The sequence below is a fragment of the Cavia porcellus genome, unplaced genomic scaffold, assembly GCF_034190915.1.
Source record: "Cavia porcellus strain 051 isolate PalLab524CR breed Dunkin Hartley unplaced genomic scaffold, mCavPor4.1 scaffold_20, whole genome shotgun sequence".
NCBI lineage: Eukaryota > Metazoa > Chordata > Mammalia > Rodentia > Caviidae > Cavia > Cavia porcellus.
In genome coordinates, this window is record NW_026947503.1 from 3,804,526 (window position 1) to 4,048,318 (window position 243,793).

Genomic DNA, 243,793 nt, shown 5'->3' on the forward strand with positions numbered 1-243,793 from the left:
AGCTGGCAAGCAAAGGTGGATCTGAAAAAAAAAAAAATTAGTTTTTTACTGCCATAACTTGTAAGCTTGGTCTCATTACAAGCTTGATAATGGCCACTACCCTTCATGACAATTTTTGCTATTGAATCAGTAAATGGTCAGAGATTCCTTATCTGCAGGCCTTTGTGATCCTCAGGCACATCCCTTCTTCATTCAGGCATGTGGAGCAGCCCAAACATTCTGGCCTGCTGCACACTGCCAAGCCCCCTTTCACCACACCCACCAAGCTCTCCTGTTCTCCTCCACTGCTCTTTTCTCCTCCACCTTCCACCTCTCCTGCTATTCCTCCATTGCTGTTTTCTCCTTGTCTCACTACCTCCTCCCCATCCTGCTCCTTCTCTCTCCACTGTCACCATTTTCCCCCTCAACACAACACACCAAGCCCCATTCTTCCCACCAGCAGCCATCTTGCTCTGCTCCCACTCACCACAGTCTCACACCTACCCCCACCCCAGCCCTTGTCCTCATCGCCCTCACCACAACCTCCCCTCCCCCTTCGTGAGGTTAAAAACACTGATGTCCTGATTCGTGATCATGTGACTTTTACTCTCTCTCTGACATGTCCCAAATCTATCATAGACTAAACACTTTCTCAACAGACCCCACGACTACATAAGAGAGCTCTACTTTATAGTTTTTAATAACAAATTGCAAAGATCTTTATATCATCCTTATATCCACCATTTCCTCTCAACAAAAAATTCAACTATAAAAATCAACCCAAACCAAGATTGACTAAAGACACCAAACAAATCTGACCCTCAAACCCTCACCAATCTGGCCTTTTGTGTCTTCAATAATAGGGACAAACAATAAAAACCAAAATAATCTTCAAAAGACTAAAATTAAATGCCAGCTTTTGGTGGTGGCATTTGAGGCTTCTAGGAAACTTAAACCAAAACAAAACAATGCCACCTGAGCTTCCCCAGGATCATGTTTCAAGTACAACAGAAAACAAACAAACAAACAAAAAAACATGGTAATGAGCATGCCCTATCTCCATAATCTCCAGGAGCTAACTACAAAACAAATTGTATCTTTTCTAAGTTTAGCAAACACCTTTTGTCTCTGGATTCCTAAAGTTGCTACACTAGCCCAATCTCTTTATAAGTGTCTAAAGGTCTTTTAGAATCTCAACCCTGATACGCTTTACTTTCAAAACTAAAAAAGCACTTTTAGTGGCCCCAGCCCTCAGTCTCCCTAAATTAGTCCAATCTTTCATTCTATAAACTCTTCAAGATCATAATACTACACAGATCTTTTTTCCAAGCAATATTCTACCTATCAAAACAATTAAACAACACAATGTATGACTGGCCTCCTTGCCTTTGAACATTGTCTCAACAGCCAAACTAAGACATGAAGGCAAAGAGTTCTCTTTAAGACAGTTAATCACAGTCCACTCATTGTCTTAAAGACATTATTTCACACAGAACACTTCTTGCCTTAATGACTCCTTCTTACCTACAAGCTTACATAATACTCATGCAAAATCCTACAATCACCATCTCTACCAGAAGCTCCATCACCCCAGCCACCTTACTTCCCACCTCTGATGAGACTTCTGGATACAATTATATTGAGGTCCTAAGGATGACTCCCACACTCTTCCCTCACATTAACAATATTCACCTCCCTACAGCTTCTGATACATGGTTCAGAAATGACCACACAACCAACACAAACACTCAAAAGAGGGCAAGATAGGCCATAGTCAACAGCTCTAAGGTAATAAAGGCAAGCCCACTGCCACCCAATACATCTTCATGACTCAAAATATAATTTGGCAAAAAAAGAGATCTAATTAACACAAAAGGGACCCCCATCACTAATGCACCTCTCATTCTGAAACTGATAGAAGCAATACAATTTCCAAAACAGATAGTAGTCATTTACTATAAGGGGCACTTAACATCATCAGACTCTCTCAGGTTAATACCTTTGCAGATACAGAGACCAAACTAGCTACACAGTAGTCATATCTTACCTTCTCCTCCATCCTAAACATTTTGCCCTCACCTCAGTATTCACTTAAACAATTCAAATTAATTCACAAACTCATTTATATACAAAACGCTCAGTCAAATTTTCCAAAAGTCAAAGCTCCTTCTCCCAGATCAACAAGCCTTAGACATCATCACTAACATACAGAACTGCTTTCATGTAGGCATTCAAGCATTGTACAATCTTCTCACTCCAGTCCCTACTCTTCCCTCTCCAAAAAATACTACTCATCAAGGCACTCACAACTGTCTTGGAGCCAAAGTCTCTCCTCAAGGACACTTATCGGCTACTTTCCCAACCCACCAACTTCATGGACATACTCCAGGTAAAAACTTAGGTTTTACACATACACCTGTTATAAGACCTTTTCACCTCCACCTCCTCCATTCATAGGCCTAGTGTTCTATAAGCCCCTTTCTTTGCTGGTCATTTTTTACTGCTGCTTCTCATCTTCTCTCTCATACTTTGGACAATCTCTCCCTATAACACCAAGACTTTCCTGTTCCTCACTACAATTTTAGACTCAAACACCTTACAGGGCCTCAAATAAAGCTCTCAATGTTACTCCCTTTTTCACTGTTCCTACTCATCCTCCTTTACTGACAGCCTCCACCCCAATTTTCAACCTCACTATTCCTCTCTCCCTCATACATCCCATCCTAAAATCTCAATTCAAACCAAAACTCTCCAGTATTACAAAGCACAACAAATAGCTCCCACTCAAACCAAGCCTTCCCCTGCTCTTCATACAAGTTCCCACAGTGCCCTCACCTTCACCTCCTCATCTCCAAAACTGACAACAAAACTGTTATGACAGTTAGCTACAGGACCATCAATACACTTGTCGCTCTTTATTCCCAGACTGTCAGCTTTACCCCTCCACACCAACATGATACACAATTAACAACTGACCAAAAAATGACTTTAGACCTAATCATCAGAAACATCTCCTTTCACCAGTACTCTTTAGACCAAACATGGAGATATGCCTTTTATGATGGAGCAGGTCTCTCCTTATGAAAAAAAAGGCTTCCTCATATTTCGCTGGACTTCCATTAGGGCTCCACTCCTAATACTCTTGCTGGCATTGTTGCTCTTGCCTACATGCCTAGACTCACCACCTCACAGCTCTCCATTTCTTTTCTCCTTGATCAAACATGGAGACGTTCTCCGGCAACATTAATATCGCTGACATTTTTCCATCTGGTTTTCTCTGATGGATAGGACCTCTCATACTGTTTAGGCATCTGATAGATAGAAATATTATAGTCATCAGACAGGGTTAGGCCCTCAAAGGAGCTGGCACAGAGGACCAGATGTTTTGTGACCTTGGAGGAAACAGACACCTCCTGCTGTGGGCCAGATATCAAGACAAAAGACAAAATGAATGCAACTGCACCCCAAGCATTGATATTCTGAATAAGTACCGGCTGCCAAGGAAGCCAGGAGCACATCCCAACCCCCTACAGAAAGTCATTCCTCTATAAAAATGCCCACTTGCTACATGACATGTTTCCCCCGCTTGTCCCTGATTTGGTCAATTTTACATGAGTAATTAATCTTATTGACTATAATGCTGTCCCACCTTATGCCTATTTGTCTTGCAAATCCCCATGTTTTCCCCATTTTTGACACATCTCACCTTGTACTTTACCCTATAAAAGTTTCCAGAAAAGAAAGAGTCTTCAGCAACCCACTCAGGACCCCTTTTGTCTCAGATAGAAGCTTTCTTTCTCTCAATAAATATATTCTGTTCTTAATCTCCATTGTTCGTAAAATTCATTCTTTGATTTTGAGGAACAAAAACTCATACTGGACATCTAGTAATCTGAGAGTTTCATTCCCCTAAATCAGTACTACTAGTCATATTTTTAGTTATAGCTCCCCGTGTTTTTAAACTTTTTTCAAAATTTCTTTAATCTAAGATATTGGCCTTCACTATCAGAGAGCTCCTTTTCCTGGTTAACCCATCTCAGTACCACTACAACATCCCCCACCATGATACCTCTCATGAGCAGGAAGCAATCTTATACAGCCACCTCCCCTGTTCGCCCATAGATTAAAAAGATAGGAATGACAGATTCTGCCAGCCTGCAGCTTAACTATCTTTTATAATGTTCTTCTAGTTCCAGAAAAAAAATCTCCACTCTGTTTTTGCATGTGCCCCAAGTCCTTTCCAATCCCAAGTCTCCGCAGTCACCCAAGCACCCACCCCAGTTCAACTCCATAAGAACTGATCCCTAGCTCCCCTTTTTTTGAAGGATCTTGCACTTTTCTGCAGCCCTTTCCTGTGCTGAAACAAGCCAAACACTGGGAAGTGGAGGTGAGAGGATCAAAAGTTAGAGCCCAGCCTGGGAAACTTAGAGACCTTAGTAAGGCCCTGTCTCATAATAAGCATGAAAGGGTTGGGAATGCAGCTCAGGGGGAAAGCCCTGGATTCAGTCCTCAGCACTGAAAACAGAAAAAACAAAATAGAGAAGTTCAAAAAGTGTGAAACTTTGCTGAATCATCTGTAGAGGGCTGTGGACACTGATGTACTAGCTAGGCGGTATTACATTAAGTTGGACCAAAGTGACTTGTCCATGTGGGCCAAGATGAAATCTGTCCATGAAAGATGTGGTGACATTCAGTTATCCCAGGTAAGATGCTAAAATTAGACATATAATCTAAATACATTTGAAATAAAAAAATAAAGCCATTTCACACCCTTCTATTTGTTTAAAATTAATTTAATTTCTTGCATGACTGCTAAGGTATTTCATTGTCTACTTAGAGCTAAACACACCAAAATGAAAATGCTTACAGGTGACAATCTTATGAAATTCCTGGGTTTTGAATTTTTACAGACATTAGGATTGAGCAATCACCACATACTTTGAGACTTCTGAGCTCTGCACGTGACATTCAGGCTTCCATTACAATAACACTGTCATCTATAAAACAAAATGTGCACAAAAAATAGTGCCTTGATTGCCCCAGGAATTTAAATGCTCTTTAACTGCATCCATGGGCACTACTTTACCATATATGAAATGCTAACAAATTTTCAAGAGAATTTTTTCCTATGAGAAATAGGAAATGGGAGCATTCTACATAATGCTTCATTCTGTAGCCTGCTGTTTATGTGTGATGTGCACTAGCATGAAGGCATGACTCCTGATACTGAACTGTCAGTGCAGTCACAACAGGAAGAAGAGCCACCCTTCGGGTGATGTGACGTAGACCCATGGATTTCTAATTGGCCTATCAGAAGTAGTATGAAGAAATGCAGTGGCAGAAATAAATTAAGGGATGAACTTGTGTCTTTCCTATAGGTACAGATATTCTTTAATGGCTGAGTTCCATTCCTGAGACTAGATTGTCAAATGAGGAGTTGTATATAGCATGTACATTATAATGTGTTATTCACAACAAAGAAATGGTCAGCGATAACTCCAACTTGATGACTGATTTTATTTTCATACTTATGTAAGGTACTATAATGTATAATAGAACAGAAAACTATAGTTCTGTGCAACACAGTACAATCAGCAAAAATCACAGTTCAGTACTGTAGAAGAGGCCACCAAAAATCATACCACTGCTCACGTTCCCACGTCCATAGGCCTGAATGTGGTTAGTAAGTCCAAGTATCAGGTCACAAATCACAGTGCACTTCAGTAGTTAATCCAAACAGTTGCTAAACAAGCAGTACATTAAATGGGAAATATCCATAATGATATTTATAATGATATTTATATTATAGAGAATAATACATATGTACCTATAAAAGACCAAAAGTTGATCACTCTTTGTCTTGACACATCTCACCTTGTACTTTACCCTATAAAAGTTTCCAGAAAAGAAAGAGTCTTCAGCAACCCACTCAGGACCCCTTTTGTTTTCCAGTTACTTTCAGAGAAAGTAACTGGAAAATATTTCAAGGTGTGGGCTAGAAATAAATTATCTCTAGTGGCGTAAAACCAGATGCAATGATAAAAGATGGCAAAGCCAACCTGCTGGGTGTCATACAAAAAGTCTCTCCTTACAGCAATCACCTCAGCTCCTCGATAATGAAAGAGATACATCAAAATAATGCATGTGCATAAATTTCATCTCAGCTTGACTGTCATAGCTTCTCTTACAGTTTTTTACAAAGCATGTGTCTTCATGTGCTGTTACACTTGACATGAGACTAAATCATTTTCAATTGATTGAGGCATTTATAGGCAAACTCACTGTGCAGTCACGATCTAACCTCCCTAGCTATTATACGCAACTGAGGTAGAAATGTTATAGGCAATCAGACAGGGATAGAGTCTTATAGGAGCTAGTACAGAAGACCAGATACTTTGTAACTGTGGGGAAGACACACGTCCTGCTGCAGGCCAGACTCAAGACGAAAGATAAAATAAATACAGCCACACACTAACGATAAACATCAGAAACTGATATTTTACATCACTATTGGATCACTGTGAAGAAGCCAGGAAGGAATCACTAACCCAACCCCCTACAGGAAAAGCACTATTCTGTGTTCATGCCCACTTGCTGTGTAACTCATTTCCCCACTGGATTCCAATTCAATCAATTTTACCGGAGCAATTACATTCATGATCTTACTGGCTGACCATAGTTCTGTCCCACCTCATATCCACCTACTTTGAGAGGTCCCATTTTCCCCACCATGGATCCATATCACCTCATGATTTGCTCTATAAAAATCCCTAGAGAAGGCAGAGCCTTTGGCAAACCAGTCGGATACCTTTCTGTCTCTCTCTGAGGCAGAAGCTTTCTTTTACTCAATAAATATATTCTGCTCTTAATCTCTATTGTTTCTAAACTTCATTCTTTATTTTTAGAGAACACAAACTCATACTGGACACCTAGTTGGGAGTTTCTTTCCCCTATAGCACAGCAACAAACAAAACCTTGAGGTGAATGAGGACCTGAGAATTATTAAATATGGAATAGATGGAATGGTTAGCTCTTGAAAATGGCAATATAATGATACAAATAAAATACTAGCAATGTTCATTTTTAAACATTAATCATTACTGTTATTTTAAAAACTGTCATAGGTTACTCCGTCACCTGATGTTAAAATCCAACTCTGTTAGTGTATGAGTGAGCCAATATTCCATCAGAGTTAATATTCTACTGTCTTAGTGACAATCAGGATTTGTGAACCAAACCAAGATGAACATTAGCTGTTTCCTATTTCTTGCTTCTCCTCTTCAATTATTTGCATCATAAATACTCTCTTTTGCTGAGAACTGCTAGGTTTTCCAGCACAATAAAGAGGCAAAAAGAATAAAAAGAGGTCTTTATTAAGGATGTGGAGAAGAGTACACAGCTGGTGGGGCTGGGTTCATCCTCAAGCTGGATAGAAAGGGACTGAAGATTATGTGACCTCTGACCAGAGGCATAGGTTGGGGCAGGTATTGATGACATGTAAGGAACTGATTGGACTTTCCTTTGTGTATGGAACGGAAAGAGGAAGTTGTAATTGAGGCTGAGGGGATAAGCAAGAAGTGGTCATCAGGAAAATAACCTGTCATTTTGTTTTGGCCATCCACCATGTTAGACCACTACCATAATATTCAGCAATTTATACCAGAGTAGAAACCTTTCAAGAACTAGTTAAAAGCTTTCACCCAAGCCTAGCTATGCATTTCACTCGGTGAGGAAGGTGGCCCTTGTGTTCCCGCCTGGGCAGCTGCGTGGGGGCAGGCACCTCATTTGTCTCTGTTGCAGCCAAAGAAAGGAAAATATTTTTATCCTTTAAGTAAATAGGGAAATCTGAGCTTCATGAGGTCAGGGGAAGGTACCATATCTTCACAGTAATCTTCTTTCCACTATTTTGACTTTCTGTAGGTGCTTTCTATAGGGGAAAAAAATTCCCTACCTGCCAGATGTCCAAAATGCTGAGTTAAAATTCTCCAAAAGTAAGAAACGAATTCTAGGAACAATGGAGCTTAAGAGTAGGAAGAATTTTTTTTATTTAAAGAAAGGAAGAAAGAAAACAAAATGGAAAAGAAAGGTAGAATAATACAGAATTCAACAAAAACAATAAACAGTAAGCAATTGCTAGTCGATATATTACATATTGTAATCCTAGAAATAGTTGTTCAAATTATAAAATTGAAGCATAAAAAGTGAATAGACACTCAAACATTGACAGTACAAACCATTATGTTCAATGATCCTATAAAAATAAATAATATGGTCATCTATCTTACATACATATATACAATTATTTCTTTTAGAGCACTCTGCTTCCCTTTCATTTTTACAATATCTATTATACATTTTGGGTCTTATTACTTTTTCATTTTTATTCTTTTTTACACTAGAGAGACAATGTGATACTAATGTGAGTCTTGTTTATTTCACTTATGAGGATAGTCTCAAGTTACCTCCATTTACATATAAAGGCCTCAAAACCATCCTTTTCTATAGCTGAGAAATATTCCATTGTATAAAAGTAACACTTCTTTTTCATCCACTTTGAGGTTGATGGACATTTTGGTTGTTTCCAGGATTTAGCTATTACAAATTGCAAAGTTAACTTTTCAAATTTTCTGGGAAAATACCAAGGAGGGGAAGAGCTGGATTGAATGGAACTTCCAATCCTAGTCTTCTGAGAAATCTCCAATAGGATTTCCATAGTGGCTGCACCAGCCTACACTCCCACCAACAGTGGAGCAGTGTTCCTCTTTCCCCGCAGTCTCAACATTTGTTATAAATTGATTTCTTGATGTCAGCCATTCATTCCAGGGTGAGGTTGTATCTCAGTGTTGTTTTAATTTGCATTTCTCGAATGACCAGTGATGGTGAGCATTTCTTCATGTGTTTATTTGCCATTTGCATATCTTACTCTGAGAACCGTGTGTTCTCCAGTGCCCATTTTGGAGAGGCTCTTTGAATTTCGAGGGCTTGATATTTTTCAATTCTTTATATGTTTTGAATATAAGTCCTTTGTCTCAGGGATTGCTGGTTAAAATTCTTGCCCATTCTGTGGGTTTTTTCTTCACTCTGTTGGTGATTTCTTTCGATGTACAAAAACTTTTCAATAATATGAGATCCCAGTTGTTGATTCGTTGAAGTGTTTCCTGTGCAGTCTGTGTTTTGTTCATGAATTCTCTGCCTACCCCTGTGTCTCCAAGATTTCTACCTTCCTTGTCTTCCAGGAGGTTCACTGTTTCTGTTTTAATATTTTGATTTTTGATTTACTTTGACTTTAGTTTTGAGCATGGTGATAGGCATGGGTCTTCTTTCAGTCTTCAGCATGTGGAAAGCCAATTTTTCCAGCACAGTTTAATGAAGAGGATATCTGTTTCCTGGTGAACATGTTTAGCCTCTCTGTCAAATATAAGGTTGCTGACTGTCTTGTAGTTGCGTTTGCATCTTCTAACCTGTTGCATTGATCCTTAGGTCTATTTATTTGCAGTGCCATGCTGATTTTATCACTGTGGCTTTGTAGTATAGTTTCAAGTCAGGAATTGAGATGCCTCTTGTGTTGCTTTTGTTGCCTAAAGTCATGTTTGCTATTCTAGGTTTCTTCTGTTTCCAAATTAATTTTAGGAATATTTTTTCTAGATCTGTAAGGTGTTTTAATGATATTTTGATTGGGATTGAATTAAACCTGTCTAACAGTTTTGGGAGTATAGTCATTTTCACAATGTTGGTTCTACAAAACCAAGATCAAGGAATATCCTTCCATTTTCCAAAATTTTGCTGCTATATACATGGATGCAACATATCATTGTGACATGACCTTTTTTCAGTCTCCTTTTTTAGAGTATTATAATTTTCAACATATATGTCTTTTACATTCTTGGTTAGGCTGATTCCTAGGTTATTCATTTTTCTAGATGCTATTGTAAAAGATGATATATGCATTATTTCTCTCTCAGGGAGTTTTTTGTTCATCTACAGGAATGCTTTTGATTTTTGAGCATTGACTTTGTATCCAGCTATACTACTGAGTTTATTACCTCTAGTAGTCTTTTAATGGAGTTTTTGTGTCTTCTGTGAAAAGTATAATTTAACTTCTTTTCCTATCTTTATTCCATTTATTTCTTTCTCTTATCTGATTTCTCTGGCTAATATTTCAAGCACTATATTGAATAAGAGTGATGATAGTGGACATCCTTGTCTTTTTGCTGATTTTGGAGTGAAAGCTTTCAGTTTTTGTCCATTTAGTATAATGTTGGCTGTTGTTTTGTCATAAATGGCCTTTATGAGATTGAGCTACATACCATCTATTCTGAGTTTCTCTAGATTTTTATCAGGAATAGCTGTTAGACTTCATAGAAAGCTTTTTCTGCATCAATTGAGATGATCACATGATTTTTATTTTTGGCTCAGTTGATGTGATATATTACATTTATTGATTTACATATGTTAAACCATCCCTGCATTCCTAAAATAAATCTCACTTGGTTGTGATGTATAATCTTCTTGATGATTTACTGCATTCTATTTGCCAATATTTTATTGAGAATCTTTGCATCAATGCTCATTAGTGAGATTGGCCTATAGTTCTCCCTTTTGGTTGGGTCTTTCTCTGGTTTTGGTATTAGCATGATACTTGCTTCCATGAAAGAGTTAGGGAGGATTGCTTCTCTTTCAGTTTCATTGAAGAGTTTAAGGACTATTGGCATCACATCTTCTCTAAATTTCCTATAGAATTTAGCTGTAAATCCATCAGGGCCTGGGCTTTTCTTTTTTGGTAAGTTTTTAATCACATTTTCAATTTTGGTAGCTGATATTGGGTATTCAAAATTGTTATATCTTCTTTATTAAGTTTTGCTAATTCATATGTTTCTAGTAATCTATCCATTTCCTGTGTTTTCCACCCTATGTGAATAGAGATTTTCAAAGTAGGGGTTCATGATCATTTGAATTTCCATGGGATCTGTAGTAATTTCCCTCTTTTCAGTGCTTATTGCATGAATTTGAGTTCCTTCTTTCTTTTTGTTGACAAGATTGGCTACAGGTTTATCAATTTTGTTTATTCTCTCAAAAAAGCCAGCTCTTTGATTCATTTTTTGTATTATATTTTTAGTCTCAATTGCACTAATTTCTGCTCTGATCTTTACAATTTCCTCCAATCTATGAGCTTTGGGTTTGATTTGCTCTTCCTTTTCTAGAAGTTTGAGATGTAGCATTATGTTGTTTGTCTGTGCTCATTATGTTTTCTTGATGTGACAATTTATTGCTATATATTTTCCTGTTAGGACTGTTTTCATTGCATAAGTTATGGTATGTTGTTCTGCATTTTCATTGAATTGTAAGTATTGTTTTATTTCTTCTTTAATTTCACCTGTAATCCACTGGTTGTTCAAGAGGTTATTATTTACTTTTCATGTATTAGTGCAGATTTTGCAATTTTTTACCATTAATTTCCAGTTTCAGTGTGCTATGGTCAGACATTCTACATGGGATAATTTCAATCCCTCTGAATTTGCTTAAGAATGTTTTATGGATTAATATATGGTCTGTGTTGGAGAACGTCTCATGTGCAGCTGAGAAAAATGTATATTCTTTGGAACTCTCTGTAAATATCCACTAAGTCCAATTGCTCACAGGTATGATTCAGTTCTGTTATTTCTTTGCTGACTTTCTGTCTAGTTGTTGTTATCTCTGTGTGACAGAGGGGTATTAAGGGTCCCTATCACAATCATGTTCTTGTGTATTTGGTTTTTCATGACCATTGGTATTTGTCTTATATAGTTCGATGCCCCTGTATTTGATGCATATATACTTATAATTGTTATTTCTTCATCTTGAAGTTTTCCACTAAAAAGTATGTAATGGCCTTCTTTATCTCTTTTAATCATTTTAGGTTTGAAGTTCATTTTGTCAGCAAACAGAATAGCTACCCATGCTTTTTTCTGGGTTTCTGTTGCATAGAATACTGTTCCATCCTTTGACATTTAATCTATGAGTTTCCTCTTATGTCAGATGTGTTTCATGTATACAGAATATTGTGGGATCATATTGTGGGATCCTGTTTCTTGATCCATTCATTCAACCTGTTTCTTTTGATAGGTGAATTGAGACCATTTATATTTATCAGAATAATTGATATATACTGACTCAACTTTGCCATGTTATATTCCTGTTGTTTGTTTTCTGCTTTCCCCCCTTGTTTAATTTCTTACCCTGCCTGGTGTTTGTTTCTGTTGTTGTTCTGGAGATTGTGGATGTCTTTACCTCTAAATAGTATGTCTTTCAGTACTCTTTCTGGGGTTTGTATTGTGGACATGAATATCTTCAGTTGTTCTTTGTCATGGAAGTATCTTGTTTCTCCATTAAATTTGAAAAACAGTTTTTCTGAGTACATCAGCCTGGGATGAAAGTTGTTTTCTTTCAGGGCTTGAAAAACTTCACTCCAAGCTTGTCTTAACTTGAAGGTTTGCGCTGAGAAGTCTGCCATGATTCTAATGGGTTTTCCTTTATAGGTGAGTTCTGTCTTTTCTCTAACATCTTTTAGTATTCTGTTTTTATGCTGTAGGTCTGGGATCTTAATTATTATATGTATGAATGTGGATTTGTGTTGATTGATGCTGTTTAGCATTCTATATGCCTCACTTATCTGCATATCGGATTTTTTCCCACGTTCGGGAAATTTTCTGCTATTACTTCTGCAAATAGTTCACCACATCATTCATGTTGACTCCTGCATTTTCATTGATGCCTATTAGTCTTACATAGCATCTTGAAGCTGCTGGATTGTCATTTCATGCTGCTTTGTTGTTTTTAAAAGTTCTACCCTTTTATGATCACTAACTGCAATCCTGTCCTCAAGGTCTGAAATTCTATCCTCAGCTTCATTTAAACAGTTTTGCCAGGTTTCTGTAGAATTTTTTATTTCTTGGATATCTCTTTGAATTTGTTTCATGAATTCTGATGGTTTTCTTTATTGTTCATTCAAGATTTCAATCAGTTTCCCATGTTCCTGTATTTTTTTATCTATTTCTTCTCTGACTATGCTGAGCAACTGATTTACTAAACTTGTTGTCATTATGTGAAAAATTACTTCTAATTTGATTTCTTCAATAGCATCATGGATTCATTTCTTTATTTAATTTGCTATCTTTTCAGAGATTTCTGGTGTATGGCTGTTAAAGTCCTCTATTTTACTGTACCATTTTCTTGCTCCTGATGGACTAGATGTTTGAGATTGCAGTTTGCTTTTTCATTTTTTCATTTTCACCTTTTTGGCTAATATTTAGTTTTTCAATTCCAGTAGTCGTAACTGTCAGTAGTGTGTATCTTAGGGTTCTACTGTGTGGTTGATGTTTGTCTGTTATTGAGTACCAGAATGTAGAGGAGGGCCAGTCACCTGAATTTCTTCTGTTGGTCCCATTGGGGAAGTCCTATATCCTTCCTGGGCTGACCCTGCCTAGAAGTACTGATGTCAGTCAACCCTTAGTTCTTGCTGTTGCTATGTCTTCAGGTTATTACAGGTCACAGGATTTCCCTATCCATAGTGTTTGTCTCTGCTGAGACCCTACTGTGTTACTGGGTGTCTCATAAGCCCTTTTAGTTTCCTCCAAGCTTGGGGAGCCTTTATTGGCACACTCCTCAACCTGCCTGATGTTCTCTGAGTGGAGGAAGGAGTCTCCTACACTCTTGCCAAGCTCTCCAGTGTCTGACAGTGGAGGGAGCTTCAGTACTGCTCCTGTTTATCCTCTGAAGACCTCTGTTTCAGGGTCAAATTCACCATACTGACTGGAGCCTGCTGTGGTCTTCTGTTTGGATAAGGGGTTACTGAGTCTTCTATCAACCCAGCACAGTTAATCCACTGCAGCCCAAGATTCTTGGAAGAGTGGGAGCCAAACATCCACAGCTGTACTTCCTGCAGGAGATGGGGAGGGTCACTGAGGTCAGTGGGACAGTCATATAGGGTGGTCTGGTCTGGCACAGAGTGCACAGAAAAAGTAGAACTGAAGCAAGGAAGGTCCAAGGGCAGTGCATGGCCTACAGTAGGAAGAATTTATTGGGAAAAGGAAAGCTTCTGTCTGAGAGGGACAGAAGAGCGCACAGAAGGTGAGCTGCTCACCAACCCCTCTTCTCAAGGCTGTTTATTGAGCAAAGACACAAAGTGAGGCAGGTTTAACATGGGACAGCATTATAATCAATCAATAAGATTACAAGTGTAGTTGTTAGGTGACATTCCAATGGCAAATCATAGAATCAGTGAGAGATGGGACACAACTGTGGTCAACCAATAAGTATACAAGTATAATTTCTTGGGTAATGTTGATTAAATGGGGGGACCAAATGGGAAAACAAGTCACATAGCAAGTTCACATAGGAAAACAAGGACTTTCCTGGAAGAGGTGTTTGGTCTTCTACCCTAAGGTAACTGATACCTTTTTAGAATATCAATCAATGCTGTTTATTCCAAGGGATTGTATATGAGTGAGTAGTTCTTTTTCTTGAAGACTGGCCTTCAATGAACACACTTCCAGGCACAGTTGTCTCCAGCATTGCTCTCTAGAGGGCTCACCCCTGTCAGGCTGTTTACAATGGTTCTACTTAACTATCTATACTACTTCCTGTGAAATGTATTTACATTGGTGGTAGAGGGAGTAGGAATTTCTCAGTGATAAAGACTATTTTGTAAAGACAACTTTGTATAAATTTTTAAAAAGCTGTCATGCATTAGGTCACAGAGGATATTTTTGATTCATATAAATTCTTTGAGGAAAGTGCACAGCGTGCATTATTACACTCATATGTATCATGATATCCTTCTGCACTCAGCAGAATTCTCATGGTCTTGAACAAGGCATACAGCTTCTCTATAACTCAATTTCTTCTTAAAGGAGGGAGAGACCAAATCAGCATTCATGCAAGCTCCTGACACCTTAACTGACAGGTAGTAGTGTTCTAGCTGCTACTCACTGGTGGCATCAGTAAAGGTGACTTCTAGGCAGGGAGAAGATAGGCTTTGTTACAATTATTGGGGAGTCCAGAAAGCAGCTTCTGCCTCTACAGGTAGAGCAATTGGAAAGACAAAGGAGAAAGAGACTAGACCCAAGATGTGCTAGGTAACACAATCACCATAAGAATACATACAAAGAGTTAACAAGGCAAGGAGGAAGCCAGAAACTTATAAAAGACAAGGGAAACAAGCTCCCTCACCCACCTCTGATGTAATGTAAAGGAGACAAGAGGCAACCACCTGAGGACTCTTATTCAATACATAAATGTACACACACACACACACACACACACACACACACACACACACATACATATATCCTTACATGTATATTCTCGGTTTAGTATCACTTTATACTGCACCAGATACACACTTACCTTTTGCTTCTGTCTAACTCTAAGCTGCCCTTCTGTGAAGCTCCCCTGCACCAATCAAAGGGGCAGGAATGAATAAAGGGCCAGAAAGAATGTAGACAGAGGTACTCAGGTTAGTGTCAAGCACAACAGAGAGCCAATCAGATGGTGACAACTTCCAGGTGTCCACATGGAAGATGGAAGTGTGATAGCTCAGACCCTGGAATAAAAGCCAAGGAAGCAAGAAATTAAAATTTAGGGAGCAAAGGCTTTATTTTAGGCCAGGCCTAGGGATGCAGCCTCCAGGAGCCAATATGGAGACTGCACATCTTACAGCTAAAAGGGTTGGGTTTTAAAGCCGAAAACCACAGGAATGTTGTGAACTTTGACCCAGTTTGATAGTATCTGGGCTTCTTGGTATCTCCTGTAACTTCCTTGTAGTTAAACATTTCTTAAGGACAGCACATTGTATTTACAGATAGGCTGAAGGGGGTGAGGGGGATTACAAGGAGCTGAAACTTAAGTCTTTACTGGAAATGGAATTTTAATCTCCATTGAAACGGTGCATACAGAACAGAAAGGAGGCACATTGGTTAGAACTAGGTTACAACATTCCCCTCTGATGTTGTGACTGAGGCCAAACCCTTGTCCAGTTAGTTGGGAGGAAAGTATAGGCCATATTTCCTCCACAAATAAATACTTGTCCTTCAGTGGGACAAAGGGAGGTAGTCTGGTTAACTATGAAACTACAATTAGTAAATGCAACAAACCCCTCATCAATGTCAGAGTTATCATTATGAAAACCTCCTTGGAGACAGAGAGAGTCCTTGAAGCCTGCTGGTTGTACTCTAAAGAGGGGACCAGCACTACAATTTAAGTAATCTTGTTCCTCCAGAGTGGTCAGAGAAACATTGGTGGGGATTGCAAGGGGCATAGGGGAGCCCTGTGCCATGCGTAACCAGCAATCTTCAGCCAAAATTGGGTTGGAAGCATTTAAGGCTTTATGAGTGGCTTTTAGAATATCAGAAGTTTGAGCATCCAGATCAGCTCCCTGCGATTTAGGCAGCATCAAGGAGTGATGGTGTATCTGGGGAAACATTATTTTTTCAATAAGAACAATCCTGAGGGCATGGCCCTCAGCTGGCTGCCTTTGTTTTGTATCATGCAGGGCTTTAACTTACACATCCACATTTGAGTCAAAACCCTTGTAACTGAGGGTATAGCAACAAGGAATGCTAACTTGTTCCCACAATCTGTCCGAAGACTATATTATATAATTTATCATTTATGTGGGAAGGACCATGATCCTTTTTTCCTATTGTATGTATAATTCCCCCCAGCCGGTGTCTTTACCTTTAGTATAGCCTCTTCTGCAATCACAGGAGCTCCCATACAAAGATCTCAACAATTGTTCTTTGCTTACAGGGGGACCAAAGCCGCCGTGCAAGTTTGGCATCAATGGTATTAAAATCCCCAGCAGTGGGACAGAAGGAGTAAAAGCAAGCAAGCTAAAGCAGTTCATGACTGGTATAATCTAACTATGTTTAGTCAATTTTAACTTCAAGGAGTTAACAGTCTGTTGTATATCCACTGAGTATGTCCCTCGTTGTCCACTGTTTCCAGTGGCTTTACGTGAGTATGGTGAATCCACACAGTTTTTCCTGCTACCTTGACGGCAGTGGGGGTACTGAGCACCACGGTGAAGGGTCCTTCCCAACAGGGTTCGAGGGAGTCTTGATGGTGACATCAAACCAGGACAGGCTCGATCAGTGGTGTCTCTGAAGGCGGGTCTGGGTGTTTTTGTCTAAACAGCTGGTGGATCGAGGCCAACACAGGCTGGAGTGTGTATAGGGACTTAATGAGATCTTGGTTAGTTATTTCAACTAATTTGTCCTCTGACAGTCTCGGAACCAGTGGAGGGGGCCTTCCAAACATAGCTTCAAAGGGGAAAATTCCAGAAACATATGGGGTACATCTAGCTCACAGCAGAGCAAAGGGAAGAAGGCTCACCCAATTATTGCCAGTTTCTAAAGACAGCTTAGCTAAAGTGTCCTTGAGAGTTCAATTCAAATGTTCTGCTTGCCCTGAGCTTTGTGGCCAATAGGTGCAGTGGAGTTTCTAATTAATCTTTAATGCCTGGGCTAAATTTTGGGTTACTTGGGCTATGAAAGCTGGACCATTATCGGACTCCATTGATAGTGGGAGGCCAAATCAAGGTATGATCTCATGCAATAGCTTTTTAACTTCTACTAAGGCTGACTCAGACTTAGTAGGGAAAGCCTCTACCCAGCCAGTGAAGGTGTCTACTAATACCAAGAGATACAGGTGCCCCAGGCTTTACCATGTCCATGAAGTCTACTTCCTAGTGTTCTCCTGGAACAATTTCTTTTTTTTTTTTTTTTTATTTAAGAGGAAAAAGAGAAAAACACAAAACAAACCAAAGCGGCGTAAGGGTACACGCAATACAGAACTACAAAACAAAACAAAACAAAAAACCATAACAGTAAGAAATTACCTGCTAGTAGATTACACACTATTTTCTTGAAAATAGTTCCTCAAATCACAGTATCAAAGAACACAAGGTGGACATTCAAACAGGGAGACTGCAAACAGCTGTGTTCAATGTCTGGAACAATTTCTTGATGTCCGGTGGTCTCCAGTGTAGAGCTTTTGGCTGAGTTGACTAACAAGCACTGTGGGCATCTGGAGCTCAAAGAGGCAGTCAGTTTGGAGAGTTTTGGAATAAAAAACTGAGTTCTGAACAATTCAGCAAGTTTAGTTCCCCCTAAATGGGTAGTTTGGTGAGCCTTGTGTAACAGCTCCTGCCCTAGTGCCTCTGGTAACAGTACCTGTTTATCAGGTAACTGCTACCAGCCCCCTGGGGTGGGGGACCTAGCTCCAAGTTGAGATGCTAACTGCAGGTCCTTCTCTACATAGACCAGTTCTGATAAAGTAGGAGGAGCCAACATCAGAGCAGTTACCTCCTCAGTTGACCCCTCTAATGTAGTGGCTATTTTTTGAGCAGCCTGATCTGCCAAATTGTTTCTGAGGGTGAATAACAGCAACCTGCTGAGGCAGCCAGACTGCTGCCAGCAAGTCTAGGATCTGTGGAGCATTTCTTTATCTTAGTCCTGGCCGAGGTTAAGAGACCTCGCTCCTGATAGATGGCTCCATGTACATGCAAAAGCATATCTACTGTCAGTATAGATGTTTACCCTCTTTCCTGTGGCTAGTTTTAGCATCTCAGTCAAAGCAATGAGCTCTGCCTTTTGGGCAGAGGTGCCAGGCTCTCACCACTTAACCCAGAGTACCTCCTTTTCAATGGTCACTGCTGCCACAGCCACTCATTTGCCATTCTGAATAAAGCTGCTTCCATCAGTGAAATAGTTGCTGGCATTTCCCAAAGGCTGGTCAGTAAGATCAGCCTGTAGGTTCTGCTGCAGTTCAAGGATGTCAGCACACTCATGGAGAGGTGTCCTTTGTTCCTCTGGGTCCTTGTCAGGCATAAGGGTGGCTGGGTTTAAAGCTGAAGAGGTTTTGAAAACTACCAACTCTGGGTCTAGGAGCAGGGCCTGATAATGTAAAATTCTAGCATTCAAGAGCCATTTTTTGGGAGGGGTTTTGATAAGAGTCTCTAAACTGTGGGAGATCACCACAGAAATCTGCCCATAAGTAAGTTTTTTTAGCCTCTTTAAGTAACATTGCCACAGCAGCTAGCATTCTCAGGCAGGGGGGCCATCCTCCTGTCACTGGATCAAGTCTTTTGGAGAGGTAGGATATAGGCCTCTTCCAAGGATCAATGTCCTGGGTTAGGTCTCCTTTGGCAATGCCCTTGAGTTTATCTATGAACAAGGTGAATGGCTTGGTAACGCCAGGGAGTCCCAGGGCCAGGGCCTCTGTCAAGGCCCACTTAAGCTGCTGGAAGGCCCATTCACATTTATCAGTCCAGTTCAGTGAATTTTGAGTTTCTCCCTTAAGGGAGTCATATAGGGGGTGAGCTTTTCAGTAAAATTTAGAATACATAGTCTACAGTATCCAATCACCTCCAGAAACTCTCATACTTGTTTTTCTTTAATTCTCTCTCATAGAACAATTCTAACACCTTGGTTATCTTCTTGTTGGAAGCTTCTTGTAAATTCTCTCAGTTCTCAAAGACTTTTTGTGCTATCTCTATTAACTGCCTGAGGGGCATTTTCTCAAATCTCTCAAACCTTTGCAATTTTTGTCTAACATGTGGGGCCAACTGAGTTGCAAAGAGAACAACTGGGACACTTGGGAAACCTCCTTACTTCTGGTTGTCCAATCAGGGTGGGACAAAAGGAAAACATGTTTTTGGCCTTCCGGATCAGAGAGCAGGCTTCATCTGGATGGCACACTGCTTTTTGTCCCAGAGTGCCACATCGCAGGCCATCGTTTTACTGAAATTATATACTTAACAAAAAGGACTTTTTCATGGGTAACAAAATTAATTGTGCCATATCATCTCATAGATGTCTACAGCACATGCAAGAACTTATATTTTATTTCTATAATCACCAATCACATTAGCACAGTAGTTATTTCTTTTAAATTTAGATCGGCCTTTTTTTTCAGTACAAGATGAATTGTTTTTTACAGTCAAAATCCCAACTCTGTTTTTACAATCTATAACATTTTTGGAAATTCCTCTCCCCCAAACTCACAGTATTGTAAATTATCCTGTTGGGCTCTTTGCTCTTGATTTGCAACACAAAGCTGCTTAAGAGCCCCCCAACAATAGCCATGTCACAGAAAGCATTTTTTTTATATTTTTACTTTAAGACAAAACTACCCTTTTTTTACTTGTTATTAGTCAATTAACTTTTTCTCTTGCTTTTTAGACATAAAACCTTTAACAAAATCCTTGAAGTGACCTTTTAGTAGTCTAAAACATATTTAATCATTTTATGTCTTTTTACCATATTAAAATGCTATATTTTTAAAAACTGTAACCTTTTAACTGGCTCAATTACAGTATAACCTGGTTTTTACTCTGTAAAGTTGTTATGATTCTTAAAAAACATAAATATACATATGTATGTGCACATGTTTACATTTTAACCAGAAAGAAAAATACTCTTTTTTAAAAGGCATGCTGAGGTTGCAAGTAATCAATTGAGGACTAAAACATTAAACAAGGCACCACAACATTAAAGACACAAACAAAGGTAGTTTCATGGACAGTTTGGTGAGCTAAAGGAAATAATTTTTTATTATGAACCTTGAGTATAATAAACCATATGGATCCTGCAACAGAAATGGGTAACAAGCCCCTAAGATAGTAACAAATTCAAATAGGCAGACAATTCTAAAGTACAAAAACACTGAACATAAATATCTAAATCCCTTTGTCCATTTTGGGCTCATAGAAGGGGTTCCTAGGAGAGAATGTTCTGTTAGATTTGGGTAACCAAAAGGAGAACAATTAGAACAAGTGGACACACAGACATGCAAGACAAGATAAGCTGCAGCAAAAATGCCCTTTGCTCAAAAATTGGCCAAATTTTGGAACTGGTCAAATTTTGGGATCTGGAGGAATTAACAAATTAACCAATGGAGCAGATCCCCTCATGGGGCAGAGTCACAAATGGATGAGATTCATCCCAAAAAACCCAAATGACTCTGTCCTCAGGAGGTCCTCACTCCCCAGATTGAGGGTATCCCCTCCCAATGGAGTGATTCCCCACTCCCCAAATTGAGGGTGTCCCCTCCCAATGGAGCGGTTCCCCACCCAGGGCAGAGTCACAAATGGACAAAAGTGGTCCAAAAAAACCAATTGACTCTTTCCTCAGAAGGTTCCCACTCCCCAAATTGAGGGCATCTCCTCCCAAAGTGCGAACTGACTGTGGTCTAATTAATCCCTCCAGAGTACTTACTTTTAGGTGTTCAGCATTGAGTCAGGGATCTTGCTTCCACCCCAGAGAGCCCCCAAATGTGATAGCTTGGACCCTGGAACAAAACCCAAGGAAGCAAGAAATTAAAATTTAGGGAGCAAAGGCTTTATTTTAGGCCAGGCCTGGGGATGCAGCCTCCAGGAGCCAATATGGAGACTGTGCACCTTATAGCTAAAAGGGTTGGGTTTTGAAGCCGAAAAACAACAGGAATGTTGCAAACTTTGACCCAGTTTGATAGCATCTGGGCTTCTTGGTATCTCCTGTAACTTCCTTGTAGTTAAACGTTTCTTAAGGACAGCACATTGTATTACAGATAGGCTGAAGAGGGTGGGGGGGATTTACAAGGAGCTGAAACTTAAGTCTTTACTGGAAATGGAATTTTAATCTCCATTGAAATGGCACATACAGAACGGGAAGGAGGCACATTGGTTAGAACTAGGTTACAAGAGAAAAAATCACTAGTCCCAAATAAAAAGCAGCTGAGGACAAAAATCCATGGGTACTCATTTCTAATGTTCTCTATTCTTCCAGAGATGCTGTCTATCTTCTCTTTTTCCATGTTTTTCAAATAAACCATATTCCTTCATTTAAAACTCTTTAATTCATTACTGAAGCTCAGAGTTTATTATCTAGGTAATTGCATGTTCCAGATGATGAGTGGTGTGTACATCCCACTCCACCACAACAGCGGGTCATCTGATTAATCAAGTTCAAAGAAAATATTTGATAAGTATGCCAGTTAGTGACATCAGTGCTTTTTTTATTCTTTAACATTTCTCTTTGTAGCAAAAATATAATTTCTCTTTTAAATTATACTTTTGTGCCTGGCTTCTTCTCCCATAAAAAATTTATACTATTTTTCAAGTACTTTAAAGCTATACTAATTTTCAGATATTTCTGGAAAAGTGCAAATTCTCTATAGACACTTGTTATGGCTTATATCTAGATATGTCCCTAAAGCTTCATGTGCACACAGGAGAGGCTTTTTGGAGGTGGCTGAATCTTGGGTGTGGGGCACTGGAATTAAGTGTGTGTCAATTAGTCCACTGATTGATTCAGAATAGTTTGGGTATGGATAATGGGAAAGCCTATCGTGGTGTGAGTGGTACCAATCAGGTATATAGCCTGGATGGAATATAAAAGGGAGAGAAAGAAGGCTTTCTGTTTTCTGCATGCCTTGCTTTGGACTGTTTCTCCATTGCTATGTTCCTGTGCCATGCTACCCTACCCTGGAGCCAGCTGATTATGGATTGAAACTGCTACAAACTGTGAGCTGATATAAAGCTTTCCTCCTTTAACCTGTAGATATCATGTATTTTGTCCCAGTGATATAGGGGAATGAAACTCTCAATCTACTAGGTAGCCAGTATGAGTTCACGTTCTCTAAAATCAAAGAATGAGTTTTAGAAACAATGGAGATTAAGAGAAAAATATATTTATTGAGGGAAAGAAAGCTTCTGTCCAAGACAGAAACAGGAGTCCCAAGTAGGTTACCAAAGACTGTCTTTTCTAGGGACTTTTATACATTAAAACCACAAAGTGAAGCAGATCTAAAGTGGAACATACTTGGGGACTCACAAGGTCAGCATGAGGTGGAACAAAATTATGGTCAACCAATAAGATTAATTGCTCAAGTAAAACTGATTAAACTGGGGACTAATGGGGAAGTGAGTCATGTAACAAGTAGGCATGAATACAGAACAGTGACTCTTCCTGTAGAGGTTGGGATGGTGACTCCTGACTTCCTCAGGGTTGTAGAGACCTATTTAGAATATCAATTTCTTAGGATGTGGATGTATTCATTTGATCTTTTGTCTTGAGGTCTGGCCTCAATGCGGAGGGGGGTGTATATGTTTCCTCCTCGGTTGCAAGATATCTGAACTTCTGCACTGGCTCCTTTGAGGACCTAGCCTTGTCTGACTGCCTATATATTTCTATCTAACTCAGTTACTTGTAACAAGAGCCACAAGAAAAATAACTAAGATAGAATTAATCCATCACCCAATTACAACTCAGTAGAATACAGTGGTTGTATCACAGGTAATGAACGTCTACCTCTGTGTATGACCTGCTGGTGATGCTACTCCGGACTCTGCTTAGTCTGCCTACTTTTAATATGGATGCATCTACTTCAAACCATGATGTCTGACAATCTTTAAAGTCAATACACAAGAGATTACAAAGTAATATTCAATGGAATATAATTATTTTAAACATCACCATAACACACAACCCAATATGTAAATATATTCAATGGGATGTTAGTATTTAGTAGTACATATAGCACAAAGGTATACACTGAATTATTTCAGATACTAAATTTAAGAGGAGGTTTTGCTGTGTTGAAAATCTGGTAGAATGAAAATCTGGATCATTGGTAAATAGGCATCTAAATATACAAGTGTGATCTGGGGAGGTGTTGATTGAAATTCCTGCATGAAAAATACAAACCTGTTGCTTGTGCTTTCATCATAAGAAAATTCTTTTGGGGGATACTACTAGAGTTTTCAATAAAACCCAAATTCCCTGCTAAGACAGCATATCTTTCATATCTATTAATCAGTTCTGGAACTGGTTTTGAAGTTAGTTGATGACTAGGAGCAAGACTCTGAGAATGGCAATTTTATCACCACAATCTCACCTTCACTGAGGCCCCTGAGCACGTCAAGATGGCACAATGCACAAAGGGAATCTTGAGTAGATGGCAAAAGTGGCCTGTGAGAATGTCATACAGATTTGGGTTCTGTTGTACAGTTTGAATGGGAATTCAGTCACAGAATTCAGTAGAACTACACTGAGTGGATTGACAGGAAAATGGCATTAACAAATAAAGAGTGTCCTAGCATTGGCAGAGAACTCCTCAGGGATTGATCATATTATTTGATATTATTTCAGATTAGTATGTCTCCAAGGACTTGGAAGTTTCTGGTGGTATCTCTGCTTCAAGCCAACTCTGGACATCTGTGAACAAATGAATCAAAAGGTAGAAATAACTTAGGTTCCCATACCTGCAATTCAATCTGAACTTGGTGGGGTTTTTTTCCATTGTTAAAGAGAGGAAATGAAGTACCTGGACTGAGCCTCTTCCTCATCTCAGTGGTGGGTGCATCATGACTTCAAGCGCAGGAATGTGTATGTGAAACTCCAATAACCAGGACTCTGTCCTCCTGAGGCATATAAGGGGCACAGTGCAGTGTCTCCATAGCTCAGAGATTCATGTGTCAACCTATCTAATTTCTGAAAATTTTGCAATCAAAATGATTGTGCCCCTACTTAGTCCTCTAAGAACCCATAACAATGGTGTGGCTGACTGAGCCTACCAGACACAACAAGAAGGGGAACTTGATGAGAGCACTTTCAAAGAAAACCCCTCCAGAATCTAAGCAATTAAATGACCAAAACCCTTTCAATTTCTGTACACTGCCCAGCTCTGAATCCACCCAAAATTACAGATATTTCAACTCCTGTTTTTACTGGAAGGGTGGTCATAATAATTACATGCAGTAAAATTTGCAACTTAGATATACACAGTGCCTTAGACTATCCAGTATCAATATCAGTCATAAATGTAAATAGTTATTCAAGATACTAAAGTGAAGAATACAAAGTGGGGATTCAAGCAGTGAGATTGCAACAAGTTCTGTTCAACTATCCAACAAAAACTTAGAAATATGGTTATCAATCCTATAAACATGGTTATCAATCCTTAAACATATATGCTGTTATCCATATCTTCAATTATGTTGAGATTGAATAAATCCAAGCAGGCTAATATCACTCTGAACAAAGAATAACACTATTGCTGGGTTTCACATTATGTCACTCCAGGATCAGCACTGGGTATTTTAGTGTCTCTTTTTCTTCAAAATATCTGTTCATTTCATCATGTGTCATAAGATCAGTTCTCATAAACTATTTATAGATTCTACACATGTATGAGTCTTAACATGTATTTCCAATCTTCCTATATTAGAGGGAGAAACAAAACAAGGCAAGGCAAAACAAAACATATTCCTATAAACGCATGAAATGAAATAAACATATAAGACTGTTGTATGAATGGTTCTACCATAGTTTCTGTGTTGTCTCTTGTTATCTCCAATAGAATTGGCTATATCATCAGACATAGTACAATTGAATATATCAGTACATAACAGTATTAATAAAAATACAACTTTGTATATAATATATAACGTCAAAAACCAGCAGTTATCAAACCAGAATGTGTATGGTAGAGTCTTATCATCTTCGGTGTAGTTGCCTATACTCTCAGACTTTATACTATCAATCATATCAATTTTGAATACAATATTCTCTACCTCATTTCTTTTTCTTTTCTTTCTTTTTTTTTTTTTTTGTCTTTTTCATTTTTATTGGTACCAGGGATTAAACTCATGACCACACATTTGCAAGGCAGGCACTTATGCTGCTCAGCTAAATCCCCAGCCCCTCTACTTCATTTTTGTTATGCTATTTTTTTTTGCCATCAGTTGTCTGCTTGTCTTCTTCATTCTGTTTTCTGCTCTACTCATTGAGGCCTCTCTACCAAAGTTCCTGGAATCCTACTACTTTTCTCTCTCTTTAGAATGTCCTGCAGTATTTTCTGTAAACTTGGATTGGTAGTTGTAAATTTCCCAAATTCCTCTTTGTCTTGAAAGCATCTTGTTTCTCCACTAGTTTCTAGAGACAGTTTAGCAGGGTATATCAATCTGGGTTGGAGGTTATTTTTTCAGGGCTTGGAATATTTCACTCCAGGCTTTTCTTGAATTGATGAATTGTGTCGAGAAGTCTGCCATTATTCTGATGGGTGTTCCTCTATAGGTTATCTGTTTCTTGTCTCTAACAGCTTTTAATATTTTGCTCTTATATTGAATTTCTGGGATCTTGATTATTATATGCCTGGATGTAACTCTGTTTTGGTTGTAGGTGGATGGAGTTCTGCATGCCTCATATATCAGAATATCATTTCCTTTTCCTATGTTTGGGAAGTTTTCCTTAATTATTTCTGTGAATAACCTTTGTAATTCCTTTGTTTGTACCTCAGCTTTTTCATTCAATTCTTTACTCTCAAGTTATAGGTCCTTTTGTCATCTTCTAGCCTTTGTATTGTTACTGCTTGTTTCCTTGTTGTTTTTAAAAAGTTTTCCCTTTCATACTCCCACATTGCAAAATTGTCCTCCAGTTTGGATAACCTACCCTTAGTTTCTTTCAAGCTGATGTACCATCTTTCCATAGAGTTTTTAATTTCCTGGTGATCTCTTTGAATCTGCTTAATGTATTCCCTATTTTTTTTATATTCTTCATCAAATGGTTCTCTCCTTTGTTTGAGTTTCTCCCTTCTTCCATCTGTGGCTGCTTGAGGGGTGCTTAGTATCTCTAATTAATTTTCTTATTTGTTGCTTTATTTGGCTAAATATTTCACTTTTGAACTCATCTATGAGGTCCCAAATATATCTCTTTATGTCCACTGGTACCGTGTCTGATATTGCATGTTTGCTGTTCTCATTCTTCTTTGTATTTACCTGTCCTGGGTCAGTGTTCTCAGAGTTGGGACTTGGGGACTTTTTGTTGTTGCTTCCTCTTCCCATCTTTTCTGCTTCTTCCAGGAGGTCCTGGTTTCTTTCTTTGTTGGTTACAGTTCTTCTGAAACATGCTGGCTAGATGACCCTTCCCACTGCAGTGTGCTAGTGAGTTGCAGACAGCAAAAGTGTATGCTGGCCCCTCCCCTCTGGATCAGTCGAGGGCTGTGGCCTGCACTGTATTACTTTGCATCACCTCCCCTCTGGATGACGGCAGCTGGAGTACAGCAGCAGCAGTGGCAGTGGTGGTGGCAGCAACAGTGGCAGCGTACTTTGTGCTGCCTTCCCTCTGGGTTGGCAACCACGGTGGGGTAAGGGGTGGGGGCAGCCAGTGGGCACACAGTCATTCTCAAGCCCATGGTGACAGGTTTTGCTGGCAGCTCAGAGATGCCACAGGTGGCTGCTGGAGTGGGGCAGTTCAGGGATCAGTCAAGTTGCCGTTATGTGCACTGCATTCCTTTGCACCACTTCCTCTCTTGGTCAGTCAATCTGCTGTGGCCTGCACTGTCAGTCAAACTTCTGAGATTTCAATGGGTTAGTATGATTTTTGTATGCCACCACTGTAGGGGCTTGATTTCAGATAACCTATTGGGTCTCAGCCAAGTCATGTGACCCAGGCCTACCTCACTCCACCAATCCCGTTACAGAAGGGAACAATTGACTGAAGTCGCTGCTCCCCCTGGTACTTCCCAGTCCTGTCCGGTCCCAGAATGTCATCTGCCAGAGCCCCCCTATTTATGGAATGGCTCCACTCCCATTACTCACCACAGGTTGATGTAGGCACCCTGCCAACTCAGCTCTTCCTTTGTCTTTGGCCCCCAAATTCAATGTCGAAGCATCAAGACCTCGGACAGCTCAGCAAGCCATGGCAGGACCTTGTCAAGCCACGGCAGGACCTCGGCAAGCCACAGCAGGACTGCATCGGGACCTCGGATGGTCGGCAAGTTGCCTTAATTTCTTCTTGGGGTGAGAGAATTCATCTCCCTCTGTTTGGGGCTCCCCATTCTGTATTATGTTGAATTCTAACTTGACTATCTCAGAGAGCTTTCTGTAGCCAGTTGTTATCTATCTGCCATCTTGCTGTTTACGTTTATGTTTTTGAAATTCTGTATTACTTGTACCCTTTTTCTGTTTTTTTTTCTTTTTCTCTTTAATTAAAATTTTTAAAAGATAAAGTAGAAAAGAGACTTTTGGAATTGGGAGGAGTGTCAAAAAGAAGAGGAAAGGGTAGTGTGAAGGGGACAGATGAGGTTGGATGTGATCTCAGCTCCACATGGGCACATATGGAAATGCCTCTGTGAAACATGTTAATAGTTATAGCTAGTATGAGTAAATTACTATAATAAAAATATAAAAGGTGATAGAGAAATATGTTGAATACTGCCAGATGATTCTTGCATTTAGTGTCAAGTTTCAGTAAGACTTTGACATATTTATGTTTATTGTTTATTGTCATTTATGAATATTGAAGACATAGTAATCTGAGTTTGAGCCACTTGAAATGCCAGTCTCTGTGAGAGTTCACAGAGTGAATCCCTAGCTAATGCTGAGCCTTGCCAATCACTTGGCATTTGCATCTCAGGGCATATCGGCTCATTTGGAAAAGCTATTCATATTTATGAATTGGATAATTCAAGAGTCATGAAGAGTATCCTATAAGACTAGAAGCCAAGAGTCTAATGTAGATATTTCTTAGAATGAGTTTGAGGGTTTTTAGTTTTATCATTTAATGCATTAAATTCAGTTGTCCTAAAATTTCTGATTTTTGTCCACATTACATCTGCAATCAAAGATTATGTGGTAATGTTATCTCAACATTTTCATTAATTTGCAGGCTCCCTAATGCAGTGATCTATTTCCTATCCTGATGAGAAATTACTCTATTAATTGAGCTGCTTTATGCTGGGAAGGAACAGGATTATGATTTAGCAACATTTTTATTCTAAGTACTTGCAACTTCAGTCTTAATTATGGAAATGACTTTCCTCTTCCTCCTGATGCTGTCTGACCAGAGCCTCTGTGACTCCCATGGGAAACAGAACCTGAGCTCAACATCAGGTTTCTGTCTCCTGACCTGGAAAGAGCAGGACTTGTTCTCAGCATTCTGTGCTGCCCAGGCTCTGGTACCCACCCAAGTCTACCCTAAAGAGAGACTTGCATGGTGCAGCTCCATTCCAAGAGAGTATGAGACAGACACTGCCATATCCTTCAATCTTAGTTTTAGTAGTTTCTATAAGTTATTTGCTTAAAGAACATGCTCCAGTAATTACTAGTGTCATCCACTGAACTTGAGTTCTTTAGAATAATAGTCTGCAGTTACATCAAAATTGAGAAAAACTTTTTGCAGACTCCTTCATCCACATCACAACTGAACCTCAAGTTATGGTCTGTAGAACATGTAGGTATAATGCTTGGGAACACAGGCATATGTACAGACACACAGTGTCATGTCACAGGCATGTGCATACACCTCAAGTACCCTTGAACATACACAAGGCAAAACATACACAAGGCATCCCTTTTTGTTACAAGATCATATTAATCATACATTTCAACAGTTTAAATCACAGAAGGATATTTTATGAAAATCTCTAGAAAATATGATGCAGATGTGATTCTCTTCATTTGCATTTCATGGTTTTTCCTAGAGCTGTGTATCCCCCATACCCAATGCATTTCTAACTGATTTCTAGCTTCTTCAATGTAAACAGTATATCAATACAGCAAACATTTGTCATTCTTAGTGATGTAAGATCACCAGAGTAGGATTTTATTTTGAAAACTTTCCATGTTTTTAATTAAACACCGGTTTCCACATTGTTTTTGAAATGAGCGACAGAACTCCACATTTCCTTTAAAATTTATGAGAATAACCTTTCCCAAAATAAGGGTTTCCTGGGGTCAGAACCCTTGCATCAGCTCCCCTCTTTCTGGCCATGGCTAAACTGTGTTTGCTTGCTGCATGAATGAATTCTCGTGACTCTCTGGACAAGGGATGCTACCACACAAAATTCTTTCTGGTGGGAACAAAAGCATGTTTATTCCATCTAGTTCTTGTTGGATCTTTTCAGTCCTCTTTCCTGTGAGCACAGACTTGCCTGCTGTGGTTGCTTACCTGCTTGGCTCCATCCTGGTAAATTTACCATTCTTAATCCCAAAGCACTGAATTCAACACTTTCCCCCAAGTTTAATATTTGTTTTTAATGCTACTCTATATTTTTAGGTTTTAGAAATGAGAAATAGTTTGTGGCTCTTGCCTCTACCACTTGCTACCATCTTGGGTTAAAGCTCTTATGATTAAATTATCTTTTCCAAATTAACACTCACATTTTATTTTTTTTAAATTTTATTTAAGGAGAAAAAGAAAAAAACAGACAAAGGGTACAAGATATACAGAATTTCAGAAAGAATAAACAGTAGGAAATCACTAGTTAATAGATTACATATTGTTATCTTAGAAATAGTTGTTCAAGTTACAAAATTAAAGCGTATAAAGTGGACTTTTAAACAGTGAAACTGCAAAGTTTTGTCCAGTGATCCAACAAAACTCAGTAATATGGTTGTCTATCTTATACACTTAAATATATATGCAGTTATATCCTTTAGAACACTTTCTTTTCCTGTCTTTTGTATAATGATAATTACACATTTCGGGTTTTATTACTCTCACAGTTCTTATTACTTTTTTTTGAAGAGAGTAAAACCACACGTGATATAACAGAACAGAGTCAGTCAAATCAACAGGATGAACATAATAGATAATGTCAAAACAAAATACAAAGTGATCAACAATGGTTACCATACTGCCTCTTGCTATCTTGAAAAGAATTGCCTATATCATCAGTTATAATAAAATTGAGCAAAACAGTAAAGAATAAAACCAAAACATTGGCGACATTACAGGACTTTAAAAGAAGATAATAGTCAACCACAATGGGTGTCGTAATGAATCTTATTGTCTTCACAGTTGTTGCCTATACTTTCAAAGTTGGTACTATCAAGCAAAGCAGAATAGGGGAAAGTCAGTCAAAAAGAAGATGGTGAGGGCAATACAGGATTTCAAATCAAGTTAATAGGAAATCAAAGTAGGTTACTATAATGTATCCTGCTATTTTTTATTTATTTTTCCCTTAATTAAAAAGATAAAAATAAAAAAGTAAATAATTTAAAAAAGGAGATTGAGATAAAAGAGGGCATAACAACAAAACAGCGCAGGTTGAAGCATAACCATTTAAGCAAAATAGTATTTCACCACAAGATATCCTGACATAAAAGTAGTTACCATAGTGTCTCTTTCCTTGAAATCTTTGAGTATGACTTTGTATACTGTAGCACCAAACATATCAAGACAATATAAAACCATTCAAGATGACAGTATTACAGGGTATTTAGAATCAACTATCAGAAAATGAACAATGGTTTCTTTATAATCTCCTTGTCTATAAAAGTTTTTGCTCATATTATCACATATAATAAAATTCAATAAGATACAACATGTTAAGACCTATGCAGAGAGAAGAATAAAAGTTTGATGGGACTTCCAAACAAGTGCTGATACTAAATCAGCACTAGCTATTATAATGTCTTGTTTTCTCCAAAATAGCTGTTCCTACCATCCAATTTTCTCTGCCTCATTTATCTTGAGATCTTTTTCTGTCATTTGTTGTAAGTTTGTCTTGTTCATTTTGCTTTCTGCTCCATTCATTGTGGCCTCTCTGCCACTGTTTCTGGAATCTTGGTATTTTCCTTTTTTAGAATATCCTGCAGTATTCTCTGTAGAGTTGAATTGGTGGTTGCAAATTCTCCTAGTTCCTCTTTATCCTGGAAGCACCTTGTTTTCCCATCAATTTCTAGGGACAGTTGTGCAGGATATATCAATCTTGGCTGGAGGTTATTATCTTTCAAAGCTTGAGTTATTTCCCTCCACGCTCTTTGTGATTTGATGGTTTGTGCTAAGAAGTCTGTTGTAAATCTGATGGATGTTCCCTTGTAAGTGATCTGTTTCTTGTCTCTGATGGCTTTTAATATTCTGTTCTTATACTGGATTTCTGGAATTTTGATTATTATATGCCTGGGTGTAGCTCTGTTTGGGTTGTAGGTGGCTGGGGTCCTGTATGCCTCATACATCTGAGTATCTTTACCTTTTGCTAAATTAGGGAAATTCTCTTGGATTATTTCTGTGAATAGCTTTTGTAGTCCATTTGTTTGTGTCCCTACTTCTTCTTTTATGTTCTTAATTCTTAAGTTATAGATCCTCTTATCACCTTCAAGCCTTTGTATTATTACTGTTTGTTTTCTTTTTATTTTTAAGAAGTTTTTCGTTTCATGCTCCCACATTACAAATCTGCCCTCCAGTTCAGATAACCTACCTTTAGTTTCTTTCAAGCTGTTATGCCAACTTTTGATAGAGTTTTTAGTTTCCTGGTAATCTCTTTGAACCTGCTTTACGTATTCTATGTTTTCTCTATTTTCTCCATCAAACAATTCTCCCCTGTTTTTCTGATCTTCCATTCCACCGTCTGTTTTCTCTTGGGAAGTGCTTAGCATTTCTCTAACTATTCTACTTATATCTTGCTTCTTTTGAACTCATCTATGAGGCTCTGTAGATATCGCTTTATGTCTATTGGTGTCGTGTCTGATATGGCATGCTTTCTTTCCTCATTCTCCTTTGCATTCACCTTTCCTGGATCAGTGTTCTCAGGATTGGGGACTGAGGACCCTTTCTTGTTGCTTCCTCTTCCCATACTTTTTATTCCTTCCATACAAGCAAATATAGGAGGCCTAGGTTTTTTTCTCTTTGTCTGCTACAGTTTGTTTGAATTGCACCAGCTAGGTGTTCCCACCCACTGCAGTGTACTAGGGAGACACAGACGTGGGCAGCCTCTGCTGGGCCTGCCCCTCCAGGTCAACCTACCGAAGGCTTCACTCCTAGGGTGCACTTCCAGGTGCTGGGACCTGGTTTGTGCTAGCCTACTTGGTCTTAGTCAGTGGCATCACCCAGACCAGGCACTCCCCACCAATCGAGGGGAATATGTGACTAAAGTTACTGCAGCGTCCTGTTCTGGCAAGTCTGCCTGGTCCCAGTATGTCCTTTGCTGAAGCCTCCTACTCTATGAAAGGGTCCCTGTTCCATTCACTCACCACAGGTTGATGCAGGGCTCCCTGCCAGTCCCATTCTCAATTCCATTCGCCGACTCCCACTCTCAGAGTTTTCGTGTATTTCTCTCCCTGCTGTGTGATTTGGACACAGCAGTGGTAGCAGGAAGTTCAAATCGCAGCTTCCAATGGCGCAGGATCCAGCTTCCATGCTGAGATTTTATATGTTCCTGTGATAGCACTGCAATTGCGTTTCCAGTTGGTTTCTTTTAGCTTAGTTCGTTTCTGGGTCAGCAGGGTATATCTCCCCTTGCTTAGGACTCCTCGCACTGCCCCATTCCTGGATTCTAAGCGGGGTATCTCAGAAAGCCTCCGTAGCCACTGCTATCTATCTGCCATGTCCCGGAAGTCCCAACACTCACATTTTAAAAGTATGTCAAGAGAAAAAAGAAAAATCTACTTGAGTTTTGTACTTAGATGGTCTGATATTAGGAAGAACAGATTTAGCATTGTCTGGTTAGTGCTAAATCTCTCTGAAGTAACAGAAGCCTGTAATATGTGAGATGACTAGCATTGCTTAATTTATTTGTGTGGAGATAATAAAGCCTAATATTAAAGACCAAAAAAATGCTTCAAAGAACAAGAGTTGTAAAGGACTGAGCCAACAAATGAAAATATCTTTCAGCTATCTTTCAGTCCTAGAAGGATGAGAATGGTTCATGCACACAAATAACAGCTGTTTACAGTTAAGCCAGGAAAAAGGTGTGGTCATCCCTGGAGTACAGTCTCAGGCAGGAACATTCCAGACAGAAAGCAGGTTCTCCAGAGGCTCACCAAAAAGAGGAGTGTCGAGGGTCATGGCCCCTCTGGGAGTGTGGTAAGAAGGGAAGCTATGATTGGCCAAGAGAAAAAACAAAAACAAACAGCAGCACATTCACTCAAACACTCATTCCTTAATCACTCAGCACACATCTACTTCTGTCCTACTCTATACAAAGTTCTGCAAAGCACTGGGAATATAACAGCAGGGGCAGGAGTGTGTGTCAGTGGAGGACAGCAAAATAAAAGTCACTAAGGTAATTTTTATGATTTGCAGGGTATCCAGTTGCCAGCCTTATTTCTTCATTAATTCTGTCCTTATCCTTTCAACTCTACTAGGAAGACCATTTCCTGAGGTTTGTTTTTTATTATTACATGTTTAAATTTTGTAATTTTATTTGCTGTTCCTTCATTTCTTTCTTGAAATTTCTATTTTAAAAATGCAAAGAAAATAAAAACAATGTAAAAAATTTCAAAACAAAATAACAGGAGATTAACACTGGTTAATATACTGCATATTACCCCATCCAAGAGATCTCTATAGCAGTGGGATCATCAGTTGCCACTCTTCCTCCACCCCAGAAACCCAGGGGGCCAGTGAGATCATTGGCAGTGCCACCTCCTCCCCAGAGACCTCTGCAGCTAGTGGAATTGTCCATCACCACTCCTCCTCCAGTCTGGAGACCTCTGGAATACTCGGTTGTGATTCCCCTTTAACCCAGAGACCCAAGAAGCCCACAAACCATCAATGATCCTTTCCACAGCCTTCAGAAACTAAGTGGGATGGTGGAAGCTTCAGCAACCTCAACCCGCACAGAGTACCTAGCAGGCATGCAACAGTGTGGAGAGTTTCTCCCTCAAATAGAGGACTTCCTTGGGTAAACAGGAGCATCAGAAAACCCTCTCCCCACTTGAAGGACCTTTGCAAGCCCAGAAAGAGTGTGAATGGGTCCTTCTTCCATACAGAGAACACTGGGTGTGTTGAGAATAACAACAAAGCCTCTCCCAACCCAGAGGAACTCAAAAGGGTCAACAAGACACCTAGTCACAGTAGAGTCTCAGCTGAGGTATACACTATAGCCAGGTAGATCTGACATCCTGGAAACAGCCTGAAGCCACAGTGACAATAGGAGCTAAGGGTTGGCTTACATCAATACTCCTGGGCTAATCACCTAGGAAGAATATAGTACTCATTCAATAGGTTCTGCAGGAGGAATTCAGATCCCTTCATTGTGGGACTCAGCAATTGGGCAAAGGTCAGCCACACAGTAGGACCCTATGACACACATGACAGACAGGTCAGACTAGCAGGATTCAAGAGACTAAAATATTAACCCAAGAGGTGAAAATGACAAAACAAAAAAAGCAAAATGCAATATCAAATGTCCAGTCCACCAAGAGCAAGTACAGGAGACCTCAAAATAGAGTACATTAAAATTTATACACCTGAAATTTCTGAAAAGATAGCAAGTGAAATAAAGAAGCAAATCCATGAGGCCACAGAGGAAACCAGATTAGAAATAATCTCTTGGGTAAAGAAAGAAATGACAACCTTTATAAAGGAGTTGCACAGCATAGCCAGGGAAGACATGGATAAAAAAAAAAGTAGAGGAGCATGTAAAAATGATGGAAACCTTGAACAAACAATACAGGAAAAAGTAGAATGCATCAAAAAATTCAAAGAAATATCCAGGCAATAAAATATTCCATAGAAATCTGGTGAAACCATTTGAAGGAAGCTGAGGAAGGTTTATCAACCTTCAGATTTCAAAGACAAGATCACAGCTATGGATCATGAAAGGAAAGAAGTCTTAAAACTAATAAGAGAACATGAAATAACAACTCAACAGCTTTGAGAAGATCATGAATACCTACTTTGAAAATCTTTACTCACTGATAGTGGAAAACATGGAGTAAATGGACAAACTCTTAGAAATATATGAATTACCAAAGCTGAATCCAGAGGATATAATTTTGAATAACACAATATCAGCTACTGAAATTGCAAATGTGATTAAAACTTACCACCAAAGAAAACCCCAGGTCTTGATAGATGCACATCTGAATTTTCCAAGAAATTTAGAGAAGACTGAATGCCAATACTCCTTAAGCTCTTCAATGAAATTGAAAGGGAATCAATTCTCCCTAACTCATTCCTGGAGTCAACTACTCTGATACTAAAACCAGAGAAAGACCCAACTGAAAAGAACCATAGGCCAATCTCCCTAAGGGACATTGATGAAAGATTTTCAACAAAGTACTGGCAATGTAAAATGCAGCAAATCACCAAGAAGATTATACATCATGACCAAGTGGAATTTATTCTAGTAGTGCAGGAATGGTTTAACATACACAAATCAAATATTGTAATACACCACATCAACAGAGCCAAAGACAAAAATCACATGATCATCTCAGTGGACACAGAGAAAGCTTTTGATAAAGTTCAACACTTGTTCATAATAAAAGCCCTACAGAGACTCAGAGTAGACTCGATCTGATAAAAGCCATCTATGACAAATTAACAGCCAAAATCACACTAAATGAATAAAAACTGAAAGCTTTCACTCTAAAATCAGGAACAAGACAACAATGTCCATTATGACCACTCTTATTCAATACAGTTCAGGAAACATTAGCCGGAGCAATGTGACAAAAGACAGAAACAAAAAGACTAAGGATAGGAAAGGGAGAAGTTAAATTATCACTATTTGAAGATGACATGATAGTCTGCATACAAGACCCTGAAAACTCCATCAAGACCACTAGAGTTAATAAGCAAAGTTGGCAGTGTAGTTGGATACAAAGAAAGCACTCAAAAATCAATAGCATTCCTGTACACAAAAACAAACTCACTGAAATTATGGAAACAACTTTCACAATAGCACCCCAAAAAATGAAATACTTAGGAAGGAACTTAACAAAGAATGCAAAAGACCTATACATTGAAAATTATAAAACTCTAAAAAAGTTTTATGGTTTACGTCTAGGTGGTGCCCTAAGCCTCATTTAATCATGAAGCTGTCATACAGTGTAAGGCCAGAAAGAAACATGTTTTCCCTCCCTTGCCTGGTTCCTGCTAGCTGTTTGTGGTGGCCATGAATGGCTTCTCCACCACACCACTCTGCCTTGGAGCCAGTTGGGCATGGACTGAAACCCCCAAACTATAAGAAATGCATCTTTGCTTCCTTTTGGGCATCAGGTATTTTGTCTCAGCAATGTGAGAGAAGTAACCAAGACAGAATTTGGTACCAGAGGAGTAGACACATTGCTGCGAGTTTACCTGACCATGTGGCTCAAGAGCCTTTGGGAATGGCTTGTAGGAAGAGTTTGGAAAGGTTTAGAGATGTCACCTGAAAGAGTGGCACTGAAACAGCTCAGGCTGTTCTGTAGAGGAGATTCTGATCAGAGCTCAGGAGACCAGAAGTCTAATAGAAAGCCTGCCAGCAAAGACCAGGCTCAGGAGGTTCCTGCTGAGAAGAAGGGCTGTATTGGTTGTTGGACTCCATCTGCTCTGTGTTATGGCTTGGCAGAAAGTTTGTCTGCATTTTACTCATGTTCAGAGGCTCTGCCTGAGACTGAAATTAAGGGCAATGGACTGAGTAATCTGGCAAAAGAAATTTCAAGGCAGTCTAATGTTGAGGCAGTGGCATTGCTACTGTTAGGGCTTTTAGTCAGACTTACAGTTGTGAATCAAGAACAAAGAGCCCAATAGGGTGATTTAAAATGTGAGCTTGGCCAAAAGAAAAGCTCCAATGAAACTGTGGACTGTAAATGTGGAGCTGAGACCTTGATTGCTGAGAAGGAAGAGAAAAATATAAAAGATGGCCTTTGGGTATCCTAAGAAGCAGAGGGTCTCTACCCTTTGCAGCCTCAAAACTGCAAAAGGGAAAGAATCTGCTCAGAGGAGAAAGCCACAGAGCATGGTGTTCCAGAGTGGTGGAAGAGGTCACAGAAGGTTCCAAAATGGCAGCAATCGTACCAGATTCTAGAATGGTGACAACATAAAGAAGCTGTTCCTCACAATGACGGTGGGAATGCTCAGTGATCCAGGCACTCAACCCCTACAGCCAGGAGAGAGGAAAGCCTGGCTACTGTTCCACCTAGCAACAGATCTTGGTGCTAGCAACAGCATTCCTGTGGTGCTGGTTTTAGGTGCATACAAAATGCACAAGTCTGAGGTTAAGGCAGCTTCTGATCTGATTTCAGAAGGCCTGAGAGGCCAAGAAGTGTGCTCTGAGAGGGCAATGTGTAAAGCTGTGATTATGCAGACAAAGGTGCAGTAGAGACCCCAAAAGTTTGGAAAAGCCAGGAATATGGATCATCTCAGGAAACCTACAATGACCAAGCAGAGTGGCCTTAAGAGAGAAGCTGTGGGAACTGAGACCTCTGGAAGCACCTTGAGGGTGGGATCACCCAACCTTTTGAAGCTCACAACCAGATTGTTTCACATGCTGAGCATGGAATTCCAGGACTTAATATTTGCTCTGCTGGATTTTGGACTTGCTTTCATTCCAATGCTGTTCGTAAGTTTGGAATGGTAATGTTTCTCTTGTGCCATTGTATGTCAGAAGTGTATAATTTTGTTTTCATTTATATAATTCTGTATAATTTTGTTTTCATTCATTTGTAACTAAGAGTTTGCCTTAAATCTCAGAGGAGACTTGGGACTCAGACTTTTCAGCAATGCTGAAACTTTTAGATCTTTGGCAGCTCTTGGAGATGGACCAAATATCTTTTGCATAGAGGATGTACGTAAGTCATTGTGGCTCCAGGGGTGGAATGCTAATGGTTGGTATCTAGGTGGTCTCTCAACCCTCATGTTATCATGGATGCAGCTAAATCTAGCATTTGTCACTGGTTCATTGTCTAGCACTAGAATTGGTGGTATGAGTGCTTCACTCCCCCCTCCCCAGGAGTAGAGCAGGCATACAGTGTAAGGGATGGCAGACAGTGTGTTTTCTCTTTTGCCTGGTTCATGCTTCCTGTCATGGTGGTCATGAATGACTGCCCTGTCATGCTACTCTGCCTTGGAGCCAGCTGAGTATGGACTGAAACCCCCAAAATGAATGAAATCTTCCTTTATTTCACTTTGGGCATCAAGTGTTTTGTCTCAGCAATGAGAGAAAGGTAACCAAGACAAAGGAGATTGAAGAGGATGTCAGAAAATGGAAAGATATCCTCTGCTCTTGGTTAAGAACCAACATTTTGAAAATGGCCATACTCCCAAAAATGTAACACAGATTAATGCAATTCCAATCAAAACATTTCTAAAATTCATTTGGAAACAGAAGAGACCTAGAATAGCAAAAGCAATCCTGGGCAACAAAGACAAGGCAGGAGGCATCACAATCCTTAACTTGAAATTATAACACAAAAGTACAATGATAAAATCAGCATGGTACTGGCAAAAAGCAGACCTCAGTATCAGTGGAACAGATTAGGAGATGCAAACACAACCTCAAAGACACTCAGCCACCTTATATTTGACAAAGATGCTAAACATGTTCACTGGAAGAAAGATATCTTCTTTAATAAGTAGTGCTGGAAAAACTGGCTTTCCACATGATGAAGACTAAAACTAAACTCATGCCTATCCATGCACTAAAGTCAAAATGAATCATAGATATCAATAATCATAGATCTAAAAATTAAAATAGAAACACTAAATCTACTGAAAGACAAGGTAGCTAGAAATCTTGAAGATACAGGGTTAGGCAAAGAGTTCATGAACACAGTGAATACTGCATGGGGAGCACTTCAAAGAGTCAACAACTGGGATCTCATCTTATTAAAATTTTTTGCACTTCAAAACAAGTCACCAATAGAGTGAAAATAAAACCTACAGAATGAGAATGAGGTTTAAGCAGCTGTCCCTCAGACAAAGAACTTATATCCAAAACATATAAGGAACTGAAAACATCTGTTCCCCCAAATTCAAAGACCCAATTCAGAAATGGGCATCTGAGATAAACATGCACTTCTCAGATGGAGAAATACAAATGGCAAATAAATACATGAAGACATGCTCACCATCACAAGTCATTCAAGAAATGCAAACTGAAACAACATTAAGATTCCTTCCTATTTCAGAAAGAATGGCTGCCATCAAGAAATCAACCAATATGGGACTGGGGATTTAGCTCAGCGGCATAAGCGCCTGCCTTGCAAGCAGGCAGTCGTGAGTTCAATCCCTGGTACCGATAAAAAGGAAAAAGACCAAAAAAAAAAAAAAAAAGGAATCAGTCAATAGCAGATGTTGACTGGGCTGTGGGTGAAAAGGAACACTTGTCCACTGTTGGTGGGAGTGCAAACTGGTGTGGCCCCTGTGGACTCAGTATGGAGACTCCTCAAAAAACAAGGATTGGAAGTTCCATTCAATCCAGCTAGTTCTCTCCTGGGTACTTTCCTACAAAAAGTGACGATGTCATGCCACAGTGATATATGTGTACCCATGTTTGTAGCAGCACAATTTGTAATAGCTAAACCTTGGACATAAACCAAATGCCGATCAACCACAGAATGAATAAAAAGATGTATTTTTATACAATGGAATATTACCATAAAATGGATGATCTTGAGGCTTATATAGGTAAATGGAGGCAACTTGAGACTGTACTCACAAGTGAAATAAATTAGACTTGTATTTGCAAATATTGCACTGTCTCCCTAGTTTAAAAAATAAATAAATAATAATAATAATAATAATAGTAATTTGAAAGAGTAGTAAGGTCCAAAATGTACAATAGATATCACAATAATGAAAGGGGAAGTTAGAGCTCAAAAGGAAATAACTAGGATAGAGGAAAGGAGAAATGGAAGAAAGGAAAGCATTATATGTATGCAGATGTACACATACAGCTGTATGCATGTATATGTGTGCCAGGCAGACAACTAAGCCACTATTGTCTGTTAGTTCATCAAGAACAGTGTGTGCTGTCAGTGTTTGATCATTTTTTATGTCTAGACCTTATAACCTGAACTATTTTAAAAATAATAACATGCAGTATACTAACTAGTGTTGATTTCTTATTGATTTTTGTTTGAAATTCTGTATTAATTTGTATCCTTTTCCTGTTTTGTTTTTTAAAATAAAAAATATATTGCATATTGTCATCTTCAAAGTAGTTGTTCAGATTACAAGATATAGGCATGAAAAAATGGTCAATCAAATAAAGCACAAATTGCTCTTTTTCATAAAGTAACAGAAATTAGTATATAGTTATCTAAAATATAAATACAAATATAAATATACACACACATCTTTTCCCTTCTTTCTTTTCCTCTTTCTCTATCCCGGTTGTTCTTTCCTTTTCAGCAGTTTCATTCCCTTTCACAATATCTGTTTATACAATGCAGTATTATTCAGCTATAAAGAAGGATGAAGTTGAGGCTTTTATAGTAAATGAATGCAACTAGAGACCATACTCATAAGTGAAATAAATCAGACCACAGGTCTAAGTATCGTTATTGTGTAAAAACTGAAAAACTGTGTAAAAAACTGAAAGTGTAAAAAACTGAAAGTGTAAGTAAGATCGGAAATTTTCTAATTTTTTTGTCCCATGCGAATTCGCAATTACTTACAAAAACATCCTTAATGACAGTTATGTTTAAATCCTAAGGTAATTCCAATCTTTGATTCATCTCTTCATTGCTATCTGATAGATTTTTCTCATTTAAATCGTAATAATCCTAGTTAGCATGAGTGGATTCAAACAGCCTGAACATTTTAGGTTTTGTATTAAGGAGACTCTGAGTCCTTCTTCTCTTGCTTGAGTGTGTGTGTGTGTGTGTGTGTGTGTGTGTGTGCACATGTGCACGTGTGTGCGTCCTGCTGGGTCTGCTCATGCCATCAGCTGTAGAGGAACACTGACCACACTGCTGACTGGTTGCAAACACGTGGGCAGACCCTTCTGTTCCTCTTGGCCCTTCAGAACCTTCCAGGTAAAGGGGAAGCTTTGACCGTACTCAGCCCCCTGCCTAGGCCCTGCTGACCCCAGAGGAAGAAGAGGGAAGTTGGGTGCGCACTAGTCCAGCCTCCTTCCACCTGTGTCAGCCTCCTTGGTGCCACCCAAGGCGGCAGCTCCCTCCTGAGCCCTGTTGATATATGTGGGGGGTAAACAGATGGGAACCAGTTCCTGCCCTTCATCCTCTCTCTTGTTTCAGGGGAGGGATACGGGCAGGAGGCAGCCCCACCTCATCCTGCTGTGCTCACAGTGCTTGCTGTTGGGTTAGGAGGAGGCTCAGGCCCACACTGGACCTGTGGGCAGCGCCCTAGTGAAGGATCATGTACCACTTGCTTGTGCAGGGATGGGACAGTGCTGGTGCTCATCCCAGCCCTCGGCTTTGGCAGAGCTCTGGGGACAGAAGGTCTGCCTCTGCCTATTCACCCTGAGTGTGTGGGGCTGGACTTATGCATTCAGTGAGCTTCTTACAGAGGAGATTTTCTTGTTGGAGCCATGCTCTCTCCACCCCTGAGGAGAGAACAGGGTGTTCATGCTGCTTTTCTTGGATCCATTTAGTCATGTCTGTTAGTGGCCCCACACTGGAGGCTTCCGCAGCCCTGTGTGGGATCCATGAGAGCCTGGATTCACCTTCACATGCTTCCCCTGCCCCAGCTCCTGGCATGCTATCTTTCATACATCTTTCAGATGTTCATACCTCAACTGCTTGTTACGTGTCCAGGGGTTTTGTTGGAAGGACAGACAGAAGATTGGAAGGAACCTGGCTGCTCCCTATGTTAGGTCTGTCCTTAATTTAGATCTCCATTCACAGTATCTCCCAGGGGAGTGGGGAGAGAGAAAGCGCTCGCTGTCTGCTCTCATCTCATATCTTGCACCACTGGGGAGCCGTCTCTCCATTTCCAAGCCCCCAGTCCTTGGGGTCTTGCTCTATCCTACTTAATGTTAGCACAAAAGAGCATACGACTGCAGACTGTGCCTAGGGTTTTCCTTTCTGGGACATAACAACAAGTAAGGTCTCAAGGGATTGTGCTGTGTAGGGTGGAGCTGTGTACATATAATAGTCATATTTCTGATTCATTTATTTTCACTCAACACACAAATATAAATGTGGGTAATTTTGAACACTGCACTATGTTTTCTTATTTGCACCTCATATCACAAGGTAATAAGTAGAAAATGGCAAAAACAAAATTAAACAGAACATTAACCCATGAGACCAAGGACACCTCCTGGAAGGAAGGCCCTGCAGTCTTCAGGTTAGCCATGAATCACTCCTTACTCAGTCACAGCTGAAACCTCTGAGTTCTGGGCTTTCCTGGAGCCTCTGTATAAAACAAGGTTCAGCTCGGTGGTAACTCACATTAGGAATCCCAGCATTCTGGAGGCTGAGGCAGGAGGATCACAATGAGGTCAAGGCCAACCTGGGGCTACCTAGTGAGCTTAAGGTCACCCAAGACCTTATGTTAAAAAAAAAAAAAACCTGAGGTACAGAGGTAAATGTCCTGTGCCTCATTCCAAAGGGAAGAATCAGAGGAGAAGAGAAAAGTTAAAAACTTCTAATGGAAAGTTGCTTTGAAATTGATGACCCCAGAACTACTTACCATCAAGCCAGGAAAAAAGTGGGTATTACAGATGAATTTTGCAAATGACATTTGAAAGATAATCTTTTTAACCTAATTTGAGCACATTCCATTGTGATTCACTACAAACTGCTTGTGAATAAAAATCTAATTACTGCAACTAGACAAATTAAAATGCTTCTGAATATAACAATCTTTCCTTCCTTCCTTCCTGGGAATTCCAAAGAAGGTTGTCTGATCTTACAGAAAACAAATGCTGACATGCACAACTATGTTGGAGGCTTGAAAAGTTTTCCTGGTCTTGTGAATTTCTGTTGAACTCTTATGTCAAGTCATTGAGTCCGTGCCTCTGTAAATGGCTATGGACATGTTCTAATATTGTGAGCCCAAATGTTTTCTTACAATAACTACACCTGTATTTTAACTATGTTGCCATCAAGCAATGATAAAGTATATATTTAATAGATCTGGACTGCTTACAGAATGATTCTAGAAATCATTATATGGCTCCAAGTCTTTTTTTAAAGAAATTTATGTTTATTTTAAGAGTAAAACTGTGGCTGTATATGTTATACCTTTCATGTATCAAAAGTCAAGTAAGTCTTATAATTTAAGTCTTTAAAGCCTGTACAAAAACCTAGCAGAACCCTCTTGGCTCTCCTCAACGTTCCACCCTACTTTCTTGGAGTGAGCTTCCCTCCCACAGGGACTGTATTTTTTTTCACTCCTTGCCATTTGGCTGCCTGCTCATCAATTCTTTGCTCAAGTATGTATTTTTTTCAAGGTCCCTGGTATTTGCTTTATTTAAGTTACTGGCACTTTCTTGGGGAACAACCATGAGGAAACTCCAAAAGCCTGTTTGATTTAGTACGAAGACACAGAGTTTGCTATTCTGCCCACTTTCGTACAGGCTCACTCAGTCTCATGTCTTCCCAAGACTCAGTCATCCATCTTAGTTTTTTGCAAGTTTATCCTTCAGACAAATTAGATTAGCACTATCAAGATGATATAAATCAGATGAAATTTTAAAATGCCTAAAAAAGAAATGAGAAAAAGTCTAGGAATTTAAAAACTGACCATGGCATATTTCCTCCTTGATGAAGCTTAACTTGCTGTGGGTATCACTTCTCTGGATGGTCCCCGTCTATGATTTCACATTTTTATAGACATCCCCCCATGCCCAGATACTCAACATAATCATTTATTTTTCCTTAAACCAAAGGATCATCTTTATATGACTTTTCCTGCAAGTTGGTTTCTTACGTATTTTTAAAAAAAAATACACATTGTTATAAATCTGCTTCATTCTGCTCCAATTAAACTGTTTAATCAAAATGAATATGTGCACCATAACAAACCAAATAGTATGAGTTTCAGACATAAAACCACAATTACACCAGGCTTATCTTCCCTAGTCTTCTGTCATCCAGAGGCATTTGTGTCACATTTTCATACTATATTTTTCTGGCCAAAATTCACATTACTATACATTTTAAAATGGTGAATTGCTCACAGGACCCAGGAACTCCAGCCAGCTGAGTGCACAGGGCAGGGCTAGACCCAGCCCCCTCCTGTGACTCCTGCCTTCTACACGGATGACTTCATGGGACCTGAGAACTCTAGCCAGCAGCACACATGGGCCATGCTAACCTGGGCTCTGCGATTCCTGCTGTCCCTATTAAGACCACTTTCATTGCATCCCACAGATGGCAGTATGTTGTTTCTGCATTTTCATTGAATTGTAGGTATTGCTTTATTTCTTCTTTAATTTCATCTGTAGCCCACTGGTTGTTCAGAAGGTTGTTATTTAAGTTCCATGTATTTATGCAGGTTTGCAATTTCTTTTGCCATTAATTTCCAGTTTCAGTGTGCAATGGCAGATATTCTGCATGGGATAATTTCAGTACCTTTGCATTTACTTAATGTCTTAGTTACTTTATGCTCGTCGCTGAGACAAAATACCTGATGCCCAAGTTGGAAAAGGAAAGGTTTATTTCTTACAGCTTTTGGAGGTTTTAGTCCACACTCGGCTCCCAGGCAGGCGGGCATGGCTGGACCGCCTTTCATGGCGGCTGCAAACAGCAAGCTCGAACCAGCAAACAGCAAGACACACCTTCTTCCTGCCATTACATCACATCCTGGCTCCACCCCTATGTGGGTGGAGCACTGACACCATCAATCCAAGCACTAGACAATGAACTAATCACAAATACACAATGCAAACTCATGAGGCCTGGGGGACATAGACATAAACCATGACACTTAAGAATGATTTTTTTGTTGTGTTTTTTTTTCATTTGTTTTTCTTTTTTATCAGTACCGGGGATCAAACTCAGGAACGCCTGCTTGCCAGGCAGGTGCATATGCCACTGAGCTAAATCCCCAGCCCCCTAAGAATGTTTTATAGGATAACATATGGTCTATTTTGGAGAATGTCCCATATGCAGCTGAGAAGAATGTGTATGCTGATGTGGCTGGGTGGAACACCCTGTAAACATCTACTAATTCCATTTGTTCACAGGTTTGATTCAATTCTATTATTTCTTTGCTGACTTTTTGTCTAGTTGATCTATGTCTTTGTGACAGTGCGGTATTAAGGCCCCCTATTACAACTGTGTTCTTGTGTATTTGATTTTTCAAGTCCATTAGTATTTGTCTTATATAATTGGATACTCCTGTATTTGGTGCATATATATTTATAATTGTTAGTTCTTCCTCTTTAATTTTTCCACTAACATGTAGTGATCTTCTTTATCTCTTTTGCTCATTTTTGGTTTGAAGATCACATTGTCTGCAAGCAGAATATCTACCCTGGCTTTTTCTGGGTTCCTATCAGCTAGAACCTTTCCATCCTTTGACTTTTATTCTATGAGTTTCCTTTTGAGTCAGATGTATTTCTAGTATACAGCATATTGTGGGATCCTGTTTCTTGATACATTCTGTCAATCTATTTCTTTCAATAGGTGAATTGAAGCCATTTACATTGATCGATATAACTGATATGTACTGTTATTTTCCTGTTGTTGGTTTTCTGATTTTCCCCCTTGTTTAATTTCTTGCCCTATCTGGTGGTTCCTTTCTGTTCTCGTTCTGGAAATTGTGGTCATTTTTATCTCTATCTAGTATGTCTTTCAGTAGTCTTTCTAAGGTTGGTTTGGTGGGCATGAATTTCTTCATTTGTTCTTTGTCATGGAAGTATCTTGTTTCTCCATTAAATCTGAAAGAAAGTTTTGCTGGATATATCAATCTGGGTTGAAAGTTGTTTTCTTTTAGGACTTGAAATACTTTACTCCAAGCTCATGTTAACTTGAGGGTTTGAGCTGAAAAGTCTGCTGTGACTCTAACAGGCTTTCCTTGGTAGGTGAGTTGTGTCTTTTCTCTAATAGCTTTTAGTATTCTGTTTTTATGCTGCATGTCTGGGATCTTAATTATTATATATCTGGATGTAGATTTATGTTGGTTGTGATTATTTGGCATTCTATATGCCTCTCTTGTCTGTATATCAGATTTTCCCCATGTTTGGGAAATTTTCTGTTATTACTTCTGTAAATAGCTTACCAGTATTCACATTGACTCCTGCATCTTCATTGATCCCTATTAGTTTTATATTGTTTCTCTTTGCATCATCTTGAAGCCGCTGAATTTTCATTACATGCTGCTTAGTTATTTTTAGAAGTTCTATCCTTTCATGATCGCCAGCTGTGATCCTGTCCTCAAGGTCCAAAATTCTATCCTCATTTAAACAGTTTCACTAGCTTTCAATAGAACTTTTTATTTCTTGGATATCTTTTTGAATTTGTTTTGGAAGGATCAGTTTTCCATGCTCCTGTACTTGAGAATGCTTTTTCATTTCATCATTTTCAGCTTTTGGGCTAATATTTGGTCTTTCAATCCCACTAGTCTCAACTTTTGGTAGTGTGTACCTTAGAGTCCTACTGTGTAGTCGATGTTTGTCCAATTACCAGGTACCACAATGAAGAAAGGACAAATCATCTGAATTCCTCCTGCAGGGCCTGTTGGATGAGTCCTATATTCTTCCTAGGCCTAGGAGTATTGATATAAATCATTCCTTAGTTCCTGCTGTTACTATGTCTTCAGGTTGTTCCAGGTCAATGAATCTCCATCTATAGTGTTTGTCCTAGCTGGGACCCTATTATGTACTGGGTGCCCCATAAGCCCTTTTAATTTTCTCCAAGTTAGGGGAGGCCTTATTGGCACACTCCTCAACCCCTCTGATGTTCTCTGTATGGAGGAAGGACTCACCCACACTCTTGCCAAGCACCCCAAGGTCATACAGCTGGAGGGAGCTTTCCTACTGCTCCTGTTTATCCCTGAAGTCCTCTATCTTAGGGACAAACTTGCCACACTGACAGAAGGCTGCTGAGGTCCTCTGTTTGTATGCAGGTGTTACTGAGTTTCCCATCAACCCAGCCAAGTTAATCCACTGAAGCCCAAGGTTCTGGGAGGAGAAGGGACAGCCAAAGAGCAACGGCAATATAGATTCAGGAGATGGGGTATCCCCAAGGGTGGTAGGAGGGCTGGTGCAGAAGCAGCCTGCCTTCTGATGTGGAGGTCCAAGGTCTGACTGTGGTGGGAGGGCAAGCACAGAAGTCACATGGAATTTCTAATTTTAGTTCTTGCATAATGGCTGTACTAGTTCAATTTTCACCAATAGTGGAGTTTTCCTTTTTCACAGCAGCAGGTTTTTTTAAATTTCTTGATAATTGCCATTCTCTCTGGAATAAAATGAAATCTTAGCATTGTTTTAATTTGCAGTCTTCTAATGGCCAGGAGTGTTAAACACTTTTTCTTATATTTGCTGGCCATTTGCATTTCTTCCTCTGGGAAGTATCTGTTCATTTCATTTGCCCATTTGTTGATTATGTCTTTTCTTTTAGGTGGTATGATTTCTAAACATTCTTTTTATATTCTCTATATATTCTTGCCTTAGTACTTTTGTCTTGTTGCTGACACAAAACAGACAACATCTGAAGTCAGAGGAGGAAAGATTTATTGCGAACAGTTTGTAGAGGTTTCAGTTCCTACTCAGTAAAGTCTCAGGCAGGGTGGGATGACAGAGGGTCATCACAGAGGAGAAACAATTCATGGAGGAAAGAAGACAGCAAAACAGAGACGTAGTAAAGAAACAGGAGCATCAAGAGATGGCATCAGCCCTCTTTCTGTCTGTTATGGTTTGAGAACTGATGGTCAACTTAACGCCAGCTGGATTACATCAGCATGTATTGAGAGAAGATGATCCACCTGATGATTGCCAGGTTGCCAGGATAAATAGGTGGAGGAGAAGGGAGGTGTTGAGAGGGTTGAGGCATTAAAGAGGCATTGTGGGTTCTCCTACGAGTTGCTGTCTGAGCTGTTGGTTCTCCTAGAGAAGCTTTGGTCTTCACATCGAGCATTGCCTCCTGGCTCCGGAAGGCAAGACATGTGTTGCTTGGTCTCTAGGATGAACTCGTCACGCTGCTTCCTGGCATGTACCCGACTATGCTTGTTGTCAGAGGAGCTTGGAGCCTCTGTGTTGCTGAGGACAGCTGTGGTGCCTTTCAGGATAGCCCTGGTCTTTGTTGTGAGTGTGACTTCTCGGTTCCAGTGTAGAACCCTCATCCCACTAGCACAGCTCCTTCATCCTGCTGGCATGGACTTTCTGGCTTCCACCACTAACCCCTGGGTCTTCCCGGCATGGATCCGTAAAACAGACTGGCATGAGTCTTTCTTGTGGGCTCTGGACCTCCAATTGGACTCATGGAGGCATTGTCCTGAGCTCAGGGTTTTTATCTGGACTCTTGTGAGACATTGCTGTGGGGTTTAGGCTCTTGACTAAATAATCTATGTCTTTGGTGTTGCGGATAGATTTCCTGCATTTTCCTGTGTTAACTTCCCGTGACCATTATAAAAATATTATAAACTCCATGTCCTGATCTGAATTGTTCTCTGTGTACAACCCCTGACTACAACACTGTCCCTTGTGTTCTACCCAGGTTAAATACCCTTAGAGTGGGTATCATTCACATCCAGGGTGGGGCTTCCCATTATCCATACCCAGAACTATACCAAATCAATTAGTGGAATAATTTAATAACCACATTCTCTTGATTGCAGCATCACACACTTAATTCCAGCATTACACACTTTAGATTACCTCTGAAAAACCCCACCTATGACTGCATGAGGCTTTGAGGGGACATCTAGGCACAAGCCATAACAATTCTAGATAATAGAATAATAACTGGCAAAATGAGTAATAAGTGGAAAAAATTCCATTCTGTATGTTGTCTCTTCACTCTAATTGGTTCCTTTGCTTTGAAGAAAATTTTTAATTTGATGTAATCCTATTTTTTGATTCTTACTGTTATTTCTCTTGCAATCATGATTTTATTTAGGAAATTTTTCCCTATGCTTACATCTTCAAGTGTTTCAACCTATTTTGTATGAAGAGATTGAATGTTTTTGTTTTAATGTTTAGATATTTAATCCATTTTCATTTTAGTTTAGTATATGTTAATAGATATAGGTCCAATTAAATCTTCTATAAACAGTTATTCAGTTTTACCAGCATAACTTGTTCAATAGGCTATCTTTCCTTTAAAGTATGCTTTTAAATACTTTGACAAAGATCAAATAGCTGCATATGTCTAGAGGTGTTTCTGTATCCACTATTCTGTTCCATTGATCCACATGTCTGTTCTTTAGTGAGTACTATGCTGGGTTTTTTGTTGCTCTTTTGTAGCATAAGCTTGAAATGAAGCGCTGTGATGCGTCATGTTTTGTTCTTACTGTCCAAAATTGCTATTCTGGCTCTCTTCAGGTTCCATATGAATGTTAGGATTGTTTTCTCTTTGTCTGTGGAGTATGCTTTGGTATTTTGGTTGGGACTGTATTGAATCTGTATGACAGTTCTGGGAGTATGGCCATTTTGATAACACTGATGCTGCCTCTCTAGGATCAGGAGACATCTTTGCATTTTCTCATGTCCTGTTCAATCTCTCTTTTCAGAGTACTGTAGTTTCCTTGTAGCAATTCATTACTTCTTTGGTTAGGTTAACACCTAGATACTTCATTTTTCTTGATTCTACCAAGAATGTGTTGTTTTCATAATTTTCTTCTTATTTAGTTCATTGTGTACACAACTGTTACTGAAATTTGTTTGTTGATTATGTATCTTGCTACAGTGCTGAAATTTGTTATTAACTCTAATAGGTTTTTTTGGTGAAATTCTTTAGGTCTTTTATGAAGAGTATTTGTAAATAATGATAACTTGAGTTCTTCCTTTTCTATATGTATGCCATTTATTTGTTTCTCTGTCCTGACTGTGTTGGATAATGGTTTGAGTACTTTGTTGGATAGAAAGAGGCTACAGTGGGCACCCTTGTCTTGTTTCTGATGTTAGAGAAAATGCCTTCAGGTTTGCTCAATTTAATGTGGTGTGAATTGTTAGTATGACATTAATACCCTTTATCAAGTTAAGGTATGGTACTTCTATAACTTTTTTTTTAAAGATTCTTATTATAAAGTGGTGATAAATTTTGTCAATAGCCTTTTCAGCACCTATTGATATGACCATGTATTTTGGACCTGTGATCTTTGACATGACCATGATCATGTGATTTTGGACCTTGCTTTTGATTATGTAATGTATTACATATATTGATTGCATAATTTGAATCACTCTTGAATCTCTAGGATAAAACTTATCTGGTCATGGTGCATGATTTTTTTATTAAGTTTATAGATACAATTTAAATGTACACAATGATTATACTCATCATAGGGAATTTGTAGCTGTATATGATATATTGTGAGTCCTCTTTCTTCCCCAACCTCTTCTCCTCCATTCAACTCCTCTTCCTCTCCTAATTTAGAAAGTTTCCATTTTTATCCTTCTTGTATCTTTTTCTAGTCCCTTCTTTTCTTTTCCCCTGTCCCCTTCCCAGTTCCCTTTTCTTTTGAACAGTTTCTTCCTATTTCACAATACCTAGTATACACATTGGCCTTATTTACACTTTCAGTTTCTCACACCAGAGAAAAGATATTTTAGCCAACTATCCCTCAGGCAAAGGACTTATATATAGAATGTGTACAGAACTGGAAAAAATCAGATTCCCCAAATTCAAAGACTCGATCCAAAAATGGGCAGCTGTGTTGAATACATACTTCTTAGATGAAGAAATATGAATAGTAAATTAGTACACAAAAAAATGTTCAACATTACTGGTCATTCAAGAGATGCAAATTAAAACAGCACAGATTCTATCTCATTCCAGAAAGAATGGCTATTATCAAGAAGTCAAACAATAACAAATGCTAGACAGGATGTGGGGGTAAAAGACCCATTCTTCACTGTTGGTGGGAGTGTAGGCTGGTGTGACCACTAGGCCTAGGTGGGAGGTCTTTTCATTTTCTTTTTTCTTCTTCAATCATTTCCTTTACTGACCTGAAATTTTCATTGTTGAGGTATGTTACCTTCTTGTTAGACAGAATGACCCATTTTTTGAAACTATTATGAATAGAAATGTTTTGTTGATTTTTTTCAGTTAGCCCATTATTGTATAGTAAATATTTGTTCTAAAGATTCGTTTTATATGTGTTCCAGGAATGGTGGTGTATACCTGTAATCCTAGCACTGAGGAGGCTCAGTCATAAGAATCACCAGTTTGGCTTACATAGTAAGTTCAAGACAGCCTGAACTACATAGTGAGACATTGTCTCAAAACATCAAAAAAAGATTTGAGCAAAGATGATGGATAGATAACAATTGGCTACAGAGGCTCCCTGAGATAGTCAACTTAGAATTCAACATAACACAGCTTGGGGAGCCCCAAACAGAGGGAGATGAATTCTCTCATCCCAAGAAGAAACTAAGGTGAGAAGAACCAGTCCAACATACAGTCCCAGTGCTATTATTAGAACAGCTAAAGGTTCAGTGCTCCTGCCACAGCAGGTGACTTGCTGAGCCATCTGAGGCCCTGCAACTTTAACTCATTGGAGGTGCAGTCACACTGAGATCGGGGGTGGGCCAGACAAACAGAGAGCTGAGCTGGCAAGGGGCCTGCATCAACCTGTGGTGAGTGATGGGAGTGGAGCCATTCCACAGAAAGGGGGGTTCTGGAAGATGACATTCTGGGACCGGGCAAGACTGGCAAGTACAAGGGGCAGCAGTGACTTCAGTCAGTTGTTCCCTTCCCGAATGGGATTGGTGGAGTGAGTTAAGCCTGGGTCACATGACCTGGCTGAGATCCAATAGGTCAGCCAAAATCAATTCCCTTTGGTGGCAGCCCACACTAATGCAGTGAAGGCCTCAGAAGTTTGAGCCCGAGGGGAGGCAGTGCACAGTAATAAAGTGCTGGCCTCAGCAGCTTGACAGATCCAAAGGGGAGGGGCCAGCATACACTGACCTTGTTTGCAACTTACTAGCACACTGCAGTAAGGAAGGGTCACCTAGCCAGCATGCTTCAGAAGAATTGTAACTAACAAAGAAAGAAACTGGGCATCCTAGAAGAAACAAAAAAGATGGGAAGAAGAAGCAACAAGAAAATTTCCCCAGCCCCCAACCCTGAGAATATTGATCCAGGACAGGTAATTACAAAAGAGAATGAGAACAGCAAACATGCAATATCAGACACGGCACCAGTGGACATAAAGGGATATATTCAGGACCTCATAGACGAGTTCAAAAGGGAAATATTTAGGCAAGTAAAGCAAGATAAAAGATTAATAAAAGAGATGCTAACCACCCCTCAAGCAGACACAGATGGAAGAAGGGAGGAACTCAAACAAAGGAGAGAATCATTTGATGCAGAATATAAAAAACCATAAAATACATGAAGCAGATTCAAAGAGATTAACAGGAAATTAAAAACTCTATGGAAAGATAACAAATCTACTTGAAAGAAACTAAGGATAGATTATTCAAACTGGAGGGCAGTTTTGCAACATGGGATTATAAAAGGAAAACTTTTTTAAAATAATAAGGAAATAAGCAGTAACAATACAAAGGCTAGATGATGACAAGAAGATCTATAACTTGAGAATAAAGAATGTGAATGAAGAAGCTGGGGTACAAACAAAGGAACTACAAAGGCTATTCACAGAAATAATTAAGGAAAACTTCCCAAACATAGGTAAAGGAAATGATATTCAGATATATGAGGCATAGAGAACTACACCCACCGACAACCAAAACAGGGCCATACTTAGGCATATAATAATCAGGATCCTAGAAAGTTAATATAAGAACAGAATATTAAAAGCTGTTAGAGACAAAAAACAGATAACCTATAAAGGAAGGCCCATCAGAATAACGGCAGACTTCTCAACACAAACCATCAAGTCAAGAAGAGCCTGGAGCAAAATATTCCAAGCCCTGAAAGAAAATAAGCTCTGGCCCAGATTGATAAACCCTGAAAAACTGTCTCTAAAAATTAATGGAGAAACAAGATGCTTCCAAGACAAAGAGGAACTTGGGAAATTCATGGCCACCAATCCAACTCTACATAGAGTACTGCAGGGCATTCTAGAGAGAGAGAAAAGTACTAGGATTCTAGGAACAGTGGCAGAGAAGCCTCAATGAATGGAGCAGAAAACAGAATGAAGAAGACAAGCAGACAACTGATGGCAAAAAAAGAGCATAACAGAAATGAGGCAGAGAAGGTTGGTTATAATCTCTAATACAGATGGCCTTGATACACTAAATTTTTTTTAAAAAGAACTACACGTAGAGTAGATCAGGAGGCAGGGTCCACCAAGATGCTATTTATAGGAAATATAATTAACATGAAAAAGAGTACATGGACTGAAAATCAAATATGAGAAAACAATGCTCTATGTGACAGAGAACCAGAGAGTAATAGGGCAACTAGACCAGTATTTGTGGATAGGTTGAAAAGACAGACTTTAATAGGTAAAGGAATACAATTAGAGATCAAGTTCAGGAGAGAGAAGGTTCAGAACCACTTAGGTAAATAGTAGGTTGCCCCCCTCTAATTTAAAACCAAGGGTCTTGGTCAGACCCAAAAATGCACAGTGTACTCTGGGGAAGTTAAAGGAGAGGGAGAGTCTTAAAAAAGATGGCAGAAGATACTATTAATTATGTATCAGGATTTAAATCCCATATTACTCGCACCACTCAGCTTATTAGATTTTATTCTGTCCCAGTTTGTCTACTTGCATTAGATTTGAGGGCACAGACAGCTATCCCAAAAACATCAGGATATGGCACAGTAATAATTTTTAATTTACTATTATCTTAATTTGGAGCCCTGTATTATTTATACTGTTTTATCATGACTTAGTTAAATCTGGTTTGTTGGATCTTAGTCAAATCTTATTTGTGTTGGATTGCTGTTTGGTATCAACAGATTTTACTCAAAACTGATATGATTGATAGTATCAAGTCTGAGAGTACAGGCAACTGCACTGAAGATGACAAGACTATATGATACACATTCTGGTTTGATAACTTTGTTTTTGAAGTTTTATACTATATACAAAGTTGTGTTTTTATTAATCTGTTATGTACTGATATATTCAATTATACTATGTCTGATGATATAGCCAGTTCTATTGAAGATAACAAGAGACAGCACAGGAACTATGGTAGAACTCCTTGTACAATGGTCTTATATGTCTCTTTTATTTCATGTGTTTAGAGGAATATGTTTTGTTTTGTTTTGTTTTGTTTTGTCTTGCTTTGTTTTGTTTCTCTAATATAGAAAAGATAGAAATATATGTTAAGACTCATGCATGTGTGGAATCTATAAACAGTTTATGACAACTGATCTTATGACACATGATGAAATGAACAGATACTTTGAAGAAAAAGAGACCCTAAAGTACCCAGTGCTGATCCTGGAGTGTCATAATGTGAAACCCAGCAATAGTATTATTCTTTGTTCAGAGTGATATTAGACTGCTTGAGTTTGTTCAATCTCAACATAATTGAGGATATGGATAACTGCATGTATGTTTAAGTGTATAGGATTGATAACCACATTTCTAAGATTTTGTTGGATAGTTGAACAGAACTGGTTGCAGTCTCACTGTTTGAATCCCCACTTTATATGCTCCACTTTAGTATCTTGAATAACTGTAAGAGAACAGTGTGTAATGATCAACTAGTGATTTCTTACTGTTTATTTTTTTTCTTTGAAATTATGTATTATTTCTACCCACTTTCTGTTTTGTTTAGTTTTTCTTTAAATAAAATTTTTTTAAAAATACACTCCAGTACCCAGTGCTGATCCCAGAGTGTCATGTTGTGAAATCCTGCAATACTGTTATTCTTTTCAGAATGATTTTAACCTGCTTTAGTTTGTTTAATCTCAACATAAATGAAGATATGGTTAACTGCATGTGTGTTTAATTGTATAGGATTGACAACCATATTTCTAAGTTTTTGTTGGATAGTTGAACAGAACTGTTTGTAGTCTCAACTGTTTGAATTCCCACTTTATATGTTCCACTTTTGTATCTTGAACAACTATTTATAAAAGGACAGTATGTAAACATCAACTAGTGATTTCTTACTGCTTACTTTTTCTCTTAATGTATGTATTATTTCTACCCATTTTCTGTTTGGTTTAGTCTTTCTTTAAATAAAATTGTTTTTAAAAAGGCTTCCCATGTTTGTATTGGAAAAAATAATACTGGGTATTATTAAGATGGGTATATTACCTTTAGAAAGAATCTACAGATTTAATGCAATTTCCATCATACTTATGACATCTTCACAAAATTAGAAGAAAAAAACTATCCTAACATCCATATGGAAACACAAAAGATCCTGACTAACCAAAGCAATTGTAAGCAAAATGAGCAAGGCTAGAGGCATCACAACACCTGACTTCAAATTATGCTACAAAGCCATAAAAACAAAAGCAACATGATAGTGGCACAAAATAGGCATATAGACGAGAGGAACAGAATAGAAGGTGCAGAAACAAGCCTGCACAATTACATCCATCTGATTCTGGACAAACAAGCCAAAAATATATATTGGCAAAAAGACAGCCTCTTTAACAAATGTTTCTGGGAAAACTCAACATTTGCCTGTAGAAGACTAAGATTAGATCCCTTTCACTATGACCACAAACCAATTTGAAATGGATCAGTGACCTGACCTGAAACTTTGAAAGTGCTAAAAGGAAACATCAGAAACACTTGAAGCCTAAGGCACAGGCAAAATCTTTCTGATTGGACTTCAAGTAGGAAATAGCAGAAGTCAAAAATGGGACCACAGGAAAATTTTTGCCAGCTACTCTTTCAAAGAGGATTAATATCTTGAATATATAAAGAACTCAAAAGACGACACCAAATCCAAAATACTTTGAGATTCCCTCTATCTCATTTGGAATGTCTGCCATCATGGATACAGAAAACAATAAATTCTGACAAGGAGGCAAGATAAAAGGAAACCTCCTGTAGTACTGGTGGGAATGTAACTTAGTACTGCCACTGTGAAAATCAGCATGGAATTTCCTCACAAAACTAAAAATAGAGCTACCAATTTTGTCTAACTATACTGCTTCTCAGCATATACTCAAAACATTCAAAGTCAGCATACCATAGGGATATTGCATACCCAAGTTTATTCCAAATAGCCAAGATATGGAACCAGCGTATGTCCCTGTCAACAGAAGAGTTAATACAGAAAACGTGGCATAAATGTACACAATGGAATATAGTGATGCTCAGTTCATGAAAGCTTCTGTAAACAAAAGTATTCTGTAAAATTTGCTACAATTTGTGAACTCCACATAGGATAGTAAACATAACCACAGCCATCTTTCCCATGGAAACACAAAGGCAGACATCTTTCCCAAAATTGTAAAACTAAGTTTTGTTTACTCAGCTACACAAAAGAACAAAATTACATAATTTTTCAGAAAAATGAGTGGATCTAGAGACCATAATGTTAAATGAAATAAGCCTTGAGCCCAAACTCAGAAGATGTTGAAGTGTAGAGGTAATTTAAGAAAATATTGGACTGCCTGAATTTGGGTTTCCCTATAATAAACAGACTTACAGACCTATTATCATATGCTTGTCTAATATCACTACTGATACTATTGTTATTAATATATAGTATCAATTATTTCAATTGTTGAAGCTACATAATAAATTTGATAAAATTTACAGTAAAATTAATACATATGAGACCTTATTGATTCATTATCTCATTCAGTCACTTATCACCTATCACTCAAATACTATTATGTCTAGTTTATAGGACAAAAGAGATCAAGAGGCTCATTTTTTATTTACTTAGAATAAATTTGCCACTGAAATCAAGTACATTGACTCTAAAATTTAATAGTTAACTCTACAGAGATGTTCTATTTCAATAAGATTTTCTCTTAAAACAGCTACCTGCCTTGGTCCAGTTGAATGCTCAGCATGCAGCTTTCCCTTCTGATGTGAACCAGTCTTCCCCTGAGGGCAGTTGGCCAACTGGCCAGAATGCTGATTACTGAGTCACATGACTGGACCTTCTGTCCAAGCCACCCTGGGTGGAATCACCATGGCAACAAATAGCATGCTTGGAAGACCCTGCTCTGAGACATTTGATCTTAATCTCACAGATGGCAGCTATATACCCTTTGGCTACTGGGCCAGACATTCAGGGAAGCAATTAATTGAGTTACTTGATAAGAGACCAAGCCTTTATGAGCTGTAACTCATCCACAAGGACCTGGCCATCCCTTTGTCAGTCTAGAAAATTCCCCTTCATATCTACAAGGATAATGGCAAATCCCTGTATTCTGCAGGGAGCAGTGATGCAGTCTGCCTGCATATTCAGCACTGTGCACACAGCCAGAGTTCACGTTGTGCCCCATGGAACACAGTGCAAAGTCCAGAGACCTTGTGGCTGCCATAATTGGTATAAGCAACTGACATCTAGTGAGGGAGGCCAGGAACAGTGCCAATGTTCTACAACATTCAAGACAGTCTCCTCCCTAGAGAATGATCTATCTTGAAAGCCAGCAGGCCTCCCATTTCAGGATTACCCCTCTGGCAGTGGTACAGAAACAAACAGATCAATAGAACATAATAGAGGATTCAGAAACAATCCCAGGCACATTCAGTCATGGGATCTCCGACAAAACACAAGCTGGAGAAAAGACAATCTCATTAACAAATAGTGCTGGGAAAACTGGTTATACAGATCCAGAAGACTGAATCCAGACCCACATCTCTAACATGTACTAAACTAAAATGAAATACCTGGATATTAAAACAAAAACACTTAACCCACTGGAAGGAAAAACAGGTAAAATTCTTGAAGATAGAAGCATAGATAAGGACTTAGAAATATAGCTCCAGCTGTATAAGAAATAACATTAAGAATCAACAAATGAAATTATATCAAATTTAAAAGCTGCAATACAAGCTAGTAAAGGCAGCACAAAACTGCAGTCCCAGCTCTCAGGATGCTGAAACAGGAGGATCACTGATAGTTCAAGGCCAGCCTAAACTAGATAGTGAGACATTTTCACATACACACACACACAAAGGCAAAAGCACAGTAGAAGCACAGTAAAGGAAACGAGAAATCTACAGCAGAAGGAGAAGACTGTGCCAGCTACTTCTCCAACAAACAACTAACATCTAGAATATATAAACAACTCAAAAGAATTAGACCCCCCAAAATAAGATTCAGTCAAAAATAAACAACTGAGAATAGGCACGTCTCAAAAGAAGTACAAATGACTAATAAATACATGAAAAAGTGTTCAATATCATTGGTCAGAGGAGATATGCAAATTAAAAATGCCTATTATTGGGGCTCTGAATTTAGCTCAGCGGCATTAGTGCCTGCTTTGTAAGCGTGTGATCGTGAGTTCGATCCCTGGTACTGATTTTTTTAAAATGGCTATTATTACAAAAATCAAATAATAATAAATGATAGCTAAGCTTCAGGAAAAAACAGGAACACTTTACATTGTTAGTGGGAATGCAAACTAGTATAAATACTATGGAATAGAAGTCATACATACTAGTATAACTGGTATAGACATTCTCCAAAAATCTAAAAGTAGGAATTCCATTTTTATCCAGCTATCCCTCTTTCCAGGTATCTTTCCAAAAAAGTTAAAAACCTCATATTACAGTGATACATGCATAACCATATTTTTAGCTGCACAACTCATAATAACCAAATTTTAGAAGCAACCATCTATAGATGAATGGATTAAGAAAACATGCTATATATACACAGCAGAGTACTACTTAGTCATAAAGAATGATCCACTTGACTGACTCATAGGAAGATAACTTGAGAAGGTAATGTGAAAAATGAAGTAAATCAGATATATCAGTATAAATACCACATGGTTTCTCTTATATGAGAAACCCAAAGTATAAATAATTTAATGAGCAAAATATAAGATAGATGTTGCAAAAGAGGTGAATAAGCTTTTTGCAAATTTGAAAGAGAATTAGAGGAGAGGCAAAAAGGGAGGGCAATGGAAGCAGAAATAATTGAGATGCATTATGTATATGTGTCAAATCTCCACAATATAACAATTTCCTACAGCAAACAGTTGCTAATGCAAGTAAGTAAATTTTAGGAAAAAGAATTATGCTTCTCTCCATAGATAGTTTCTCTTTAATCCCTATTCCGGGTATCAGCTCACTGGGTCCTGGAAGATGTTTTGGGGTGTGCATGTTTTCAGAACCAAATAGAACTGCTAGTCTATGCTAATCCAAGCCATAGCACAGTACCTTTTCTGGAAGAGACATTTGATAAATACAAATAATATCTTAATAAAGAGTGTCACATCATATATACTTCTAATACCAATAATTAACATGCGAACACAGGTCCAGTGATAAAGTGGTATTTGACTCCAAGTAAAAATGAGACATCATGCTAGGATAGAAATGCAACTATTCCCAACCAAAAGATAGGAGTTTGTAAGGCAAATTTTTTAATTAAAAACCTCAAAGGAATTTTTGGTTAAAAATGACTAAAATGATGAAGCCATAGAAGCACTGCCAAGAACCTTGTCAACTGAATAGAAAGAGAACATGTAGCCCCCTTTTTAGTCTATGTAGTTTCTGCCCCTCGCTAACTCACTGTGTATCTCACAATGACCATTTCCCGTGAATCCACTCACACAACTGCAGAGAAGCTCTGATATGCACTAGAAACTGGGATAGAAACATAAATGACACCATCCCTACCTTCTAGGAGCCATAATCAGGCTGGGAAATACAAGGCAGTCATTAGCCTGTGAATAAATAACATATAAGAAGCAGGTAAAACATACTATGGAAGCCAAAAAAACATGTCTCATCAGATCTCAGAGGAGGCAAGGCAGAGTGGATGCAGTTGAAATCAAGAGGCAAACAATACCATCTGGATCGGCAGAGGAGATAAGAATCTGGGTCTGTTTTGGAGTTATAGCTATCATGCATTTAGCTAATCTGAGCTCAAAACTCTTGGTGTATGTGTTGGGAGTGGAGGACCCACATATACTGAAACTAGAATCTCTCCACAATCTGAGGTCCAATCCTAGACTTGGACAAGTTCCCCAGGACCATGACTGCCCTCACCTCACTGAAGAGTTGTCTGGCTGTCTCTCCTGACCTTCAGCTGACCAATGAATCATGCTTAAGTAACATCTTCCCATGCACTATTGAAATGGCTATGATAGTCACCAGCCTCCATAACAGCCAAGTTGGGGTCCAGAGTCACAATCATGAGCCTGAGCCATACAGCCAAGCTTCAAATCCAAGTTACCTGTCCTTAACATGGGAATCTAGCTCACATACATGGCAGCCCCATGCATATGAACAAGCAAGCCCAGGCCAGGTGCACGACAGTCCTTCAATGCAAGGATGTGATCATGCACCAAAAACTAAGCTGACTATATACTTTGCTTTCCTTTAGTCAACAAGTAGGGATTAATCAATTGATCAGATCCTGAATGATGCCAATGCCCAGGAAGAGAGGGTAAGCCCAGGAAATCAGCAGACCCAAAGAAAGTATAGACCTGGCCAGGAGCTTCCGGAACTCCAGTGTTACTCTCCTAAAGTTACTAGGTGACAGGCAGTACTCACATGGACAAGAAAGTTGAGAGGAAGTAAGCTAGACATACATCCCTCTCCTAAAGAAATTTAAGCTCAGCATGGGAAGGATATAGGTCCTGCCCCACAAGTGTTGACATTAAGTACAACAGTCCATTTGAACCCTCTCCCTGAAGCCTACATCCAGCAGAGACTAGAAGGATGATAGTATTTCCCATCTACCAACTGGAGCAAGAACATGACTTGCTTTGAATGGTAACTAGTCTGGGATAAATAGGCAGAGGGACCCTTAATGGAGTGATTCAAAAGCCCCAGCCTCTAAAGCTAGGTGGAAACAATCATGAGTGCTGGATCCTAAGACATCAGATACTAGGGAGAAACCACTCAGAAAGAAAGAAAGAAAGAAAGAAAGAAAGAAAGAAAGAAAGAAAGAAAGAAAGAAAGAAAGAAAGAAAGAGAGAGAGAAAGAGAGAGAGAGAGAGAAAGAAAGAATTTTGACTCAATTTTTATTTAATTTTCCTATTTTTTTCTATCCTTTATTAACTTCTTTAGATGCTTCCTCTCTTTTTTGACTTTCTTTTCTTTCTCTTTTAGTTTATTTTCTCTTTTTCTCTTCTCCTCTTTCAACTTTTTTCTTTCCTTTATTTTTCTATTTCCTATGTTCTAATCCATTTTTCTTTTTTCTTTTTTTGCTCCTTCTTTCCTGTGACTGATCTCTACCATTATCAGTTTCCTTTTACTCGTCTCACTTTTCTCTCCTTCTCATAATCCACTGATTAAGTTTTCAAATTTTGCTTTTTTGCATTCTCCACTTCCCCAGCTCCTTTACTTTTACTAGTATGACTACCAAGCTTTATGACTTTCTAGATAGTAGTTGCATGATTATTGTTAAATAATGTTCTGTTGTTAGTAGAGTTAAAGTTGTTCTATTTACTAGATTGGCAGTAGGTCAATATTTGGTTTCAGTGTCCATACTATAATTATGTATCTCTTTTCTATGGTTAAGGATGGTACAATATTGATCCTTGTGTTTTATCAATACTCAAATTCTCCTTGATGCTAATAATTGATGCTGATCTTATTGCTACAGCCAGGTGACATAGATATTGCTACTACTAACTGGTTTTCTTGGGATGCTGAAATATGGATTGACTTGGAGTTATTCCTAACACTGTAACCCTTTCCTGGAGAACTAGGTACCGGGTCAAGTACACTGAAGCCTCCCATCTCAAGAAAATGGAAGTAGGTAGATCCCAGTACAGAGACAAAAGCCAATAGCCATGCCCAGAGGACACTGCCAAAAAGTAGACACTCACTAAAGAGGTCTCCTACTAGAAACAAAACTTTCCATTACACTCAACTTATAAGCCTCAACACACATACAACAACCAAACAAACAAAAATAAAAACATTAGAAGACAAGCCAATAAAATGTCTCCACAATACTCCAAAAAGCCAACTTAAGGACATCAAAAAGAAGGAAAAAAGACATAGCCAAATGATTTGAAAATAGTATCAGAGAAGATAACAAAACAGATCAACAAGGCATTCTGCAACACTAAAGAAAATATGAGTAAACAGATAATGAACCAAATATGTAAATGATGAGCAAGTCTACAAAAGATACTAATAAAAATACAGTAGAGTTAAACAAAATGCTACAAAGCATGAATGACTCACATGTAAAAGAATTAGAGTTCATTAAAAGTCTCCAAACAGAAATTCAGGAGAATTAAAATTCTGTCAAATATAAAGACAGTGGAAGTGAGTGATATAAGGATGGAATGTCAGAACTAAGAGTTCTTGTTGATGATTAAATAATGCGAGTTACCTTAAAAACAACAAAAAAACAAGACAAATGAATCCATTCCTAGATAAGGCAAATAAAACTAATCTAAGATTAATTTGATTTAGTAAAAAGATCAAAAGACAGCACAAATGACATTTTAAAACCTGTTTATTGAAATAATGGCAGAAAACATTTCACATAAGGGAAAAGAATTCAGCATTCAGATAAATGAAGCATATTGAACCACAAACAGCCACAATCAGAAAAAATAAAACCTCTACATGGCATGTCATGGTCAACATCCCATTCTGCTCCCATTCTGGAGCAGAATTTTAAAAGCTATTAGAGAAATACAACAAATCATTGAAGAGATAAATCCATTAGAATTACAGAGACTTTTCAACACAAACTTTAAAAGCCAGAGAGCTTGGAGTGAAGTAATTCATGCTCTAAAAGAAAATAATTTCCAACTCAGGCTTACATTTCCTACAAAACTATCTTTCAAATTTGATGGTGAAAGAAAATATTTTCATGATAAAGATCACCTAAAAAATTCATAAGAACCAAGTCAGCACTCCAAAATTTCTGAAAGACATAATAGAAAGAAACAATGAAGCTAACAGTGACAAAGGTACTAACGGGCTGAATATACCAGAAAGGGTGAGCAGCTGAGTAAAAGAGAAAGACAGGGAATCAGTAATAGGAAAATAAGGCAATGAAAGGAATAAGTCAATACCTATTAGTGAGAACTCTCAATATGAATGGTTGCAAGAACACAATCAAAAGAAACATATTGGCAGGCTAGAGCAAGAAACAAAATCTAAAAATATACTGTATGCAAGAAACATACTTGAAAGTCCAGGATGATGGTGCCTGTGGAAGAGTGTGAGTCCATGCTCTGCACTATCTCCACTGTCCCAAGACAGCAGTGTTCGCAAGAGGAGTGTAAGGACAGATGCCTTTGGGGGTGGACTGACCTAGCCAACAAGAAATCCAAGACCCAGGACAACAAATCAACCAGGTGCAGAGGCACACATATGCCTGTGGTGGGTGGAGCAATCAGCGAGACCAGAAACGTGAAAGCATCTGAAGCAGCAGCGAGGAGCCAGCAGTTAGATTCTGGAGAACTCTACCAACAGAAGGTCAGTCCCAGACCCCACATCCAGAGGCCAAGACCAGAGCCATGCCCAGCACATTTCAGGAAGCTAACATGGACACTATCATAGAACTGTAACCACCAGAAGTATTTTAATACTTTTATTATATTTTGTTTGTCTTATTGGCTATCCCCTTCTTGTCTTCTTGGATGTCATCTTGTTTTGTTTTGTACTCTGTGTTATTTTTTAATTTCTGTGGTTTCATTTTCTCTCTCCTCTCTAGTATCCTTTTACTTTCATTCTTCTCTTTCTTTCTTTTTCATTCTTTCTTTTACTCACTGTTTACATTTCTTACCTTTCTTTTTCACTTGTTTCTATTGATCGTTTTTCTGTCTTTCCTCAACTATTTCTTGAATTAACTTTCAAGTGAGTAATCACTGTTTCTGCCTTTTCTTTTTTTGAAATGTTATTTTAAAGAAAATAAATCCAAACAAAACAAAACTGAATAAAACTAATCAGAATAGAACAATGAAAGTGATACAGGACTCCAAGTTAATAGGAAAACAACAGTGGCTACCACGATGTCTCTGGTTTTCTTCAAAATAGCTGTCCATACCATCAGACATAATAAGATAAAACAAAACAGAATAAAAACCAATCAAAACAAAAGAATGAAAGTATATTTTAAGAAAAATAAGACCAAAACAAAAATAAAACAATAAAACCAACCAAAACAAAACAGTAAAAGTGATATAGAATTTCAAAACAGGATAATGGGTACCATAGTGCCTCTTGTTATCTTCAAGATTTCTGCCCATACCATCAGATATAAAATCAAACAAAACAGAATAGAATAAAAACAATCAAAACAGAAAATTGAATAAAACAAAACAATCAAATGGAACAAAACAGTGAAAACAATACTGAATTTCAAAAACAACACAGAAGGAAATCACCCATATTTGCTGTATTGCTATTATTATCCTCTTAATAGATGCTCAGACTATTGGCCTTAGGCCTTCGAAGTCAATCAAACAATATAAGTGTTATATAAGTGACACCTCAGTTGCTATCAACTCAGCTTGTCCTCCAAAGCACATGGTTGCTCTGGGGAGGGGTTTTGTCTCCCAGCCTGTATGTCAGTTGTCGCATGAGAAGGGCAAATTGACTTCTTGTTACTACTCCCAGGCCCAGCATGGTTTCTGCCAATTCACAGGAAGGGTGAATTGGCTCTGTCTCTGCCCTTTCAGATCACTGCTTCACAGTCTATTTCATTCATTCCCTCCTGTGTCCTTCAGTTTTCCAAAGTTGAGGTGATCATCCTTTGACCCTCACTCTTGGCTCTGTTATATCTGATCTCATTGATTGCTTTAACCTTTCCCCTACTCATTTTACCTCTTCACTAAGGGTGAAATCACTTCGTACAAGCACCTGGTATACGTTTGAGTTTGTTACATAATCTTAGCATTTGCTCCCATGGATGGAGGTAGCAAGTTAATAGTTGCCATAGTTTTTCAGAAGTTATACTTGAAATGATTGTTATTACTAACTATACAATTTTAGCTACAATGTCATACATCTTATTAAAAAAATTCTCCCTTATATAATAACACAGTGATTATAAGGAGTCATAATCTTCACCACAGCCAATACCAAAAGATGGGAGCTGAACCAAATAGTAATGTTGCATCCTTTACAAACTGCAAAGGTAGTTTCTTGGGATAGCTATAAAGAATCACCTACATGCAGATGACATCTCTAAAGAACAGATATCTCCTAAGGAAGACTCGATACTGGTGATAAAGCTAAATATCATAAGAAACTGGCAAGTGTCAACATAGAATACAAAACAAATTTTAAAAGAAAAAATAGAAAATTACAAGATGAAGAAGCAAAATTCCATCCCAGACCCCCAGCCCACCAAGCACCAGCCTGAAAGTGAGTGAGATAGATGAAATTAGAAGTCAAATACTGGAACTTTCTTCCTGTATTTTTGAGACAGAATCTCACTATGCAGTTCAGGCTGGATTTGAACTCACTTTGTAGCCCAGGTTGGCCTTGAACTTGAAGTGATCCACTTGCCTCAGCCTCCCAGTTGCTGGGATTACAAGTATACACCACCTCACCTGGCTTGAACTTTTTGAAGTGATAGCAAAAAGTGGAAAATGTAATACAGAAAATTATCTCTTGGGTACAAAATGATGCTTAAATATAAAAAATATTATAGAAGACAGATAAAAGGATAGATGGACTTATAAAAATGATAGGAACAAAAAATGTCCAACATAGGAAAAAATGGAATTCATGAAACAGCCAGTTCCAAGCAGAAATCCAAGAGATTAAAATTTCCATTGAAAGTACATGCAACAGATTGAATGAAGGAGAGAATAAAATTTCATACCTTGAAGACAAAATTGCAGCTGGTGATCATAAAAAGAAAGATTATCTTAAAACCAGCACAAGACTATGAAAAGTCAATCCAACAGCTATGAGATGAAGCAAGAAGAATAACATGGATTGATTGAGGTCAATGAGAAAGCTGGAAGCAGTGCAAATGCAACAAAAAATTCACAGAAATAATGGCAGAAAACTTCCCAAGCACAGATAAAGTATTTGACATTCAAATAAATGAAGCACATAGAACTCCAAATAGCCATGACCAAAATAAAAGTACATCAAGACATATAATAATCAAGATTCCAGAAATGAAGTACACAAAAAAGAATATTAAGGAGTCACAAGCATTCATGGACTGTGGAGGGAGAGAACAAGGACCAACAAGGAAGAAAGCCCCACCTGGAAACCAGAGCCATGGCCCTTCCCTGTGAGTCAGCACCATCTGAGGACTATGGGGAGGGTGGGAGACAAGGCCACACTAGGAAGCAATACCACCTGGGAACCAGCACCATGTGTGGGCCAACACTGGAGTGGGGACAGCCAGACTCAAGCCCCTTCTGGCCCACAGGCTGGCAAACAAGAAGTGCCAATTCTCCTCCATCCCCACAGTAAGCAACCATCTGATCTAGAGAAAAATAGGCTGTGGTGATAGCTATTAAGGTAAAATGCAATGTGGTGCTTTTGTGATTCTCTGATCTTGTGGGTCTAGGATCAGTAGTCTGACCATAGGTTCAGAAGATAATGATACACAGTGTGGCATCTAGGGTGGATCTCCTTCTGAAGGTTGTGGCCATTGTTGATCCCCTATTGTCTTGTTTTGGAAGTCCTATATTGTTTCCATTGTTTTGTTGAGTTGGATTTTATTCTCTTTTATTTTTTTGTTTGTTTGTTTGTTTATGTTAAATCCAATGGCATGAGCAGTTATTTCAAAGATAGCAAAAATATATTATGGTAGCCATTCTGAATTTACTATTGCTTTGTTTTGAAGTACTTTATTGCATTCATTGTTTTGTTTTTACTGTTTCGTTTCTGTTCTGTTCTGTTGATTTTTATTATGTCCAAAGATATCTGCAGCTATTTTGAAGACAAAAGACAAAATAGTAACTATTATTGATTTCATAATGTTTTAAAGTCCTGTATCACTTACAATGGTTGGTTTGATTGATTTCAATCTGTTTTATTTTCCTTGATTTTATCCTCTTGAAAATAAAAAAAATTAAAGAATAGAATATTAAAAGTTGTACAAGAAAAGAAACAGATCACTATAAAGGAAGCCCATCAGGAAAGCACTATCATAATACAGTTTTGCAGGCTCTGCATAACTGTATTTCTCAATACAAACCTTAAGTCAAGAAGTACATGAAGTGAAGCATTTCAAGTCTTGAAAGAAAGCAGCTTCCAACCCAGATTGATGTACCCTGCAAAACTGTCTTTCAAACTTAATGGAGAAATAAGATACTTCTATGACAAAGAACAACTGAAGAAACTTATGACCACCAAACCAACCCTAACAAGGAATATTAAAATGTATGCTAGGAAGAGATAAAAATGAAATTCCAGAAACAACATCAGAAAGAAATCACTAGACAGAGCATAAATAGAGAAGAAAATCAGGAAATTAACAGCAGGAAAATACCACAACAAAGATAAGCCAATACTTTTCAGTTGTAACCATCAATGTAAAAGGCTGAAGCAATCAAAAAAAAAAAAACAGATTGGAAGACTAGATCAAGAAATAAGTTACAACAATATGCTATATACAAGAAACATATTTGACTGAGAAATTCATAGACTAAAAATCAAAGAATGGAAAATAATACTCTGAACGAATTAAATTGACTTAGTACAAGTTTTCAAAGTATCCTACTCAAGATCATCAGAATACACATTCTTCTCAGCTTCACATGGGACATTCTCTAAGACAGATTGGATACTAGCCTACAGAAGATGTGTAAGTAAATACAAAGGAATTGAAAATTTCTCATGCATATTATTGACCATAGTGGAGTGGAAATGGAAAGTAATCACAAGAGAAATTGCAAAAATGCCATAAACACTTGGAATAAAATAACACTACCCTAAACAACCAATAGGTTGCAAATGAAATAAATGAAGAAATAGAACAATAGCCACAAGTAAACAACAATGCAGATACAACATACTAGAACTTATGAGATGCAATGTAACCAGTCCTAAGAGGAAAATTTATAGTGGTGAATTATCACATCAGTGTCCCAACCTGCAGGTGAGTCAACATAGATGCTAGAGGGGGAGTGGGGATGACAAGGGACAAGAGACACAAAGAATGGAGACAAGACAATGCTCTGATCAAGTCTTGTTTATTCAAAGAAAGAGTAACAAGTATATAGGGTATTGGGGGAGGAGGGAGCTGGGTTCTGAGACATCAGCAGGTAACTTAGCAACAGTGGCAAGACCAAGGGTTATAGGTTAATTCAAATCTCCTGCACACAGGCTCATTAGGCAGGCTGATTAACATAATCCCTGAATAGACCAAACAGGCTAGGCAAGGAGCTGCTTAACTACCAATCTTAACTCCTAGAGGGGGTTAATGTGGCTGCTGCCTGCAGATATAAGGTGGCAGCCAATTAAAGGGCTTCCCACAAGTCCCCCTTTACTTTAAAATATAAGAGGCTGCTTTCTTGAGGAGACTGTGCCTGTCTTGGGTCAGGGCGCTTCCACAGGGGGCCAACCTAGCCTCACCCATCATTGGAAGGCACGGCAGGGAGAGACCCAGTTCCTGTCTTAGGTGGAGGTTGGCATCCTGTGTGAGGCCCAGTTGCCCATCTCTGGCTACCCAGTCTACCACACCAAGGTAAGAGAAATGGGGCAGGCAGCATGTTTTCACAAAGCATTATCATAATACAGTTTTGCAGGCTCTGCATAATTTTCTCTATCAGCCATTCTAAGCCTGTGGTGATGGATCTGTACAGGTTGCATTTTTATGGCATCCACCTGTTGTTTGACAAAAGCCATCAACTTATTAAAAAGAAAGGGGCTAATGAGAGTAAAAGCAACAGTCCAAGCAATGGTCCAAATAATTATAGAACTGCAGTTAGTGAGAGTGACAAACCCAACATCGATGTCAGAGGTATCATTATGAGAACTTCCCTGGAGGTAGGGGGAATCTCTGAAACCTATAGCTGTACTCTAAAGGGGAGGCTGGCACTACACTTTAAGTCAGTACATGGGTCTAATTGATCCTTATTTTTGAGGGGTAATAGAAGGCTTGGGGAGACATACCCATTTTTGTGTACAGCCTCCTCCCACTTGGGAGCTATATCAAAGGTATACCATCTTATCATTGTAATCTGTCATTCTAGTGTAAGAGGTGGGCTTAGTTTTAACTATACCTCCCTTTCAATCATGGGGAACTGAACACAGTGGCACTCAGAGCTCTTGCACTGCAAGGGGGTCCAAAGCCTCCCTTTTCTGGCAGCAGTAGAATCATCATAATCCCAAGGGACAGGATCTAGGCTATCAGTTCCATCATCTGAAAAACAAGAGCTGGGAAAAACCTCTCAGGGGTCATTTTTGTCCCTGGAGTCATCTGTAACATTATCCTCTATTTGTTGCATTTGATCTATTTGTTTTACCAATCATTCTGGTAGACATCTCACAGATTTCATCTCTTTAGAGTATATGCATACTGATCCTCATCCCCAGATAAAGACTGGGTCTGGACCATGCCTTGATTTAGTCAGGGGATCCCTCCATAGTACAGAAGCAAATTGCTTCTGTGTTTTGGTATACCAAAAACAGGTGGCTGCTGAGTGTCCAGCAGCATCCAAATTTTAAAAATTAAGGATGAATAAAGCTTGAGATAGCATATTTTAGATGTCCCCTTTGTGGGGTACCATTCCCCCTTTTTTATTTTATCAACAGTGAGTTTTAGGGAAATATGTGCCCTTTCAACTATGCCTTGAACTTGAGGGTTATAAGGTATGCCTTTAATATGATTAATATTAAGATGTTGACAGAAATTGGCGAAGGCAGAACTAGCATAGCCTGGACTATTATCAGTCTAATTGATGGGGGCATCCCAAAACTGATAAGGTAGTTAACATATGGCTAATAACATGTTTGGTAGCTTTGCCAGTCTGGGGAGAGGCATAAATGAAATCACTAAAGATATCTATTGTTGCATGAACATATTTAAGATTGTCAAACTCAGGAATGTGGGTGACATCCATTTGCCATAATGCATTGTGGATAAGTCTTCTAGGATTAACCCCAAAGTGTAGAACTGGGAGGTGCGTGGCACAAGAGGGGCAATTTTTTACTATCTGTCTGGCTTGTTCTCTAGTGATCTTGTGCGTAAGATGGAGGGTTTGGACATTGAGATGGTGTAATTGATGACTCTTTTGTGCTGAAGTAACACTGTCATCGTGATCACTGGAGATAACATTAGCTAAAATATAAAGGAGAGCTTGTGATCGAGTGGCCATGTTTGCAGCATGATTACCATTGGCCAGAGGTCAATTGACCCAGAGTGAGTACATAGATGTCTGATAAAAAAGGGACAAGTTCTTTTTATAATAAGCACCTGTATTTGCCTAAACAGCTCTCCAGCGTTGGAGGCAATTTTGATATGGCCAGCTGTTTCTAGCAGGGGCACAGAATGTACAATATAAGCAATGTCAGTATATAAACTTACGGGCTGATTGGGAAATGCAGAAAGGGCTGCAGTGACAGCATGCAACTCTGTGATCTGGGCTGATGTACTGTTTGTTTGGAAGGATACGGTTTGGTTTTGAAAAACACAGGATGCTAAGCCAGCTGAGGAGCCATCAGTAAATACCAACAAAGCATTTTTTAATGGTTTAAATGATGTGACCATAGGGAAGATAAATGAATGCCGATTGACAAATTCAGTAAGCTTGCCTGGAGGTTGTCTATAAGCCCTGTGTAGGAGGCAAGGGCAATGCGCCAAAATTCAGTTGTTTGCATGAACCAATCAATCTGTTTTTTGGTATAAGGCAGTATGATAATTTCTGGCTCCTTACCAAAATAACATTTTCCTTGTTCTCTGCCCAAGAGAATGAGGTAGATATAGCCTGATAACAGGGTTCAATGACTTTTTTAGGTGTTGCTGGCAAGTGAATCCACATTAATGGTGCTGTCTTCCAGAAGACAGTGATTGGAGAGAGAGTGGTCCTGCATATGATAAATTTCAAGGGTTTGCCATAATCTATAAAGGTAATGGTCTGGGATTGAATGGCCTGCTCAACAGCATGTATTGCCTGATTTCCTTCTGGAGAGAGTTTGAAAGGGGATGTAGGGTCAGGATTACCATGTAAGATATCATATAAGGGTTTTAATTCACTCTTACTAATTTTTAAGTAGGGTATGACCCAGTTAATATCCCCAAGAAGTTTTTGAAAATCATTTAAAGTCTGAAGTTTATCTAGCCTCAACTGTATGTTTTGAGAAGAAATCTGAGGTCCCCTCGTTTGAAAACCCAAATATGTATATGGGTCAGTGAGTTGAACTTTGTCAGGGGCTACCTCAAGTCCTTTATCCTGTAGGGCAGCCTATAATGCATCATAGCATCTTAAAACTCTTTCCCCATTATTTCCAGATATCAAGATGTCATTCATATAGTGAATGAGATATATTTCTGGCCAGTGGTTTTTTATAGACTGTATTGCTGAAGCAACAAAAGACTGGCATAGGGCAGGACTATTTGCCATGCCTTGTGGGAGGACCCACCATTGGAATCTTTGCATGAGTGCTCTAAAATTAATAACTGGTAAACTAAAAGCAAAGCATGTTTGATCATCTGGATGTAGGGGGATAGTTAAAAAAAAAAGCAATCCTTGAGATCTATGACAATTTTAAAATAGCCCAAAGGTATAGCAGCAGGCAAAGGGAGGCCTGGCTGCAAGGCTCCCATCAAGATCATAGTCTTGTTTACCACTCTAAGGTCTTGAAGTAATTGCCATTCCCTGATTTTTTTTCAAAGATGGGAGTGTTCCATGGGGAATTACAAGGTACTGTATGGCCTGCTTTAAGCTGTTCCTGCACCAGCTGTTCTGCAGCCACTAACTTTTCAGAGGTGAGAGGCCATTGATCAAATCATACAGGCTCCTCTGACAGCCACATAATTTTCTCTGCATGGATTGCAGGAGTATCAATGGCCCCTATGGAAAATTGCCCAATCCGGCTGCTTTTGGTACAGTCTCTATGGGCTCTGTCATTCGTGTATTATTTTTTCCAAGGCCCATACCAGGTGAATATCCACTATTTAACATTTGAGCAGTGACAATGGTATTTAGGATACCCATAATTAACCCCATTTGTGCCAGTAGATTTCTACCCCAAAGATTTATTGGTAATCCAGCTATGACATATGGTTGTATTGTGCCTTGATCGCCCTCTCTGTCCTTTCAGGTCAGAAGTTTTGAACTTCTTTCTGGGTTTTGGCTTTGACCTATGCCTTTTAAATGAGTCAAAGTAATATCTAAGGGCCAGGCCGGAGGCCAGTCTTCCTTTCTTATAATAATGACATCTGTGCCTGTATCTATAAGGCCAGAGAATTTTTTACCATCCAGTCATAATGACATAAGGAGTTTCTGAGTAGAAATTGCTTCTTTCCAATAGACATCTGAAGATCCAGATCCTTTATCACCTTGTTGTTGGGAGATTATTTTATTAGGGGTTTGAATTAGAGGCAAGAGTAGTAACTGAGTGAACCTTTGTCCATAAGTGATAGTAGTAATGTATTTAGGTGAAGATGCCATGATCTTTATTTCTCCAGAATAATCATTATCAACTATGCCTGGAAAAACCTGTAGTCCATTAAGAGTTGTGCTGCTGTGTCCTATTATAAGGCCAAATGTATTCTTTGGTAGGGGCCCAAAAACTCCTGTAGGGAGAGCCTGAATTCCCATTTCAGGGGTTAATACTGTGTGAGTGGTGGAACTGAGGTCCAGTACTGCACTCCCTGTTGTAGCGCTAAAGAGGTCTGAAATGGATTGTTGTTTGTTTGAACAAAGCTTACTGCCCCAAAGATTTGTTTGGGTTCACATGCCTGGGCCTGGCCCTGATTCCCGTTTCCCTGCAGTGGAAGCAATTCTTTTCCATTAACATCCCTTTCAGATTTGCATTCATTAGCCCAATGGTATCCCCTTTTACATCTAGGGCATAATCCTGGTGCTTTGGCTTTTGCATTGACATTGGAATCTCTATCTTTGGAGTCTTTTTTGCAGTTCTTTGCAAAATGACCAATCTCTCCACAGGTAAAACATTTTTGTTTATGCTTTTGAGATAAGAACTGTTTAACTGTAAACCCTTGCAAGGCAGCAGCCATAAAAGGCCTTGCTGATAAGCAGTTCTAATGTCACAGCAAAGGCGTATATATCCTGTTAGGTCTGTTTTGGTTTTATAAGGTCTGATAGCAGCCTGACAGGCAGCATTAGCATTCTCAAAAGCTAACTGCTTAACAAAATCTGTGCCTGTGTTAACATGGCCAAAGATTCTGCCATCAGCAGTAAACAACGATCAACAAATTCTGAGAAAGGTTCATCTGGCCCTTGCTTAATGCTCATGAGAGAGGAACTCATATCCCCCTTTTAGGCAGTATTCTCCATGCTCCAGTAGCTGCTGCTTGAATTTGAGCAAAAAGCACTGGATTACATTGCTTTTGGGCCTCTCTGTCTGCATAAACACCTTCCCCTATTAACACATCAAGGTCCCACCCATTGCTGGCTTGTGCATTGCGCCTGGTGGTCTCTTTGCAATACTCTAGATATTCTGATTTCCACAAAAGATAATACCCACCCAATAAAGTTGCTCAGGCTAATCCTTGCCAATCTGTAGGTGTGAGCCAGCCATCAGCCAAAGAATCCAAGACAACAAGAGTATGTGGGTAGTGGCACTGTATTGTGCCACTACCATTTTTAATTCTTTTAGCTGAAGTTAAAGGCGGTGTAGTAGCAGATAACCTGGTCTTCTACACCTGTTGTCTCAGTTACAGGGAAAGCATTTAAGTCTGATATGGGGTCAAGCCAAGAGGTACATTTTGAAATCATGTCCCTCAGGGGGGTTGCTGAATGGGAGAGGTTCTAGACAGAATTTCAGGGTTAGTTTCACTTTTCATTTTAAATTTTGCTATTTTCATTTTGCCTTTCTAATTGAGCTATCAAATCCTGATATTCTTTTTCCAGTTCAATCTGTTGTTTTAAAAGTTCAATTTTTTCCCTTAGTTCTTTACTAGGATCGAAAGCTGAAGCAGGGGTAATACAGGAATGGGGAGGGAGCACAGTAGAGACTGCACTGAGGGCTTTGTTTGCACTGGCCACCTGGTGCAGGGCAGAGCTGCAGTGTGCTAAGCCTGGAGGGGGTTGGGTGTTAGTGATTACCGGGTCACTTTGCTCCCGACATACAAGTTCGTCTATTAAATCCCAGTAAGTAAAAGCCATTACCGGGATCTTTTCCGGTCCAAAGAGTTCACAGTAATCTTTTACCACTGTGCCAACCCATTTCCACTGTTTGGGATCAATAGTGCCTTGAGTAGGAAACCAAGGGCAAACCTCTTTTATAAAATCGAAGTATTGGCATAATTCCTCAATATTCAACTTTACCCCTCATGCCTTTAAAACTTTTACTAAATTTTCAACAAAAATCTCATGCTGGCTAATTTCTTGTCCCATAATCACTGTTCACTTACCAAGGTTCAGCGCAGCGTGGCAGGCTCCCACTTCACTAGGTCCTCTATTTTCTTTTCCTCTTTCTACTTTGAGCCCATGAACAGTGTCCCTCATGAAATTCCTCATTCTCATGTCCAACGTGGGCACCACTTGTCCTGGCCCATGGGTGAGTCAATGTAGACACTAGAGGGGGAGTTGGGATGAGAAGGGACAAGACACTTGAAGAATGGAGATAAGACAGTGCTCTGATCAAGTCTCATTTATTCAAAGAAAGAATAACAAATATATAGGGTATTGGGGGAGGAGGGAGCTGGGTTCTGAGACATCAGCAGGTAACTTAGCAACAGTGGCAAGACCAAGGGTTATAGGGTAATTCAAATCTCCTGCACTTGGGCTCATTAGGTGGGTTGATTAACATAATCCCTGAATGGGCCAAACAGACTAGGCAAGGAGCTGCTTAACTACCAAACTTAACTCCTAGAGGGGGTTAAGGTGGCTGCTGCCTGCAGATAGAAGGTGGCAGCCAATTACAGGGCTTCCCACACATCAGGAAAAGAGATCAAGCACAAATCAACAACCTAATGTTACACTTCAAGTTTCTAGAAAAAGAAGCTCAAGACAAACTTAAAGCCCACACAATTCAGGAAATCATAAAGATCAGAGCAGAAATTAATGCAATGAAAACCAACAAAACAATAAATATAATAAATGAATCAAAGAGTTGCTTCTTTGAAAGAATAAATAAAATTGATAAGCCCTTAGCCAATCTTATCAAAAAAGGGAAAAGAGACTCAAATTCATCAATTGAAAAATGAAAAGAGTGAAATCACTACAGATCCTGTGAAACTTCAGAATGCCATCAATATCTGCTGCAAAAATCTTTAATATAACAGAAAACACAGAAAAAATGGACACATTCCTAGAAATGTATGAATTCCCAAACTGAATCAATAACACATAAAAATTCTGACTGAGCCAATAACAGTTAGTGAGATTGAAAATGTAATTAAAAACTTACCAACAAAGAAAAGCCCAGGTCCTGATGGGTTCATGGCTGAATTCTAAGAAACAGAGAAGACTGGATGCCAATATTCCTCAAATACTTTATTGAGATTGAAAGAAAAGAAATTTTCCCTCACACATTCTTAGAGGCAAATATTACCTTGATATAAAAACCACAGAAAGACTCAAACAAAAAAGAGAACTGTAGGCCAATCTCCCTAATGAATATAGATACAGAAATCCTCAATAAGATACTAGCAAATAGGATGCAGTAAATCAAGAAAGTGATATACTACAATAAGTGAGATTCATCCCAGGAATGCAGGGATGAATCAGTATACACAAATCAATAAATGCAATAGGTCATATCAAAAGAGCCAAAGACAAAAATCATATGATCGTTACAATAGATGCAGAAAAAGTTTTTGATAAAGTTCAACACTTGTTTAAGATAGAAACCTTGACTTCCAGGAGAACATGGCGGACAGAAAACATACTATGGAGGCTCTCTGAAAGGCTTGGTTCAGAAGTCAGGAAGGGTGCGGAGTAAGGAGACATAAGCAGGTGGAGATATGTTCTGCTGACTCAGGAACAAACTGGGCTGAGAGAAACCAACTTGGAATGCAGTCCTGGTGCTAAAGCAGGAACAGAAAAGCCTCCGTGTGGAGGCTGGACCCCGCGCCATTGGAAGCCGCAATTTGGGTTTCCCGCCACGCGGTGGCTGGCTGCCTCTACAGCAGCTCGGCAAGGAGAGAGACGCTTGGAAGCTTTGAGAACGGGAAGCTGTGAATGGAGTCGAAAACAGGACAGGCAGGGAGGCGTGCACTGGCTTGTGGTGAGGTGAGTGAGAGAAACTGACACTCTACCACAGTTTGACTCCAGCGGAGGACTTTCTGGGCCCGAGCAGTCCTGCGGGAGCAGGGCGCGGTGGTGACTCCAGCCACACATCCTCCTCTCGGGCGGGATTGGTGAAAAGTGCCTGGCCTGCGTGACGCTGCTGGTGGATTCGGTAGGCTGGCCCAACCCAGATCCCAGAGCCTGACGGTGGCCGGGAGGGGCGGGCCCCGAGTAAGCTGCCTGGTCCGTAACTCCCTGGTGTGCTGCGGTGGGCGGGAACACCTAGCCGGTGCAATTTGATCAGGCTGTGGCTGACAGGGAGAGAAGCTGGGCCTCCTGTATAAGCTTGCATATATAAGGAACAGAGAATATGGGAAAAGGCAGCAACAAGAAAGGCTCCTCGGCCCCCAATTCTGAGAAACAGGCAATAGCGGACACCGCACCAATAGACATAAAGCGCCATATAGAGAGCCTCATAGATCAATTCAGGAATGAAGTTATTAATGACCTGAAACTAGAAGTATGCAGAATAGTTAGAGAAATGCTAAGTACCACCCAGGAAAAAACAGATGGTGGAATGGAAGAACAGAAAAAGAGGGGAGAATTGTTTGATAGAGAAAACAGAGAAAGCATAGAATATGTGAAGCAGGTTCAAGGGGACTGCCAAGATACTAAGAAGTCTATCGAAGACTGGCATTACAGCTTGAAAGAAACTAAGGACAGACTATCTGAACTGGAGGGCAGACTTGTAATATGGGAGAATGAAATGAAAAACTTCTTAAAAATAACAAAGAAACAAACAGCAATAATACAAAGACAAGAAGATGATAAGAGGATCCATAACTTAAGGATTAAGAACATAAAAGAAGAAGTAGGGACACAAATAAGTGAACTACAAAAGCTACTCACAGAAATAATCCAGGAGAATTTTCCTAATTTAGCAAAAGGTAAATATACTCAGATGTATGAGGCATACAGGACCCCAGCTACCTACAACCCAAACAGGGCAACACCCAGGCATATAATAATAAAAATTCCAGAAATTCAATACAAGAAAAGAATATTAAAAGCTGTCAGAGACAAGAAACAGACCACTTACAAGGGAACACCCATCAGAATTACAGCAGATTTCTCCGCACAAACCATCAAATCACGAAGAGCGTGGGGGGAAATAATTCAAGCTTTGAAAGATAATAATCTCCAGCCAAGATTGAGTAATCCTGCACAACTGTCCCTGGAAATTGATGGAAAAACAAGGTGCTTCCAGGATAAAGAGGAACTGGGGGAATTTGCAACCACCAATTCAACTCTGCAGAGAGTATTGCAGGATATTCTAAAAAAAGAAAAATACAAAGAATCCAGAAATAGTGGCGGGGAGGCCACAACGAATGGAGCAGAGAACAAAATGAAGAAGACAAACTGACAGCTACTGACAGAAAAAGAGCTCAACAGAAAGGAGGCAGAGAAGATTGGATGATAGGAACAGCTACTTTGGAGAAAATGACATCTTAATAGGTAATACTGATTTAGTATCATCTTGTTTTGAAATCTCATCTAGCTTTTGTTCTTCTGTCTCCAATGGTCTAAATAGGTTGTATCTTATTGGATTTTATTATGTACGATAGTATAAGCTAAAACCTTTTAAAGACAAGGAGATTATACAGAAACCATTGTTCATTTTCTGTTAGTCGATTCTAAATACTCTGTAATGCTGTCATTCTCTTAAATGGTTTTACATTGTTTTGATATACTTAATGCTACAGCATACGAAGTTGTACTCAAGGATTTCAAGGAAAGAGACAATATGGTAACTACTTTTAGGTCAGGATTATCTGGTGGTGAAACACTATTCTGCTTAAATGGTTATGTTTTGATCTGCACTGTTTTGCTGTTATGCCCTTTTATCTCAATCTCCACTCCATTATTTACTTTTTTATTTTTATCCTTTTAATTAAAGGAAAAAAATAGCAGGATATATTATAGTAACCCACTTTGACTTTCCATTATCTCTATTTAAAGCCCTGTATTACTCTCACCATCTTGTTTTTGACTGATGTTCCCCTATTCTGTTTTGCTAGATAGTATCAGGTTTGAAAGTTTAGGCATCAGCTGTGAAGATAATGAGATTCATTATAACGCCCATTCTCGTTGACTTTTATCTACTTTTGAAAACCTACAAAGTCTCCAATGTTTTGGTTTTGTCGGTTTTATTCTTTACTGTTTTGTTCAATCGTATTATAACTAATGATATAGGCAATTCTATTAGAGATAGAGGGAGGCATTATGGTAACCATTGTTGATCACCTTGTATTATGTTTTTACATTATCTATTATGTCCACCCTTTTGACTTGACCGATTCTGTTCTGTTGTGTCACATTTGGTTTTACTCTCTTCCAAAAAAGTAATAAGAACAGTGGGAGCAATGAAACCCAAAATGTGTAATAGTCATTGTACAAAAGAGAGGAAAGGAAAGTACTCTAAACTATATAACTGCATGTATATTTAAGTGTATAAGATAGAATATGATATCACAGAGTTTTATTGGATCATTGAACAGAACTGTTTGCAGTATCATTGTTGGAATGTCCACTTTACAAGCTTTAATTTTGTGACTTGAACAATTATTTCTAAGATGACAATATGTAATCCATTAACTAGTGATTTCCTACTGTTTATTTTTTTCTGTAAATCTGTATAACTTGTACCCTTTCTCTGCTTTTATTCTTTTCTCCTTAAATAAAATTTTTTAAAAAAGATAGAAACCTTACAGAAACTCAGAATAGATGGTAACTACCTCAATCTCATAAAGGCCATCTTATGACAAACCAACAGCCCACACTATACCAAATGAACAAAAAATGAAAGCTTTCAGGAACAAGACAAAGATGCCCATTATCACCACTCCTATTCAATATAGTTCTGTAAACATTAGCCAGAGCAATCAGATAAGACAGAGAAATAAAATGAATAAGGATAGTAAAGGAAGAAGTTTTTTAAACTATCTTTATTCATAGATAACATGATACTCTACATTGAAGACTCCAAAAACTCCACCAAAAGACTCCTAGAGTTAATAACCAAAGGCAGGAGTGTAGATGTATACAAAGTCAATACTAAAAAATCAACAGCATTCCTGAACACAAACAAAAAACTCAGTGAACGAATAAATGGGGAAACCACACCCTTCACAATAGCATTAAAAAATGGAATATTTAGGAATCAGTCTAACAAAGGAAGTAAAGAATCTACATATTGAAAGTTATGGTACTCTGAAAAAGTAGGTCAATGAGGATATCAGAAGATGGAAAGATGTACCTTGCTCATTGATAGGAAGAATCAACATTGTGAAAATGGCCATACTTCCAAAAGTGTCATACAGATTGAATGCAATCCTGATCAAAATACCATTAACATTCCTCAGAGAACTAGAGAAAATATTCCTAAAATTCATCTGGAACCAAAAGAGACCTAGAATAGCAAAAGCAATCCCAGACAAGATTGGACAGAAGACTTCATAATCTCTGACCTGAAATTATACCACAAAGCTACTGTGATCAAATCAGCACAGTACTAGCAAGAAAATAGATCTGAGTACCAGTAAAACACAGTAGAGATGCAGATGCAACTGTAAAGACACTCAGCCACCTTATCTTTGACAAAGGAGACAAACACGTTCACTGGAAGAAAGATAGCCTCTTTAATGAATGGTGCTGGAAAAACTGGCTCTCTTCAGGCTGAAGACTAAAACTAGCCAATATTCATCATCAAGCACTAAACTAAAGTCAAAATGCATCAAAGATCTAAACATAAAACAGAAACACTAAATCTACTGTAAAAGAAAGTAGGTACAAATCCTGAAGACATAGGGGTAAGCAGAGTCTTAATGGACAAAACCCAAACACTTCAAAGAATCAACAACTGAGATCTCATCAAAAAGCTTCTGAATCAAAAGATGTCACCAACATAGTGAAAAGACAACCCACAGAGTGAGGAAAAGTTTTTGACCAACTGTCCTTCAAGGACATATATCAAAGTATGTCATAAATTCAAAGACTCGATACAAAAATGGGCAGCTGTGATGAATACACACTTCTGATGAAGAAATATGAATAGTAAATAAATGCATGAAGAAATGTTCAACATCACTGATTATCTGAGAGATGCAAATTAAAACACTGAAATTCCATCTCACCCCAGTCAGAATGGCTGTCATCAAGAAACCAACCAGTTACAAATGCTGGAGGGATGGAAGGGAAAACAGACCGATTATCCACTGTTGGCAAGAATGTAAATCTAAGCAACCATCATGAAAATCAGTGTGAAGAATCCTCAAGAAACTAGGATGAGAGGACCATTTGACCCCTTGTGGATATTTTCCAACAAGAATCAAAAAACATCATACTACAATGATATGTGTGCATCCATGATTATAGCATCACAATTTGTAATAGCTAAACCTTGGCAACAATCCAAATGCCCATCATCCTGGTAATGGATAAAAAGGATGTGGCACTTTTATATAATGAAGCAGTACTTAGCTATAAAGAAGGACATTTGTAGGGAAATGGATGCAACTTGAGACCATACTTATAAGAAATAAATCACTTGTGTAAACATTGTATTGTCTCCCTAGTGTAAGGAGCTAAAAGAGTAAATAAGACCCAAAATGTGCAACAGATATTGTGAAATGGGAAGAAAGTGTTCAAAAGGAAAGAGTAACTGTGAAATGGGAAAGGAAAAAAGAAAGAAGGGAAAAGAAAAAAGAAATATATATATATATATACACACACACAATATAGTTGCATATTTGCAAGATAATTAAGATAGTATAAAACTAATTATTAGTTCTTTGAAAAGACACCTATATTGTTTGATTAATTTTTCATGCTCATATCTTGCAACATGAGAAACCACTTGAAGATAACAATATGTAATGTGCCGTACTCTCCTACAATCTTGATTTGAAATTTCATACCATTTTTTACTTTAAAATGAAAACAGAAACATACTTGTATAACATATATTTTGATTCCTTTATTCACAAACTCTTATTCATCTTATTCACAAAGCTTTGTTTCCATTGTATCTTTTTTATCAGTTTTTCCTTTTCCCTTGCTTTTCTCCCCCTTCCCCCACCATACTTCCTCTTTCCTTTTGAACAATTTCTTTCCATTTCACAACATCTGTTGTACATCTTGTTCCTTATTTACTTTCAGTTTCTCACACCAGGGGAATAATGTGATGCTTACACATTTGTATCATATTTACTTCACTTAAGAGCATGGTCTCAAGTTGCTGCATCCAGTTACCTAGAAATCTCAAGTTTACCTTTCTTTATGGCTGAGTAGTATTCCATTGTATTGTCATGGACTGATCAGGTCTGAAACGTCCCCAAATGAGTGGACTTTGAAGGTTTAAATAAGAGAGGCAAGTGGTACGATTTTAGGGCTCCAGGAACAGCCTCTAACAAAACTTGAAATTCTCTTGGGGCTGAGACCAAGAACTTCTCTGGGTACTCCATATTTATTTAGTTTTCAAGAAAGAGAATGACTTAGAGTAGAAAATCCAGAAACTGAGTAGAAACTTGAGAGTCCAAGAACTTCTGCAAGTAATAAATTATGTTAATTCAGAACAGCTGTCTTGTCTCCAGATTGACCTTCACAGCAGGAGTGAGATGGCTGTGATTAGTCTTCATCTAGATAATTGGAGTTGGAGTCAGGCATCCTCAACTGTGGCCGTGTCTTGTCTTTGAGGTATCACGGCTTTTACAGTCCTGTACAGGCCTCAGCTGAGACTAGTGATACACAGAGGTTCACTTACTATGGCTGCACTGCCATCTCCAGATGAGGGGCTTGGGCCTGGGACAGACTCACCTGTACACACGGAGACCAAGCTCAGAACTGCTGTGTAGCTGTCTCCATCAGTCCATTCCTTGGTTGATGGGCACTTGAGTTGTTTCCAAGATTTATCTATTACAAATTGTGCTGCTATAAACATGGGTATGCATATATCACTCTGGTTGAAGTTTTTAATTCTCTCAGGAAGACACACTGAAGAGGATTAGCGGTGCCAAATGGCACCTCTAATCCTAGTGGTTTGTTTTTTTTTTTTTTTTTGAAAAATACCAAAAAAATTGAAAGATGGGGCTCCTGAACAATTTCATGTTTCTGAATGAAAGTTTTCAATTTTATAAAGGGTTTGCTTTCCCAAAATAATGCTAAAATGAATAAACCCCAACTCCAAGTCCTAAAGGATTACCATGAGATTTTCTCTTTTTTAATTTTAATAAGCAAAACAGAAAAAAGGGTAGAAATGATACAGAATTTCAAAAAAGACAGCAGGAAATTAACACTAATTTGTATATTACATATCATTTTTTTTTGTCTTTTTCCTTTTTATCGGTACCAGGGATCGAACTCATGACTGCCTGCTTTCAAGGCAGGCGCTAAAAATAGTTCAGATTACAAGATCTAGACATAAAAATGATCAAACAATGACAGCACACAGGTTCTTGTTGATGAAATAACAGATTGGTGTAGCTGTCTATCTTGCACACATATACGTATATACAGCTATATGTATATACCTACATACATATAATCTTTTCCTTTCTTCCATTTCTCTTTTCCCCTATCACAGTTATTCTTTCCTTTTGAGCACTTACTTTCCCTTTCATTATAATATCTATTTTTGCATGTTATTACTCTTTCCATTTTTTATTATTATTTATTTTTACACAGGGATGACAATACAATATTTGCAAATGTGAGTCTGATTTATTTCCCTTATGAGCATAGTCTCAAGTTGCCTCCATTTACCTATAAAAGCCTCAAGATCATCCATTTTAGGGTGAGTAATATTCCACTGTGTAAAAATACAACATCTTTTTTAACCATTCTGTGGTTGATGGGCATTTGAGTTATGTCCAAGATTTGGCTATCGCAAATTGTACTGCTTTAAACATGAATGTACATATTTCACTGTGGCATGACATTGTCAGTTTTTCTGGGAAATTACCCAAGAGCGGACTAGCTGGATTGAATGGGACTTCCAATCCTAGTTTTTTTGAGGAATCTCCATACTGATTTCCACAGTGGCCGCATCAGTCTGCCCTCTCACCAACAGGGGACAAATGTTCCTTTTTCCCCACAGCCCAGCCAACATCTGCTATTGGCTGATTTCTTGATGGCAGCCATTCTTTCTGGAATGAGATGGAATTTCAATGTTGCTTTAATTTGCATTTCTTGAATGACTATTATGATGTTGAATATTTCTTCATGTATTTATTTTGCCATTTGTTTTTCTTCATCTAAGAAGTGCACGTTCATCTCAGATGTCCATTTTTGGATTGGGTCTTTGAATTTGAGGGCCTGATGTTTTTCAATTCTTTACATGTTCTAGATATAATTCCTTTGTCTGAGGGACAGCTGGTTAAAATTCTTTCCCATTTTGTGGGTGTTCTTTTCACTTCATTGATGATTTGTTTTAAAGTGCAAAAAATTTTAATGATAAGATCGCAGTTGTTGACTCTTTGAAGTACTTCCTATGCAGTTTGCATTTTGTTTTTTGTTCGTGATCTTTTTACCTAACCCTGTCTTCAAGATTTCTACCTACCTTGTCTTCCAGTAGATTTAGTGTTTCTGTTTTAATATTTAGATATTTGATCCATTTTTACTTTAGTGCATGGTGATAGACATGGGTCTTTCAGTCTTCAGTATGTGGAAAACCAATTTTTCCAGCACCATTTTTTTAAATTTTTTTTTATTTAACGAAAAGGAAACAAAAAAATACATGGAGACTTTAAAAAGGTAGAAATAATACAAAATTACAGAAAAATAAATGGTAAGAAATCGCTGGTTGATAAGTTACATATTGTCATCTTAGAAATAGCTGTTCAGGTTACATTTTTTAAAAGACGCTCTCTTTCTTCCAGTGAACATGTTTGGCTCCTGTGTCAAATGTAAGGTGGCTGCTGACTCTGTAATTGTGCTTGCATCTTCAAATCTGACCATTGATCCTCAGGTCTGCTTTTTTCCCAGTACCATGCTGATTTTATCACAGTAGCTTTATGGTATAATTTAAAGTCAGGGATTGTGGTGCCTCCTGCCTTGCTTTTGTTGCCCAGGATTGCTTTTGCTGTTTAGGGTCTCTTCTGTTTTGAAAAGAATTTTAGGAATATTTTCTCTAGATCTGTACATTATGTTAATGATATTTTGATTGAGATTGCATTAAATCTGTGTAACAGTTTGGGGAATATGGTCATTTTCACAATATTGGTCCCTCTTAACCAAGAGCAAGGGATATCTTTCCATTTTCTGACATCCTCTTCAATCTCCTTTGTCTTAGTTACTTTTCTCTCATTGCTAAGACAAAATACTGATGCCCAAAGTGAAGCAAGGGAAGGTTCATTTCTTAATGTTTGGAGGTTTCAGTCCATACTCAACTGATTCCAAGGCAAAGTTGTGTGATGGGGAAGCCATTCATGGCCACCACCAACAGCAAGTGCAAACCAGACAAAGAAAGGAAAACATGCCTGCTTCCATCCCTTACACTGTATGCCAGTTCCATGATTAAAGAGGCTTGGGGCACCACCTAGACACAAATCAGAACACCTTTTCTAGAGTACCATAATTTTCAATGTATATAGGTCTTCTATGTCCTTTATTAGATTGATTCTAAGTATTTCATTTTTTAAAATCCTATTATGAAAGGAGGTATTTCCATAATTTCTCTCTCAGTGTATTTTTTGTGTTCAGGAATGCTATTGTTTTTTCAGTGTTGACTTTATATCCAGCTACACTACTGAGTTTATTTATTAACTCTAGTATGTTTTGATGGAATTTTCAGGGTCCTCTTTGTATAGTGTCATTTGTAAACAGTGATAATTTTCTTTCTTTCCTATCCTTAGTCTTTTTATTTTTTTTCTCTTGTTTAATTGCTCTGGCTAATTTTTCAGAGTTGTATTTAATAAGAGTAATGATAATGGTCATCCTTGTCTTGTTCCTGATTTTAGACTTAAAGCTTTCAGTTTTGTCCATTTAGTATGATGTTGGCTGTTGGTTTGTCATAGATGGCTTTTATCAGACTGAGGTAGATGCCATCTACTGCAAGTTTCTATAAGGTGTTTATCTTGTACAGGTGTTGGACTTTATCAAAAGTTTTGTCTGCATCTATTGAAATGATCATATGATTTTTGTCTTTGGCTGTGTTGATGTGTATTACATTTATTGATTTACATATGTTAAATAATGACTGAATTCCTGGGATAAATCCCTCTTGGTCCTGATGTATAGTTTTCTTGATGATTTGCTGCATTCTATTCGCCAACATTCATTTTTCTCAAAATTTCTTGTACAATCCAGGCTTGAATCCAACAGGACCTAAGCTTTTCATTGTTGGTAAGTTTTAAATCACCATTTCAATTTCAGTAGCTGATATTGTATTCTTGAAAAGTGTTATATGTTCTTGATTCAACTTTGGTGATTCATATGTTTCTAGGAATTTGTCCATTTCTACTTTGTTTTCCACCCTATGTGAGTAAAGACTTTCATAGCAGGTATTCCTAATCTTCTGACTTTCCATTAGATCTGTAGTAATTTCATCCTCTTTCATTCCCTATTGTACTAATTTGAGTTTTTTCTTTCATTTTCTTGAGAAGATCAGCTAGAGGTTTATCAATTTTATTTATTCTTTTGAAGCACCAACTCTTTGATTTATTATTTGTATTGTTTTCTTGGTTTCAATTGCATGAATTTCTCCTTTGATCTTTATAATTTCCTCTCTTCCATGAGCTTTGAGCTTGAAATTCTTTTCCTAGGACCTTGAGGTATAGCATTAGGTTGTTTATTTGTGCTTGTTCTGTCTTTCTGATGTGGCAATTTATTGCTATATATTTTCCTCTTAGCCCTGCTTTCATTGTGTCCCACGAATTTTGATGTGTCCTATCTGCATTTTCTTTGAATTGTAGGCATTGTTTAGTTTCTTCTTTCATTTCATCTTCAGCCCGTAAGTTGTTCAAGAGGTTGTTATTGAATTTCCATGTGTTTATGTAGGTTTTGTAGTTTCTTTTGCCATTAATTTCCAAATTCAGTGCACTATAGTCAGATAATATGCATGGAATAATTTTAATCCCATTGCATTTACTTGAGCATGTTCTACGGGCTAATATATGGTCTATTTACAAGAATGTCCCATTCCCAGCTGAAAACAATGTGTATTCTAATGTTATTGGGTGGAACACTGTAAACAGTTAAGTCCTTTTGCTCACAGGTATAATTCAGTTCTGTTATTTCTTTGCTGACTTTTGTCTAGTTGATCTATCTCTTTGTGACAATTAAGTTTCCCTATTACTATTGTGTTATTGCATATTTGGCTTCTCATGTCTATTAGTATTTGTATTATATAGTTAGGTGCTCCTGTGTTTGGCGCATATGTATTTATAATTGTTCGTTCTTCCTCTTGAATTTTTCCCCTAACAAGCATGTAGTGACCTTCTTTATCTCTTTTGATCAGTATTGGTTTGAATTTCACATTGTCTGCAAACAAAATAGCTACTTCTGCTTTTTTCTGGGTTCCTATCCAATGGAATATTATTTTCCATCCTTTGACTTTTAGTCTATGAGTTTCCTTTTGAGTCAGGTGTGTTTCTTGTATACAGCATATTTCTGGATCCGGCTTTCTGATCCCTTCTGTGAACCTATTTCTTTTAATTGGTAAACAGAGGTGTTTATATTGACAGATATGATTGATATGTATTGGCGTGTTATTTTTGTCATGTCATTTGGTTATCTGCTTTTCCCCCTTGTTTAACTGCTTGTCCTGCCTAATGGTTTGTTTCTATTGTTGTTCTGGGAATTATAGTGATTTTTGTCTCTGTCTAGAATGTCTTTAGTATTCTTTCTAGGGTTGGCTTGGTAGACATGAATTTCTTCAATTATTCTTTGTCATGGAAGTATCTTATTTCTCCATCAATTTTGAAAGATATTTTTGCAGGGCACCTCAGCCTAGGATGAAAGTTATTTTCCTTCAGGGCTTGAAATATTTTGCTCCAAGCTCATCTTGACTTGTGAAGTTTGTGCTAAGATGTCTGCTATGATTCTAATGAGCTTTCCTTGATAGATGAGTTGTCTCTTTTCTCTAACATTTTTTAGTATTCTGTTTTAATGCTGAATTTCTGGGGTCTTAATTATTATATGTCTGAGTATAAAATCATTTTGGTTATAACTGTTTGTTGTTTTATACACCTCACTTATCTGTATACCTGATTCTTTTCCCATGTTTGAAAAATTTTCTGCTATTACTTCTGCAAATAGTTTTTAAATGTCATTTGCATTGGCTCCTGCATTTTCATTGACACCTATCAATCTTATATGATTTCTCATTTCACTGTCTTGAAGCTGTTGTTATTTAATGCTCCCTTATTTTTAAAAGTTCTTTCCTTTCATGATCCTTAGCTGCGATCTGGTCTTTGAAGTCTGAAAGTCTGTCATAAGCTTCAGTCAAATAGTTTTGCTAGTTTTCTATGGAATTTTTTATTTCATGGATATCTCTTTGAATTTGTTTCATGAATTCAATTTTTTCCTGTATTGTATATACAAGGTTTCCATCATTTTTTATCTGTGTCTTCTCTGGCTATTCTGTGCAACTCCTTTATTAAGGTTATCATTTCTTTCTTTACCCAAGAGATTGTTTCTAGTCTGGTTTCCTCTATAGCCTCTTGGACTTGTTTCTTTATTTCACTTGCTATCTTTTCAGAAATTTCAGATGTATGACTTCTAGCATCCTCTATTTTGATGTCTCCTGTACTTGTTCTTGATGGACTGGACATTTGATATTGCATTTTGCTTTTTATTTTGTCATTTCACCTCTTGGATTAATATTTTGGTCTCTTGAATCCCACTAGTCTCACCTGTCTGTCATGTATGTCTCAGGTTTCTTCCATATGGCTGATGTTTGCCCAATTGCTGAGTCCCACAATGAAGGGGAAGGGTCATTCACCTGAATATACTGAATCCTATATTCTTCCTAGGCTGACTACCCTAGGAGTACTGATGTAAGCCAACCCTTAGCTCCTATTGTTACTGTGGCTTAGGCTGTTCCGGGATGCCAGATCTACCTGGCTGTAGTGTATACCTCACCTGGGACCCTACTGTGTCACTGGCATTCTTGTAGGCCCTTTCAAGTTTCTCCAGGTTGGGGAGGCCTTGTCATTACTCTCCTTAACCCTCCAAGTGTTCTCTGTATGGAAGAAGGACTCACCCACACACTTGCCAGGCTTGCAGAGCTACTACAGCTGTGGGGAGGGTTTTCTGATGCTTCTACTTACCCACTGGGGTCCTCTATTTGAGGAGGAAACTCACTACACTGTTGCAGTCCTGCTGGTCTTCTCTGTGGGTGAAGGGTTGCTGAGGATCCCAGGAGCCCATCAAGGTTCTGCAGGTGGTGTAAGGGATTGCTGATGGCCCATGGGCTACTAGGTCTTTTGGGTAAGGTGGGAGGGGGACCAGCAATCCTGCCAGCTTCCTGAGGTGTGGGGAAGGGAGGTTGATGATAGCACCATCTGCCGAGGCTCTCAGGTGAGGAGAAAGGGCACAATTCTACTTTTATGAGAAATCTCCATACCAATTTCTACCATGATTTCACCAGTATACCCACTCCCCCCAATAGTGTAAAAGGGTTCCTTTTTCCCCATAGCCCCTCCATCATTTGTTATTGGTTGATTTCTTGATGACAGCTATTCTTTCTGGAGTGAAATGGGATCTCAGCATTGTCTTAATTTACATCTCTCTAATAATCAGTGATGCTGAATACTTTTATATAGTTGCCATTTTTTCCTCTGAAAAGTGTGTGTTCATCTCAGATGCCCATTGTTTGTCGGGTCTTTAAATTTGGGGGATCTGATATTTTCAATTCTTTATATATGTAAATTATTTTTCTGAGGGACCACTTGATAAAATTTTTTCCCTCTCTGTGGATTGACTTTTCACTATGTTGATGATTTCTATTGCTGTGCAAAAGATTTTTTTTTTTAATTTTAAAGAAGAGGGAAAACATAGACAAGAAAAACAAAAAACAAAAGAGACAAACAATAACACAAACCTCAAAACAATAACAATATAGGCTTTTAAAACAAGGTAACAGGATTTTTTTTTTTTTTGGTACCATGACCTTGTGCTTGCAAGTTACTCTCTTAGCCACTCAGCTGTATCCCTGGCTAGATGATAGGAATTTAACAATGGTTGTTATATTACCTATTGTTATCTTCAAAAGAGTTGCTTAGGTTACCAGATATAGATATGCAAAAGTTATCTATCTAATCTTATAAGTATTAACTGTTTTATAAGAACTAATAGATCCTAGCAGGATGAGATTCCAGTCATTGTTCCTTTGTGATAGTTCTTATGAGATTGGGGTTTTATTCATGAAATCTTTCCCTACACCTATGTCTTCAAGAGTTCTGTCTATAATCTCTTCCAGAACAATCTGTGTTTCTGTTTTAATATTTAGATCTCTAACTCATTTCAATTTTAGTTTAGTACATGGTGATAGACATGAGTCTAATTTTGGTCTTCAGCATGTAGAAAGCCAGGTTTTCCAGCACCATTTATTAAACAGGCTCTTTCTTCCAGTGAATGTACTTGGATCCTTTGTTAAAGACAAAGTGACTGAGCATGTTTTGAGTTGTTTATACAAGAAATATACTTAACACAAAAAGAAAATCATAGACTAAACATCAAAGGATGGAAAACAATATTCCATGCAGTGGAATCATGAAAACAAGCAGAAGTAGCTATCTTATTTTCAAAGTGGATTTTAAGCCAAAATTGATTGAAAGAAACAATGTCACTACATATTGGTTAAAGGAACAATCCAATAGGAACAGACAATAATTATTAGCATATATGCACCAAGAAACAGTGTGCCCAACTTATAAAACAAGTACTACTGATATGAAAGACCAGATAAACATAAACGCAATTACAATGAAGGACCTCAAAGCCCACTGTCATAAATAGATAATCAACTAGACAAAAACTCATTGAAGAAACACTGGAGCTGAAGAAAATCTTCAAACAAATAGACTTAATACGTATTTCCAGAGTATTCAACAGTGACAACAGAATACACATTTTTCTCCACAGTACATGTAACTTAAACAACATACAGGAAAATGGATACATCTTGAAATCTAAATTATAAATAAAGAGCAAAATAAAACAATAGCAAATAGAGTGATGGATCTTTCCCAAGTGGGAAGGTTATCAAGAGATAGAAGGAGATGGGCAGACAGTAGAGTGAAAGGGAATTTTAAAAACGGAATCAAAATGTGTTGTGTATGTGTGCCAACCCCACACAAATAATGTAAACACATATTTAAAAAATAAAATAACTCACAGAGGCTCCAAAAAAAAAAAAATCAAACATGGGAGTATGGCCAGCTCTCTCTGCCTCTGTTTCCTTGTCTGTAAAATGAAGGTCAGAATATTTATACTGCAGGGCTCCTGTGACAAATAAGCAACATACCTCACCACTGGTACAGGCTCAACATGGTAGCTTATGTCTGTGACCTTCCTTAACACAAGCACAGGCTGCTGCCAGCACCGGCAGTGTTTGGTATGCTGCCGCCTACCGGCCACTTACCCACGGGCACTCCCGTGGACAGGAACACACCGTGAAAACCAAACGCAGCAGGAGCACAGCCCAGCCACCCAATGAGGATCCAGAGTGGTGGCTGTTAATTTCTAAGGGCAGGAGGTGTCTGCCAGCGTCTAGTAGGTCGGGGTGGGGATGGTGCGGTGGATTAATGAAAGGAGCACCCGGAAATCAAGCAGGTTCTGGAATTACTGCTCACTTGATCTGTGGCCTTTGGCAAATTGTCTGGCCTCACTGATTTGACAGAACTGAAACCATAATTATAAATCACTGAGTACACTGGCTGGTGTCCAGTGAGAATCCCAGAAGGATTAACTGGCACTGCTGTGTTCTCACAGTGAGTACCACTGCTGCTGTAATCATTCCTAGAGAACGAAGTTATTGAATAGATTTCTTTAATTTACAACTATAAAACTATAGTTAATTTACTATGAACTCTTATAGTTGTAAATTAAAGAAACGAATTTCCCCAACAGATTATGCCAACAGGAGAATTTTCTGGAGACGCTATGACTGATGCAGCAGAGCCCCACTACTGGCAACCACACGGAATCAACAGGATCTTAGCAGAGGAGCAATTTCTTACAAATGGGGTCAGTGGAGAATGACAGTCAGAAAAACAGCCCCTCACAGCCCAGAGCACAAATAGGCATGAAAAGATAAAACTGAACAGCTACAGGAAAACAGTTACAGAAGAGACACAGAATCTCTGAGGGTCTTTGGGAAGATCGGAAGACAGTTCAGCCAACTTACCATCTTCAGGACAGTACAGTTAAATCTGAGGGTGGCTCAAGCTCCAGCACATTGCTAATCTTATTCCCAAGAGTCAGAAAGCTGTGATTCATTTCCTAGAAGACATTTCATATATCCTTAGCCAAATAAAGTTAATTCGATTCTTAATGTATAAACTAAAGAAGTTTAAAAAAAATACTTAGTGGTGTGTGAGTCTATGAGTTGTCCTTTATTTCAGCAAGGGTTTCCAGCTGTGGATTGATCTGATTCAACAATTTAAAAGACACTCGAAGTTTTGCATGGTGATGCATACCTGGAATCCCTTCACTCTAGAATGCTGGTGCAGGAGGACTGAAATTTTAAACCTAGCCGTAGCACTTAGCAAGACTTTATACCAAAATAAAAAGGTTTATTCTGGAGGTATAACTGAGTGCAAAGACCCAGGGTTCAATCGCAGTACAGAAAAACAGAACAAAAGCAAAAACTACCCAGCACTTTGAGGTTTAACTATAGGGTAGGTAAGCAGGAAAAATAACGAAAATCCATTTTTATGAATTTCCATGTCTTTTTTATTCCCTTCTTAAAATGAATTTTCCTAGACCGAATGAACCCTGCTAGTCCTGTGATATCCCTGAATATTCTTGGGGAGCAGGCAGCGGTTGCCACCCTCCAAATATCTGCTCTCCACTGACTGCTCTGTGTCTTGACTCCAGCTCTGTGCAGGGCAGACAGATGATGGCCAGACCCCTCCCGCCTCTCAGGTCGCAGCACAGCTTCTTAACCAGCTCTTCCCCTTCTTGAACTCTGCAACAGCGGCTTGACCCTTTACCCTCTCTTCTGTGACATGAACCAGCTCTGCAGTCACCATGGCTTCATCTTGTGGTCATTTACATTAGAAATGCATGCTCTGAATCCTTGGAGTTCTCAGCTCTTTGTGACTCTGAAAAACATTCAGCTTCGTCACAAAAGGCACATCAAAAGCTCCACAGTGCTCAGGACTATTATATGGACAATCGATTTCAAGAGTCTATTTTTGAACTCAAATCCAAATTTGACCCCTAGTTCTAAGCTGCCTCTACCTCTTCAGGGGGGACCAGTGCAAAAAGTGGCCACCACTGCCTGACTGGCAAGCCAAGCACTGATGAGGTAGCAGCCCCTGCCCCTTCCAGAAAACCCACAACACACAGGGAGGAGGGCAATGGCTGGCCTGAGCCCACCCTGCCTAGCATGACCATTAAATACGTGGCTTGGGGCAGAGAATCATGCACTGGGGCATAAGTCTCAAAATGCAGGCCCTCTTTAAGAAAAAGAATATAACATGAATACAAAGTTAGGAACAGGACTTAAGTATGGATTTCTACATCAAGGAAACCAGAAAATGAAAGATTCAATCACTTTTTGGTAAATGTATTTCTGCATGTGATATTGGGCACTCCCTTATAAGAGCCTCAGGGATGACAGGAGGTTCCTCCCAGGACTGCTGTATGTATAATGTGAGAATGACCAGTATTTGACATTCATACAATGCTCGAAAGGTGGAAAGCACCATTACTAACATTAATGAAGGGTAAGTTATCCTGGCACCTTGCACACTTCTGTGGAAGGAAAGCATGAAGCAGAAGGTGCGGAAATGAGAAGGAAGAAAACAAAACAACAAAGGTGGTTACTCAGCACCGAATAGAATGCCCAAGAACTGAGGCATATAATCGCTCAAAATTTCCTATAGTCAGAAAATAGATGAGTAAAATATGATTCATAACTCAGCAAAGAAAATCACAATGTTACTTGTTCTATCACCATACTTTAAGTTTCTAAGCATTCGCCAGTGTCCAGAGTTGCTGAGCAAATGGTTATGGGAGCAGCCACACCGAAACGGTATTGCTGAAATCTGCTAGTGAAATGTGGGTTAGAAGCACTTCTGTGCACAGGAAAATAAACACCAAAGAGTAGGTGGCCTGATGCACAAGGGTAGAAAACGGCCTAAGAAGGGGAACTTGAAGACAGAATGTGCTCTCCGTCCAGTGGAGACATGGGCAGGCATTTGGTGATGGGAATGGACTAACGGTCACAACGCCACCCCTGTTATGGCACAGGCTTCATGAACCCAGGTAAGGAACATCTGCGTTCCTCACATAGCACCAGAAAGCATGCCCTTGAACGACAGGACACCCGAGGAAGGCTAAAGGGGAAACTGGCTCTTTGCTGGTGTTGGCAAGACACCGAGCATCGAGCAGAAATTGGGCAGGAGAGGTTCGACAAAAATCATACACAGTGTGGCTATTTCAGGGACTTATGAGAAGGAAGTAAACCTTAGGAAAGGATAATTTCCTACTAAAATGGAAGATTCAGACTCAGTAATCATTACATTTAAAAACAGCAAGCTTTGGCATTGTTCCCTTAGCATATAACAAGTTTACACTTTTCCTATCTTTCTACAAATTCTTTTTTTAAAATAACTATTCATAGTCACATCCATGAAAACTGTTATTGGTTGAAAGGGGGACAGGATTTTATTTTACTTATTTTTCTGAGTTTTTTTTTTTTTTTTTTTTTTGAGACAGTTGAAGTTCAACTTGGTCTTGAACTCGTGGAGATCCTCCTGCCTCAGGGATTACAAGTATGTGCCACCATGTCCGGCTGCGGATAGAATTTTAAACATCATAGTCAGTGTACACTCTCAATCAAAATGTTTTAGAGACTACATTTTGGGGGAGTGTTTGTGTGAGTTTCTTTTTATGAGTGAAAATAGACACTATTTTGTTACTTGGCCACAACTAAGCCAAAGTACTATAATTACCTATACCTAAAATTTTTCATTTCATAAGTGTATTGCTTGATTTTGGTCCAAGATAACTGAGCGCAGCCTGGATTACAATGCCTGGAAGAGAAACTATTGTGAGAGTGTGTCAGACACTTCTTGGTGACTTCCTCCTCTCTACAGACAACACTGAAAACAGCACAAGCACAATTAAATTAGTGTATCTTAAAGGCGTGTCTCCTAAATATTTATAAGAAACATCTACACTATCTCTTCAAAAAATGCAGATCTAGCAAGTAGGTAGAAAATGATGCTCTTAGAAAACCATCAAGTAGTGTGTTTGCTTTAGAAATCCCAATTTTTATTACAAATATCAAAATGTAAGAACCGGCGTCGCAGGGAAGAAGACCCCAAGGACTCAGCTCGTAGTGAGGAGTAAAAAGTTTATTTCCATGCGCATGGGGTCCCCCAGGCAAACAAGTGCGGAGGGCCCCGAGGGGGAATTGTGTAGGGTTTTTAAGGGTGCAAGCGGGAGGCAAGCGAATTTACAGAAGCAGATTGTATTGGTTAATTTTGAGCAGGATAGGACTTGGCAGAAGTTGGGGTTGAGTAACCATGGAGACTGGGGGTCCTAGCCCAGTCACTATGTGCCCAGAACAGAACAGTTACTTGTCTTACTTATCTCGTTGAGACAGAACGACCTTGCAGGTGCATTCTTTCTTTTTTTTTCTCTGCTCTGATAGCTCTGGGGAGTTAGGCATTTCTTTCTGCTCTGCTCTGATAGCTCTGGGGAGTTAGGGAGTTAACCCTTTCATTCCCCGCTCTGGGGAGTTAGGGAGTTAACCCTTTCATTCCCCACTCTGGGGAGTTAGGGAGTTAACCCTTTCATTCCCCGCTCTGGGGAGTTAGGGAGTTAACCCTTTCATTCCCCGCTCTGGGGAGTTAGGGAGTTAACCCTTTCAAAAACACCTAAAGTTTTAATGTTCCTCTATGGGCACAAAACATCTTTGAAGCCAAATATATGTCCATCATCCAGGTCAGAGCACAGCAATGGCATACTGCATTTTTTAAAACATTTAAAACTTACTTACCCAGATTTCCTCTGTCAAGAAAAAAAGTTATACTGAGATGATCACAATTAAACAAACATAAAAATATAGCAAACAAAGGTAAAATGGATAATCTACTTCTCCCCTATGCTGTAACTCTGCTGTTAATGCTCTGAAACTGTAGATAACATTTTAAAAAACAAAGCTTTAAAAGGATTCTTAAGTTAGGTCAAGCAGTGAAATCTATCTTTCCTGAGAAGGCAATAAGTTATTTTGAGGTGCAGGTATTTTAATAAACAAACATAATTCATTAATAAACTAAAAGAATACACGCTAAATAAATCAAATGCCCATCAACTGACAAATGTACAAATGAAAGGTGCTTCATTTTTTTCAAGTGAATACTATCTGACAAAAAAACAATAAAATACTGACACAAGCTGTAACATGAAGGAATTTAAACACATTATGCAAGTGAAAAAAGGTGGTCACCAAGCCATGGCCTCCATCCCATGAGGAGAGGAGAGGAGAGAGAGACATCAGTGCATGTGTGCTCTGTCTTAGTCATTTTCCTGTCTCTGCAACAGAATGCCCAACACCACAGTTTAAAGAGGAGAGGTTTGTCTTGCGGTTTGAGTTTGTCTTGTGGTCAGTGACATCAAGGCAAAACAGCATGTCAGAGGAAAGCTGCCCATACCATGGGAGGAGCTGCCAGGAAGAATGTATTCTTCCAGGTCCCATTTCCAGGGGCCCACTGCCAACCGACCCTACCTCTTCACAGCAAGTCAGCTATAGCACTCCCGTAATCCAGCTACCTTCCAAAATCCATAATGGTTTGACTGAAACATTTATATCTAAACTATAACATCCTCCTTCTCAAGGTGAGGAAAATATCCCAAAATTGCAGTACAGTGATGGTTAGTACACTGACCTGTACATTACAAGAGGTAGAATTGTATGATATATAAATTATATCTTAAGAAATAAGATATAATAACTGTTTAAAAAATTGTTATGTTGTCATATCACGTCGCGCTTCATTCTGAACAAGCATTTGTTGAGCCCCCACAGTGTGCCCTGGTAGAATACACAGTGCCGCCTCTGTCTGGAATGGCTGTCACACCAAACGCCACCCAGAAACAGGGGAAACCAGTAGCAATGCCATGCAGCATCTACTTCTGGGCAACAACAAGAATAATCTCCAGATAAGTGAAGATGGAAGACCCCTTATGAAATTATGGTAACGCGACACACCCTTCAACTGTAATGTCTTGAAGACCTGCCCGGCACCACCCCCCCCACTGGATGTGCACTTCCTGCTTCCTGGAGACACACCCCATTCTAGCCGATGGTTCCCTTGGGACAGCTGCCCCTCTCCCTGACTTGGTTCCTGGAATTGGTTAGGACCTGACTCACATCAAGCAATTGCTCAGCCTCGATGACAACTCCAGGCTCTGTTCTCTGAAATGCTGAGACCTGCCAGTGAGAGGTAGGAAGGGTCCACTCCCTCTGCTGACCACAGGTATACAATAAACCCCAGTCTTGGCTGTGTTACCACTGTTTCCAACAGCGCCCTCTTTAAAAGAAGAGACCCTTGTTAGATCTGGGAAAATAACCAGGTTGCCCAGAAAATGAGTTTTGGGATTCCAGAAACATCAGACAGGGAATATAAGATATTGTTTGTCAGTCCACCAAATTGTTTTGGACTATACAAGACTTAGAAGACAGAGGACTTTCTTGTATATCTGGAAACCAAAGCTTTCCAACATAAACAGTATTGCAAGCAAAGTTTACAACCATGTCTCATCAGTTATCTAGACCCACAGTTCTTGTTTCTCTCCACCTCATTAACCCACCTGCTTCTCACTAGAGTTTGGGATACCAATTTGTACCACTGGCAGAGTCTCCACATTGTTAAAATTAGGCCATCTAAGCACATATCCAGATGTGCCTGGAAGCTTTGACACAATTCTCTGTGGAGAAGACAAAACCACCCAGCTTGTCTATTTCCATAGCTTTCAGGGAAGCTTCAGAATTATCCCCATTTTCAAAGAAGAGTGAATATTAAACATGATCCATAAAAGTGTGTAAAAAAGAATACTCTAGACATAGCAAATCGTAATCCTGACACACAGCACCATGAATGCATTGGATACACGGTGTGCAGACTAAGACTGTATCGAGGCTCTCAAGTAAAGGTTCTCTGAGCGAGCAGGCTTCAAGCCTGAGTGTGAACCACTAGCAAACAACGCTAGTCCCCTGTGAAGCCACAGGCCTCAAGACCACCAGGTTCAAAACCGAAAAACAGTGGCCAAACCTTGTAGCTCTTCAAGAGTATCAATATTTGATGATTAAATAGTGAATAATTAGGTCCGATAGCCCTAACTTTATCAGGCAAAAAAATAACTCTTGTGATTTTTAAATCTCAAAAAAACATTTGTAGTTTGCAAAAGTTGTTTAAAATTTGAAGGCCAGGGATCTAGCTCAGCAATACAAGCTCCTGCCTGGCAAGTGCAAGGTCCTGAGCTCAACTCCCGGTACCAAAAAAATTTGAGAACAATAAAATATAAAAAGTCATTAGGTCATTGAAATATTTGATAAATGTGGGATTGGGGTTTACTAGATTTATCTATTTGACCAAAGTAACAATAAAGGCTTTTGAAAAAACCATAGGAGATAATATGACTTAAAGAGACTTCACATTTTTGTAAGTAAGAAATCTGAGTTTTCCTAAATACTCAAGGACATAGCAGAGTTAACAGAAGTGGCAGGAGACTGCTCTGGTAAGCATAAGACTTTGTGGCATAGGCAGATTCTGTAGAATGTAAATAATAACTTCCACAAGCTCTTGTAAGGAGCAAACCAGCAATTCAAGGAAATATTATCATTACACCAGAGAGAAAAATTGTAGTTTTACATCAGTATAGTTTGTACTAAAGCTCTTTTGATTATTTATTTGCTATAAAACATATTATAAGTAAATTTATCAAACCTTAGACAGCTCTGAGAATAAGAAATAAAATGCCTTGCCTGCAATATTCCATGTTGTAACATTTCTCAAAGAAACAAAATACATAGTCCACACAGTCTCAAACATATATATCCTCTACATAGAGTATGATAATTAAACAAGAGTATATAAATTTAAATTAGGGGTAGCAACATTTTAGTATTCTGTTTTACTTATAAGCAGCTTATATACCTAAAGAATATCTATTAATTCCGTTTGGTATCAAGCCAAAGATATTACTTAAAAATTATCCAGGAAAATATCTTCAAGGTGACATAAGCCTGTTGAAGTAAGATTTGTCAGGATAATAATTCAGTTTTGCTTAAGTGCAATTAAACTTCATAATCATAAACATTTAGAAGTAATGCAGCTTATTCAGTGACTTAATCTGTAAATTTAGGAAGAACACACCCAGGTAGAATCAAAATGGACATTTGTATTTTACTTAGTTCCAGGGACAGAGAAGACAGAATATATTTTTATTTACTATTAAACTAATCTTGTTTGCTGCAGACTGATTTAAATCACATGAATTTGATTCCTAAAACAATTTAAATTGTAACTTTTTTTCAAATTGAAACATTCTAAAATCATAAGGCATGCTAAAATCATAACTTTTTTTTTTTTGTCTTTTTTCGTTTTTTTTATCGGTACCAGGGATCGAACTCACGACTTCCTGCTTGCAAGGCAGGCACTTATGCCGCTGAGCTAAATCCCCAGCCCCAATCATAACTTTTTTCCAGTTGAAATTATGAAAGATTCCATTTCTCTAATTTGTAAGAATTTTACAAATGTTGAATTATGTTTCTACCTGTAGACCCATCGGAACAGGGTTTCATTAATAGACTGTAATCTAATTTGGTGATCCTATCAGAGGTAGGAAAATACTAACGTGCATTAAGAAATGAGTTTCTGAGTTACAGGAATAAGGCCCTACAGATACTGAATGAAAGTTTGCAGTTAAACTCTAAAACTTAACTAATTTAGATAAAATTCAATCATAAACAAAAGCACAAAACTCATCATTTCCTAATGGTCATGAATTGACTAACTGATTTGCATACAAAATAAACTAAGTGAAAACAATGTGAAGCAACTCAAATTTTCCTTATCGGTCTCAGTAAAATGTCAGTCCAGTCACAGGATCACCAGCAGGTCAGATCGCAAAAGCATAAAGATGCAGCATCAATCCAGCTCACAAAGACTCACTGAATCGCATGTACCCATGGTTACAGCAGATCAAACAGAAAACTATGGTATGAGCCAAAATGCCCCCCAACAGGCAATAGATAAAGAAAACATGGTATATATTCATGCAATAAGAAATGAAAAAGGAGAAGTCACTACAGACCCAATAGAAATACAGAAGATCATCAACACCTATTTTGAAAACCTCTACTCTCAAAAGTTTGATAACACAGAAGAAATAGACAGTTTCTTAGAAGCATATGAAGTGCCAAAGCTAGATCAAGAGGATGTAAAACTGTTGAATAACCCAATCTCGGTTACTGAAATTGAAAATGTAATTAAGTCCTTACCCACCAAGAAGAGCCCAGGCCCAGATGGATTCACTGCAGAATTCTACAAGAAATACAAAGAAGACCTAATGCCGACACTCCTCAAACTATTCAATGAAATTGAAAGGGAAGCAATCCTGCCTAAGTCATTCCTGGAAGCAAATATCACTCTAGTACCAAAACCTGAGAAAGACCCAACTAAAAAAGAGAACTATAGACCGATCTCCCTAATGAACACAGATGCAAAAATCCTCAATAAAATATTGGCAAATAGGATCCAGCAAATCATCAAGAAGATTATACACCATGACCAAGTGGGATTCATCCCAGGAATGCAAGGATGGTTCAACATACGCAAATCAATAAATGTAATTCACCATATCAATAAAGCCAAAAATAAGAATCACATGATCATTTCTATAGATGCAGAAAAAGCCTTCAATAAGGTCCAACATTTATTCATGATAAAAACTCTACAGAAAATTGGAATAGATGGTCTTTACCTCAATATAATAAAGGCCATTTATGACAAACCAACAGCCAGCATCATACTAAATGGCCAAAAATTGAAAGCCTTTACTTTAAAATCAGGCACAAGACAAGGATGTCCTTTATCACCACTCCTATTTAATATAGTACTGGAAGTACTAGCCAGAGCAATTAGGCAAGAAAGAGAAATAAAAGGGGTAAAGATAGGAAAAGAAGAAGTTAAGTTGTCATTGTTTGCAGATGACATGATACTCTACATAGAAGACCCCCTAAGCTCCATTGAAAGACTCTTAGATACAATAAATAAATTCAGTAATGTGGCTGGATACAAAATCAATACTCAGAAATCAATAGCATTCCTATACACAAACAACAAAACCACAGAGAGGGAAATAAGGGAAACTGGTCTATTCACATTAGCAAGCAAAAAAATGAAATATTTAGGAATTACTCTTACAAAAGAAGTGAAAGACTTATACAGTGAAAACTATATTACACTGAAAAAGGAAATTGAAGATGATCTCAGAAAATGGAAAGACATCCCTTGCTCATGGATAGGAAGAACAAACATTGTGAAGATGGCCATTCTCCCAAAACTCTTATACAGATTCAATGCAATCCCAATAGAAATACCATCAACATACCTTATAGATCTAGAGAAATCACTCCTAAATTTCATCTGGAACCAGAAGAGACCTAGAATCGCAAAAGCAATTCTAAGCAGCAAAGACAAAGCAGGAGGCATCACAATCCCTGACTTGAAATTATACTACAAAGCAACAGTAGTAAAATCAACATGGTATTGGAATCAAAACAGAGCTGAAGATCAATGGAATAGATTAGAAGATACAACCACAACTACAAACACACTCAACCACCTTATCTTCGATAAAGGAGCCAAGCAGGTTCACTGGAAGAACGACAGTCTCTTTAATAAATGGTGCTGGAAAAACTGGCTCTCCATTTGCCAAAAACTAAAGCTAGACCCATGTCTATCACCATGTACTAAATTAAAATCTAAATGGGTCAAAGATCTGAATATTAAAACAGAAACGCTAAATCTATTGGAAGACAAATTGGGTAGAAACCTTGGAGGCATAGGAGTAGGTAGAGAATTCATGAATAGGACTCAAACTGCACGGGAAATACTTCCCAGAATCAATAACTGGGACCTCTTCTTATTAAAAAGTTTTTGCATGTCAAAAGAAATCTCCAGCATAGTGAAAAGAAAACCCACAAACTGGGAAAAGATTTTAGTGAACTCTCTCTCAGACAAGGGCCTCTTGTCTAAAACATATAAAGAATTAAAAAAACTCAGACCTTCAAAATTCAAAGATCCAATCCAAAAATGGGCATCTGAGATGAATACGCAATTCTCAGATGAAGAAATGCAAATGGCAAATAAATACATGAAAAAATGCTCATCATCATTGGCCATTAGAGAAATGCAAATTAAAACCACACTGAGATACCATCTCACTCCTGAAAGAATGGCCAGGATCAAGAAAACCAACAACAACAAATGCTGGAGAGGCTGTGGGGAAAAAGGAACTCTCCTGCACTGTTGGTGGGAGTGTAGACTGGTACAGCCTTTGTGGAGATCTGTCTGGAGGTTTCTCAAAAAGTTGGGATTGGAAATCCCATTTATTCCAGCTATTCCACTTCTAGGCATATTCCCAGAAGAACTGAAAGCATCATACCACAGGGATATATGTGCACCTATGTTTATAGCAGCACAATTTGTAATCGCCAGATCTTGGAAACAACCCAAGTGTCCATCAACTGAGGAATGGATAAAAAAGTTGTGGTATTTCTATACAATGGAGTATTATTCAGCTATAAAGAAGGATTGCATTGAGATATTTATCAATAAATGGGCGCAGCTTGAGACCATACTCATAAGTGAAATAAATCAATCTCGCATGTATGAATACCGAATAGTTTCCCTAATGTAAGTAATGATTCAAATATATAAAAATATGTGATAATCATGATTCCCCATTATGTGGCCTTGAAGCCTTATAAAATTTTCACTTATTAATTAGAAAGGCTTTACTCTGGGCTTTTTGATATGGAAATATTTGAAGCTATAGTATATGAAGTTTTATCCAAATATTTTAAGGAAAAAGACAGACACTATGGTAACTACTATTCTTTAAAAAAAATTATTTAGCTATTTCTTATGTTTATTTTAATTAAGGGAAAAACTTAAAAAATTAGGATATATAGTAGTAACTCTTTTTGATCTCCTATTAACTTGTTTTGAAGTCCTGTAATACTCCCAAGATCTTGTTTTGACTGATTAGACTCTGTTCCATTCTGTGCGACAGTAGCAAGTTTGAAGGTATAGGCAACTAATTTGAAGGCAATAAGATTCACAAAGATGCCCATTCTGGTTTGACTATTGTCTCCTTTGGAAGTCCTGCAATGTTCACAATGCCTAAGTTTTATTGGTCTTGTTCTCCACTGTTTTGTCCAACTTTATAATATCTAATGAGATAGACAATTCCTTTTAAGGAAACAAGAGACAATGTTGATAACCATTGTTGATGACCTTGTACTCTGTTCTACATCATGTGCTATGTCTATCCTTGGTTTGGACTTACAGCTTTGTTTTGCCATATTTGACTTTATTATCTCCCCCCCAAGAGAGTAATGAGAACTGAGGAGTAATAAAATCCAAAATGTGTAAATTTTGTTATAAAAAAGAGAGGGAGGGAAAAAAAAAAAAGAGCTCTAACGGATATAACAACAAGTGTGTTTAGGGATGTTAAATAGCTGACTATATTAATGTTTTTGGATCATTGAACACAGCTGTTTGCAGTCTCTCCGTTTGAATGTCTACTTTGTATTCTTTGATACTGTGATTTGAGCAACTATTTCCAAGATGATATTATGTAATCTATTAACAGGTGATTTCTTACTGTTATGTTTATTTTTTTTTTGTAGTTCTGTATTATGTGTAACCTTACACTGCTTTGTCTTGTTTTGTGTTTTTCTCTTTTTCCTCTTAAATAAAAAAAAAAAAAAAAAAAAAGAAAACATGGTATATATACTGTGCTATACTGGAGTATTATGCAGCCATGTAAACAGTCATTTGTAGAAAAAGGGTGAATCCGGAGATCAGAATGTCCAGTTAATTAGACCTAGAATGTTAACTACCACATGGCTTTGTGTTACAAGTAAATTGAAGAATAAAATACAAGAGAGATGGCTGGAATTAGGAAGACCGCCTTTTTGGAGTGAGAAAGGAAACAAGACAAGGAGTTGGAAGGAAAAGAGAAGGGAGGGGGTGCGGTTGATCAAGACACATGTGGTGTGTGTTTGGTGGATGCCAATCCCCCAACATGAATGCAATTATTATGCGTCATGGATATATGACATATACCAGTAAGTTACTTCATAGAGTTATCTCCTCTCCCTACCCGGCTGCCCATGGAACCCCAGGTCAGTGCTCAGGAAGAGGAGTCAGATTCATCCTGAGCCCCAGCCTGAGGCTGAGGCAACAGTGAGCCCAGAGGACTCGGCGCTTATTCCCCAGGCTGAGGAAACGAGGCCCCCAAGCAAGTGCTGTCCTATTAAGTCCCTGCACTGAGCAGGAAAGGCAAAACTCCCTGGGTAAGCACAGAGTCAGCAAGGTGATCTTATTCAGGCTGTAACAGCAGAGACGAGAATACCATGCCACACAAGAAGAAGCTAGAGGATTCTGAGACAAGAAAGTGCTGGGGAAGACTCACCCCACAGAGGCCCCACCCCAGCAAATGCTACTGGGGGTTCCTTAGCCATCACTGTTAACTGAGAGGACAGGGCTCAGTGACAGCCCGACACGGCCAAGGTGAAGACTGTACCACAATCCCTTAGGGTACAGCGTCTGCGCTTGTCACCTGCTAAGATGAAAACCAAGCTCTGAACGTCCGACACATAACCCTCAGTGTTTTCCCTGAGCTCCACAAGACTGGCTTTGATACCCGGGTGGGAATTAAATTGTCCCTGGCATCACCTGTGCATGATTACTGATATCAGACTTTCCATCATGCTTTTAAAGCCACACGTTTGGGGTACAGCGCCATCTTTACAGATTGTCAATGTCTATAAGGTAAAGGTAATTAGCACATTTTAACCAATGCTGAAAACTCATAAACAAAATGTTTTTGTCTCATTGCATGTAAATGAAAAATGGGGTTATGTCACAAGTTTCACAATTTTTCAATCTTAAATGCCTCAGTTTTAAATCATTGTTTCTGATGAAAATGCTGGGAAACCAACCAATAATGCATACAATACGTTATCTAAATGCACTGTTTTCTTCTCTACTTCAATGAGACTTCCTATTATTCTCCTTTTATTCCTAAGTAAAGAATACACTAAGATAAAAAACCCCCAAAATCCATACATGATTCCTAGTTCTCTGGACTTCTTGCTTTATAAGGAGTCACAGATTACAGGAAAACATTGATGCAACATTTAAAAATTGCAGTTTAAAGGGAACTGCATTTTCCTCCCAGAAACATCACACAAAACAGAAAGAGTGGTGAGCTTGTGCCTGGCTGCTACACACAGTCTTCTTCAGAGTCCTGTGCAGGCGTGCAGAGTCACAGGGACCCTGTATGTAGAGAGACAAGCCTGTCCTTTAAAATAAGGGGAGGCAAAGGCACACAAAACTCACGAGGGTGAGGCAGGAAGGTCATTTGAACTCAGGGGTTAGACACTAGCTTGGGCAACAGACAGAAACTCCACCTCAAACAAAGTGACTTTGACAGATGGACTTTACCCAGTGAAAGCAGAAAATTCCTAAGATAAAAGACCCTTCATAAGCCCTTATATCGGGATGAAAGGAATCAGAAACAGCCAAATACAGAGTAAAAACCCCAAAGAATAAAAGGGATGTGCACAGACGTATCTACAACCAGCTCAAATACCTCATTGTTATTACTATCTTTTGGCAATACTAGGGATTGGACCCATGGCCTCAGGAAAGCCTCTGCCATGGAAATACATCCTGAGCCCCACTGTCAATGTTTTAAATTGAAAAACAAATTATCAGCTACCATCAGCAAAGAAAAGAGTGGACCTGGGGTTCACTGACCTAACTAACAGCGTCTGTGACAGCTGCTGAGTGGCTGAGCTAGAACGGTTTGCATGTAGCAGCTAAATCCCACTCAGCTCAGGTCAGCAGCTGTGAGGCTGGCACATCCCTAGTGCTCTGGATGGAGGACAAGATGAGGTGGGGAAGCAAACAGAGCACGTGAGTCAGCAAATGGGGCTGCTGCAAGCCCAAGGTATCCAGAAGATTATTCCAAAAACTGCTTTTGCTGTAGTAGTTTCACAGGTAAATTTTAAATGTATGGCTTATGTCCTTGAAAATACAAGCTAATACTTCTGCACTTACAGCTTGTGAATGGCTAGCTTCTACCTTCCGTGTAGACCTCTTGTAGAGTCGTAGAGCCTGGCGCTCTCCCTGTCCTTACCATTCTGCCTCAGTCCATGGTGCCCCCACACCATGCTCTTTCTCACTTCCTGGTCTTGGTGCACCCTGACAATATGCTTGCAATAACCAACACTTAAAGTCACGTTAGTGATACTAAATTCTCTTTCTGTTTTTATATTTTGAAAAGCCTTGGCAGGCAGGTCCATGCCATTTACCGATGAGAGGTAAGAAAGAAGAAGGTATGCAGGGCACAGTTTCCAGGTGGAGCCTGTGTTCACACAGCATCCAACAAGGACTTGTCCGCTTGCACTCTTTTCTTTTCTTCTTCTTCTCCTTCTTCTTGTCCCTCCTCTTCCTCTTCTTCCTCCTCCTCCTCTTCCTTCTTCTTCTTTTGTCGGATTGAGTACTGAACCCAAGGTCTCCATACTGAGCTGCACTTCCCCTAACCCTTTTTATTTTGATACAGGGTCTCACTATTTTGCTAATTGCCCAGGTTAGGAACAAATTTGTGATCTTTGTGCCTCAGCCTCTAAGAATGTTGGCATTACAGACGTGAACCACCATGCCTGTCTTTCACTTACATCTTTCCTCCTACTGAAAGAGCACCAAGGATTTGTCCATCCAAAATAAAAAGTTGATCGTTTTCATTTCATTTACCTCTTCCAGTAGCATTTGCATATTATCATGAATTAAAACTTTAAAGTGATAATGTTGTAATGTTAGAATTTCCATCTTTAGTTGATAGAAAAATTGATATTATTGGGACTGAATGGGAGGGTTTTTCAAACACCTCCAAGTTCCTCTAAGGCTGCTTCTTGTCTGCCCCCTGTCATCATCCTGAAAGTTTCTACTGCAGAGATGACCAAAGCGGTTGTGACTGCATCTGCCAAGGCAGCATTGCAGAGCCATACATCAACACAAGGTCTCATTTGAGTTCTCACAACAGGCCAGATATGATTAAATAATTTTTGTAGAACAGCATTTGAAATTTTGCTTTTGTTCATATTTTTCATAAGAGCTAGCAGAAAACTGATTGCATCCTTTCAAGAAATGAACAATTTGGCATTTTAAAGAGGTCCAGAGGCACACATTAGCACAAAAAGCCCATTAGGGAGCAAGGATGTCAGGCAGATGAGGCTCAGAGGTCTCCACAAGTACTTCATCTTTCAGCTCTAACAAATGTGATTTTTTTGAAAAGCATCCAGATTTCTATCCTAAGGGCAATTATTTCTTTAAAGTTCATAAGTGTGGAATACCAATGAAAATGCATGTTAACATTTACACATATGTCCCCCAGCAGTAGCAACTAAACATTAAGTTGCACCAGAACTCTAAAAACTGCAAAGAAAACAGCATGATGTATGGTTTTAGTCATTTATATTGGAATATCCACGTTAGTCAAGGATGTCTGCATGGATTAGCAAAATGTTCTCAGGAAATATTGCCACCACTTTGTGCAGTGGAAACATTCTTGTGTGCCAATTTATCAAGGCTGCCTGTCCAGTGAGTACATCAAATGCTAATCTAAGATGGTTTATAAGTGTGACTGACACCAGCAATCAGATGGCTGCAAGTAAAGGAGATGAATCAGGACAATGTTAGGTAGGCCTCATCCAATCTGCTGAATCCTTAAGAGCAAAAATTAAGGTTCCTGGAAAAGGAATTCTACTCAAGACCAGGGACTCTGTGTTTCCAGCCTGCATATTCTATGTGTTCCACAACAGCCAGGCCTCTCAATCAGATGAGCACTTCCTTGAAATAAATCTCAAGATGGATAGATATATGCACAGGTATAAAAATAATCTCTTCTTGGTTCCATTTCTTTGAGCACTGGTCCCCAAAAAAACCTTTTGGCACCAAGGACCAATTTTTTAAGACATTTTTCTCTGGGCTAATGAAGATGGAGGGATTTGAGATGATTCAAGTGCATTACTCTATTCTGTACTTTAATTATATTATTACATTTTAATATAAAATAAAATAATTATACAACTCACCACAATGCAGAATCTCTTGTCACACTCTGCTAGGGTTTCGGTCTGACTCTGCAGTCAAACCTCTGTGCCTATGTTCATCTGTATGTGCTGCTGCTCCCCCAGTCTAGCAGCACCACCTCAGCTCCACCTCGCATCATAAGGGCTTTGATTCCCATGAGGAGCAGACAGTCTAGATCCCCGACATGCCCAGTCTGCAGAAAGGTCTGTGTGCCTATGAGAATCCAATGCTCCACTTCTGTGCAGGAGGCAGAGCTCAGGCAGTGATGCAAGTGATTGAGAGTGGCTATAAACGCAGGTGAAGGTTTGTCACTCTTGCACAGCTCATCTCCTGCTGTCCATGTGTCTGTGACCGGGAGTTGGGGACCTCTTGTCTATTTCACTTGACTGGTACATCTTCCCACTGTATTAGTGACAGATTTATACATCACCCATGGAAGCTTTGCAAGGATGGGAGTCCTGGAAATAAATAAGGAGACATAGGCCTAGTAATATGTTGACTTAGTAAATGGATTCTCTGTGGAAATCAACTTCCTTAAACCATAATCCTAGTTCCTCAAGCTAGTTGCCTGAGTTACTGCAGTGGCCAGAAGAACGCACGCAGCTCCCAAATCATGCCTCATGGTTTCCAGGAAGTGACGTCACCGTGCTGGCTAGTTGTTGTCATGGTGGTTTTTCTCACCAAAGCAGTGGAAGTCTGCAGAAGAATTTACGCACTGTAAATGCCAACCAGAAGTAGAAGGCCAAGGCTGGATGCCATCTGGGATGTTTCCAAGGAACGATGGGAGATGGCACCCAGTTCCCAGCCATCTTGCGGATTACACAGGTACCTCATGTTCCAGTTTAGAGCACCAAAGCTGGAGTCAGACACACCAGAAGATAGTCATTTACTTTTCAAAAGAGTACTCTGTTTGAAACCCCCAGCAGTTTCTCTATAGATAAAGCTAGTAAACATTCAAAATGAAAAGTGGAAACTGTATTTTTCCTTCTATTACCTACAAGACAGAGGCACAAGACATTCTGATAAAGGTAGACTGGGACCTGTGACAGGTGGCTTCTCCTGTCCCTGCTGCTCACAGAATTCCCAGCTTCTTCACTCCGCACAGGTATGTGACAAGCGATGACTCTCCAAACTCATGTGGCACATGTGATTTGATAAAGGCAGATGAGATTTACAAGTGAAATTATAAACATTCATTAAAATGAACAAGATGACCTTGATTTTCAAAGGGATATTCTTTTTTCTTTTTTTTAATTATATTGATACACTTTATATATAAATAACAACAGGGAATTTGTGCCTATACAAAGTCACCATAGGGAATTTATATCTGCACATAGACTGATTCCTCTTTTTGCCCCAATCCTCTCTCCTCCCTTCAATCACGCTCCCCCTTATGTACAAAGAAGCTTTGTTTCCCTTTTTTCCCTTCTATCTTCATGTTTATTCTTGCCCTTTTCTTCCTTTCTGCTCCCCATCCCTTGTTCCCCTCCCCATTTGAACATCTGCTTGCTATTTCACAATATTTATTATACATTTTTGTCTGTATTTACCCTTGTAGTTTCTTACCCCAGAAAATATTTAAGTATGTGGGTTTGAGTTTTTTCACTTGAAAGCATGATCTGCAGGTGCACTTATGTACCGAGAACTGTCTCGTTTATCCTCCTCGATGGCACAGAATACTCCAGTGCGTGCTGCCAGAAGCCCACATCATCTTTATTCATTCATCTGTTGATTCAAGATTTAGCGCTTACACACTGTGCTGCTATGAACATTGCTGTGCATATATAAAGCTGTGGTCTGATGATTTTAATTTTGAGGGAAAATACCCAGAAGGGGGATATAGCTGGGTCAAATGGAACCTCTGTCTTAGTTTATTGAGGAATCTCCACACACACTGATTTCCATAGTGGTTACATTCCCACCAACAGTGAAGAAGGATTAAAGGAACCTTTTTATTGTTGTTGTTGTTGTTGTTCTCTTTGTAAGTATGGAATTTCATATGTTGGCTTTGCTCAAAGCAGGAAACATTGCTATGCTGATAGAATGTGGACATACACCCGCCAAAATAAAAGACCAATCAAAAGTGGGCAAATGAAATGAATGGACACATCACAGAAGAAGCATAAATAGATGCAGAATGCTCAACATTATTGATCATTAAAGAACTGAAAATTAAAAGAAATGCAAAATAACACGGAGATTCCGTATTTCCCCAGAAGGAATTGCCATCATCAAAAAATCAAATAATAAATGCGGGGGAGACTGTGGAGGAAATTAAATCCTTTTCTACTATTGGTAGAAGTATAAACTACACAACTCCTTTGGAAATCAGTACAGAAATTCTTCAAAAAACTAAAACTAGACAATCCATTTGATCCAGATATTCCCTTTTTAGGTATCTTCCCAAAGGACTTAAAGACCTCATGTTATAATGACACACACATACCCATGTTTATAACAGCATATTCATAATAGCCAAATCTTGGAAGCAACCTGTATGTCCATCAACAGATGAGTGAATAAATAATGTGTTATTTACACACAATTAAGTACTACACTGCCATAAAGAAGGATACATTTGAGTTATTTGTCGGAAAATGGATGTACCTTGAGAACATAATGTTACGTGAAGTAACACAAACTTAATGATCACATGGTTTCTCATATATGAGAAAACTAAACTATAATAAAGAATAAAATAAACATAAACAATAAGTAGGTAGGTAGGTATGTCTTTCTCAAGCGGGAAGGAGACCAAGAGACAAAGGGAGGGAAGGATAGAGCATAAAGAAAGGCATTAAGATGTGTTATGTAAATGTACCAACTCCATACAAGGAGTGCAAACGTTGTATACTGCAAACGTATACAAAAAAAGAAGGAAGGGATCAAGAGATGAATGGAGGGTGTGAGAAAGGGGATGTAAACATTATGTACTATAAACATGTACTATAAATAATTTTGCTAAAAGAGCATGAACATTTTTGAGAAAGTTACCAGATGGCAGCTTCAAAACAGGGTGTTAGGACAGGCTCCTAATCAAGGAGGGGGATTGTTTTATTGTATACACACTTTTGAAAAATAAGTTCATAATTTGGGGAGGTGTTGGGGTTGGCCCAGGCCCCTCACACTGAGCTACATCCTCAGTCCTTGTTTTATTTTAAGACAAGGTCTTCCTGGGTCAGTATTTGCCAAGCCCAGACTCAATCTTGTACTCCTCCTGCTTCAGCTTCTCAGAGAGCTACAATTACAGGCATCAACCACCACACCCAGCTTTGTTTTGTTTTAACTGTAGACAAATGCATATAATGCACATTTGCCATACTAACCATATTAGGAGTACAATCCAAAAGCATTAGGTACATTCAGCACAATCCATCTGTGGAAGTCTCATCTTACAAAACTGAAATCTGCGGCTGTTTGTCATAGAGAGGATCGCCATGGAGACCTAAATGACTAGGAAAATGAGCATTAATGGAAAGGAGCCTTGGCAGTGAGAACTGCTACCAGACCTGAGTGTTAATGAAAGACGGGGAATTTGAGGCACTGCAAGTGGAGGACGCTCTGAGGTGGGACCAGAGTTTTATTCTAGAATTTATGGGAGGCACTGTAGGAGCTATATGGAGGAGGTGGCATGCGCAGTTTGGGGCTGCAAAGCTCGTCTGTGAGGTGGGTTAAACAGCTAGAGCAGCTGCCCAGAAAGCTTCACAGGAGCTTGGGTGAGAGTGGACAGGAGGATGCACAGTCACCGAGTCTGAGGATAGTAACAAGATGGTGGGCAATCAGATGTGGGGGAATGCAAGGCATCCACAACAGTCCTTGGCACGGAGTGGCCAGGTCTGTGAGCTACAGCTCAGACAAGGCTGACGGGCAAGACAGGAGAGCTACATCTCCACTCTGCCTGTTTACACGTTGTTCCAAGCTAGGAACGATCTCAGACCTGCAGATAGAGTCCTTGGGAAACTGAACATTGTTTTAAACGTGGAGAAGTGAAGACTGCTCTTTTCAATGTGAATCTGGTTATGTATTATACTGTCACAGAAATGCGCCCAAGGCATTCCTGTATTAGTAAATTTATTTTAATAATCTGAGGAACACATTCTTCCGCAAATAGAGAAGCAAATTCTATGTTCCTAACCAAAGTGAATCTTTGAAATTTTTGTTTCTGGTTGCCATAATAACAGTAATATGTAAATGTTCACTCCCAGCAACACAAATAAGAATGTGCAGATTAAGTGAACCACAACCTGGTCCCTTTTCTTTTTGGCAGATTCTTTAAGAGGTAACAGAGTTAAAAGCCAAAAAGTACTATCACTGCAGCTATAAAACAAAAAAAACACCACTAGGTTCCATTTCACTTATACAGTCTAGTCATTATCTTATAATTGGAGATGATGAGTATTTTATAAGAAACACTTGAAAATGTACCCTGAAGGTTAATGGTGTTTGTTAAACATCAAGTATTACTTAATCCCATTTCACCTGAACTGTGGAGAAATGAGATTGCAGAAACATTATGTTTTATCCGAGAAGAGATTTATAAATATATGGCCAGGAAGGAGCCAACTGGAAGAGTTGGGTTTCCTAATTGTTTAATTAGTACTTCATTTCCACGTGCCAAGACCATAAAGCAGACACAGGCAGGCTTTGGGGAGGCAATGAAGATGAGCACCAAAGTCCTGCTCGGTGTTAGCTAATTATGATTTTCCTCTGAGCGTCATCTCAGCTCGAACCTGGTCCCGTTAACTCACGGACCCTAGAGCCCCAGGTGATGCTTCTAAATCACTTGTTCAGGACCCTGTCTAGACTCAAGACAACCTTTGCTGTGCTACCACCAAACATGAGTTCTAAACCACTCAGAGATTAGAAGTCTTCTGGAGCCCGCCGATGACCACCACCACTGTCCATCCCCGCCACGGGAATGTCTAAAAGAGAAGGGGGCTGTACCAGCTTCTAAGATGTTACCAGTCAACTGGGGATTTTTGCTCAATTCATGAAGTCACTAGTTAGCCAAGCATAGGTCTCAGTGTTGACAGCCCTGGCTTCAAAAGCCAGCAGCTATTAGCTCTTTATGTGTAAATAGTCCTCATGCCCACTCAGAGTGGCAGCCACTGGAAGGTCTCAAAAGCTCTCCTGGCCATGAGACTGTCTGCTGCGAGCTGGTTTTCATTGCTTTTTGTTTTTACCAGCCCTGGCTGTTGACAGCTTTGGGCACCAGTGCCTTTTGTGTAACCAGTTCAGCACGATCCACTTGAGATAGAAATCAGGAATGGGCAAGAATATGTCATCTGGAAGAGGCTTTGTTAGGATTACGGCGTAGCATAAAAGGGGAGAGTTTGTAGGCTGAATCCACAAGGGTTTGGGGCAATCGTGGATAAAGGAAAACAGGGAGGCTCATGCAGGCGCTGTGTACAGACTTTCTGTTTGGTCATGGGCGGTAGAGAAGCCATTGCAGACCAAACTGAGAAGCTGCAGAAGGGCAACAGGAAGGAGTCATCAGCAACAGGTCCATGAATGAACCCTGGCACAGCCAAAGCAAGCATCTTCCTGAGCCCTGGGCGCCTTGATCCTGACAAGCCACATCAGCTGCAAGGCATTTGGGGCAGCCATAGAGTCCAGGTATCATCTGGGAAGTATTTGTCTTAGCTCTGAAAGGCCTGCCTAAGCCAACACCTCCAGTTTGCCCTCCATAAATATCAGCGGAAACCTCTGCTGCATGGATGTCCCACTGCTCACACGGTTCCCCTCTCCCCAACCCTACGCAGACACTCCAGAGTCGTCTTGGCCCCTCACTGGTGCCCTCTGGGGTTCCCAGTCTACTCCCCAAAGCCTCTAGTGCTAGAGTCATGGCTGTCAGAGAAGTGCTGAGGTCTCTGCCTGAGGCCAGTGCCTGACACACACGATGCAGTGTGCAGCTCACACTTGAGAGACAGTGGATGCAGAAGTGGGCTGGGACATCCAGGAACAAAGTAGCTCAGAGGATATCGGGACTCTGTGGTGAGAAGAGAACTGGGCACACACAGTGGGGCCTGAGCCTGTCCACTGAGTGGGGGAGACCCAGGCTGGGTGCTTTGTGGGTCTGTCACAGGCTCAGCTTTCTGTATACCTAGGAGCTGCCAACGTGGTTTGGGCCACAGGTGTAAAACATCTGAGAGTCCGACCTCTGCCTGGCCTGGCTGTCTCCATCGGGACCAACATCCTTCCTCCTCTGCCCTTTAATCCCATGGCTGTGTGTCTTCTGCTGATGAGTAAGCTGATGTTCACCTCCGCCTACAGTTCACATGTCCTTCCAATATTCTCTCTGTAAGAGACTGTGTTCATTTCCTGGAGCTGCTGTAGCTAGTACCAAGATCTATGCAGGTGGCCTAAACAGCAATTTAATTTATTCCTTCATGGTGTACAGGCCAGAACTAAGAAATCAAAGTATGGAAAGCCATCCTCTCCCCAAAGGCTCTCAAGAGGGATTCTCCTGCCTCTCCCTGCTGCTGGTGACCCCACATGTCCTGGGCTTGTGGCCACATGGCTCTGTCTCTGTTTCTCATCACACTGGCCCCAGATTCCTCTGTCCCCTTTCCCTATGGGGCTCTAGCTGTCATGTCAGGGACCACACTAATGATCTCATCTTAACTACAAGGTCACATGCACAGATCTTGGCTGCTGTGGACTTGCACATCTTTTGGGGAGACACAGTTCAACACATAAGAGTGAATGTCCTCAGGAAAAGCAGCTTTTCAAGTGTGGGGATAGCTCAGTGTTGGTGGAGATGACTATAGGACTGGGCACCCATGGGCAGTACTGGAAGCTTGTGCAGGGAAATGGCACAGTGTAAATAGGCAGGCCTCGCATACATCCTGGGTCACACCGGGGCTGCTCCCCTGGTTTCCTACAGTCCTTTTCTGGCCAGGAGCTCCTCCCAGAGGTCCACAGTAGCCCTGGGGATGACCTGTGTTTGTTACCCTGATGTCACATCCGCCTCTTTGTTCTGCTCATCTTCCCTTTACACTGTGGCTGTTTCAGCTTCCCGGCAGTGCCAGGGTGGCTTCTGGGCTGGTGGTTAACATGTTACATTTATTCATTTTGTTACAGAAACACCATAGCTCACAAGTCTTGGGCACACAACCCTCAGGGCCTGATCTGGGCAGGCATCTCCAAACCCCACGGACAAGGCCATGTTGGTGGAGTCATACTGTGAGCAGGACAGTTGAAAGTTTGCTACTACTGTGTTCTCCTGTGTGCTCATCAAACTCTCTGGCACAGAAAGAATGTCTGTGTTCCCCAAAATTCATCTGTCAAAGCTCTAAAGCCCCAGGGGGATAAATTTTGGATATGAAGACTTTAGAAAATAATTAAACTTTGGTGAGATGTAAAGAAGCCTGAGCAACTGCATCTCCCCCTCCTACGCACGCACCCATATGCACGTGTGTACAGACACCTAGAACATGTTCTGAAGGAGCCCTCTGTGCACCAGGAAGCCACTCCCAGCAGACATGCTAGCAGCCTGTGTCTTTGTCTTGAACTTTTATCCTGCAGAATATTGAGAGGATGGAGACTGAGGTTCAAATCCTCATCTCTGGTGCTCTGGTATAACCCAAACTGATAAGCAAGGGCTCTGGAGATGTGCAAGCCACACTGGTTGGCAGTCAAGAATCTGTAACAAAGTCGACATAGGCAACATTTTCACAACTGGCCCCAAATTCCTCTGGAAACTGAATGGAAACGATGTAGATCGTCCACTGAAAAGAGAGCAAGCTGGTTACGATGGAAGAGTCAGCAGATGCCCAGGCTGCAGACAGCATTCAGCCAGGACGTGAAGACTACTATTATTTCCACACTACAGATGAAAGAACTGGAGGTTTACCACTTGATCTCAGCTATCCCCTCAGAGGCAGAGAGGCGAGGGGAGGGAGAAGCCCATGCTGCGGGCTTATGGCTGTGAGTCCCACAGTGCCTGCTCCAATGGACCAAGCTGGCTTTAGGTTTACTTAACGCTGGGTTTGCTGAGTGGTGTCTGAGAAGCTCTTTCCCCAGCTTCCTCCAAAGGGCAGCAGGAGTCCCACTCAGAGTCCCAGGTGCTGTGCTGGTTTGCCACGCCATTGTGATCTTCCATATCCTTCCTGCTGAAATGGGAACAGAGGATTGCATGCACCCTGTGCTAACTGGTCTAAGGTCTGGGGTTAGTTCATGAACAAAGGGCTCACAAGTAGGGACCACGAAGAGAGAGAACTCCTGATGAGCCATGGGTTTCCCCACCCAGAAGCAGCTCATACCTGAGAGGTACCTAGACAAAACAGATGGTGAATCAACTGGCTTCAATTGTGATTTTTTCCTATCACCTGTGGGGCTGGGTGGCGGACTCTGTTCCGCCTTTCCCCTCCTCAGGAGCATCTCTTGTGCACACATCCCCTTGCCAGCTCTTCCTGCCTTGTCCCCTTCGTCCAGCCAACTCTTAGACTTCCTTCACATCTCCCAGCTTCCTAACTTCCCTCGGCCTTTGTCCCTTGCCCTCTGTGGTTAGCTGTTCTGCCTCTGCGCTCAGCCACACTCCTACCTCCCTTGTTGGTCCACATCAAGAAGACTTCCAAGTCCTCGACTGATGCCCCTTATATAAGTGCTCAGGAATCAGTCCTGCCTAAATAAACAAATGAGTGGATGAAAAAATGCTTGATGATAAGATCATCAGTTAAAGCACTTTCTTTTTTAGACATGGAATCTGTGGTTATTACAAGCAGCAATATAATTAGGGACAGGAAGGGGCATCCACATTGTCAGGCTTCCTGTGACCCTCGTCCTTTTATTCATCATTCTAACCAACTCTTCTGGCAGCCTTTATACTTATAAAGCACTACTCCAAGCTCAGCAGAGTAAAGCAATGACCACTGTATCATGCTCACAGCCTGAGTGGGTCGGGCATTTGGAAAGAATCCAGAGAGACCAGCCTGTTTTCTGCTCCATGGTACCCAGGAGCTCAGCAGGGGAGATGCAGGCTGAGAGGGACCTAGAGGCAGGCTCCATCTGAAAGCTTCTTCATCTGCACAACTGGTGATCCTCAATGCTAGTGATCCATGAGCATCTCATCAGGGCTGTCAGTTACAGCACTCGAGTACTTGGCTACTCCAACTGGCCACCTGGGCCTGCTCTAGGTATGGTGGCTGGGCTCCATATAAGCAGCTCATGAGAGAAAGGGAAATGCCTCAGAAGTCCAGAGCCTTGAGGGTTTAGAAATGGTGTTGGGCCACTTGTGGAAAATCCAGGTAACTTAAAGTTCTACTTGTAAGTATAGGAGTTTCTAAGAATTTAGGCGCTTACTGCTAGCAAGTCCCATTAGAAAAGACAGGAATTTTAAAAGCAATCAGAATGGTATATACCACAGTAAATGTGTCAATGTCTATGATATATGTCACATTTGCTTTCAGAATTCTTACACTTGTGTATGTAGTTCTGTAATTCCTTAAGAGTGATACTGATATCTGTGGATAGCTGGGTGCTTTTATTTTAATTAATAAAATGATAGCGCTAATATCTCAAATGTACTAATAAACTATAAAATGATAACACTAGAGTTTAATACAGACATTTTTTAGACTTAGTAGGTTTACAAAAATATCAACAAATCAATACTGGAGAAATGTGGGAAAGAATTTTTGTTTTCTCCCACATAACCAGAGTCCAAAACTCTCCTTTTCCCCCTCTTTTTTCTTTTTATTAGAAGTGTAGTGACAAGTGACTTTGAGTGTGAGTGAATCTGTGTATAGCTGTGGTCTGCAGCCCATGATGTTGGTCTTGTTCACACAGGCTTCATGGCACTTTCTGAAGTTCACCCACCTAATGTCCATGTGTCCAGTGTGAACAGAGCAGAACCTGCCCAGTTATTAACTGAAACATACGCTAAGACAGTCAGCCCTGTCATTGGAGGATTATCTGCTTCGTGGTTACCACTACCAAATTGTTAACTACAGATCAGGGATAAACATGAATTTCAGGCTTTGTATAAACTAAATATAATTGCAAAGATAAATCTGCTGATGAGAAAAATAAAATTCAAAACACACAGTCTTAAATCCATAGGAAATTATACAGGTTAATTTACTTCCATTAGCGTGGACAACTTGGAGTTTAACTCAACAAACATTTACTGAGTATCTGACCTACACAAAATTCCTTGCTCTTTTTTGCAAGTGTGAGAGGCTAAAAGACCAAGATCCCTGCCCTCTGGTTGACTGGTATCCACTGAGAAAAGGAGGTAAGTGCTTCGTGATGTTCTTAGGAATGCCAGAGATGTTGAGACTTTGTCACTGCCAAATGATGCCTTTACATTGTGTTCAGTGAAATGGGTCTCTTTGCTTTGCTGAGGGCTGCATGACCATCCTTTTAGAGTTTGCCCCAGAGTGATGTGCCAGCCTTCCCTTCCTCCATTGACTCTCTTTGATCTTGAACCCTTTCCCTAACTTGGAGAGAGGGAAAGCCTGAAGGCTGAGACTTTTAAAACACCAAATTGCCTTATTCAGTAGTAGTGTTCATTCCTATGTGTTTCCATGCAGGATCCATAAATTTTAAAAACTACTTATCTACATGAGCATTTTATCCCAACAAAATATACATGGTGTTATCTCATGAATACTGTAAAAAGAAGCTTAACTGGAGCTTACTGTGCTTATACCTGCCAAGATGACTGTTGGCTGGTGATGTTCCCTCAAGCCACCAAGAGACCAGCAAAAGCTGCAGGACGTCTATTCCTATTCCCAGTGTGGCCAGAGTGCTGCCCTGAAGCTCCACCTACAGACACCTGCAGTGTATCTCCCCTTTCAACCACTTGGGAGACATCAAAGAGACATGGAGGGGCAGAAGCTCATCCCAGAGTTCTAGCACTGCCTGGTCTGAGCTCTACAGGTAACTTGAGTCAGGAGACCAGACTAGGTTGCTATCGCTGCCCTGGTGACCCTCAGGATTTGCCTTATTGCTCTCATTGCCACCCCTGCTAAGTACCAGCACGTGAACATGATTGCTGATCATTGAGCCTTTGAAGAGATGACAGCCCGGCAGTCAGCTGTTCTGCCCCCTCACAGTTGGCCCAAGGGACAGAAAGGGACCATGGTCTTCTTATTGTTTGATTCTTGTGGTCCCTTATACTTTCCTTACCTGGCTCCTTGAAGATGTGTGACTTCTACACTCCACCCAAGCACCTGGGTAACACAGCTCCTGCTGCAGGTCCAGGACAAGTGGAAGCCTCTGCAAGGACCCACCACACCCCTTCCAGTCTCCCTCCCCCATCTCTGATGTCAGTGCGGCTTGGTCCCAGGAGTTCCCTGGAGCAGACATAGGAGCCTCCACTCACTCCACTCACATAGTAAACTCCAGGTTTACTGACTTCCATCACAGAAAAAGAACTGTCAGCGAGAAGCACAGAGGTTTATTTAAGCAGAATTGTATTTTTTGTTAGGACAAGTTTGCAGTACATGATGTTTACATTCCTTGTGAGGAGTTGATACATGTACATAACATCTCATATGAGAGAAACCAGATGATATTTAAGCTACATTTCTGATGTATTTCACTTAACAGTGTGGTTTCAAGGTCCATCCATTTTCCTACAAATCACTCAAATTTTTCTTTATGGCAGAGTAGCCTCCATTGTGTAAAAATACCACATTTTCTTTATCCAATCATCTGCTGATGGACATACTGACTGCTTCCAAGATTTAGCTATTATGCATGTGCTGCTGTAAACATGGGTGTGCATGTATCACTGTAACACGATGTCTTTAAGTCTTTTGGTAAGATACCTAGGAGGGGAATAGATGGGTCAATGGAAGTTCTAGTTTTACTCTTTTGAGGAATCTCCATGCTGATTTCCATAGCGGCGGTCCTAGTTACACTCCCACCAACCATGCAGAAGGGCTGCTTTTCCCCACAGCCCCTCCAGCATTTGTTATTGTTGGATTCACCACAACAGCCATTCTTTCTGGGGTAAGGTGGAAAAGAGAGCCTGCCCCGCTCAGTTGAGTTGATGGGTGCTGCTGATTTTTGTGGGGTTTACCCACGAGGGTGGGGGGGACATGTGGGAAGGCCAAACGTTGACAGGTGTTTGAGACTGAGATAGGCTATGTGGCAAAGCAGAGCACTTCCTGAAGGCAGGTAGGAGGAGGGGACACAATCTACAGTCGAAAGGCACCGGCCCAGAGTTCAGTTAACAGGCTTCTTGTCTTTTATGACTCTTTAAAAACTTGTTTTGAGAGTTTCCCGGAAGGAGAAAAAAAAAAAAAAAAGCCTGAGTAACGTCTGTGTCCTCAATGCGACACTTTTTAAAAACACGATGTTAGAATCCATTTTTCTTGTCCCCACCTCACCTTCTCCAGGGGCCCCTCCAGGTGCGTGAGGCTGCCGGGTCTGTCCGCTGGCGCCCAGGCGGCCTGGGGCGTGCAGATGCCCTCGAGGCTCCGCGGCGCGACCCGGGTGGGACGGCACCGCAGGGCAGAAGGTCTAGGGAGCCAGGCTCGGCTCCTCCGCCGCCCGCGCCTGGGCCCGCGTCCCGCTGGGGGCGGGCGGAGCCGGCCGGGGCGGCGGGCTCGGGCGGGCTGCGGGCGGGCGCTCGGCGCGCTCACCTGGCTCCAGGAAGCGGGCGCGCGGGGCGGGGAGCGCGGGGCGGGGAGCGCGGGGCGGGGAGCGCGCCCGTCCCCTCCGCCGCCGTCAGCCCGCCGCGCGCCGCGAGGACGAGCTCGGCCGGAGCCCGCGCGGAGACCCCGGAAGGCGGCGCTCGGCGCGCACCTGCGCCTGGCGAGTTCGCGGCCGGCCGGCTGCTGCAGGCCCAGGCGGGTCCTTCGGCCGGGCAGGCGGCGGCGCAGCGCGGTGAGCGAGCCCGCGGGACGGCGGGGACGGCGGGCAGGGACGGCGGGGCCTTTGTCTGGCGCCTCGGAAGCGGGGCCGAGTCCCGCGGGACCCACCCGGGCTGTCCTCCCGCGGCTGGCTCCGGGCGCCTGGGCGGGCGGCGCTGCGCACCGGGGCAGCGGCAGGTGGCAGGCAGGTGACACGCGGCGGCCCGGCCGCACCGCGTCCCACTCCGCCTGGCGAGGGCGCCGGAGGGCGGCAGACAGACGGGGTCCCGGGGGCGGGCTTCAGCCGGGCCTGGGGTCCCTCCACCCCTGGAAATATGCGCGGCGAGGAGGGGGGAGTTTAGGGGGCGAGTGACAGCGGTCTGGAGAGGTCGCCCTCGGCCTTGGGGAGACCGGGTGCTGGCGGCTGGCGGGGACCCCAACCCGGCCCAGAGCGCTTGTTGACCGCACACCTGCCTGCTGCACGACCCCGGGCCCTTTCCTCTTGCCTTGGCGACGCTCAGATTCCCTTTGAGAGAAGGCGGCTACGGCAACGGAAGTCCTGCTTCCACCTTGCAGGGCCTGGCTCCTGCCCCAGATCCACGCGGGCCCACCTGTAGCCTCCTGTGGCCACTGCTCACGTTGCCAGCTGTGCTGTGCTGGGTCTTCCTGGCATGAGTGCCTTGTTGTCAAGGTTTGACGCCCCAGGTCGACTTGCTTAGGGTCTCACTTGCTGTCACTGTGGGTCCTACGGTATGCTGTGTGGGTCTCCTGTCTCCAGGTTTGGAAGATGGAGTGGGCTTTGGACAGTGGTTTAAGTTCCTTGAAGACCCAGTAAGCCCTACATAGGGAGTCCCGATTCTTTGCTCTGTTTTTCAGCAAGGCAATTTGCTAGCCCCCAGTGTGTGTGGTTTATCTTTGCGTTGATGAAAGAAAGGCCTTGGCTAGGGCATGAGTTAGGGTGGTGGGAGTTAGACGTGGGGTGGGGAGTTCCTCCTGTTCTGACCATCAGGCACCAAGGGAAGGTTTTCATGGAAAAAACTTTGGGGAACATTCTACTTAAGACTTGAGTTTTATGGAGATTTTATCAGGCCACGCTCAGGGAGGCATTTTCCAGATGGTCATCCACAGGTCAGGGAGCCATCCTGAACCTACTCATTCTTCCAGGCCACTTCCTGGCATGTACCCCCCAGTGATATGGGTCCTGGAGGGATGTCCTACTAGAAGCTGGGTCAGAGCCACTCCATATTAAGGGTCATCCAGAGCCCTGTCAGTGTGGGCACCTCCTAACCATGCAGGATCCCACCAGCCTCCAGTATTTGTTTGTTTGTTAAAGTTAGACCCGCAGAAACAATCTAGTTAAAAATGATTGTGAATGTTGGACAAGAACTCCCGAGAATTTAGGTGTTCTAAGATGATCACTTCTTTTAAGTGGGAATTAAACAGAAGCAATTTGGTTCAAAACCATTCAGAAATCTTCCTAAAGTCCCACATCTGTGCCCAAAGATGAGAAAGTATAAGCTGAGTAACCTGTTTTACTTTTCTTTCCTTGTGTTTTGTTTTGTTTTGTTTATTTTTTGGTACAGAAATCAAGTCAGAGTCTCATGCTTGCCAGGCAGGTGCTGTGCCCCTGAACTATATCCCCAGCCCTAAATTGCCTAGTCTGGATTTTAGTGGCTCTGTCATAGTTTTAAACGTCAGTTCTTACAGTGTCGTCCATGGTGTGAGTGACTGTGTGCTGAAAAAGAACAGAGGTTGTTTTCTATTTCTGTGTACGTTTTTTATTGCTCATTGGGAATTATTTTGTTTGACTTGTTTCTGTCTAGGTTCTTTAAAACAATCACATAATTGAGATTAGCTACTGCCTCTCTGTAGTTTTGAATACCTGGCAGCATTTACTGACCACTACACATTGCCAGACTCTCTTCTGTGAGATTTACTACTTCATTTACAAATCATAATGCCCGTAGGCACCCCTCGGTTGACCTTCCGTTACCGGCCAGTAGGCTAAGGCACAGAAAAGTTAAGTAAATAAATCAAGGGCATAGTTAAGAAGAAGCAGCGTTTACTTGAGGGAGAATTCTACCAGCTTGCGCTGGTTCCCTTGCATGTCTTTGGTAAGTAAGTCACCTTGAAGTTGCCCTTGATTTCTGACTTTTATAAATTCCACCGTGAAGCAGTAAACACGTTCAATGAAATATGCTTCCTTCTCAAAGTGACTGTCACCTGTCTTTGTTATCGTCCCCTCCTCGGCTGCCTTTGTTGTTAATAAAGGAGAAAAAGTTTCAATGATTCAGTATAATTTTAAATAGCCACTAAGCAGTGAGACACTTCAGTTGGACCATGATAGCCCACTTTTGGAAGCCCGGGAGCTGTGTAGAATGGAGTTGACATTAGGGAGCCCTAATGTCTCATGAACAGAAATGCCAGTTGAGCAGCTGGAACGTTGTCCTGGATAGGTTTTTAACTCTCTATCAAAATCAGTTTCTTGCAGTGAGAAAGCTTATGCAAGAATGGGGGCTAGCCAGGCAGGTTTGTGATCTGTAGGGAGCCTGATACACAGTGTGCCCAAGACTGTATGTACAAGCAGAACGGCCCTCCCGTCCCCCCAGGAAAACTGCAGGTACATCGTCTGAAGCTACCAGAAAGTCTTGGAAAATACAGAATTATGGTTCTGTATGTTTCATTCTAAGCATTGGGAACAGTACTGACTAGGTCTGAGCCAACATTATAAAAAAATTAGGTGACAAAAGATTGAGAATAAACAGTCTAGTATGAGATTAGTCTCTGGAATATATAAAATGTTCTGAAATTCTATAGTAGTATAAAATTAGACTCTCGAGAGTAAAACATGTGACCAAATAGGCTCTATAAATCTAAGAGAAAAACCTAAATGGATTAATAAAATACGTAAAGAACTTTAACCTACTGGTAACCAGGGAAATGAAAACCGGAACAGTGCTAAGGTACTTTTCCACATTGATCATACTGATAAAATGTTATATTGTGACTGTGCCAAGCACTGGGTACGTTGCAGAGAACTGAAAGCTCACATTAGCAAGTAGAGTTATAAACGGGAACAAATGTTTTACAGAATGATCTAGAAAAGCTGCAGATACTGATCTGTCCTGGAGCCTCAAAACTTCCTTTCCATGTACACATATGGAGGGCTTGGTCATAGTATGGATGGTCACTGAGGCAACTTGCTGAGTATATTTGTTTCCAAATACTTATTCAATGCAATTGTAAGCACTAATACAGAGACCTCACATAGCCTTACCTAGTTTCCACCAGGGTAACATCTTACAAAACTGCAGAGAAACATCACAACCAGGAAATAAACATTGATGCAACGTAGGTACCTCATTTGGAATTCAGACTTCACCAGTTTCTACATGCCCCGGTGACTATGTGCGTGCATGAGTGCGTGTATGTATGCATTTAGTTCCTATGGAACTTTATCATCCTGTGCACAGTCACACCTGTGATGACCACCACAGTCAGGGAACAGAAGCATTTCATTGCAGGATGATGCCTCATGATACTGTGAAGTCACAGCCAACTTCCCCCTTTCCACTCCCTAACGTCTAGCAACAGCCAAGCTGTTCCTCATTTTTTGTAACCTTGTCATTTTAAGAATGCCATGTGTGTAGATTCATTCCTTGGGGAACCTCTTGCAGTTGGCACAGTGCCCTTGCAGTCTGTCCGTGTTGCCCAGCGAATCCGAAGTGCATTCTTTCCTGCTGCTGTGAACTGTCTTGTGGTGTGGGTGGACAAGTGTTTAACCATTCGCCATTTCACAACCAGAGTTATTTCCCATTTTGGGTTATTTGGCTTAAAACTGCTATGAACATTCAGGTACAGATTTTTGTGAGAATACTTTTCATTTCTCTGGGATAAATGCTCATGAACACAATTACTGAGTCCTGTAGTAAAACCAATGTTCAATTTTATAAGAAATTGCTGACTCTATAGAATGGATGTACAACTTTGCATTCCTAGGTCTAAGTGACCCTTGACCTCTACAGCCTGGACTACATTTGAGATTATCACTTTTTGAAAAGAATTTTACATGTGGGTTTAGCTTAGTAGCATAAGCGCCTACCTGGTAAGCATACGGTCTGAGTTTGAACCCCGGTACCAAAAAAAAAAAAAAAAAAAAGAATTTTACCTAGAATTTCTCCTAAAGAATTTACAATAATTGATTGTTTTATGTGTAACGATATGAACAGCTACTTTGAAGAAAAAGAGACATTATGGTAGACATTGCTGATTTCCTGTTAAGTCTGGTAATGCTCCTACTCTTTGTTTAGATTGGTTTTAGTCTGTTTGTATTATTTAATTTCAGTATATATGAAGGTATGGACAGCTGTTTTTAAGAGAGCAAGAAACATTATGGTAGCCAGTGTTGATTGTCCTATAGTCTGGTTTTAAAGGCATGTAACGCTTTGATTCTTTTGTTTTGATTTGTTTTATACTATTTTGTTTTGCTTGAATTCACTGTGTGTGAAGATATGAACAACTATTTCAAAGAAAACAAGAGACATTTCAGTGACCACTGTTGATCTCGTGTAGTCTTGCTTTGATATCTTGTGTCACTTGCGTTGCTATGTTCTGATCTGCTTTGTTCTGTTTTATGCTCTTTAAAATAAAAAAAAAAAGAATTTTAGCTGTTCTAATAAATGTGTAGTGATAGTTCATTGAGATTTTAATTTGCATTGCCCTAGTGAGTAGTGATATCAAAGGCCTTTCTGTATGCTTGTTTGCGTCTGTGAATTCTCTTTGGTGAAAGCCCATTCATCTGCTCATTTTCTAATTGTGTTGTTTGGCTTTAACTATTTAGTTTGCTTAGTCCTTCATATTTTCTAGATAACAGTCCTACTAGTTTGCAGATTTTTTAAAAATCTTTTTACTTTTGTCTTTTTACTTTCCCCAGAGGGTTTTTGTTAGAGAGAGTTTTTCATTTTGACGCATTTCAGTGTATTACTTTTTCCTTTCTTGGTGTGAAGTCCACAAAGCTGTGTTGAAGACGTCTTATGTGGTATTTTTTTCTGACAAGTTTTATAGTTGTCCGTTTTACATCTAAGCCAGTGATCCATAATGTGTGAGGTTGAGGTTTTTGGTTGTGCTTTCTTCTTGATTATGTCAGTGAATGTCCAGTGATTCTGGGACATAGGTTGGAGAGCTGATCTTTCTTCCATCAAGTTGCTGTGCCCCTGTGTTGTAACCATTTCCAAATATTTTTGGGGGTCTCCTCTGGGTTCTCTGTTCTGTTCCACTGAGCTGTGCCTGCCCCTCTGACAGCGTCACTCTATTTCAATTGCTGGAATGATATCACAAGCTTAATCAGAATCTCATTAATGATTCTAGGTTTTGTGCCTTTCCATATAAATTTTAGAAGTCTATATATCTGTCTATATATGTCTGAGGTTTTGACAGGGAGTGTACCAAAGATCAATTTGGAGTAAATTAAAAGATTTCACCACATTGAATCTTCCAGTTCACCATCACAGGTTATCTTTCATTATGTAGATCTTTTATTGCTTTCTGACTTTTAGCATACAAATTCTGAATCTGTAAATTATTTTTACAGATTTTAGTGTTCTTAAGTACTCATTTGGGAGGATACTTCTAAATGGCCTTGTGTTTTTAATTTCAGTTTCTCTATGTTTGTTTCTTAGTATATAAAACCGCAAGTAATTTTTATATTGATCTCATATCCTGTGAACTTGCTGAATGCATTTATAAATGCTGGGACTTTTTGGTAGATTTCTTAGGATATTCTAACTAAATCATTGTGTCATCTGTAAATAGGATAATTTTATTCTTTAAAATCTATATACTTTCGATCCCCAGCACCAATAAATAAATACATAAAATCTATATACTTTTTTTTCTTGTCTTACAGCACTGGCTTGAACTTTCAGTGTTGTGTTAAATAAGACTTGAAAAAACTTGCATTATTCTTATCTGAGAGTGAAGCATGCCATATTTTACCATTAAGAATGGCATAGCTACTGAATTTTTATAGATGTTCCGTATCAAGTTAAACCCTTTCCCCTCTGCTCATCACTTGCTGAAAGATCTTATCAAATGAGTGTTGTGCTTTATCAGGTGTCTTTGTATGACAGTTGATGTCTCAAGATTTTCCTATTTTTTTAATTATCCTTTTTTAACTTGTCAGTGTGATGGATTGATGGATTTTCTAATGCTAGCCACCTTGGCATATCTGAAATAAATTCCATTTGATCATATGAATCATTTGTATGCTGCTGAATTCACCTTGCTACTGTTTTGTTGAGGCCTTTTGCCTCCAAGTTCATGAAAGATGTTGGTGTGTAGTTCTTATTCTTTGTAAAGTCTTTGCAGTTTTTGTGTCTGGAAAATATGAGCCTCATAAGATGAGTTGGAAAGTATCCCTCCTAGTCTAACTTTTGGAAAAGTTTTTGTAAAATCAGCAATAATTTTTCCTTAAATATTTGGTAGAACTTTGCAGTGAAATCATGCAAGTAAGTCTTGGGGTTTCTTTTAGGAAGAATTTTAAAATTACAAATTCAGTCTCCTTCATAGTTTCAAGATTAATTTCATCACGCTTGAATTTTGGTAATTTATTTCAATGAATTATTTCTTTTTAAGTTGTAAAATGTGAGTATAAAGCTGTTTTAGTCATCCTTTATCATGCTTTTAATAGCTACAGGATTTGCAATCATACTTACTATGTTTTTTTCGATTTTGACCATTTTCCTGATTAAATTTCATTGATTTCTGCCCTTCTCTGTATTATTTCTTTCCTTCTAATTTGTTTGGAAATAATTTGCACTTTTACAGTTTCTTCGATGAGGACTTAGATTATGATTATTGATGGTCTATGACTACATATACAGCACTGGCTGCTACAGTGATGTGCCTCGATGTAATTTAGTTTCCTAATATTTCTAAACCTCTGGTTTGCACTTGTGTTTCCTTGTTTCACGGAAGACAAGAAATGCGGGAAAGATGTGTGCTAGGTCGTGATTTTTATCAGAGAAGACAGGGTGCCTGAAAATGAATTAAGTCTGTGCTGGAGACAGAAGTAGTGCAGGGCTTCCAGAGGGTCTTCTTCAAGGCTGCACACACTGGAGGTGTCTGGCTTCACCTTTTGGGGTTTCAAGAGGCCTGGGGGTCCACTCAGTGCTAGAAAAGGATGGAACTCAAGACAGCTCCTCCAACAACCATGCTTGTGTGCTCGCCACTTCCAGGCAACTGCCAGCCTGGAACAGAAAGCTCCCTCTCACATCTATTTTCTATCTAATGTCTGATCATGAAACCTGAAGCTTAAGAGATCAACACGTACAGAGAACCTAACTGGATCAGTTTAGATCCAGGCAGGAAACAGAAGTGGTTTGGTGACTGGATACTGAGGCCACAAACAGAGCATCTGCCCTGATTACCCAACACTGAATGCCGAACGTCTGCCCAGAGGAGAGATCTGCAACCACCCGCCCATATCTCACCAAGAACTCTTATTACATGCAGAGTCCTCAGCCCAGTCTCTGGCATTTTGCACCACAGTCCTGAGAATTGGGCCCAGGAATATGCTCCCCAGTGAGCACCTTGGTAAACTTAGGACCTGTGCTCTAAATTAAAGCAGGAAATGGGGAGCAGGACCCATATGTGTCTAGCTCCACACAACGCGTTCAAACAGCATGCAGAAGTTCACAATCACATGCTTTATGAGATGAATCTTTTTCATTTTACTGATAATTTACATAGAGAAAAGACTCCTTGATAGCTTTAGGTTGACAATATATTTTTATTTGTATCACTTGTTTTTAATACTTAGTTTATTTCCTACCTGTGCATGCTGCTCTATCTGATGAGACAGGTGTATGGACAGTCAATCTTCATCTGATTTTGGGCATGGTTGAAACAGCATGTTTGCTAAACTTGCTTTTGGAGGCAGAAATTATAGAGCTAAGCTATAGGTTTCCCATGGACAGCAAGTGCACAATCCCCTTAAGAAACTTCACTGTCTATCTTCTGTGTACCCAGTACTCTGCTGTGCATTTCAGAATGCGTAAGAGGAAGTAGATGTAGTTCTTTCTTTTAAGGTGCTCATGATTATATGAGCGAACTTAGAAGTCCACTAAGTTTCTCTGACTGAATATTTGCGACATGCCCTGCAATGTGTACAGACTTACTGTGTGTACAGACAAGAAACCGCAGCACATCTGAAGAAGAGGAGTGTCCCTACTAAAGGAAGAGAGACTTCCCAGCTAGTTTTAATCAGTAGTGGAGTAGAGTTTCATTCTTCTCTGTACTTTTAAGCTCTGTTAACGTGCTCTCCTGATAGCTCTCTGGGCTTCTTGAAGATTGCCCCTCTGGACGTCCTTACAAAGGTTTCTGGGACACTGCATTCATCCCTAGTGAAGACCACATTCCTACACAGGAAGCTGCCTCCTTCCCTGCCAGCACTGAGAAGTGGTGACTTTCTTCTCCGAGGTTCTCTCTTCACCTATTTTGTTATAAGGGGTTCCGTTGTGTACTTGTATTCTGGGGAGCTATTAAAATAGGTGTTCACTTAAATATCTGCCATACTATGTAGTTCCTAATATTGGTTGCATAAACACATGGATGGATTTTGCTAATTCTAATCATCATCCAGAGCAAGAGCCTGAATCCTATAGAAGCCATGTGTCTAAATCTGTTCTCTAAATACTAGAAGCCAGCTAAAGAATTGGAGCATCATCTATTCAGCTTAAATTGTTGCTTTAAAAGACTGGATATATTAAATCAGGGACCTGATTAAATAAACAAAGAAGTGCTTTAGGAGCTAGGCTTCTAGTGTGCACATGTGCATGTGTGTGTAGTGTTTTATTCTGTTTTCTTTGGATGACTGAAAATGTAATAAACATGAAATATTTTGAGACCAATATTGATGAAGCATAAACATCAGCTGTAGGTGTCTTCCTAGAAATGAAAGGAAGCTACATCATAGTTTGAAAGCAAGCATAACTCACTGAATTTGTAGTACCTCACTACAGATTGACCTATGAAAGGTAATATGGTTCTAAGACTCTCATTCCATCACTGTTTTTGTGTGTTGAGATTTACTTGTACAAAGCGAAAGATTTAAAGCAGATTTTGAAAGCTACCTGTATTAATTACCAGACTAGTGTTTGGAAATCATGTGAAAGGCAGGTAGAATGTAGAAATTCATGGATCTAAGCAAAGAATGCTTCTAAAAATGCATGTTTAAGTGCATGTGAAATTCCTGGTTAAAGCCTCATTAAGTAATGGTCATGACACTAGATAGATAGATAGATAGATAACACCAAAATAAAGTGTACTATGGGAATTTAAAGTATATTTTAATTCAAAGATATATTGAAACCTGGAAAAATTCACAGTATTTCAAACACAAAAAGGACAGCAGCTACATTTGTTCATGAAGATAGATGAAATCCCAGCTGGTGTGTTTGTATTGTTTTATGTGCTACAGTTATTTCACTGAGCTCTATGTCTCTAAGACTTAAGTTTATTTGTTTTCACTGTACACGTAGAAAAATTTAAAAAACTTACCCTGGATTCTACGTACAGAGGTTTGTGCCTGGCCTCCTTCAGTTGAGCTACCATGTCTATAATTGGATGTTGGCTCTGGACAGTAATAATTATACCCTTCCACATCCCAGTATTTTCACGTCCTTCTCTTAGAATAATCTTCCTAGTCACTTTTTGTGGACTTTCTATACATTGCTGAGGTGGTGATCTTCCTGAAAAATTATACATATTCAACCTAGATTGGAGTTATGTCCTGATAAAGCTGTTGTAAATCAAAAATACCATGAGACTAAAATGCATTTAATATACCTGCCTTACAAGACATCAAAGGTTTGCCTACCTGAAATGTGTTCAGGATGCATCCAGTAGCCTCTCACTAGCAAGGCTATAATAAAGTGGAAAGTATCTCAGGTGACTTATTGAGTACTATGCTGGGGATGAAAAGCAGGACAGTCCTCTGGGCGTGCTTTCACACCATCATAAAGTCAAAATTGGTACATCCAAGCCTTGTCAGCTATCAGGGACCATCTGCATAGCATGGATGCCAAAAGAACCCAAGTATGGGCAACGAAGAATAGGGGCCAAAAATCATCCGTTTGCTCCTCAAAGCATTCCAAATTCAGACCTAACTCGGCCAGTGGGGCTTCATGAAAGGCAGAAAAACAACCCTCAGCTAAGATCTTCATGCTGCACCAGTTGGCATCCACCCCACCTTGCAGCCCGCCAAGCGCATTGTAGTCTGCAGGTCCCCCGCCCAGTGTTAATAACCACAGCGGCATCAAATTTTGTGTGGACTGACCTGGTTTTAGATGTGTCTATTTTCATAACTTTGGGAAGAGGCTTTTGAGAGAGGGTGTGCCCTGCATTAGGACTTTGATAAAAGTAACCTATTCATAGAAGAACCTTCTCCTTAAAGATATTAGTAGATTGTTTCAGGGTATTTGAACTATACCACATTGTAATTAGTGATTAGTGACTAATCTGTGTCCTTGAAACACATGTTCAAGAGCTGTTGATGGTGGGGATTGCTGGGATGAGGAGATTGGCATGTGCATCTTTTGTGCCTGTTGTTCCTCTGGGGGCTAAAGATGCCTCAGTAGAGAAAACAAAGAGCTCACCTTATGCTTTTGTTGCAGTGAGGGAAAAGATAAGAACTAGTGATACGGTGTGAGTGGGGACCTCTCACCGAGGCCAGTGGCAGATCCTGGTCCAGAAGAACACCCTGTCTTTGAGGAGCCCCCAGGGTTGAGAGAGCAGGAGACAGCAAGTACATGGCTGCTCTGCAGTTCCCTGGTGTCCAGATCCTCTCTCTGGGACTGACTGTTGATGTGCAGAGCCTGGGGCAGCCCCCAAAGGTCACACATTGAATCAGTACATTATGTGAGATTCACCTGAGGCCAGACCTGGGGCAGGCATTTGGTTTCTTGTTTATATCCTGCCTCTCTCTAAAATTGATTGGGAAGTGTGACAAGAAGCTAGTCAGGCTTAACTAGCAGGAGTCCATTTGTTTTCTTCCTAACATTGCAGAAAGGGATAGTATGTTGCGGAGGTCTGCAGACTGGGTATGTGTATGTGTATGTGTGTGATGTGTGCTTGTGAGTGTGCTTGCCTGGTATGTGTGTACTTGGTATATGTGAAAAGTATGCAGCACATGTGTGCACTTTGTGCATGTATGTGTGGAATGTGTATGGTGGAATGCGGTTGCTTTTCCTGTGGGATTGACTGTCCTCTGGCACTAAGTGCCTGGTAGGTGCTGTAACATGGAGTGCTGATAGCTCTCATCTTGTACTTGGCCTTAGCTTCAACAATCAGGCTGTCAGCAGTTAACACCATACGGCTTTGCTGGAAGCTTGTCAGGAAACGCTCTGTGAAGCTATGCCATGTTCGTGAGCATACACAAGTCCACTCATATCCTTGCAGAAATTGCAGTGCACTGGTGCACACACTGCAAGCTGACCCACCTGAACCCAGCCCACATTCCTGCTTTCTTGGGAAGGAGAGCAGAGTAGGTGGCTGGAGAAAGAAGCCTGCGCCAGGTCACCCAGCTGCCAGCCTCAGAGACAGGCACAATTCAGGCAGCCTGCTCTAGCGCTTTTCTTCTTTCTACAGCACTCTGTTACTCCTTTAATTCAGTTCTTCGCTGCCTTTGGATGTCACCACCTCCACTTGTAGGTGTTGCAATTCTGAAGTACATATGATAGGGGTACTTTATAGCTTCATTGTAATCAAAATTTATCAGGCAAGTCACAAAATTGTGAATATACTCTGCCAAGATATTTGCATTTTTCAAAGTATATTTTTAAATTTTGATAGATCAGTGAAATTGTATAACCTCCATCTAGTGGTAGGAAATCATGGATGTTGAAATGATATTGATCTTTTTAATTCTAAAGACATCATTTAGACATAAAGTGACATACAGGAACACTTCAAAAGTTCAATAAAATGCAGGCTTCCTGGCAGCCTTCTGTTCCAGTGTATGCTGTGCAATCTAGGTTTTCATTATGCATTCATTTGAATGCCATTGTTTCAATAGCAAAGAATTTTACAACATACTTAATGACTTACCTCTAGAGTCCTTCATTATTCATTGTTAACGTATGATAATTTTCTCATGCAGGAAATGGAGTATAAAGGTTTTGCCAAGCTTCTTGCTTTTTACAATTATTGGAACACACAATAAAAGGCGTAAAATGAAGGAGAAAGTGCCTCTCCTGTCCTTTTAATGGCTCTTTTCCTTACTGAATCCAAGACTTAAAGCATTCGGAGTCTCATTTTGGTAACACCTGGTCTTCTGACCAGTTTGTGTGTGTGTGACCTAAAACTCCAGAAATCCCCTATTGCATAAGAGCCAGAAGGTGATCATGATGTTCCTGCCCAGCCCTGCACAGGCCCGTGCCACCCAGCCCCAGTAAGCCACATGTGTTGAGTGTCTGCACAATGGACAGCATAAGAATCCTTCTGAGAACTCAACCAGCACTAGTGCATAGTGAGCACCTTGCCTCTGCTGGCTGCTCTCAGTTTCTTCAGTCTGAATCTAGTTTTCATTACATGTCTCTTTAAATATTATCATCACTTGCTATATTCTCTTTCTATTAGGAAGTTAAAACTAGCCAAGAAAAATGTTTGTTCCCATATGAAGACACAGGACCTCTTATGAAATGGGCTTAGAGCCATGTCTTCCGCAAGACTATGTAGAGTTGATGACCACTTACAGCATTCTGTGCCCTGATTAGAATCTGGAGGGGTTTGGAAAGTTAAGCTCTGGAAAGGTCTAGAATGTTCTAAAGGAAGTCATTGGGTAACAAACTACATGCCAGTGTGAAGATATGGAATCAGAAGCTTGAGCTAGGTCTTGGACAGGACTGTGATGAGGTCACAGCGTGGCCTTTTGTCCTATTGTCACTGACCCTACTGTGAACCAAACCCAAGATGGGTATGTCTGTTCTGGTTACCAGTGCTCATGGCCTTGGATTGTGCTGGGCACATGACCTGTAGTCATAGCAAGTTCTTATGCCTCCTGTACATGAAGACAGGCCCATAGGCTGGACCTGGAAGGACAAGCCCATGCTAGGTGGTTTGTGTCCTCGGTACCTGTAAGATACTAACTAGTGATCTCAACAGCACCACCTGGAAGCAGGTTGCCATTGGGGTTTATAGATAAAGAACAACAGCCAAATTCCCACAGCAGGATGGGAGGGGAGGACCAGAAGGCACTGGCCAGGGCATTTCTGTTCCTCAAGTCATAGGAGCCTGTTCCCTGAGCCCTGAGCCTCAGCCTTGGGCAGGCCATACCCGTGACAGAGCACCCCCAGGGCTTTGCTGAAACACACTATGAACATTCTGTCTGAGTAACAGCAGGATGGGATGTTCATTCCTATTGAGGAAGTCAGAAGTCAGACGCACATGAGTGCATTGTCACCAGAACCAGGACATGCCTGGGTGTGCCGGAGTGAGTCACACAGGCTATTCTGAGGTGACATGCTGCTATGGTTTGTCAGATCTCACACACTAAGGACTGCTTCCTTGGGACCCTGCTGTATTTACACTAAGAACTTTTATCTTTCATAATAGCTGCAAAAGCTGAGCACTATACCTAATCATAGTCCTGTGGGTATATCTTTCTTTATGCATCCATATACCCTGTCAATACATAAAGAGATTGGAAGTTAATTGCCCCTGAGCAACATGAATTGCTGTTTGATTGGTTCATCCTTTAAGAAAATCATTGCTGAGTCCAGCGGGTGATGTTAGAGCAAGCTGGAAACTCCAGAAGTAGAAATTTGCTGCTTTATTCTGATAATGGTTTATCTACAAGATCAGCCAATGCTCTCAGTGAAAATTCAAGAGAACAAAGTCAGATTTCCAATAAACTCTACTTTTCTGCAATTCTGTAATTTTCTTTTTAAATGATTTCTGATAACCTCAGGGCAATGCTGTGTGGTATAAATCTACTTAAGCCTGAAGAAAAAATAGGAAGACACCACGCAGTTTAAGGATGATGGTATCTGGGGCTGTGGAGCAGAAACACCGTCACAGAACATCTGGAAGCCGGTGCTTGCATACACTGGTCCAGAGTGACTCTGTGGAGGTTTTCTGTCCCAAGTCCCATGGGTGAGAAGGCAGGGTCCCTCCGCATTGCTCAGCAGTGAGCAGCAGCCTGGGCTATCTTGTGAGAGAGATGGGGTCAGAAGGAAGAGAGAGAGAAGCGCCATCAGTGAGATGGGAAGAGGGCATGGGGAAGCATGAGGATCCTAGGGCAGCCGCCTTTCTATGCTGAGACTAAGTGTGGCTTCCAGAGTTCCTGCTCCTGCTCCTGCTCTTGTGTGTGAAATCACCCTTTTGCCTTGCAAGAGGGTATTTTTCTGTTTGTTTCTACTTTGGTGGTGTTAGCAGCTGTTGGCCAAGTTCTGAACCTGTGATGTTACAAGAACATTTCTGACCTAAGCAGTAGTAATTGTCTGCAGAAAGCAGACTTAGGCGTGTGGGTATGGCTGGGAGATTAAGCGGAAGAGGACTAGAGAAAGGGAGGGGAAGCGAAAGACAGAAGGATGCTAAAGGAATTGAAGAACCTCTGGTTGGTTCTTGTTTTTCCCTTTCAGATCTTCTACTTTACGTGAGTTTGTGGTTCTGCTGTTTGTTCTTTGGTTCTCTGTTAAAAGTCAGAGGAGCAGAGTATGTATTGCCTGCCTTCAAGGTCCATGTCGTGGGTGGGGTTTTATCTTCAGGAGGACAGGCACTAACATTCTTGCTGAAACACATCCACCCATCCAGCGCAGGTGTCACCTCTGATCTCAGAAGCTATCTGCCAGGCCAGAGTGTCAAGTTGCAGGACTGGGGATCTGCCCTGGCCTCTGGAGGGGAGGCAGAGGCCCAGAAAAAGGAAGTCAACCTCCCCGATGCTAGACCAGGGGACTCTGTCCTGGGGATCTTGCTGTAGCTTCCAGTTTTCTGTGAGGCTCATCCTGGCTTATTCTGTCTTATACTCAGTGCCCTACAAAAGGATACAGTAGCCTTCTGAAACTTTCTTCCTTCCCTACCACTCTAGACAGGTTTTCACATAACACAGGTCTCTGCAACCTAAATTCCATGCAGTGATCTCCCACATCCAGTTCAGGGCTCAAAAAAAAGAAGCCTTTCTGACATGTGCAAGTCCATGATGATTTGCCCATAATAACGTTCTATAATGTATCTTCTGTCACCTCTCAAATACAGAAGCATTCTCCTAAGCACTCAGTGGTTCCTTAGTCAATGCTGAGTGATTAATCCAAAGACACATCTGTCCATCCAGGGTGCGTGTGTATATTGAGCATTTCCTCCATCCCAGACCACACCAGGCTCCAACAGCAAGTGCCCAGAGCCACTGTGGTCCAGGAAAGCAGTCTAGGAACAGAAACAGTGGCCACAAGGGCAGGCCAGTCAGCTTGCTGCTAAAGTCTAGGAGAGAATGGTAATAATCACTAATGGTTAATAGTGAAGCACATGGAATATTGAAAATACTGCTTTAAAAATTTTAAAAAGTAGAGAAAGCAGATAAAGGTTCTATTCAGGTGAAACATTTAAATTCTGTTAGTGTATGTTCACATTAATATTCCTGCTTCTTGGGAGTCACTGTAATTAGAGTGTCCTGGATAGATTTTAAAAGTCAATCATAATATGTTTTATAATGGATCATACTGTATCTGATTAGGTGTACATGTTATTATTTCCAAACCCATAAATCATATCTTTAATTTATTTTGTGCCTGGCGCATTGGCTGTAGAACAAATATTTCCTAAACCCTTAATGAATAGCTAGTTGCTAGTACATATTCACATGCAGCTGCAAGGAATGCTAGGAAATGTCACCACTTTGACAGTTTTAAAAGTTTGTTATTATCTCTGTCAGAGATGAGGATCCTTTTTCTGTAAAGAACTAAGTTGTAAGTATTTTAGGCCACAAAATACAGCAACTATCCAGCCTTATCTTGGCTGTACAAAATAAGCTGTAGAAAACAAAGAGAATATTGCAGTCTTGTTCCAAAGAAATTGTAGGAAAATTTGTGAATATTTGGTGCATGGATCAATTTGTTGACCCCTTGATCTAGATAAAGAAAATATGTTGGTATTTTGGCTCAAATAAAAATAAAGTGGCATGACAGAGGAGGCCTAGTGAAATGTTAGCAAAAATTTTGAGCCAGTGCACGATTCCAGACTCCAGTTTGGTTCACTTTTTGGTTAGATATTTTCCTGACACACAATGGCAGTAACACAAAACCTCTCTTAAGTAATTTCTATAGTTTGAGCCTAATTCAATTTTACAAAGATTATACAAAGCTTATGAATTAAACTATAATCTCATTATCAGCTTGGGTGGCTTATTGTTTATTTGTTTGTTTGTTTTGTAGTACTGAAGATTAAAGCCAGGGCCTTGTGCATGCCAGGCAAGAGCTCTACCACTGAACCAGGTCCCCAACCCTCAGCTCATTAAATATGTACTGTACATGGGACATCTGGTGAGGAGGAGTTTCCATGGTAATCAAGTCCTCAAAACTGAGGTACCATAGTACTCTTGTGTGAACATACAGCCCATATAAATATACTGATCATGCTTTCAGAAACTGATGACTGTCATTGCCCATATTATTTCTGAGACTCAGTTGCAAAGTTTTTAGGAATGCTGGTGCTGTCCTGCTTAGACATGTGAAAACATGATTCTGGTGTTCTTTGGTTGGTTGGTTGGTTGGTTGGTTCATCCTGTGGGCCCAGGAACCACAGGGCATACGTATGGCCTTGTCGCACGCCCTCATGAAGCTGGCAGTCCCCTGGAGATGCCCACTTCAACAGTTGCACACATGTTGCAGGATGACAAATACATTAACGGCAGGAGTGGATGCCAGCAGAGTATTTAACTGAAGGCTCTCATCAAGATTAAGTTGTTAGAAAAGGTTGCCATGGAAAAGGAAGTTCTAATTTGAAGCAACACATCTTAAAAAATGTATAGCCTTAGGAACAGATACAGATGTATGTTTTCTTTTTTTACTAACCCATAAAAGGAGAACAAACAGAGCAAAAATCACAAGTGGAGTACTCATTCATTTCGCAGAGAAAGGGTATAAAATTTACCCTCATGTCTGACCAAACTAATTCTGAATCCTGTTTGCTTGGCATTATCTTCACACCCCGTTTTTAGCAGACATTTCGGTGAGAAAGTTCCTTCTTCTTCCTATTTCTCACCACTTCCTTCCTGCAAGTCCAAAAACACTAACAAATGTTATCATGGCCCCCAAGGTCTTCAGACTTTTCAGACCTTGTGCACAGAGCCAGGCCCTGGAATGAGTGTTTCTGGAAGCTCCCCAGCAAGTACTGCTTATCTGGGGATCTGCCTCTAGCCCTCACGCCCTCTATCCATGAGCCAGCCTTCATCTTGCTGTGCCACAGGACATGGTGGTTCTGTTTCTGTGGTTTATTGCTTGAGTCACTTCTCTGGTTCTCTGTCCTTTTCAACCCATCTCCTCCCATACTTGTACTGTTACCATTCACTTCTACAAATGCATATAAATGCTGGTGAACTACAGGACAGAAAAATAATTACCCTGAAGTACTATACCATAAATAATTGCACGAGAGGCTAATGAAAAAGATAAACTATTCTCTGGCTTCCTATTGATTATAGAGCAGTGCATTTGCTAAAGATTCGTTATTACTACAAGAGAACTTGTGCAATCCAAATATATATGAAAGATTGGCCCCTTAGACTCTGCAAAGTCTCTTGTCTCCTCCATTTATGAAACTTGTCATTCTTTAAAGACAGAAAGAGATGATATCAGGGGCCTGCTGTAATCATCCCTATTTCCTTATTTAATCCTCTCTACAATACCACAGATATTCTATTTTTACAGGCAAAAAATCAGGAGCTGACAGAAATAATTACTGACAAGCATTGAATTAAAAGCAGTAGCTAGCTGGGCTTGGTGGTAAACTCCAGTGATCGCAATACTCCATATAGCTGCAGCAGAAGCATCACAAATTCAAGCCCAGCCTGGGCAACTTAGTGACTTAGCGAGACCCTGTCTTAAAATAAAAAATGATGTGTTCAATCCCCTGTTAAAAAAATAATAAACTGCTGTTATTTCACAATATTGGGCAACAGATGAAGAAAGCCCTGTAATTGTCATTATAAAACTTGTGTGTCTATGTATCTATGTGCATGTTTATAAAGAACAGGCTCTTGCTACTCATATTTTCTCAAGGCTACTTGTTTATTGGAATTAGTAATTTAATTATTAATAAGTTAGGAATTCATGCTGTGTTAAACCTTCCAGGGTACTTGTTTTCCACATGGGGTCCATTCATAATGAAATTACCATTAAGCTAACCGTATTTTACTGGCGTATATTTCTAAAGGCACATTCACAGCTACAGCCTCATACTCCTCTTTCTCAACTATAAGCTATAAACTAGAGCTGCCTGGAATATTCTTACACTTGCATAACTAAAGATTTATAGAAATGTTAGAGATAAATCATTACAAAAATAATCCTGTTATCTCCATAGATACATTTATTTTAAGATTTTTGTTTTTTGAGCCTGGACTCAAAAAAAATGGTGTAATCAGCATTAGAATATGCAAACAAATCCAAAAGAACTCAAAGTCTGTAAAAATAATACAACTGGCATGGGTGTCCAGAAACACGTACAATACTACATCTGTATTCAACAGCTTATGTGGCATAGATATACTGTACAGACTTTTATGAATAAGCCCAAACATGCAATGCAGTGTGGACAGCACATGATTAATTTTGTGCCAACATAAATGTGATCTTACAATAATGTTGCTGATGTTCACTGTTTACATTTTGGCAGCTTTTCAGAGGGGAGTTAGATGGTGTGGGGGACCTCATCTGCATCCAGCTGTCCAGGGCTCCAGGTAGAGTAGGTCTTCTCTCTCATTTGTTTCAACAAGGGGTCTCATAATAATCCCTTCTAACTCAGTTATTTTACAACTAGCCACTTCAGGGGCCCCTGCAACTTAGGGATTAGCTTCTCTTACATCACCTGTGGGCTTTCTCCCCCTGCTCCTCTGCCCACCATGGTACTGAGTGTGGTCTGGAACTCGCACATGTTCACCGACTTCCTGTGCTTCTGTTATCTGTGGTGAGTAGGGCCTTTTGTTCTGGGCTCACAGCTTCTCACAGCAGCTTCCCTGCCTGTGACCTCCTTTGCACAGAAGCACACGCACTGAGAAGCCATGTTATGTCTCAGAAAGGAATTGGTGCTAGAGAGCTGGCTGGTGTCTCTGCAGCCACTGCTACCTCCGCAATAATGCTAGGCAAAAAAGAGGATAAAGCAGGGTACAACCAATAGCTCGGGACACCCCAGCCCTCACCACTACTGCAGCAGCACCTTCAGCTCACCCTGGCCTTGACCCGCAACGCTGACTCTAGCCCTGGCCCCAGGAATCCCGGGGCAAGAAAGGAGCTTTTGCTGCTTCCCTGTCATGAAAAACAAAGGCTCAACAGAGTGTAATCTTTCCAAAGTCACCCAGGTGGAAACCAGAGTGAGACCCACGTCCCATCCAGTCTGCTTGCACTTTGGAAAGTCTACACTTTGTATAAAATGCAACCCATTAAAATACTCAGGAGCCAGGTCTCTCCTCCTATTCCTCCCTGTAGTTTAGATTCGCCATTTGCCTGGAAGATAGGCTAATGAATTTTATCTATGCTGATTCCTGTAAAGCTGCACCAGGGTAACATTTAGGAGACTAGCTTCTGTGGGAGCATGTTATTAATAACGGAAGCCAAACAGCTAAGATTGGATTGTTTCCCAGTCAATCAAGGTTATGAACTTCTTCCTGTGATTAATTTCACCCCCCTAGCTGACAAAAATTGTTGGTAATCATGTAGACATTGCCAAAACCTCCAACATTCCCATTGGCTATAATCCAGTCAGCTTAGAAGCCTCAATTCCAGTCTAGAAGTCTGTAGCAGTCCCTATGTAATCCAGATGTCCATCCCTTCTGCTCTTACTCTTTTCTGTTTTTTTGAAAAAACTTTGTTATTCAAGAGAGGCTGGACAGCCTGTCTTCCCTACAGCACTCTGCATGTGTGTCATATTTTGCTCTTACTCTCAATTTGATTAATTATAAAAGTAAAATAAAATAAGGATGACCTCAGTCGTGTAGCTCCTCTGGCCTGTGGACAGCTCTTCTGCGCAGCCTGTGGAAGCCAGCTGCAAGGGCCATCTGTCTTGAGCCTTCTCTCATTTGACCATCTCTAAATGGCAGGGGTGAGTGAGAATGGTTAACACAGTGGACAGCCCATCATTCTTGACTACAGCCAGGAAAATATGTGGCTCTTAAATGTCGTTGTCCTGGCCATGGTCTCTGCCAGTGCTGAAACATTGTCCATGATGAGGACCTTAAGTTCGGGACACCATGATGCATCAGGTGGCCATGTATGTTCCTAGTCTTCTTTTTCCTGACACTGTTTATGTTTGCATTTCAGGCCAGTCAAATCTAAGTAGGTTTGCCAGAGTACTCCATCAAATATAAGTAGGTTGATGTAAATATTTGACCTGAACTTTTGTATTTTAATTCTGTATCCAGTAGCCTAGAGTTTTGAAATATGAAAATCAGTCATCTCAGCCAGACATGGTGGTGCATGCCTGCTGACACGGCATTCAGGAGGCTAAGACAGGAGGATCATGAGTTCAAGGCCAACCTGGGTTTCCTGGTGAGTTCAAAGCAAACCTGGACCGCACCAGTGAGACCCTGTCTCAAAAAACAGAAAGCAAAAACAAAGAAAGGAAGTAAATTATCTCAGGTGTAAGGTAATAAAGTTTTGATTGAAACTCAACAAAGATCTGGAGAGAACATGTGGCAAGCAGGAATAGGACCTGGATCTAAGGACCTGGATCAGCACCTTGCCTTACATATCAGTTGTACTTCAAGAGCTCTTCATCCAAAACAGCTCTCCTTTGTGACCACTTTCAGATTATTTACATGTCACATGTTGTTCCGGTCTGACAAACCCTTGGCGATTTGGTTTCTGAAGAAGGGAATGTCACATTTGGATCTGACGGATACCAGCATGGGGAGATGGCTTGAGCAGGACAGTAGAAGGCAGGACACAGGCAGAGAGATGGGCTGGTGTCAGAGGCTGGGAAGGTGCCTGGGAGTGGTACACACCTGGAGAGAGGTCCAGCAGCATGCCTGAGACGCACCAGCATCCCCAACACCCAAGCTGCCAACTGTAATTAAGGGGAGTCACTCCTTTTACCTGTGATTGTTTTGAATAGCCAGTTCTCACCTCCTAAACAGAATGCTGGACCCTCACACATCCGCTGTGGTGTTATTCTATATATTAATACATAGTACAAGTTCTCAATATTTGGTTAAAACTGCCCTGCCTAGAATTAAAAAGAAGTCAAACAGAACATACCTCTTTGTGTTTAGACCACTAGAGGCCCAGAACTATTTTCTCTGTTTCTCTTTCTCTCTCTTTCTCATTCTTGGCATGTAAGGTACCACATGTGCCCCAAACCTCCATTTCCCAGTGAAAAGTATAGAGACTTTTGTTTGTGTATCTGTTTTGTTTTGATTTCTGGATGATCCAATTTAAGTAAATCAAGAAGGGAGATGGTAGAATTCAGTAGATACTCATTATTTGCAAATGTTTGGCTTCACATTTTAAAAATCACGCATGCACTTTTTGTTTCAATGCTGTGTACTGTGGTTTGTATATAGATGTCCCACCCAAAGCCTCAGCAGTGCTGAAACTTGGCAATCCTAGAAATACACTAAATGCCTTTTGCATAAAAGAATGTAGATGAATCTTTGGGGGACAGGGAGAAATGTTACGTTGTGTAGATGTCCCCCCAAACCTCATGCAGTCATCAGTGGGGCTTTTTCAGAGGTAGCTGGCCCTAGAGTGTGTGACTTGGAATTAATTCATGGGGCAGTGGATCGGGGATACTAGGCTTACGGGTGTAAGTGCTGCCACCTTGGATAGGCTGGATGAGGTATAAGGATAAAAAGAGCTGTGGCCATCCCTGGTTGCTTTGCTGCTTTCTCCCAGCGGTGCACCTTTGCTTCTCTGTGATGCCACCCTGCCCTGGAATCGGCTGATTATAGACTGAAACCTCTACAGAGTGAGAGCTGAATAAACCTTTCTTCAAGCTTTGAGCGTCACGTCTTTTGTCTCAGCAATGAGAAAAGTAACTAAGACCTATGAAACATGACCTTATTTCCCAGGTCCTTTAAAGTTGGCTTTGTCCTTATCATCGCCACAACTCGTAGCTTTCGTTTGCCGGAGCACTGCGGGCACCCTCTGCTGCCGTGACTGAAGTTGCTTGAAGAAGATCACGATAATATCTTGTGGCTTGGGGTTGTCCTCAGAGGTGTTGCTGTCACATGGCCCTTGCCATGCACAGCGCTTCTTCCAGGTCCTCCCTCCTGCAGCTGCCTGGGGGTGGTGTCCCCTCCTGCACACCACCATGGTCCCTGCCCCCAGGCCTGACTCCCGCCCTGCAGCTGTGGACAAAGGGCAAAAGTACAATTTAAAGATCTGACTTGGCTTTATTTTGCATAAAGTAGAGTAAGTGTGTGGTGAGCTAAGGAGAAGTTGGTTTGGTAGAGAGAAAAGGGCTGAAAAGAACAGAAACAAAAAGCAAGCAGACTAGTCCTCTGAAAGTCACTTGCCTTAGAGAGAGTGGGATTATGAGATAAACAGAAAAACACTGATGGGGAATATCGGGTTGCTCTGTGATAGTCTTTTGTAAGGAAAAGGCCGAGTGAGCTTCTCTGTCAGGCCAGGTGAAACTGAGCTGTGTGGGAATCAGGGCTGTCACCTCGTCCTGGTCTGTCTGGGGCTTCAGATGTGCTCCACTGGGGTGCTTAGCTCGCTCAGACTGCGCCCCACAGTGGCTTGCTCTGCATCGGACTCCACCCTTCCTCCCGACCCTCCCTTCACCCCTGGGGAACAGCTGGCTCATTATGGAGAAGAGAGTCCTAAAGCTGTCTTTCATGGGTCACCAAACGGTTCATAGGACAGGGAACATGGAAAAGTCAGGACTTGGGCAGTTATCTTGTCTGAAGAGTAACTTGTGGTGATTAAAACATGTCATATTCAGACTACTTAATATTCTGGAAATTCCCTCTTCCCTGTTTTAGAAGAAGACTTACTTTGGTACCTTTCTTGGGCTCAGTGTTGTTTTTAAAAAGATACATTGGCATTATTCTCTAAGATTTAGGTTACCTGACACAGGCTGAGGCACCAGGGGCCCTCTGTTGAGGAATTCCCTGTCCTTGGCACAGGTCCACAGAGGATAGATACACGATTTGTTTGGAATGAGTACGTTAAATTCTCTAGTTCTCTGTTTTGTGGAAAAAAACAAGGGTGCTTTTGTTGCAGAGATTTGAATTATAAAAATGAGCATATGTTTTTTATCCTACTTTATCTTCCCAGCAAATTCTGTAGATTCTTTGGGTATTTGTCTGATATGCGGTTGAGGTCTGATTGTTTTTGCTGTCCTCTGATCACGCAGATTCTTTCACACAGTCAGTGTGAACGTCTCCTCGTAACCTTTTATGTTTAGAAAAGCGTCTAGTACTGTTCTGTGTCTTCTTGAGTTACTGAGGCGAGGCGAGAAGTGGCTCTCTGAATGTTTATGCTCTTGTGCAAAGGACCTGCTGGAGTTGTTGAATGGCTCGACATTTTTATAGATGAAGATGTGCTGAATATGTTCCTTTCTGTACAGAATTTGAGCATCAGTGCTACATCATTTTGAGGCTCTTTAAATGGGGCTGACAGTGGTGTCTGTTCTCTTCAGGGTTTAGGGCTTTGGTTTTACCTTCTCACAAAATGGCAGTATCAGTTTCACAGATGGTCTATTTAAGAGCAGTGTGGGACACTGAGAGTCCTGGTTCTCAGGCTGACACCTTGCCTTTTCCTTCCAGCTGCTGAGGAGCCCGTCGGTCCAGGATGGGAAACCACGTGGGAAAGCGAGAGCTCAGTGCCCAGAAGGGCAGTAAGGTAAGGCCTGAGCTACGCTGCTGGTCTGAGCTGCGCCTGTGCTCTTGGTTATTAAACACAAGGCCCCTTGATCTGACGTAAGGAAAGGGACGCTTAGCTAACTCAGCTCCTCAGTGATGTTGGGAGGAGGCCGTGTCTTTGTTCTTATTCTTATTAGTTTGTCCAGGACAGTTGTGTGAGTAGACAGATCCTGACCTCAAAAGGAAAAACAAGGATGGAAGGAAGGAGAGAAATAAGGGAGAGAAAAGAAAAAAATGGAAAAGAGAGTCAAGGACACCCAGTCCCTGTCCACGTGACATGTGATTTGTCAGGGAAGTTCTCACATAGAAGAGAGATTATAATATTTCTTTGCTGTCCAGCAAAAAGACTTCTTCTTTTTAACTTTTCCTATTTCTAGTTGTACCATATTTCCAGGTTTCACCTTAGCAGCCATGAATAACAATGTAGACCAATTCATGAGCAGTGGGCCTGACCACGTTTCCTCTTAACAACCTGATTGCTCACATTAACTTCCAGGCCTTGCCCTCCTTCCCTCCACCCCGAAGCCAAGATCTGGCTTTCTTGCGGTGTGCAGACCAAAGTCCTAAAACATGGGCCGCAGAGTGCATCCTGTGTCCCCGTGTGACCCGTATGTGCGAGACAACTGAGCTGATTGCTCACCTCTGCACTGAATGATCCGAGTTCAGACCCCTGGTGCTCAGGCCCTCCTTGTCCATCAAACCTTGCAGCTGCTCTCCAGTCCCTTGCTTCCGGGGCCCTGCTCAGCCTGACCTCCTGTCTCAGTCTCCCAGAGCGCCGTCCAGCCTGGGAGACTCATGCAGGTGCCAACCCAGGCTTCTCCGTCTGCTCTGCGTTCTGTGCTTATATGGCCTGGGCTCTGCTCCAGAACTACTGGACCATGCCTTTATACCTTAGGACTTTGGGGTAACCTTAGCATAGAGACTGACACCAGCCCCACCACAGGCTAATGGTGGCGAGCCTTTCCAGTGCTATCTGTTCCCCGTGTCCCTCCCTGCCACCTGATAGACCATTTGGAAAGTACAGACAAACAAGCAGGAATAATGCAACTCATCTGGATCCTTCCAGCTTAGTCAGAGTCAACCTGATACTTGTCTTGTACGCGATCTGCATTTCCCACATGATGCTCTCGGCAGCTTCCTCCCTCTCAGTTTCCTCCTGAGTCACTTAGGCACACAGTGCTCACATGTACCTTACTTAGAAGGTCCCCAGTGCCTCACGCTGTCTGTTACGCTGTCCGCCACTCGATACGGTGCAGGTTATTAGGAAACAGACCTGGAAGAGCATACAAACCTCTGAATCCACCTTAACTGGTAGGGACAAGAGGAACTTCAGTTCTTGGGCCCTGCCCTTGAATTTAACATAAAACCACACAAGCTGCAGCTCAAAACAAAAGGCAGTGCGTTGCGATATTAAGGATGGACCCACACCCCTCACCGACCTCTGCAGAAGTGTTTCTGAAATATCTGCTGAATTCGAAATGAGCTGAACTGTAATCTCCACACCCCGTCACCATGGGCTACAGTACTGTTGTGCTTAGTGATCTCTTTTTATTATGTTATGTTATTGTTAATGAATTTATTTGATGAACTTTATATCAGTGAGTCCTTCTATAATCTGTATTTGGACTCAATTTCTGTTAACAGTCAAATGAGTTTCCATAATTTGCTATCAGATCGTCCATGTAAAATCAGTGAGTCATTGCATCATATAATTCCGTTAAAGTGGTGAACAGTATTAACTAGTTCCTTACCTAATGGTTTAAAATATGTAAATGAAAAGTAAAAGCTGAATGGGGGTGTGTAGTTATTTTAATGCACGCTTAATTGTTTTACTGATCATTTCCTCGTAATTAACAATGACACTCAGCCCTGTGTGTTTGTGGTCAGTGAGGAACGTGGCTTGGACACAGTCTTGGGATGGGAGGATCTGGTTCCACCAAAAGTGAAAGTGGGAGGACAGCTCGGGTCTGGCACCAGGCTGTTCACAGCTCGTGGTGTTTTAGGGCTGGGAGTGCCTGATTTGCAGCTCCTTTTCTGAAATCTCCTCTGTGGCTAACAGTCTCCTTCCTGCTGTTCAACACAGTAAACCAGAATATTCTTTGAGTTTGTTTAATTCTACCAAAGTAAGATTGTTGAGCAATTTATTCTTGTGTTTTTGTTTTGTGGACCTTAAATTTTAAAGTTCTGATGACTTAAAGGCAAATTGAAAAAACTGGGAACTTAAAAACCGTGGTTCTTATAGGTAGTGTTTACATGTAAGAGCTCTTTTTTTTTTTTTTTTTAATTTATGGAGAGCATTTGGCACCTTTCAAAGTGTGCAGTCTGTGATGTGGCTTGCCACACAATAGAAAAAAACAGCATGAGCTCCCACCCTGCTGTTTATCACTTGGTACATTTCTGTTTGTGACACAAGAAGGCTTTTTTGGCCACCTATGAGAAGGAGAGCGAGGAGACCTAGCTAGCATCAGAGTGCTGATCATCCATCTGAAAACAAGGAAGCCCTGCAGGGAGTGCTGGCCCCAGCTGGTCCACCCAGGGGGCCGCCTGGCCCGGGGGGCTCCTTCCTCCTCCCACCAGCACCCCTCTCCACTGCCTTCACAGACCTTCAGCCCTGTGGCCTGCTGTAAATTGCCCCATCTGCTGATCCACTGACTGGGCCCACTGGGCCGTAAAGGAAAGGTTCTCCTTTTTGGGTGTGTGTGACACTAGGGATTGAATATGTCTGAGTTACATCCCCCACTCTTTTTTTGTTTGTTGGTTTGTTTCTTTGATAGGGTCTTGCTAAGTTGCTAAATTTTCCAGGCTGACCTGAAACTTGTAATACTACCTCTGCCTTCCAGAGTGCTGGGATCACAGGCCACCACAGCCAGTTAGGATCTCTTCTCTTACTGCTGTGCCTCCAGTAACATCCTCAGTACATATTGGTTTACAAAGTATTTTAAAGAGTAAATAAATCAGACCCTGTTTACCAACTTCGTGGTTATAGGGGAACCTCGTGTTGTGGCTAGGCTTTGACTCTGTTGCTGGTGCAGAAGGAGATGAGGGATCCTGGTCTCTTCCTTCAGGAACTTGCAGTTTGCTTTGCAGGCTTTTTATTCAGCACCTTACCCATTTGAATGAAACCTTGTCACTGGCTTGTCTGATGCCGAGGGAGTCTTGTGAGGAAGGAAGAGGAAGGCCACCGGCTGAAAGAGTAACTTCGAGATGTGGCACTGTTGGCCACATCCTGTGGGTGGGGCCCCTGGCGCAGTGCTCAGAGGGCCGTGTTCCTGTGGTCCAGCTAAAAGGGGAGTCTCAACATTGCTCAGGGAGACAGGCTCCATCATCTGCAGAATGAAACTGCTCTAGAGCATGACTCATCCTGAAGACAGTGTGTTCTCAGGATCGTCCTCATCTCAGAAACAAAGAAATCAGTGTTTCACCTTTAGGTGTCTTTTCAGTCACAGTGGGATTTAGTTTCCAGACTGTCCTATTACACCAATTCGCTAGCTTTTTAGAGGCCTGTTTGTTTCTTACTTGGTTACCATTTTTACGATAGTAACTTGGCAGAACTGGGCAGACCTGTTTTCAGCTGCCCTGGAGAGTCCAGGGAACACACTCCCAAAGCTGCCTCAGTGGGGGCACCCCCATCCACAGAGGCTGCTAGACAACATGCAGTCCCATGAGCTAAAACTAGCCTCCCACCTGGGATAGTCTTGCACCTGCCTGAGAGTCCTAGACACTTAGGCAGAGTTTCCGGGCTGGTGAGATGTGTGGCCCACCTGCCAGCTTCTTGAGGAACACGTGGTCTTTGTCAGCAACAAAAACATTGCTCCTAGGGGAGCCTACATGCTCAAAGCAGGGTCTGTGAAATTAAGCAGCTCGTAGTTTCCCCTGTGCCTTTGCTCTTTGGAGTGTTCTGGGAACAGGTGGGCCACTGCAGATAAATGGCAAGGGCTGAAGGCCCGCGTGATACGGAGCTTGCCCTGGTGTTAATTTTGGTGCGTACCATAAGTCAGGCACTGTGTAAAAACGATCTAAGAGCTTGCAACAGTTAAATTCATGTTAGAATTTGCAGTGAGGAAATAACTTAGTCTGTTTGGTTTGTTTCCATTTAAACTGTTTTGGGGTTTGTTGGTTTTTTAATTTATGTTCTGCACCAAAGCCAAGGGCATGGCAGCTGGGAAGAGGAGGCAGGTGCTGTATACCTCTCCAGGGTAATCCAGCCCCTGGCTAATCCATTAAACTATTTAATTGTCATTAAAACTCAGCTGTCTTGATGAGACTCCAGATACTAAAATGACATTCTCAGAAATGAGACATTTAGTTTGCAAATATACACAGAGGCGTTGAAGCAACTCAGCTCTTCCCATCAACATGAAAATAGAATTTTTCACTTTGACAGAGAAAATATGTTCCTAGGAAACCACAACATCCCAGCTGGGAGATGGGGCTGGCTCTTCTTCAAGTCCATTCCTTCCGGTGCCGTAAAGCCTGGAGCATTTCACCACCACAGTGGAAGGTTGTCAGGCTGTTTAACAGTGTCCTAATCTCTGCTCCTTCCTCACTCTGCTCAGGAATGAGAAGCAAGTAGATTCTAGCCCACCTTACTCCACTGCTTCTCACCTCAGGGAAACTGAGTCCAGAGAAGATGGAATCCTGTTGAGTTTCTGACGGATGTATCTGCAGCCGCAAGGTGTGCTAGTGCTCAGGGAAAGTTTATTGGACAGCTGAGTCCTGACTGGCCAGGTCATCTGCGGAGGGTCGCAGCACGTGCCCTGCCCAACTATGGGAACGTAACAGGCTTATGACTCCTGAACCAGCTCTGAGGAGGAAAGGAATTTCTCCATCCCCATTGCCCCAGAGGACAGCGGAAATGGAGTCTGGCCCCTCAGCACTCCAGGCCCTGCGCTTGGCTTCTCCACCTAGCACTTACCCATCTGGTGGCAAAAGCTATATGGAAACACCTAGTAGAAGTTCAGAAAATTCCCAGATGGAGGCTGTAAATAGACTTTATTACACAGCGTTGGACTATCTTAGCACAGCCTCAAGCGCTCCAGGGCTGCGTCTGCAGTGGGTATCTCTGAACCTTTCCTAGCTCTTCTCCCTCCCACAAGCCAGCTCCAAAGGTTGCTGACCCACATGGCCAGGTACCATCATAGCAACAACCCCACTTCTCTGGTACCAGATTCTATCTTGGTTACTTTTCTCATTGCTCAAACACAATACCCAACACCCAAAGTTAAAAGGAGGAAAGGTTTATTTAACTTAACAGTTTGTAAAGGTTTCAGTCTAGAATCAGCTGGATCCCAGGCAGGGTGACATGGCAGAGGGCCATCACAGAAGGTAACTGGGACAAGCAGAGGTATCCAAACAGCAAGTAATAAGTGATGGTCCTCTTTCTGTCCTTACAGTCCATCAATCTACTCACCCTTAAAGAGGGTAGCTCTCACCCCCTTAACCCTCGCGTCACATCCTTGATCCCAGCATCGCACACCCCAGATCCATCGCCTCAGAAAAGCCCCACCTAGGACTGCATGAGGCTTTGGAGGACGTCTAGACATACGCCATAGTGTGTACATGCATCTCAATTCTTTTTCATCAGTTCTTTTTTCACCCTCTCCTGCTCCTCCTCTCTTCATCTCTTGATCCCCTTACCGTTTGAAAAAAAGATTTATCTTCCTACTTCCTGTTAACCTGTCTTTTATTTTGTTCTTGATTTATAATTTGGGTTTTTCATGTAAAAGAAAAACCATGCGTTATTTAAGCTCCATATCTAATTTATTTCACTTAACATGATCTCAAGATACATCCATTTTTACACACATGACTCAAGTTTATCCTTTTTTTTTTGGTACTGAGGATTGAACTCACAACTATGTGCTTGTGAGGCAGGCGCTTATGCTGCTCAGCTAAATCCCCAGCCCAACTTTATCCTTTTTTATGGTAGGGTAGTTTAAATAATTTAGAATAGTTTAAATAATAAACAGTCTTGTGTTGAGAATGGCAGACCTTTTAGGCGGCCAGGATTGGCTGGATACTGACCATAGTTGCTCTCTTCTCTCATAAACCTTCAATGAAATTTGGTATTAGCTCCATTTATTCAATTAAGAAAATGACATCTTTTCCAAAGTCATATAATTTAGTGCTAAAGTGGCATTGTGTTCAGAAAGTAAAATCCTACAATCACACATGAATGCCAGTGACTTGAAAGGGCCAGTTCTTGTGCGCTGTAAACTTCACAGCAAACTGGCACATGCGCTCCTGCACCACCTGGGTGCGTGTCACTTTGTTTCATATTCCTGCTAAGGAACGCCTGCCCTGGACTTCAGAAACACCCATTCAAAGCAGCATCGTTCCTCCCTAGGAATTGTGTGTGGGCCTCATGCATTCCCACAAGCCTGCCTTTGCCGGTTTGCTTAGTGTTTTATTCCTACAAAGAGGAATAAAGTAAACAGAAAATGGATCCTGCAGGAGGCCTTCCAAGAAGCTGTGACTTCTTGGGCCAGGATTTAGGTCAGCAGCATAAGCACCTGCCTGGCAAGCAGGAGGCCATGAGTTCAATCCCTGGTACTTTAAAAAAAAAAAAAAAAAAACTGGACTCTTTGCTATTGTTGTTTATGTCTTTTTCGTTTCATGTTTTTCTACGAATTTTTGTTTTGTCTTGTTTTGTTTTTCCTTCTAATTCAGAAAGAATATGTATACATGTAGAGACCCATACATGCATAGAACTTCTAAAAAGTTTATGAGAGTCGATAATACAATGCATGATGAAATAAACAGCTACTTGGAAGAAAAAGAGACACTAAGGTACCCCATTGCTGTTCCATAGCATCATGATGTGAAATCCATCAATACTATTATTTGTTCAGAATGATTTTAGTCTGTTTTGTTTTGTTTAATTTCAGCATACATGAAGGTATGCACAGCTATTTTGAAGAGAATGAGAGACATTATGGCAGCCATTGTTGACTTCCTTATTGTTTGGTCTTGAGGACCTAAAGGGCCTTCATCATTCTGTTCTGATCAGTTTTATACTATTTTGTTTTATATGAATTCATTGTATGTGAAGATACGGACAACTATTTAGAAGAAAACGAGACAATATGATAGTGAAGATCTCTGGTTGTCTTGCTTTGAAATCTGTGTCTCATACATTGTTATCTTATAATCTGTATTGTTATGTTTAATTTTACCCTCTTTAAAAATAAAATTATAAGAAGCTGTGACTAATCAGGAACCTGATTATAGTTTTGGAGAATTCAGAATGATCTTCACCTGACTTGAGACGGTGAAGGAAGAGGGGACTCTCACGGGACCAAGGCAAGTGTGTAGCGTGCAGCCTCCCCACTAGACTCATTTAAAAACTCCTGATTGCAGTGAGAGCATGCAGAGACCTGGGGTGCATCTCTGCACCTTGGAACAGATGTGGTTTCTGAGGACCTTTGTGTGCAAGGTGCAGAATTTCTTGCTGATGTCGGGGAGAAGTCTTCCAAAGGCTATGCTCCCTTTGCTCTAACTCCAGGCTGTGGAGTTAGAAATGCTCTTGCTTTTTGAGTGGGCTCAGAAGAATGTCTCTTGTGACAGCTTCACCCAGAAAGAATAGCCACAAAGTTGACTCTGGGTTTTAAGGCGGTGAGCACATGTTCTGTTTTACCTTTTAATCTGGGAACAGATACCGATATGAATTGAGGGTGGCGGCAGGTCTCATGGAGGAGAAAGTAATTATTAAATGCATCAGGGGTAATTACCAAGCAAGGCCAAGCCCTCAGCAGCCCTTCCTAAAAACAGTGCCAGGCAGGTTATAAAGCGGTGCCTCAGGCAGCAAAACCAGCAGTAGAGTTGGCACATCCCCCATACTTAGCTTATAAACAGGCCTGGGGACTGGCTCCTCAGCTCACTCCAGGGAGAACCTAGCTTCCCACGGTCTCTAGCTGGCCCCTCCACACTGTCAACTGGCTGTGCAGGAAAGCCCACCCCAGGCCCAGGGTCTCAGGGTCAGGCTGAGGTCCAGAGCCTCTGAGGGCAGGCCCAGCCCGGGTCCCAGAGGGGTGAGGCTCAAGGCTGACAGCATCCCAGGGGCACTCACATCCTTGAGACTGCCCCTGTTCTGTAAGCCCTGTTATATATGTTGATGTTCTTTTTTCCCCTTAGTTTGGGGGTTAGTTTACAAATTTAGTTTTTGTCAGAAACCGAGACCTAATTTGCAAGCAGCTGACTTCCGGCAGACATTCAGGACACAGAAGTTGTTAAATATAAGTGATATATTTAACTGTGGTTGTTAAACCTAAATGACATAAAAATAAAACAATTTTTAGTGTAACATTGTAGAAACAGCAAAGCCAGGCATGGTGGTACATGCATCTAATCCCAGCACTGGGAGGGTGAGGCCGAAGGATCTAAAGTTGGGCCATTTAGCAACTTAGTGAGACCATATCTCAGAATGAAAAACAAGGAACTGGGGACTGGCTCACTCTATCCGGCGTCCGCACAGTCCCCGGAGCTCTGGTTCCAGGGGAGAAGGGAGGTCAGAGATGGCTGCAGCTGAGTTGAATTTGCTTTTGAGTGATAACAGGCTATCAGCTGGGGACTAGCAGGAAATTTTTCATGAGTCATTGCTAACACAATGAAAGTGTGTGAGGCCAGTTACCCCTTTCCTGGAATAGAGAGAACACAGACCTTGTGGGAGTGGAAAGCAGGTTCCCTGCCCTTCAGGTGCTCCATGGGACAGGGCAGGCTGTCAGCTGTTTCCTGTGACGGGCAGGTCTCCACACTCACCGGGTTCACGCACTTGTGTAAGGCTTGTTCACTACCGCTTCGCACCCATGGCTTCCCACTCCCTTCCTAAGGGAGACACGTTTGCTGCAGATGCTGAACGTGGAGAACATATGACTTCGTAGGATGGTTTGAAAATTTTAAACTTGGGAGTTTCCATATTGGAATATACATGTGAAATGTTATCTCTTAAATGTAAATGTGTGTAATGTGTGCAAGGGTGGGAGGTGGTGTGTGTACTGTGTGTGCCTGTGGGTTGTATGTCTGTATTCGTGCATGTGTACAAGTGTGCACATGGAGCTCATGTATGTGTATTGTAAATGTCTGCACATACGTGTGTGGTATGATCACATGTATATACACACACATGCGGGTGGTGCACATATTGTGTGGGTGGTTACTGTATGTGCATATATATGTATGAGTGTGTCTGGATGTGCACCTGGGGAGGTGGAGCTCTAGTCCCCCAAACTCAAACTCAGCCTGACTCATCACTTGAGCATTTCTAACACAGCTCCTAGTTGCAATTTATTATATTTTTAAAATATAATTAGCAAATAGTTATAGAGAAAGTTTATTACGTTTCTACAGCCTTTGATACTTGCAAGAATCTTGCTGTGTAATGTTACCTAAATTAGGATCAAGCATAAGTCCTGTGTAACTCAATACATGTTAGTAAATAAGGCAGATTGATAACTGTATGGCTTGTAGTAATGATTTAGGAGTACCACATAGCTCATTCACAGATAGGTGTATTCAAATCATGCTATATCATAATTATCCTGAAGCACCTAACACAATACCAGATGTCTAGAAATTAAAATATAAAACACAATTTGAAATGCTGTTTCTGAATGTATTGGGAGGCGTTTACTTCTGGAAAACTTTTTTTTTTTCCCCCTTGAACTTGGGATCAGACCCAGGATCATACCTACCAAGCTAAGTTTCAGCTTTTTAAACATTTTTGTTTTGAGACCAAGTCCCATTAAGCTGCCCAGGCAAGATTCTAACTTGCAATCTCCCTGCCTCGGAGTAGAAGGGATTCCAGGCGTGTGCCACCACACTGCTGGAAATCCTTTTGAGGCCTGTCTTGTTGCCAGAGCCCTGAGCCTGCTCTTTGCCCTCTAGTCCACAGGGGCTCGATGCCAACCACACTGGCCTCAGCCTTTGTCCTGCTGTCCCAGACCTTCCCTGGCAGCACAGTGCGGTTGCCCTACCTGGCACTAGGGAATGAGGACACCTTCCGCCAGGCTCATCCCAGGGCAGGAAACACTAGGGAAAAATGAGAGAAATGAGTGCGAACAGGTCAGATAAGGCCTCCATCAGGATCTACCCATTTTCAGTCAGTGAGACCACCAGCCACAGGAGGAGCAGCGTGGCCCTGCCCACTGTCCTGTGGTTACTGTGGGTCAGTGTTGTTAGGGGAGCTTCCCAGACGATAAGCGACTTGCTCCCACTGTTTGTTTCCGGTGGCCACAGTTCTGGGTGTGCTTCGCATCCCCATTCAGGTTTCTTTGAATTTTTTTCTGTTGAATTAAAAAAGATTGTAGTGCTTGAGGATACCTTCGGGTTTATACTTTTCAAATCAAGTAAATCAAAAGAATTTGGAAGGTCAATTATTCTTCTCTGGGACACTTCTAGTGTGTTTTTAAATGACCTGTTGCAGAGTATTTCAGGATAAAATAAGACGTGATGTTTGGAAATTACTGCAGAAGTATATTCCTTTCGGTGAACTACTCTTAAAACATGTTTTCTTTTTAGATCACTGTTGGAATGTAAATAATCACTTTGTTCATGAATAGTACAGCTCATGTCTTATCTTGCCAAGCCCTTAATATTTAAAATAAAACTAATATTTTATGCTTTGTTGATGAGCGTGGAATAATGTTAAACTACAGACTGGAAGATGGCATGTGGTTTTCTTAATGCTTAAAATAAAAGTATTATTTAACTAATAACTTAGGGAAAGCCATTCGATACGAATTTTTTCTGCATAGTTCAGTTGCCACCTGATTTTTTAGAACCAGTTGTATATAAAGAAATTTTTCAAACTATTTCTACCATCTGTGTCCTACTGCTACATTCTGACTAGATTTTTGTTACCAGATACGAAAGGAGAAGTTGTGTGGCCTGAACAAAATTTGCCCTAAGTGTGGTTTTGCAGAGAATAACACGCTCAGACTGTCAGTGGAGAGGAATTGGCCTTCCTGGAGTTTGAGGCCTGGCATCTCTCCATGCCGTGTGTGTGAAACTCTCGATATGCACGCACTGCGTGATACAGCTGAATGACTCACTTCTGTACTGAATGCATACTGACAAGTGCCAGCCTGATGCCTTTCTCCCGTCAGAGAAGGAGAGCAAGTTGGTTCGATGCTCTGTTTCATCTGTGTGGTCACAGGAAGAGTAGATCTGGCTTTGGAGAAAGCTCTGCAGACATAAATTTTGCAGTCCGAGTTTGGGTCTTCAGGGCGAGGAGCCACAGTATGCAGTCGCAATTAGAGCCTGTACTTATTTCTCCCTCTTTTTCCAGTTGTTAGTCTTGTTACATTATTGTCCATGTCAAAGCCTGTTTCTGGTTTAAGAATTTATTTCTACCTTTCCAAAGACCTGGCTGAGGAAAATGGGCAGATTAGTAACAGGAAATAATCAATGATAATGTCCAAATTGACCTTGCTAGCTGGTGGCCAGCTGCCTTGACAGCTTTGCCCGTATGAACACGTGCAGTTTGTATTCCTAGGGTCCTGAGGTAGCAGCTCCACCGTGCAGCCTTACCGTGGGAGAGGACGCGGAGGAGGTTAAGGCCAGGACAGAGAAATACATGTGTGTGTCTGATACATTAATGTTCCTCTTTCAAGCAAAGATAAGCCTTTCATCACATGCTTTCCCTGTTGCCTTCGGTGTCTACACTATAGGAAGCAATTAAATAATCACATGGACACACTGATTAATATTTTAGAGAAACTAAGTAGGACAGTTTTGCATTCCATAGAGGAAATATATCCACCTTCAAAATGAGATTCAAGGTTTCTTTTGCTTTATTCTGTTTCCATAATGCAGAATATTTTTTGAATTGCATGAAAGCTCTTCCATGGATTAGCCTTAAGTGCATTTTAATCAGACTTGAAATTCACTCAACTATTCAACCCTTAAAGGCACAGAGCTGTGCTGAGCAGAATCAGCCCCTGGCTCCTCGAGTGACTGCTTCTCATCCACGTGGCTAGTTGCATAACAGATCTTGACAAGCACTTGGAGATACCTGCAAACATTTATTTTGGCGTGATTCTGAAAGTCACTGTTTAAACAAATCCTGAGCACATTTCTTTGCATTCATTATTTAAAGAACGACACAATCTGAACAGCACTACAAAGCGATCTCCCCAAGCCTCTACTTTAGATCTAAGGAGTTAGAAGGGCCACTTGCTAATCTGAGGAAAAAGGCTTTAGGAACTGTGGCCAAACTCCTCCCAATCCCACAACTTTGTGCTAGGCAAGTGCTCTATCATTGAACTAGACACCTAGCTGTTTTTTTTTTTTTTTTTTAAGCAGCTTTACTGAGATATGATTCAGGTGCCATTTAAAATGTGCAAATGCAGGCATAATACCACATGTCTGTATTCCCAGAACCATGGAAGACTGAGTCAGGATGGCTGCAATTTCAAGGCAGCCCAGACAATTTAACAAGACCCTTTCCAAAATAAATAGATAAATAAATAAAATAAGGGCTGGGGATTTAGCTCAGTGGCACAGCACCAGCCCTGCAAGCACGAGGTCCTGAATTCGATTTCCAGTACCAAAAGAAAAACAGACTTACGCAAAAACAGTGGGTCAAAATATGAAATAAAGTAAAATAGGACTGGTGACATAGTTCAGTGCAAAGGTCACAGTCCCCAATACCACAAAAATATAAAGTGTATTATGCAGTGTGTTTAATGTATTGATAGATACACGCCGCCATCACCAGTCCCATTCAGCTGTCCTGCCGAGGACACCTGCACCCTGCAGCTATCCCCTTCCCCACCTTGGCCTCAGCGCCACAGTTTCTTTCTGCTCTAAGTGTCACCGTTGGCAGCGTTTCATAAGAATAGTGTCCTCTGTGCTGCCTTTATGTTGAGCTTCTTTCATGGAGCAGAATATTTTCAAGATCCATCCAAAGTCTGTACCTTAATTCTTTGGATTGATGAATAATATGCTATTGTAGAAATATCCTGTATTTTAGTTAACTACTAGCTGGTGGTCATTTGAATTATTTTCACCTTTTGGTTATAATGAATAATGCTACCATATACAGATATTCGTGTGAACATGTTTTCCTTTCTCCTGGATATAGACCTAGGAATAGAATTATTGCAGGAGTAGAATTTGGTGGCTCCATGTTTAAATTTGGAGGGACTGCCAGACTTGTATCCACAGCTACTCCACAGTTCTCCTTTCCTGCAGCGCCTCAAGGTTCAGGGTTCACCCCATTCCCTCTAGCAGCTGCTGCTCTCTGTCCATCTTTTTGGTTGTAGCCATCCTAATGTGTGTGTAGACTGTGGCACTGTAGTTTTTATTTATATTTGCTTAATAAATAATGATGCTAAACATCTTTTCCTGTGCTTGTCAGCCATTTGTATCTCTTTTTGAGAAAATGTCTTTTTAAATCCTTGATCCATCTTTTAAAATCGGATTTCTGTCTCTTGTTGTAGTTCTTTATATGATCTCTCTCTCTCTCTCTCTCTCTCTCTCTCTCTCTCTCTCTCTCTCTCTCCTCTTTGTGGACCAGCAGATCTTAGCCTGTGCGACTGTTCCACTAAGAGACACTTGCCAATATTGGGGGGCATTTCTGGTTGTCATAGCCATAAGGGCCACTAGCATTTGGTAGTTGGAAGCTAAGGGGGCTGATGATCCTCTCCCTACCCCCAGGAAAGGCTCTGGTCCACAACAGCATCACCCTACCGAGAATATCAGCAGTGCCAAAGTTGAGCAGCCTCTTCTAGACAGTCTGTGGCCTGTGCTGCTGCATTCTAGCTCATTCCACTCTGCCCCTGCACGGAAGAGGCAGTGCCCGTGAACCGAGTCAAGCCCTGTGGTTTTGGTGATTATTGTCCTCGTAGCCTTGGCGTTGGCCCTGTAACCTGTCGGTGTTTTGATAGTGTTTTATATGCCGAGCTGCCTGAGGAGCACAGGCTCAGAATTAGACTGGATATGTGCATGATGACCATCACTTGGCCTGAATGTATTCTGAGTGTGAAAGGAATGCTTTGCTCCTTTAAAGAAAGCAAAAGAGGAAGAGGGACAGAGAGAGACGGGGAGAGTTTGTCTTGAGAGTCCTCAGCTCCCCTCGTGCATGGTGTGTGCTTGGCACGAGGAACTGGCTCATTCAGCTTCCTGATTACCCATCCGCATATTGCACCCTAAACCATTCCGCACGAACGTGAACCAGGACCACACTGCCCCACCTCTGCCCCCCAATCAGCTGCCTTCCCAGTGCTGCCACTGGCCTGGTGCTGCAGCAGCTTAGAGACCCTTTGAGCTTAGGACCCTAGAGATAGCTGCATTTGGTTAAATCTCTTCACAGTTAAGTAGTCTCAGGCCTTGAACTCTCTCACTTGTGAAACTTGGGGTTGGGAAGGACAGAATGTGCCTCCTCTGGGACCTCTTTTCCAAGTCACCATCCTGGTGGCTTCATCCATGGCCTTGAGCCACTGACTTACTCTGGGCCCCGGAGCCACCTTCCTTGGAGGGGCTGGTCGGGGAGTCCTAGAAGTACCACCTCTGAAGCCCCATGGCTGAGTGTACTTCAGATCCCCAGCTCTCAACGTCAAAGGAGGCCCAGGAGCAGGGAATGAGATCAGGGTGAGCCAGATGACTGAAGCCACCTCATCCCAGAGCTGCTCACCAGCCAAGGCCATGTCACCATTTAGCAGAGGGCAGATTCCTAGTGCTGGGTCAGGGGCTGCCTATCAGATCCTCCCAGACAAAGAACAAGAGCGAGCCGATGCAGTAATCCTTCTACATAGCTGAGAGAGAAGCTCCCTGCTTCATCGTGGATCTGCAGAGGAAGGAGGAAAATCTGCGAATTTCTATTGCATAGCCTTTACTTCCTTCTTCACATGCTGCTTAAACATCCACAATTGTTTATGCAAAGCGATACTTCCTAATACCAGTGATACTGAATCTTTAGAGAACAAACACCCAGACTACCCCTGAAACCTATGTATTATCACCAAAGGCTGACACTGCAGTCAGACTTGAGTGATGTTTGGCTGCCGAGACAGCTTGGTTCGTGTGCGGACAGCGAGGATCTGCATGCTGCTGCAGCACAAATGCCCCAGGTTAGCCACACCAGGCCTAGGCCACGGGGACAGTCTAAACTTGGTCTAGTAATCTGGTTACAGGTAAATTAAAGCTTTCATCTGTAATTCTCTCTAGTTTTCAGGATCTTTAAGTTAATGTTTTTGACTTAATGCTTGTAAGGCAACCTGCTCATGATAGCAGCCACTCGAAGAGCCTCATACACAACCAGCTTTGCAGGTGCATTGACTCTTTGCAATACATTTCAACATCTTTCCTCTCCTGATAAGCATTTTCTAGTATGATTCAGAACTTTGGTGATTAGCTTTGTAACATTTTTCACAATTGACTGCAAAGTGATTTCCTCTCCCAGAGACTTTTGTTAACTTTCAGAATTTTTTTTGTTAACTTGCAGAATTCTTTATAAAAACTCATCCCCATCGGCCATTCCTCCAAAATTGCCACCTCCAGACCATCGGTCATCTAAAAATGCAAGAGTAATGATAAGCAAATTTTCTCCTACACTTTGTGTGTGACTGTGCTTTGGCACATTTGTGTGTGAGTGTGGCATTGTACCAGTGTGTGTTTGTGTAAAAAGCATAGTAAGCAGAAGGTCCCTTCAAATGACAGGCGTGGTGGGTGGGTCTGTCTCTAGGGGATGCTTAGGCACTCAGCACAAAGGTGTAGACGCTGAGCAGGCTGTCCTCAAAAGCAGACCAGGGCCCCTTCTCCACGGTGTGCTCGCTTGTCCTCAGCCCCTGTAGTTTTGGCTGAATTATTCCCTGTGCTCCTCTTCTGGCTTCTATTGAAGATATAAGTGTGTTGCACCTTTGAAAGGCTGCCAAAGGGCTCAGGGCTCTTAGCTTCCCCACACTACCCAGGCCTGGTGTGGGACCCATGTTTACCCACAGGAAGCTGCTATTTGATGTTTAGAGGTAAGAGCCTGGGGAAGTTTCTTTTTTATGTTTTACTCCCACAGTAAATGATACTGATTGCTGCTTTATTATAGACTAAAAGACTAGAAATTCCCTAGTACCAAATATAACCGTTTTTCCTCCGTAATTTTTCACGGTACTCAGTAATGTTCACAGCTGTCTGAGCTGCTGTCTAGGGGAAGGGGAAGTTTCCAGAGGCTTCTGCAGTGAATCACCAAACACCAGTGACTTGAAGAACAGTAGTACGTCCTCTCAAAGGGCTGGCTCCCTCTGCAGGGCCGGAGGGAGACTGTACCTGGCCTCTCCAGCTTCTGGTGGCTCCAGCAATCCTGTGTGTCCTGGCTTGCAGCTACATCATTCCCATTTCTCTGCATATCATGGTACACTTGTGTGTATCCCTGTCCAAAGTTCCTCTTTGCCTAAGGGCATCAGTCACAGCCTACTCTAATCTAGTACGACCCCCTGTTAACTGGGTTCCATCTGCAAAGTCTCTGCTTCCAAATTAGGTCATATTCCCAGATAGCAGAGAGGTTAGAATGCAGACATGTCTCTTAAGGACACAATTCAACGCATACAGGAATGAAGCTTGTTATGGATAACTGCAAAATTTTAAGGAATTTAGGAAGCATAGTCTTGATGCACAGTCTGCTCAAGCTAGAGGCAGGGAGAATATTGGAAAAGTTGCCTAGTGTCTTAATTACTTTTTATTTGTCAATGAGACAAAATACCTGATGCCCAGAGTTGGGAAAGCAAAGGTTTATTTTGTATGGTTTTTGGAGGTTTTAGTTTATATTTAGTTGGCTCCAAGGCAGGGTGGCATGGCAGGGCCGCAGTTCATGGGAGCTGCAAACAGCAAGGTGGAAAGCAGCAAAGAGCGAGACATGCCTTTTTTTGCCATTACATTGTGTACTGGCTCCACCTTTAGGTGGGTATAGCACTGACACCATCAATCTAAGCACTAGACAATGAACCAGTCACAGATGTACAACGCAAATGCATGAGGCTTGGGGCCACCAACATAAACCATGACATAAACCACCCCTGACCCCCAGGACTCATGTACATCCTTTATATAAAAAACGTTTAGTCCCTCTCCAAGAGTTGCCAAAGTCTTAACAGTTTTAGCATTGTTGAGAAGTCTTAAGTCTCAATTCTCCTCTAAGATCTATGACAAACTCTTAACTGTAACCCCCTGTACAAATAAAACAAGGTTAAACATTTCTGAAATGCAAAGGCACAAGATAAACGTTACCATTCCAAAAGTTACAAACAGGGGAATATTAAGCATTGGAAACAAAGCAAGTCGATATCCAGCAGGGTGAACATTAAGTCTTAGAATTTTATGCTCAGCATTTGAAGTAATCTGGTTGCAAGCCCTAAAAGGCTTGGGTGATTCATCTCTATGGCACTTTTAGGGATTTTAGCTCCTGCAGCTTTTTTTATAAACCCTCTCTGCTCACTTTTTGCAGCTTTTCTTAGATGACCTTCATTTTTGGCTTTTTTAAATTTTGGGGGTCTCCACTGCACCTTTGGCTTTACCCTTACATCTTTATAAATTGCCCTCTTAGGAGCATACTGCTTGGCCTCCCAGGCCCTTTGCAATCAAGGTGGAAGCCATCTTACCCTCAGAATTTGTGCATTTCGGGGTACCTAAAATCAGCACCATGTGGATGCCACCAAGCTTTGCTATCAGCTGGAGCAGTAGCCAGGGTTTTTTTTGTTTTTGTTTTTTTTGTTTTTTTTTTTTTTTTGGCTGTAGGGGTCTAGTGCCTGGATCACTGGGCTCTGCTTACCTGATTGTGAGGAAAAGCTTCTCTACGTTGCCACCATTTTGGAACTTTATGTGGCTGCTGCCATTCTAGAACCTCGTGTGGCCTCTGTCACCGTTCTGGAGCATGGTGCCCTGCAACTTTTTCCTCTGAGCAAATTTTTTTGCTTTTGTAGTTTTGAGGCTACAAAGGGTGGTGACCCACTGCTTCCTGGGATGCCACGTGGCCATCTTTTTTTATCTCTCTATTTCTTCTGAGCAATCAAAGTCTCAGTTCTATCTTTATAATCCACAGCTTTACTGGAGCTTTCCTTCTGGCCAAACTCACAGCGCTGTAAATTATCCTCCTGGGTTCTTTGCTCTTAATTTGGCTAAAAGCCCCCAACAATAGCATGCCACAGCCTCAACATTTGACTGGCTTGAAATTTCCTTTGCCAGATTAATCAGTCCATTGCCTTTAGTCTCAATCTAAGGCAAAGTCTCTGGACATGAGCAAAATGCAGACAAACTTTCTGCCAAGCCATAACACACATCATGGGGATTCCAACAACCAATGCAATCCCTTTTCCCATTAGAAACCTCCCAAGCCTGGTCTTTACTATTAGGCTTTTTATCAGCCTTCTGGTCTTCTGAGCTCTGAACAGAATCTCCTCTACAGAACAGCCCAAGCTGCTCCAGTTCTGTGCATCCAGGCGACATGTCTGAACCTTTCCAAACTCTGCCCACAAGCCATTTCTAAAGCCTCTCAAAAAACATGGTCAGATACAGTCACAGCAACGACCCTACTTTTGGTACCAAATTCTGTCTTACTTACTTTTTACTCATCGCTGAGACAAAATACCTGATGCCCAAAATTGGGAAAGGAAAGGTTTATTTCTTACAGTTTTGGGAGGTTTCAGTCCACACTCAGTTGGCTCCAAGGCTGGGTGGCATGGTGGGGCCGTAGTCCACCAGCAAGAGTGCAAGACATGCCTTCTTCCTGCCATTACATTGTATGCTGGCTCCACCTGTAGGTAGATGTAGCACTGACACCATCAACCTAAGCGCTAGACAGCAAACCAATCACAAATGCACAATACAAATGCATGAGCCTGGGGGCCACTGACATAAACCATGAAAACTAGCTAGATACCAGTGGCTGTGGAAATAAGTGAATTGGGTCTAATAAGAGAAAGATTCCTTGTTCAATACAGTAGACAACATGATACATATCTATGATTCTGTGCCTGATTTGTATTCCTCAGCACCTAAACAAGCAATAGTATGCTAACATTATCTGCCTTGAGGTAGAACTGTGGGTTACACAAACACATAGAAAGTTAGCTTTTATGAGACTGTTGATGCGGGATGGTTCACACATATTGTACCTCTGAAACTATCGAGTGCATTGTCACATTGCTCACAGTGCTGGAGAGCCACAGAACCCTTGACTGAGAGGTCTCATCCACCTCCCTAGTAGCTGTCACAGGCCCAAGGCCTGCCCCTGCATGAAGGAACTGCCCTGTGGCATGGGATGGCACATCCCAAGTGCTGTGTCTGTGTTTTCCTCTCCTGGTACACACAGCACTGGGGTACACTCACCGAGTGCTACAGGTCTGAATCATACTTTTGCTTCCTGAATTAGTCAAGGCAGTTTGCACTGAAGTGTCACACGTGACTTAAACTATAGAAAGCCCTGGATGTGGGATGGGATGGGGTGGGGGAGTCCCAGAGACAGGAAGTGTACTGGCGTCTTGTGATTTACTGCCACTCTCAACAGACAGTCCAACCCAGCCCCAGAATACCAACCCAAGCCTCTGCTTTTGCTTCCCTGGCAACAGCTTGTCCTCTCTGGGACAGAGAGCGCAGCCTCGACAGGGGGCCCACAAGGTGACACCATGACAGCTACTCCCCAGAGCCTTGGTGACTGTTCTTGGATTTAAAGGCCTTGTGCTCTGCTCCACCTCCACAGACAGCAGCTCACCAAGATGGGCTGGAGTCCAGGAAGAGGGCCCTGGAGGCGGGGGAGCCTCTCTGACAGAACACATCTTCCAGGGGAGAACCTCAGAGCACAGATATGAGGAGCACCCAGCTAGCAGGACCCAGCTGTCCTTTCAGACTTCCCATCAGAATTTCTTCTGCGTGATATTTTCTAAATGCCTTGAAAATATTAGCTATTTATCTTTACTACAACCATGCCAAGCAATGTTAGCATGTCCTTCATTCTGTAAACAGGTAGAGAGAGGCCAAATGACATGCCCAAAGTCCACAGCCACTGAAGCCCAGAGCGAAGTGTGCACTTTGGGCTGACTGCAGAGGTTAATGTCTCAGTGCCTTTGACTGCTCCTTCTCTGAAAGAAAGGGTGTAGGGGCTGGGGATTTAGCTCAGCGGCATAAGCGCCTGCCTTGCAAGCAGGCAGTCGTGAGTTCGATCCCTGGTACCGATAAAAAAGAAAAAGACAAAAAAAAAAAAAGCGTGTAATAAAGCTGAGGACATTTTGTAGTCCTGGGCTAGAGATGTTTAAGAAATGAGACATTGGGAAATAGTGGAATAAAATAATTGCAGAGTCCAGCTGAAGAAGCTGAGGAAACCATGCTATAGAGAAATGGCCCCTCTGCAGCTAGAGATGGCCACACAGCACCCTGCAGGTGCTCAGCTGCATCTGGAAAAGGTGCCACCTTGACTTCCTCAGCTGCAGGAGGTTGCCTATCCCTGGGCATTGTGAGGAGTTAAGAGGAATCAATGCAGCACCGGTTATCATTGAAAAACTGTATGCAGACAAGCTGAATAGTCATCAGGGGAGCCTGGCCGGGTTGGCTCGGTGACCAGAACATTGGAACCCAGGCAGAGGAGGGCCAAGGAGACGGCTGTGACTGCTGTGAAGCCACCCTCAGGATTGCTTCTTCCGTGGCAAAGGCAGGAAGCAGAGCCACATCCACAGCATGAGGCTGTTTGTGGAAAGAAACAGAAAGGAGAGCAAAGGTGCCATTTCTGGAGGTGCATAAACTAGGTGCAAGGAACCCAGAAGGAGCTGGAAAGGCTGATGTTCCAGAAGGGCAAGTGTTCAGCCTGGAAGCTCAAGGGGAGACAGGGCGTGGTTGCTGCACCCCTGCCAGGCCGTTCTGAATTTAGTGTCGTGTGCAAGTATGGCATGATACAATAATCAAGTAAAATCAATTCCACAAATGTAAGGAAATGGAACTATTTCTACACTGTATACTCCTGAGTAAACTATGTATTAGAAATTTTAAACCCAAAAATAAAACTCAGACTCATGTGCCATCTGGGTTCCAGGTATCAGCAGATGGAAGCCCCCAAGGAGAGGCAAAAAAAAAAAAAAAAAAAACAGCTGCCCTGAGGGGACAGATTCCCAGAGGCACACAGGGCTCACAGCTATGGCACAGCCCGGACAGCAGGCTGTTCCCCCAATCATGGGGACTGGAGCACCCCTGTTGAGCAATGTCTTCTGTCCTGACTGGCTTCCATTTTGCCAAAGTTGTAATTCAACAACGCTGTCTGGTGTCACTTCTGCCCAAGATGCTACCTGTAATCCAGAACAGTGACCATGTGGGCATGGTGCACACTGACCTGTTGATGCTCAGCTAATCTATTTTATCCAAGCTCATTCTCAGTTTCCACGTGTGAAAATGTTCAGCCAGACTGTGAGAAGGTTTAAGGGCTGTAGCAGAGCCGGAATTCAGAGTCCCTTGCATACAATGTATTTGAACTGAACTTCCATTTCCTACTTGAAGACAGATGTGAGAATATGATCATCTAATTTTTTAAAATGTGTAAGAGGAAAAAGTGCATAACAATATGTATTGCTAGAGCTCTATCTGAACAGGGGATTTTGCTCCATTTTTTCCTAGAACGGTGAAGCTAGCAGAAGAGAATCTGAAGCAAAGCGCAACCTTGGTGAACTTGCAGAAGACAATGATGTGTTCGGTATGTAACATGGAGCTAAAACATGGTTTCACACAGCAGTTGTGTGCACACACATCCTTATGGGAAGCCTTTAGTCCTTGGGTTAAGTGGGTGATCCTTGGCTCTGTTCTCCTTTGTGAGAACCTGCAGGAGCGAGTTCCTCCTCTGCAGGCCCCTTCGCCCGCCCCACAGCCCTGTTTTGTTTCTCTTTTTGTTGTTCTGCTTGCCCTCTTGTAATGAAAATCCCCAAAGCTTCCCAGGTGCTCCTTCCTGCTGGGCTTTCTTTCATCCTCTGTTTTTCCATTTGTGAGCAGGCACCAGAAAACCCAGCAGCTCCATTGGAATAATTGATGTGGATGCAAACTTGCCAAAGCCTGGGTGTGATGGTGCTGGCCTGGACTGCAGAGGGTGGCTTGGGGCGTGGGGAAGTCACTGTGGTCCATACTGTGGACGTTTCCCTGTTCCTCCAGGGGGCATATTACTGGTCATGTCTATGTCCTCTTTGTCCTACTTACACCACGAATGAGTGTGTTCTTATCTGACTTTTATGTAAAAGCAGTTAAATCCACTTTTCCATCGTGGCATTGGACGCAATCGCAGGACAGAGAGGACCAGCAGCACATCTGTTCTGTGTGTGTCACTTCTTTTCCCCTGTTACTCCTAAAGTGAAGGGAACCCAAGGTTGGTATCAAATGCCCTCAGATCCTGAGGCCACTGTCTGCCCAAGGAAAAGGGAAGAGTTCCTGCCACTAAATGGAGTATCCTGGGCCACCTAGCTTGGAGGGTTCAAACTCTCCAGGCCCACACTTTCTTGGTCATATTTCCCAGCCTGACCTATACTTATTTATGCATAGGTCTTTCCTTATACCTCTGTCATTAGACAAGGCAGCCTACTCCAAGATTGTTTGTTTGTTTGTTTATGTTGTCTAGATTAACTTGCTCTTCTGTTAAGTCCCTTTGCATAAGGACAGAAGTACACATAATGACAAATATATTGCTGTTCACTTTTCAGTATCTTCAACTGTGAAAAGAGGATAACATAAAAGCCCGGAGATTGAAAACAATGAGGGTTCATTTAATGGATGCGACCCAGGCGAGTGTAAACAGGACAGTGCTCTGATTTCTAGTTTTTTTTTTTTTTTTTTTTTTTCCGATTTCTAGTTTTTTTGTAGGAATTTTCTTAGCACTTTCCTGAGCATAGTCCACTGGCTTCAAGGCAGGGGTTTTCACTCCTAGTGATGATGGAAATAAGCCCCAAGGTCCATTTGTCAGTGCAGATAATAAAGCACTCAGTCACCCAGAAATCTCAGCAAGGCTTTTTTTCTCGTCTGCAGAAGGGCACAAGCATTAGGCAGCAGGCGCATAACCCCTCTTATCCCTAAAACAGGAGAAGCATCTGTGCTTTAAATTCATTGGCTGAATTCAAAGTCTTACAGTCTATCACGGCTGACTTTCTCAATGGCATGGGAATGATGGTGATGCTGGTATGTTAGAGAAGTCTTTGGAGGGCTGGATAAGTAGCTCAGGAGTATAGTGCCTGCTGAGCAAGCATGAGGTCTTGAGTTGAATTCCTGGTACAAAAAAAAAAAAAAAAAAAAAAAAAAATGCCATTGGCTTCCTCTGGAGAAGTCTTTGGCTCTTATCCTGGAGCCCGGCTGTGTTTTGGGAAGAAGTACGTAGTCACCATTTCTCCAACCTCAGGGTATTAAGAGAGGGCGTGAGTAATGAGTACATGGCCAGATCATTTGAATCCAAGACGGAGTTGCTTGGCCTTGTGTTCATTTCTCACAGTGGCAGAGGAAGGGCTACAAGGCAGTGGTACGGTGCCCAGGAGCCACAAAGGTGGCTTAGGATCCATGGAGGGGCCTAGTCCGTGTATTAAAACAGAACTCTCTACAGTGTTAAGAGGTAACCCACAGGCAAACCTGTAGAATAATAGTTTTCTTCATGGTCTCTTTATTCAGATATTCCAACTACTATACACAATTAGACTAACATAGAGGGAGACTTACAGAAAGACAGAGTGGCCAGCTTTAGGTTTTATGTTTTAAGCAGACATCATCTTTATTAGTTTCCTTTAGGATTACTTGTAATAATGATGACCAGTTTGTTATCATCCTGAATACAACATGGACACAACATGGACACATATATAATGCATGCACCATACACTGAGAGCATACAGGTTCTCTGGAATGTCTTCTTTCATCCTGGAGATGTTAAGATTCCTGAAGCTCTTTCTCAGGTGGTCCTCCTTAACCTTTCCAAGTCAGAATCCAGCTTAGAGGGTTGCCGTCCAGGGTTACCGTCCATCTCTGTACAAGCTTGGATGTGTGTGTTCACTGCTGTTACTTACTGCGTGCAGTTAGGGCCTGGAGAGTGGAGAGATGCATTCATCTGCGGAATGAGCAATGCGCTGCAGCTCTTGTGTGGTCTGAGTCATGACGTGCACAGCTGCCATGTGCTGCCAGGTGAGACCAAGTGCAAAGTGTGCAAAGTGTGCAAGTCATGCACATCCTGCCCTTGTCCTGAGCTCCCTGACTCAGACTCCAGGAGGCCTTAGAGGCTGCAATCCCAAGTATTGGGACCTGGGAGGCTGGTGGGCTGCTGGTCTTCTGCCCTTGAACCTGATACTCTCCTCCTCCTACTCCCTTGCCTGTAATCATCAGAAACTCCAGTCTAAGGGTACAGGGATGGCAAGGAAAACAAAGCTCAGTGGAGCTTGGCAATTAATCTTGACAGCATAAGCTTAGAGGATGCAGGTGAGAATTCTTTCTAAACCATAATGGTCAGCACATGGTGGCTCCAGATGAGAACGGCTGTCCCCTCCCACTTCACAGACAGTCCTTCCTTATCTGGACAGTAAGTTCCTAGTCAGAGCGTGCCTTCCTGACATTCTGTGACTGCGTGAACCAGTAGCAGCTGTGTCCTGGCAGTCTTTAAGATCATGGTTATCATTTCATCCCAGCATCAAAAGAATGGGGCAGGGGCTGGGGATTTAGCCCAGCAGCATAAGCACCTGCCTTGCAAGTGTGTGGTTGTGAGTTCAGTCCCCGGTACTGACAAAAAAGAAAAAGACAAAAAAAATTTAAAAAAAGAATGGACAAACGTGTAGAAAGTGTGGAGAAAGGCATCGTCCCCTTAACTAACAAATTACTGTACAAGACACACACCCAAAATCTCTTTGAATGTAAAACTCCAGTGTTTCAACTGGTAAAAGAGTTCCTGGTTGAGGGCGGAATTAGAAAATCCAAGAGAAGTCTGCCAGCAGGGCAGACAGTGGCACTAAGCTCTGGTTCACACCTGCATGCTCAGAGCTACAAAGGGACCACCAAAATCCAGCAGATTCCTCCAGGCCCTTGGGAACCAGGGCCCATCTCTTATTTGGAGAGGACCAGACAAGTCTTACAGAATTTATATTTGCATTAGCTCTAAGCAAATAACTTTGTGGAGCACAGTGTAAAATCTGTACTTTTTCCCTAGCAGTGTTGTGGTCACACTTATGAACTGTTTGCCTGGTCACAAGAGAGAGAGGAAAAGTATCAAGGCCCAGCCACCTGAAGAACCACATGTTGTCCAAGCCTTGGGGAACTGGGTCATTTGCGGCAGGTCACATACGCACTGCATTACACATGTCATCCTTGTCATCTGAAGACCTTCGGGAAGTTAGGGAGCAGTGTCCTCCCAGCTCCTCCAGAGGTTTCTAATCATGGGGCTATGGCAAGGGCAGTTAACCCACGGAAGTGTGAGGCAGCTCATTTCTTCCTAATGTACACTCAGTGCAGAGGAGCCACCGACAGAGGGCACCACTGCTCTGTGGGAATGCCTCGTTCCTTGCAGATGGGTCCCATGTTACAAAAGCTAGAGCTAAAAGGCTGGGGGCTCTTCAGTTGTGGAAAAGTACTTCAGCTGGACAGATGTCATCAGCAAAGATGGCTTAATCAGGAAGTGTTGCCTTTTCTAGTACTTCACATAGGCTACAGCGTTTGCTGCAAAGGACACAATCCCTGTCCTTTGGAGTCACTGGAGGATACTCACTGCATTTTCTCAGACAGAGATTAGAGATAGAACTAGGTAGGCATGCTAACTGGGGAGCAAAGATGGTGTTTTTCCTAGAAACGATTCAGGACACGTGTGTGTCTCTCCACATGTCACAGTTCAAGTGAGCTTCAGTATAAAGACACACTGCAAACACCAAGACCTAAGTGGGATTGTGAAGCCTAGATGAGGTACAGAAAGTCCAGGAGAGGCTCAACTGCTCTAGAGAAACTTCACCTGATCCATGAGCTGCTGGCTGCCTGTGTGAGAAGGAAGGAGTCTCGTTTTATTCGGCATGTGGTACAGCTCCACCCTCTACTGCTGTGTGATGGCTGGCCATTCTCTCAGCTCTCTGTGTCTTGGCTTCATGTAAGTAGGGGTCACCGCCTGGGTATAGAGAGAACCCCTCTGCCCCCCTCATGCAGTATTCTGTTGGCATCAGCTATGATTTAAGTTTGCAGATGTTGCAAAGGATGTAAAGTTTCACTTCACAAATTCTAAGATTTAGTTCCTGTTTAGATTTTTACCAGAGATGAGTCACGCAACAGTCAGTGACCTCAAGGTACTTTGCAGCAAGTGCAGTGATTCATTTCCTATAGCTATTTATTGCAAGAAACAGCAGAATCTCCAGCAGCAAAACTTGAGATAATATGACCACAGACAGAAGTGGAAGTAGCTAAGGTCCTTTCCTGAGGCAGGACTTGGAGAGGTTTCTGGTGGCACTGAGACCCAGCCCTCACTGTGGAAAGGGCCGAGGAGGCCAGTATTTGTATTCCTGGCTGTTGTAGCCCATCTTATCCCACTGAGGTGAGCAGCTGGTAGCAGAAAAAGCATGAGAGACAGAAAGGTTTGAGTGTTGGCTCAGCTCTCAGCTCACCTGTACCTGGGTGTATGACTTCGTCTCTCTGCGCCTCTGTTTTTCCCTCCACTGAGCAAGGTGTCTGCCTGTATCCTAGTACGGTTGCCGAGGCTCAGGGAAGGAACAGACCTGCTGCATGACCTGCTCCCGGGCACCTTGCCCTTCCGCTGCCCTCAGCTGTATTCATACAACCCAGGGATAAGTGTTCCCATTTACTTGCCAGCTGTGAACTGAGTAGCATGTGGCGCTAACATCGCATTCATCTCAGCACACAGAATGTCGTGAGTCAGCGGCAGGATTCATTATGATGCTGTGACTGTGCTTACTATAGCACAGGCATGTTTCCATTTGTTGTTAGTACAAATTCATTAAATGTTCACCATTCACTCATTTAATCGTTTTGCTCACATTAAATGAGTCATGCAGTGTTTTAGGGGTGAGACCAGAAGGGATAAGAGGGTAGAGAAAACAAAATAGGGAAATGGAGGGGATCCACCTGGGGAGTTTTGCACTGTGCGATAACATGAAGGACGCAGAATTAATTTTTTCCTTCATTTTTTTCCAAGTGCCAGTTGGTATTCTGAAGCTATAACGTGGACAGTTGTATAGCAAGGTGTGTCTTAAGTGAGTGACAAAGCCATTACAGGAAGATATAGAAAAGCTCAGGGGAAGCCACAGTGGAGAGAAATCAGAGTCTTCTCCAAGACAGGACAAAGCTGAGTCAGGCTGCCTGCGGTGGGGGCTCATGAGGTGGGGCTGCAGGAGAGTTTGTCTGTCCAGTGAAAAAAGCTGCCCTGAGAGAGCAGGCCTGAGAGATAACAGACAAGGCCCGAGAAAAGCACTCTCTGCAAAGTCAGTCAGGTGCAGCCGGCATCCTTCCTGCGAGGCCATTGCTGTGGGTCCCCCAAAGTTGCACCCCACCCCCACACCGCACACCATTCCATCTGTCCTGGTGCCTGCTCTTGTTTCCCTAACAAGAACCATTTCAATTGCGTTTGTATTCGTGATGTCTTTTTCCTTTCACGAATGCCAGTTGCTTGAAGGTGGCACCCTGGGCCCTGTTCCACATTGGGCTCTAGTGTGCTCCGTGCACCAGCGCCTGTAATTTCTGAGTGGCTGCTCCACAGAGGACTCAGCACCCATGTGGGCATGTCCAGCAACACACATGCCTCATCTTGGGATTGTTTACTCCTGATTTTTTCCTCCCAGATTTTTACAATAAAAATATTGTTACATTTATTTATCGTCTTATGCATACTTTAAATGGAATTATTTAAAATTAATTAAATAATGAAATTCATATTAATTGATAGATTAAAGGTTAGTTCCACTACGTAATATAATTTTGTCCCTTTTTCAATTTCATATTCTGACCTTTTCAACCACTAACTTTTTCCTAGGCTGTGAGCAGCTTTTCTTTTTAATGGTTACTCATTAATTCTATGTGATCAATAAACCATCAAGGACATCACCATTTTTTCATTTAGGTTTTCACTATGGCTTTTCACTTAGGTTGTCTAGTTTTGCTAGTGCAAACCATGCTACAGTTAGTACTGCTTGAATGTTTTCTCTCTCCCTCTGAATTATTTTCACAAGACTGTTAGTCACAGTGAGAGCAATGGCTGAAACATTTCACCCAGTTTGTACAGAGCACCATGCCCTTCCTCAAGAACGTTATGATTCATATTTGAAGTATCCCCAAAAATGCATGTTCTAAAGGCTTGATTGCCAGTTGGTGGGCTTTTTGAAAGTGATTGGGTCATGAAGACTAATTTTACTGAGTAAATTACCCTCATGAGGAGATGACAACTTGACAGGGAGGTGTTGGAAACAGAAAGTGAGTGTCTAGTTGCAGGAAATAGGTCCTGGGATGTGATCTCGGGAAATAATCTGCTTTCTGGTCTCATTTTCCCTTGTTCTTTCCTTTTCTGCTTCCTGGCTGCTGTGAGGTCAGCAACTTTCCTCTTCCACACCATTCCGCCATGATGGAAGCTGCCTCATGGAAGCTAGGAAAACCCCTTTCCACCTTTAAGTTATTTTTCTTGGGTGTTGTGTCACAGTGCTGGGATGTTGGCTGACAGGATGAGCACCTACCTCTGTTCCACACGTTTCCACTGGGTCTGCAAGCTTGGTGACCACAGCAGTGGTTGACCTTCAGACAAGTTTTGCTATGTCCATGTAGGGAATGGTTTCTTCTTTGATTTTGGCGACATTTAAGTGGATACTTGTAAGTTTAGAATCACAGCTTCTCTGGATATGTGAACGACCTAGCAGTGGCTGACTCCCAATAGGGCTACACTTGGCTGGTGCAGGAGCCTTGAGGTGCTTCCCTGCATCTTGGGGCTCAGTCCCTACGTGAGTGACAGAGTGAGACAGGAGGAGCCACCACCTGTTCTGCCCCACCAGGAGCTCAGCACATCACTTCTGTACCCCAACGTTCACCCCAGGGCTGCCTTTCCCCAGGAAAAGTCCCTGCTAGGCCCCAGACAACCAGGAATAAATGGCTGTGTTTGCAAAAGGCTGTCTGCCTCTGTCAGATATTTTTTCTAAGGATTTTCATAAGCATTTTTAAAAACTATTGCACTTGTCTAAACTTCCCAAGAAATCTCCATGGGAAGACAATTTTTCTGAGGTGCAGTTTTCAAGTGATACATGTATTTAATGCATCCTGGTTACTGAACTAAGCTATAAGTCTGGTGGTTGCTGCCATTACTGATGTGAAATTTTGTTCACCTCAGAAGAAATTTTATTTCACGTCAGAAGTAGGGGAAGCTGGGGCACTATCTTTACTATGCTTTTTCCTTTGTCCTTCCCTAGGCACAGCCAGTGCCCTGGAAATCATTGCTACCCAGCGTTTTCCTGGGAATACTTGATACTGGCCTTAATTTATCACTAATTACAATTCTGATGCTGCTGCAGGCCTTTTATTCCTTCTTAGCTGAACCACAAAATGGATTTCTTCAGAGTGCTTCTTTGGAATGAGGGGTTGCATTATAGAGACTAACTCAGAGCCAGGCATGGTGCTACACACCAGCAGTCCCGCACTCTGGGATACTGAAGCAAGAGGATCACAATTTTGAGCTCTGCCTAGGCAACTTAGCAATTTATTGAGACCCTGTCTCAAAAGGCTCATGTTTTAGTTACTTTTTTCTTGTTGCTGAGACAAAAAACTCAACACCCAAAGTTAAAGAAGGAAAGATTTGTTTAGGTCATAATTTGTAGAGGTTTCAGTCCGTAACCTGCTGGCTCCAAGGCAGGGTGGCATGGTACATGGCAGAGGGGCAACTGTTCATGGCAGTGGAAGACAGCAACAGCAAAAAGGAAAGGACAAGCTCTTTCACATGCAGACTCCCCACGCCAGGCCGAGCGTAGCTCTCACACCCTTAACCCAGTGTTGGACCATGGATCAGTCACAAACCCTAAATTCAGCTACCTCTGAAAAGCCAGTGGACACAGAAGCACGATTGGCACCAAGGTACCAAGGGCACAGAAGCAAAATTGGCTGTAGATCTCAGCTTGTCCCCTGGACCCTGGGAGACAGAATGCATTTCATCTGTTTCCCAGATAGAATTAGACGGCTGAACATGGTGACATGTATCATTTGTCTATGTATTTAGTGAATATTAATGATACCTCAGTTCATTAACAAACCAAAATGTACCTTTCAATGTTTACACTGCCAGCAGGGTCCAGAGTGGGTTGGGAACTGTTTAGCTCCAGTTTGTGGAGCTCAGGAACCTGAGGGGTTGGGCGGGTGATGGGCACATGCCTGACACCTGGAGCCTTGACAGGCATGTGGATCCTGGCAGCCAGACAGAGAGCGGCAAGCTGTGTGGCCCCTCAGAGCTGGCCCGGACCAGGAGCCGAGGCATCTTACCCTCACTGACAGCTAGGAATGCAAAACCAGAGCCCCATTGAAGGCTGGGTGTTGTCACAAAGGGGCTTCAGCACTTAGTCGGCCCTGAAACATCAGGCCTAATGGTAAGGTAAGTCAAGTGATTCTTTGGAATAAGGACACATGCTGTGTAATTATAAATGGCACCCTGTGCTTTGACTGAAGAGGACTCTTCCTAGAGCTCAAACCTTTAGTACTTCCTCGGTGATGTCCAGATTCCTTGGACTGATGTTCAGGGTCTTCAGCAGTCAATCACCGGACACTGCTTTTTATGTCCTGCTGTGGTCACTTGATGGCCTCCTCTGCACAGCTGCAGCACTCACCCACGAGGATGGCTCTAGCACCACTGAAGGTCTCCACTCACATCCCCTTCTCAGGGGCAAAATCTACTTAGAAGACTGGGCATGTTAAGATACAGGAGCTGTGCCCAGCTGCCACATGAACCCCCGACCCTCAGAGGCTCCATGTAAACAGAGGGTCAGGCAGCTGTCTGCCTCATGTGACTTGGAGGCCCAGACCACTATCATGTCAAGGCTCCCCGCAGCGTGCCATAGGGCTGAGAGGGTCCAGGGAGAGAGACAGGTCGCCCGTCAGCTGGGGCTCCAGTGCCAGGATTATAGCACTGTCCCCTTCATTATACTCTCTCATGTGCCTTTAGAAAGGAAAATCACAGGGACATTAGTCTGTTCTGTTCATTGCTGAACCCCAGCATGGTAACTGGGCCTGGCTTGTGGGAGAAGAGTTTTCAGAATTGGCCCAGTAATCACAAGACTAGTGGGCCCCCCCTCCTCCCCGCCGCCTACCTTGCTGTCCCACAGAGACCCCAGCTCACAGCATCTCCCAGCCCTGACTCTTTTCCTCTGAGAAAAGAGGGGCCTCTATCTCTGGGATGCTTGAGCACAAAATGTGTGGGAGTACATGCAGTTTGTGCAGCAGCATGTGTGTATGTACATACATATGCCGTGGGCATGCTGTGTGGCTTTGCACATGCACATGTGTAAATGCTGTTGCAACTGAAATCTGTCTCTGAAACTCCAACACTTGCTTTTATTTTTTGAAGGTAGTGAATGTCAAAGCTACTTTCATTTCAGTATTTTCATTAAAATGTTTACCTATAAGTGGCATTCATAGTTGTGGTTCCAATGTAAGCCAGGATGGTGTACATAAATTGTGTATCAGATGAGACCCAAAGATTGCAGCCAACCCAGGGGAAGACCACACAGACTGGCCCAAATGCTCAGAGGCCACCAATACCTGGCCTCTGCCAAGCTCTGCTGCCTCCGCCCGAGTGCCTCCTGCGGCCCCCTGTCCAACCCACCTCAGGGACAGGTGAGGACTCGGGAAAGGCAGAGGGCAGTAGTCACTATGGGTATGTACTGTCTCACCAGGCTCCCTCCTGCAGGCCACCTGCTGCCAGCCTCCCAGAGACGTGTGAGAGGGCACCATTGCATCCTGCTCTCCAGGAGCACAGCTGAGCAGTGTTGGTTGGCTTCTGTGGAACTTCCCATCCAGCAGGAAACCAAAACTCCCCATGTTAAATTTCTAAAGAAAGAGTTGTGCACCGTGTATCCAGGGTGGACCACACACATGTACCCCCTTTCCGCCTGTCTCCACAGGTAGGAGCAGGTTAAGGAAGGAAGCTGGACTACCCATAGGAACAGCCTGGAAAACAGTGAGTGAGGCAGAGATGGAGACGGCTAGGGGTGTCCCCAGGCTCTGCATGGCAGTTCTGGGCTAGTATTCCCAGAAAAGCTTCAAGCCCCAAATAAGCAGGCCAAGACATTGGCCATGGCTCAGGAGGGCCTCTTAAGGCGGGAGAAAGGCACTGGTGGGCAACTCCACAGAGCATGCTGGGGCTGTGTAGTCCGAGGTCAGCCTGGCAGTCAAGAGCTGCACGCAGGGTCTAAAGGTAGGCACCGAGGCCACTTGTTCTGATAGCCTGGCCTTCAGAAATACTGCTTGCCACTACTGAGAGTCACTTAGGGTCAGCAGAGCCACAATAGGACAGCTAAAAAGGTCTCTGGAACAAAGAGGGAATACAAATGGCACAGTGGCACAAATAGCAGATGTGATGGGCTTTGGCCAGTGGGAGAGCAGTGTGTCCCAGCCTGAGGCCCAGGGAGGTGCAGTCTTTCCTGCTTATGGGGCTCATCTGGGGACCTCTTATCTTACCCACCATGATACCCTACATATGATCCCGGTTTAAAACATTTCCATTTTGTCTCCACCAGTAAGAGTCAAGATTTCTGATTCCCACCTCCTACCCACCCTGAATTTGTCATCCAGACTCGGGAGCTCCAGTGTGAGGTGGGCCATTCCTGTTCCTCAAGGACGAGTCTATGGGCTGGCACATGAAGACGACTCCCTCCTAAAGGGCACTTTGCCAGTTAACCCCTCCCCTTCTCCCCATCATGCTGTAGGAGTAGGCCACAGCTGCTGAAAAACCCTTTCCCCATGTACTCCAGTGAGAGACAAGACATCTCTGCTTCCTCAAATGAAGCCATAAGTGGGCTTCACTTCTACCAAGAGTGAATCGGCATTGTCAGTTAAAGAAATGTGTAAATGAAAAGGTGACCTCCCACTGACTTAAAACTCTTTGGGCCATGACGGTGATGGCATATGGAATTTCACAGTAGACCATAGACAGTTTCAGAAGACATCACTTGTTTTTGTTGTTGTAGTTGTGGGAGTTGAACCTGGAACCTTCACACTGAGCTACATCCTCAGCCCTTTTTTTTATTTTTTGTTTTTTATTTTTGAGACAGGGTCTCATTAATTCACCAGACTGGGCTCAAACTTGTGATCCTCCTGACTCAGCCTCCAGGATGCTGGGATTACAGGCATGCACTATCATACCAGGCTTTAATTTTATCATTACAGAGGATAGGCAAGTTACAAATTTCCATGTCATTTACCAGCAAATGGTGTCTAAATAACTTGTGCCTTAGACACATTAAATTTGGAATATAATGCTAGGTTGATCCTTTGTGTACTAGCCACTTTAAGTTAAGGTTAAGATGCAGTCATTTCTATATTAAATAAGATTTACATAAGGAAGCACTCCAAATGTCCTTTCTTTCTCTTTACCAGTAAAGACCGTCACTAGTTGGATGAATTTTTCTTTATTTTGTTTTGTTTTATTTAAAGTTTACCCCTGCTAAAACTTTTATGGAAATTGCTTTATGTTCTTTTTTTTTTTTCCTGGAACCTTCATTAACAACCAAAGATGTTATGGGCAAATAGAACCAGTCCCATCCCTGGAACTTGATGCTGGAATAGTGTGCCGTAGGTGGGGACACAAGGGGACCAGGGCTTCCTGGAGATCAGTGACATTCGCTGCATGTTGTTGATGTAACACTTACTGTGAAAGTGCTTTTTTGTGCTCTAAGGAAATCTTGTTAGTGAAAATTTTGCCCATATTTCTGAAAGCAAATGCAGCACCCGTCCCAGTGAAACGGAACACTCATAGTTTAAAACTAATACGTGCTTGCATACTGGTTCATACTCTCAGACTCACACTCATACATTCATTCCCTGCCTGGCGCACATCACACACCCAGCAGCACTTTAACCCGCTGTTGTGCACCACCTGAGACCTGGCACTGGCATGGTGGGGCTGCCACCTCTGCTGGGGGTCACACTGACCTTCAGCCACAGCTATGGCCAGCAAGGGGAAGTCTCCTTGGTGGCCTCCCAGGTGGAGCCCTTCGCTGATTTTAGGAAGATTAAGATATCTTTTGAGACTTTACTTGATGGGGCAGGATACTGGGTTATTTTACTGGCTGGGAAGAATATCTCCGTAGCATGACCATGGAGGTTACCTTATTTCTCCTCCCAGCAGCAGAGTACAGCGCTGGTTTTTCTAAGAGTGATCTATCTGCCTAATTGTTTCAGGGGATGTTGTCAAATCCTCAAGATTGTTGTTACTCACTAGTTAAAATCAAATTCAAGGAACAAGCACCAGAATGCACAGGAAGGAGGAAAGCATGAACTCTGGAGTGCTCACAGCACATATGAGGTAGGCAGGGGTCGAAGTGTGGTACCCGTGGAGCGAACTCGCAGGGTCACAGTAAGCATCTTGACCTTGGCTTCAGGCAGGTGGAGGAAAACTCAATGATCGCAAAGGCTGTTTGCATGTTCATGGTCCTGGTGCCCTGCGAAGACTCTTTCAAAGCTTACATGCTTGAGATGATCAGTGCACTTGACGCATGAGCAGAATGCTGTTTGAATACTTAGCAAACTGGCACAAATTCTTCAAAAGCTAGACTGCCTACGCTGTGCAAACACAGCACATCTTCAGGAGTCAGCTTTGTGTGAGCATGAGAGTAGGTTGCAGCTGCTCCGGGCTTCACCTGGTGAGGCAGGGAGTTTTGTAACTTCCCGTTTACAATACAAATAGTCTCGTTAAGTTCTGCTCAAAGATGACTGAAAATACAGCTTTCAAATCCTGTTTTTGCAACTGCTTCTCTCTTCAGCAAGATACTGAAGTCAGGACAGAAGTTTCCTTTGTTAACTGTCTCAACAAATCAGTCACCATGAGTTTGGGGGTGTTTCTGCAGGACAGTCATGGTGAACTGTATTGAAGTTCAATGTGGGAACTGTATTGCTCAGTGAAGATCTGTAATTTTTGTGGTTCCTGTAATTATTTTTCTAAGAACATCAGCAATAACAAACTCTATGCTTAGTCCAGGATTAAATAGTATTTATATCTATAACTTTTGAAGTATACTTCAGGCACTTTAAAATGGTCACTAGTTGCCCAGTGTTGAATATCTGAAATAAATCTACATGTGACCAAAAAGAATAATCCATAAAGACAAGGTTATAATAGCACCTTTTCCTTTCCTGGTAACAAATATGAGCATATATTCTCTTCACTGATCAGGCACATCTGGTCCATTTGAACACCTCTGATGACTTTTATTCTGAACTGCTAGGAATTTGAAAAGAAACTAGCTGACTCTGCGTTAGGGTGGGAAAGAGACCCAACTGTGGCACATGCCTCTGCACAAACCTTGTCTTCACTCTACATTGAACAAAGATTTCTTTGCGTGTTGAAACAGAACGTCCTCATTCTGCGAATGTTTACAGAGCCGTGTCTTTGCGGTGGGTATGCTCTCAGGGCCTGGTTGCAGCAGTACATAAAGCACAGACATCCTTTCACCTGGCTTCGGATCCTGACTGTATCTGCCCTTAATGATTTATGGTCAGTGTTTTCTCTTTTGGCTTCTTGGGCCTGCAGTTTTACAGCTGTAAATGGCAGTCATAGTCCCTACAGTGCAGAGATTTGGGATGATGAAGGAAGACAGAGACCGGGTCCTCTTATGGCAGTGATGAGACTGTGTCTTCCTCTTCGTCTTGCTCATTTCAGGAAGACACCTTTTTTCTGCCCCTGCCTCTCAATCACGAATGATAAGCCATTGCCCGCAATAAGCTTCCTGCTTTTTGGGAGCTCTGAGTAATCCCCAGAACTCCACCACTGCTGGCAGCCCAAGGCACCGTCTCAGATCAGCAATGCTGCTCAACAGAAAGCAGCTTCTCCCCACCTGTGTGCAAGGAGAATACCTGAGGGGCGGGTGCAGAGGGATTCAGAGGAGCGGAGCTAGTACGGGGAGGCTCCGTGCGCTTGACTGGCTTGCTCTGCAGCTGCCCGCCCCGTTTCTTACTGGTATTGCTTACTGTCATCTTTCTGAAATGTATTAGATGTCTAGATTGTTTAGTTAATTGCTTTTGACTGTACTATGACATTGTTTTTGACTGTGATCATAGTTCTGTGATTTTTGTACAGAATTTTTCTCTGAAGATTAATAATTCTAATTCTTTTATTATGTAACATACATTATTCACTGATATGTCCTGATAGCAGCATAATCACTTGTTAATTTGCTGGCACTAGAAATTACATGTTAACTATTTCTTGATTCTTCCAGTTCCACTAAAATACAATGGAGTATATCTGTTTTATGTTGACTTATTTTGCTTTGTTAAAAAATTGTCCTGAAACAACAAAAGAGTAAAATGCAAACTTCCTCAGTACTTTTAACAGCTTCATTGAGACACAATTCATATACTAGTCGGCCTATTTTGTGTGTACTAATTACTGGGTTTTCGTGTACCCACAAAGTTGTGTGATCGTCACAGGGTGGTTTGGAGCATTTTCATCACCTCACACAGAACCCTTGCACCTGCTGGCACCCATCCTCCTTCTCACACTCACCTGAGGTCCCTGGCAACTGCAGATGCACTTCTGCCTTTTGGGGCTTACCCTCTGGATAGTCCATGTAAATGATCTGTGTAAGAGGCGTGATCTTCTGTGATTGGCTCCTTTCACTTCACATGATTATTTAAGGATTTATCTGCGCTGTTGTATGGGTCGATACTTTGCTCCATCTTGGAATGGATAGTGATGTATGGACATTCCAGTTCGTCCACCTGCCCATTAGAGGGGTTTCTACCCAGACTGCTGTGAGCCTTGTGCTCAGGAGTTTGTATGGGTGTAAGATTTCAATTCCCAGCAATGGTCACTTCTGTTTTATCTGTCATGTTCAGGTCCATAGGGCAAGCATCGTTATGTGAACTTTCATGTGTATGTCTCCGCTTACATTTGGGCACTTATTAAATACCACGTCCCTCCTACCCTCTTTTGACTGTCAGCTGGCTGATCTTTCCTGTGAGGCTTGTTAGATCCTGAGGAATAGAGACCGGTGACCTATCCTGGCTGTAAACATTGCTTTCCTGCCTCCCAAAGGCCACAGTCAGGGCATTTCAGTGAGGCCTAAGAGTCCACTCTTCATGGATTGAATCCCTTCTGGCCAATACCATTTGCAGTGAAACAGAACTTCAACCCTCTCATCTCACAGAAGCTACCTCTCTCTGTCCCAGAGGGAGATGCGGGCCATGGTAGAAAGAAGAGCTAGGTGAATTTTGAAAATATCAAGAGAGCAGCATTTAAAGTTTCAGAGCACTGGGGCTTGTCACTGCCTGCCCTAACAGTGGAAAGAGTCAGCCCTGCCCTTTCCTGGCTTTGCAGCTGCCCAGATCAGAGGCATGGGGCAGATGACTGGTAGGCCAGGACAGCACGGTGGAAGGGAACAGCTCAGTGATGATCCACCCAAGTCTCCAGCCATGGCCAAAAGGCCAGCCCCAGTGCGTCCTCCTGGCACAAGCGGTTTCCTGCCACAAATGCAGCACTGCCTCGCTACTTGTGGAAGTAGCTGTCTGCACGTCAGGGAGTGGGTGCTCTAAGTGGGGAAGACCTGAGCCGGAATCTAACGCAGTTTGGCAAAGTTGGGTATTTTGCTCACATTGAGGCACCATTTGCCTCTAAAAATGTTTCAGAATAGCTCCAGTGGTGACCTGGAACCAACCTCTGTGACAAGCCACAGACATAAAGGACCCTGGCAGTGTTGAGAAACCCATGGCACATGTGTTAATTTGTTTTAATACAAAAGATGTTAGTTTGTGAGTTAAATTTTCTAAACTAAAACCTCAGTATTCAGGTTCAGTTGCGCTGTTGGAACTGTGTGATGAATCAGTGGGTTTTGAATTGTAGTTTGGGCACTCATTGCCAAAAGGTTTGCCATCACTGCTGTGTAGGTTTTAACATTTACTAAATAAAACTGTGTGATAGGTGACATACAAATTCAGAACCGTGGTGAACTGGGAGCTGGGCCCAGACATTTGAACAGGTGGATTGCTTAGCATGTTGTGGCTCCAGTTAATATTTGCACTAATGTGGACCCCCCCCCACTGGAGCCACCAGTACCACAGATGTCAGACCCCCTCCCCCCAACACAGTACCCTTGGGCCTCGGGCAGCCTCATAGCAAGACTTCCCAGCGTGCCACCCCCCATGATCCTGCAGCCTCCTCCTCAGCCGAGCTTTCCAAGGCCTAGCAGTGTGGAGCCTTTGCTTTTCCTCCTGGACCGCCTGGAGGAAGCACAGAGCTAAGCAATCTCACAGTGACGTGGAACTCTTTGCAATTGAAAAAACAGACAAAATTAGTGATTGTAATTGGGCAGCTCTGGACCTGACTTTTTGAGAGGATGGAAGAGACTGACCAGTGTGGGTTCCAGGATTACCCCTTTACTTCAGCTGGCCATGCCTTCCTGGCTTGTAGTCAAAGCCTGAGGGTTTCCTGTGGTTCTATGGTCCTGCAAAAGTTGGGGTGGCTGTGCAAATAGCAGTGCAAGAAAGTTTGTGGAGGGGCATGTGTCCGTGGCAGCTGTCTCCTGATCGCACACCCTCCTGCAGCCAGCCAGTCAGCTGAGCAGGAGTTTCCGTGGTGAGGTGGTCTGTTTACTTACATGCCGCTTAGAGAGCCCTGGAGCAGTACTTCATCCTTTTGCTGTAGTCTTGTTCGAGGTATTCTCCAAGAAACATGATGCCCCATCCCTGGTGAGCGTTCTGTTGCCTACTGGAACAAGCAGCTCAGTAGTACCCTTGACCAAGGTATATCATGACAGCATTCATCCACTTGTCATCATGTCTGGGGGTGTCTTGTCGTGCAGGGAGTATATGTGTGCACTCACCTTCACATGCACACTTTCAACCCCAAAGACCACACAGTCAAGCCTCGTAATGATTGCTATTATGGCAACAGACACCATAAAGAAAAAACTGCAGCTCCAAGAATGCCATTCTGCTGCTCTTGGAAGTTACATTACTTTGGTTTTAAGCACTTAGGGTCTGACCATTGGCTCGCACAGATGATCGCAGGTGCCCGGGGTGCAGCGTTAGCTGAGTATCACATAGGTTGCTGGTGTGGACTTGGCCCCTGTACCTAGACACTGAAGCCAAGTGGGGAGGGAAGGGTGGGGAGGGAAGGATATCAGAGCACAGCAGAGGCCCCGAGATGATCCTTCACAGCTGGGGCTCTGCAGTTTCATCATGAGAATCCAGAACGGAAGTGCAGGGAGTGAGGCCCTCAAGCTGAACACAGATGCTGGAAGACAGGTAACAGGTATTGTTCACAGGCTGTCTACCCAGCCACTTGGTCAAATTAGGCTGAGGAGAGGGGTGGAGACAGGCTGGCAAGGATGTCAGGGTGGCTGTGAAGCTTGGAGTCAGTTGTAAAAGGGATGCAGATGCCATTTTAGAAGTTTGGTCTGTGACTCATCAGTGTGAGCAAACTCAGAAGAGCCTGGCAGGCGTGGACTCAGCATGCCTCCTTAAAGGATCCCAGAGGAAATGCAGGAGGAGGCTGAGAGAGCTGGACAAAGGCAGCACAGGAGCCAGGCAGGGCCGCAGGCTTGGGCAGGAAGGACAGTGCCCTTAGTTACCAGAGCCACCGTCCTGGGACCTGTGCTGCCCAGAGACGCGAACATCCCTTTGCTCCAAGCTGCCCCTCCCATTTGTCAGCATACACAGTGCTGCCCATCACACCCCCGGCCAGCAGGAGCTCGCTCCATTACAGTCTGTGGAGCGTCCTGGAGACTGTATGCTTTATCCAGAGCAAACCAACATCTAGTGATGCAGTTCTAGACACTGGGCAGGGCTCATGTAGAAGCTAAATGATACCTTTTTATTGCCAGAGTAACCTTTGTAAATAACCCAAAATGCATAGGATGATAAAGATAGAATGTATTAGTGAAATTTCAAGGAAATCAGTTTTACCCCCATATTGAGCTGTTGTATGAATTTATTTTCATGACGGAAATTCAGCTTCTGCTTGTGTTCATTTCTTTATGAAGATTATCAATTTAAGGCTCATTCAACAAAAGATCCAAACGGACTACTTTTGGTATTCACTGTGATTAAGTCAGAAATAGACTTTAAAAAGTATCTGCCTCCAGCAGATCAAGAGATGGGCTACTTTCCATGTATTCATTCTGATTCTGTTTATACGTAAACATAAATGGTATCTATTTGATGACAAGAAATTGTCTCAAAATGTTCAATAAATGAGATAGCAAAAACATAAAAGACTTTGTCTTGACTGAAAAGAGCTGTTACCTAAGAGTAATTGAAACAGCAGGAAGCCTGGTTGGGACACACCGGGCGCACTTTGAGAATGTTGTCTCCTGTGACATGTTCCTCCTCAGTGTCTGGTGGTGGTTGCCCCTTATCTTAATCAGGGAGATCTTGGTTTATTATGTCAGTGTTTTGGGGAATGCAAATGACTTTTCCTCCACTAGAAGACGTCTAAAGTTATTTTTATTCTTTAAAACCAGCAGGAGCTCACCCCGGCCGGCCGGTACCAGGCCCGGCAGCCCAGCGCAGGCGCTTCCTGAGCTGCCTGGCTCTGAAAGGCGGACATTGTGCGCGGAGCCACCCGCACTGTGTCAGACACTTGACACCATTGTCCCCATGGCATACAGCTCTGCAACTGTCCCTGAGAAGGACCTAAGAATCGCTCTCCTTTACTGAGACACCAGTCTTAAATGTATCCGTGTTTCATTTTTATGCTGTAAGCTTGTCCTGCAGAGACCTCATGGACAAGATAGAGTTTCTGACTTGCAAAGTAATGTAACTGTTATTAGAAGTGTGATAGTTAAGCTTGGTGCTGTGTTTTAGCTAAGGAAAGGGCAGCCAATCACAGCAGTCTTACCCCTGATGCTGAGGCAGGGCAGCCCCTGTGACAAGCACCAAAGCCTTTGGGGAAACTGAGGATATGGTTTCTAGAGTATGTGCCTTTGGCGGAAAGGGTAAGAAGACCCCAGCCTCCCACCTCCTTTTGTAATTTGGGCATATGTTCAGGAAGCAAACAATTCAAGACAGGTCACTGAAGATGATGGCCAGTTCTATTCCATTATGAACTGATAGTCTTTCTCTTTCCCTCCCTTCCCCTTCCCTTCTCCCTCCCTCCCTCCCTCCCTCATTTGATAGCTTGGATTTTATTATAACACTTGAATTACTAAAAATTACACATCTTTTCCTATCACAAATAGAAATGTGGGATGGGTTGTGCCAATCTTTGGTTTTCTGCAGAACTTTCATTTTTCATTCTTCCTAAATAATCCAGTTTTTGATTATTTAACAAAAAACTCTAGACCTGGAAGTGAAGAAAAAGGAAAATGTAAGATCTTAAAACTCAGTCCTTTAAGAAGACACAGTGAGCACCAATGCAGACGCATAGGAATGACCACGATTTTAAAATTATGTGTGGCACTGTGTGAATAAGTAATACCTCCGAGATCAGAGCAATGTGTCCACTCTAAGGACAGGGAAGAAGGGATTAGGAGCAGTTAGGACAGATGCAGGGGAGGGTCAGCGTGTCAAAATGATCTTTGTTTTGGTGACCGAGGGGTGTCACCAATGCACTCCTGGCTTCTCTTGTCCCCTTCCTGTCCGTCATCTCAGTGGTAAATGATCTGCAGCCCTGTGCTCCTTCCCATGACTGCTTCACACTGCTGCCTGCCTTCAGTCTCTGAGAGCTTCCTCCCGCCTAGTACTCAGGTCCATCTCCGTGGATAGACACTCTTGCCATCCCCTTCTGAGGTCAGGGAATTGCTTTCCCTCCCCAGGTTGTTGCTGAGTTCCAAGTGACCCAGGGGTGTGAATTAAGCACAAAGTACCCAGAGGACAGGCTGACCTTATCATTACAGTTCATCTTCTGGTCTTAAAATAATTATCATTAAAATTTCATTCATAAAATAAAAACCAAATACATTTTTAAAACTGCTGTACATGGCAAGCACCAAAATTTGAACAGTGTAAACAATATCTTAGCAGCTTGCTCTTAAAAATCCCCAAACTCTTGACTTGTGAGTTGTGTTGCAGTAACTCAGCTCTCCATACTGTCTGACCTGCACTAACGGCTTTCGTCTTGAAGCTCTGGCATTGCCTTTCAGCTCAGTGACATCCACAGCTTTTCTATAAGGGACCACTAGTGAGTAATTTCAATTTCACAGGTCACGTATTCTCTCTCATGCCCACTTGGCTCTGCCATTGGAGAAATAAAGCTTCCAGAACCAATTTCTTCAGCAAATGATTGTGACTGAGTTTCAAAAAAATTTTCCTTTTGGATGCTGCCAATATCATATCATGTATTTTTCATGTCTCATGACATACTGTTTTTCTTCTCATTTTCAATCATTTAAGAATTTTTTTAAGAAAAAAATTTTAATTCTTGGTTTTCATGCTAAGTAAAAACAAGAGATGGGATAGATCTAGGGTACGGGCATAGTTAGCTGACACCTCTCAGGTAATTCCAGAGTCCCTGCTAATGTATTGGTCTGCTCAGTATAAAACACAGGAAAAATCTCTTAATGTCTTATGCTATAGAAATACATGAAAAATCAATAGCATCCATCACATTAATCAGTTGGTGAATACTTCCTTATCACTTTATAAAACACACACATGTGCATGTATGTTTGCATGTGTCCATCTATCCATTAATGTACATGTCCCTGCATGTGCATCCATGCATAGCAACTGCTTGGTGCTATGACCTGAGCCAGGTACTAGAAAAATAGGACAGAGTAGAGAAGACTGACAGATCTGGATGCTTTGTCTGATTCCCAGAACCCAGGTATACAGTGACAAGAAACAAAGTAAAACAAGCCTGGTATGGAGGTACGGCCTGGAATCCCAACACTCTGAAAGGCTGAAGCAGGAGGATCACAAGCGTTAACCCAGCCTGGGCAACTTAGTAACTTAACAAGACCCTGTGTCAAAATACAAAGGAAGGAGGAGGTCTGTAGTTCAGTCTGAAGGCCCTGGGTCCAGTGCTCAACACTGCAAGAAATAAATCAGAACCCTGAATATAAGACTTCAGAAAGCAGGCTTGAATTTCTGCTCCTGTGTGCTATGGATTAAGTTCCCAGTATATAAAATTGGATTGGAGACACTCTCCTTACGCAACACACAAGATGAAGGTGCACCTGGGAGTGCCTCCCAGAGCCGCTCTTCTGCTTCTTAACTGTCACTTCAGGATTTTCCCCTGATTTAGCCTTCGACAATATATTAGTCTTCCAAACTGAGTTCATGTTCTCAGTGTCATTAATTGAATATTTCTGGCATAAACTCTGGAATGTTATTCCAGTCAATCACATGCAGATTAATTAGTCCAGTGACTAGACTCTAGTTCCTCAATATATTGATCCCTTGGCTGGTTTGTTAACAGCTTTCTACGATGGAGTAACTGATAGTTAAATTATGAAACCTAGAACTGACTAAAGTCACTATTTACAGAAATAGTTAACATTTAACTTACATGCCATTTCCATGAGGTTTGATGTGGACTGTTCTATTATTCCTAGTGTGACCGAATTTTTATGGAAAGTACCTGCAAAGCAGCATGATTTATTCTGACATCATGCATTTCTGTATGGGTGGTCAACATGCCGTGGACTCAGCTTGGAGACCTGTCTCGCGCCTATGTGCAGCATGCATAAGGTAGTCGTCACAGAGGCCAAACGCATTCTTGCTCTTCACATCCCAAGACAGAGGAAAAAGTATGCAGTTGTGGTCACTTGCTTACAATGCAGAAGCAAGATCCCTAGCGGGGAGGGGACTCCAATCCCTGTCCTGGCTACCAGTCAGCTCCCAGGCGCCCCAGGGGAGCTTCAGCTAACAGAATGGGCAGCATTGCTGGGAATGTGACAAACATGTCCCCTCCAAAACCTGGACAGCCACCTAAGGCCTCTGGAGATGGGAGTCAGTGCTCCCAGCTCAGTCCTCCAACAAGTGACCCTCGTGAGGACTAGAGCTCTACCCCCTTTGCTCTTCTGTTTGTCCTGACAGCTGATGTCACGTGTATTCCAGAGGTACATGCTTTGACACATGGCCGTCAGTGCTGGCTGGGGTGTGAAAGTGACAGGGCTTCAGTCTTCTGTTGGCTCCTGGTGCTTCCTCTTTCTCTGCAGCACGTGAGCGGCTTCGGGGGCTGGACTAGTGTTGCTGGCACTGTCTGTTTTTCGCTCTTTGGGCAAGCCAAGAGATCACTCCTCACAGACACTGCAGGCGCCGCTTTCCAGAGGGCAGAGCGAGAGCCCCTTGCTTTCCGAAGCCAGAGGCTGGTTTCCAGGGGAGACTTCTTCTGTCATGGACAGAAGAAGCACATTTAGAACTGAGAGAAAAGAAAATAACACTTAGATATTTATTTATTGATTATGTACTATGTGAACATAATAAATATATATATAGATATATAGAATATATCTATATATTTAGATATATATAGATATATAGAATTCTAAAGGACTATGGTGGGGACAAATGGGCAGACACAGAATGCAGTATGTGAACTGCAGGAACCTGGGTACCTGCCACAGTGACTGGCCACCAGATAAGGTGAAATGATGAGTGATGTGTGAGAAGGAGCATCTGAGGAAACAAGGAGAATATGGGCAAGATTGGAGCCCAGCAGGTGCCCCGGAACCCGTCATCAGTGTGCGGGGGCCTGCAGGGAGCGTCTGTGTCCTGGCATTGCCAGTGAAGGGGCGCGCTGCAGAGATTAGTTGTGTAAGTAAGGACCAGTGTCCTGAGACACCCGGTTAGGTGTCCTTCTTAGCATCTGAGTGGACTCAATAACTGTGGGATAAAGGGAGAGTCCTGGGCTTACAGTAAGGATTCCCATGAGTGGGGCCTCTTAAAATGACAGATACCAGTGCTCATGGTTCTGGGCTGCACATCTGAAAATCCAGGCCACGCCTCCTTTGAAAGCCCTGAGGCTTTTTCTCCTCTGGCTTCCAGTGCTTTAGGCAGCCCGTGTCTTCCTTCCCTTGGCTGTGGACACATTGCCACCTCCAAGGACTGTGGTGGTCTCCTCTCCATGTCTACATGCAGATTTTCTTCTTTTGAGGATACCTGGCATTAGACTCGGGCCTTCCTAATCCAAAACAAACTCATCTTTACTTCCTTGCATCTGCACAGGCCCTGTTTTTAGGGTCGCATTCAGCAGCCTGGGCAGCAGAATAGGGTGTGCAGTTTATCAGTGTGGGTGCTGTCCTTGAGCCAAAGTGGTGAGTGTCAGATCCATTTCCTTAAAAAAACAGAGAGACTCAGTCCTCGGTGGCTGGGGTGGGAGAGGAACCTCCGTTCAGACGGAAGCAGGGAAAGCTGTGGATCCGAGCTGTGCCTCTGTCTGTGATGACTGTGACTACAGAGGTGAGGTTGCAGACATGAGTGTTGAGGACCCTGAGGAGCCAGGGAGACCCTGGGGAGGACCACGGAGACTGTGGCACTGGAGCCTCAGCTTCTAATGGCTCAGTCACTCGGTGGAGCTGGAAAAGAGCATCCTGGGCAGATTCAGGTCTCAGGAGGGTGACAGGTGGGGGAGGAAGAGGTAAGGACATTAGCGAGAGGGTGGTCCAGGGCTAGGGGACCGCCACCCCAGCCATGGACATGGCTGCTCAGAAGAGACCCCAAGCCTTGGGCTCGAGCCCCAAGGGAAGGCCACAGACCAGGGGAGTGGGAGCATGGGACAGGGGAGAGCAGAGGATGCGATGGCTCCTCCTGCTGCTGTGTGTGTGAGAGATGCAGTAGGCCCGCATCTGAAGAACTCCAGGGGGTGGGGGGGACATCACAGCCTGCAGTGATGGTGTCAGAGCTGCGGGCCTAGAGGGTGGTGACAGGGACATACAGGAGGGCACAGAGATTGATGAAGGAAGCTACTCATTTCTTTTAGGAAGCAGGGGTAGAGGAACCAGCACTGCGGGCAGCTGGCTTAGATAAGTGACATATCTGAGCGGAAAGGTGTGGGCATCAAAGGAGGGGACCCCAGGGATTAGGAAAGGAAAGCTGGGAGGAAAGTGTCTCCTTCCCGACTCGGGGCAGCAGCTTCCCTGAGAGGACATGTCCTCTGCGGAGGGAGATGCTAGGACTGTACTAGACTTCAGGGCACGAGGCGGGAGTGAGCCACAGGCCACCGCTGGACAGAGACTGCAGAGAGCTGAGCAGAGGAGGCAGGAGACAGTGTCACCTGATAACATCAGATAAAGCCGTGCAAGCATCATGTAAGACGCAGAAGACACAAGTGAAGCCTGTTGCCTACACTCACATAATGCAGATCACAGAACATGACTAGAGGACCTTGGCACATTCAGAGTTACAACAAGGGACAGAAAGCATCAGTTGGTCCAAGAGAAGATGGCAGCCAAACACAGGGTGGGGGGTCAGAGATGGGCACCGTACCCAGCCTCTGTGGTCTCTGATGGCAGTGCCTCTCAGGGAAGGGTGATCATCTAAGCAGAAGGTGTTACCAAAATCCTGAGTATAGTGTTCATTCAGCTGATAGAAACTCCTTTTTTTTATTTTTAATGTTTAACTTTTCAATAGAAAGGGAAATCAGGAAAGCTCAGTATCTCCTCTTGCATTTCCTTTAAATCATCTCATGCATTGCAGTGCTTATGTGTTAAAGTCACTTAGGGAATCTAAAGAGGATGCCCGGACCCTGGGTTGTCACATCAGAACCACGTGGCACTACATGAACGGTGGAGGGTAGAGGGTGGGGGTAGATGAGCGGATGGGTGGGTAGACAGCACAGTGGAGGTGGGGTGGATGCACGGATGGATAGGTAGACAGCAGGTAGGAGGATGAAAAGTGTACGGATCAGTACAGGGTGTTTCCACACTAGCTCGATAAATATCATGGTGGTAGCAACGACAACCAAATCCCTTAATAAGCATTTGCTTGCGCTGAGCTAAGAATATCTCTTAGCGTACCATTTGAAGGTGTCATCAGAGCAGTTCTGTGGGACAGCTCTGCACAGGAGGCTGGCAGACTGTCACGAGATTAAATCATGTGCTCATGGTCACAGTAGTGGAAGCGGCAGTTACAGTATCTGACCTCTTACCTTTGATCTGTGAGTTTACGTTGTTTACCTCCACCTGTATTTGTTGAGTACCAGCCTTGTGAAATTGGCCAACAGCGGGGAGTCCTTTACTAGCACAGGCCCTCCGTGGAGAAGCACTGTCCATGGCAGAGCCTGCGAGCTGCTGTCCTGAAGAGCCTCAGGTGCTCTAGGTGTGCTTGTTGGCAGCACGGAGCTTCTGTGAGCATCCCTTGAGCTTGCACGGGGACCTGAACCCACAGAAATGCGAGGCTCCTCCTATCTTTTAGGGGGGTTGGGAGAGTAGTAGTGGGTTGTACTTCTCGGCAAGCTATCTCTCAAGCCCTTTTTCTATTTTTACCATGAGACAGGGTCTTGTTAAGTAGGTCAGTCCAGGCTGGGTTCTGGACTCACACTTGCAGCCCTCCTGCTTTGCCTCTGAGAATGCTGGGATTTGAGGCATGCACCCCCACACCCATCATGCTGAGCTCCTTCTTAACCTCCTGTCTCCGTGCCACCCGAGTTAGGGGAGCTGGGCGAATAGATGTGGCCACGTTGTGCAGCGAGAAGGCTCCCACTGGCTGAGATGTGTACTGATGATGCTCAGTTGAGCCCTGAACCTGGAGGAGCATAGTCCCAGCCCTTGCTGAGGCCCGCGGACACCACTCTGACCCCTTCCCTGCCGTGGGAGGGTTTCAGGGTGAGCTATTTAGAGCAAATAAAAACTATATGTTCTGGGCAACAAAGGAGACTTTGGTGTGAGATGGGTGGGTTGATAAGATTCATTTATGGAAAGGTTTTAAAGAAATCTCAGCGGGTTGCCTGGCTAGTGGCCACATGCCTCTCATAGATGCAGAATTTCTGCCACAGCAGATAGCCTGGCCACACCATGGGCCTTTTTGTTTCCCGTGCCCTCTCTGGTGACCCCAAGCACAGTGTGCCAACAACAGAGTATCCCACAAACAAGGAGAGTCCTCTCAGCCCTGGCCCACACTCCCAGATTCCAGGGCTCCTCTGCAATGCGCAGCTGCCTTCCAAGAGGACTGGGCAGTTAGAGGCAGGCAGGTACCCCAGCGTCCCATCTGCAGATGGAAGGGGGCCCCAGATCTCCTCCCCAGAGCAGTGCACTTTGTAGCTTGAGGTTGCTGTCCAAGGGACTGGAGTCCTAGTAAGACTGGTCATGAGCATGAACCCTGCCTGTCTTTACAGGAGCTGAGTTTGGCAAAGTAGGCCAGAATCTCAGCTTCTCACATGAGGCCAGAGCCTGCAGGCTACACTACAGCTGATGCCCAGCTTGCTTACAGCAACTGAATTAGGAAATGCTCAGCAGCAATAGCTCAGAAGCCATCAGGGCCCACGGCTGTCCTCAGCATCCCCAAAGGTGGACAATGCCAGTAATCTGAACAGAACCCAGCATGCCACTTCCTGCCAGGCCCGTCAAGCAGAGTGGACCCAGGAATAATGCATTTCTGCACACCCCAAGTGCACGGCCTCCCTCACAGGCAAGGGACCTGGAAATTCTCTCCCAATGGCGAGTGGCCTGCTTTATACCATCCTTGAAAACAGAATCTGACTGTGCTGTAGGAGTCTCGGCCTCCTTTTTCTGTGGTCTTCTTCAGGTTTTCCTGAAGTCTGTCAGCTGGGGAGCAGGAGGCTCTGAGGGGGAGCAGGCCCAGGCTGTGCAGTGAGTACATGAGGCAAGCTGGCAGCTGCACACTGGCACTCAGGGTCGCTGTCGGGGCCCAGGGTGCCTCGGGCAGAATCCTCACAGCCACAGCATCTTCCTCCCACAGAAGCAAACTCGGGAGCTGACCTTTAGGAGACACTTGAGGAGACAGTAGCATGCTGCTTCTGCTCCGTGTTCGGAGTTCTCATATCATTGGTATGGGGGTGGGGGGGTACTGTAGAAACACTATCACTTTTTCTTTTTAGTTATTTCTTTTCATTATTTTCTTAAAGATGCAATGACTAAAGTACTAGGCCACTGTTATTTAGTTCTCTCAAACCATCTTGATTTCCCTGGCTATCAAGAAAGATGTTGTGATGGGCCAGAGATTTAGCTCAGCAGCATAAGTGCCTGTCTGGCAACTGTGAGATCATGAGTTTGATCCCCAGTACCAAAATGAAAAGAAAAGAGAAGAAAAAGAAAAAGAAAGATGTTGTGAGCTCAGAATCTCTTCTGCCAAGATCAGGCTGCCATCATGAAAACTTGAACTTGGGTGTGCAGATTTTTTTTTTTTTTTTTTTTTCATTTTTATCGGTACCAGGGATCGAACTCATGACTGCCTGCTTGCAAGGCAGGCGCTTATGCCGCTGAGCTAAATCCCCAGCCCCGGGTGTGCAGATTTTTACTTTGCCACAACTGTTGGGCTTGGAGTAATATAGATCAGACAGTAGCTTTGAAACCTTTGCAGTCTTTAATGTGCCATCTGATGACAAATACTAGGAAAAGTACATGTCTTAAAAGCATAAGTTTATCCTAGGAGGCTGAGGCAGGAAGATTTCAAGTCTAAGCACAGCCTAGGCAATTAGACTCTCACAAAACTAAAAGTGGAGAGGGCTGGGGATGTGGCTCAGTGTGAAGACTGGGTTCAACCACCAAAACAACAACAACAGAAAACCTTGCCCTGTTTCTGGATTCCACAGGAATGGTGTTGCTGACCCATTCCATGCTGCTGCTTTCTGTTAGCAGTTAGGGATGGACCTGAACAGCGTTGGGAGATGACACATGCTGGTGTATGTGGACATACGGATTTATTTTGGGTGATACTTCCTAACGTGGTTGCAAGCCAGATGACTAGACTTTGAATGCCTCTGACGTGTCTGTTGAATGCTTTGCCCTGGGCATCAATGGCGAGCTGGCCAGCACTGGGACACACAGGGAGGAACAGCAGCAGCCCCCCACCTCATCCGGGAGCCTCTGGGCACTGGTGCTCACTGCTTGTTTTAGCCCTGGGAACCCTAGAATTTCCTTAGGCATCAGGATGTGAGGTTCTAGGAAAAGAATTAGGAAAGAAGTACATTTGGCATGGGCTCCCCTGGGGACCTAAGCTGGTGCTGGGCCTTGAGTTTGGGTGTGCTGCCCTCCCACACAGGAAGGAGGCTGTTGGGGGGGGGGTCCCTGTTGTGGAGAGACCCATTAAGTCACATCAGTTCATTTGTGGTGTGTGTGTGTGTGTGTGTGTGTGTGTGTGTGTGTGTGTGTGTAGCTGTGGGTGGTGGCTTATAGACGTTCAAAATACCCAAACTAACTAAAATTGTATTCAGGGCTATCAGCCTAGATATACCACCAAAGCAGCTGTAAAACCAAGTTGAAATAGGGGGGCGGGCAGTGAGTCTGTATTTACTGTAATCCTTCAAAGTGAACAGTCCCCTTTCATTTCTGTCAAAATATCGGGTGGATGCAGCTAAAAAACAATATATGTGGAGAGCCCTTCTATGGGGAATTTTCTGGTGATCTGTGGAAAAAGCAGACTTGTGAGTTGAAGCAGTCACCACGTAGCTTGTGGCTTGTGGGGTTTAGAGGTTTTGTGCATCACAGTCTGAATGTCCAGCCCACAAGAGGCCCGGACGTTTCTCCTACTTGTCCCAGCCCATCCCTGGGGTGGGGGGTCACTGACAGAGTGGATGGAGCGGCCTCTGGTTCGGCAGACCCAGGGGCCTGCATGGCTCTGCATCCTCTCAAAGGCAGCTCAGAGACTGACCCCCGCCACCACCCCACCCTCATGAAGCTAAGTGCATTTCTCAGCCTTTATCCTGAGGGGCAGTTCTCTCCTGATGTCTTCTCTTCCCTCTTTCCCTCTTTCTTGAGATTATAACACTGTGCAAATTCGGTAACAATAGGACTTTAGTCAGTGTCTTAGCTGACAAAATTAACTTTGTCCCAACGTGACATACCCATTATCCAAACCCGTAATTGTTAATATTTCGTTGGTTTTGAAGTCTCAGAATCTCCCATTTAGATGAGACTCCATGGGAGCAGTGCTACAGTATCAGCATCACCAACCGACAACAGCGACTTACTGTGGGCTAAGCCTCTACCCGTGTGTGTAAAGTTTATTATTGGAAAACCATCAAGTTACCTGAGCACTGGTCATTTCCATTGTTTTCTAGCTCTGAAAATCTGATGAATCAGGATCGTGGAATTTTACTAAACATTCCTAGTGAAATGTTACCTGAGCAATTCTTAGGTATTATGTCTTAAGAACACTAGTCATAGAGGACACCATTAAATTAGCAATAAAAAAAGGACACTGTCTTCCCTCATCTGTGCAGTCCTCTGTGTTGCAATTTAGTGTGTGACTTGCACTTCACAGGAAGGATGACCTCCACATGATGTTTCTCTCTGACTTGCTGGGCAGTGTAGCCGTGCTTTCAACTATGAAATAAACCCCTTAAATTCCTGTTAACCTAGAAACCGCCACACTGCAGCACAGGCTGCATACCAGGAAGGCGCACCCAGCAAGCCACCACCTGGGACCTTGCTCCTGCAGCCTTAGCCTGGCGTGTGCTTGCCCAGCCTCCTGTGGCTGTTGGAGAGTGGCATTTCAGTCAGGTGAGTGTGGTCACTCACTGTGTTCAGCCGCCAAGTGTGACAGGTGAGTGGCCGGCCTCAGAGCGAGGCAGAGCAGCCTCCTGGCGCTCACGGCCCAAGCCCAGAGCTGAACGGCAGCGGACTCAAGGCCGAGGCAGTGTCTGCAGTTGAGCAAGCCTTGGAGGTCGTCTCTGGTGCTGAGTCAGGGAGCTGCCCACTCCTGCCGTGCAGATAGGAGGGCAAGCCCTGCTATTTGGAGCGTGACTAGCTCACTGCCACTGCCTGTCTGAGCATTAAAAACAAAGCGGGATTAGTCCTCGCCCCGAGCATCAGATGTACTGGATCTGTGGTCTGCCCAGGAAATATAAACCCAGACCTGTGTCTGTCTGTCTCTCTGTCTCTCCCTCTTTCTGCCTGCCTCTGTCTTCTGTCCTGTCTGTCTGTCTGTCTATCTCTCTCTCTCTCTCTCTGTCTTACAGCTTTGATGAAAGTTTCTTTTAGGATATGATCCCTATGGATGCAATGGAATAGAGCATAAGAAATACACTCTAAATCAAATAATGATAGAAATGCATATAGGACAGTGTTCACTTTGTCTTCACAGTTTTACTTGAGATTATCTTGTGTGAACATTTGATTTGTGCCATCCTGCTGGTAGTTCCTACACTGTGTGCTTACAATGGCTCCCAGGAAATGTCAGCTAGACAGATAGTCGCAGTGGATAGAGTGGCCGGAATTGCTGAACTCAGCTTTGTGTGTGTGTGTGTGTGTGTGTGTGTGTATCGTCAGAATGGATTCTATGGACAGCTGATGTTTTAAGCCATGACTGATTGCGACTCTGTTCCAGACAGCCAAAGCAGTGACAGACATCCAGGTCCCTGTGAGTGCAGAGACCATGAAGAGCTTCTGGGTCTTTACCCTGGCAGGCGGCAGCCCTGGCTGAGCCCTGAGCTCAGGACAGGCCTCTCAGAAAGTCCCTCTACCTCCTGGTCACCTCTCTGTCAGCAGTTTCTCTCCAGCATTTTAGCCGTCAGTTTTGTTCAGTTACATTTGGCGTGAGCTAGAGAAGCGCCAGTACAGCACCCCGAGGTGGAAGTGTGTGAAGGCTCCGTAACAGAGAGGGAGCAGTGGGCTAGCAGTTAAGTCTGTGTACCCTGCTGAGGCTCCTCCTGCGAGTGAGTAAAAGGGCACATGAAGTCACCAGCCTTGTAGGTTGCGGAGGATGCACAGAAACACTGCACCAAAACACCTTGCACATACCCAGCAGACTTCTGCTACTTCCCGGGACCGCGGCGGTGTCATGCTTGCGAGGCTGGCTGAAAACACTACAACAAACTGTAGTGTGCTGTCACTCAATGGAACCTTTGACGTCCAAGATGAGAATGTAGTGGCCCCTCCCCATTTTATTAATGCCCAGCATGGTTCAGCGGCAAAGACCCCACTCCCACGTGACACCCACTCTGTGTGCCGCCCCACGGTCATTTTCCTGGGGTTCCTGTGCTGTGGCTTGCTTCTTGCACCCTACAGAGCATGCATGGACTAGGATTCCTCAGTCAGCACCATGCACAGTCCACTTTCCAGATGAGCAGCAGGTTGGGGTGATAGAGTGATTCGAGACAGGATTAGCTGGAATTCCAGGGCTGTTACTCTGATAGTGCGGAGCTATTTATATCTGTGTCTGTCACAAAGCCTTGTGTGTGACCCTGATGAATTACCTAACTACTGTTAAAGCAGAGCTTCTCAGGCTACAGGTGTAGAGACTGTCATGATTTAAGAGAAATTTCACATAGCTAGGTGGTGTAGTGTTGCCTGTAACCTGAGATCTCTGGAGGGCACTAAAGCAGGAGGGTTTCGAGTTCAAGTTCCACCTGGACAGCTTAGGGGAGGAATTAGCAGCAGCAGTGAAGCAGTGACCCTCCCATAGATGGTAAGAAAATGAAAGGAAGCTGGGGTAGGGGTGCACATTGTGATGCCAGCACTCTGGGAGGCTGAGGCAGGAGAACTGCAAGTTCAAGCCCAGCTAGGGCAGTTTAGCAAGAACATGTCTTGAACATTTGAAAAAAAAAAGCAGTGAAAGCTCTGGGGTGGTGCCCAGCGCAGAGGCCCTGGGTTCAGTCTTCAGTGCTGCAGAAAGCAAAAGGAGAGTGGGGTTGCTGTCAAGTAAGAAACGTCCCAAAGGAGGAAGCGGGAGAACTTGGTGATAGGTGTGTGCCGGGTGAGGAGACAGAAGCCCCAGACGGCCCAGACGGCATGTCAAGACAGCATGCCCTTCACTGGCTGTCCTTCTCCGGGCAGCAGCACCAAAGCTTTAAACAGTAAATACCACCTGAAACATGTGCGTTTCTGTGCTGCTGTGGTAGGTTAACAAGTGTTCCGTTCCATAAATATAATCTAAATAAAAGCCTTCACTGTGCTTTAACTTGGCTGAAGGCAATATTAATGAACACATTTAAACTGTGCTTGTCCCCACCAAAATCGCTACACATGCCCGGGTTTAGGCTTCCCACAGGCTTCTTATGGGCTGGGAGAAGCTACTTTGGAGACATAAATGCTTTCTCTGTGCCTTACAAATAACTGTATTCAGACTCACAAAGCCCAAGTGTTGTAAAAATATTAGTATTCAGATGCTTTTGTGTTTTGTTAATGCATTTAATTATGTACAATATAGCTATTGTTTTCTTTTCTCATTTGCATTAATTTATATTAGCCACAGGATATAACGCTGCAATATCAAACTCGTTAGCTCTTTCGATTGTTCCTGCAACTTATAAGTCAGTTTCAGAGTCTTACAAAAACTCCAGCTTTCCACCAACCATAGTGATCTCTGAGTCACTTTTGCAAACCCTTTAGTGCAGTGGTTCATTCGGTAAATATGCTGGAAATACCAGTTTCCTTATGAAGCTGACCTTAGTTGGCCATCGTAAAAGAATGGTACCTTCACCACTGGGCAGCTTATTTCCAAGCACATAGTGTGGCTTGTGAGGAGGCAGGTCTGTTAGGAGGCTGAAGAAGTCCACAGTGATCCTGACTTCCTGCCATCCACCTTACACCTTGACCCTAGCAAACATTTGTAATGTATGACAGAAGTGACATGACTCTGCTTTGGAAATAAGGTCTTAACAGCTGCATTTATCATTCACTGACTTCATGATCAGTGCCATTGATGGGGCAGTTTCTCAATCTGCATGGTGTTATCATAGTCATATATATATAAGAAGCACTCGTGTATATATATGGCTCCAGGGCAGTGGATGCTGTATTTATACCCGTCTCCACCAATATCCATAACAAAGGAAGCAGCCTGCCCAGGCTCTCACAGGAGCTGCCCCCACAGCCGGTGGCCTGGCTCCACACAGCCCCATCTGGGACCTGGACAGACGAGCCAGGATCGCTGTATGTACTCAGGAGAGGCAAGCTTTTCAGTTATGTGGAGACCACGGTACAGACATGAAGTGAGGGAAGGAGCCGCACTGGGGTCCGAGCCGGCCCACCTGTCCTAGTGTCACCTCCAAGGGCAGCAGCCGGAAACGTGCAGCTGCTGCTGGGGAGCTGTGCAGAGGAGAAAGCAGAAGACCTGAGTTCCGGTCTGGTGGTGCTCCGCTCCTGTGTGCGTGTGTTGTGTGGATGTGAGTTCACCTCTGAACATGACCAGTATGAGCAGTACCTGCCTCACTTGGCCAGAAAGTTACTGCTAAGAGCAGATGAAGTCACCACCAGACACCTTTCCTATGGGTTCATCTTCTCTGTCACCAGTGCCACGATGTTCACAAGTGTGAAGACTTCGTTAGGAGACAAAACCCTCCCAGATGTTCAGCTAAAACTTAGCATCCCCAGGTTAATGTCTTCGCAACACATACAGAGACCCTCGGAGTATTGCTAGTGTGAAGTCAAAGTGCATACAAATTTTTCTCAGTAATGTGTTTGTGACCCTTCAGTTCATGGGAATTGCGCAGAAAAGTGGGCACAGCGGGCCTGAGACTCTCCTTCCTAGGAAGCCTGCTTGCGAGCTCGGCCCTGAGTGTGATGTGGGTGCTGGCGTGTCAGGACTGCTCTGGTCCCGCGTCCCCTCCTTGAGAAGATGGCCACTCTGTTTTGTTTTGTTTTGTTTTTTGTCACAAGGTCTCACCGTGCAGGTCAGGCTGACCTTGAACTCACAGCAGTACCCTTGCGTCAGCCTCCCAAGTGCTGGGATTCCAGGCATGCAGCACCATGCCCCGCTAAGGTGTTTACACACTCTGCCTGAGCTGTTTGTCCACCTGATGTTGGTCAGTGCTGAACATGCTGTCTTGTTCTAGGAATCTGAAATCTTGGTCCATGCCACACAGAGAGCCTCTGTGTTCAATCCCAGTGCCAGCCCTAGGGTTGTGTCACCGGCAGAGACCATGTCATTCGGGTAGCATGTTGCTAGGGAGATGCAGCATGGCCTGCGTGACCTGTGAGGAAGGCGCGCACTGCACCCTGGTGAGTTGGCACTGTGTCCTCTGCAGCAGCGCACCCAGCCGACAGTAGGTTGCACTGTAGTTATTCCTCCAGAGTCATCAACCCCAGGGTGGCCTTGGGGCCCAATACAGCTGAGCGTGTCCTTTGAGGAGTCCAGTGTCCCATCCGCAGTCTGCCTACTCTCAGCCTTTCTCCTGGCTTTTGGGGTACTTTCCAGCTTAGTGCGTTTGCTCCCCTGGAATATGAACTCAGAGGGTCTGTTGCCTGGCCCCCCAGCCCGAGTGCCTTGACCATCTCAGGATGGACCCCACATATGCGTTCCTGCACCACCTCTTCCCGGGTGCAGCCAGGGACTTTCACACTCGGGTTCAAAGCAAACTTCCCACACCCACTGCCCCCACACTGCCCAGGAGGAAAGAGGGGGCTGACTGTGCCCGATGCTTCCTCCCACAGCCTCCACCCCCTGGCTCTTGGTCTCCCACCCTGCCCTCTCCCAGCTGGTCAGGGCCTGCTCTGCCATTCTCCTCACGCCTGGAGCTCCATCCTCCCCTCGGCTCAGGCTCAGCGCAGCACAGACCAAGCATGGAGCTCATTGCTGCCAGGCCTCCAAACTGGCACCCTGTGTCCTACCTCCAGCTGCTGCCCCCAAGGACCTTCCTGGTACCCTTCATGTGCTCTGTTCTTCACTTCCCCAGCTGATGAGAAGTGTGTGCCTGTGACAAATGACCACAAGCTGGGGGCTTTAAAAGAGTGGCGATTTATTCTCTTACTGATGTGGAGCCCAGAAGTCCCAAGTCAGGTGTCTGAAAGCTGCAGGGAGGAATCTGCTCTGTGCCTGGTGGCGCCAGTGTCCCGTGTGTCCTGTGGCTTCCTGTGGCTGTGTCTGTGTCACGCAGCCTCTGTCTCTGTATGACCTCTTCACATCACTGTGCATTAGTGAAGCTGAGTCCACAGTATCCTCTTTTATAAGGACACCAGTTATTGAGTTAAGGTTCACCCTACTGCAGTATGAGCCCATCCTTAATGGATCACATTTACAGAGACCCTGTTCCTAAATCAGGTCACAGTTATGGTAGGAGGGAAACACTTGGACATACCGTTTTGAGGAACACTGTTCATATCCGAGTCCCCTGACAGAATGTGAGCATTATGAGTGCAGTCACCACCCCTCACCACTGGGCTCAGACGCCGAGAGAGGAGTGTATTATAGAGGTGTTTGTTTAGTTATGGACGGGTAGATACTAAAGGGGACGGAAGAAGGGCGAGCAGGTGGGTGATGGATGGATGGATGGATGAATAGGTCGGATGGGTGCATAGATGGATGGATGGGTAGATGCATGAATGCTGTTGCAGGAGCAAAATGGGTGCGTGCCCTCTGTAGGAGAAATGCTCTTTATAGTAGAAGCCTATGAGGTGGTGCATGCCACATGAAAACCTCACTCCGCATTAGGTGTTCTAATCATTGCTGCTTGCAGAGAAGCCAGATCCAAATGTCCTGAATAAGCAGTTCTCCCAGGCGAGAGGCCTCCTGTGGAATCTTGGAGTGGAAGAATTCGAAACGCCCCGTTTCTTTAACGCATGAATTGCCAAAATATGTGGGAAGTTTCATTTTTACCAACATCACTGAAAATACCTTTTGTCAAATAAAAGCCCCGGCATGCCCATCTTGTGCACCAGGGGCCTTTTAGGTAACAAATGGCCCATGAGGGCCTGTAGTCGTGGGCTTTCCGGGTACTGTGGGCACTGCTGGGCAGTCGTGGTGTGACCACTGCATCTGCTGAGCCACCTGGCTAGGAAGGCCGGGTGTGTCTTACCAGGATGCCAAGCTTTGAGGCACTGAGTGACCTTGGGGGCTCACCAAGGACTTCCTCCCTTTCCAGTTTGGTTTCTGTCACAGACCGTCTGCAGAGGCCATGGAGTTCCGCGCGCACTGCACACATTCTGTGGGTTTAGAGGAGACAGCTAGTTCAAGACCCCTGAAGAAAGCAGCTTTGTCCTGCGCGATGCTTTGCACAGGCCCGTATTCATATCTCATTGTTGTTTGCAGGAGAGGCAGATGCGAACCAGAACAATGGGACCTCGTCTGAGGACACAGCGGTGACAGACTCCAAGCGCACAGCAGACCCAAAGAATGCCTGGCAGGGTGCCGACCCAGCTGACCCAAGGAGCCGCCCCCACTTGATCCGCCTCTTTTCCCGAGATGCCCCAGGGAGGGAGGACAACACCTTCAAAGACAGGCCCTCTGAGTCCGACGAGCTCCAGACCATCCGAGAAGACACTGCAGCAGTTTCCGAGAGCCTGGATGTGATGGCGTCACAGAAGAGACCCTCCCAGAGGCACGGATCCAAGTACCTGGCCACAGCAAGTACCATGGACCATGCCAGGCATGGCTTCCTCCCAAGGCACAGAGACACAGGCATCCTTGACTCCATCGGGCGCTTCTTTGGCAGTGACAGGGCTGCGCCCAAGCGGGGCTCCGGCAAGGTGAGCTCTGTGGAGTAGCGGAGCTGTAGCTTAACTGGAAAAAGGAAAGCAGAGGTGCAGGTGGCCCGAGGCCAGGATGGAGGCTCCACGGTGCCGGGCCGGCGGGGAAATGCATGTGAGCCCGGGCGTGGGCCTCGGCTGCTGCTTGGGCTGTTTCATCTAATTCCCCTCTCTCCTCTCGCGTGGGACTGTGATCAGGGTGTGGTCTCAGGTGCCCTGACATGGGCACTGCCACGAGCACCCCATTCTAAGGTCTCTCTTGCCCTGTGCTTGGGGCTTTGAAAGCTTCTGCCCCTGCGCCGCCCTTTTGGGTTCAGGTTGGGTTTTGCTCCTTTTTCCTAAGTCAGTGCTGTTGCCTCCCTGTCGCTGTACAGTGACTTGACTGGGGTGGAGGAGGCTTGTGCACACTCCGCAGTTTCAGTTCGCCTCGAGTAAGCTTTCTCTTTTATCTGAGTCCAGTGGAAGGGGGCGGAGGGACCATGAATGCCTGGGAATCCAGTTCCTATTATCTTGTGATGACGTTACAGTGTGTACAGAACCTTAGAGGCTTTATTACTCCAATGCAAGTGTGCCAGGGATAACAGTGTATCACAGGGAGGCTGTTCTGGTGGCCAGAGTGGACGGGAGGAGTTGACCGCGGCTGCAGTGTGCTAAGTAGCCGGTCCCAAGGCACGTTCAGACTGCAGGTGCACGGCGTGCACAGGAGTTGGAGGTGTGGGATGGCTGGGTAGATTCAGAAAGAAAGGTGGTTTTTTAAAAAGCCCTGCTTCGGTGGATGTTCTCAAAAATCTGTTAAAATTTCTTGCACCTCTGTATTATACTTACTCTGAAAAACCTTTCAGGATGTAAGAGGCTTTTAAATAAAGTGAAGAAGCAGCATTGCAGATGCATCCTCAGAACAACCCCAAGGTAGCTGATAAATGATCCCGTTCCTAGAGTTCAGTCTTCGGGTCCCTGGTGACCATGAAGTGCAGCACAGATGGCAGCTCCACCTGCTCTGGGGGCTTCAGAGCTCCCAAGTGGCCACGACTGCCGGCCCTGTGACCAGGGATTTCAGGTTGTGGCACTGGCCGTGCCTTACCTGTGAATGACACTGGGTATGGCTAAAGTACTTAAAAATTTACATTCTGACCCATTGCTTCAGGCCTGAATTTGTGGACAATGTTTTACTTTCTGCCAGTACCTCCTCACCGTGGGATGTCAGGCACCTGCCTGCTTTCTAATGCTTATGTCAGTGGGATGCTTCTGCAAACTGTCAAGCCACAGTATGTCTTGGTGACTCCTGAACCCCCAGTGAAGTCTTGCTGTTATGCCAAGCACCTGGTGCTCAGGGAAAATAGCCAGTTGTGAAAATTTAAGCTATTCTGTTCAATTGAAGGAAAAGAAAAACATGTTAAAGCTGAGAAGAAGAAAAAAGATTAAATGGCCAACTAGCATAAATTCCATACCAAGCTTCATTTCAGTGATAATGGTTTATGTTGAAATAAAGTTGTGAAAGCAGTTGTATCTACACTGTGACAGCCTCCAAGTGGAACTGTGTATGCTTATGTGTGCCTCTTCCTTCTTGCAAGACTACAACTGTCATTGTTTTAAATCTCTGATAATGCTGGGGATTTAGCTCAGCGACATAAGCATCTGCCTTGCAAGTGCACAGTCGTGAGTTCGATCCCCAGTACAAAAAAAAGTACTAAATCTCTGATACTTCAGTATTTTCAAAAAAACTTCTAGGCTCAGATGCAGTTAAATCACTTTGCAACTAGCATGTCTAGGTTATCAAGGATCCTGAAAAGAAAAAAAAATTCCTAAGATTTTTAAAAATAATAATTTTTAGGTAATTGTTTTAAAATTTTAAACCATCAGTTCTTTCCATTACTGAGTGTTTTCAATATAAAAGATTTTTAAATGAACAGACTTGCCCTTGGGTGCCAAAATAGTCCCTTAACATTTATGCATTTGTGATAGTAAAGTGTCTTGTTCCAAACATAGTCCAGCCAGATGCAGTGTCCCCTGCTGAGGGGAGGGTGACTGACGATGTGTGTCCAGCTCAGCTACCTTAGTAAGATTTATCTGCTTGTGGTAAACACTGCAGTCCCGGGGTAACTCACTCCACACCCAGTGACAAACCCACAATCTCCCTGGAAGACTGGGGTACTGATTGGTGTAGGCTGCTATGGAGTAATTTTTAAACGTTGATTTCGATCCTAATTTTAGTTTGCTGTGTATATAAATCATCAGGAGAGCTCTCATTTTAATATGCTAGGAAAGTCCTTCAGCAGACTTCAGGAGCTTGCAAAGGCAATCTAAAGAGCACCTGTTCCTGGAACTCATGGCAGAAGCTGGCGTCTGGTATCTCCATCCCTGAAACAGCTGTCTGCTGCACATAGGGTGCTGAAGGGGGCCAGGTGCCAGCGCCTCTGTACACGCTGGGGAGGCAGTGTCCACTCATGTCTGGAACAGGGTTTCCGTGGCAGAATCCACAGGACTCTGAATGCCCCCACCTTCCATAAGGGGGCTGCTCGCCCCACCACCTCCCCAGGCACGTGCTGGCTCCGGAGGCCACCGCCCTCAGGCCAGGGCATGGAATGCAGTGACAACACCAGCCTTTGTGTGGCCGGAGCTGACATTCAGGGAAGGCGCACTCAGAATTCCTTGAGGAGGCATATTCTGAGAGCCATGGATGAAAAGCCATTTACAGAGAACGTTCTCCTTTGTTGTCCAGAAAGAAAGGAGGCTGTGTTGTGGCCTTTAAGGAGCAGGTTTTCCGGTTCCCTGGAATGTGGGGCCTTATGGGGAAAGGCTGGGGGCCGTGTCAGAGGAGGGTGGCCTTGAGGCAGAGACTGCACACCCTGGCTCGGTCAGCACAGCTCGTACTGAGTCTAGCTTGCAGCAGGTTCCTTCCTGGGTCAGCGGTGACCCTGGAGCTAGTGAGGCCTGCGAAGCCGGCAGCTTGAAACTGTGAACTCTGGACCAAAAGAGCTGAGGCGTGCAGGGGTCTTTAGTTCATACAGAAGGACGCCGGCAAAGAGGAGGTAGTCCTCCTCGGGCACTGCTTTCCAGCTAACCCGTACCGTGGCTTTGCCTCCTTCTCTCTGCTTATTTACATTAGAAACTGTATTCACAGCCTGCTGGTCTCAGCACGTCCGTAGCATTCAGGTGTCTTACATGCCTCCAGCTGTCACAGAGCAGGGTAGGAACAGGTCATTCAGGGCTGTGGGGTAAATTAACCAGAGGGTGTGTTATCTGATGTTTTTTCATTGCATTTTAATTTCCTTAAGCATCATTACTTCTAAAGTAACTTCATGCTCCATTGTTAACATGGTACCCTCACTCTGTACCTGTGTTCTGTGATCTCATGAGACTGCCGTGTGTCGGTGACACGAAGGACGTAGTAGAGGGCAGCAGAGTCTGTGTGCCCCTGGGAGGGCACGTGTCGGGCCCCACAGGCAGGACCAAGAGTGGTGGCTTTGCTTGAGGGGTGCGGGAGACTTGCAGAGGAGCATGTGACGTCTCCTCATAAGGCTACCTAGCCCAGCCCCTTACTGGAACATTCTGGCAAGCCTTGCGGCCAGAGATCCTCTAGAGAAACCATAAATAGAGTGGGCCATGTTCATTTCTGTACCCACACGGATGCTTTCCACCATTTCCTGTAGAGATTCCCTCTGCAGTGTGTTGGCCCTGAGCAGTTACTCACAAGCCACCTACTACATCCTTCTGCTGTCTCCCGGGACACCATTTCCACTGTTACTGCCGCGGGAGGGACTTTGTTGGGACCCACGTGCCTGTATTGGGAGTGGTTCGCTGCACCTTCTGTATAAGTGATACATTTGTAAGTTATGTCTGTGTATTTAATGATGAGTGCCTCCGGCAGTTGTACGACAATTTGATTTTGTTATAAATTTCCCCTTTATGTGTATTTCTACCTTTTTATTCCCTTATTAAACAATTTAACAGACCAACGATGGTGTACTAATTGCATGTAAAGTTTAATCAGTTGCATTACGCAGTGGACATTTCCCTGGCTCGTGACAGGACCGCAGGTAAGTGTGAGCACCTGCACCCCTTCTGTGTCTGTGATGAAGGTCACAGTCTCCGGCTCCTCTGCTGTTACCCACAGAGACATTCTCTGTCACTGACCGCATGGTGTTCTGGTGCTCCCATTATGGCTGTTCTTGTTCTGTTTTTAGTGCTTCCCGCAGAGCACCACCCGCAGATGCCAGTGGGAGGGTGGTGCTGTGTAGATGTGCCCAGAGCATGAGCACATATCCATATCCCCTGAGTGAAGTAGCACACCGGTGGCCGCCAGTCCTGTGCTCTGCGGTGGGGCTGTGTTCAGAGTGACAGCGCAGCCTCAAGAGCAAACAGGAGCTGCACTGGCTCTTCTTAAGGGTGATAGTGCGTAGACGGAGGCTGGACTGGGGGGCAGATGGGTGAAGGAGAGTGAAGACGCTTGGTTAACGCGGGCAGAGGCTGCCCGCCCACCGTGGGACCTCCCTGCTGGCAGGGCTGCTCCTCGCCCCTCACTCCGCCTTCCAAACTCATCTCCATTTAAGGCACTGATTTCCCCATCATTGACTTTGCCTTTGGGAAAAGCATTAGCTCTTTGGTAAAAGGCAATTCTGACTGGTTGATGTGGAGCTTAGCTTGCTATCTGAAAAATGTAAGTCTCCATCTGATATCTGATGGAAATCTCTTGCCAAGCTCTGACTTAACAGGTTAGGGTTCTTTCTGTTTTATCCATGAGTACCCTCTTACATGCCCTGAAATCAGTCTACTTCATACAGTAGTACAAAGAAAAAGAGCTAACGAGAAAATGAACTCTTCTGGATGTGACAGTAGAGGGGCAGAGCTAGGTAAAAATGTCTCACTGTGCCCATCTTCCTGAAGAGGGCACTGTATTATAGAAGTGTCCAGAGACCATTTTGCTCTGCTGTTGATGAGTTCCTAGCATGGCGGTGCGCATATACCACCAGTTGAGGACACTACACCTGATCAAGCCAGGACAATCTCCGGCTTGTCCATGGGGCATCCTCTAAGATGTATATCCAGGGTCTCTCTTGTAATGCATTGCTCATTAATTAAAGCTGCCTGGCTTTAATTAATCCTTGCTAGTGCAGAAGCAGCCCTTCTCACGCACATAGGAAGCATCATTTCAGATGCACCACTGAGCACACAGTCACCACAGATTTACCTCTGCGAACTCCAGTGTGACAGCTTTCATTAATACAGTGATGCCTCAGTTCACAAACTCAATTGTTTCAGTGACTCTGGTTGCAAATCAAGTTGAACAAGAAGAACCACATCAAATTCGCTGCTTAGATTCAGTGTTAACCTTTGAGAAAACTTTATTCGGTTTGTGAACTGAAGTACCACCGTACTTCTGAGTATGCTAACATTTTGGATCATGCTACTTAGTCACCTCCAAGCATACACACCATGAATTTGTTCAGAAAGAATCCACTTCATCTGTAACCAGTATAAGAAATCTCTTAAAACTCATATTATTGATTTTATCTTTTTACCATGTCTTCTCTTTTCTGTCTGTCTGTCTCTGTCTGTCTGTCTCTCTCTCTCTGTGTCTCTGTCTCTGTCTCTCTCTGTGTCTCTGTCTCTGTCTCTGTCTCTCTCTCTCTCTCTCTCTCTCTCTCTCTCTCTCTCTGTCTGTCTGTCTCTCTGACTCTCCATTTGATGAGAATAGTCAAAAACTAGGCTGGCTTCCCACAGGTCACTTTCCTTGGTCCTGTAACACTGTTCTTTAGTCACATCACTTGAACTTCGTTGATGCAGCGTAGACTCTCATAACTAATACAATGAGGAGAGTCTAGTAAATTAGAGGCAAATCCTATCTTCCAAGATGTAAGCAAAATGTAATGAGTTGAGTTGACATGTAATTTATGCCATAGAATATTAAGTTCCTAAACTTCAGCATAACCAAGAAGAACGTCAGCAAGAAAATGTCACTCCACGTGACCGCTGGAGTGACTCTGAACACTGCTGCTTCTCAAGATGCTCCCTTGTACAGTACAGAAAGATTAAAAAGGCCTACAGTGACAGCCACAGTTAACCCCCACAGAGCCCCGGTGAGCTATGCTATAAATTCAATGCACAGCTAACACACTTGTTACAAAAGAAAATGAAACTGCAAATAGAATTGAAGGTGAGCTGTATCCATTTCCTCGGAGACTTCAAGAAATCCACTGTGCATTCTGCCCAGACCAGGGAATACGCTCTGTCCTCGCCCTCTCAGAAATTGCTTGTGTCCAGAGCCTGCCTGCTGCAATGTTAAGAACATGTAGTCATATAATTTGGTGAAGGACCCCAGATAGACTGTAGAAGAGGTCCCCTTTTCCCTGTCTTTTACTCCTTTACCTCTGGGTCCTGGCCTTCCTGCCTCCCCGGCCTCTCCGGAGCCTGCCCATCCGTCCACCCACCTCCCAATCCTCCTGAGTACGCTCCCTGCATCCTGCGTGTCCCACTTGCTCCACCCTGCCTGGGCCTGGCCCTGCTCATCCCAGAGGAGCTTTGCTGGAGGACTGGGGTGTGTGGGCGGTGCCCACCCTGGACTCACGACGCCCACTCTGTATCCTCGGCAGGTACCCTGGCTAACGCAGAGCAGGAGCCCTCTGCCCTCTCATGCCCGCAGCCAGCCTGGGCTATGCAACATGTACAAGGTAAGACGTGGTCGCCGTCCCCTCCTGCCTCTGCATGTGAGGTACTCTATGCACAGGGTCCTCAGAGACAGTCCCATCAGCAGGGCAGGCGGCCTTCCAAGGGTGCTGCTCTGTCCAGTAGCACAGCAAATTTTCTGGGGCATCTTTGAGTTGTGGCAAAGCTAGGGAGATGGGTCCTGAACCCCAGAAAAAGGATTATACAAACCAACCAAAGGAAAACGGGGGAGAGGAGAGGAGCTGCCTTCCTGTGGAAGCCTCGATGCATCCGGCAAGATGGGGCATGCGATCAGGTAAGATGATAGAAAAGCCTGCAGTGTGACCAGTGGTGTCCCATGGCCTGGGGGACGCTGGCATAGGAGCACTGGCCTGGATATGCCACTCACACATCCTTGCGCAAGGTGCTTTGAGAATCACTACCTAGTAGGTACTTAGCACTCACTAAGAGTCACATGAATTGGCCTGGGAAAGTACCATCCCAGGGGCTCTGTCCTCGCCGCATCAGCCATACTTACATAGGATGAGGAGTACCACTGGGCTTGGCCTCACTTGATGGACACCGCTGCCTCTCAGAGCATGTAGATACCCCGGTGGTGTCAGGGAAGGCAGCAGGTGGACGCCCTAATGCCATCCCTGACTCCATAGTGAGGAGTGTTCCAAGAGAAGGCCATAGATTCACCTCTGGGATAAAAGCAGTCACCTTGGGAAAGTGTGCAAGGCCAAAGCACACTGCCCAAAGCCTGAAGGCAGAGCTCATTCTCACACGCCCCAGGGAGCACCACAGTGCACACATGGCAGAGGGAGGGTGTCCCAGGAGCCAGTGGCTGGGGACCCTCTCTGTGGAGGGTAGAGGTGGGCACAAGTGAGCGTGGGGGTGTCCCCACAGCTGAGCACTGCAGAGCTCCTGGACAGAAGCTTTCACCCGTGAGCCGGGCAGGACCCGGTGCTGCTGCCAGGCCTGGACTGGCAGGGTTGAGCAGCAGAGGCCAGGCCAATGCTGGGGGCACCAGAGAGCACCCCAGGGTCCAAGACTCCAGAGCCTTGGAGGTGCCAGACCAGACAGTGTCAAGGCAGATGGTGGCATGAGACCGTGAGTAGTGGTGGGGCTGAGGTTGACTAGAAGGAGACCATGGCTCGTCCTGGGAGGGACGCCATGCCGGGCACCTGGGTCTGCACACCTTGAGCTGTAAGAGCTGTCTCAGTGACCTCATCCTGAAATCATCTCTTCCTCTGGGCAGTTCCTGGGATCCCTTGTCCCTGCAAAGCCAGGCTTCCCTGCTGCCCACCTGCACCCGAGGCCACCTGTGTTCTCCAGACGGGGGTGGGCCAAGGCACCCAGCGCTGGCTTCAGGCCTGGGAGTGTAGGGCTTGTGAGAAGGGTGTTTTCAGTTCTGCAGCCAAAGTGTGTGGCCTCATTGAGGGGAACAAGACTGCCCCGTGCTCCAGGAGCTCAGCTTGGACATCACTGTTGGCCCCCTGTGCCCCGCCTCCATCTGTGTGAGGTGCATTGTTGTTCAGAACACAGACCCCTCAGAGATGGAGGTTCTGCCAGGAATGCCGTGATGTTGCAGAGTGAATCCTAGTGAGAGACTTTCAACAGAATGTTTGATTTTTATCCTTTAAAAAGTTACTTACAGACCCATAATCCCAGCTACTCATGAGTTGAGAGGCAGGAGGACTAAAATTTCAAGACTCTTTCAAAATTTAAAAAGTATAAAAAAGGCTGGAGATACTGCTCAGATGTAGAGCGTCCCTGGGTTCAATCCTCAGTACTACTCCAAAAAAATGAATTAAAAAACTATTTACCAAAGAGAGAAAACAGCCATCCTGGTCTCTAAGACTAGCCCAGACAGATATTTTTAAAAGCATTTAGAAGCCTGTCCCAGACCTCATCCTTGCAGAGATCTGGTCTCGAGAGGAAGTGTTTCAGGTGGTAGACACCGCAGACCTCCGGTGCTGAACTCTGTGTTCACCATTCCTTTCTGATGCCCCAGTCTGGTCCAGTTAGGGTTTGCCTTGGCTTGCCTGGTCACACATTTGAGTTTTACTAAAACATACTGAAATGGTAGGGGGCTGGGTGTGTGCTATTGGTATGTCCACTAAGCAAGGGAAAAACAACAGCATCACCTCAGGTTGCTATCAGTCCAGCAGGATTGTTCCTGATAGGCAGAGAACTCTTCCAAGGCCTCTGTGCGAGGCCACCCAGCCAGACTGGTCCACTGAGGCAGGACCAGGGGTACCCGGTGGAGGTGGCTTCTCTGAGAGGTTGGAAAGTCATTGTCACCTTCCTGCTGTCCAGCCCATGCTACTCCCAGGCCAAACGAAGAAAAGCCTGGAGTCTCCCTTCTGCTCTTTGGCAAAGAGATTTGATGATGCTCAATGTCTTTCCCCAGCATGGGAGATTTCTTATTATTCCAAGAGAATGGCTACAATTCCTAGAGAGTGAATTTAACAGCATCGGCCACAGGGAAAGCATTGCAATGGTGGAAATATATACCAAATACATTTATTGTCTCAGGATCTATGATGAAGGACTTTGAAACAGGCCCACAGAGGACACAGAGCCACTGGGTGGCAGCCACGACTGGTCAGCAGCTTACAGTAGAAGGAACCAAGGCACCCTCCCCTTAGAGCAGACTGTAATGAGCTCCGCTGAGCCCACGGTCCCCGCTCTGGTGGGCCCAACACGCTGCCTTCTGGCTCTCTGCAAAAGACACCCGTGGAGGAGAAAGATCCACCTCTGTGAAGTTGGGTGTCGCATGACAAGGAAAAGATTGGTTCCAGTGCCACAGGGTGCCTCATTAGGCCTCTGGGAGAGGAGTTCTTCCATTCCGAGACTCTGCATTCGCCTTGGGACCAGCACTGCCTGTGTTTCTGGGGCCTGGAGGGCAGGTGTAGGGGCGCACGCACAGAGACATGGAATAACATTTGAGAGTCAAAAATAGACATCTGGGAAGAAAGAAGGTGGGACACAACTGGTGAGAGATGGACAGACGTTTCCCAGGCGCCCACCTGGAGCCGTCACTCCCTCCTACATTCTGGATCTCAGGGCCGCAGGCCCAGGCAGTAGTGAACACCAGTGGAGGGGTCACTGAAGAGAAAGTCCAAAAGGAGCCCAACGACGCCACGAGCACTGTTCCTACGAAACTGGCCAGAAACCCAGAGACCTATGGTGGGCGGGAAGGGCTGCCCCCGCTGTCCACGTGCCTCAGCCACTGACCTCGGCTTCCCCTGGACAGAAGTCTGCTCTCCCTGTAGATCCCACCTGCCTCAGAGGAGCCTGGCCACCACGACCATGAGCATTCCTAGTGTTTTCTGAAATGTTCAGGCTGAACCTGAGCTGCCAGCCGTGCCCGGTGCACAGCGCAGTGTGGGAGGTCTCTTTGTATCATGGGAGAAGGTGGTGAGTGTCACAGGCACGTGGTTTGGGGCTCATTCTGCTGTCCTGCAGCGTGTGATGCTGGGCCTCTGTTTGTCTTCTCTGAGCTGCCGCTCCTCACCCAAGAGCCAGCAGTGAACCCAGGTGGTCCTCTGCCCTTATGGCTCTGGTGAAGAAGGAGATGGACGCGCTCAGAATGGACCCAGCCTGAGTGTGCACGGGGATGGGCACACCCTGCCTCCACGCTGCCGGGAACTCCAACTCTCCTAGAGAGATGCACAGCCACTCATGGAGCCTGGGACAGAGGTAGAGTTTGCCTAGAAGGTCCGAGAGGGTCCAGCGCACTCCCTGGTGCCAACCATGGCCTCTGGGCAGTTGCACCTCTGCTCTGAGGCCTCAGTTTCCTCAACTGTAAAATGAAAGTGCCACACCAATGACAAGTACTGCAGACGTGTCCTTGGAGACGCTGGTCCTGCTGATCGCTTTCTGTGCACCTGCTTTGGATCCAAAGCCTGTTGTTGCTTCACGGTCCCGTCCAAAAGAAAATGTCCCAGCACCACCCCCCAGCTTGCCTGTGCACCCACACCCTGCAGGTGGGCACTGAGTTCTGAAGCCATGAGAAAAACATCCTGGGTCACCGCTGCTGGCCAATGCCTCTGCTGTAACCCCAACTCCACAGTTACGTTAAAGAGGTTTTCTTTGAAATTAAAAAGTGGGTAATTGGAAGCGAGGGGCAGAAGAACCTAAGTGAGACCAACACCAGGCCCTGCTTCCGCCATATTGAGAAGGAAACAAACCAAGGGGCGCGGCTCGGCACTCAGCACAGGGGCCATTGCCAGGCCCCAGCACCAGCTCCCAGGTGTCCTGAGGTGAGATCGGCTGGAGCTCCTTCACCAGGTGTGTGCTGCGCAGGTCCCAAACAGGAGTGGAGATGTTGCCTGACCTGTCCTGAAAACCAGAGCTCTCAGTGGCTGTCAAAGGTGTGTTGGAGACTCCTGGGAAAAGTGATCCTCAGATCAAGCTGCCCAGGCTGCTTACGTAGGTCAGATCTGCCAGGGGAAAGTACCCCACACTGCCATGGCTTGCTCATCAATCTGATGACAGCTGGCAACTCCAGTAGGCTGCTTGTTCACCCCCATGGCTCCTCTTCTGGATGTGAGAGCTGGGCCCTGGCATCACAGTTATCTCCTGGGGTCCAGTAGCCATGGGCTTGGAGAGCACATGCTTCCTTGGCAGAGGCACAGGCTGCTGCTGAGCCCAGCCCTGGCTTTCTGTGCCCAGGGCTGAGCTTAGACACATTATCCAGGGAGAGCTCTGCTGCCAGCCCCTGTGTACCAGAGAGGGCGTAAAGCCCTCCCCCCAGGAGGCCAGTACAATTCTGTCCCCTTATTCCTAGGTAAAACAGCAGAGAGAAAAACAGAACCAGACGTGCCCCCAAACACACTGCAGTAGGATCCCAATTGCTCTCTACTCCCAATTTGTTAAAAATTAAAATTCTTACACTTGGAAACTGGTCGCCCCAGTCAGGTGGCAAAGCATCAGCCTCCAAGTGGAACTGCCATAGGACCCGATGGCGTCAGCTTCCTCCACACTGCTGGTGCCCTCAGCTCCCAGCATCTGAGAAGGAACACGCTGTAGAACGGTTACAGGTAACCCAGGATCTCTGCCTGAATAAAAGGCTTGTCTGGACTTCTCCAGGAACAGAGGAAACCCTGTTGTTGACATTGCCTGGCTTCCTACAAAGAAAGAAAAGCCCACAGCTCCTAATTAAATTCGTCTGAGTCAGTGATTCAGAAACAAACATATTCTTAAACCCTGAAAAGGGCAAAAACATAAGAAAAACTGTATGTGTCCCTCAGCCAGGAAAATACTTTCTCAATATTTCAGGATAAATCCTGATTTTAAAATGCACTGGTTTTGCCAGAAAAAAAGCTAAGCTCTCCCCTGAAACATATTAGAAGCTGTTCAACCAGAAGTGGCATAATAGCTTCCTCAGAAAAACGTTTACAAGTAAAGCTAGAATTATAACCAACCGGTGTGCGAGGAAACTGCTGTACCCCGTGGTGGCTTCTCGGAAGGCCAGAGTGTCCTGACAGTCAGGGACACAGCGGGAAAGCAAAGTAGACAGGCCCGCTCACAAAACTGCAGGCAGGTGTGTGCTTCCATCTGCAGTCCAGAAGCCCTGGCACCCAAGCCTACCAGTACTGATTTTCTCAGCACCTCTGTCAGCTGCTGGGCGGTTGGTGTTAGGGTGGGGTAGAGATGCCAGGGCCCTGCCATTTAAGAGACTCACTGGCTGCCCCCCCACCCCCCCAGCAGCAGCTCCAGAGTGGAAAACAGTTGTGACCATCAAAGCACAAGAATTGCTCTGTGGGAAGGAGGAAGTCCTCCGTGTCCTTCCTCTTTCAAGAAGGCCTTTAGGGAAAGAAATCATTTAAACACAATTTCGAAGGGATCGCAAAGATTTTTATGAGCCACAAACTAAGTATAAAGCAAGGGAAGAGGACAGGAAAGATCGATCCACTTCAAAGTGAACGGTTTGATGGCTCTCAAATGTGAAGGAGGCCTAGGCTAGAAGCTTACTTGGCTTTATTTCAGCCTTGGTCACATGGGCAGGTAGAGCGATTCTGAAATCCCATTCCTCTTGAGGTGTGATTTTTCCCTTTGAGGGGGAAACAGAGAGGGCTCCTCATTGTAATTATACAGAAATGTGCCCTTTAAATTACAGCGAAACTCAAACATCTCACCTCATGAACCAGATTTGCATTTGTTGATCTGAATGCCCGTGCTTGCCAAATAGTCATTTGTTTCCTAGAGAAGCAAATGGAGCTTCTCGAGTTGCTCAGATGTTAAATGGCATGACTAACAGACCCTGTCAGGTATTAATGTTTCTCACACAGAAGTGCATTTTTATTTGTAGCTCCCAGCATCATCATATAAGGTAAGTCTCTACACTTTTAAATAATAACACAAGCACACAATTATTTAAACTCCCTTTCTCCCTCCTATGTGGCTCCTTTGTGGCACACAAAGGCAGTGAGTTTCCTCATCGGCTACTGAGTCTTCGTTTCTAACATGAGCTTCTTGTTAGAAGGAACGCTTGTCATAGCTGCCTAAAGGACCAAGTTTAAAAAGCGAGGTTTGGCAAGAGGTCTGTGGACCTTGTGCATTGCGGTTTCCTCACCCTGTCAGATGACGAGGTACACGAGAGCAGTGTGGGCTGGTGCGCCCATGGTGGAGGTGCAGAGGTCTTTGGTTTAAAAGCCCAGGGGCATCACTCTCTTTATTCCCTCCCTGCAGTGAATCTGTCTGGAGACACGGAGGGAAATGTGCTTTTCAGGAACTTGATTCTCTTGCTTGATTTTTTTTTTAAAAAATGCCAGTGAGACAGTCATCACAGCTCTGTGAAGTCGCTGGGCTTAAATGTGACTAATACAGCACATTTGTGACACTTTTCTGGAATGTGACTTCCTGAAAGGGCCGCAGGGGCCTGTCCCATTCGAAGATTTCACTGTTTACCTCAGTTCCATGCCCAGGAAGGGAGGGCCCTGCTGAGCCCTTGGCAGGAAAAGACAGTAACAGGCTTGGGTGGGGAAAGTCAGGCAGAGGGACGCTGACCTTGGTGGCCTCCCTAAGAAGCCCTGCTGCAGGTTCACAGAGGGACACAGGGCTCCAGATACATACAAGTGACTTGCTGGTCACAGGTAAAGAAGTCCGAGCATACATCATCAACATTCAGTCGTAGGAAAGAGCAACTTTCCAGCAACTTGTACACAATAAAATATACTAAAAGCAGAACAGCAAAACGTGCTTTCAGACTGGAATGGAGGCCAGGGGATGGATCATCAGTGATGTACAAGATGTTTCCATGCATCACCTTGTCCACCAAGGGGACAGGAATGAGGTGAGTGACAAGCTAGAATCGGTGTTGATGTCCAGGAACCCTGTGACAGGCTGGCTGGGACTGGCTGCATTGTCTGAGCTGTGTGCTCGTGATCCACAATCCTCCAGACAACGAGAGCAAGCGAGTGCTGACTGAGCATGGGAGAGTGCAGGGCCTGGTCCCCGGGCCCAGAAGCAGAGGGCACACTGCGCGCGGCTAACTCGCAGGACTGCTGTGAGTACAGACTGACAGTACAAGGCTGGATTCTGGAGAGCTTCAACTCCTCTCGGGCAGAAAATAAAGAGGTGGGACCTTTTTTCTTCCCTAGCCACAACATCTCAAGCACCAGTAAGTTAATTTTCTTATGGTTCAGCACTTTCTTTTACGAGGTGATGACTGCACTAACCATCTCCTTTCCTGAGCCCCGTCACATGCTCCTCCCTGAGTTCATAAAGCAGCCTGTTGAGGACCTGTTGCTGTCCAGTCTGAGGACCACTGACCTGACAGGTGCCGGTGGGAAGCTAATCTCCGGTCTGACTCTCAGCTGGAGCGCGCCAGCTGCCCCGCCTGTAGAGACAGCTGGAGAGCAGCAGCAAAGCCCTTCCTGAAGCCTGAACAGCTGTGTGCCACCAGGAGCCACTGCGTGAGCGCACCCTGCAGGTCACAGGCATTGTCACAAGTTGAGTGATGATAAGGTTAATTTTTCAAAAACCGCACAAATAGACCAAAGGAAAATTTTATTTTAAGATACATGAAATGTTTGGCCATGGACACCTCCCACAGTTTCTAGAATAACTCAGTATAATGTTATTTTATTTGCCGTGCAGAGGTTTGGTTTTTTTTATTAATCAAGATGCAAATGTATATTAATCAGAAAAAAGATGCATGGCATACTATTTAGTAAAAAAGAAAAACTAGGCTAACAAAAGAGTATGCACAGCTCGATCACTTTTAAAGCCATTAGCACATTTACCTGTGCATATGCATAAAACCAAGTCTAAAAATGTCACCAAGGTGTTATCCTGGATAACAAGGGTTATCCTGGATGCTACAGTTCCCACAAAACTTTTTTTACTGATCTGTGTGTGACTATATATTGTTTTTCTAAACAATAGAAAAAATTTAATTTGTCCCAAATATTTAGCTCCAAATAACCCAACCAGATATTTGCCGAGATGTCCTAGCCTGGTCTCTGGCAGAGGAAGAGCATGTTCTTAGCGCGCCAGCCTCTCCTGTCCTGTCCTCACTTGCCGGCCTGTGACTGTGCCTCTTCTTGTTCATGGTGAACCCACCCTCTCAGGTGCCCTGGGCCTCCCTGTGTCTCCCTCTCGCCCCTGTGCTGGGGTTGCACCTGGGAGCACTAAGCGACTTCACCGTTTTGATTTTCCATTTTGAGATAAGGTCTTGCTCAGTTGCCCAGGCTGGCCTCAGACTTTCCCCCTCCTACCTCAGCCTCCTGAGCAGCTGGAAGTGCAGATGTGGACCACTATACGGGGCTCCCCTGTGCCTCTCAGTGACCTGAAAAGAAGACAAGTGACGGGAAACAAGCTGGGCAAGGGCAGAGAGACTAGGATCTCGGGGCATGAGGTAGCTACGCGGCTGGAGAGCAAGGCAATACAGCCAATGGGAAGAGCAGTAGTGGGCCTGAGATATGGGCGCCAACAGCCCCCGCGGAGGATCCAGAAGCAGCCAGGCTCCTCCCGCCTTCTCATCTAGCAGAGACTGTGCTGCCCCCAACACACGCACCCTGAAAGAACATTGCTCACACAGGTCACTGATGGAGGTGCAGGACCTGTTCTCAACCCAGAGACCCTTAGGCCATCTGTGAACTTCATGCTTGAGTGCTCCTTGGCCTTCACAATGGCAGCCCTTCCAGGCTGCTGAACGCTGGAACCATTCAGGCAAGGGAGGAAAGGAGAGGGAGGCGTCTGGGCAGGGCCATCTCAGGGCGCCCGAACATCATAGCCAGATCGGATCAGCTAGGAGGCATCTGGGCCCCTTACAAGGTGAAAGCAGCCAGTTGTGGAAACCACACAAATGCCTGCTTGGTGGACAAATAGATAAGCACGGCATGATGGTCACATAGAGTGGAATACAGGCTGGAAGTGCTCCATGCTGTGAACATCAAGAACACTGCTGACTAAGCCAGGTAGGAAACAGCCACCTTGGGCTGAATCACTAGGTGATTCACATGAGTGACCTAGATATTCACAGTCGCAGAGGCAGAAAGCCAAAAGGTGGTTGCAGGAGCTGAGTGGGAAGGGCCTGGGGAGTCCGTGTTCCGCAGGCAGAGATTCAGGTTGGGGCAGGGCAGACGTCCTGGAGGTGGAGAGCATGGTGGCTGTCCAGCAGTGCGGATGTGCCTACTGCCACTGAATTGAGCTTAAAGAGAGTTGAAAAGGTAAAATGTGCATTGTATGCATTTTACTATAATAAATCATGGGTTCTTTTAAAGGCAGTTCAGATACAGTACCCTTCTTATCCATGCAGTCCCTGCACCACTTGTCACCCTGTGACAACTGAGGTGTGGCTCTGTGCTTTCTCTGTGCCCCCCACAAATGTTGTTTAACCACAGGGCTAGAGTCAGGAAGTGCTCTAAGATGGGCACATCACCAGAGAATTAGGTTTTGTTCTTTGGCTACTGCTCAAAGGTGGCTTCAATGTGAAACTTCAAAGCTAAAGACCCTCTCAGCAAATTGCTGTCTCAGTTTGATACTCAAGGAAGCAGAGATCTGCTACACCTGGCAGCTTGCTCAGGGCCCCGGTTCGGTGTCGGACCCGGGGCGGAGCCTTCCTGTTCCCACTTGAGCTCTTCCCAGGCAGCGGCAGCAGCAACGTGAGGGTTTTGTGGTTGCTATCGTTTGTCCTCTTTTATTTGCTGTGAGTCAACCTGTGACATGCTGTAGGGTGTATGCACAAGTTTGTCTTTTTCTTCTAAAACATTACTATCTAACTGCAGAGGTAGGTAAGTGCTTGGAAAACCGTAGAGGCCACCTTAGTGCAGGAGAGGTGTTACTGCCAAGGTGTGCCAAGGCTCCCGAAGAACCAGCATTTGGAAGAGGACATCCCAGTCAAGGACAGGACTGCATCCATTACAGGAGAGAGATGTAAGCTGTAGAAACCCAGCCTGCTATGCAGAGGTTGGCAGCAAACTCACCAAAGGGTGTAATGTTTCCATGCATGCAGTCGTGAACTCCATATTGATAGTCCACGTTCCATGGCCTCATTTTATTTTATAAACTAACCTATAGTAAAATGGACTTCATTTGGTATTGTTCTCTAATTTTAATAGATGTGTGTCTGTAGCTACCACCATCGTAAGGACACATTACCCCAAACATCTCTTCCCTGCTTTCCCTTTGTATTCAGACCAAGATCTCCTTCCAAACCCTTGCCATTCCTGCGCTGATCTCCTTTGCTATGTTTTATGCTTTTCAAGAACATCATACAAACAAGCTCAAACAGCATAAAACCGTTTTAGAACGCATCTTTAACTCAGAACACTTGCAGATGTCTTTGGATTTATTGCATGTACTAAAAGTTTCTTACCTTCCACTGTTGAGTAGTATTTCACTGTATGGATGTACCACAGTGATTTTATCATTTTGTCCACTGTAGAATATTTGGGTTGCTTGTAGTATTTAGTGACTATGAATTGAACTACTATAAGCATTCATGCTTATTTTGTGTGAACATAAGAATTTAAGATTTAAATTCTTTTTCTTCACAAGATTGATGATCAATGTATTCATTACAAAAATCATTTCCAAAAATATATATCTTTTCTTTTTTATCATTCAAAGAAGGAAGTGGGATTTCAGGGTCAAATAATAAGCACATGATTAACTTGACAAGAAAATACCAGTTTGTTTTTCAGAGTGGCTGTGGGGAGTTCATTCTCACAGTGCTGAGTATGGCCAGTGTCTCATATTAGTCACTGTAGCAGGCATGTGCAAGCTCACCTCATGTTGGAGTTGCGTTTTCCAAATGGTTAATACTGTTGAACTCTGCCAATTTGCCTTCTATACATCCTCTTTGGTGTTAAGTATTTTTCTAAAGTTTAACAGGTTGTTTTCTTCCTGAGTTTTGAGCATATTTCTATACCTTAAGTTTCATGTCTTTGTTTTACGTGCAATTTACAAATATTTTCTCCAGGTCTTTAGCTTGTCCTTTCATTCCCTTAACTGCATTTCTTACGAAACAAAAGCTTTCATATTTGATGAGATTCAGTGCATCCACTTTAGTTTTTTTTTAAATCAGGCTTTTGGAGTGAGATGGATGAATTGCTCACCAACCCCCAGGGCATGAGGAGCTCCTGTTTTCTTTTAAAACTTTAGACTTTTTTACCTTGTAAGCAGCAATTTATGAACCATTTTAAATTCTGTGTAAGATGTCATCTGAGGTTGAGGTTCCTTTGCTTTCTTTTTCTTTTTGGGTCCTTGGATGCCCACTGGTTCCAGCGTCAATTGTTGAAAGGGTTTTCCTTCCTTCATTGGTTGTCTTTGTACCTTTATCAAGATCAATTGATTGTCTCTGTGAGGGTGTGGAACTCTAGATTCCCTTCTGGGCCAAGGATCTATGTGTCTATCCCTTTTCCAGTGCTCCGCACCCTGAGGACTACAGCTGTACAATGACTCTTAAAATAGTGATGTGATTCCTCTTTTTCTTTTTCTGTCTTACATTGCTTGGCTCTTCTGGTTCCCATACAGTTTTAGAATCAGCTTGCCTGTCTCTAATCAAAATACTACTTGCAGTTACACTAAACCTGTAGATTGGTTTGGAGAAAATTAACATTTTCACTCTGTTGACTGTCCTAATCCATGAACATAGTCTCTCACTCCAATTAAATATTCTTTGATTTCCTTATAAAGATCTATATATGTTTTGTCAGAGTCACATCTAGCATGTTGTTTCTTTGATGCTATTGTGTATTTTTACATTTTTTGTTGTGTTTAATTGTTGATTGCTAGTATATAGAAATACTATGGCTAGCTGTTTTTTTCAGTAATAGGCAAGTATAACTAAAAAAAAGTTATAACTACCTCAACTGATCTGTGTAACTGACAATTTATAGCAAAGAAGCCCAAATCAAAGTCAGTACAGTCGCTCTTGAACGTGTATATAGCCAATTTGTATGACGATAATAGCCCAGACTTACTCCATGTGTTAGGCTCTATACTAAAAGTGATCTAAATGTAGTTCAGCAAACAGCTGAGGCTTATTGCACACTTAGCTCTGTGCTGAGGTCTATAGATATGCCAATTTCCCTTTTTTGTGAACAGTACTGACTTGAGATTGTGTAGTTTTGAGCACTAAGATGCAACCTACCAACTTCAAAAATCACTTAGATTTAAATGATTCTCCCGTCAGAAGTCTGGCCACCAACATATTCATTATAAAAGTAACTGACAAAAATTGCATGCCTGTAGTCCCAGCTAGTCAGGAGGCTGAGGCAAAGAGGACCAGTAGTTCAAGGCAATCTGGGCAATTTAGCAAGACCTTGCCTCAAAATGTAAAATTACTAAAAAGGGCTAAAATGAAGTTCATTTGTAGAACACCTCTGCATTTAACCCCTGGTACCACTCATCACACACACACACACACACACACACACACACACACACAAATATAGCTTTTCTTTTGCTACTCAAAACAGGGGTGTACGTGTAACACACTGTCCATGTGATATTTTTTAATTTCTCACAGCACAACGATATTATCAGTGTGAGATCTGTGGAGCATGTAATCCCTAGAATCCTCTATGTAGACCTGAGAAGTTTTTTCCAGTACCACAAATGCTGTGTTGCTATGGGGATGGCAGGTGAAGGATTCAAAGGCAGACAATGTTCTGTGATTCAGAATCCAACACAGCAAAATCCAGACTCCAAAATCAAAAACACAACAGGTAGAACATGGCATGGGAACACCAGGAGAAATATAAACTACACTGAAGCTTGGACTGTTTCAATTATTTCAGGCCATGAGGACATAGCCTATAAACACAGTGGACACTTAAAGTTATTCATCCAAAACTTCAATGATATTTAATTGAACGGCATCTGGGCCTGGATACTTTGGTTTCTAACTCCTCGCTTTACACCTTGCCTCTTGGAGAAGGCTGTGCATGGCCAGTCTGGGGTGAGTGGACATAACTGGCTGATTTCCTCAGTCAGGCCCAGGTGAGACTAGGTAACAGGAGGACCAGACAGTGATCCAGGTACTCGCAGCAACAGGGAGAATCAGTCGCAATGGGAAGAATCCGAGTGGCAACACTGCCCCACTGCTGTGACGTCTCAAGTTCTGGTACCCATGGTGTCTGCCTGTGAGGAAACCAAGCAAGCCGTCGCAACTCCCTGACTGCTCTGTCACAGTGGAAATAAGGACAAGTGTACCGAGGGCCAGGCCCCAGAGGAGGGCAAGTTGCATCCTAGAAATGGTACATTCGTGTGTTAACCATCCTCTCTGCCCCAGAAAGCCGTACAGCCTAATTGTTACAGGCTAACAAACAAGATGCAGGGAAGAACACAGCTAAGTGTAAAATATGAGGTTACAATTGCTAAGAGATCCAGAAACCAAACTGGAGTCATTTTTCATATGCTAATTTATTCCAAAACTCTGGGCAAGATTTTTGTCTGTTTGGCATCTGCTGTGTTTACAGAGGGTGGGCCACGTCTGGCAGTGACCGAAGTCATTTCGAGGCATCACAGATGATAAGTGACACCCTCTGTACCTGGGTGTTCACAGCTTGGTTAAGAAAGACCAATGACACCCGGGCACACGGCGATGCCCCACAGCTGCACAGGCACTCAAGCAGGTCTGCACAGTGCACATGCACTCTGGGCTTGAAGAGGAAGGAGAAGGAGGCACCTCAGGAGACAGCACGTGTGACATCTACGCAGAAGGCGGACACGGCTGCGGCCCAGGGTAGATGCTGGGAATGATCTAGAGACTAGAGCAGCTGCTCGGTGGGGTCTAGAAGGTCAGGCCCCTCACAGTTGATGAGGCTTTCAGAAGTGCTTGAGGATGGATCTCATTCTGTGGGCCACTGGGCACACGGCAGGGGGAAGCCAAGGGTTTTCCACGTGTGTTTCAGAAAGCTGAGTGCTGTGTGTAATGTGAACTGGCCCGGGGGTGAGGGTGAGGAAGTGCAGTCAGCTGGGGGACCCTAGCCAGAGGGAGACAGGCAGGATGGAGGGCTCTCAGGGTTTCCCCTGGGGGTGAGCAGGCGGGGGACCCCACAGGGAGGAGGAGGGGGAGCAGGAGGAGGAGGAGGGAGTGCAGGAAGCATTTTGAGTTGTCATCATCCGGGAGATCAGGGGAAATGGCCATGGCGACTGCGAGGTATCAGATTGGACAAAGCGAGTGCCCCAGAGGGCTGAGCGGTTGACAGACAGTGTCCCTCGGCTCTGACAGGCAAGAGCTGCATTGAATGCATTGTCATAAACTCTGCAAAAGCCCCTTCAGACTTTTCAGTGGTGAAACTGTTTCTTGAGGGGGAAGGATCCTGCTAACCTGTGCGCAGGGAATGTGGAAGGGATGATTTGAAGGACTTTCCACCTGACTGACGGGCTTCTGCGGTCAGGCAGCCTGGCCAGAGCACCTCTGGCCTCCGGGATGTCCTGCTGTGGTCTCTCTGCCTGAGAGCTCAGGTTCCTCCCATGCACCACACTTACGCCTGAGCTGGGAACAGTGGAGCAAGAACAGGAAAATCAGCAGCATCTATTCCGTGTCTCTCCTTCAAGTCTCTTTCCTCAGTCTTTCTGAGAACTGTCATGTTTCAAAGTCTCCTCCAGCGGGCTTCTTGTCCATGGACACTCAGCCGGACATGGTCACTGTCCTCTGCTCGCTCTCACCGCATGGTGCTGACTGTACTGGGCAGTTGTAGCTGAGGGAAGCCAGTGAGGACGGCAGCAGCCCACACTTCCCCGCAAGGTAGTTCTGTCCCCGCGCTGGCCGTTGGGTGTCATCTGTACAGCACTTACTGGCCTGGAAACTTCTGAGAGTTTGCTGATGAGTCAGCCCCAGCGCTCACACCTCTTGGCTTCCTTCTTACTGACGACACAGAGGTGACTGCCCCACACCTGGCTGACCAAGTGCCGTGGCAGCCAAAAGAGTTTTGAGAAGCAGTGGTGAGCGCATGTCACAAAGCCTCTGAGTAGATTTGTCTTTCGCTGTGATAGGTTGCTTTATGTGTAACTCCTGGGCATTTTCTTTTATCCAAATAGAACCCTGGGGTAGCTAGCAGTTCCTCTCAGGGCTTTGCCTACCCTGCTCCTGCATTAACTGAAGTCACCCTAGGATCACACTGTACCTTCTATGACAGCAGCAGCGATAGAAATATCTACTAAACGCAATGTGGTTTCGAGGCGACATTTGCCCAAGTTCCATACCTGCCTCTGTGTATCTGGTGAATCATTAGCAGCTTCCTAGTATAAGGTCCTTCGAAACAAAAAAACTGTTACAGTTCCCAAGTGAATGAGATTCACGTTTCCTGGGGAGGACCAGACCTGGCCTCGGGTCATCCTGAGCACCTGTGCCTCTCTCTTTCAGGACTCACATCACGCAGCAAGAACGACCCACTATGGCTCCCTGCCCCAGAAGTCGCAGCGGTCCCAAGATGAAAACCCTGTAGTCCACTTCTTCAAGAACATTGTGAGTGCCGGCACCAGGGGTACACAGGGACTGCAAAGCGGGAGTCTGCTGGCAGCTGCTGTCCCCGCCAGGCTCGTACACCCACAGCAAACACAAAGTCCTCCTCACAGTGTGGCTGGCTTTGTGGCGCCAGCCCTCCGTGGGAGCTGCCCCAGAGTCCCAAGTTCCAAACCAGCCCTTCTAGACTGCGTCTGCCACCATGGAATGGCGGGTGCTGGCAGGAATTCACTTGTTTCCGTGCCACTAGGTGATGTGTAATTTGAACACAGCTTTGCAGAACCATAACAACAGAAAAATGATTAGTGGTCACCCAAGTCAGAGAACAGGGGGAATGAACAAGGGGAGCACAGGGCATTTTTAGAGCAGCAAACTGCTCTGTGTGACACTGTGATAGCGGATATGGACGTACATGTGTGCAACACCATAGTTGCACAGCATAAAGCAAACCCTGGTGGAAACCAATCAGTTACTACTGATACTAATGTATTGGTATTTGCTCATTAGTTATGAACTACACTAATGTACAGGAGTTAGTTAATAAGGCACACAGTAGCATATGGGAAGTCTAATTTCTGCACAATTTTTCTGTAAATTTAAAACTGCTCTGCAAGATAAAGATTGTTAGAAACAAGAACACAGTGGTAAAAAAATCCCGGTACAGCAGACATTTAAGGTAAGATTCTGCTGGGTGAATTCAGGACCCACAGGCCTGACAGTACTCCCCTCAGAGCTCTGAACGTCAGAGGCAGGTGAGGAAAGGAGCTCAGGTTCCTTGTCACAGGGTCACGCAGGGGCTCCCAGCTGAAGAGCCGTGGGGTGCATCCTGTGCAGTGTGGCAGACCTGTCCAGCCTCCAGCAGCCGCAGATTATCAGCACCACGTTTCTCCCTCATCTAGGACAGAAGCGGGGAAGCTGGCGGCGAGTGGGTGGGTGGGAGGCAGGGAGGCGGGCTCCAGGGCTCTCAGCGGGAGGGCAGCTCCCCAAGCCCACCTTCTCTTGTGTCTTCCAGGTGACACCCCGCACACCTCCTCCGTCTCAAGGAAAGGTAAGCCCATGGAATGTTTTGATCACTCATCCCTTTATTCATGAGTGTTCCCTGAAAATCCCAAAATGTGACATAAAAGATGGGCTCAGGGCCACCTGAATCCTTTCCACAACCTTTTTGCCGTATGACTTCCAGTGAAGTGGGGCTGGTAGTGCCGAGAATCCTCCCACCCGCTAGGTCTGGGCTGCGTCCTGAGCCTGTCCCTTGTCCCTGCGCTAGGCTGTTTGATTGTGTTTCTTGTTTAGAAAAATTTTTCTCCCAGCTGATCATGACGCCATTGTTTCTTTCTCTTCCTCACACAGGGAAGAGGATTGTCCCTCAGCAGATTTAGCTGGGTAGGTGACAAATGCATTTCCCCTCAGCTTCCTCCTCCTCTTGGTCCCCACGATGCCTTGACATCTGTGTTCTGCCCTCTCACTCACTTAACGTCCTGCCTCTTCTTTCCTATCCAGACCAGTTTGCCCAGAGGTTAATGGATTACTTTTACTTCTGGTTGATGGGCTGCTCTCACTTCTGCATGGGGAAAAGCAGACCTGGTCTTCCCCGGCAGTGTACCAAGCTGTCTTGTTTCTGGATCTGGGAACCCAGGCCCTGCACGGTCAGATGCCTCTTCACAAGGGTTCCTGGCAGACTGCTCCCCAGGGAAGATGTACTGTTCTGGAGAAAATTCTTAATTTCTTTTAACTGAACTCATTGGAAAAACAATCCCAGAATGTTGAATGTGGAATGTAGCCGACAATCCATTTAACCCCAAATGCTGAAACTTTGTTGAGAAAAATAATACTACTGATGAAAAGAAAAAGATGCCAGATTCAGTTAATTGACTTACAATAACTCCATTAATGCAAAAGATTTTGGTTTTGTGTTTTTATTTATAACTAAAACTTAGACACTAATCCACCCAAAAAAACTTCCTCAGAAATCCTGGGCTTTTTAATATCAAGAGCAAGTTTTCAATCAAGATTTAAAATAGCTTATTGACTGGCTTTCCAGAGTCAGGTCACCGAAAATGCCTACTAATATAACAACCAAATTGATAGACTTCTGCCGCTGGAAAGTATTGGATACAATTCTTACTTTATAAAAAATACACACAATTTTTAGAGTAAAGGAGAGGGCTAACCACCTGTCTATTGGCTGGAGATTGTTTGGGAAACTGCAGGATCTTTATAGTAGACTACAGAGCTACCCTACCTGCTGCTCTGTTCATAAGCACCATATAAATGCATGAATTTTAAAAGAAAGTCCAAGGAGAAAGAACAGGAGGAAAGAGCAGAAATGGGGAGGCTGAGAAGGAAGGATCCCCTGAGAAAAGAGAGAGCAACGTTCTGTGAAGCTTCCATATGATCTCAACATGTGATCACACTGAATGAGGAACCAAGACATTTGCCAGAATATTCTATACAGATAACTATTGGCCTGCTTTTCTTCACCTAATGAATCTGCAAAACAGATCACAATAATGTAGGGCATTTTCATGAACTGATACTCACAGCCTATTAATCTGATTTTCTATGCCAACAGGAGAAAAAGATGATACTGAAGAATGAAATCCCATTTTTAACCCAGAAATCTTGTTTTAGAATTTGTGTTATCTGCCTGTTAATTTTCTAGGCATGGACTGTTGGGGGCATTGTGCGAAATCATCCCTGAAAGTGGGGTGATGTGGATGCTGTGAGAAGTCTGCCTTTTCCTAGTTATTTGTAGGTCCCTTGAGCCCTTTGGCTGACAAGAAAGACCCTGCATTCTCTTTTTTGTTCTCACCGTGTTTGTTAAAGTTCTTTTTCCAAAGCTCGCTCCTCCCCATGTCCCATTACCTTGTCTGGTTTCCAGCACTGAGGACCTCCTCGTTGTGCGGCGTTTCTGACAGCCTCATCTGCTTTTTCTAAACTGTGTTGTATGTTTCCTGGTAAAATTCTAGGTTGCCCAAAGATAAAAGTGACCAAGAATTTCAAAGAGGAAAAATCAAGCAAATTATTACTCTGAATACAGATCTCTAAACTGAATGCCCAGAAGCTCTTTATTTTTGGAGAAAACCAGCAAAATGAGACAGTGGACTTAGCATGTGCCTGGGAGTCGGGGGCTCAGCCATGTACCATCCGTGTGTCTGGTGCACTCTCCCTAACTGTCCTCCAGTTCCCCGTGTGCCATCACCAAGGCTGCACAGCCACGGAGGGCTACCGAGGAGGCCTGGGTCGTGCTGGCTCGTCTCTAGTATGCAGTGTTTAGAGCTTCTTTGCCAAGTGTCCTCTGACCCTTACCCCTAGAGAGCAAATGTTCACACGACACTAGCTGCCTGGGCTCCGAGTGGCCTCTGTCTCTCTCTCCCCAAACTTAGCTGAATGAAACAGAAATTGTAGAAGTAGCTGGCATGGCCCTGTATGCAGCACCTAGGCAAAAGTCCTTGCCCCACAGATTGGCACCAAGTTCATACTTACAGTACAATACATGTTTGAAAACAACATGTATTGGAAAATAAATTGACCCTGGAACACAAAGGTCTGCATATCTGAGAAATCACTTGCCACTGCTACATCCCACTAGGACATACTTTCATCCCTTCCCTGAAATGGGAGGGGAGCTGCAGGAGGTCCAAGTGGGACGATTGTTCCTCCAGGCAGGCGTCCCTCAACACTGTGAGCTCGGAGTGGAGGGTGTGCAGCTGTGCTCTTGGGGTAGCATCTCCACTAAGACTTACCGTTCTCGCCACACCCCAGGAAAGAAAGGACCAGTACTAGCCCCTGGCATAAGTAAGGAAACAATCTTAGAAGTTTCCAGCACCTGCCCAAACTCACCCAGGTAGAAAGGGGGTGCTGAAACCCCACTTAGAGTCAGTAAAACTGTCTACTTGTCTACACAGCATAGCTCCAGCCCATGCTAGAAACCTCCCTCTAAGTGACACCTCACCAAACACCAAGGGGCCCTCTCCTGTCTCCCCGCTTGTTATCTGGCCTGTGGCTCCGGAATAACTCACCGAAGCCACCTGGTCCTTCTCTGGTGGCAGCCCTAAGTGGATACTGAATTCTAGTCTTTTCTTGCAGGGAGCCGAGGGGCAGAAACCAGGATTTGGCTATGGAGGCAGAGCTGACTACAAATCCAAGGGATTCAAGGGGGCCCATGATGCCCAGGGCACGCTTTCCAAAATCTTTAAACTGGTAACGTATCCTTCCTTCCTGGGGCAACACTGGGGGGCCTCCGCAGGGAGATGGGGCTCAATACATGCGGTGTTTACTGTACCCTGTGAGGGTCTCCAGGATGAACTGTGTCCCAGCACAGTTGCTAAGTTTGAAAAAGGCTCTGTAGAAAGGCAGATTCCAGAATCTCCAGCTAAGCGTCACTGCCACCTCCGGCTCACCGCCCAGAGAGTGACTTAGTGCACTCTCTGTCCCTGTCCTGGGACTTCCTGGGAGGTAAACTTGAAATATTGCAGAATCCGTGAGATCAGAGAGACCGATGAGGAGAAGGAAGATTTATTTCCAGGATTTTAGATGCACATTAACCCAGCTGAACTCGTATCCAGAGTGCTGGGTGTTAGAACAAAGGGAAGGTTCTAATTTCCCGCATTTGGCTGAGGGGCTGGTTTTAGAGACTTGGCGGGGGAGGGAAAGTGGGGGTACAGAAGCCGAGCAAAGCCATTAATAACTTAGCCTTGAAAGGAGACTGAGCTTTATGAATCCTGTGAGGACAAAATGCTCAAACTGAGCAACCGTAATGAGTTGCAGCATATAGAAATCCTGACCTAGAATGTTTTTAGTGCTGTCTTTCCCATGTGGCACCTGATGACTTATTTGACGGACCCGGGGCCTGACACTTTGGGATGGCTAGGCTCCCATCAGACTTTTGTAATCCCCCCTTTGGATATTTTTTAGTTTCTCAGGTAAACCAGAATTTTTTATTTGAGAGTAATTTGGGGCTCAGGGAGGGAGGCTCCAGGATGAGTGGCATAACTAGGGACCCCTCTTTGGGGGCATCAGTAACCCACTTTATTTCCCTGTCTGTCTTTTGGTTTTTCTCTGGCTTCTATTGCCCTGTCATGTGGTCACTTTCCTTGGGGCCCACAGAACATCTAGAAGCTGTAAAATTTTTCATCCTTTTCCCCCAGCCATCAGGAGCCCTCTTTTTTCTATCTGGAGTCATACAGACATTAGTCTTTTTGTCTTCTGTCAGCAAAAGAGTCCTTGTCGAGGCTGTTACTTTTGTTGTCTGGGCTGACATTCTAGTCGGTGGAGGCTCGGTCACCTTTGTGTGTCCTGGTTGTTGGACGCCTTTTAGCACAGTCATAGTCATTAAGGGGGACTCCTGGTTTGACTGGCAGCCAAGTAGCCAGGTTAAGAGTGCATATTATCTCTAGAGTTATGCGAGGATTGTCACATAAGAACGCCTGAAACCGAGGCACCTTCAGCTCTGACACCCAGTGGTGTCCTCTCCGGACACCCTTTGGATTATAACTGAGCGTGGTACTCGGATGGTTAGTTGTTGTTCCAGAGTCAGCTTACTAGCCTTCTGCATCAACTACGAGGTGGCAGCAAGCACCCTAACGCACAGTCTGTTCTAGGGCTACAGAGTCTGTTTGGTAGGTGTGTCATTGGACAGTGTCAGGACCCCGTGACCTAGGGCCATTTTTAAACTTACAGACTTAAGGAGGGAACGCTTGGTTATGTTTGGCAGTACTAAGGCTGGGCCTGAGTCAAGGCCTCTTCAATTTGTTGAAATCTTTTTTTCTTTCTCCCATCTCTGGCGGCTTATCTAATACAGTCTCCATCCTTTGGTTTTTCTCTCTGGCTTCAACCTGAGTCAAGCTCTTCCGCTGTGCCCCTTCTGCTCGGAGCTTCAGCCTCTGTGTCTCACTGGTCCTTGTCACCCTCTGGTTTCCCGCCAGCCTTTCCGTGCCCACCTTTAGCTTTCATCCGCTGCTCAGCTGTTGCTGTTTTCTCTTACAGCCGGGCCGCTGCTCCATGTCTGTCGTGGGGTGTGATTCAGCTCTGTAGTCTTTTTGCACAGGAAGTTTGCATGCCCTACAGCGCCGTCAGTGTTACACCGAGCTGTCTCTAAATCACCTGTACGTGGTGTGTTTGTTTTGTCTCTGTCTGTTGCCGTCACCTGACTTTGGCTTGTAGTTGCAGTCCCCCAGTGATGCAGTGATGGCAGAACCCTTTTTGCATGTTTTTGGCTGTGTATTTTTGGGTTGTCCTAACTTCACCCTTCACGTTCAGGGCCGGTTTTGTTTCTCCCCGGCGTTTGTCTCCTCAGCACCTACTCTCCTCTCATGCCTGCTGCTTTCTGGTTTTTGTCCCTCCATCCACGTTGACGCAGCCTTGAGTTCGTCCTTCGTCCTGCCACGTGGTGCTCAGTCGTCTCCGCCATCGGGGCACCACGGGGTCTCCTTTTGATGTACAGCCTGTTATGCTTGTTGTATCCCCCTGCTGGGTCTTGGCTTGGATCTCGCCTCCAGATTCCGCAGCAGCCGTAGCTCTTCCCAAATGCTGTTTTGCATGTTGACTGCCTTTCTCTCCGGTCACGCCGTCTCCTCTCACACGTGCCGCTGTAGTTTTCGTGTCTTCGGGTCTCTTTGTGCTTCGGTTTGGGCATGTGTCTCTCTCGGCTGCTGTAGTCACTCTGTTTCTTTCTTCTTGCTGGAGAGAGTGTGCTGCATGCTTGTGTTTGGCATGTTTTCTGAGCCTCCGTGGCCTCTCTGGTCACTTAGTGAGTGCCTGTTTCATTATGTAGTCAGTCTAGCATGCTCACATGTTTTTCCCTTTGTCAGTATTTCAGAAGGGAGCCACGTGGCTCCCTTTGCATCACCTGTCCGTGAGGGGTGCTGTGAGTGTAACACGCAGCGCGTTCCAGCCCCCTGGACCTGGATGTCAGGTGGGGGGCTGATCTTCACCCCCGAGCAGGCCCCTGAAGAGAGGAGCAGGAGTCGGAGTCAGGCACACACAGAGGAGAAGAGAGCCCTGAAGTCACTGGTGTGGAAGTCAGGGAGCCCAGGAAGTGGGGGCCCATAGGCTCCACAGATCCTGTGACCACACCCAGGGATCATTCGCCAGTGGCCCCAGTCCCTGAGATCTCTGAGACTCAGTTTCTTCATCCACAGAGTAGATATATCAGCTTACCGTACAAAATCATTGTGAAGCAGAATGCAGTGACATGGCAGTGCAGTGGGCATGGCCCCATCCAGGACAGGGCACAGGAGCCTCAGCATGAGCCCAAAGGGCATCTGGAGCTCAGGGGAGTACTCTGCGCCCCACTTTTCTTTGTCTCATGAGCCTCTTCCCCAGGGAGTCTGAGGCTGAGGGACATCTCCACCCAGCTTTTATTCTGAGCCCAACCCTAAGCTCCCCAGAAGGAAATCTGCCTTCTGCATAGAAGGAACTCCATGTCCCTGGGGCTAACGTACTGGAACCAGGACAGGGGCTGCCCTCTTAGGACAGGGCTCTCCAGTATCCCTTGGGCAAGGCCAAAGTCCCCCAACTCTGAGAAGCTGGGGTCAGGGCAGCAGTGAGACCTGGCCTACCAATACCGGGTTCAGTCTCCGCTCACCTTCCACAGACACCGTCAGGGCCTTGGCCCGGCCACATCCAGACCCTGTACTGACAGAGGGCCTCACTGTCTGTCCACGTTGCCCATAGTTTAATTCTAAGTTACTCCTTGTATAGAGGGCCCGCCTTGCTGCTGCTCATTTGAGACCTTTCATGGCTGCGGAGGTGACAGGAATGTCCAGGCAAGAGTCTCCTGGGCTGCTGACACAGGAAGGTCACAGGTCTGCACTTAAGAGTGTTTTTGTAAACACTGTCTCAGCTGCTCAGACCAGAGGCATCAAGCCTGGAGAAAGGGACCTCTTAAGGTGGTCCAGAAGAAGGGGTCTCTGGAGGGGTCCATGTGACCTCTGCGACCAGGAGAGTGGGTGCATACTGGCCAGGAGCAGCCCCACCTGGCATAGGGATGCAGTTCTGGCTGGGCATGCACCTGGCGAGCAGGGGATGGTCTCAAACCACGCACTGCATGGTTGGGTACCCAGACACCCGAGAGGGCAGCACAGACAGAAGGGACACCCTGCAGCAGGGCTTGGATTCTAGAAGGGCAAGGCGTACCAAGTGAGCCCAACTCTGTGGGAGAAAAGGGTATGAGGAATTGTCATGCACAGTGGTGACAACACCAGACGGAGTAGCCTGAACAGCAGGTGACGCTTTGCAAAGACTTGAAGGACAGGAGGAGTCAACCTGGCACAGGTAAAAAAAAGTGTTCTGGGCAGAAGGAGCAGAATAGGAGGAGGAGGAGTGGTGACAAGCTAGACTGGGAGGGGACAGTGACCTGGGAAGTCCAATCTGGACTCAGTCCCTGAATCTGGCATCAAGTGGTTGCAGGGGCCAAATGACAGGTGTGACCTGCGTGTTAACGTTGAAGTCCCAATCGTGTGTCTCTGGCAGGGACTAGGGAAAGTGGTGACTGGATCTGGGATTCTCTGGGCTGGATGTGAAGGAAGAGGCCTTGGGATTCACACAGCTCTGCACTATGGGGTTTGGCGGTGGACACATGCACTTTTCAGGGTGCTGAGTGAGATAAATCGCCGCCTCTCACAGCAGACAGCTGCCCACCCTGGTTTAGGGCCCTGAGGGAGATCCTTCCATCCTCCCATCCCAGCACTGATGGCAGCTGCTGTCACCGAATGGCCAGTTTGAGTGGACGTCCCTGCCTGACCTGCTGTTATGACAGCCAAGCTGCCATTTTTGTGTCCTCGTGAACAGAGCAGGGCAGCTGCTGGTATGAAACAATCACTACCATAATCACTTAGGAGGCTCTCAGAGCCAGATTCCTCCTCGATTCAAAGACACACAGGAGGAAGACAGATGCTGGCCAGTCCGAGCTGGTCAGCTATGATAGTGAAGCATAAATCCATGATGCCACAGTACAGCCAAGACAAGGTCAATCTTGAAAGATCTCTCATTGCCTGTCATGGGGACATGGTGGCATTCCTGTGTGAGTCTCTGCGAGTGGAAGAGGGACAGGGCTGTGAAGATGGCAGAGACGTGAGCAAGTCCTTGCTCCCGCACGGCAGCGCGCACACTCCTCACCCACACTCCACATACAGCGTCACCACGCTGTGTCCTCGAGGAGCGGCCGCTGTCTGGGCAGCTGAGTTTCCACAGCTTTGGGTCTCAGGTGTCAGACTGGCGAGGAAGGAGCCCAGGGTTGCCTGGCCTGCTCTAGGAACGTCTGCTGCTCCTGCGGGTGGCTCTGTTTGACCCAAAAGGGCTCTGATGTATGTGTGTTGGTCATGCCGCCCTGAGATTTATCAGCTTGAAGGCAGAGCCTGCACTCTTCCCTTGTCCGTGACACTGAGCCCCTGGGTGTCCTGGAGGTGGAGGTGTGGACAGTTCCTCCCTCAGGTCATCACTGGTGGGCAGCCTCTGACTTCCTTTCTTATGCTGTCCTAACTGCTGATCCGGACATCAGGGTTTACAGTGTGGGCACATGGCCTGCTGTTGGCCTTACTGTTGAGTTTGGCCACCTGATCTCTAGTCCCACAGGCTGTGCATGTGGGAGCTGCTCCCTGCCTGGGAGCTGGGATGGGTCCTTGGTGGTGTGTGTGTCTGTGTCTCAGCCTGGCCCTGAGAGGCACCACGGACCATGCACAGGTGATCTGCAGCATGGCCCTGCTTCCAGAGAAAGTCAGTCAGGAAGAGCCTAAAATGTGCGCATGAGAAGGAACTGAGCCCCCTGCCTCCTTTAGGTCAGGGAAAGTGTAGGATTCACAACTCCAGGTATACCCTCAGGCAGTTCAGGTAGGAAAATAAAGTCAACCCAAATACGCAAGCAAGAGGACTTCCTGATACACAGTCTCAGACGTGGATATAGAACAGAAGTGCCTCTCAGTGACCTCAGTGCTGGCCAAGAGATCACCTGCCCTGAACCACCTGGGCACCCGACCCCAACCCCCACCTGTGTGCCCCAGGCCACCACATCTATGCCTGAGAGCCCAGAGGCTGCACCTGTCCCTGGTTCCCAGGCTGGCCCGGCCCGTCTCCCTGCTCATCCCTGCCCTGCTACTCAGCAAGTGTTAGATCTGCCGAGTGGACGATGGTTCAGGGGATGGAGGCTCTGCCTGGAAGATGTGGTCCTTGGTGATATGTGTAAGAGCTGTGCGCCAGTCCTGCCAGACGCTTGGGAGTCCACAGAATAGGACAGCTGTGCCGAGAGCCACACATTTGTCCTCTGCAGGCAGCATCATTGTATGCAGCTCACAATTTCCTCTGAAGTTTTTTCCGTAAGATTCATAAATTTTTAAAATTTTTCTGTGTAGTTCAAGGGAAACTAGCAAATATAAATAAATTTTAATGCTTATAGTTATAATTAATTTTACTACACAAGAAGCCCACGTGCATAGCTAGCCTTCTGTGACCAAATGGCTGGACGCATTGACAAGGCCAGTAAGTTAATTTTAAACATCTCCCCAGAGACGAGCAGGGTTTGGGGCCGGCAGTGTTGATGGCAGGAACTCTGTGGCACTTGTTGTCACTTGGCCCCCTGCTGCTTTGGGGTCTCCTTTATGCTCCTAGAAGTGGGCAGCCAGGCAGGGGCTCTGATTTGGCCTCCAGTGTTGCCATCAGGATTGGGGTTGACAGAACCGTCAGGTCCTTCTGTCACTTGGGAACCACGTTTTATTCCCAAGGGAACATTTGCCTCCTCGAATGTTCTGCCAGTTGTGGGGGTCACCTGGGAAAAGTTGTGGGTGCACGCTTTCAGTGGGACCTGTTTGCTTTCTGCCTTCAGGAGCAAGGTTTGCAGGCTGAGCCCAGCCTTGCCCGTCCCTAGGGCTCACAAGCCCAGGTCAGCTGGCACAAAGCACATAGAGAAAAAAGAGACAGAAGTGACCGTTCTGTTACTTCCCCTCCTGCTTCTTTTGCCTGCTGGTTGACTTTGGGAAAATGACTCAAACACCTGACATTCTGACTCCTCAACTATAAAATGAGCATAAGAGCTTATGCTCAAGGGTGGCTGTGAGTACACAGGAGATGACAGGTGAGTTAGGTTTTGCTCCTAGTTGGTTCCCAGTAAACTATGGGAACAAAGATGGAAAGTAACATCCTGTGTCGAGCATTTCCTTCCACAAAGAAGTGTCAAGGAGTGAAATAGTACCTACCCGCCTTACTGCATGCTGGGAACCTCCTCCTTTCAGCGCGGCTGGGCTTGTTTTCTTCAGCAGTATTGTGAGAATCAGGCTCCTTCTGGAGAGGGTATAGGCCAGCCCTTAGGGTGTGGGCAGAGGCTCACCAGCATCCATCTGCCTCAGGGGGACAAAGGCCCTGCTCCCCAGTCTCTGGCCACACAGAGTGGCTGTCTCTGGGAAAACGGCTTTCCTGGAGAGGGGGAGGGTCACTAGATGATTGCTTCGGTTGTTCAAAGGCTGACTTCTACAGAATTCTCAGCTATGAAAATGACTTTTCTTAGATGAATAATCAACACAGATGCTCTTTTGGCATGCCCGGTGTAGTCTGGGGAGGGGTAAAGCCCAGTGAGCGAGGGCCCACATATAAACCTGCTCACTGCTAACTGGCCTCAGCCTGCATGACGAGTTACCTGGACTGCACAGAAGCAGGTAGGCAGGGTGACCACAGTGGACGCTATGCCCAGCACATTTCTGGTGTCCACTGCATCTTGGGTGCTCGCTATCCAGATTAAATCTTTGATAGGTCAGTTGAAATAAGAAAGGAAAAGCCAAAGAAAAAGAGAAAAAAGTTTGAATATGAAAGGAAGGAAGGAAGCAAAGAAAGCCAGCCAGAACACAGCACAGCTCCCACAGGCCAGTCTGAGTGGTGCTGAGCGCAGTGCACAGCTCCTCCCACCCAGGCCCTGCGCCGGGTCCCTCCCGCTGCCGCCCACCTGAGCTCCCACTCCATCTGATCGCCTGCTCTTTCTACTTTCAATCTGTGATCGTCCAAAAGTCCACGTCACTGTGTGGTTCTCAGGCCCTCTTGGTCACCGGTGGATGTCCTGTCCTACTGACTTGTCTCAGTGTGTGGGGAAACAGGTCAGGGACAAGAAGGCCAGGAAAACCATGGCCTCACTGGTTTTTTTTCTGCCCCCATAAGCAGTTGGTGTGTCATCACACTAAATCTCCCCGCAAATGCCACCATTCCTGTGTGTGTTCACAGCATCCCTCAGTTCCCTTGGGCTTTCTAGCTGGAGAAATACAGTGCTCCTTCAAAGCACAGTGGTCCAGCTAGCGTTCACCCACAGAAGGGCAGTGTCATCACAGCAGGCACAGCCAGCACTTGCTACAGGGGAGTGTGGGGGTGGGGAGAGATCGCTCTGTGTGATGCAGGGTGCAAATGAGAGTCCCAAGGGCTTGAGGTCAGGTGACCACAGACGGGCATGTTGGTGGGCAGAAGGACACTCAGAGGGAACAGGCCACAGCAGCTCTCACCTAACTCTGTCTCTCCCTTTTCCTAGGGAGGAAGAGACAGCCGCTCGGGATCTCCCATGGCAAGACGCTGAACCCCTTCCCGGTCCCTCCAGATCCTGTCCTCAGCTTCTTAATATAACTGCCTTAAACTTTAATTCCGTTTGATTAGCTAGTTAGCGCAGATGACCTGTCACCTAATCACGTTGAGTTGTGCACACAGTGGGCCAGGCACATAGCAGCTTACTGGAAATTTTTAGCCGAAAGTTCAATAGAGAAGAGGAAAACAAACCTGGTGAGACTGTTTCATTCTGGTGGAGATGGAGGCTTCTCGGGGCCCGCCCTGCACCGTGCCCCACGCGCGTCACTCCACTTCGCAGGTCCCAGTGCACAGATGCCCCTCCCGGCTCCCCACCCCATCCTTGGACTTGTTTTGTGCCTCGCGGGCACCCCTCAAGCTTTGCCGACACTGCCATTGAGACACACCGCCATGGAACCAGAGGACACGGACGCGGGGCGACTGTTATGATCCAGGCTTCTTTGTTTTCTTTCCCTGCCATTCTCTCACCTCTTAGAGTACATTTTATTTTTCCTAACAGGATTAGACAGTCAGGGAGTGGCTTCGACATGAGGGAGCTTTCGGTATGTGGACGCGGGCTGGGCAGCTGTGAGAGTCCAGTGTGGGGCAGCGCAGAGGGGGCTGCAGGCTGGCTGCCCCCACGCCCCACCAGCTGAATTCGAGCGTGGCAGAGGGAGGGAAAGGAGGCAAATGGGCTGGGCGATGGCCCCCAAAGGGGAACGGGAACTGTGGGAGATTAGATGCTAAAGATGTCGCGTGTGTGGCTTCCGGATGGCACTGTCACCCTGCACAGCGGCCACCTGAACAGCCACTCTCAAGATTTCCGTTTCCCCACCAGAGTCCAGGCGGCGAGTCCAGGGAGATGGCACATCTCAGAATGGGACTGCAGGAGTCCTCTGGATGTCCTCATGGTGTCATCTGGTCACGTCTTGGCGTTGGGTGTGACCACCATCCGTAGCTCACAATGGCAGTGTTCATCGGCATACACTAACAAGCAGTAAAAAGATAATGTCCTGTCCTACAAACGACCTTCCTTAGTGAATGACCTTGGAGAACACCCCTCCTCGAATCACTAACAAAGACGCAGGGCTGCAAGAAGCCTCTGAATTGAACTTCTAACTTCTGCTGCCTCCTCGTGTCTCTCACTAACCCACTGACACTTGCCTTTTGGTTTAGTTCGTGTTCAGAAACTGCCAGAGACGCCCACACTGGCATCATTCTCTCAGAGAATGAAGATGAGGAGTAAATAGTCTACACAGCGCCAGAATGCAACTTCTTAATCCCATTCTAATTCCAAATGTTTAGTGTGGGTTTAAAGTAATACCTATTAATACATTAGAAGAAGGGAACAAAATTCTGGAAACCCTCCAAATTTTCAAATGAGCACTCGCCCCCTCTGTGCTGAGTCGGCTGAGTGAACTCACCTGTGGCTGTGTCCAAGCAGCAGGGGCTGCGGAATGGGCCCACGGGACCACATACTGCTCTTGGATATCAAAATAAAGTAATAAACTTGTAATGCTCTCTGCCTGGGTGTCTCATTTTGTGTTTTCATTTGTAGAACATGATCATGTCAGGTGCTAGCCATGTCTCAGGAGCCAAGGTTAATGTGCGTCCTGTGGTCACGCATCCAGAGCTCCGGAGGGGCACTGTCACCAGAGGGTTACTCAGGAATACATGAGTAGAGTGAGGTGACCGTCAAGGCACTGACCAGCCAGCTTGGAAGGAAAAGAACTTTCTATGAATCTGAAGACAAGCTTCTTTTTACCCAGGGAGTCATGAGTGCTAGGCAAGTGCTCGATCCCAGAGCTACGCTCCAGCCGAAGACAAGTTTCTGTCTTTGCATTTGCTATTTTGTCAGGGTAAACACATGGTTAATGTGAACTGAGGCTCCCTGAGACTTTCTCCGGCAGAGCCACTGAGAGCAGCAAGTTCTTTTTCTTTTGCTTATGGCTGTCTTTGGCTACAGAACTTTTTTGTCAAACAGATAAACTGAGAAGTTCTCTTACATTTTATGTTGCTTGTAACAGAACCACTGGTTCTATTGTCGGTAGCTGCTGAGAAACTGTCCTCACTTGTGAGGCCTGCTCTAGAATAACTGGGATTGCAGGAGCTCCTTTTTTGGGGCACACTGACCCCAACTTTGGCACCATAACCCAAGTGCAGAGAACACAGGGGCTCTGAATGCACCCATGTGGGGGACTGTGCCACTTCACACCGCAAGCCAGAGGTGACTGACTCCGAACTCAGGGCCCTCCCCTTCCTCCTCCTTCCCGTCTACCAAACTGCTCCAAGGAAGGGATTCAGGAAATTGTGCAAAGATAACCACATTTTAAAACTGTTCTTTCAGTTGACAAGTCTAATTTCATCTTACACATGTAAGAAGTGCATTAAATTGTAAATCAAGGGCATATTTTAATGTAGCACTTACCATGATAATGAAATAGTCAGAAATATATACTTTAAATTTTACAAAGCAAAACAGGAAGCAAGCCTGAGCTATGGTCTCACTGAACACACATCTAGAGAGGGTTCATAGCTCCCCTTCAAGCTGACTGAAAAGCTTTATGACAGAGACTGCTGGAATCCCACAGGTGCAGCCCCTCTTAATGCGGGCCTTGAGCACTGTTGTGGGTAGTCCAGGAGTATGTGAGGGCTCCCGAGCTCAGGGTGCCAATTCCCAGCTGCTGTGGTGTCGTGCTTCCAGTCAACTTGCACCTCTGTTCGTGCCACTCGACCCAGAGCGAGGAGGGTGGGTGCCAGTGCCCTGCTGGACAGGCTGGATGTGGGCAGTGGACTGGGCCATGAGGCTCCAGGCACGACTCCAAGCAGAGGGGAGAGGATGTGCCAGACAGGATGGTGGAAGAGCTGAGCACAGATGGTGGGAGGCAGACGCGTTACTGCACAGTGCAGTGACTTGGGAAGCCACAAAGAGCTCACTGGAACTGGAAATGTCTCTCAGAGACACAACAAGTAGAGCTAAGCCGTTCACTGAGTTTCGGTGTTGAGTCAGTCTTCCAGGGCTGCCAAACACTGCAAACAGCCGTAAAGCAAGCAGCTTTATCTTCCCAGAGTTCCAAGGCCAGACCTCCAGGTCAAGGGAACACAGAGCTGGCCTCCCACAAGACCTGTCCGTGCACTGCGCACCTTCACCATGTCCTCACACGGCCAAGAGAGGAGCTGCCGTGTCTCTTCTTCACATGATGCGTCTTGATGATCAGGGCCCTGCCCCATGAATTTGCTTCATCTGAATGATCTTCCTAGCATCCCTGACTCTAAATACAGTCAGTTTAGGAGTTGCAGAACATAAATTTAGGGGACACAATTCACCCCCACTGTTCTCCTTTTACTTTTTGGGAAGACTAAGAAACTTTATTAGAGAAAAGCAATAGATCTAACATTCCTAAGTACTTTTGTGACAAGCATCGGTCACACAGGATTCACTGACAATAGTTTCTGTACTACAATAGCACAGTCTTGTTCTTTCTAAAGCATAAAATGTTCTTTAAAAATAGGGCAAGAGCTTCTTCTTCTTCTTCTTCTTCTTCTTCTTCTTCTTCTTCTTCTTCTTCTTCATCTCTTCCTCCTCCCCTTCCTCCTCCTCCTCCTCTTCCTCCTCTTCCTCTTCCTCCTCCTCCTCTTCTTCCCCTTTCTCCCCCTCCTCTTCTTCTTCCTCTTCCTCCTCTTCTTCTTCTTTTTGGTACTGAGGATCGAACTCATTAACTCTCACTTGCCAGGCAGGCACTGTGCCACCGAGCTATGCTCCTGATACATCTTTTTCACTTAAAATAAAAAGTAGTAGGTTGATATTGTAAGAGCACATACTGTGGGCCAAGAAATGCAGTTAAACATATGCAGAGAGATGGTGGTGGCAGCAGGAGCCTCCCTGTTGAACAGGGAAGGCAGACACAGAGAGAAGCTACATGAATTGGGGTGTCTGAGCTGTGTGTGTGAACCACGATGAACACAGAAAAACAGGTGCTGCAAAGATGTGCAGACAGTGGGGGCACGTATGTGCACACGCATGCGCGCACGCATACACACACACACACACACACACACACGCACACGCACACAATATTCCCCAGCTCTGCCTGCTTGTTAGGTGGTAGTGACTATACCACTACTCAGTCTTTTGTTTGTAAATACCAAACTCCACTAGAGAGACCAGGGCTCCTTGAAGGAAGAGCTGATCCCAGGACAATTTACAATGGCAGAAAATGAGTAAAAAGGGCTCCAGAAATCATGGGGCCATATCAAAAGGACTAAAAAACAGACCTAAAGTAGCTCCTATTGGCCAAACCTAATACTGACCATCAAAGTAAATACTCTAATGATTGTAACCAGTTGGATAAAATAGGGGCCATGACCCTAAACCAATGCTAATAGAAGGATAAACAAGGAGGGGCCCTTTCTTTAAAGGAGACTGCCTCCTAATAAGTGGAAGGGTGATACA

General features: G+C 43.3%; 1 protein-coding gene across 4 annotated transcripts; it reads left to right on the plus strand.

Moving 5' to 3' along the window:
* The first annotated feature begins 121,527 nt into the window (after nucleotides 1-121,527).
* Mbp (myelin basic protein) lies at nucleotides 121,528-240,856 on the plus strand. Of its 4 annotated transcripts, none has more exons than XM_063231414.1 (9): nucleotides 121,528-121,596; nucleotides 145,540-145,615; nucleotides 167,215-167,290; nucleotides 203,800-204,236; nucleotides 210,827-210,904; nucleotides 226,714-226,815; nucleotides 227,825-227,860; nucleotides 230,902-231,015; nucleotides 239,312-240,856. In XM_063231414.1, the coding sequence occupies exons 2-9, from the start codon at nucleotides 145,565-145,567 to the stop codon at nucleotides 239,354-239,356; spliced, it is 939 nt and encodes a 312-aa protein (XP_063087484.1). In that variant the 5' UTR covers nucleotides 121,528-121,596; nucleotides 145,540-145,564; the 3' UTR covers nucleotides 239,357-240,856. The 4 variants fall into 4 exon arrangements, with proteins under 4 accessions (XP_063087484.1, XP_063087483.1, XP_063087486.1 ...); XM_063231413.1 differs by lacking the exon at nucleotides 121,528-121,596 and adding an exon at nucleotides 228,163-228,195; XM_063231416.1 differs by lacking the exons at nucleotides 121,528-121,596; nucleotides 210,827-210,904 and adding an exon at nucleotides 228,163-228,195 and having other exon boundaries at nucleotides 145,550-145,615.
* Nucleotides 240,857-243,793: the final 2,937 nt, after the last annotated feature.

What these genes read in the sequence shown, in the direction of transcription:
- Mbp (XM_063231413.1), top strand. Translation starts at nt 145,565, where the DNA reads ATGGGAAACCACGTGGGAAAGCGAGAGCTCAGTGCCCAGAAGGGCAGT. An exon ending in GGCTATGCAACATGTACAAG is followed by an intron (nt 210,905 to 226,713) that starts GTAAGACGTGGT and finishes TCTCTCTTTCAG; the next exon opens with GACTCACATCACGCAGCAAG. An exon ending in TTTCCAAAATCTTTAAACTG is followed by an intron (nt 231,016 to 239,311) that starts GTAACGTATCCT and finishes CCCTTTTCCTAG; the next exon opens with GGAGGAAGAGACAGCCGCTC.